Raw genomic sequence first — 288358 nt, 5'->3', positions numbered from 1 at the left:
GAACACCTGCCTCTGTGTAATCCTGAACACGATAAAGTGTGTATGGAAAATGCATTTAGTCCAATCAGGAGGCGCGTCGTGTATATTTGAAATATTTAGTCTACTGTGGCGGCAGCAAAGCATTCGTTCATCTCTTTTGTGATGCCCTGTAGGACTGTTGGCGTTTTGGATAAACTACCTTTTGTTCTTCAACTGTAATCAGCTGCTTTTCTCCTATACACCTTTGAGCGTTTTTCAGCGTCTTTCTCCAAAAATAAATAAATAAATAAATGATGTCGACGCAGGTGAAATTTGGGACGACCGAACCAAAACGCTTGTGCCAACGACATATCTGAGTCGAGAACAGACGAGGGTGAGCCATAAACCGCAGAGAAGAAACGTCCAGCTGGGCCGCGGACACGGCGTTCTCTCTGCAATCAGCCGGAAAAGGTCACGCGTGCTGTGGCGCAAGGGACGGGGAATAGCAAAGGAAGGTAGCGGCATGCCGAGGGGAGAGAAAGCTGACATTTTACTTCGAGGTATTGTTTGTAAAAAAGCCTCGAGGAATCCGCTTTTGTCGTTTCATCTGGAGCAAAAAGAAGATGAGATACAAACCGCAATACCACCTAAAGACGCATTGAAACAAAACAAAAAGAAATACAGATTAGACCAGCAAGCTGTAAACTGTACTCTTCCTTTAAATGCGCGGCAAAGAAGGGGCTTTAATTCCTGCTGCCGTAAAGATAAATGTGATTATATCTTTTTTTAAAGGTTTTGTTGGCTCTAGTGGCCTTTATTTGAAAGTAGTTTGACAGGAAACAGGGTAATCAGAGAGGGGGAAGACATGCGGCAAACGTCGCCAGGCCGGGAATCGAACCTGCGACCACCGCTACAAGGACCAAGGCCCCAACGTGGGTCATGCTTTTCTCCTGCGCCACCACAGGAACCCAAATGTGATTATATTTAATGGGATATATGGTTATCTAAGGTTATTACTGCTCTTATTTCAAAGCGAAGAATGGTTCGCGTTGTATTTTACCCGTCATTAGAAAAACAGAAATTCAGGAACCGAACATCAGTAAAACGGCGATTTTGTCCCATCAGCAGATTTTCCACGCATCACCTTCAAAACCACAGATTGAGGAGAATGTTCTCCAACTGTTTATAATTAGCTACCCGTTTCATTTCTGCTTATGCCAGGGCTTTCCAGAACCAGCGCCGGTACTGAGATGCAGACAGAACAACGCACAAAACGACAACCGGTTTATTGGATGCGAATCAACAAGCAAGAAAAGCGAACATGTTCCTGTCGGTGTTTGCATTTATTTTTATTTTTTATTTTTTCCCTTCCCTTCCCCACCTGTGCCCGGACGGAGGCTGAGAAAACGCTGACGCAGTTCGGGTACCTGAGTGAAGTTGCACTCAGGTACCCCACCACAGATCAGAGGCTGCAGGAAACGCGAGAGAAGACAAACCAAGACAATGTGAAAGCATTGCGAGAGGGAATACAACAACAAGCCGCTCAGTTTATCTCGCTAATTCACTGTAAATCCTAACATGACACAGCAAAAATCTGCTCTTCCACAAACAAGCCATCGAAAATCCAGACAGATTAAAAGACGGTAAAAAGCACACAAAGCTTCTGATTCAGAAAGTGTAGAGCACATGTCACTGTTTGAAGCTTGTAAGGAATCCACTCCCAGCTTTTGCCACCACCCTATTGGCAGCATTCCTGACTCAACCAAGCAGTAGAAGAAGAAGAAGAAGAAGAATGTGGCATTTATAAGTGCAAAACTGCTCTATATAAATGATCAAAACAAGACAAAAAGTAAATGGCAGTGTAGAGGGGTGAAAAACAAGTTGTTAATAAACAAACCCAAGAAGTAAGAAAATAGGCACCCCAACATAATTTTTCATTTTGTATCTTTAATTTCTCATCGTAATAAGTTCTGTAGTATTTCAGTTAGTCCGTGCAATTCTACACATGGCCGCTAGGGGCGCTGACGCGTTAGTGACCAAGAACAGATTGAGCACAACCAGAAGAATAAAACTTCCTGTTGAAGGTAAAAGGAGCTCAACGTTTGTGTCTCGTCTTTTCTATATAGCAGGTCAGTAAAAATGTATGTTGATGCATAAATGTGGTGTCCAAGAATTAAGAGGTTATAGCCTCGAGAGTCAACTGGTGGGTCACTTTGTACAGCTTTGGATGGACATTGTGTAGAAAACGGGACGTATTTCTGGAGGCTAACTAATGCTAATGCTAGCGAACATTGTACACGTGTTGAGCTGAGAAACAGTTGAAGGACTAGAGATTGAGTTCATTTTGAACTTATTGTATTTTTCACTTTTGAAACGGTAAAAGACATTTTTCTGGTGTCTTTTCTTTATGGGTTATTTAAAAATAACACAGAAACAATGTTGTTGTCAAACTCAATGAGTAAATGGTAGCATGAAGAGACAGTATTAAGGGAGCAGTTTGTAGTTTTTTTGTGTAAGAGATAAAATACTATAATGCTGTTAAAACAGTGGATACAGTTAAAAGCTACATTGTTTAAATATTAAAGTATATGTTATGCAGAATAAAAATTGTAAAAGCTATTAAAATAGTTAAAAGCAAATCCATATATTTTTGACAGTTAAAAATACAAAAGGTCTGAGGAAAAGGGACAAGATATTTGAGTTAAAACAAAACTAATTGGTTTGGATAATTAAAAACTATCTAAAATATTTTGTCATTCAATAAAATTCATGATGGAGCATGTTAAAATAATTCTCATTCGGTTTAAAGGGATATTGCAGTCATTTGTAATGTGCTGAATCGAAGGGTTATTTGTGTAAGTTATACAGTGGTACCTGAAGTATTTGATATGAAGTATTGCATATGTAGTGTTGCATATGGAGTACGGTCATCATAAGAAGAATAAATCTTCCTGTTGAAGGTAAAAGGAGCTCAACGTGTGTGTCTCGTCTTTTCTATATCGCAGCATCACACGTTGAGGGAAGATCATCTACTACATTACCCTCAGCCAGCCGAGGTTGCAGGGTAACAGCAGCACTTTATTTGAAGGGGTTTGCACAAGACTGACAGGACTCTGTCATAAACATGACATAACACCTGTTATGAACATGAAAGAGTCTTTATGAATCTTTATGACTGTTGTCATGAAGTGTCATTCGGTAAATCATGACACTTTTCATGTAAAGTTGCATTAAAAGTCCGTTAAAAGTGCCAACTTTACATTAAAGTGTACAAATTTACAAAATAATGCAAAGTTAGCACTTTTAATGGACTTTTAATGCAAGTTTTAAAGCAACCTTTCATTACCAGTGTCATTATTTACCGAATGACACTTTGGGGTAGCAGTCATAAACATTCATAAAGACTTCTTCGTGTTCATGATGTGGCAGAATAAACAATAGAAATAATTACACCGCCTCCCCTTTCTTGCTTTATTTAAGACATCCGTTTGACTATAGAAATTATTTTTAAGCTGCACTTTCTATTCGGACTGAAGCATTAAACTGTAGTTGCAGCAGCTCGCCACCAGTGGGCGCACTCCTGACTCAGTGAGCCAATCAGCGCTCACTGTCGGTCTTGTCTGAGTTTTCAACAATATAAGAACCTGTGAAAATCCCACTGATTAATTGTTAAGTGTGCAACAATGACAGGTATTATATCATATTTATGACAGCATCATGTCAGTCTTACAAACACCCATTCAAATAAAGTGTTGCCAATTAAATATATGGAAAGCTGGAAAGACCAGGCATATTTGGCCTTACTTGAAAACAAGCTTGATCTAAAATTTGAAAAAACTATGCGTTTTGTGGCAACCGGTTTAACAAAAACCTCAATCTAATTTGGATAACTAAAATGGAACCCTTGACTTCTTCAGTAGGATACAAATCAGGGAGAAGGGTTCCTAACGCAGAGCCCTGTGGAACCCCACACAAGACACGATCATCAAGATCTAAAGCCTTGATGGTTTACCAAAGTCTTGGCGTGCAACCAATGTTGTTTAGTTGGTTTTTAAAAAACAAAAGTATTATTATTTATCTTAGCACGTATAATTTTTAGAGCAAAAATTTTGCATAGCTTTGGTTGACAGAGCACCAAGCTTTGCAACTTGGCTTTTGGATTTTAAGAACTGGTGAAGTCTGCCTTTGGGTGTAGCAGCATCGGCGAGGCGTTGCCGCACACATTGCCGTCAACGCAGCAACTGATTCCTCGTGCTGACTTCAGCAACATTTAAGTTTCAGTTTGACTTGGTGCATCTTTGTTTATCCTGTTGTAGAAACAGAAACATGACTCTCTGTTTAATAATTTAAGAGTATTGCACAGAGCAACGTTAAGATGGGAAACCTTGGGTAACTGACATTTATGTAGACAAGATATTACAGCTCAACTCAACAGGGAAAACTACTCACTGACAGCATGAGAAGCATCATAAAGAACCTGACGGCTCTAAAATCTCCAGATCTTGGCGTGGCAGAAATGCCTTTGGACGAAACGACTTATTTAAAAGTTTCACCTCATGTCACACAAGATCTAAAATAATCTGCTTTCAGCGGACAACAAATGTCCTCAGATTCTGTTCTGATGCTCTGATGGCGCAGGAGTTTTCATGGCTGAGCTTTTTCACGTTTGAGACTGTAAGCTGAAAAGTTAGGGATGAATTCTCTTGAGATCGCAAAGACTGACCCAAATTTCTCAGCAATCCAGTCACTTTAAGCGCGTTGGATCCGGGATAGCGGCCTGCAGCGAGATGGAGACGATGGGAGATTGCCAAGACAAATGGATGAGAGCTAAGAGTTGTGTAATCTGCCGGAGAGATAAGAGGGTGTTAGGCCGAGGAAGAATAAAGTGAGAAAATAGGTGAGACTCTATATTTAGCTGAGGAGCTTCTGTTTGGAAACTTGCAGAAGGTGGAGGATCTGTTGAGACTTCCTTAAGAAAAGAAAAACCCTTTATGATACGCCACAATTAGCGCAGAACAGATCAAATTCCTACCACTTGATGCCCAGGAGAGCGTCCGCTAGCTCCGTCTCATGACTAGGACTCATTACATTAATGTGATCATTATTCAGACATTGACCTTATCAGCTGGTGATTTATTGCTGACTACCCTGCAGTATTATCATCATCCCTTCCAGCCTCGTCGAGTTGGGCCGCGGTATCTCTGTATCAAATTAGAATCACTTTGTTATTAGAGTCTCTGTTTGCAATATTGCAGGAGAAGGCGGGTCATAACACAAACATTCCCAACAGGTTCTGTTTTCTACTTTTCGGGCCTGCAAACTTCATATTCATACTTTTTTTTTTAAAGCTGCAGATTGTTGTCAAAGTTGTCCAAGTATCCAAAAATATTGGAAATCCAACCCTGAATTTAAACTCCCTAGAAGTGTGTAAAAATCTTCATACTGTCTGGTGAAAAGATGTTGTTTTGGGATGTGAAAATCTGGGGCACCATCAATTGCCAATAATGATAATAATACTGATATTACAGCCAATAACCAACATTTACCCAAATTACACATATTTTAAATATTTCCCTACATTTTAGACTGCATGGAAGCGACCTCGCATTGCATTTCTGTTTCAGTTAATCGCCACATAATCCTGCGCTGCATCTCTGTCACTGTAACATGACTGTAAAAATACCCAACACTCTCTTCTTAGAACACAAACATGGCAAAAATATGGACGCGAACAACAAAGATAGAAAAATAAACAGGTCCAGGTTTACCCATCGGCCGAGGCTGATGCTCGTGTATTTTGCATCCTGAGTGTTTTTGCTGTAAAGGTCTTGCAAAGTTAAGACTTAATTTGAATACCTAAGTCATGCAACAGATCAAAATGTTGGTGTTTAAAAGTTTAAAAAAAGAAAAATTGGGCACAATTGGTCAGAAATATGATGGTGACGATTGGTCAGAAACAATGTAACAAAAACGTTAAATTTAGAATCTGAAATGAAATGGATTGGTGGAAATTAAGACTGGAAGGGGTTTGATGCGAATTAGCAACAATAGTCTTCAGGCGTAGAAAGTCCACACTTTTTACAAAGAAAACAATAAGGGACATTGATAATGATAATCCACACCCACTAAAAAGATAAATCCTTAATTGTCAGTATTAAGTGTCTGGGAAAGTAAAGATCAAAAATCATGCAGTAGGAGGTGGAATGAAACTCTGACCGTGACAATGAAATTAATGTAACTGGATGTGATCTGGCCCTGTTTAGCTCTCAAAGTGCCGTGGGAGGACTTTCGATGAGATTCGGTGCTACATAAATTGAATCGCACTGAAGAGCCAGCCAGAATAGAAATTAAGAGATGTAAAACAACACACGTCTGAGCCTGAAGGCAGGAAATACACTGCTGGTTCTAACACTCGGGTTGTTTTTTTTCTGGTTCTCACCCCGACACTTACTGCTCGCGTTGATGATCCATCTACAAGGAGAAGAACTGTAGCCTGAGGCAAAAGTGAGCTGCACAGTATGTTGTTGCTTTCTTTTGAAACAATTATCCTAACAAATGAACTGAATGAGGCCTGTGTCTGGTCTCCTATTTATAGCATGTTTGCACATACTGCAAGCTAAATATGATAAATACTTATGTAAGTAATGTAGTTGGTTCCTTTTTTTCTCGTCTCAGACAGTTGGACACCATGTTGTTGTTGTTTTTTCCTTTAGTTTCCATAGTAATTGAGTGCCACTGATCCTGTTGTGGCATGAAGGGCAGACGGTTCACTGCTTCCTAAAGAAGATGAAAACAGACAACAGTCTCAGCTCCCTGACCCCGACATGGGGGATGCTTCAGCCAAGCGGGGCCTTAAAGGACAAAAACGTCAGAAAGCTTACACGTGATCAGTCACTGGGTTACACAAGATGTGGATCTTGAGGAATCAGAAATGATAGCAGTAGCAACTCAGAAGCAGAAATTTGTCAATTATTTGTTATATTTGTTAAGTGATATAATGGTAATGGCAAACATAAGAATGCACGTTCTAAAAGATCGGCAAACCTAAAATTCTAATGAACGTTTAACACTGGAGCTGAGAGACATTTTAAATACCCCAAATAAATAAACAAAATAAACAAAAGTCTTCAGTTTGGACAATTTTATGTACAATGACTTCAACATGCATTTTATTTATCATCCAGTTTTTGGCATAAAGAGAGAAAAAAAGAGAAGTGATAAATCATGCCAATGGAAGTTTTTTGAGGTTTTTTTTAAAGTTTGTTTTAAAGTATCATGCAAATAATTGATTTATTGATTACTGTGACAGGTTTAGTCGAGGAAAACTATTTCAGCCTTTTCCAAGGTGTGGAATGAAAACACAACAAAGATTCAAGACACCTCCTACTGTTGGGTGATTCGAGAAACGGGCTCAAACAGTACCTCATTGTCAATTAACAGGATAACGTTTGGACTGTAACAAACTGCCAAGTCTTGGGGGACCTCTGCGCACGCCGCTTTGGCATCGTCTTGAAACTGCCTTTGGAGGTCTGATTAATTCACATTCTGTCGCTAATTAATTTTCCACCCCTAATTAAGCCAGAAGGCACCTTCTTCCCACACAGCCCTCTCCGTCCCTTGGCGTTTTTTCTTTTTGCTGCTCCTCGGTCTTTCCGCTTCGGACGCTTTTTATCCAGGAGCTCCTCCAACGAGCTGTAGCGGCACACGTTCCCTGCAGCATCTTCACGGCGGCCAGCTGATACCTTGACTGTGTTTTGGTGCCCTCAGGATTATGTGCAATATCTTAACGGCTATTTATACCTTTAAATGATTCCTCCAACAGGATGTTATTAACATGATGTCAGATGTAATCACGCTCTAAATCCCAAAGCAACACTAGACAGGTAATGGTAATAAATGTCAATTATGGGAGAAAAAAAAAATTGCCTCCTTCAAGTGCATGCATGTTTTTATGCATCGGGATATGTAGGGACGGAAATTGAACAAAAACATATTCTACCTTTTTGCCGCAGATTAAACAGAAACAAAAGAAAGTGTGAAAAACACTGAAAGCCAAATGAGTCGTGTTAAAAAAAATAACAACCGTGTTTTCTGGTTACCATAGCATTGCTGGAGTCCTTGCCTGCTTGGTTCTCCTGTCATTGTAGAACAACCCACGTTTAAACTGGATCTTTGACTTTAAAATAATTTGGCACACAAATAATCCGAAGTAATAGCTTCTGTGTCTGCAAAGTAAGCCCAAATGATCATCATCCTTCCACCACTGTGCCTCGACAGCTTGTGGGACAAAACAAATCCATCAGAACCAGCACTGCGCATTGTTGTCTGTAATTTAATCTCATCTGTCCGAAGGATGTAAATGCGGAACAATTTCCTTTGAAATGTGAAACCCTTACGCCATGCTGCTGTATTTGTTGAAAAATTTTCTTCTGATAATACAAAGTAAAATCTTTTACTTGCAAAATAAATCAGCGTAGTTAGCCATGGAATGAGCTCAGAAACATAAGGAGACTTTCTTTCACTTTGTTAGCAAAAACCACAGCTTTCAGTTCACTGCCGGACCGGCTTGTGTTTACGCCACCAGGATCTCTGGTACATGAAGAATCAGACGCAGGCGGCGTGTCGTGGACTTAATTGTCACCTGTTGACATTTAATTTGCAAACAGCGGTTTGCAGAGTCGTCTTACTGTATCTCTGAGGTTGCTTTGTATAGTTATATTCAGGTGAATTTGCTGGAAATACTGAACAGTTCTAAGTGAAAACCCCGCGTTGGCATTTACTCAACCGTGTGCTCCAAATCTTTAAAAAACTGCTGAATCTTATTCTTTTAAGTACATGGTGACACTTTCTAATGACCGGTTAGCATGAAGTGCTACTTGGTCTTATTAATGTCAGGGAAACAACAAGGATTGGCCGAGATTTTTACACACACCTTTTCTATTTTGGCTACATATTTGTTTAATTTTAAAAAATGACAGAACGGAGAATACTCTCAAATACTGAACATCAACCCATATTTTTGATGTCCAACTGTAAAACAAACACATGACGTTGCTGTCACAGGGGGTTCGACGCAGCAGCCTGCAGATAGCGGGTGGCTTGTAGATTCATAGTTTAAAACGCGTCTGACTTTCATCTCCGGTCATATAAATTATAAAGTAACTCAGGATTTGCCACCAGCAGGCTGCTGGTGTTGGGGTCTGAAGACTGTTGTCAAACAGATTTTAATCCATTTAGTTGTTTAGATTATTTATTGGTGCTCTCTGAAATGCTTAGCTATCTTCAATACTCATGCAAGAAGCTGGTAAAATGATTTAATGGTAATTAAATCCAGGCCTTGTGAATCTTTGATCTAGAGTAAACACAAAATCTTGTGCTCCAGAGTTAAGTCAGTATCTTCTAACCCGAATTTACCTCCTCGTGTATTTTCCTTTGGGGTCTGTCCCCGCTTAGTGCTTTTGACGAAAAATGCACCTTAAATATCTTTAGGGTGTTCCTTACTTTTTGAGGACCGGTGATGTTACTTGTAAGGGGAGGAGGGACAGAGTGAACTTTTCAGAAAAGTGCTGGCATCATTATTGTGACTGCTTTTTTTTCCAGGCAGTAAATCATTTGGGGCAAAAAAAAAAAAAATCATCATTCAGCAGAAAATCGCTCATTCCATGTCTATCCTGAGCTGTAGGCTGTGACATTTAGACAGAAATGATCACATTAAAAAAAAAAAAAAAGAAAACCCCATTTGTGGGAGCAGATCACTTTGACATTAAATGCTGGTTGGATATTAATGTAGCTCCATATCCAGCTCCTGCTCCAGGTAATGAGATTCACCGTGTTGCTTACTTCTGCACATTACCTGACGATGCTTTTTCTGCTGGACTGAACCATAACAAGCAGACATGTTAGTACCACAGCCAGCATTTGGAACATTTTGGGGAGGGGGAAAAAATCAACCTAACACACTTGGAACATAAAAAAACAGTAATGTATTGAGTATACAATGGGAATATAACACCAAAATATCACAATGAAAAAAATAAATGCATTTTATGCCATTGAAAGTTTTAATCAGCAAGGAACCACCCACAGTGAGTTTGTTTAGTCATCATTCAGCAGACTTGTTGTAATCACTGCGATAGATTCTCATAGTAAACGAACTTCTTGAGCGTAAGAAGTGCTTTGATGTGCGTTAAACATCCATCTACTTACGTCAATAATAATTATGAAGATGAAGGTGATAATGAAGGATTGAGCTAAAGAGTCTCCTCGAGCGATAATGTGATTGGAGAAAAGACAAAGTAAAGAGTCGCACAGCACCGCTGATTGCAGCTCAGATAAATATTTATGGTGACGGTGGAACATTTAGCTATTAGCAGAGGTGTGACCAAGTCACTGTGTTGCAAGTCTCAAGTAAGTCTCAAGTCTTTGTCCTCAAGTCCGAGTCAAGTCTCAAGTAAAGACAGGCAAAAGTCGAGTCAAGTCTCAAGTCAGGAACCTTTAATTTCAAGTCATTTCGAGTCGTTTTTATTTTATTTTAATAATTTGCAATTATACATAAAATTCAAATAATAGACCATTTGTTCGTTTTAAAATATGTATTTATCTCAAATGATAGAACATGTGTAGCTGAACACAAAGTATAAAAAACATTTTTAAATTGGACCACTTTATTGCCCAGTTCTGTTAAACTTGATATTCAATAAAAAAAGACGAAAATGCTGACATTTCCACAGCACAATACAAAGAACCATAACAGCAGTTTTTTCCTCTTTTCTCTGACCTGTCAAAACAATATATTGTCAATATAATTTCCCAACGTAGATGTCTTCAAATACACCAACCATCCTTAGATGATACTAGACCCGGCTCATCATCATGATGGGACAGAGAGACTCTGTTCCCTGTGTTCAGGTCCAGAATCTGCTTTCTGTTCCGGAGCCCCGCTCACTATCCACCGGCTTCCTGAGCTAACACGGTGCACATTATTTGTGGAGGCATTTGAAGGACCGGATTTATGGTAAATAATCACCAATTTAACCCGGAGTACACATGCTAACACGAAGTTAGCTAAAGTCAGCTATCTTACAGCAAAAGAAAAGCGCCACCTACCGATCTTTGTGAAGCTTCAAATGCCGGACAAAGTTGGACGTCGTGGCATCTCCATCCGATATTCTCTTCTTGCATGTTTTACAAGTTGCAGTTCGTTTTTTAGTCGAAAGTTCATAACCTACGTAGCCAAAAGAAATTACTCGCGGAAGCATATTCGAGCGGTTATTTCGTATTTCGTTCCCTGAGCTCTGCAGCTTTGCCGCGTTTTTTTAAACGTCCAAATCCTGTTAATTTGATTGGTTGTGCTGCAGCTACGTACACATACATACATAAGGAGAGAGGAAAACCATAGTGACGGTCTGCGCATATTGATACGGAATGAGTGACATTAATTAATGACGCAACTTTATAAATAATGTGTTTTAAATTTTAAGACTTTGAGTAAAAAACATCAAGTCTTTTCAAGTAAACAGCTTCAAGTCGAGTCAAGTCCCAAGTCAATGGCATGAAAGTCAAAGTCAAGTCCGAGTCTTTGAGCATTTTTTCAAGTCAAGTCTCAAGTCGTGATTTTAACGACTCGAGTCTGACTCGAGTCCAAGTCATGTGACTCGAGTCCCCACCTCTGGCTATTAGTCATAAAGAGACAAACAAAAGATTGTGTCAAGTGCTTCCCTGATGCTGCGATTACTTCTGCATGCAAGAGCTGTTAAATATGGTGCAACTATTGGGGTGGTCTTTGCTGAGTTCATCAAATAATTGATTTATTTAACTTTGCTTTCAAGGGATTTGGAGAAAAACCTGAATCGATCAACGCAAAAGAAATGTCAACAACCTTATTTTTCTTTATTGGAATTGTAGAGAGATAAAAATAAAACTCTGAACAATTGTGAAGTGATGCATACTACAAAATAAAGAACAACAGCTTCAGAGTAAGAGTATGTTGTATCTTTAGAGGTCGCTGCAGAAGTAAATAATCTATTTACCATTATTTGAATTTAGTCTAATTTCCAGCAGCTAAAGAAACATCATGAAGGACAAGGAACAGGTCAGGAGCAAAGTTGAGGAGACGTAGGGAAGTTGAGGAGAAGGCGCTCTAGGTCAACGTGGAGTGGCAGTAAAACTGGACGCACCATCCCCGCAGTTAAACACGGTAACGCCTACGGTGCGGTATTAGGGCCAAACGTAGGGCTGCTATAACACCGATGGTGGCTAAAAAGAATATTCAAAGCTCAAGACTGCAGAAAATGTTATGTGACTGCAATGAAAGACATAATATTTTCTAGTCATAATAACCAGATGTACCTATAAACGTGGGGTATTTACATTTACAAAGAGTAAAGCTTTAATTTAGTGCAGCTAACGCTAACGTCTGTGTCTGTCTGCATGGTTTCTGCCTGCTGCGTCCAGCCTCTTTTGATCCATTCTGGATGACGTGCAGAAACAGTCAAATGCCCCCTTTTCTGTTAGATTAATGGACCCTGATATGTGTTTGTTCAAAGAGCATCTTAGTTTAGCCTCGAAGTAAAAGCCACGCAGGGCGAAACCGAAATGTCTAAGTGTGGGATTCTTGTAGTGGAAGTCAGTTTTACAGCGTAGCATTATCGTGCGATTATACAGACAGGTAATACGTCTGTATACCTGTCTGTATAATATATTTGGCAGGTATAGTGGTGTGTAATTTTAAGTCTGTTCATTGTAAAATGTATTTAATCTTAAAAATAAATCCTCATAATCACATAGACTAGACCACAATACTTCTCCAGAAATGATATTCTAATTAAAAAAAATTGTTACTCATGAACTGTAAGCCATAATAATCAAATATGTGTATAAAAATAAATGTTTGAAATATGCCACTGTGTGTAATGAAGGTTTTTGTAACACTATTTGAAATGGTGTGCATAAGACACTGGTATAAATATGACTTAACATCTGTTTTGAACAGTCTTTATGAATGTTTATGACTATTGTCATGAAGTGTCATTCGGTAAATAATGGCACTTTTAATGCAAAGTTTCTTTAAAAATTGCATTAAAAGTGCCAACTTTGCATTATTTAGTAAATAGTGTCACTTTAATTCAAAGTTGGCACTTTTAATGCAATTTTTAAAGCAACTTTGCATTCAAAGTGTCATTATTTACCTAATGACACTTCATGATAACAGTCATAAACATTCATAAAGACTCCTTTATGTTCATGGCAGGTTGTTGTGTTGTGTTTGAGTATTATGCAAAACCCCTCAAAGTGTTACCAAACTTTTTAATACACTTTTTCTTTTATTTGAATTACTAAAAAAGTTAAATTTTCATGACCAAGATGCAGCAACCTATATAATCACCATTAAGCCTTACAAAGTGGAAAAATTGATTTTCCTGGAAAAGATCACGTTCAGATTGTTGGAGACAGAAAGAAGTTTTGGTCACGACTTGTGCAAAGGGAACCATTACCTGCGGCCCAAGTTTATGCACCAAACGGGTATATTAGTGGGAACAATTGTTCTCCTCAATGCTTTTTTTTTTTCCTTTTGAGGAAACAAAGCTTAGAGAAAACTTGTCGAGAGGCTGAATTTCTCACGCTCGAACAACCGAAGCTGTCTTTTGGACAGACTCGCTACCCGTAATTGCTGGACAACAACGAGAAGAAAGACACGTCTCATCTAATAACGCCGCTCACTGACTTCAGATAAATGCAAAAATATGTAGCCCTGATCTCCTAATTACACACAAACTCAGGACTCTTTCATTGAATTATGAATATCAAAACCCTCCGAATAAACATTTGACGGAATCCATGAATTATTTTGCCTTCATTTTTGAATATTTTAGAGTTCATTAAGCATGCCTAAAAGTGAAAGGGCGCTGGTACAACTCGGGCGTCGCCAGCAGCTTCCCCGGCGTTCGCTTTGAAGACTCTGATTGCTGCGCCGCTATCTCAGCATCGCCATTAACGATTTGGACGAGGATCATTTCCCTCCAACCAGGCCGCCGTCCTGTTTGCGTCAGACATTTTACCTGCCGTGAAACATCAGATTTCCGCTGGTTTGTCGTCCTCACAAAAGATTAAAGGTGTCCCAGGGGCGTGTTGTGACGCAGGAAATTGACTGCATAGGTTAGATTTGGCTTCTCGGAGTGAGATAAGGTGATAAATATAGATTTGGATAAACAGCTTGGGGTGGATAGAGAGAGAGAGAGAGGAAACCTATCCCGATGTCATCGGCAGCCCTGGATGAGATATGAGTCATCCGCATGTTTCGGAGCCTCTGAGATAAAAACATCAGTCCTAAACTAGGCTAATCCACTAAACCCAAGTGATTCTAATTGAGCGGTGCCCACGTCGCGCGAGCTCAAGAAAGGCAGAGAGCTGCGTGCGCAGGTCGCTGAAACAGAGGAAGAGATTAATTAAAAGGGACCATACGTGCTGAAACGCATGTGAGCTGCGGCCCTGACCTTACACAGCGCGCGCGGCTTATTAAGCATGTTAAATTGAAGGCTTAACATCCGCGCGTGCGCGCGCGCGCACGTCCTGGAGCGGCAGTCGACTGGATTTCACAAATCCGCTTTGTGTCACTAAAGTTTTGCAGAGGAAAGTGAGCAAAAGAGCAACTGAGAGCAAGTTGGTGTCTGCGTCGACCGGGGTTTAATTTTTGTTTCCTCTCTCTCTCTCTCTCTCTCTCTCTCTCTCTCTCTCTCTCTCTCTTAGCTGGGGATGCCCCAGTCAACGACCCGCTGAGGCCCAGACTCCATTCAGATGTCGGACCGCAGAGTTCCTCTCAGCAGCGGTTCAACGTGCCCAGCGCCAGAAACGCCAAAGGTGGCTCATTTACAATTCATTTCTGTTTTTTTCTTTTTCAAATTTTACCTATAAATGATATGTTCTTCCTATAGTGTTGTATAAAGCGTGCAATTTAGACCCTCTGACAAAAGAGGTCTGGCCCACAGACAGATACAATCATGTAAAGAATGTCATAATTGAGTGGGTAAAAGTTTTATTCAGTTGACAAAAATGTAAGAGTCTTCCTCTGCAGCTGGATTTGTTTTTTCATTTTACAAAACTCAGTTACAATCAAAACTGATTGTCCTATTTCTACACGCACACCTTCACCCTGTGATTAAATTAAGTATGCACTTTTTTTGTGAGACTATGATTTTAAATACGTTTACATAATTAACTAGCTTATTACTTCCTTGAGTTAATTTAATTAATTAACTAGCAGTTGTCCTTGACATACTATTTGTCTTTGTAATCGAAAGAAAAGACAGATATGCAATAGTGTCAGTCGGCTAAAAGAACTTTTTGTTTGAACGTTATAAAATTGAATGACTATGGTTTCAGCTGCTTTCTGCGCTGCTCTCCCAATGGTTGCTATGAGAGATTAAATGATTTAGAAAAAATGAGTTTGATTTAGGTCAAACTCATTTTTGTTTTGGGCCAAGTCAAGATCGCAAATGCTCTTAAAGGGCCAGTTGTGCCAGAATGTATTGATAAAACTTGTTAAACTGTTAAAATATCATTGAATTCTTAAAATTATATAATAATATTGAACACCTTTTCAGTCCCTCCAGGATTTTGATTCTTTTTGCGATTTTGTGCAATAAAATTCAAAGTGTTTGTGGCACTAATGTGGAAATATTTGCACTTATTTATGACGATAAATGTGACTTTTTATTACTCGCTGAATAGATCAAAAACTATAATCTGACATCAATTAAGGCTGAGGCAGCTGTTTGGTACAAGAAAGAAAACTTTTGACAATTTTTGAGAAAAATCTGCTATAAACTCCCAAATATGTATTGGCGCAAAAAAAGTGCGGGGATTTGTTGATTTTATGTGAATTTTCACAATAATTCTCAAGAATCTTAAGGGACTGATTGATATAATTTGGCAGTAAACAGATAGAAACTGCATTAATTTGATTGAGGAAACAAGGGATTTCTTTTAATATAATGTCCTTCCTTCCATATAGCATAGCTCACCGTAAAATTTGTAATAGAGTTTTTCCAAATAAATGAGACCAGTTTCATTTAAAGCGCACAGAGTTTAAATGAAACATGCAGCAAATGTGGCATGCTCACATTTGCTGCATCATCTACTTTGGACTAACACAAAACTCAAAGACACAACAACAGGTATTAAGAGCAGAGTTTTGAATCTGGGTCGGGTGAGTAGTTTTCCTGCCTATCTTTATGTATCGCTCACTTCTGCTCACAGTCTGGGTTCTTTTTCACTGTGGTTTGGTTTGTGAGCCACAAGTGAGGGCAGATCTCATCAGTGACCCAGTGAGTCACCTCACCATGCCTGACACTCACACACACACACACACACACACACACACACACACACACACACACACACACACACACACACACACACACACACACAGTGGATAGCTGTGGAGAGAACTGACCCTGTAACACGAGGAAATAATAACGTGGACGATAGTAGAGAAGAAGAAACGTGTCCATTTATAGAAATCATATACAGATTGTCATATTGAGTGGATAACATTTTTATTTAGTTGACAAACGTATAAGATTCTTCCTCTGCAGCTGGATTTCTTCTTTTTACAAAACTCAATTTCACTCAAAACTGATTTTTATTTTTACGCACACACCTTCGTCTGTCCCTACTGTCCTCATGTAGCTACTTCCTTTTCCTGCCCGCTTGTGTTCAAGCTGAAGAAATGTATCACTGACAGCATCTACAGTATGGAAACAAAGGAGAACCACACAGCCTGGAAAATAAGCAACTCAGAGTTGGAGCGACAAGTGTGGGTGAAGTCAGACATGAAAATGCAATATGATAACAGAAATGGTTTGAGGTAGAAGTGAAGACGGAAGATGACGGCGATGACTTTTCATGGTTTTACTCCTTATTGATTTAGTTTATCGAATCTATATTCTTGTTTATGGTTTTGATTGCTTCCTTTGCTTTCGAGTATTTGTAAGATGTGCTTCTTGCTCTCTCTGGCACGCTGTTGGGTTATTGGTTCCTAAACATCACGTCTGCTCTTTGTTGTCCGTTGACTCCTACATTAGGGACAGTGAAATATTTTTTGTTTTTCTCTTCGTTGTATATGTGCTTTCTTTATTCTTGTTCTTCCGCCGCATGATTTTGGCTCGGTTCGTGCCAGATGTATTGCAACAAACACACAAACAGATGCACAGCTTTGACATATACTCTAAAAAACATTCCCAAATTAGTTAAAGGGTTCTATGTTCATGTAAATTATTTGTCACAATTAAGAATTCAACATTAATATAACAAAAAAGGAGGTAGAATCTCTTTAACATTTTTTTTATTTGAGCACAAGCATATAATAAACGAGCCCCATTTGAGTTACTTGTGTTACTTACGCTATGTGTTAAACAAATTTAATCTGATGATAATCTGTCAATTTTTATGTTGTTATACCAGTGAGGCATCATTAACTTATTTGACTAGTTTTAGGTGGCAGTTTTCTCCTGAAAGACTGGAATGTCACGAACTAATGAACACAGATTATTCAGGTACATAACTCTGTGCGCTTTATTCAACCTAAAATCTTACATAACAGCAACACAAGATTTGGCTTTATAAAAAGAGTGTTTAATACTTTATTTTCAAAAGGTGCTTCTTATTCTCACCAGAAGACATGTTATATCTGACTGAATATTGCATAGGTGCATTTGCTTTAGCTTTCTTTGGGAACAGAAATATTATCAGGCAAATTTGGCTAGTGCTACATTAGGCTAGGCTCCACACAGCCAGAGGAAACAAGTGCTTTCTCTGACTTCAAATCAGATGGACGGCACAATGGAAAAGTCTTTGCAGGTCTGAAACCTAAACTTTTTAAAACCTCGAGATATCCCGATAGCAGTACCTAGCAAATACGCTGAACAAAAATATAAACGCCCCATGTCAAACATAAGAGTTTTATGAACATTTGTGTTACCCAATTTATAGAGAAACTCAAACTATATTTACAGTAATTACTGATCTCCGTATCGACATTTAGAACATCGTGGTGTGGCCATTTGTAGCGGATTGACAGTCCTTTGAACATGATAGGGGTCAGGTTGAGGAATATGATCTTGACCAAGTTGGCTTCTCGTAGGCGTAGGTGTGGCGTGGTGCGTCTGTTGTGCAGAGCAACAGTCTCATCAGCTGTGTGTGTCGCCGGTCTTAGCTGATCCCACAGATGGACGAGCCGGATGTGGCGATCTTGTGCTGGACTGGTCACACGTGGCCGACGGGGATGAGGTCGATTTGCAGTAGTGCCAATTTGTTGGAAACAAACTCTTGAACAGCCGATGGTCCGATAACGGACATTGAGCCGCGCAGCTACGGCTCTGGTGGACGTCCCTGCATCCAACATGCCAATGACACGCTCCCGCATATTGAAACACCTGGCATTATGACAACATTTTACATTTTGGGGTGGCCTTTTATTGCTTCCCAGTCCAAGGATTGTCCAGTTGCTGCTCACTTTGTCTGATTGGCCATTGAACATGCCCCACCCATGCACTGAGTAAAAAAACTACTCACCCAGTAATGCTCACTGACAGCAAGATGGGTCAAAAATTATACAAATCAAGAGAAATATTACCTTTGTACAGTAAAATGTCAGCAAATGCACATTTACAGTTGTTAGCACCACATGGCAACAATATTTGACAAAAGGCTTTTATATTATTGTTCAGCATACATGTTTCTGACCGAAATGCTAAGGCACTTGAGGAGGGAGAATGTGTGCTATCAAATCAGTTTAGAGGAAATAGAGATTTCTATTTCCACCTGTTCTCTCCACCATCCATCGTTTCCCCGGCGTCGCCTCGTCGTTTTCTCCTCCCCCATCTTCCGTTCTGGACGACGCTCTAAACTTATACGCCCCACTTCTCGGAAACGGCAGACTTTCATTCAGAACTCGTCTGGTTTTATTTTTTTTTTATGTAAACCTTTGACCTTCGATTGATTAGGCACGATGTGCAAAGGACACTTAAAAGCAAGTCGGGAGGGAGGGTGAGGATTAGCCAATTCACGGCTCGTACATTAAGTCTGCCGCGAAGTCACGGCGGCGCGTGTTTGCGTGCCATCTTAAGAGTGCTGGTGGATGTATCCTTGACATAACTCCTGATGCGCTTTGCCAAGGATTTTAAGTAAATCAAGGCTGAGAGGTTTGGACTGAATAAAATACACCAAGGGGATATGAGCTGTGGGCTTACGGGGAAAGAAAAACAAAAATAAATAAATTTAGAAGGACTCTCTAGAGGAAGTCGAAGGAAACTGGGCAAACAAACAATGGAAACGGGAGAGATAAAAGGAATGCTTTTTGCTAAACTATGCTAAATTAAAATGGAAAAATTCCAAGGTCTTCTTGTTCTTTAAACAAGAACCTCGCACTGTAATTCTGCATATCTTCTGAAGGCTATTATCTACCGTCTGCTGCGGTTTTCTCATAATGACTCCCTTCCTGTATTCTTATGTCGCTCTCCCTTGAGATGACTTCCTCTCTACCTGTCTGAACTCTTTCCTATCCACTTCCCTTCTGCCAGCCCTCCAGCATCTCCTTTTCCCCGTAGTTATTCCCCTGCTCCTTAATCCTCCTCCCTTCCCTGCCATAATTCCTCTCCCGTTTCCCTCTTTGCTTCTTTCTGTCAAAATCTCTCTAGTTCCCTCCCTCTCTTTGGCAGACTCTGTCCTCTTCTCTCCTCCACTCCTCTCACTTCGCTCCCTACCTTCCTCTCTTCTCCTCTCTGCTTTCCCCATCGCCTCCTTTCCATCCATCCATCCATCTTTCACTCTTTTTTTTTTTTTCCCCTTCTAAATCAGTCCTAATAGCCCGCAGTGCCGCACATGCTCCAGACGTGCTTGCAGAGGTACTGGTACATTCATTACGCAGAGGCACAAACACGCATCGCACGTGGATGCAGGGGCACGCGCACACACGCACGCTAGCTCGCTCGAGCTGACCTGACGCTCAGTCAGCACCGATGTTCTTATATGTCAAACTGACAGTCGCATGCGGGAGAGATGTAAAATTAAAGGGAGAAAAGGGGAGAAAATGGAGACGCAGTGCAACAAACGGACTGCAATGTGGGATGAGCGAAAAGTAAATGGAGACGAACGAGATACTGTGAGGAAAAAAAATGGTTCATGGATTGAATCTATAATCAAACACTGAACAGCAGGGGCAGAACAGCGAGCTAACAAGATGATACGCAATGCTGAGTTTGTGTTTTTTCCCCCCCACAAAATATAAATGTTTCACACATCAGAGTTCAAAAGAATATGTAATTAATAGGGTTTTTTTTTTTTTTTCCCAAAAAATGTGTTTGTGTACTTCTAAAAATACTCAATTCTGTGTTCTCTGGAATGAAAGGAAACATTTTACTAATATTTTTTGATAAACTAAGAATCTGATGAATTTTTGCGGGTTTTTTTTTTACTATTTTTTTTAATTGTGTTTATTATTATTATTATTATTATTATTATTATTATTATTATTATTATTATTTTACCCGTTTAGTTTAGCGCTGACAGGAAGCTCCAAAGCAGATGCTAACTTCAGCGTTACTAGCGCTTCTTACCAGTTGGTGGCGGTAATGCTCACCCAACGTTTTTTTGCCAACCGTTAATAAATTTCAACAAGAAGAAGAAGAAGAAGCGTTACTAGCGGCTAGCGGCTAGCTTGTAGCATCGATCGACATACTGAGCGGCTTTTATTTCGCAGCAGCAAAACAAGGGAACTCCAGGACTTCTTCTTTTCTAAATCAAGTGTATGTATTAAATCTTTCTTGTTTTCTGATTTTCATTTTATTACTACAAGAATTGGCTCTGAAGACCAAAAACTAGTATCTTGAAGTTTTGTCCTCAAGATTCAGTGTCAATTATGGAATTTTAAGGTTAGGGCTTGACCAATAAAAAGGTTTGATTTTGAACAAGAGAGGACAAAATTTAACCAATAGGGGCAGATGATACACTCTATTGGTAGCGGCTAACCCTTAGCCTGTCAAAGTCTTCTCAAAGTGCTTACTCTTGTATCTTGTCTCGGTTCTGGGTCACCCTGTAGCTATTTCATGCCCACAGAGAGAACCTTCTTGGCTTTTCTTAGTTTCCAACATATTTAACATGTTTACTAGATTTCTGTTTCTCTTAGTTGTTCCTTTTGGTTAGACATTGAGATAAAAAAAAATCTACTAGTAAAAATGGAACAAACAAAGGTAATTTCTAAGAATATGTGTGCCCTTGTTGTCTCCAGAAACAATCAGATGGACCCAGGGCCACCGCCGTCATAGACAGAAGAGCTAGTATTTAACTTTTTGAAGATATTGTAAAGAGTCAACTAACTATGAACTGTCTGAAAATTGGGTGTGATTTGATGCGTAGCCAGTAACATTTTCTGTGGGAGACATTTTATGTTATTTTGTACTCCACAAAGTCTGACACAAACAGATCAAATCGGAAAAGTTACTTCACTGTAACTCTTTATCTACTGACAGATATAGCAGTCAGTTTGCTGCTACGTCTTTTCCCCCCCACTTGGTTTCCCCAAATGCTGCCAGATAAAACTGAAAGCGGTGGAGGCTTCGTCAATGTAGTCATTTCCTCTTCTACTTCAAACAGAATGTCAGGCTTAAACTACATGGCAACTAGATAGGGTTTCATTTTTATTTTAATTCTTCCATTTTGATGGAAAAATGTCAATATTTAAAAATTTGGAGATCTCTTTCCACCCCTAATGTAACTAAGTAGCAAAAAAAAAAAAATCTGAGAAAAGAAGGTGCCTGTGACATATAATGAGCGAGAGAGGAAGAGAGTGAAAAGGGAGAGTCAACAAGCCAAGGACGTGCCCATTTATGCACAAAAGGCACTTGCTTGAATGCGTGAATGTGTGTGAGTGCAAGAGAGAGACACCATGAGGGAGGGCAGGAGTGAGCCAGAGAGGGAGGAGAGACTCGGAAACAGGGAGGAGGGAGAGAAACGGAGCGATTGCGTGAGATACTGACAGCCAGTCCTGCCACGGAACGGCAGCAGCAGCAGCGGCAGGAGAGCGAGCATCGCCAGCGGACGGGACACACACACTCCGAGCGGACCGAGGATTTAAGGGGAAAACACGCCGACGAGGAAGCGACGACAAAAGGGAGAGGATGGAATAAAGCAAAACAAAAAACAAACAAAAAAAATTGCTTTTGTGAGCGCCTCACACTTCTGTTTGGAGCATCCCACAAGCAGAGCACCAGTGAAAACACATACATATGATATATATATAAAATTCCTATACATATATATCAAATTATGCCTGTTTTCAAAGAAGCTGCAGCCGGACAACGACTGAATTGACATCAAAAAGCTTCAAAAAAATTGGGAGATAATATGCAGCGTTTTGCTTAAAAACTGTTGCATATTAAACCTTTGTTGTTATTTTTTTTTCCTGTTTTTTTTTTTTTTCCAATAGGGGGGTGAAAATGGAGGCAAAAATAGAACAATTCTATAACTGGAAACTGAGTAGTCGATGTGAGATTGTCTCAAAAGCGCTTTTGCTGTGCCGTGTCCTGCATTTCCATTTGGGCTTCTTTTGAAAACGGGATATTATTGTTTCTTTCTCTGCCCTTGGTGCCACGCTGCCGTCGGCTGTCGCGTCTCCACTTGTCTCTGTTGTCCGCTCGGGCTGGGCTAGCTTTGTTCCAGAAAGGCTCCTGAGAGGGCTCTGCTGAAAGTGCAGAGGGCAGTCTGCGGGATCCATGACCCCACGGTGATATTTCCTCCAGCAGCGGCACAAAACAAACCAAAACAAAACAAGTCTTCCCAGGTCTTAAGAGGAAAGGGTGAGAGACGGAAAGAGGTGGAAACATCAAAGGAAGGATGTGATGGAGGGAAGATTAGGATAAGAGCATGTAATGAAAATAAAAAGTGAAAGGGGAGGGAAAACAAAACCACTGAAGAAGAAGAGGAAGCCATGATCCACCGCGAAATGGACGAATAATTTTAACCCGTTAATCTTTTCTTCCGTTCATGGAGCAGATCCAAGACGTCAAAATAATAGCTTCAGTACAAGAGCCCTTCTTACTCTCTTCCCCCTCTCTCATCACCTGTGCACTTGCAGGGCAGAGCTGAGTCGGCTGAAAGCCAAGAGTGGAGTCCTGGGTCTGTCAGAGGCCCCTGGTTCCGAGGAGAGGAGGGATTTCAGGGGAGCAGCAGCAGCTCTGCGTGCGGCCGGCGCCAAAAGCCATTGGACTCCTGTGTGTGTACCACTTAAAAAGCTCCAGACTGATACTGTCAGTGTCCTGTCATCAGGGAGTTGAGCTCTTTTTGTGGATGCGTGCGTGTGGAAGCATGGATGTGCACGAGTGAGAGATAACAAGCCTCAGGTGCACTTCTGGACGGCGATCACCACAGGAATTGAGCCTGGACTGATCCGCCAAAGATACTTCACAGCTGCTGATACCTGTTGGGCTCTGTGGCTGAAAATAGAAAAGCAGCAGATCAGTTAATAAAGACGTCAGCGGCCGAGAGAGCGGAGGGGAGGAGGGGGTGGGGGAGTAACATTTACCAAAGTGGACTACATTGGTGCCAAAAACATGGCCACCGCGAAAATAAAAAAGCTCCTTTTCAACTGTGACATTGAGAAAAGCAGGATGATGGATGCAAGTTAAGACCTGTGACGGAGATATTAACATTTTTTTTCTTCCTTTCTGGACGCCTGAACCGATTTGACTTCAGTGCTGAGGTGACATCCACTCAGGGATAGGAGTCTATGTTTGGAGTGAAAGCCCTTCCATGTGGAAACCTTCACTAGCTGCAAGTTTGAATTTGCTGTGCCCGCCAGCACTGTTAGGAACCTACAGTTCTCACGTTTCACGGATTATTCATCCACTCTGTGGGAGTTCATTGCTGAAAATGCCGGGGGAAAGTTCATTCGTATGTAATCCATCCTCCTAAATTGGATCCTCCTCCCCGAGGGTTTGGATTTGTCTACAACCACCTCTGCTGTCTGGCGGAGACTTCGATGGCTTTGTAAAAGGTAATTTCTGTGGTGTTTTTGTTTTTTATTAACTTTGGTAAATAAACATGCTGACAAGCTCAATTAAATGACCTGCATTCACTGTTGGCCAGTCAATGTAAATCAGTGTCTACGGGGGTATTGATAAGTGCCAAAACATAAATAAAACACAACTTTAAGTTCTGTGAACAAACTAAATTCAGTTCAGTTCGTCTTTATAGCTCCAATGTTTGGTGATATCAAATTCATTGAGAAATGACATAACTTCAACTTTAGTTCTTCTCAATCCGTTCCGACTAACTCAAACGCAATACACTTGATTTTAGATCTGCATCCATTTGAAATTTGTGGCTGATTTCTGATGCCGTTTCACCTGCAAACACCCATCTGATTCCGATTCTGATTTCCGAAACACCAGGAGTGATTTTGTTCAGCCTTTAGTGGACGGGCGTTAATTATTTACTTCAAGAGCAGAGGCGACGTCACACTGTGTGCAAAAGAACAAAGTCGCTATTTTAAAACACAGGATAGAGTTAATATTTTAGGCAGTTTTTTTTCACCTTACACTTGCAATTGAGGCAATTAAACACAGAAATCACAAATGGGAACAACTGTTTCTGAGTTTATTTCTAAAACTATTTTGACTCGTATTTAACTTTATAACAGCCAGATGTTCAAAAGGATGAAACGTAGCACGTTTGCTGTAATACACTTGTTCAATGTGATGAAAGTGCTGTGGAAAACAAAGAATTTTCACATCTGGAAGACATGACAACCACAATTGCAAAAGTACAAAATGGCGAAATGACCCCCCCCCCCCCCCCCCCCCCCCCAAAAAAACCCTTCCTGTTTAATAGCATAAACTGCTAACTGCTATCCTAAACATAAGTAGTCGTCATGGGTTCTTTAAAAATACAAATGGAGACAAATGTTTGTGCTGTAAAGATTACACCAAATTACATACATAGCACCTTCAATAGTTATGTAACTATAGGTAACTATGTAACTGTAGGTATTTAATGTGAAACTTTGAGCAAAGAGCCATAGTTAGGCATAACTCAGACTGCTAGCTCCTAGCAAAGTACTTCCAGTGTAATCATTGTATGCTTAGAATATGCACTAATTGGTATTAATAATAATAATATCATAATAATAATTATAATAATATCAGACCTCAATTGATTTTAAACAATTTCTCAACAACCGTTTACAAGAGGTTACATGTTATGTGGAAGGTGGTTGAATTTTCTTTCCTCAACACCGACTTCCACACCAGAGTGTTGAGCTTAGCACAACCTAGTAGGGTTTAGATTTGGCGCACTCACAGATTGGTTGGAAGAAGATCAAATGCATTGGGTTATTTTTATCCAGTCACTATCCCATCATTTGTTTTAGTTAATAAATGTCATATAAAGTGGTGTAAATAACTTTAAGATTGATTTAAATCAATGTAATCATTTTCTCGTTCATGTAAATCTCTGTTCTGATTATGTACAATGCAAATCTCATTAATTGTCAACATACTGATCTGTCTTCTGTTTAAAAAGAGATATTTAGTTGTCTTTTGTTGTTTGTTCAACTGCAGGAGCTTTTTGGTCTTCTATTATCGGTCCCTGTCCGAACTGAGACGCTGCAGGACTCTGGAGTAAGTCCATCATGACCGCTCCAATGTGTTTGCTCATGTTGAACTTTTCACTGGCCATGTTACTGGGCCTGACCACCCTGAGTGGACTGAGCTCATGCCCGTCAGGACAAGTTTCAGCGCAGGTCTCTTCCAACAACCAGAGCACAGATTCGTCTGTGTTACCAGAGGCGGCACTGGCAACACCGACGCCGGACCCGGAGCTACAGACGGATTCAACCAGTGGGAACCGCTGCTGGGGGTACTATGACGTCATGGGCCAGTGGGACCCGCCATTTAACTGCAACGCAGGCATCTACCTGTTCTGTTGCGGTTCCTGCTTCTACCGCTTCTGCTGCCAGTTCAGAGTCCACAGTCTGGACCAGACCTCCTGTTCCAACTACGACACACCCGTGTGGGCAAACACCGGGAAACCGGGGCTGCCAGTCACGGAGGTCCACCAGGAACCGGATCGAGATCGGACCCACATGATTGTTTACATTATCTGTGGGGTGGTGGCCATCATGGTGCTGGTGGGGATTTTCACAAAACTCGGACTGGAGAAGAGTCAGGGAGGTCAAACGGACATGACGAACTCAAGGTAAGACCGGAAAACGAAGGGTGGATGATTGAATTTAGGAATAATATTCGGCAGAAATATGTTCAAACAGCAAGTTATTGCTATCCTAGCCTGCAAAGGCAATTGATGAGAGTCCTCTGGTTCAGTTTCTTTAGAACATCATTGGCAAAAATACTAGGAACGTTTCTTTAGCTGATGTATTACCAGTCTCTATATTTTGTCTGTTCATTGGAGTGAATATTTGGCTAACAAAATGACTGGAATAAAAAAATGCAATGAGTCGAATAAAAATGAAAAGAAAAGTTTTTAAAACACCAGACAACCTACTGGATTTAAGTCTTGGGGTGTTTTCACACCCGAGAGTCCAGTAGACTCGGTCCGATTTGGGACCAAAATCGCAACATTTGTTACATTTTCAGCTGCTGTGGTTCGCATTCACACTGAAATGTGTCAAACGATCCAAACTAACTTAAAAACCCATTCCGCCCGTTTCAGAGTTCACTTCAGCCGGACCAAGACAGAGGTTTTTAGCCGGATAAGAGTTCGCTTTTTTAGTTCGTTTTGGAATTAAAATTTGCATTCACACTACCCAAATCAATCGGACTTTCTTGACAAACGAATTAAGAGTCTGATTAAAGCGGACTAAACAAGGCTGGTGTGAATACATTCCTAATCACATATGAATCCAAAATCCAAACATCACCAATGACAAGATTCAATTCATACCGGATGAGTGAGCTATTTCAAAGCAGTGGTGCTATTGAGGGAATAATGAGAAGTGGCTCAGAAGCCAATGTTATTTCATGCTCTGCATTTCTTTTATTAGGTGTCAAAATGCCAAAAGCATATGGGCTCTACCGAAATTAAAAATGTGACACAAGTACTGATTGTCAGAACTTTAATATGATACCATCAAACACAAAGTTTGAAGCCTGAGACTGGTAAATTTCTGCCAGACGATTGGTATACCAACCGGATACAATCCCAGAAGCACACAGAGAGACATTCAATTCAGTTCGGCAAAACGATGATTTCAGCACAGAAGTGAACTAATGGTGAGGGGAGGAGCTTCGGGAATTTGCTGCACAAGGCTTGCTGCGATACGTCTGTTCTGGTGGTGCAGTTTCACATTGACGGCTGATTGATTGCTGTGACACAACTATGACTGTGGCAACGTGTGGGCTCCAGAGAGCAATGAGCAAAGTGAGGGTAGTTTTTAGGAAGGGTGGAATATTGAGCTGATCTGACTGGAAAGCAGCCAGTGGCTAGTACAGAGAGCAGGGCAGAGCGTGTTTGTTTGTGTGAGAGTGAGACAAAAGCCCGAAAGAGGAAAACAGAAAACGGAAAAAGGAGAGTAAAAGTAAGGCACTATAGGTGTGACTGGGTGTGACCTGTGAGCTGACCAAGCCAGCTAGACGGAGATAGACGTTTTTCCGGTCAAAACTACTCTGAGTCACCATCAACATTATGAAAACTGACCTCTCTTGGCCTTATTTTAATGCCTCATTTATTTATTTATATTTTTGTGAAACTATCCCATAGGGGATGGTGAAAGAGAGTGCGAATGTGTTCCTACCCGGGACATTTTTCACATTGCAACTACAATGTGACATACTGTATAAGGTATTTGGATTTTATGTGACAGATCAACTCAAAGTTGTACATAAGTAAAATAAAGAAAAAGTATACATCCACGTGAGTTTTGCTGCAACCATGTCTGCCAATCCTTTGGGTTATGGCTGCACCAGCATTGCACATCTAGAGACTGAAACTTCAGTAAATTCTTTGAAAAATGTCTCAAGTTCATGCGGGCTGGACAGAGAGTATGTGAACATCAATCTTCAAGTCTCTCTGCTGAATAGTTGGATTTAGTTCTGAACTTTAACTGGACCTCCCTAGCAAAGGAATATGCTTCTATCTAATCCTTTTTGTTGCTGTTGTAGCTCTGGCTGTATGTTGAGTGTTGTTGTCCTGCTGGAAGATAAACCTCCAACCGACCAACTCTCATTTGCATTCTGCACATTTGCAGCTTCCAACTGGTTTTCTTCCTGCACTGTCATGCTATTAGTGCAACTCATATCCTCATCTTTGTCATTCTTGCTCTTCAGAGAGGGAGTGTCCAACAAATATTTGTTGACAGATTCTCCTACCTCTTGGCTTCTTCTTTGAATAACTTGGTTTGACTTTTGCAATGGATTTTATTTAGAGGTATTCCAGCAGAGGGACTAAAAAAAGGTACTTTATTTTGTAAAAATAAGTCCTATATCTGGATTTCACTGTGGTGTATGTCTTATAAACACAAACCAGAATTAGCATATATTTTAAACAAGAACTAAAACAAAAATATGTACACACTTTGGGTCTCTTTCTTACACACAATATGCCTTTTGGTCATTATTGTGTAAATACAGGTTTGAAGTGACATAGGCTAAACTGTAGTGAATACGCTCCTATTTTTATTTTAATATTTTTACCCTAAAATGGGACAAGGGTCGCTGAGGGAGTAATAGGCACAAAAGGGGAGAGATGAGAAAAATAAACACATTATTAGAAAGAGTAAGGCAGAGAGAACAGAGGGCTGAAAGGAAGCTCATTTTACAACCCAGTAGACAACCACAACTGTTTATTTTATATCTGCCAAAATGTGTGTTGGCGTGCGTGAGGGTGTGTGGGGGGTGTTTGCGTGCGGGGGTGTGAGACATAGAGGAGATGGAGACAATGACACGAGTGCTAACCACTTTAACGATGTGGAGGCTCTGTTGGAGCGTAAAGAAGTGACAGAAGGACAAAAGGAGAAAGTCATCCAAGATGGTTGAAGGTTTTGGTAAACATGGGCTCGGCTTGTGTCATTCAGTCAATTTTCCGCTGAGGGGAATCATGGGTGGCATTTTACTCTTTCCCTAACAAAGTCTACCTTTGCGTGCCTTGAAAATAGTGAAAATTTTGTCTTAAATTCAAGAGACTGCCTCCAAACAGGTGGTTAGTAATCCACTGGTCTTTGTAGCCCTCAGGGTGGCAATGGAACAGGTGTGCTACAAACAGGGTAATTATTATTTATTCACTTCCTGGCAATTTTTTTCTGAATGTAATTCAAGTTCAGTGAAGTGTGTCAATGTTTCCTTTCACACAGGGCAAGTTTTCCCCAGACAAAAACAGCGTGCAATTTGGCAAACGTGGCAAAACGAGCTAGCAGGACTGAGTTCCAGAGGACACAAATAAAGACATCTGGACTCTAGTGTCTTGCAGGCAGTTGCCAAATCAGACAGTTTATTGTGTAAGAATCATTAGACCAACAGACATGGATCATGCCATGTCACTTCTTTAGCGCTACCAACTCTCCATAAATGTGTCAGAGACTTATTTGTCAGCAAATAAGTGGATTATCAATACCAGATGCACGTATTTACTGATTAGGAAGTTGAACTTTGGGACAATGCTACTTGACTGTCGATTGGCTGGGATTCGCAAAGTAGCCAATCAAGGAGTGCCATTTATTTTCCTTGACCGTAGAATACCTCTAAACGTTTTGACTTCTGTCAGGATCATAATATCGGTGAGTTTAGGCTGAAATGTGTGTTCCTGTATGCACATCTAACCCCAACGCATAAAAAGGTGGTAGCACCAATGAATGTTTTGGGTGGGCAGTCACCTAAGCATGCACATTATGTACACTTAACACTAAAATGAAGCATTCATTTACTGCTTTACTTTTTTCTCTCTCTCAAGCTCTAGGCACGTGATAGAATAATAACTCTTTCAGCAACAAAAATATAATGCATCTTCTCACTGAATTATAGTTTTGCGCATATTTATTTATGTACGGGAACATTTCAGAGGCTCTAAGAGAGAAAAAAAATCTTCTGGTGACGAATAGCTTGCAAATCATCCATTTTCTAACACCCTTGTCCCTTAGAGGGGTCAGGAGGGGTGCTGGTGTCTATCTCCAGCTAACGTTCCGGGTGAGAGGCGGGGTTCACCCTGGACAGGTCGCCAGTCTGTTGCAGGGCAACACAGAGACAGACAGGACAAACAACCATGCACACATGGTTGAATTTGGAGAGACCAATTTACCTGACAGTCATGTTTCTGGACTGTGGGAGGAAGCCGGAGAACCTGGAGAGAACCCACCATGCACAGGGAGAACATGCAAACTCCGTGCAGAAAGACCCTGGGCCAGGAATCGAACCCAGGACTTTCTTGCTGCAAGGCAACAGTGCTACCAACTGCGCAACTGTGCAGCCCACAACTTGCAAATTATAATAGTCGTAATATAAAATCACAAATGGACATTTGAGGGGGGTCAGAATTTCTTTTCTGACCGAGTTAAGACCCTTTTGTGGCGCTGCACTGGGGCGACTACAACATATGGAGTGATCATGCACCACCAGGCTCACTACAGGCACACAGCTACTTCAGGGTGGAATTACAAAAAACAGATTGTGCTGTTGATAAAATTATGCCGAACAGATGTGTAGCCACTCTTTGGGAATTTTTGGCGACAGGATTGTGAAACAAGCCCTTTAACAGAATCTTGGCTTTAGGGGAAGAAACAACACAAGGCCGAGGGACGGGGCGCAGGCTGCCCGTTAGTTCATGCCACAGCCAAAACAAATAACCTTGAGCCACAAGTCAGCAGCACGACCATCAAACTCCACTGTTTCTAGGGAGAGAAAATGTTGTGGTTTATGCTGGGTTTTGATAGCTTGCACCCCTGTCAGCGTAAAACCAGCATTACGGATCTTCCTCATGTTATAAGTCAATTCCACCCTGAACACAACTAAGTCACAGTTTTTAAGCATAAAGTGTCTTAGAGACACATTTGTTCCACACATTCACATTCAAAGTCAGAATACTGATAAGAACCGGATTAGAAGTCTGATCCATTTAGCGTTTTATTTCTTCTTTTTTTAATTCATGTGTCATCACAGCTGTCCTTTTTTGCTGTGGAGAACTATAGACATTTTAATACCACCCCAGAGGGCTTCTAAATCCCTGGGTCAGGTTCCGGTCTATCAGGTCTTCAAGCCACTGCCTCTCTGACAAACTTTCTACCGAAGTCGAAGCTGACATATAATTTGAGCTCACTTTTATGCTGAAGACTTTTGGCATTGTTATCTTCTTCTTGGATGACCAATGTGTTATGCTTTAATTCTTGAGTTCTGCATCTCTGATATACTTTGGTATTGATTTGTTTCATTTTTTTCCCTTTTACTCTGGTTTTGCTCTGCAAGCCACAAAACCCCTTTAAATTTAAACTAATTGAACTTTAAATGTGTTTGCACCTACAAAGCAAACAAATGTGAATAAATTAATTTCACCAAAATGTTTAATTATCCCATAAAGGACACAAAAAGTTATTGGATGTTGTTTTTCATGTTTTTCTTTCAAGGCAACCATCTTAGGTAGAGCAAGGATCTGTTTTTTATTTTTATATTGGCAGATCAGGTAACCACTTAAGCCCTAAATGAATGTAATAAATTGAAATGTGCTCTTACACACACCTACACACACACCTTCAGACAGCATCTTCAGCAGCGCTCATTCACTTTTACAAGCCAAATACTACTTATAAATAATTTCACTAAGGAGCGATGTGTTCAAGGGCACACGCGATTAAATGTCCCACCTGGGACCTAAACAACCGTTTCCGTCAGCCGTTTTATTTCTTTAGTGCACTGTGTTTCATCAGCAGTACTTTCTACTTGCTTTATTGTTCAGATGCGGAGGTACTTTTCATCATCACCTGTGGCAGACGTTTGGAGCAGAGAGATAAACAAGCGCAGAGAGCTCAGCTTTCTCGTGATGCTCTTGGAACGGCGGCCTGGCGGAATTAGCGTTTTAGAGTGAGCTTTGTTTTATTATTACATATGTGTGGGTGGATGGAGGTTACACGTTACGCTGTGACACTTGACGATAATGTTGTCAACAACCTCACTATCACTTAGAACAGGAGTAAAAAATTAAAGATGCATTGTGATAAATAGATGTTATCTTTTTTGAAGGGTTTGAGAATTTTTACTTTAAAATTTCTAATCAATGTTGTAAAAGTCCACTTGCATTTAAAAAAGTATTTTTATGTGTTTGATTCTTTCCAACTACACAACCTTGTTACTATCATACATCCATACACTGTTGCATATCTGCCTAATGTTTCAATAGACACAAAAGATGAGTTGATTTAAGTGAATACTGCTCTAGCATTGGGTTTCTATACATAAACTTTACCACAAATAACTTAAGCTCCAGCTAAATCTGGAATTGCTCAGTTTTTTTTGTAACATGCCTAAAAATTCTTTGAAATATTTCCTGCTTCTTGTCAATGTTTAAGACTACGGACAGTCTAGGCAGCATTCTGGCATGATTCATGTTAATCTCATGCCATGCTACTCAGACACTTTGTCTACACCAGTGAAGTTGACCTTATCAGGGAAGCCAGGAAACAGGGAAATTGTTTCCCCTTTTTATGACCACTTGAGGGCGCTCAAAGACTCTATATAGACCATTAAACTTTCATCCCCAGATTTTAGACATGAAGAAAAAAAAACGTATAAAGAGACAACATAAAGGCAAAATATGTCAGTTCTGTGCCGACTCAAAATTTTAGTCCATATTCTTTAGATATGGCAAGTCTTTTTTTTTTTTACGACCACATTGTGTGCATAATATACAAAATGTGTTTTGTTAATATACCAACATGCATGAAAAACATTAGCTACCACACATAATCTGCTTTAGATAAAATATTACAATACCAGAAACTCCTTAAAAAGAGTTAGAAGTTCTTCTGAATTGGAAGACTAAGCTGAAAATGTGTTTATTTTTTATTAGCTGGATAGCAAGCATCTGAATTAACTTTTACAAAATACTTGAATTAGCATATCAATGACAAAATGATAAAGTTTGAACAACTTAAAACTGCTGCCAATGTTAAATTTCTGTGAAGAACTGGAATATTCTCATGTAGGTTTTAAACCAAGGTTCAAAATCCTATTCCAGACATTTTTATTCATATGTTGAGTTGTGATTGTAACTCCAATCCAGGGAGAATGAATAATGTTATAATTGAGTCATTCCTGTTATATTTGTCTTGTGTCAAATTATTAATGTTGCATTTGCTATCATATTCAATCATCTCGAATATTATTTAAAAGGTGATTAATTTCAGTAAATGAATGCACAAAGTTAGACACGTCACAGAGATTAACAACTACACACAGCCTGATATTTTCAAGCCTTTATTTTTGTTAATTATGATGACTTCCAGCAAACGGCTAAGGAAAACATGACATTTAAGATAATATTACATCAGACCAACAAAAGAAATAATTTCATACTGAAAAATGGTGCAAGTACATGGTGCAACTTAGTACAAGTTGAACTGGTCAAACAGGCTTTTTTTTTTTTTTTTGCCAGTATCCCAGTCAGAAGAGATGGCTTGAGCTCAGAACCTTTAAGGCATTCATTTGTAGCCAGTTATTATTCATTAGCCTAGCTTAAAGACAACATAGATTTTTGTCTTTCATCTGGGTTGGGCAGAATTGACCACTAAGAGTACTTTCTTAGAGTACATTCGTGTATCTACACACTCCCAGTGCTAATGCATTCACATACTGATCGGTAGAAAACATGGGGTGCCCAAAGCGGGCAGCTGGAGTCAAACTCTCAACCTTCTGATTGCAGGATGAATACGCCATCAAATGAGCTACGGCTGCCCCCTCTTTCCTTCTCCACATTCAGAACAACCATTTCAGATTGCCAATTATTTCGCTTTTCATTTCTTGGCAGGTCCTTTCTGTCCACTCCTAACAGTCTCATGAATTAAACATGGCAAGAATCAAGCTGAACAAATCCACAATAAACAGCCAGACTTGTGTGTGTATATATATATATATATATATATATATATATAAATGACACAACTTTTCACAGAAATGCTGGAAGTATTGAGGACATTGAAAGAGTTGAACTGTGTGGAAAAGGGCAACAGGTTTTTAAAAAAATACATTGAATAAATTCATATAGCAAGTAACACAAATAAGGAAATCTGCTTTAGGGAGATAAGAATACAATGAACATTCAGGAGAGCAATGTCAATAATTTATATTGTATGCTTTACATTATTACTTAATCTAAATTTGAAAACTTGTCCATTCCTTGCATGACAAAAATCTTTGTTGCTTATTACTCACTGTACTATTCTGTGTTATTTTATCACTGGAAGCACTGCACATATTTTCATCTTCAGGCTCTTTTAATTCAATTTACAAACCTTTCCCCCCTCACCCTTTGCTAGCTAAAAAAGCTATAAAATCATCATCATCATCAAAAAAGAAAATATTGTGTTTTCAGCCTTCTTTTTCCCATATTTAAATCTTTCTTTTAAAAAAAAGTTCAATAAAATGCTGTTTAAAACGGAACGCCTGCGTGCTGTTTTTCAACTCTATTTTCTGGAGGTGAAGGTTAAGGGGTTAAGATGTGTAAAAAAGAAACATAAGAACCCACTACACTTACTGTTATGCTCTCAGATTATTGACATCACACAGTTGAATAAATTGCTATTACTGAGTAACAGTGGGTTTAATTCTGAGCTGCTGAGAGCAAACTTGTCATTTTTGCCTTTAACATGGAGACTCCGAAGGAGTTTCCTTTCTGGGAGGGAGGCATTCTGAAACAAAGAGAATACATTCCCATTAATTATGCTCAATGTACTCTGCTAACTTGTTTTTAGAGTGCGCTCACTTTATTGACCATGCCAGTTTCAGAGCCTCTTTACGGGTTGGTATATTTGGCCGTTTACGTGAACATAAACTCCGGGAACATGCCGTCCAAAACACGGGCTCCATTTTCACTCCACTGCTCCTGCTAATGGTCTTGTCCCAGCGCAGACTGATGCTTGTTCCAAGTCTTTCTGACAGGAAATCAACTGCTTTCATAGCTGTTGGCTGGAGCGCACAATAGCAAGCATTCTGTCTGTTCTCGTTCTACGTTTTCAATGTACATCATGTTTTATTCTTGATTTATTTCATTTTTTTTGTAAATCTGCATCTGCTGCATCTCCTGTCTGAGAGAAAGCTTTGTAGTAATCACCTCCCAGCTGTTATTTCCAAACGAGAACATTTCAACTTCGGCCCAGATCATATTTGCTCTTTTCAATTGGTGCAGATGCTAATAACCACTCCCGAGCCAATGCGTTTAAGCTCTGGCGTTGTCTCCGAAGAGAGACGAGACAAAGAGGAGCCAGATGAACAGAGACGAGGGGAAACCAAGAGGAACGGGATGATGATGCAGCGGAGAGGAATTCATTTTAGTTTGGTTGTCTCTTTCATCTTCCACCCGTCGTCTTTTTCGTGTTCGGTTTGCTTTTCATATTCCCACGCCTGCGCTTGTTGCACTCCCTGTTGGCCTCCCGTTGTGTTGATCTCATTCCTTTTCCCCACCCGGATTTCTCCTTTGTTCTTCCACGCGGCCCGATTTCTGATCTCGCTGTACTTTATGAATAAAACTTTCTGAAAAACAAAACCTTAAATCAAAGGAAGTCCCGCTGACCCTATTATTTATTAGCCCAAAGCACTTAAGCACAATAAAACACTTTAATGTCGTGACAACCCACGAAGTCCGAGACCGGTATTTAAATAATTCTTTTGCCTTTATTTGGGAAGTACGGTGATTCATCTTTTTCTCCTAACAGTTCAGAGTCAGACAGAGGAGAAAACATGGTGCATTAAGGAAAAACAAGGATATTTTCTACATGTTTCCAGGAAAGCCTTATTGTCATTCTGTACTTTAAGCAAAACAGAATGTGCTTTTGCAACAAAAATAAACTTTCTCTGCAAATACGATGAGAATTAGAATGAATTAAATATTAATCTTTTTTTTCTTTTTTTTTTGCAGCAATGGGAAAAAGAGGAGTTTGCTATCGTTGAAGTGACCTGGAGTAAAAAACTAAACCTGCTGAGTGCCGCGTTAGAAACAATGGCTTGCCTCAGTCTATTTTTTTTTTATCGAATCAATTAATTGTATATTTGTATAATCAATTATATAATGCATAAGATAATTATATAATTTCTAAGGTTTTCGTATTGAAACAAGGAAGGAGCTTAATCAGAGATTGGACGAATCGTTCCACAATCGTTCAAAAAACCTTTGATCAGGAACTTGAGGTGAAAACAGGACTCAACTTTTTTCAGACGTTCCTAAAAGGCAGCTGGTTTTGCAGCAAGTAAACAATACACAAATAAGATGAGGAAATAAAACCAAGAGTGCAGTTATAGTATACAAAGCAATACAAAAAGATGATATTCAAAAGCACTTAAAATCAAACATGCAATCCAGTTACTTTAGATTTCACTGCTAAAGAGTTCAGATAATGAGCTTTGTTTACCACCTGTAACATTACTGCATGTTTTCACTATTCTAGACAGCGAGTTTTTGGCCCTAACGTTGACGTTGCCATACCGACAGATCAAAGGAACAATAAAGCAAGCCATTTTTGTGAAATACCTAATTATATTGATATTTATTGTCATTTAGTTCCAAATCATCCTTATTCTGCTTCGTCCGAGATTAGAAAGACACATTAAATTGTCATTTATTTGTTAAACCACTCAAAGGAAAATGTAATTTGACCAAATATGTTGCTGAGGTATTGGCGATGTGTAGGAACACTGACAGTGTGTTGAGATTGTTGTACCAGTTGTGTAGAGGTGTAAGAAAAACTCTTGGTACCAAATTTTAAAACCTTCTCATGTTGACGGCAGCTCAGGTTTTCAAAACATACCGGGATAAAGACATCACTTAATCGTACATCATGAGATATATCCTAAACCTAGACTTATATACTTCTAGGTTTATGGTGCTCTATGTGGACAGAGAGAGTTCGAAAAGAAAAGAACCAAAATGTAAAGCTAGACTAAACTCCCAGACCATGACAGCTTCCTCTGCATGCTGGTTACACAACGCGGCTGCGGAAAGCGCTGGGCTTACATCATCGACATCACAACTGTATCATTTTCTCATCTGCTAAACTCTGGCTGCCCAAACATCGCTTTTCGCCTCTGGCATTTCAGACTTCAAACTCCTATAAATCACAACCTGAAGCACGGATGTGCCGTACTCAACAACAACAATTGAGAACTAGATCTATGAAGCACCAAAATAAGGAAAATGAAGACTTTTTCTTCTCAGTCTTAAATTTGTGGCCAAACATATTCGCATGCGTCTCACAAACAGAGAAAGGGTGATGATCCAACGAGGGACCTGTTGTTGTTCAGCCTGGCGAATGGCATCAAGATCCGAGAAACACGCCGTTTGCGTCAGAACCAGTCAAAGCCTCCATTAGTGTGAATTTTGCTGTGGACACGCCAAAACGCACATATGCACAGTCATATTTGGCAGCTGTCACCCAATCGATATCGTTCCAATTATACTGATGCTGTATCAACATTTCAATGTCAGCGTGACGCAACACGAATGCCTGCCAAGAGGAAGCCAGCCACTGTGAGGAAGGAAAGAAAGGAAGAGAGAACGAAGGAGGGGAGGGAGGAAGGAAATAAAGGAAAGTTGATGAAGGAGTAAGCATAAGAACGATGAGAGGGGAGAAGACTTTGACGGCGTGCCCTTGAGCTGGAGTGAAAACAATATAACATTCCCCGAGGGAGGCAGTGAAGTAACACGGAGCCAATTGTAAATGACAGGAGAAGTGAGATTTCTCATTTCTACATGGCAGCCGTGATGGTCAAAATGCGATACGCCTTATCATCCAGTCCTCCCTCTCTCCTGTCATCTCATTTTTAATTCATCACCTCCATCCCTGCTTCACACTCCTTCCGTTTCCTCCTCTGCCTATCCCTCATAAACTCTTCAACATGTCTGCCACCTCTGCCGTTTGACCTAAAGTTGGTGAAATGTAACATTTCAAATCACCGGAGCGGATAATGACATCCAGTGTCTCCAAAGTTGTGGTTTTCCTAAACGCCCAGACTTGCCTCAAATGTCGACACTCCTTCCACTTGATCCCGACTTGTCCGGTTGATCAAACCGATTACCCCCGACGACGATCGGAGGCGCCACCTCTCGGCTCACAGACGCACGCTCGGCACTGCGGGCTCCAAGGCAAGCTGTGCCGAAGAGCGAAACAGACGTTTAAATGCCGTTTCCGCTATATGAACCGATAACACCCGAAAACACAGAGAACAGACGGAGGGGAGTAATTGCAGTAAAAGACAAGAGATAATTTTGTAGCGGTTATGTTAAGGCTGCGGCATGTTCAGCTTTTCAAGAGCTAGTGAGCAGAAAGGCTGTTTGCTTAACGGTGTTTGATACATTAACAATATATTACTGAAAGTAATCGTTCATCTGACGCTACACGTGTAAATAATGTTACGTTAATAATCCAGATGTTGGTTATGTGTGTTTTTCCACGCCACCCTCATTCGTCCATGTCTTTATTCACCTGCCTTTGTTTCACTGAGGCGCAGACATATTGAAACAGGAAGTGGTCATCATCTTAATTTTCCTCTTCAGAACAGATTAATGTTATTTCTAAAAAAGGGTAGTCATTGATAAATTGCTATATTTGATCACATGAATTAAATTGGCAATCTGTATCTATATATAAAATAAATGTTTTTTCAATATATTTTAAAGGTTTGAATTCATTAGGTAATTTGACTGGGAATTCTATTAGTTGAATTAAATATATTAAAACCTGAAAAATATATATATATATGTTTTTTAGTTTTTTCTTTCTGTGAGAAAATACATAATTCTATGCTGCTGCTGCCATGTCTCATTTAACACACCCTAACATCCGATTGGTTAACCTGCACTGCAACTCAGCAGAAGACCAATCACCTGTCTAATAATTTTGTTTTGTAATTGCAAAAAATTATAATAAACAAGTAAATTAAAGAAGTATTTTCTACCTTTATTTCTTCAAGATAAAGGTAGATTGATTGCATCTCCAGTTGCATAACAATTTTCACATTTGTAAATAGCAATTTAGGGCTTTGTTATGTGATCGAATTATGTCACCAATGGCTTTCCGTACAGCTGACTGGTGTGGAAGCTTTTCATATTATAGGCTATTGTTTATGTTACATGTTTAGATTTGAGCTCCAAATGTCATGAACCAAACCTTTCTTTAGTAGTTGTGATTCTACAACAGCATCTTCTTTTCGTCCACAGCGGCTCACCTCCAGTCGCAAATCCTCCGCGGGCGCCCCCTAATGGGGTCCGCGGGGTACTGCATGTAAACGACCGTTTATTTACCGTGACGTCAGCTCGAAGTGCGACACTACAGCTAGCTTACCAAAGGATTGTATTAAAAGTAATAATGGAAAACTGGCTTACAACCGGGTCACTCAAAAGAAAAACTGCAGATACTGGTGGAAAGAAAACAACTCCAGGACTACTTATAATCAGAGGAAGCTAAGTTATAGCTGCTGAGTGTAGCAGCAGCTATAACTTAGCTGCGACTGCAAGTCGCTAGTGTGTCCATCACTTGATAATGAATGATGCTCTGCTTCCAGGTTAACATCTACTGTTATTTTTATTTAATTAAAAAATATAAAACTAAATAAATACATTTGATATAAATGGGTTAATTATTTTTTATATTAAATTGTGCAGAAAAGGATTTTTTTGTTTCTGTTAAAGCAACCGAAGTCTATTTTTCTTTAATTGTGCTTCCCTAATCACAAATAGCCCTAGAACAATTTAGGCGACATCCAACAGCCTCCAAACTTTACTTATATTCAAGGTTTTATTCATGATGATGGCTGGAGGACCAAATCCTGGGACAATTGTCTAGTATCTCCCCCCTGTTGGCGGCTGTGCAAAGAGGCACATCCATGCATCCATTTTCAGTGCATTTGTAAAACTTTTCCTAGTTGTGGAAGATGTTTGATTGATCCAAAACCTTTGGATCAATATCTTGCTGAACATGAAATTGTTCATGAACAATCCAGTGAAATATGAATAGACTTTTCCTGCCATACTTTAGTACACAAATCCATCCATCTTTTACCTTCCTGCCTGTGTTTTGCCTGCTGAACTTGTCTTCAGCTCAACACTGTTTTTCTTCCATCTCTGGCAGTAGAAAACGTTTTTTTTTTTAGCAGTTCCCCCCCCTGTTGTCAGTCCTCCAAAACATCTAAGAGCTCAGTTGGAAAAAAAGGGGCTGAGCAGCCAGCAGGTTGCACCACACTTTGAACGCTGCGCCGTAACACACTGTTAAGGATCAGAATGACAGAAAAATGGGATTTTCTTCCGCACTGCAATGGTACGTTTCTGTTTGGTGGAATGTAGAGCATACCAAGTTCTATTTTCATCGTCTCGCCTTCTTTCTTCTTAAAGTTCCCCGCTCGTGTTTGTTTGTTGTTATCTGCTACTGCATCAGAAAAAAGCTTTTTACATTTCATTGCCTGTTTTGTACATTCAGGAAATGTTGGTATGTTGGTACGATCTTAATATGTTCCTCTAATAGGCTAGAAATGCTTATAAATGTATTATATTGTCAAACCCCTGCCCTTTTTTGAACCAAACTTTTACTATTGTCACTGTTGTTGACTGTTGTTAACAACTGTTGTTGTTGTCTATGGTTTTAGTGAATGTTTGCACCAAAAACAATAAGTCCTGATAATACTTGCTCTTTTGGGGTTTTTTTACATCTAAAAGATCATGTCAGGTGGTTTAGAGGTTCTGTTTTTCTGAGTTTGTTGTTCCTCTTTTAGACCTATTGTTGACTAATGGAAGTATAAATCCAAGAAATATCATAAAATCTGACAATTTGTGCATTTAATATTACATATGTGTACCGTTCACAGTGGCAGAGATGTAAATATAATGCGTCTTTTCTGCTTTTTTTTTTTTCTGTCATCCTGGCTGTGATGAGGCCCAACTCTCCCTCAGACCGACAGCAGAGACGCGATCGCAGTGCAGTGTGACATTAATCACTAAAAAAATATGTCAAATTGTTTTATGAAGCAGGGTTAGTGTGTTAATTTCTATCCAATTAGTAATCATTTTAATTGCAATGAGAACTCATTATGAGCCATGTTAACCAACCACAAGCTGAGCAGGTCAACAGAGAGAGGAATAAAGCTAACGCCAGAAAATCCCCTGTGTCTGAATGTGCTGAATCAGCTTGTCTTTCAGAAAAAAATGATAAAACTCTGCGTGTTTAAAGTTTTTGAAGCCAAAGAAGATTTCCCAGAACTCTCCAGGGGAACAAAATATCAGTTTTTGTAAAAAAAGAAAAAAAAGATATATATATATATATATATATATATATATATGGAAATAGTGGGAAATACGAAATAGTGGGTAAGAAAACAATTGGCGGTGCATAAAATGTGAATTTTAAGTTGATGTCTGAAGAGCTTTATTTTACAAAGTAGGTCTATTTCATTTTATGTTAAAAAAGACATAAGTGGTACTATTTTCAGTACCACTTATGTCTTTAACTATATAGATTTATATAGGGCGGGTGAATGATTTAGATACAAGCGGAAGTACTTACATAAACAAATAAATGCATCAATCCTTATGAGAGATTTTGTAAATATAAACTACGAAATTTTAAACTCGAAATCATGGCTTAAAATTTCCCCAGTTTTTATAAACAGGGCAGCAACCAAGATACAGTTTGATAGATTTCTAGTCCGCTTGAATCAAAAGAATAAGTCAGAATTTTTATTTTATTTTTTTCAACTGTAAGCGAAAAAAGTTTATATTTTGTGGTAATAAATTTTGATACATATTCCAATTGCGCTTGAATGCACCACAGAAGCACAGCTCTTGTCAGAGGAATTCGTCTCGAGGCATTTGGGGCTGGTTAAATTTTACAAGCAGCTGGATTTGCACTTTCGCCTATTTTTACTCCACGTTTGGCACAGCGTTGCCTCAGGTGAGTGATAAAGTTCAATAGAGTGCGTTAAGCACCTTGTTCCTGGTGAAAAAACACCCATACAGCTTCGTTTTTGGACCCTCTTTTATCGCCCCATTGTCACTGTTGCTGAATGATAACTTTTAATCTTCCTAAATGGCCAACTTTACCGATAGCTGCAAGTCATCGCTGCTGCTTCTTTTTCTTTTCTATTATGGCGGCTCGCAAGCAACTTTAAGGTGCATACCGCCACCTACTGTACACGAGTGTGTAACGTTCTCTCTGCTTTTAGTTAGTGTCGCGTTTTAAACGGGTGGAGTGGAACTCGGACACACAGAAACGTTCCACATAGTTTTAATATTGAAACAACAGTGTATTGAGAACTTTTTAAAATTAATTTGCTCTGTCAACCACACCTACTGAAGTAAACGGTGGAAGCTAATGCTGTAATATTGACAAAATGTTTGGTTTGTGGAGGTTAGCTAATCAGAATTTGGCTGATTGACACGCAATGCTAACAGCTACTTCGTGATAAACTCTAGCCCCGGAAATATGAAATACTTTAATGGGCTCTTTGCACCTCAGCTTCCGCGTTCGGGGAAAAGCGGCTCAATCGTTTCCGATCCATTGAAAAAGGCTGTTTACACTCGGTGTTTGCAGGGCTTGTCCAAGGTAACAATTAATGATGAACATCAATCTGAAGCCCCGACAATAAGCTGGAGAAAGGTTTTAAGATGTTCGCCTCATTATACACAGATACGAAGGTGAGTTTTACTTTCTTTAAACTTTGTGGCTAACATTAGCTTTAGCTTATGCTAGACATTTTTCTTGTAAAAATGTGCTATTTAAGTATTATTGAAGAAGAAGATCATTTAATGCTAGCTTTGGACAAAAAGTTTTGGCTCTTTCCTCTTTTCTCTCCCGAGTCCTTGGCGAGTGGCGGCGTCCTGCTAAAACGAAACTAACACAGCGTGTTGACGTCACAGATCACAGAGTTTAATTCATAGAAAGCGATGAACAACAAAGCTGCAGAGATACAGAGATATGCATTAACTCATAAAATAACAGACACACAAGGGATAGACAAACGAACACAGAACATATAGACAGACAACGGCGCCCAACGTGGAGAGGAAAAATGGAAAAACTCTCTCCCTGTATTAGCGTTACATTGTACTTTATACTGACTAGGCGTTTCCTCACTTTAATATATGCAAAGAAGGCGTTCCGTAATTCAACCAATCAGAGACCTGTTTCGGCCCCCAGAGAAACCTGAGAAGTCTCCCCCTTTACACCCAACTCGAACGGGCGTCTGGTCTCCGTCAAGCCAGAAGGGGAAGAACACTTAATCTCAGAGGTACTGGGTACGACTGTCCCCAGCACCGAAGTCCTGAGATAAATCTCGCAGACTCCCCTGGAGTTTTGACGTCCCACATTCCAGCTGCCGTTTCCATGGAGATGCTACTTTATGGCCCTTGTGTGCTCTTTAAGCAGACAGTGGAAGGCGTCTGCTTGTCTCCTTGGGCCATCTCAAAGGGTCACACAAAGCCTGTTTTTCCAATAAAAATGCTTAATATTCCTTTACACATGTTGTAAGTATTTTAGCACTTAACTAATCATTTTCCTTTACAGTATCTAAACATTTTTCATCCATTCTAATGGACAATGTTTTTACTTTGTTTTCAATTACCTGCATTTATTGTCGTTAGTGTCAGAGACCAAGTAACGGGGATTTTATGGTTCAGGCTTTTTGCTTCTGAAGACTGAGGAACAACAAGCCCATAGCTTAACATTAGCTCTGGTGTCAGAGTTCTAGTTCAGCTGACTGTTCAGGTTCAGAGTTGTTGCTTTTAGAAAAATATAACCGTGTTCCTTAAGGTCTCCGTGTTATTTTGCTTTATTAGTTTTGCATGCTTCTTGTGAAGCAGGACGGTGTTTACAGCAGTGTGTACAGGCGGATCAGTAGCTCGGCTGTCTGGCTCTGGTCTGCTCTCTCGTTCCCATAAACTCTTTCAGGCTGAATACAGAAGTGATTCCATGGAAATAACACAGGAGGCTCCTTTACCTTCTGCTTTAGGCTGAAGAAGTTGATCAGGAGTGAAGTAAAGGCTGTAAACTTTGCTGTGCAGCGTTAGCTTTAACTGGTAGCGACGAATATTTACAAGCCACGTCTTCTTAATTCAGGACTGCTTAGAAATCCATGAAAACTTAAAAGCCCATTATGTTAGGAAGACAGCAATGTTCATAGTATTGTTTTATTTGCGTCTGAAATACGATTTTGTCTTTTCTAGCTGTGATGGTAACTCAAAGCGGAAAAAAGAGAGCCGCACTTGCGCATGCGGTTGTGACGTCAGCGCGGCAGGTGCAAAGAGCCCATTGACCGTGAAATAATTTGATATGATATTAACATAAACCACAATTAATTACAATTTTCATCATAATTCAAATAGCTAAAAGTCTTCTTCTCGACACAGGCTGTTTTTTAGAAAAGTGGAAACAAAAAAAAAAGTTGAGCCTTCAAAATGGACTTAAAACATGATGGAATATCACAGGATGTTGTGCTCACTGTAAGTTTGACTACAGTGCCACATCACTTTAACACTTACCAACACACCGCAGTGAGAAATCAAAGAGTTACATAAAAAAAGGAAATAAAGGAGATGGTTGCAGGGACGCTACAAGTGTGCGCACGCTTGCGTGTGTGTGACTGTAAGTGAATCAGAGGGCAGTTTGTCATGTTGCTGCTCCACAGCCCTGATCCGAGCTGACAGGTGAAGCTAAACGCAGCTAAACAGCACACATAACAGAGAGGATGAGAGAGGCGGAGGCAGGCAGGAGGCTGTGGAGATAAGGGGAGTCAGAATAAGGGAGGGAAAACATAAAGGATGGGAAACAGAGAAAGGGAGATGAGAAATGAGGGATGAACAAAAAGTCAGTGTGAGAAATGGAGGGATAGGGTAATAGCTGTCAGAGTTAGAGAGCCATTAAAAAGAGAAACACGCAGAGGAGAGAGGAAAACAAGAAGGCATGATGGAAAGAGAGAGAGAAAGCATTTTAACAGTAGCAAAAAAAAAAAAAGCCTGGGAATGGCGGGAAGCTGGATTAGCTGCTGAAAGAGACACTGGTTAATTGACATTTTATCAAAAGAGAGAACTGGGCGAGTTAATTTTTTATATCATTGCGCCATTAATCTACAAACGTCTCGACTCCCATCTTTGTAAAGTCTTTTGCCCTTTCCTGACTTGTTTCCTCCGTGGGAATTTTGCTACAGATTTTTCTTTTCAGTTAAAACATCTCACTTTAGGACATTCTCAAGTCGGGAAGATGTCAGCAGAGATTTATCGGACAGGAAGAGAAAAGCAGTGCCTTTTAAAACACTCATTTTGTCATTTAACTACCGCAGACTTTACTGGGTTTTATTCAGTTTGGCAGACCAGTAAAATAGTGCATGATTGGAGGAAATATATATATATTTTAATTGACAAAAAAACAAACTACTGATGGAGAAAGGAAGAGAACTTATCCAGCATTATAAATAAAAACATGCAAAACGTCTCCCCACAAACAAACATGGTTTTGTTGTTGTTTTTTCTGGTCTATTCTTAGTAAAAAGTGCACTTTAATATCGGACGAAAGTGCTTCTGTCAAACCAAATTGTTGCCTCTCGAGTTAAAGAGAGAGAAGTAGGGGCAACAACACAGAGCGATGAGCAAAAGCAAGGCGTGGGTGCTGAAATCAAATTAATCGAAAAGGAGGTGAGATCAAATCTCTCCACAGTAAAATTTTTATAATATCCTCAGGATTGCCTGCCCCCTCAAACCCATCAAGCTGCAGTTTATATCGAGGTTTCCATTTTACGCCCTAATGGGAGCTGCTCCTCCCGCACGGTGTGGGCTGAGGATGTTGATTGCTGCACAGATTGCAAAGAAGATTGTTATGAATGTTTGATCGGAATATGAATATATGAATATGTTGTTTATCTTGACATGATATGGACATCAAGATGAACACCACACTGTTACAACGCAATGTGAAGTCATTACAGTCCATTCATTACATTTACAAAGTCTAAAATTTGAAAATCCCAATTTTAGACCTTAAAAAGTCTTAAACTTAGTGAGTTATTTGTTAGTCTTAAAGTATTTTAAATGTATCTTAAATTTATTTGCCCATTTATCACAACTACAAAAAAAACCCGGACGCAGCCAATCAGCTCTTTTGTTATTGGCAAGTCCACATTGCTTTACGGTACGAAGAAGTGACGCAACTAGCATAGGATAATAACACATTCAACAATGCTTGGGCTCAAGCAAATAGATTTTTTGCTGTCTGTTTGATAGGAAACATTGATCAAGATAATCTGATGCCTACATCACAGTGATTCTGAATCGCAACACTTAGCTTGGTTGAAACCCACTGCTGCCATAAAACTGGGAACGTTGGGCGTTGGTCAGTGGAGTTGCGTTCATAGACGTTGCTGCTGAGAATGACCTGAAACAGACGACAGCTGTCAGTCAGTTCTGCTGCTGTGATCCCGTCGGCCCCAGGTCCAGTACTCCCTCTCTGCCTCGTAGAGACAACAGCTCTGCATCTGCTGTTAGCAACCTTCAGGTCAGGGCTTACGTTACGACTGGAGGTTCTCTGGATTCTCCACATTTCTCAGAAACACCACTGCTGTGACACAAATAATGAAATTGGAGGCTTGTTCAAAACCATGTTTCAGAGCTCAGGCAGCTGAAAGTAATTTGAAGTTTGTAAAAGATCAAACTTGCGTACATGACCCGCTTTGGACTAGCAGACTTTATCAGAAGAGAACTCATTTCTGATCGATTCATCTGAATGTTTTAGACTTTGTCTGTGCTTCTGATTGGATGTTATTTCTCTGTTTAAGACATTTCTCATTGGGGCTAATTTCTCATCTCTTAAAAACAGTGCTCTCTGAAAACAGCTCCACTTTCTCTCTTATCCTGTCCTTCTCTCCCTCTACTTGACACTGCTCAAGGACCTGCTGCAGGACCCTAAAATCACTTTACTGCTATTGCAAAGCCTCATTTTAAATGCAGTCATTCACTACTGAAGCAACACTAAACTCCTAGGAAGAAACATGGCAAATGCTAAATACAAAAACAGTACACACACGTGAGAAACAACGCCATGTTCAGCATCTGCCCTGCTTAAAAAATGACTTACTTTGAACAGCAGTGTTAAAATCTGTTCATTTAAAAAAAAACAAAAAAAAACATTTAACTTAATGCGCAGAAATTGTCCAGAGTTTGACCATTTTTGGTAAAGCTTGTTAATTAGCACCTAATGAATCTTCCCCAGGAAAACAAAAGCTGGCCCTGGTTATTTAGGTCTATTTAGGTCAGTTTTCCCTGTAAAGTAAGACCATTGTCTTTTTTTTGTTTGTTTTTTTTAGCAACTTTTTAGCACACTGTTGGTATCTTATGGTTACCACGTCTCCATGACAACCATCAGATGCCAACTTGTTGCTTTTCTATCCTACATCTAAACAAGTGAATTTGCTTTTTTCGTCACAATCCGATCTGATGAATTTACATTCGGGTCGGAACATTGCCGTTCTAGTAACCCGAGAGCTTTGCCATTCAGCTCGGCTCTTTCTTCGGTATAAAGGACCGGAGGAGAAAGACTGCAGACAAAACCTCAATCCCTCGATCCATCTGCTGCTCCATCCTCTCATCGATGATGAATAATACAACAAGGAAAGTTGAACTCAACCCCGACCCAGAGAGACAGGCCCCCTTTGTACGGTTCACAGCCATGGACTCAGATTTTCAGCATAGATTCTTCATGCATATCTTCGGCCCGTCAACACAAACTGACCACTGCGGCTGTCGAAATGCTATGCGACGTAAAAGAACAAGACTTTTACAAATTAAGCAATGTACAGTGTGATATGAATATGATTACTCATCAGCAATTTATTGGCCAGTGTACTCTGATGCTGATTGTATTGACTCTTTTAACTGACTCGGTTGAAATGTGTGTGCTCAACCAGGAGTCAAGGTCACGACCCCTTTTACCTCTTTATGTTGTAAGTCAAAAGCTGCAAAGTTTGGCAGCCACAGATCTAGGTAGTAGAGTTGTAAGGTTGTTTTTTTTAAAGAAAATATTCAAGTATGACAGAAATCTCCCTAAACCTTGTGTGAGATTATTTTATGAATACTTACTTTGAAGCTACATTTACAGAAAAATGACATTGTGCATCACCAAACAAACTTTATGTCCACGAGTAATGTGGCAATGGCAGCCTTGACCTCTGAGGTTACCCGTTTTCAGGTGGAAGCTTCAGAGGTCAGCTTTGGCCATAAAACACTAATTAAGCATATTTTTTATGCGTCTTAAAATAGAACAAAAGAACGACTTTCTGAAAGGCAAAAGTTTTGGGATGACCTAGCCAGAAAATCCAACAGGAAATCTGTGGAATCACCTGAGGGCTTGAGATGAGATCCTCAGAACCTGAGAGATTACAAAGTTAAGACATGGGATAATAACAGAGTCCTATCAAAGAAGACCACATGATGAAATTAAATCAAAAGGTGCTTTATCAAAGTACTGGTTAATGTGTGTGCACACTCAGGCAATTCCTTTAAGAACCAGTTTTAACCCTTGCTTGGTGTCTTGGGTGATTGAAGTACCACAATTTAAAGGATTCACCAGAAAATTTAAGGAAACTTACTTGAGGTTCTTCTTGAGGTCATTTTAACAAAAGAAGTGATAATGGAAGACTAAAAAAAACAACTTTTCCCCTAAAACAATATGTGAAGACGACAAAAACTTGGGACACGAGCACGATGAAAGGCAGGTGAAAGTTGATCGGATTCGGGATATATTGACAACCTTGACCCATCCAGCTGCTTCTCACGCACTTCCTTTAAAAAAACGTAAAAAATAGCCAAGCCGAGATTACTTTTAATGTACTCAAATGCCTGTGCATGTGTAATTGTGTTTCTAACTTTATGACAAATGAGGAACAAGAACTGGCAGTGAGAGTTTTGTATCCATTAGCGTATTACAGCACGTTGTCAGAGTGTCCTTGCATTGACTGTACTGTGATGGTGTGTATTGGCGTGTGTGGGGGTGTGTGTGTTTGTGGGCGCCTGGCTTTGTGTGTAACTCCTGTGATAAATGACATGCCGTGAGAAGCTGTGATGTTTATGCAGACTGTAAAAGTTTGAGCTGAATGCAGAGTGAAGGAGGAATTTGTGAATGCGTGTTGAACGCAGGTTGACTGGCTGACTGCTGTCTGTACTTTGGTATTGCATCAAATTAATTAGGCTGTGTCAAATAAAGCTCTGAGTTGTTTTGTTATGGTGAGTGAGCCAAACACTTTTAATAGTTACGGTCAATTTTGTATTAAATGAAAGACGAAATGAAAAATATAAACTGACAAAGGCCAGCATGAGGTTTTCACTGTGATGAGCTTGTCTAAAAATCCCACAGCGTCAGTCCTCAGATGGAACGCTAATGCATAATGTACCGGAGGTGGGGGAAAAGTAACTTTTTCTCTACATTAAACTTATGTAAGAATTCAATCAAAAGGGAATTGAGAGGCGCAGACAGATTTTACATTTCTCAAAATAATCCAAATCAAATTCAACTTAAAATACTTTATAAACCCAAAACAAAATCAGATTGTTGTAGTAATTCAAACTATCCAAGTTTCTTCAGAGGGTTGTTGGAGATGCTGACAGCTGTGGGCAGGGTGAATCTCCTGTAGAGGTCAGTAATACTGCACTTATAAGGAGTCCTCTGGCTGAAGACATTTGTTGCATAACAGTCTTGTGAAGTTTGTAATTTTCTAAAAGGTTTTTATGAAGAATCCTTCTTTGCACAATAAGATGTTCCTCAGTAGCTTCAACCTTCTTTATGACCTCCTTCAGTCCAGGCTCTGATCTAAACAGATGGTAGCAGAAAAGATCACACTCTCAACAACCTACTTCTAGAAGATATGCTCACCTGTAGTCCAGGTGAACACCGAGGTATTTCTATCCCTCGACCACCTCCATTTCTTCTCCCTTGATGGAAACAGAACAGGGAAAAGGAAGTGTACAAAGTGAAAAGGAATGATGAGAGTACAGTGCCCTGTGGTGCTCCTGTTCTGATGACCACCTGGTTAGAGACTCAGTCCTTCAGTCTCTAAAGTTGTGGTCCATTTCTCAAACCTGTTGATCCAGGTTTAGTTAGCTATTAGGTGTGTGTGAGTTGTTGTTTGTGCTTCTATGTTTCCCCGTGATGGACTGTCGAACTGGCTGTGACCTTTCACCCAATGACAGCTTGAGATACAGATTTATCCACTATGGCCTTCGCTCCCTCTGCAAGTGATGGATGTTCCTACAGTAGCCCAGACAAACTAAATACTGAGAACAGGTTTAAAATTAGGATGTAAAAGCAAACTATCGCTACCACTGCAGCTGTAGAATCCTGGTAACATTTTATTTGAAGGGGTTAGCATGAGCCAGACATGACACTGCCATGAAGATGATGGAGTCCTCATGAATGTTTATTACTGTTGTCATGAAGTGTCATTCAGTAAATAATTTCAATGCATAATTTACACTTTTAATGGACTTTTAATGCAGGTTTTAATGCAACTTTGCATTGAAAGTGTCTTTATATACCAAGTAATGCAATTTTGACACTTTTTAATGCCCTTTTATTAACTAAAAGTGTCAAATAACTCTTCATGGTAACGGTCAAACATTTATGAAGACGCCTTAAGTCATGTTTATGACAGCGTCACGTCAATCTTACGCACACCCCTTCAAATAAAGTGTTACCAAAATCCCTTTAACAATAAACTTAGCCTCATATGATTATTGAACCATAGAAGATATGCATCCTCCGAAGCGAAACTAAGCATCTGCACACCGCGTTCAGGAGTCAAACTCGTTAATCTGCTTTCTAATGAAGCTATTTCCATGTGAACGGGTTTTTCATGTCGCCAACCGACCACCCGCATCGCCTTAAAAGGCGCGTGGCGCTTCCCATCACGAACAAATCACCGGCCACGTCCCAGCGCTCGCCCATCTAGCATCAGGAACAAGCCACGCTCAGATTCGCCTACCCATCCAAGCTGTGCTCGCCAGGCTGTGTGTCTCATCACCCTGAGCAAACTGGCATTGCCGCTGCCATGTGTCAGCGCCAGAGGTGGAGATGCAAGGTCACCAACTGCACTAAAGCATACCCCACTACACAACATCTGTTCCAGCCTGTCACTGTGCACACATTGGGGCGAGCTGCGGAGCTTCCAATTCATCAGAGCTGCCCACAGCGTGACATATTTACAGTGCTCGAGAAGTGGAGATGCCGCAGTGGTGTCAAGGGGATGCATGTACAAAAAGGCACCGCGGGGTTCTTTGTTTTATGTTGAAGTGATGAATGGTGGTGACGTGGAGCCGCCAGAGTGAAATGAAAACAGCAGTCCTGCAGAATACTGTATAAAAGTAGCACTAAAGCTGCAGTGTGTAACTTTTATAAAATACATATGTAGTTTTAACATGTTTGTTGAAACTGTCACTGTGCTGACAGTATGGTATGAGACAGATAATCTTCTCCCAGTGCTAACTAGAAACAACCAGTCAGAGTCAGGAGGCGGGTCTTAATGCTGTCAATTTGTGAATGCTAACGTTGGTTAGCATAGCCACCTATGACGGAGGATAAACGGTTTTCCTCTAACCATAAGTTGTTTCTCCACCATTAGCACATTGAGGAGTGAGTACATGAGATTGACTAACAGCACTAAGCCCCGCCTCCTGACTCTCATTGGTTGTTTTTGGTCCATAGCGGTGCATTTCTTCAGACAGCAATAGTAGCTCTAGGGAGGAGGTGGTGGAGATTGAGCTTTTCACAGATTATTTGTCTCATTATGCTGTCACATCATGTTGACAGTTTTAACAATACAAAGCATTTTTTTATACAAGTGACATACTGCAGCTTTAATCTATGTCATAACTCAAAGAGCAGTAGAGAAAATCTTCAGCCAGCTCTAAGGGTGAAGTTTTCGACACATGCAGGCCTTCTTAAATATTACAACACAAACATTATGGACCCAAACAGAAAAAAACATTAATAATCCCATAACCCCACAAATAACTGCGTTGTGTTCAGTTTGACTGGAGGCTGTATTAAATACGTGCCACAAACTCCCACGAGTGGTCCAAGTTATTTCAGCGGTATCAGAAATCTGACAGAGCCGATCCATATCGCCGCGTCTAAATCCAACGTCATGATGGATGAAAGCCGAGACCTCTGCATGCCGAGCTCCCGAAGAAGCTTTGTCAAAAACATCGCGCCACGATGACGGATGTCCCGCTGACAAGTGTGTGCGAACACACACGCCTGCGCGCGTCAGTGTATTCATGCGTGGGTTATGTGTGCGTCACGTCGGTGAATGTTTGAGAACAAATCCCTTGAGGAGTGTGAATCTGCATCTGTGTGTGTGTGAAAAAAAAAAGAAAAGAAGAAAACCCAAAAAAAGAAAAGAAAATGGAAAATATAACCCAAAATAATGAGAGCAAGCAGTGACTCAGACTGTGACATATGGTATTTTCTGTGACATCATCTTTTGCAGCACTACAGCACTGAGATCCTGCCAGCGACTGGTTCATGCAGCTTCCAGGATGAAGGCTGCAAATATCTTTTTTTTTTTAGGTCTTCTGTATTTCATCCACGCCCATGCTTTGAATATGAAACCAAATTACTCAGCACATCCGGAGTCACCCTTAAAATTTTTACTTTCAATGAAACATCTCAAAAGCCCAACTTATTTTTAAACAAAGGCAATACGTAAAGATAAAATGTGCTGTTAAAAGAAAGACGAAAATCTGAAAATGTTGGAACTATCTTGGAAATATTTATTGATCACTGATTTATGTATTTAAAGGGGAGTGTTATGTGTTTTCCAGGGACATGGTGCCATTTTATAGCATAATCAGGTAACTATGTCACCTTCAGTTATCATAAAAATGCAGAATATATAAATCAACTTAAAGGAAATTAGATTTTGCATCATATCTGGTTCTTTGATATTAAAGTAATCACATCAGAACATGATATAAAGTTAAAAAAAAAGTCAATTTTGCATTATGTCCTTTCAACGTACATTGGTGGAAAAAAAATGAGATGCCAGAGATATAAGTGATATAAAAGACAAAATGAAATAATTGTAGATATTTCTGTCCAAATAAATACAAACTCTTTAGAGGAAAAACCAAAGGGCCCGAGCAATCTGGTTGTATACCCTTTGTTGAAGCACCTTTTGATTTAGTTTCAACATTTCAGCATTCAAAAAGGCTTATATTGTAGTGAGGCTCGGATGAAAAGGATCTCTTTGTACAAAGGTATCAGTAAGGAGATGGATACACAAAAGATCTCACAGCCATATAGAGACACCATTACTTTTGGCATTACTTTTGATTTAATTTGACTGATAAAATAAAAATAATATTTAAGCACACAGCTGTTAACTTGAAGTTGTGTTTATGTGGGCCTCCAGAGTCCACATAAATAGCTTTGGCTGGTTTGAATTGGCCCGTGAGCCTTCAGTTTGACACACGTGCCCTCAGCCTTTTTGTTGTTAACCTGTACTGGTTGATAATGGACAATATTCCAGAAAGAAAGAGAGAAGTACAACCATCTATTGTCTATACCTGATTGTCATTGGGTGATTCGTGGTGCATCCTAGATAGGTCACCAGTTCATCACTTGACAACGCAAAGACATATGGGACATATAACTACAACGTTAGTGAATAGTTCCTTAATACTGATGAAAATGTACTGGTTCCATTGGCAGATCATTTTACATATAACAAGACATTTTGTCCATATTACAAGTGAAATAATCAACCAATGAAACCAGTACATTTTTCTTTAAATCAATATTAAGGGACTATATTTACTTTTTTTAAAAAAAGCTCATATATTTTACTGAAAAGTTACTTGTAAACTAGTTTTACCTTGTTTCAAGTGGAGGTAGATATTTGTACTAGAGACTATATCAAAAATACTTGGTAAGATTTTGTGTTTTTGCAGTGCATGGTTTATTCATGCTGCGTATATCTTTAGTTTAACTTACTCGATTTTTAGCAAATTATAGTTAAAAAAAAATCTCGCAACAATTACTAATAAGAAACATTTTTCGTCCATTCTCGCGATGTGCATGGAATGAGTGCAATGCGAGGTTGTACACCCCTACACACCCACACACTCGTATGAGCTGATGAGAGATTGCAACGAGCACAAACAGGACTTGGCATTGCAGGCACTCAGCGATGCCAAGGGACATTATTTGGCAGCTGTCAGCTCTAATAGGGGAATAGCAGGGTGGGAGACGGTTTCAGGCCCTCCACCAAGCCTGCATGGGTGCACTATCTGGCAGCGTTAGCGGTGTGTTGTCTGTGCGCACGCACTATCAAGACGCCAGAGACGATTGTGAGTCAGGGACTGCCTTACCAGATCACTTGTTGTATCACACCACCCGTTTAGCATTGTGTGTTTTCTCTGTCTGTGTGCAATGTGTGTGTAGTGTCAAGTAGATGTTTACTTGTACTTGTCATTTGTGTGAAGCTTGTATTAATTGTCTTGTTTTTAATTAACCATTTTTTGAGATTATTTAATTTGACAACAAAAATGTAAAAAAACAATTTTTGCACTTTAAACATTTTTAAAACATTTTTAGCAATCCTGTTTACTAACAAAAAGACACGTCAAGTGTAGACTTTAGATAAAACTCAACGACTACATGAAGCAGGGATGGAAAACGCACACACACACACACACACACACGCTGAGCAAACCCTATTTCTGCCTTCTCCGATAAGTGCCCAAGCTTTTTTTTTTTGCATTAAAGTTTGAACTGCTGCCTAAGTTGCAGCAGCTTTGAAATAACAATGAACTTTAACTTAATTTACATAACAAGCAGCTTTTGAGGACAGAAAATGCAGCTCACAGCAGCCAACATAAAAGGGGTATGGAAATCCTATAGACTGTAATCATATTTCACATAAAGCATTTAGAGAAAAAGCACGCTATGTAAAATTCAAGAGAAAGAAAAAAGTGGATATATACATGCATTCTGATCATGGTGATACTTTCTGTTTTTTGTGGTCTAATTAATATTTGATCAATAGAAACGGAGGGAAAGCTGCTGCCACATGGTGAGGAAGTTACAAGCTCTCTCTCTTCAGATTCCACTTTCCGAGCCCCGCAGGGGGTTTCATTTGTAAAACCGATGGGACCCACACACACACACCCACACACACACCTACTATGAAAATCCCACCCAAGAGAATTATCGGGTGAGTCACCCCATTGTGGCGTTGCTTATCTCCCTCCAGGCACGGCAATGGATCTGTGTGTGTGTGTGAATGCCCGTCCATATATGCCTTTAGGTTTTGTGGAGGCTGATTTGGCGAGAACAGCTATAGGTGGCAATGTAGTGTCGCGATGCAATTATCCAGCATCAGCAGCTCAGACAGCGGGGTTTCATCGCCTTGCAAGGCTTCATGGGCCCCTGGAATCGTCCGCGGGGGGCCTTGTAGTGTAAACTAACCTGCTGTGACAGTGAGGAGTGATTCAGCTACAAGCTGCTGCAAGACAGACCCGGGATCTGTTTGTGTGCATGAGTGGGTCTCTGTAGAACAATCCAGAACATCTTGTTTTTATTTTTTAGCATCAGAAGCTCTCTGACAATTGGAAGCAATGGAGCAAATTCAATTATGCAACCAAGACTAAGAATCTGCAAGTTGGACTTTGTAGCCCTGTTAGCTTCTTCACTCAGGAAGAACAACGTTTTCCCGAAGCAAGGGTTGTGTAACTTTGTCCAAAGAATTAGGGTTACTGCAAAATATCCGAGTTAATTGTACATCTACTTTCCAGGCAGATCAAGTGAGCAGAGAAATGTCTGCAACTGACATTTAAACAAAAAACAGTTTGTCACAAATTCTTTTGAAAAGAGTCATCAGACGATGTTGTCTCGTCTGATGACTTGAAATTGACCTTTGTCTCTTTAAGAACCTCCTACGTTTTCTGACACTCGCTCTTCAGCTCTTCACCATGCTTCTCCGTGTGATGGACTGAGAAGTAGTTTGTCGCACACTCACGGTTCTGCTAGGTGTTTACTAATTGCTGCTGCCGCTAGTCTACAGGGAGCTGCGTGGCGGAAGACGAGGTTCTTCATGAGCTTTGGGTGAATAGGCAGCACATTGTACTAGCAAGCGTTTAGGCAGCACCCGATCAGTTGCCGTGGGAGATTCGAGGATTGATCCCCGTCTAAAATAAGTAATCTCATCTGTCTTCACTGTTGCTATTTGTGGAAAAACCCCAGACAAAGAACCTCCAGCCAAACACCTTCACCGTCTAGCCGAACATGTTTCACCTCAGAGAAGTTTTATGCAGCGTGAATATTAATGTACTTCAGCAGCTAATCCGTCCCCCTCCTGTAAACGACTGAATGATCACTAATTGTGCTTGACTGAAAAGATTTCTTGCTGCTAAACAATTGCCTCTGTCTGAAGCAATTTCCACAGATATTAATCTGCTTCACCGCTTGTTCTCAGTCGGTGGGCTCCACAAGCCTTTTTATGTCTCTTATTAAATACACAACAACTCTCTTTATTTATTTATTTATTTATTTGCAGTTTGATTAAACATATTAGTCGGGGAAATCTCATTAACATCTGTTAGTATAACATATTTTGTTATTATGATGCAAATAGCAAATTTCACTGGGAAATTTTGTCATATGATGGTTTAATAATGTCATCTTGTCCCAGGAGAGTTTTTATTTCTTTTTCTTTTTTTTAAGGTTTTAGGTTTAATTAAAAGTTGAGAAAATCTCATATTTCTTTCTAAATACAGAAGACTGTAGTAATGTATGATTGAAAGTTACTGCATCAGGATGGATTCCTTTTTGTCAAACCACGTAGCGAAATCTGTTAAGGTACTTGGCAATTTAATCAGCAAATGAAATCAGGAATAGAGTTACGCTGAGGCTTGCAGTACAAATGTAAAACTATGAGCCTAACTTTGGACCTGAGTCCATCCATCCATCCATCCATCCATCCATCTTCTTCCGCTTATCCGAGGTCGGGTCGCGGGGGTAGCAGCTTCAGAAGGGAGGCCCAGACTTCCCTCTTTCCAGCCACTTCTTCTAGCTCCTCCGGGGGAATCCCGAGGCGTTCCCAGGCCAGCCGAGAGACATAGTCCCTCCAGCGTGTCCTGGGTCTTCCCTGGGGCCTCCTCCCGGTGGGACGTGCCCGGAACACCTCACCAGGGAGGCGTCCAGGAGGCATCCTGACCAGATGCCCAAGCCACCTCAACTGGCTCCTGTCGATGTGAAGGAGCAGCGGCTCTACTCTGAGTCCCTCCCGGATGACTGAGCTTCTCACCCTATCTCTAAGGGAGAGCCCAGCCACCCTACGGAGAAAACCCATTTCGGCCGCTTGTATCCGCGATCTCGTTCTTTCGGTCATGACCCAAAGCTCATGACCATAGATGAGGGTGGGAACGTAGATCGACCGGTAAATCGAGAGCTTCGCTTTTTGGCTCAGCTCTCTCTTCACCACGACGGACCGGTACAGCGCCCGCTTGACAGCAGACGCTGCGTCAATCCGCCTGTCGATCTCCCGCTCCCTTCTTCCCCCATTCGTGAACAAGATCCCGAGATACTTAAACTCCTCCACTTGGGGCAGGACACCCCCCCTGACCCGGAGAAGGCACTCTACCCTTTTCCGGCTCAAGACCATGGCCTCGGATTTGGAGGCACTGATCCCCATCCCGGACGCTTCACACTCGGCTGCGAACCGATCCAGCGAGAGCTGCAGATCACGATCTGATGAAGCCAAAAGGACCACATCGTCTGCGAAAAGCAGAGATGAGATCCCAAGGCCACCAAATCGGATCCCCTCAACACCTTGGCTGCGCCTAGAAATTCTGTCCATGAAAGTGATGAACAGAATCGGTGACAAAGGGCAGCCCTGGCGGAGTCCAACTCTCACCGGAAACGAGCCCGACTTACTGCCGGCAATGTGGACCAGACTCTGACACCGGTCATACAGGGACCTGACAGCCCATATCAAAGGGCCCGGTACCCCATACTCCCGGAGAACCCCCCACAGGGCTCCCCGAGGGACACGGTCGAACGCCTTCTCCAAGTCCACAAAACACATGTAGACTGGTTGGGCGAACTCCCATGCACCCTCCAGGACCCTGCTGAGGGTGTAGAGCTGGTCCAGTGTTCCACGACCAGGACGAAAACCACACTGCTCTTCCTGAATTCGAGGTTCGACTATCCGACGGACCCTCCTCTCCAGGACCCCTGAATAGACCTTTCCAGGGAGGCTTAAGAGTGTGACCCCTCTATAATTGGAGCACACCCTCCGGTCCCCCTTTTTGAACAGGGGGACCACCACCCCAGTCTGCCAATCCAGGGGAACTGCCCCCGATGTCCATGCGATATTGCAGAGTCGCGTCAACCAACACAACCCTACAACATCCAGAGCCTTAAGGAACTCCGGGCGGATCTCATCCACCCCCGGGGCCTTGCCACCGAGGAGCTTTTTAACCACCTCGGCGACCTCGCCCCCAGAGATTGGAGAGCCCAACCCAGAGTCCCCAGGCTCCGCTTCCTCAGTGGAAGGCATGTTGGTGGGATTGAGGAGGTCTTCGAAGTACTCTGCCCACCGGCCCACAACGTCCCGAGTAGAGGTCAGCAGCACACCATCCCCACTATAAACAGTGTTGGTGCTGCACCGCTTCCCCCCCCTGAGACGCCGGATGGTGGACCAGAATCGCCTCGATCCGTGCGGAAGTCTTTCTCCATGGCCTCTCCAAACTCCTCCCACGCCCGAGTTTTTGCCTCAGCAACCGCCCGAGCCGCATGCCGCTTCGCCCGCCGGTACCCATCAGCTGCTTCCGGAGTCCCACAGGCCAAAAAGGCCCGATAGGACTCCTTCTTCAGCCTGACGGCATCCCTCACCGAAGGTGTCCACCAACGGGTTCGAGGGTTGCCGCCGCGACAGGCACCGACAACCTTGCGGCCACAGCTCCGATCGGCCGCCTCGACAATGGAGGCACGGAACACGGTCCACTCAGACTCCATGTCTCCCACCTCCCCCGGGACGTGTTCGAAGCTTTGCCGGAGATGGGAGTTAAAGCTCCGTCTCACAGGGGATTCCGCCAGACGTTCCCAGCAGACCCTCACAACACGTTTGGGCCTGCCAGGTCTGACCGGCTTTCGCCCCCGCCACCGGAGCCAACTCACCACCAGGTAGTGGTCAGTGGACAGCTCCGCACCTCTCTTCACCCAAGTGTCCAAGACATACGGCCGCAGATCCGATGAAACGATGACAAAGTCGATCATCGAACTGCGGCCTAGGGTGTCCTGGTGCCAAGTGCACATATGGACACCCTTATGCTTGAACATGGTGTTCGTTATGGACAATCCATGGCGAGCACAGAAGTCCAGCAACAGAACACCGCTCGAGTTCAGGTCGGGTGGGCCGTTCCTCCCAACCACGCCTCTCCAGGTCTCACTGTCGTTGCCCACGTGAGCGTTGAAGTCCCCCAGCAGAACAAGGGAGTCCCCAGGAGGAGCACTCTCCAGTACCCCCTCTAAGGACTCCAAAAAGGGTGGGTAATCTGAACTGTCGTTCGGCCCGTAAGCACAAACAACAGTCAGAACCCGTCCCCCCACCCGTAGGCGGAGGGATGCTACCCTCTCGTTCACCGGGGTAAACCCCAATGTACAGGCGCCGAGATGGGGAGCAACAAGTATGCCCACTCCTGCCCGACGTCTCTCTCCCTGGGCAACTCCAGAGTGGAAGTATGTCCAGCCCCTCTCAAGGAGACTGGTTCCAGAACCAGAGCCATGCGTCGAGGTGAGACCGACTATTTCTAGCCGGAACCTCTCGACCTCACGCACTAGCTCCGGCTCCTTCCCCACCAGAGAGGTGACATTCCAGGTCCCAAGAGCCAGTTTCTGCAACCGAGGATCGGACCGCCAGGGTCCCCTCCCTTGGCCGCCACCCATCACACAGTGCACCCGACCCCTTTGGCCCCTCCCACGGGTGGTGGGCCCATGGGAGGGGGGGCCCATGTTTCCTCTTCGGGCTGAGCCTGGCCGGGCTCCATGGGTAAAAGCCCGGCCACCAGACGCTCGCCATCGTGCCCCCCCTCCAGGCCTGGCTCCAGAGTGGGGCCCCGGTGACCCGCGTCCGGGCGAGGGAACACCAAGTCCAAGGTTTTCCTTCATCATTGGGGTCTTCGGGCTGCACTTTGTCTGGTCCCTCACCTAGGACCTGTCTGCCTTGGGTGACCCTACCAGGGGCATGAAGCCCCAGACAGCATAGCTCCTAGGATCATTGGGGCACTCAAACCCCTCCACCACGATAAGGTGGCAGCCCATGGAGGAGCTGAGTTTAAGTTATAAATGTGTTTGCTGCATTAAATGGAAGAAGAAAGAAAGAGTAGAGAGTAGAGTCATTTGGAATCAGCGATGATCATAAGTGATAAAGTCATCGTACATCTGTCAAAAAAAGATGGAAGACATAATAAGTACGGATTATTTCCCACCCATCAAATCTACCTGCGCAAAGGTCTGAACATCAGCCACTGTCGCTTTTTGCTCTGCCTTGAGAAAGGTTGGAAAAATGTTAAGATATGAAAAATAAAAGACAAAAATAAAACATTTTTTGTTTAGTTTAGTTGTTTGAACAGCAAAGCCCTAAATGTTTTATATTTCAGAGCACTAGCTCATGTGCACACTTTTATTTGGTACTGTTTACTGTCTACCTGCATCTTTGAAAGTAGTCTAAACCACCAGGTACGTATTATACATTCTGTAATCGAGGATCACTGCTTCTAGAAAACGCACTAGAAGAGCAAAAATCTGTTGTTCATTCATGTGTTTATTTTAAACAGACTCGTCCCAAATCCGTTTTATTCACAAATGTATCTTTGTTACTAGGTGCAAAGGCTAACCAAACATTTTGTGGGGCAAAATTCAAAAGACCTAGATTCAGAAAAAGAAAAGTGTGTGAGTGTGTCTTATGGACATATTGATAGCTGTGCTGCACGTTTTTGTTATTTGAAATGCTGCATGTTAGCAATTCATAGCCAGATTCTCCTCACCACAGAGGCTGGGTAAGTTCTCTTCTTAATATCTTCTTTTGCTTTCCATCACTTTTCTACATTTCAGATATACATTAGTTCTCATACAACTCAACGCAACAATTGTGTAAAGGTATAAAAAAGTGTGATTGTCTATGGAAGCAGAAGGTAGAAACTTTTTGAAATGAAGATAAATAAATAAATTCCTGAAGAAATACCTGCAGATACGGCAGATATGATTGTACTGTCTGAACTCTTAAGGCAGGTGTATAGGGCTCTGATCTCCTCAGAATCCCCTTCATCACATTGAAGGCTGCTAATTTCTCAGGTTAGAGTCGTGTATTTCAGAGCATCCTCAATGAGGGAGAGAAAAAAGCAGAAAGATGGAGAAGAAATAGAAAGTGGGCCGAAGGACTTGCAGACCAAAAACAATGACGAGGTTCTCAGAGACGTTAATGTTTGAGAGAGAAAAAAAACCTCTGTATAGATTTAACTTAAGTTATAAAGCCTGCGCTTTCACCCAACGTAACAAGAGAAAATCAACACGAGTGTGACACAGATTTAGGAAACCAACAAAGATAAAGGCTTCGTGACGATAAAATCAAAAACGGAGGAGATAAGGAGAGCATGGCAATGAGTCAGACTTGCAAAGTTGCAGAGATTGAAACAGATAAGAAAAGCGTAGAAGATGATTTCAAGGAGATGCAAAGGATAGAGAACAACATTTGCTGAATAATACGGTACTTTTAAACATGGAGGACAAAGACTAGAAAGTTGGAGTTGAAGGCGCAAGGTGCTGTAGTTATTTAAAAACAGGACTGGTTGAAAAAAAAGGAGAAATTGGATGAAAGATAAAAGTGAAAATATCATGAGTATTTCTTGTAGCAACCAGCTTTTTCAGGCGTTGCATAGTAAAAGTTGTAGCATTTGTGTTTTGCCTGAAATTGCAGCATTCATATTTCTAAAGTTGTTGTTTTTTTTATTTATTTCTCTGTATTTTATGTAGTATTTTTATATGCGTCATGGATTTTGAAAGGGTAGTAACTTAGCCTGCTTGTTTTCCCTGATTCTCATTACCCAACAGACATTTTGCTATTAACGTACACGCTACTACTAGCTAATGGCAGCTAGCATGTTAATATTAGCATATTACTTTATGCTAATAAATGAGAAAATGGACTGGTCAAAGTCTGGAAATAGGAAATTGTTTTGCAGACATTATCTGGGTTGTGTGGATGCATTTTATGGGTATTTACAGTATGGTCAGCTAATATACAAATATTAACATATTAGCTTAAGGCAGGGGTGCCCAAAGTCGGTCCACGAGGGTCGGCATCCTGCATGTTTTAGTTCTCTCCCTGGTGGTACCAACAACCTTTTCAGCTTGTCAATGTTCTTCTTAGGCCTTCTAACGATCCATCATTTGATCCAGGTGCGTTAAACCAGGGAGAGACTAAAACATGCAGGATGTCAGCCCTCGAGGACTGACTTTGGGGACCCCTGGCTTAAGGAAATTGTTGCTCTATGTTGTCCTTAGAAGGCCGTGTTGCAGTTCCTCCATTTAGTACTTTGATTTTTTTAAATAATTGCTTTCCCCTAATGTTAGTTTTATCCAATATACATTAGCATTTAAATTGCCATTAGCTAATGAAGTCAACTTGCAAGCATTAGCAAGTAAGTTAGCATTATATCATTATATCACCACGTAATATAGAGTGGTGCGGACAGCAGAGAGGATCATCGGGCCCCCCTTCCCTCCATTCAGGACATTTCATCCCAGCGCTGCGTGTCCCGAGGCCGAAACATCGTCAGTGACCCCTCACACCCCCACCATGGACTGTTCTCCCTGCTGCCCTCTGGAAAGAGGTTCCGCAGCATCCGGTGCAGGTCCACCAGGTTCCGAAACAGCTTTTTCCCACTTGCCATCAGACTGCTGAACTCTTAACTGGACTGCACTCAAAAACTGGCCTCCACTTCATACCTTGCACATGTACATAGATAAATAACTTCTATTTTACTGTCATTCCTGCACTTTATATTTTATATTTAGATTTATATTCATATTTTATACTGTATTTTATTTTATTCTGGAGTAACCTCACAACATTGGAACCTCAAAACACTGTCCTGAGCCGTATGCAACGAAATTTCTTTCTGTATACACCCTGTGCATACAAAATGACAATAAAGTCAGTCTAAGTCTAAGTCTAAGTCTATTAACTGAGAAGGAGAACAATGTATGGGATGGTACATGTGGCATAAACTGCGGCAGTTTATATAGATATTTGAGGGGCATACTGTACGGCGCGTCAATACCCTAATTCCTCTACAATTGGACAATCCTTGTAGTAGCAATTTTCTCTTGCTGATTTCACCTGCTGCCAAAGTTACCTAATGTATCTTATATATGTATATTTTTTTCAGATCTGTTCTTGTTACTTAGCTTTGCTCGTCTTCCCCAGCGGAGCTTTGATTTCTAATAAATGTTCTCCCAAATGTTAATTCGCGCGAGAGACGTTCTGCTGAGTTCTGTGTTTTCCAGCAGTGTTCCCATTTTTATTCCCAGCGAAAAACTGAGTCCCTCCGGTGGTTGTGCACCTCGACTGGAGCAGCTGAGGGCTGCTTTAATGGCTCTTAAACTGTGAGCAGAATGCCAAGGGAGGGAAAAGAAATACCTTTTAAATTAGATTTTCCAAACCTGTTATGTTTGTTTTTCGGCTATAAAATATGGATTTGAGTCGGTGCTGGCAGTACTCTAGTGGGGACACTTTGGACAAACAGTACCACAGGGAATGTTTGCAGAGTCAAAATAGCACTTTCACAATGACTACCTGCAAAATATGTTAACTCTTGCTTGTAGTGTGGACAAAATGTATGTACCGTCACAAAACTGTAGAGGAGCCAGAGAGTAAAAATGGTTCTAGGAGGGGAACTGTTGGGCAAAATTTACAAGTTGTGTGTGTTTATGCTTCCATTTGGGGTCATCTGCTTCTAAAAACAACCAAACTACTAAACAATAAACCCAAAAACAATCCGATGGCAATAAGTCCATGTTTTTGGTGTCTGGAAAACGAGCCATTTCAAAAACCTCCCAATTGACGGGCACTGTGCCGTTACCTGGCAACCCAAGCAGAGTTGGAGCATATTTGTTCAGCTGGTTTTATCACTGTAAGTGCTGTACAATGGCTGCTGGAAAAGACTTACCATTCAGAAACCACTTGCTGCATTCTTGTCAGTTGTGCAGCAGGCTCCACTTCTGCTTTTCAAAGATGTACGGTTGCAGAAATACACTTCTGTCTGCAGTCATTTTCATGTGCGAGTGTAAACATTCAGTTAGGGGGCATGGCCAGCAGCAACTTTGCAACTTTGGATTTAAAGTGACAAGAGCTCAAAATAGGCAGAACACCAGACTAAAATGTCATTATCTGAGAATGATTTCCTGCAACAAAATCTAACTAACATGTTTTGTGTAGGCCATAGACCTATCCTAACCTGTTCAAGAAAGAATAATAGGTCACCTTTGAATCTTTTGTCTTTAAATATACATTTTACCTAATGCATATTTATAGTTACACAGTAACAAATATATCAGAGGTGCCAGAATATTTGATATTGAGCACAAAACATGAGACGTGGGAATCTTGCAGTGTTGATTTTGACTCCATCTACTTCTTTGTTTCTGTGTGGAGATTTTTCAATTTCCATATTTTTTTTTTGTGGGTTTTATTTTGTTAGTTTTTGGATAATCTTCTCTATGATCTCTAAGTTGCTGCCCCTAGCAAACAACACGTGCTTGTCTCTCCCAAACATCCAGAAAGACCAAAAGTGAAGTCGTATCCAGACCTACATCAGTTCCCAGGTTTAGTCAGGGCATTCTTTTAATCTCCTCGTGTTTCCTTGCATTACCGTAATCCGTTTCAGGAGCACGTCTATTCCAGCCTTTCTAATGCTGCACAAAAAAACCAAAAACAAAACATCACTCTGACTGACGTCGGTTTCTTTCTTCTTTTTTTGTTTTGGACTGAAAAATGCCTGCAGAGAGCCGCGAGAAAATACAGCAGCGAGAGTGAAGACAATCGACAAGAGAGGAATCTGGGAAGGAAGATGGAGGATTTTATTTAGACTTGACAGACCTCCATGAATTTATTCTTTTTGTTGGGTAGGTCTGAAACTTGTTTGACTCTTTCAAACAAGGGGAGGAATTAAAATCACAAATCTGTCAATACCACTATAAACACAAACTCTTTACCCAGTCATGCCTACTAGCATTTGAATTGCAAGTACATCACTTATAAGATGTAACAATTAGCTGGAGCATTTTTAAGATTTATGCCTTGGGTCAAACATCTTTGGTTTGCATTCAGTAGACAATAGTTTACTGAAATTTTGGTCCATTCTTCCTCACACAACAGGTTTAACTAATTCAGGTTTTTAAGCAGTCTTGCTCACACAAACTTTTTACCTCGGCCAACAAAACATTTATGGGATTCAGATCACAGCTATATAATGACCTCTACAAAATACTGACTTTGTTTTCTTTCCTTTTTTGTTTATGTCATTTTCCATTTAGAAGAACCAAAGTTGAACTCTCTGGCAGAGATGTTGAGATGTTGCTTTAATGTTTTTCAATGATCTCCTTCCATAAAACCATCTATTTTATGAAATATACCAGTCATTCCCGCGACACATCATGACACTGCCACCCTCGTACTTCACAGCTTCCTTTTTTAAGTTTGTCAGACCACAAAAACATGTTCAAAAGTTAATAATGTTGTGTTGTGGATTAACGTATTAGAACAGTGGTGTCACACTCATCTTCCTTTTGGGCCAAGTCAAGGTCATGAATGTTCTTAAAGGGCCGGTTGCGCCAGAATGTGATGATTAAATCCGTTAAACGGTTAAAATATAAATAAATTTAGAGGGCCACATGAAAAGCAATGGTGGGCTGGATTTGGCCCCCGGGCCTTGAGTTTGACACATGTGGATTAGTGGCTCAGTAAATATTTTGGTCCTTATCCTGGCATTTAGCAAAACTGAATCATTTTAACTGACCTAAACTTGGAAAACTTTAGTCTGACATGTGAAACAGAGAGAGAGAATTTTTTTCTTTTTTATGCAGTTTATGTAAATATGTAGTTTCTGCTGCAACACACGCCACACTTTCTCGTAATGCCGCTTCTTACCGTCCGCAGCGTTGGATTCCAACACAGCGCTGTGCTAATGTCTTTATCCTCACCGCTCCAATAAGCGCACACACGACTATTTCACAGCATGCTAATCAAAAGAGAATTGCTCTAATGCATGTTAGAAAGCCTGCTGACGATTTCAACTGTGAGATTAACGGCGAGGAAATATTCATGGCTCCTCTTGATGGCGGCGCTCGGGTCACAGCTGTTTTCCTGGGCATGTCACTATAATTTCCTTGTCGACAGATTGACGGCGGTTTCTTATTTTTTCTTTCGTTTTGTTTGTTTTTTAACAAAAGAACAACTGAATAAAGCTGTGTTTGTTTGTTGGTTTTTTATTTAGTCGTGGGGAAAAATTACCAATCTCTTTGCTCTGCTCCGTTGTTTGCTTTTAGTCCAAGAGATTTACACAAAAACGAGCATAGAAGTAAATATATATGATAAAAATTAAATCACTGTAAGGCAAGACAGATTATTTTCTGGTATATTCCAACATTTTTTGAGAATCCATATGCAGAAATTGTAATAAGTTCACTGGATTCTAAAGTAATATTTATTCTGCCCAGTTAGAGCGAAATCAACCCGGCGACTTCTGTCGACTTCGATTTGTTGTTCTTCTTTGCTCCCAAAGAGTTAAATCGGCAGGCCTCTTCCTGCCTGTGCTCCAGTTTTGCGATGCCATCAGAACTTGTTCAAAGGCTTCAAAAAAAAAAAAAAACCCCCGAAAAGATGATAAGAGGAGACGTTGTCCTACATATATATTTATTTTCTGTAAATGATTGGCACTCCCTGCTGGCAAGCAACCAAAGACTAGTCTTTTTCATCCTCTGTTCCGAGCAGTTTCTCTCTCTTTTATTAATGTGAATAATCCTTTTGAAACGTACCGTTTCATAATGTGTCAACATCAAAACGTTGCTGTTTTTCCCTCTTTTCCCCTATTTTTCATGAATTTGACTTAGACTTAGACTTAGACTGACTTAGACTGACTTTATTGTCATTTTGCATGCACAGGGTGTATACAGAACGAAATTTCGTTGCATACGGCTCAGGACAATGTTTTGAGCTTTCAATGTTGTGAGGTTACTCCAGAATAAAATAAAATACAATATAAAATATGAATATAAAATGTAAAATATAAAGTGCAGGAATGACAGTAAAATAGAAGTTATTTATCTATGTACATGTGCAAGGTATGAAGTGGAGACCAGATTTTAAGTGCAGTCCAGTTAAGAGTTCAGCAGTCTGATGGCAAGTGGGAAAAAGCTTTATCGGAACCTGGTGGACCTGCACCGGATGCTGCGGAACCTCTTTCCAGAGGGCAGCAGGGAGAACAGTCCATGGTGGGGGTGTGAGGGGTCACTGATGATGTTTCGGCCTCGGGACACGCAGCGCTGGGATGAAATGTCCTGGATGGAGGGAAGGGGGGCCCCGATGATCCTTTCTGCTGTCCGCACCACTCTCCTCACGTTCTTCCAGTCGGAGGCGCTGCAGCTTCCACACCACACAGAGAGGCAGCTGGTCAGAATGCTCTCTATGGTGCTTCTGTAGAATTTGCTATGTCCTATCGCAACCCGTTCTGTTGTTGAAGCAATCCTAGTTCATTTCAGCACTTACTTCCTTTGCTCTTCCTGTGGTGCTTTGTTTTTGTTTTTGTTTGTTTTGGTGTAAATTCACTCAAATGGGAAAGAATCCAAAGACGTCCCCAAGACAATTTATCTGAAGTGTTTTTCTTCCTTCTTTCAGGACTCTGACGGAGCTTCTGAAGCAGCCGGGGGAGGCAGGAGCTGTGGATGGAGCTGGAATTCATCATCCCATCGGGATGAACGGCATCACGGCCAGAACCATGCGCACCAACAATGGTAGGGTTTTTTTTTGTATTTATGGACAATAACTGAAGTGATAAAGGCAATTAAACAGCATCCATATGCATCAGTCTGAATTGGAAACTCATACCAAGAGCGCTGGTCTGTGTTAAATCTGTTTCACAAACCTTAAATTTTAAATGAATCAAAGTCCTTCTATCAGAGTCTGTCAGGCTACATACCATAAAAGAGTTGCAATGAAAATAGCTCAACCCTGTCATTAAATATAAACAGGCGCTCTAATAACACAAAAAGTCCTTTTCAGTACAACAAATACATCAACACCTCAGGAACGAAGAACTATTTTACATTTTATGCCACTCTCTGTTGTGTCATTGAGGAAATGTTTCTTCGAAATGCCTTTGCTGAGTCTCTTTATGCCATTTCAAATTGGAAACCTCCATCATGGCTACGGCCTCCCGGCAGATTAGGCACATCGATCTCGGGCTGGTTGGAGGGAGAATGAATGCAATTGCTCCGTCCATTCGTCTTTGAATTGTCAATTTTCACCGTCTACTTTTCCTTTCACAGCAAATTTTGAACGTGTCATTTAAAATACAAATTCCAATCAGGCCTCCTTTAGATGAGGAAGTAACGAATAGCAAGCGTCTCTCTAAAAAATGTGCGGCAGCGGTACTGTCCGAGTGACACTGTGACATGGTTGTCATGGAGATGAAAGCCCACACTGCTGTGGTACATCTAGTGGACTATCGGGGAATTTTTCTGCCATAATTCGAGAGCACACATTTTCAGTCTGAAAGCAGGATTATATGTCTTTTGTTCTCAAAACCCGTAATGTTTACTCAAACCTCTCTCCTCGCGCTCTTGGAGAACTCTCTGCTCGCTTACGAAATATTCTCTGCTTGCTTTTGGAACCGCCTTTTGGCGGTCGCCTGGCAACCTCTCAGCCAATAGAATGAAAGTGTTGTACTGGGTGCGTTTGTTTCTTTCTAGTGGGTGTGCCTGTGTGGTTACTATCGATTGTAGCAACCTGCGCCACCCACTGGATGTAGGGAGTTGGTTGAGTGAACAAACTCCTGCCAAAGATCAGTAGCTGTTAGCGATCAGTAGCTGTTAGCGATCAGTAGCTGTTAGCGATCAGTAGCTGTTAGCGATCAGTAGCAGACTGCTGGCGGATGGTTAGTGTAACATATGGAGCAGAAAGCTGAGGCTGTTGTTTCGTCCTATATCCAGTGGGTGGCGCAGGTTGCTACAATCGATAGTAGCCACACAGGCACACCCTCTAAAATGAAATTAATGCACCCAGTACAACACTTTCATTCTAATGGATAAGAGGTTGCCAGGCGATAGTGCAATTTTTGTTCCAGAAGCAAGCAGAAAACGTTTGGTAGGAGAGCTAAGAGTCCGAGCAGAGACTGTGTCTGAGCGCGAAGAGAAGTTTTGAGTACAATCATTACAAGTTTTGAGAAGAAAGACATGAAGTTCTGCTTTCAAAATAAAAACATAAGCAAAAGTATTAAAAGTTTTGAGACCAAAAGACTTGAAATTCTGCTCTCAGACTGAAAATGTGTGCTCTCAAAATATGGCAGAAAAATTTGGCCATAGAGAATCGCCTTGGTGTGGAATATATAGATACACAAATATGCCGCTTTTGGCAGTTGCACACAATCAAAATGGCATCATTAAATTGTTGTGAACCTTTTCACTGTAATACACATAATTATGAGTGAGGTTGCAATGATAATCAAAAGTTTAAATCCTTCTCAAAAGGAATCACAAAATCTGAAACAAAGACAACAATAATATCTTTTTGACATCTGAAGCTACAAAATTAGCTCTGCAGCTACAATATTAAGTCAGACTGTGTTTTTGTTAAGGCCTGGTTGTGCCTCTCATTTGCCCATCCATCCATCCATCCATCTTCTTCCGCTTATCCGAGGTCGGGTCGCGGGGGTAGCAGCTTCAGAAGGGAGGCCCAGACTTCCCTCTCCCCAGCCACTTCTTCCAGCTCCTCCGGGGGAATCCCGAGGCGTTCCCAGGCCAGCCGAGAGACATAGTCCCTCCAGCGTGTCCTGGGTCTTCCCCGGGGCCTCCTCCCAGTGGGACGTGCCCGGAACACCTCACCAGGGAGGCGTCCAGGAGGCATCCTGACCAGATGCCCAAGCCACCTCAACTGGCTCCTCTCGATGTGAAGGAGCAGCGGCTCTACTCTGAGTCCCTCCCGGATGACTGAGCTTCTCACCCTATCTCTAAGGGAGAGCCCAGCCACCCTACGGAGAAAACCCATTTCGGCCGCTTGTATCCGCGATCTCGTTCTTTCGGTCATGACCCAAAGCTCATGACCATAGATGAGGGTGGGAACGTAGATCGACCGGTAAATCGAGAGCTTCGCTTTTTGGCTCAGCTCTCTCTTCACCACGACGGACCGGTACAGCGCCCGCTTGACAGCAGACGCTGCGCCAATCCGCCTGTCGATCTCCCGCTCCCTTCTTCCCCCATTCGTGAACAAGATCCCGAGATACTTAAACTCCTCCACTTGGGGCAGGACACCCCCCCTGACCCGGAGAAGGCACTCTACCCTTTTCCGGCTCAAGACCATGGCCTCGGATTTGGAGGCACTGATCCCCATCCCGGCCGCTTCACACTCGGCTGCGAACCGATCCAGCGAGAGCTGCAGATCACGATCTGATGAAGCCAAAAGGACCACATCGTCTGCGAAAAGCAGAGATGAGATCCTGAGGCCACCAAATCGGATCCCCTCAACACCTTGGCTGCGCCTAGAAATTCTGTCCATGAAAGTGATGAACAGAATCGGTGACAAAGGGCAGCCCTGGCGGAGTCCAACTCTCACCGGAAACGAGCCCGACTTACTGCCGGCAATGCGGACCAGACTCTGACACCGGTCATACAGGGACCTGACAGCCCGTATCAAAGGGCCCGGTACCCCATACTCCCGGAGAACCCCCCACAGGGCTCCCCGAGGGACACGGTCGAACGCCTTCTCCAAGTCCACAAAACACATGTAGACTGGTTGGGCGAACTTCCATGCACCCTCCAGGACCCTGCTGAGGGTGTAGAGCTGGTCCAGTGTTCCACGACCAGGACGAAAACCACACTGCTCTTCCTGAATCCGAGGTTCGACTATCCGACGGACCCTCCTCTCCAGGACCCCTGAATAGACCTTGCCAGGGAGGCTTAAGAGTGTGACCCCTCTATAATTGGAGCACACCCTCCGGTCCCCCTTTTTGAACAGGGGGACCACCACCCCAGTCTGCCAATCCAGGGGAACTGCCCCCGATGTCCATGCGATATTGCAGAGTCGCGTCAACCAACACAACCCTACAACATCCAGAGCCTTAAGGAACTCCGGGCGGATCTCATCCACCCCCGGGGCCTTGCCACCGAGGAGCTTTTTAACCACCTCAGCGACCTCGCCCCCAGAGATTGTAGAGCCCAACCCAGAGTCCCCAGGCTCCGCTTCCTCAGTGGAAGGCATGTTGGTGGGATTGAGGAGGTCTTCGAAGTACTCTGCCCACCGGCCCACAACGTCCCGAGTAGAGGTCAGCAGCACACCATCCCCACTATAAACAGTGTTGGTGCTGCACCGCTTCCCCCCTCTGAGACGCCGGATGGTGGACCAGAATCGCCTCGAAGCCGTGCGGAAGTCTTTCTCCATGGCCTCTCCAAACTCCTCCCACACCCGAGTTTTTGCCTCAGCAACCGCCCGAGCCGCATGCCGCTTCGCCCGCCGGTACCCATCAGCTGCTTCCGGAGTCCCACAGGCCAAAAAGGCTCGATAGGACTCCTTCTTCAGCCTGACGGCATCCCTCACCGAAGGTGTCCACCAACGGGTTCGAGGGTTGCCGCCGCGACAGGCACCGACAACCTTGCGGCCACAGCTCCGATCGGCCGCCTCGACAATGGAGGCACGGAACACGGTCCACTCAGACTCCATGTCCCCCACCTCCCCCGGGACGTGTTCGAAGTTTTGCCGGAGATGGGAGTTAAAGCTCCGTCTCACAGGGGATTCCGCCAGACGTTCCCAGCAGACCCTCACAACACGTTTGGGCCTGCCAGGTCTGACCGGCTTTTGCCCCCGCCACCGGAGCCAACTCACCACCAGGTAGTGGTCAGTGGACAGCTCCGCACCTCTCTTCACCCGAGTGTCCAAGACATACGGCCGCAGATCCGATGAAACGATGACAAAGTCGATCATCGAACTGCGGCCTAGGGTGTCCTGGTGCCAAGTGCACATATGGACACCCTTATGCTTGAACATGGTGTTCGTTATGGACAATCCATGGCGAGCACAGAAGTCCAGCAACAGAACACCGCTCGAGTTCAGGTCGGGTGGGCCGTTCCTCCCAACCACGCCCCTCCAGGTCTCACTGTCGTTGCCCACGTGAGCGTTGAAGTCCCCCAGCAGAACAAGGGAGTCCCCAGGAGGAGCACTCTCCAGTACCCCCTCTAAGGACTCCAAAAAGGGTGGGTAATCTGAACTGTCGTTCGGCCCGTAAGCACAAACGACAGTCAGAACCCGTCCCACCACCCGTAGGCGGAGGGATCCTACCCTCTCGTTCACCGGGGTAAACCCCAACGTACAGGCGCCGAGATGGGGAGCAACAAGTATGCCCACTCCTGCCCGACGTCTCTCTCCCTGGGCAACTCCAGAGTGGAAGTATGTCCAGCCCCTCTCAAGGAGACTGGTTCCAGAACCAGAGCCATGCGTCGAGGTGAGACCGACTATTTCTAGCCGGAACCTCTCGACCTCACGCACTAGCTCCGGCTCCTTCCCCACCAGAGAGGTGACATTCCACGTCCCAAGAGCCAGTTTCTGCAACCGAGGATCGGACCGCCAGGGTCCCCTCCCTTGGCCGCCACCCATCACACAGTGCACCCGACCCCTTTGGCCCCTCCCACGGGTGGTGGGCCCATGGGAGGGGGGGCCCATGTTTTCTCTTCGGGCTGAGCCCGGCCGGGCTCCATGGGTAAAAGCCCGGCCACCAGACGCTCGCCATCATGCCCCCCCTCCAGGCCTGGCTCCAGAGTGGGGCCCCGGTGACCCGGGCGAGGGAACACCAAGTCCAAGGTTTTCCTTCATCATTGGGGTCTTCGGGCTGCACTTTGTCTGGTCCCTCACCTAGGACCTGTCTGCCTTGGGTGACCCTACCAGGGGCATGAAGCCCCAGACAGCATAGCTCCTAGGATCATTGGGGCACTCAAACCCCTCCACCACGATAAGGTGGCAGCCCATGGAGGAGCTCATTTGCCCAAATGATTTGAAAACATTTTGTCACCTTGGAACCACAAAATTTGGCGACTTTTATCAGGATTTTCAGCAACAAACTAGCACATAGCAGTGTAAATTTAGCTCAGAATTTTAGCAACATAGTTCAACTTCAGTTTCATTTGGACTTTGTCTGAGCAGCAATTAGATTCTCAAATGGGTTTTGACTGGACCTTGATAACAAATAAAGTACATTTTCACACAGCAGTTTTGTGCCAAACTACTGGCTTTTTTCAACAGTTGCATTTACTCATGTTCTCTAACAAAGAGTAAGACAAGCTGAATTGAAATTAAATTAAAACTGCATTTCATTTTCCTTCTGTGCCATAGTTTTGCACTACTTTGTGTTGGTCGGGTACCTAAGATATCAAAAACACAGAAATGCGTGGTTCCAATGTGACGTAATGGGAAAGATTTCAAGAAAAATACCTTCACGAGGTGGTTTGTGTGAGAGAGAAAGAACAATGATCTATTTTTTTCCCATCTTCACAACTCATGGCTGCGGTGTATTTCTTACAAAATGGCTTTCTGAGCTGGTAAAGGTTCATGAATCAACCTGATGGAGAACATATAGCGTAGGAACAACTTCGTGGACGGCAGAAGATCTGCAATAATTTTTAAAAAGCAACTAATCTGATAATTTGTTGGCGTCTGGTGGCGCCGCATGACACTGCATGCTCCTTAAATAATCTCAGAGTCACCACGGGGAAACTCGCTGACAGGACAGACACTTATTCCCTCTGACGCCCTTTATTTACATGATTGATCACCACGGACCCCATGAATGCACGAAAGTGTTTACAATTCTAGGAAACGCTCCCCTTGACACCGACTCGCGTTGCACTCAATCATCACTTCTTCCTGCCCCCTCGTCCACTCACACACAAACAAACAAACAAAAACACACACACACACACAGAGAGAGAGATGCGTCTTCTGCGGCTGAGGAAGAGCGGCGGACACGCAGGTCATATTTAATTAAGATGTAATTAGCGGCTCCGGCTCCAGACCCACAGAGGGATAACTGTGTGACCCATCTGTCTCCATCTTCCTGTTGATGCTTTGACCACCAGACACACACACACACACGCACTCAATATAACCCCCTGATTCTTCTGCGAATTGAGGCTTAAATTAGTGGGCTTTATTTTCCGACGGCTCATATGTAACAAACCCGATGGCGTGTTCAGAGGACAAACACCCCGCCGTCTCACAGTTGTGCACTTCATAAGTTTGGCTTGTATCAATATGTGATAGATACATAAATGCCTCCACACTTGAGAGTATTTCCATCTGAGCCAGCAGAGAAGCTGGTGGATGCTAAAAAACCTGCTGCATTTTTTATTTTCTTTTTTTTTTTTTTTTTGTCGCTTTAAGACACACACACACGGTACTGAAAGTGATGTTTTATTCGCTCTGCTCAGGTTCAGATGTAAATGATCCAAGCCTTTATTTCCCATCTTAGCAAACTCATGCATTTGCGCATACAATGTTTATCTTCGCTGAGGAGGGGAGGGAGCAAAGATAAGACCAAAAAAAAGAGGAAAGACTTCCACTTTCATCCTCCCACACATGATTAAAACAAGAATTTGGCCTCATTTTCACCTCTCTCTCTCTGCTCATTAACACCGCTCGTTCTTCTGTTGTGCCTTTTCCTTTCCTCTGTTTCTTTCTTTCTCTTGAATTCTTCTTTTTGGCTCTTCTTACCTCTCCTGTCGCACATTAAAGAACATCGGTTTTGTTCTTTTATGTTCTGCATTCTTGGAATTTAAGCACAAGTTGCCCTGAGAGCCAAACCCTCCGCAGCTCGAGATAATGCGTGCAAGCAGTCAAAACAGGACGACTGAGACACATTACCAACCGTTACAGCCTCGCTACTAAACGGAGTCGGCTGCACAAAAATATATTCAGAAATTTGCAAAACTATATTTGGGCTACAGAATCATAATATTTTCTTTTGTGCTCTGTAAGAGTTGCATGAGTGATTAAAAAAGTGATTGACTCATAAATCTAATAATAATCGGTTTAAGACGCTCTTGACTTGTTGGTCAGGAAGAATATTTGTGTCCAGGTTTGATTGAGCTTTCTCGTTTGAATCTGTCAAACTTTGTTCAAAATGCTCAATTGTTTTTCCATTTTTCCTCTGCAGAAACAAAATATAAATCAACGTCTCATAAATCCCATAGTGTGTTTTAAAGCTTCTCTTTTCTGTGCAGAGAAAAAACAGAGTACAGGTTTGCCCGGTCTAAGCGTTTTAAATTTAGAATCTTTGAAAAAGTGAAATATTTCTTTATTTCGGTGGCACAGAAGAGTCTGCAGTTCAGTTACCCAGGTCAGCACTTGCATGTTGCTGGGTGTTTGAGTTTTGCTCAACAGAGCTTGCCATACTCTGTTAATTAGTATTGCTTTAAACATCTTCCCGTACATTCCCATCCGTCTCTTTACTGATCTGCTCTTTGTGCTTTTAGATTTTATGTTGTTTCTTATGCTATTCATTGAGTCCTGGTTCAACGTCTTTGTGAAGCTGAACCAGAACATGTGGTTACAGTCTGACCCGACAGGCCGTGATGTTGCTTCGGAAAGCTGCTTTAACGCTGCTATTCATGGAAAAGCAGCGCCGACCGAGTATGTAGTGCATATTCTTTGCTGTTCATGTACATAAATTGACTTTCCGTATTGAAAAACATTTTTGTTGCTGTAATGTAATCTTCTGAAGAACTGAACGTATTATTAACTGTTAGCCATAATCAGCTAAATAAACAGAAATCCTTAAAATATATAAAATATTCTATATGAGTTTTTCACTTCAAGTTGAAATATTGCGATAAATTTACTTTTTTAATGATTTTCTAATGGATGCACTTACGTTTAATTTGGATTTTAAGCCACTTTTACGGTGCCTGAGTGTGTTTGGAGGACACCTGCAGGTCATTTGAGCATATTTTAATGAACAATAAGAATACTAAATAATGAAGAGAAGCTGTGAAATTAAGGATAAACAGGGCAGACATATGGAGGGAACTGTTTATCCACGTGTGACAACCGCTAGGATCAGATGAAGATGTCCTCATCCTGCTGTGTCAGCCGTCATATAATCACCTCTTAATTAAACACATTTAATCTGCCAGGCCACTTAGGTCACTTATTGAGAGAGAGTCGAGGAAGCTTTGGGGCGTGGGGATCCATGTTTACAAGTTGGACTTAAATTATAGTGATAAAAAAAAGAATGTTTTTGAATAAATTACACATTGTTTGATTTTAATACCACAGGTTAAGAAAGCGCAGTCAACTGCCAGAAGCAATTTAACAAAAATTGTAAAAAAGAAAAGAAATAAAGCAAAACTGAGCATTTTATGTAAGATGGATTACACATGGAAAAGATCATCAGCTGAAAATCCATTTATTAGTCCGTCCATGCTTAAGATTCTGTGTGATACCGCTAGACGGAAAAAGGGAGATATAAAAGTGTGAAGAATGTCTGAAAATTGTGCCTTACATGAGCTGAATGGCCAGAATCAAGATTTATTTTAGATGCTTCTTGTTTTACTTCTTCTTTGCTAAGAACGAGGCAAGTTCAGTCACTCGACGAGAGCAGAGCTTCCGATTCAATTCGGTTTATTTATGCGGCAGCAATTTCTGGAAAAAAAACTCTCAAGACAAACAGATCTAGTTCATATCACGATATATCTAGTCAGTTTAACAATTTCATCTGTTGGATTGGCGTTGAAACAATCGCTTATCCTCAAGATGCATGTGGCGACAGTGGAAAGGAAAACCCCGTTTTAACCGTAACGGTGGTCTTTGTAAGCTGAAACCCAACATTTCCCAACATCCTGAAAGATGCACTCATCACTGCATGACGTGTTGAGCAACACGGAGTGATGAGACTGAAGGGCCTAGACGGAGAACTCAGTCATGTACATTTTTTCTGAATACATACTTTTGAAGATTTAAAAGATGCACGCTTCTTCACATTTGGTAACCTTACAACCACAAACTTTAGCTTTTTGTTGCATTTCACTTCTCCTACTCAAAGTGGTGCCTTGATTTGGAACGGCAATCTGAGAAGTGTGGCGTGTGCTTGCTTTCAATCCCCTTTATTCTAATATCGCTGAATAAAATCTAGTGCGCTGTACGTGGTAGAAGACTTAAATCAGGGGCAGAAAAATCACCTTCCAACAGAATGGGAACGCTAAGCATACATATTCTAGATCAGGGCATGTGTCAGAATGGCTCAGTCAAAGTCCGGTTGAGCTCTTCTGTTCACAGAAGCATCTACTCCAACTGGGATTTAGCTGAATAATGGGCAAAGCAAATCAGATCGAACAAAAACCCAAATCAGAAATCTAAGTTCTAATGTATTCACAGTGTTATCCTTACAATATCAGTTTGTTTGTTTAACATCCAGGTTTGTTTTACAGTTTAATAATCAACTTTATGTTTTGTTAAAATATTGAAATTTGTGACTAACTCATTTGTCTGAATTATCCTGCTACTGGATGTAATGTGATTAGGCACTAAGTGCAAATACAGAACCTCAGATTGTTAAGTTGCACAAAATTCGAGACCAAACTTCAGCTTTAGGAGAGAACAAACACAGCTTTAATTAACATTTGCAAATGGAGAAAACATACAAAGCTCACGTCTCAGTGAGAATCGGATGAGTTCTGACTTGGGGCTGAACGTCCCCTCATTTACATAGGATACATCACACATTACTTAGTCACACCCCCTGGCTCAAGTGTCAGGTAAAAATCTATATGTTATCTGTAAGTTTCAGTTGAGCAGGGTTGCATACACATTCACAGCTCAACTCTCGGCGTTTATCCAAAAAGGCCTCTCTGCTGATGGCTAAACAGATACTAGTAACTGAACTTCTACAAACTAGGCTTATCACCTTAGCCATGTCTCACATCTCTAACTGCTGAACACCCTGTTCTTCACTTCTTTGAGGAGGGTCAGAAGAGCATATGTCCTGTTGAGCTGCAACTGAGTGCAAACCTTTAATAAAAACATCATAAAGTGTACATTCAAATTTATTTAAACATTGTTAATAAATTTTTCCTTCACAAGATGAATCATAAAATGTTGTCATTAAGAAGAGCAGTGGGAAAAAAAATCCTCAGAGCAAAGTTAGCTCTTCCTAATTGTGATTAAAACCATAAACTGTTGCCCATAGCGATTCATTTATGAATTAGAAATGCTGGACTCCCCAAAAAGGGGGGGATTGCTGCAGCCATTTAATCAGCTCATGTCTAAATCCTGAGTATATTTCATATAGGAGTTGATGTAATAAACGAACAAGTTGTTAGGTTTTTTTTTGTCTTCTTGCGTTTCCTCCCTAAAAATATTCCTCCTTATCTAGCCTACACACATTCCTCTGATGACAATAAGTTTCATTTTTAATGCAGGTGCGTTTCAATGGCGCAGAAAAGGTGGACTAAGAGACAGAAATGAGTCAGACTGGCCGGGAGGCCGAGGGGGGGTTGGCGAGGTCTGATCCGACGATTAGTTTGGTGAAATGGAAAAGTCTTTGTGTGGATCGAGGACAAAGAACCTGAGGAGAAGATTGAGGAACAGATAGAAATCACGCTCAGGAAAATCGAAGAGCGAGAACAAGTAACAAATTAGGATTTAGATTTGTCCGAATAAGCCGAGCGCTGACGCATTGGCAGTGTTTTTTTGTTGTTTTTTTGCCATGTTCTTCACAACTTGGCAGCTGTTCTCATAACTATATAGAGTTTATAAATTTTTTTTCTCTAAATTGTATACGTATTTCACTCCACGCAACAAATCCGCAATTTTAATCAGCTGGTACTCGAGACTAAGAACGATTATAGCTCTGAAACGAGCGCAATCCTTTCAAGAACTGATCGTTTTGCCGAAATGCGCATTAAAATATGTGAGCAAATGAGGTTATGCTAATATCCAGACAAGTCCAAACGTGCAAACTTCCTTTTCCTCATAACATCACCAAACCAAATCTGCATGTGTTCATAGAGACCGTATGTCCACAGATGACATGTTTTTTTTTCTTTTTTCTGCTCTTGCTGAGGTAAATTACTGTAAAATACTGTAACAACAACATATTTTTGTGTGAAACAACTCTAAAGGGTTATATTGCCGAGGTAAACGCTGCTTCAAATCACACATTTTTCTCTGATTTATCTAATTCTCTGACACTGCAATAGGAGCAGCGGGTATTTTGGGGCTCAGTTGAAGTCACTTAAAACCAAAGTGGGATGAGATTTGTTTTCCAAATCAGACCACAGATATTGCAAACTGTCTTTTTTTCTCTCTCTCGATGGAACCTATGTTTAAACGGGACCTGTATTAAGAAAAATAATCCTTATCCAACATATTCCGCTCGCTGGGATTTCTCATTAACAGATTTTAATCGAGGGTTAACAAAATCTTTGTGGTTTCTAAGCGGCTGAACAAAGATGGGAGAGGGCAGGAACTTTTAATGAACGAGCCTGAGAAAAACAGGGAGTGGTGCAGAGGTCGCTGTAGGTTTTCCTGGAGAAAGGAAAACCTACAGCGAGACCTTTGGAGGGGTTTCTTCTCTCAGAACAGATTTACGTTATTCTGTTCTCGCAGAACTTGGCCCGGCCCGAATCTGAAATCGAGCAACTTTTGTGCAATCTGGAAGAGAAAGACCTAAATCAAAATGTAAAAGAGGGAAAGATTGTGACACCTTGTGGCACAAGATGTGATATTCTAATACCACATTTCTCACCAAAAACAAGTTTGCCTGGTTGCTTATGTGACTGTGTTTGGTGATCAAATGGCCGTTTGCTCCCAACACCAACTCAGAGTGGCTCGGCTTTTGCGGTTTTTATAACCGTTTTTCACTAGTAACAGTTACGTACTGTCAGGCCCTTTTTCTAAAACCTACTTTTCTGGGGTTTCAAGTGGGTAGAGTCGGGTTGAAAATGTCATGTCAAAAGATTATTGATCCCCGATTGGCTAGGGGGATAGAGTTATTGGTTGCAAGAGGGACTCCATTAGAATAATCCAATCCGTCATTTATAAAAGCAGCACATTTGGGCTGTTTAAGGGCAGAATGTGCGTCATAGCTGCCTTTTAGATTTGACTTTCCTTAAAAATGGTTTCTGTTAGATCAAGTGATTTAGCACCAACAAATCTTCCAGGCATATTTACTATTTGATCCTGTTTTTGTCTTTGGTTGATGTGATGAAATCCAGAAAAAATACCTTAGCAACTACTTTTTAGACTCCTATTCTCCCAACCCAGAAAAGGAATTAGACCAGAGGATATTTACTTATACTTATCTACCAACCCTGAATAGGAGTATCTAGTTTATTTACTTTGGAACAACATTATTAGCTTTTTCTTCTTTTGCTCTTTCCTTTGGTTTGTTATTTTGTTTGTATTTCCTTTTAAAGCACTTTGTATTGCCTTGTTGCTGACAATGTGCTATATAAATAAAATTGCCTTTACCTTTTACATCCTATTGTTGAAATTCGTGATCATTTTTTCGTTTTAGTGCTTCTACTTTTGTATTTTTGACGTTTAATCTGGCAGCATATGTGCTAGATTGTAGGATTTTAGACTTCCAGCACCAACTCACTGACTGTCATCATGATTTTGGTAACAACTCATGATGACTAGTTAGCCTCGGGTTGGATTATTCTAAACTGATTACAGATTGTTTAAACAAAGATTGAGATTAAAGTCTTAATTGTGAATAATAATTCAAAAGAAAACTAAGACTTTTTTGTTTTCCCACAAAATATTGCTAAACTCTCATCTCATGTCTGGAAGCATCGTTACATCGCTGCAAGAGAGACAGAGGAAGACAGGACTGATCCAAAGAGAAGAGACGACATGCAGCTAGGGGACAGCTGGTCAGCTGCGTTTTCTCCACGCCTACAGTGTGGAGCGCTGCCCTGAGGACAGCTACCTTACTATACACACACACACACACACACACACACACACACACACACACTGCATTTATAGCAACATATTAAAACGCCTGGAGTTGTTGAATCCATTGTTTGAATGATACTTAAGTGAGTAGATTGCTTTCTTCCAATGACTTACTCTTATGCACATTCCTGACTATCCATGTAGGTTTCTCTTTCCACAGTAGAGGAGGTTGTTTGGAAATGAATAAAAGTTAACTGGAGAGACAACAGAAATGACCACATGTGTAAACTGTACAGGAATTTTAAAAAAACAGATGGCAGGGCGGAGAACAAGAATAAAACTGGGAATAAAGACGGAGAACAGGGAGGTCCACCAAGTTCCACTGAAAGTTGCAGAACAAGGCGTTGGTCATCTACACATCGGTAAAAGAATATTTAATTTCTCTTGAAAACTGGATCCAATAACTTTGATTTAAACCGATGCTCACCTATGCTTTTTGTTTTCGTTATTGTAACGGATACCATTGATGTGTCCCGATTTACAACGATGTCGGTGAACACTGGCTCTGTGTGACCTTGAGATTACGGGCAGCTCCATCCATCGTCTGCACCTTGCAGGGTCACGGCGGGCCTGATGCCTACCGCCAGCGGTCATTGGACAAGAGACGGGGGGACAGCCTGGACAGGCTACCAGTCCACCACAGGGCAACACAGAGACACACAGGACAGACAGTCATGCACACACACACTCACACCTAAAAAAAATTTAGAGACACCAAATAACTTCACTGAAGGCGAGAACCCACTCATGCACAGGGAGAACATGCAAACTCCATGCAGAAAGACCCCAGGCCAGGATTTGACACAAAGAACTTAGTTTGCTCCAGTAAATAAAAAAAAGAAACACACAAATGTTTAAATTGAATGAAATTTCCTTTCATTTTGTTAAATTAATCATTTCTTGTGACCTCCTATTGAGCACATTTGACCATAAGATCTGCTAATATGTGAAAAATATTTTCAGTCTGCTAAGATGCTCCATTATGATGCTTGAGGCAAAAGAGGTGAAAGTGATTATTACTCAGAATGTGTCTTTTCCATACAAAACAGTTTTAACGGTGACATGGACGTTAGATTTCATGCATCAGATTCATTATTTGCTTTAGATATGTGCGCATATTTTAATCCCCGGCTGAATATGCAAACCCCAGCATGCTAGTAAAAATGGCGAGCTAAACGGGGTGAAGCAACAAACATAAATGAATCAGTGCATTGTGTTCAGGCTATATTCTATTCATAAAACATTCTCATTACATTAATGCATCTCCAGCTCTGTAACGCGTCAGTTGTCCCAAACGGTTAACCCTCAAAGAAGCGACCGATCTGAGCGAAAAGGGAGGACGACTTTTCCACTGAGTATCTGCTTCCTCTCCTACTGGAGGTCTTCTTCTGAACAAACGGAAGGATTTGCGTTTGTGGGGCGGGGTTTTGTGCGGCTAAATCTGCGAGAAAGCATAAGTGGAAGCAAAAGGGAGCAGAGGGGAAAGGGTTAGAAATAAACGGGGGCAAAGGGAAAGGTGCAGAAAGGATGAACAGCGGCGGAATCCAAACCATAGAACGAGCGCCGTGGGCGCCTGCAGAACGAGTGTAAAGGGAAAGGACGTGCTAAAAGCTGGAAGAGGGCGTGCACGTGTGTGTGTGTGTGTGTGTACAAGTATCTGTGTCAGAGAGACCATTTGTTTACATCTCTGCATCCCTGATTTCCGTGGATTGTTATCACAGTGCCACATGGGGCCAGTGCCAATTATATCCATACTGAGCTCGTCAGAGACAGACGGAGTAGAAACAGGAAATAGATGGCTAGGGATTTATTAATGTGGGTGTCTTTATTAATATCACAATAAAAACAAAGTCGAGTCGGTGTTCGCACGAACGGATCCCTTGGCGAGCAGCTCTTCTGCCACCCCACCAACCAATTATAACACATTAAACGATGTCAGGTCTTGCCAAAAACACATAAACTAACGTACGGCAACAAGTGAGGGACGCCCGCTCAAAACTCCAGAGTGACAACGTCACTCTCACTCCACATGCATGAAAATGATTTTAAAAAAAACAAACTTCAAAACACAACCCGGCAGATAAGTTGTATTTCATATAGACTCATGACGCCCTGGGCAACTGCCCACATCCCAGGCAGGAAGAGGGGAGGGATGCGAAGAGGAATTTGGGAAATCATCTAAATACTGAGGCTGGATTAAAAACAGCTCCGACCAAAGAAAAGAATACAAAATGGTCTCCCTACACTCAGCAGCAGGCTTATACTGCTTATACATACAGTTTATATTAAAGCAATAGAAAACGTGTTCCAGAAGTTATTTTAAGTATGGGCCCATTCAAATATCACAAAAAAAAAAAGTTAGGAAACCATGTTTTGCTTTCCCTTTGCTTCAAAAATAATGCTAGAAAGAAAAAAATCACTTTGAGAGGAGGTTCAGTTTCTGTAAATTAAAAATCTACAAAGACATTTTTTTCTTCTTAAGAGCCTCAGTCAGTATTTGTTTCATTTATGTGTAATATAACGTTTCGGTGTGTTGTTTCTTTTTCTCACACTGAAGTGCACTGAGCTGTGAGACGCAGATACAGTAAGTTGGAAAACGCATCAGCAGCTCCTAAGCTTGAATTTGAGGTAAATCAAACATCTGATGCAGGTTTTTTCATATCACTGCTTAGCTTTTTAGAAGTGATATAAAAACAGCTCAGGCTATCTCTCTTTCATTACTCTAGCATTTAGTAGATAATTATTTGAAGCCTTACTGACCTGAGGCCAGCGTTGGTTATTATGGTAACACTGGCTTTTAAGCTGATAAGTCAGGACTGTGGTAGATTACAGCAACAATGGACATCTGATATAATTAAAATGAGAGCGAAGAACAAAAAAAACAGAGTTGGACAGCTAAGCTGGGATTGTTTGACTGGAAATGTTTGTTCATATCAAAATGTAAACAACACGTTGGCAGACGGATGTCATTGTTGGGATCGCCTGAGGTTTCCCTTTATACAATCTCTTTCACATCAAATGATGTCAGGAGAGATTTCCTGCTCATGTTCAACATATTTCAAATAATCAATAACTCTTTAAACTCACTAAGATGAAATCAAAATATCTGCTGACGTCTAAACACAAGAAGCAAACACAGCTTTTCTCAAATTCTTGTCCTTGCCAAAACAAAACGAAAATGGTCAAATCAGATTTAAGAAATGGTGAAAGTCTGCATATGGTTGATGTGCTGCGCACCATTCCTGTGACACACTTCCTGCTCGGTGGATCTTAGAAAGGCAGTGGCTGGGCTATTTTTAAATAAAATCTAGCATTTCTTCAGGACTCGTTTTGGATAATGGTGTGTTGAAGCTTCTTAAAGTTTTCTCCATGAAGTATCAGAAGGCCAAACAGAATTAAGAAGAGTATTGAAAGGTCTTATCCATTGGCATCCATTCTTTACCTTCTGGCTGAAGATGTTACTTTAGTGTTTCCACAAAATGCTCTTTGACTTGATTTTTTTTTTATCAGTTCCTCATTCAGCAAAACACCCTCCAGGCTTGACGCTGCCACCTCCATGTTACACAGTCGGGCTCATGTTGTCAGGGTAGCAAGTTTTCCACGTTTTTGTCGTAATTTAGATTCACTTTTATTTTAATCAGCCCACAGGACATGTGTCCAAAACTTAAGATCTTTGTTTCTAATTGGATTTCCAAACTATGCTTTGACTTCTTACGCTGTTATTGTAGAAATGACTTCTTCCTTTCTGACTGGCGTTTTAGCCCATTTCAGCACAGAACACTTTGCCTCTTTTAATGTCATATTCAGACATGCTTTAAGCCTCGAAGATTATGCTCACCTCAGTTTGATAATTAACTCTTTGGTATGATTCTGTTCCAGTTGCACAACAGGAGATGGCAAAGAAGAAATCTAAAACTGTTGAAAGTCACACTTAGCCGCCAAAGTTAGAAATGGTTGACAAACTCGAGGATGAACGTTTTGCGAACACCCTCCCCGTCATCTATACTTGTTGCCATTTTTAATGTGGCATGAAGCTCTATCATAACTGGGGGGGGGGGGGAGCAAGAGAGAAACCCATCTCCAACCAATCAGGGTGTGAATGTCGGCTCATCGGCCTTGAAATTGCACAAGTGGTGGTTTGAGAAGCTTTTCAACCATCCTGCCAGGAACTCATGCATATGAAGCACTCACATCCTGGTGGCTCTCTGGTGGCGCTACAGCAACAGAGTCAGAAGGACGGCAGCTCTGGGGCATTGTATCGCTGTCGATACAATTTTGTAGGTGCTGTGAAGTGCGCAAATCTTTGTCCTCTGCTGTGTATAAAGTGAAGCTAATTCACTCAGGGGCCCGCCAGAGGACATCTATGTAACACATGTCCAGGCACGTCCACATTTACACATGAAGAGCAAAGACACTTGTTCGCCCTGGTGAAAAAATGATAAATATATGTATTTTTTTTAAAACATAGCCTGTATTCTTCTGAAATACATTTTAAGTATGTCATCAAGTGGATATACTTGTTAAAATTATATTAATAATTTACCAAAATTATACTTTGGATAATCCTTTTAAAAAATAGACTTTGCATGTATTTGTATAAACGTGTATTTTGAATGTACATTTTAAAAATATAGTACAAATGTATACAAACAGTACTTTTCTGAAGTTGTACTTGGGTTATATTTTGAATAGGTTCTGTGTATATTTTAGTAAACCTTAATAAATCTCAACATAAATACATTTCAATAATATTTGTAAGTACTTTGTTACACAAGACATTCTAAATATATTTTAAATGTAATTTGATCACAAAAATGGTACTTAAGATATACTAATCCATATTACATGAAAAGCATTATACTTAAAGTATGCAAAGTATACATTTAGTTGTTCAAAAAAGCTAGTAGTGCAATTAGTACACTTTAAATTGTGATTTTCTACAATTACTTTTAAAATACATTAAGCACAAAATTAGTTGTGCCAAAATAGAACACTTCAAGTTAAATAATCCTGAACAAACCTGAAGTACACTGATGATTAGTCTGGCTTCAGTTATGCTCAAGTAAGATTTTATATATCTATTTTTCATAAGGGCGTGTCGGAGTGTGTGCATCGATCCGGCGCCGTACGGCAGGTTTTCTCCCAGTCATTTGAAGGACACCGGAGCCCACTTTGTGGCTTCAACAGCCAAGCAGTCGTGACTCCCCAGCTACACAAACGTGCACAAAAAGCTGCAGCAGCAGCATCATTCACGCTCTGTACTGTGAGAGCAGATGATTCATAAACTCCAGCACAATGGAGACAAATGGGAGTAAGCGTCGGTCTGCTCCTCACTGGCCAGATAACTGTTTGTTGTGCATTAAAATGTCAAGAGATGTTAAGTGGAGGCTTTTGTTATGTCTGTCACCTTCCGCCTGCAGGCATCCGGAGGGGTCAGCTGTTATAGACTGACACATTTTTACGCATTTGACTTTAAAATGTATTTCAGTGGGTGAGCTGAGGCATGAGGACTGACCGATTCTAAACGTTAATGTGCAAAATAATTTCCTTTTGCATCTGAAACATGTAAGATCAGCCTTCCTAACTGTTTCAATACGGGAACAAGTGGCACATCAGATACAGAAGGTTCTCTTTTCACAAAAAGAGAACTTATTTTATGAAAAGCTACGAGGAGTGAGCCACATCAAGGAGAAAAAGTGGATTTTATTACGTGTCAACGTGTTTGAGCCACTGCTGGAGCTCTGATAGGCGCAGCTTGTGGTTGTACATTAAATAATAACAGAGCCCGACTGCTGCAGGCCCGGTGATGGTGTTACTGTTATAGATCGACTAACAGGGAGGAATCGACTGTTTCCTGATTAATGCAATAGGTCAAAGGTAGCACTGGGGCTAAATGCCAGCATGGGAACAGTTAGACAGACAGAAAATAACTTAGTAAGACATTAAAATCTTTGAATGACTTCAACAAGTGCCCTCGTTGAGGGGTTTTTACAGACCATCTCACTGATGATGAGAATCCACAGTGATCTCTGTCTGCAAATTGTTTTAGAAAGTGTCGTGAGCATCTTAGCTTAGAAGCATCATATCTACATCGCACAAAATGCCAATGCTACGGCGTTTATGTAACTGCTATTTAAATATCAGTTACATATAATAATGCTACTTAACCTTGAGCAACTCCAAGCAGACACTCGATCTGAAGAAGATTAACTCACCACAGGATGTAAAATGCTTGAGATAGTTGGCACAGCAGGAGTGCTGGAATTGATTTCTGATAAATAAGGCTAAAAATGAACAAATTTTTAGCATTAATAAAGACTTAGCATAAAATGAAGGGAAACAAGTAAGGGTTGTGAATGGTGATGGAGGTTCATCGAAAACCTAGATTTAAATCAAGCTGTCTTTGTCTGTCAAATGAAACCCAACTGAGATGAGATTCTCACAGCCACTGTCCACAGAGAAGACTGAGCAGAAAATGTTTAGTTTGTGCAAGTAAAGCTGGAAGTACAGGACTCTGCAAAGTATTGACTCGACGGCTAAATGCAAACATGAAGTTTTCTGGTTTTTGTTTGTGAAACTATTTGAGTACTGTCACATAATTTGACTCGGTTTCATAGCTGTAGAGCCTTTCAAGGAAGGGGGAAAAAAAACAAAAACAAGGTCCGTGGAGTATTAAGATTGAGATATGTTTTAATTTGACTGATTCATGTTAGCAGGACTATGCAAATAACATGTAATAGGGGAGAATAAGCTTTGATTGAAAAAAAAACAAAGTAATGTCTCTGAAAGTTGCTCCCACAGAGAGCTTAAATTGACGCGGTTATCACTAAAGACACAGTGGCTGAGCCCGCTCTGTGTGAAGGGGTGTGTGCGTGTGTGTGTGTCCAAGCAAAGAAAAACAATGCTGTAATGCATCTGATTAAAATCCTCCTCACAACAAAAAGCCGGAGCTCTTAGAAAGCAGCAGGGGAGGTCTGGGACACACACACACACACACACCCACCCACACACACACATAGAGAAATGAGGAAGAGGAGAGAGCACGAGCACACACCTTCCAGAGAACAAAAAAAGCCTTCATCGTGCACGTAAAAATGACAACTCACTTGAATGACTCATAGCCTCTCCTTTAGGTTCAACACACACACACACACGCTCGCACGGTGCCACGGCACATCAAGTCAAAGTTAGAGAGCGTGTTTAACCTAATCACACTCAGCCATGCGTGATCCTCAGAGGGGGGGAGTCAGGTCTGTTATGACAGCCGATGCGCTGTGTGACGGCCGAGGGGGGTTCAGAGAGCACCGACCAGCAGCCTGCTTCCCGGGAGCACGCAGACACACACAACCGCATGACGGCCGAGAGACGGACATGTGGGGACTGACGGACGGCCAGGGAGAAAGCCGACCCGCAGTCAAACCCAACAAGTGACTAATTGTGCGATTCGTTTCGGTATCGCTGGTCCAGCTGGGGAGACGGGGCACAAAGGGGCAGCGGCGGTTCTGTCGGATCCGATCCGCACCATGTGAAAAGTCTCAGGGAACTGCTTTGTGACTCATTGTTTACCTGCGGGGAGGTAACAGTAGTATGATGGCTGTCTGAATGAGTCTGCATGAGGCCTTGGCTAATAATGCTACAGGACAGATTCCCACAGTAACAACAACAACAAAAAACATCTGGAATCGAACACGAACACTGACTCATTTTGATTATTCAGCCTTCCTACAAAAACAATACAGCGGGAAAACAAACCCGCAGCTGGCGGGGTGGAAACGGAGGAGCTGAACACAGGAAGGACTTCAGACTAATTCCTTTTACCCTCTTTTTTATTAATCAAAAATGACTTTTTCACAAAAATTGGACATATGAGCCATCGTATTAATGAACGAACAATGGCCAAAAGAACTGCTGTCTATCGATATCTGATACTAATGTTGCTTTTTTGGCCTATTACCAATATTTACTGATATTATGTATATTATAAATATTTCACTACCTTGAAAAAATGACCACAGTGCTAACTTCACCACCGCTTCTCTGCCTTAGCTCCCCACAACCCTGCGCTGGATCACTGTCACATGACCAGTGATGTTCAGAAGCAAACGGCAACAGGGTGGATTTAAGTATCAGTTGTTTATAATGTCCCATTTGTATTTGTCGGCCGATACGATACGTTCAAAATTTACTAATATTGGCCGATGTTATTGTGCATCCCTACTAACATCCACACTCCTTGCAATGTTTTACATTTTATTTAATTAGCTACCTCTAACTTAAGACCTAAACCTACAAAAACAAGGCTGGGCAAGAACAGCAATAGTCAGGGAAGCAACCAGGATTGCCATGGCAACTCTGAAGGATGTGCAGACGTCGACAGCACAGGTAGAAGAATCAGTTGGGATGCATGAGGAGGTGTTCCCCGTGGTGGAACAAGTTGTCGGCTGTATCGTGCCGTGGGGATGTTTTCTTCACGGCGAGCGTTTTAGCAGGACAGAACTGTACGCCGCGCCGTTCGTCTCCGTCCAGCAGGATCGACTCTCCGGGTTCGGCCGTGTCGGCCGTGCGGCGGCCGTTCCATCAGTCAGTGAAACCAGCAGAAACGGAGCTTCACAGCACACGTGTATATCTGCGCGAGCCAGACAAGGTGACACACGTGTGACAAAGTGAAGCCATGAAGCGTCGCCGGGCTGCCGTGACAGATATTTCTCATCCACCACCTGCAGGAGTGCAGATATTCCCACCCTGCTGCTTCCTGTCAGTGTCACAGACACACGTTCAGGCATTAACCACGCCGTCCGTTCAGCCAGATTAGGTAGAGCTCGGTTTTTACCTAATCTCTGTGAATTTATGAAGATTTGACATTTCAAGAAGGAGTTTGCGTCTTTTCTGGAAGGCCTTGCATCTCTAAAAACTCTCTTAAAAAGCTCAAAATCCCTCGGGTCGCATTTGGACACCTATTCAGGGACAAAGAATATGTATAATTTAACTGTCTAGTAGACCTGAAAGTGAATCACTAATCACTGTGTGTGTGGTGGGAGAAAGTCTGCAGTCGAAGCCCGGCTTGCTGTAGATGCGGGAATCAATTTTATTATTATTATGACATTATTATTATTATTCATGCTATTGTACACCTGCCAACATGAAAGGTTCTGGTTCTGGTCTGAAACCAAACATGGAGAAGCAACATTCAGCTTCTATGCATCACAAATCTGGAACAAACTTACAGAAAACTGCAAAGATGCTGAAACACAGAGTTCCTTTAAATTAAGGCTTAAAAAAACACACCACCTTTTTAGAATTATTTTTCACGGTGTAAAGCACTTTGAGCTGCCTTGCTGCTGAAATGTGCTACGCAACTAAATTTGACTCAATTTGGATAACACTGAGATCAGAAATTAAATACTAGCTTCTTATAGCAAAATCACAATTAATGCATTTCTAATCATGTGTAACGCAAGTTCCATAAATTATAGAGATTAAAAAAAAGCCACGTTAGTGCAAACAAATGAGGACGCTGTGGTGGCGCAGGGTTTAAGCACAAGCTACGTAAGAGACCTTGGTCCTTGATGCGGCGGTCACAGGTTTGATTCCTTTGGCCCGTCTCGTTACCTACTTTCCTGTCTTAGCACTTTCAAATAAAGGCCACTGGAGCCAAAAAAACCCTTCAAAAGGGGTTAAAATGTTGCTACAAGGTGTCAGAGGTCACAAAGAGAGAGAGAGAGAGAAAAAAGCACAATAATATACAGGAAGAGAATGAGCCAATCAGACGGGGGAATCGACCTGCATCCCGGCTCGTTGCGTTGAGAGATCTCCTCTGAGATCAGACTGAGCGTTGACGCAGCCGTCACAAAGCATGATGGTGGGGGATCAAACACAGGCCAGCGTTGGCCTCCGTGCATGAGCCGATGCCCGAGGGAGAAAACTGAGGAAGAGGAGGGGCAAACGCTCTCCACTTAACCAAAAATGTCCAGTCGCAGGCTGTCGTTCTCAGTCACTCGCCGACTCAAAGCGTCATCGGACAGGTGGAGGTGGAGGTGTGGTGGGGGAAACACGAGAGGAAAATTGGAGCAGGGGGGGAAGAGCCAAAATATTTCAAATGAGTGTCTGTGAGTGCACAAGGCATATGTGTGTGACAGATGGAGGCAATAGGGCGGCGATGAGGTGAGAAACAAGACGGGATTCAGAGGAGAGAAAGAGACTCTACAGAAAGAGTGAAGAGGCGAGGAGAGGGATCCAACGAGGATTTGGACGTCTGCACTTGTCCCCGCGCCCCAATAGGAAGCTCCCCGTCCTCGCCTGGTGTGTGCTGCGTTTTGTTTTGTCAGTGTGTCAAATGTCACTGGACAGCTTGCATGTGCCGGCCGGCTGCAGACTAAGAGAAATGTCAACCATGGTAAAAGCGCTGACGTACTTAACTACGCGTGTGTGCTATATTAAGCAGCTTGTGTTTGTCGGTGCAGAAGACGCACAGTGGCAGCGCTCAAGGAATGGCAACATGTATATATATTGCATGCGTGAAACTGTAGCATAATTAGAACGCCATAATACCTTTATCTGCTGAATCAGCAAACCTATGGAGAAGCAGCGTAAGGTTACTAAAAAGCAGAAGAGGTCAAAGGTCCAAATTTTGGGTTTAAACTCAGATTTAGATTGTGTTAGTAAAACGAGTCTGAAATCATCTCTACCATGAACAGGCGCCGTCGTGCCACGCTTTTAAACCCGTTAACTATCATTTTAATGAATTGTCTAAAACTCTGGCTACACGGAACATCTTGTCACGCTTCGTTGCCCCTCCCCTGCTTGTTGCTGAGCGGAGTCTGTCAGTCTAAAAGTAATCTGGGAGAAGGCTGCAAAACGTCTTTTCTTTTTTCACACTGATCAGAAGTAAAGTTGGCTGCTGGGAGATATTTCCTCTCGCAAAGCCAAACACGACGCATCAGCTTTCAGCAGGTGGCCACCGAAGCAGACAGCCTGACTAATTAACCAGTTTGTACATCTGCTAATGTGCGACTACGTAGGTCAGGTATAAAATGCTACATTTAGCAAGTGTTGCTTTGTCAGAGAGAAAATCATTTTAATAACTAGACATAATCTAGAAATGTAATCAATAGGTTTTATTGGTTTTGCTGGTAAAGCAAATGTGATTAGATGTTTGTAAACATTTTATACCGTATTAATGTGAAACTGGTGTGTAGTACTGTGAAAATCTCACATAAGCCCATATTTTCCTGCACCTATAATGAAGTGGTCTTTCAAATAATCCCACAAATGTGTGTAACAGCTGGTGTTCTCTGTCTTTGGTCCATGTGGGCAGTTTCCCAGGGTGGCAGTACAAAGGGGGACTCATGAGCATCAGACAAAAGTATAAATATATATAACTTATCTTTCAGTTGTACTTTGAAAAGGTTTTCTATGGCGTTTATGCACAGGCAGTCAATGGGGAGTTGGCATCACCTGCTTCCAGATCAGGATATGAGACTTTTTTACGCACGTCGTGTGTTTCATCCTGACCCAGAATTTCATTTTTCTCAGTTTAATTGCTCAAGGGGGCAGCTGACCACATCTTACTTTTGGGGCTCTGTTAGTTTTTGTCATGCAGAAAAACAATCAAATCCTGAAGATGGACTCAGGTACATGTGGAATATTGTAGAACGCGGTAATAATATTGTTTTATAATTTTTGCGATAGGGTTCCATATGACTGCTTATGAACCAAGTTTATGACATCTTGGTCTTTTTCTCATTTTCTACTCTCTTTTGTCTTCCTCTATTAAACTTAAACCAACTACTATGTATTCAAAGTAATACTTTAAAATCTAAAGATATTGTATATATTTAAAAATCCTAGAAATAACTCATAGAGCATTTTAACAACACTCCTCCGTCTGGAATTCAGAAAATATTTAAGTCAAGAGAGAGTAAAAGGTTTCGGAGGTTTGTGGCTTTTTTTGGCGAGCTTTGAAAGAGCTTTAAAATGTAAAATTATAAAAGTTTATACAGTTATGTAGTTTGTATGTATTTACATGCATATTTAAATATAGATGTGTGTTTGTGTAATTATGTATATAAACATAATATATTTCAGTACTGTAGGCTGCTGAGTCTATAAATAGGAATTGGCTTTGGCTTCAGCTTATTCTTTTTTGTGTGTGTAAATTATTGGTCTGTAAAGTAGCGCTTTGTTTTGTCTTTTTGTGATATTTCTAATTTACCAAAACAAAGTCAATCTGAATCTAAGCAACATGCTGGACTGCACCAGCGAATGTCCGTGACGGCTCAACAGCGTTCGGGTCGTGTGAGCTGAATAAATCATCAATTCGCAGCGTTTGCTTTGGGGATTTCTTTGTAACTGAGTTGAACGGCTGCGCGAATCGTTTCGGCATCAGAGTTCCCGTCTCGCAGCTCCAGAGCAGGTTCACCTTTCGCTGCTCATCTGTCTTGTGTGACGGCGGTGAGACGGCGTATTGGAGCCGGTCCAGCGCTCACTAACGGAGCTAAAGCGTGACGCAGCATTTACTAATAACCTAAACTAACTCTGTTGTGTTTGAGCACACACTGGTGTGTGAATTACCAAAGCTGAAACTAAGACAAACAGGAAGAAAAATCTTTTTTTTTTAATTTATTGCGCTATGTTGATCTTTAGAAACAGCTAGTGTTTGTTTAAGCCCAGCTCAGAGTGTGTGAGTGTGTTTTATAGCAGACCCTGAGGCGGTTCGCTTCACCCGCTCCATCAGCATCTGAATCACACCCTTACAATATCAAAAACATGACCTTGGTTTGTTCAGGTTTGACCCTGCTGTGTTGACACCTAGCTATTTAGGAAGCAGTGAATGATGCTCCTTTGTCTCAGCAAAAAAAGAGAAAATAAAGAAGCTTAATGGTGTTCACATAAAAGGACTAGATAGCCATTGATTTTTTTTTTTTTACACTCCAATCACTTAACCTTGCTGAGAAACTGTCTGTAACGCCGAGGAGTCATTGTACTGAGAGCAACTGAACAAAACGTATGCAGATCTTGATGGTGAAAAGCAAAGAAAGCCTTAAACAGTCTCAACGATGATTGTCGGCGGAGACCGTTCATTCGTTTGTAATTTTAACGGTTTTGCTCATTAATTAAATATTTCACCTTGGCACTGAGCTGGAGGATTGCCCAGCCTCTACCGCAGTCACAAAATGTCTTTAAGTGAATGAATGTGAGGCAGATAAACCACACATTTATATTTTATCTACAAGTTTTCTACAAGATTTAAGTCTCAGGACTTGGAGGACCTTCTTAAACTCTTGATTTGGGTCCTGAGAAGCATTTCTGTTTTGATTTAACTCTATGCTTAAACTTTAACTCTACGTCTCACCCTCAGTTTTCAGGTAGAAACTAATAAACTTTAAAAATGTTAACGTTTAAAATGCTCTATATCAAAGTGTTCATGAAGCCATGCAATAGAGCTATAAGGCCTTCTTCCTGTCTGATTGGTTGTTTCTGACCGGGAGCGGTGCATTTCTACGGATAGCAATAGCATCTCAATGAGGGAGTGTAGCATCTTGGTTTTTACACAGATTATCTATCTCATGTTGTCACAACATAGCGACAGTTTGAACAAATATGAAAAAAGAAAAAAAAAAAAAAAAGAATTTTCAGGAAAGCTACAGACTTCAGTTTTAAGGCACAGTAAATACATAAGTTTATTTTTACAGACATATAGAATAGTATTCATCCTCTTGTGTTGTTTGAAAACCCAATATGCAGTGAAATTGTTCTCTCTTGTTGCTAAGGGGAGTCAGCCTGGTCCTTGATAAAACAGCTGCTGTAAGTTGAACATGGTTAAACTGGGATTTGGGTCATTTCCAGATCCAGAGGTTCAGAGGTAAATAGAAGAGATGCAGCATGTAGCAAAGATCAATGTGTTGGAAGAAATGTTTGGTCTTTTTCTTTTGTGTTTTTTTTTTTTTTTTTGGCTTGGCATACTCCGGTCAGATTGTTTGTTTACCTTGAACCGTTTTTTTTTTTGAGCACCAAAGAGACTGAACCACATTTGTTTATTGCACCACAGTTATTGTAGAACCGTGGCTCCATTTCGTTTGGCTGTAAGTTTAAGGTTGTTCTTCAAACAGATTTTCTTCCACCAGTTTCATGTAGCTCCATCCATCTTGCTATCCGATCGGCTTACCTGAAATACAGCATGCCCGCAGCATAATACTGCCACCACCACGTTTCAAGTCCCACCATCTGACCAGAGAACCTTCTTCGTTCTCTGCGTTCCTATAGCTTGTGGAGACGCAGCAAACCAGATTACGGCTTCCTGTTAGCAATTTATTCTTTTTGCCACTTTTCAATCAAAGTTGAGATTTATTTTTGTGGGGAAAAAAACCCTTCAAAAAATTTTTTATTTTCCTTTTACTTCACATTTAAGCACAATTCTTCCAATAAAATACATTCTAATTGTAACATGACAAAATCTGAACATTTCTAGCATTATAAACACTTTGCAAGACATCAAACCCTCAATGCTATCGGTGTGCAGTGCTGCATGTTTAGGTACAGATTCAGTACCATGAAAACACACGGTCCACATCACCGATACTGATACTGATACAATACTTTTTATATAAGTTTAATATATTATCAAACTTCTGACATTTGCATGTTTTTGTTTTCTTTGAATTGTCCTGTTCAAATCTATTACAGAATTTGGACAAAGTTTATAGATGTCTGTAAAATATTTTAGTAACATATTATAATGACGTCTGTGCATTTTTCCTGAACAAAAATTTAAAAAATCATTTGAGAGCAAACCAAATTCTTTGAGGAAGAGAAACTGTAAAAGAATACAAAAATAAAAGAAAATTTCAAGAGGTAACTTGAAACTGAGGTATGAATCGCTGGCTTTGATCCGATACTGACTTGGTATCGATATCATCAGTGTTTTTGGATCAATCCGCCTACCTCTACTCAATGCACTGATGGACATATTTGCACAGCGACATCCTAAAATATGACAGCAGTCCTTTCAAACATAGAAGCACTTGGAGATTTTAATAAACGGGGAAGTCATACAAAAAAAAGGAAATGAAATAAGAGCAAACCGTGTCAGTGGTCGGTAATATGTTTAGTATGGCGCCCTACATTTCACACTACCTAAAAGATGACAGTGCATGGACGGAGGGGATGTGTAATTATTCAGAGCCAGACCTTTACGTGCTCTCATGCCCGCTCTCCTTGCCTATCTCTGTCTTCCTCCCCTCCCTCTCTAAGGGAGACAGACAGGGGATCCAGCTGCAGGAGCATGACAGATCCACAAATCACTGCCTTGGGGGAGCAAAGAAGGGGGTCGAGACAAAAATATTGCTGGAGGATGAGAAAGAGGAGGAGGAGGGAGAGGAGATGAGATGAGAAACTGATGAGCAACATGAGCAGATTAGTAAATAACAAGACAGTGTGGAGTGAAAAATAATTAGCGGCATCTCAAAAGCGTTTGGAGAGGTACGACAGAGTGTGCTGTCCAGCTTTTTGAACTGACGGGAGGAGGATTAAATGAGAATAAGAAACCACTTAAAGACATAAAAAAGAGAGAACAGATTGTTTCTCTGCAAGAGAAGACAGCAGCTGGATGCAGTGATGTCGTTTTCTGTTCCTTTGTCACGCTCGTGTCAGCCATTTTTTTCCCCCTACCAAGCCATCTGCTTCCTCCTCAGTGCAGAGCTTCTCGCCATCTCTCCATCGCACCCGACAAAGTCGCTCCGTTTCATGTGTTGTTTACTACTTTATATAATCCCCGCCCACCTCCACATCAATCTACACTTTGTTCCCCCCTCATCCTATCCTTCTGCAGAGCACCTTAGCAGCCAATTAACAGCGGGCATGCGCCGTCGTCGCCCCTCACCCACTTCCCCAGGTGGCCTTAGAAGTGCTGGCCCGTGCTAATCGGATGTTGGTCGAAACATTCAAGCACGGAGAAGGGTGGGAGGTGGTGGTGCAGGTTGGGACTATACGGGGGCATTTGTAGGTCAGCGCGCTCTCATCCACCTGGAGTCGCGGAGTTGCACACGGTCTGTTGGATGGTGTGTGTGGCGTAGCATCAATCACTGTTAGACATGGTGGGTGGGCACAGCAACAAGAGATCCATGCTTTATGAAGCACAGAGAGGAGTCAAACTAAGGAGATGAAGGAAGACAGGGTTGGGAGCAGCAGCTGCATGAATGTCAAAGGCTGTGAGAGTGAGTGTACAGGGCACAAGTATGGGTGGCCCTTCTATCGTCAAGTTGCGACTACAGACGCCAATGTTTGTTTATTAGGATACAACCTGACGGACCCAAGGGAGTGTGAGTGAAAAAAATGATGCATGGTTTTCAAGATTTACACATCTAGAAACTAGATTACCGATCATTTAAAAAGCCTAACTTACTGATTCCGATTTTGGCCGATACCATGTTTCTGTCTGAAATGTTGCTCAATATATCAAGAAAGTTGCTGAATTGGCAACAACGGGGTGCACATTTACAACTGTAAATGTGCAAACATGACCTAGTCGGCCGGTTTGTCGGTCAAATCTCTCTCACGGGAGAAAAGAAAAGCACAGTGGTTGATTTTTAGACCTTTGCTCAGGTTGATAACATAAAAATTGGTTGATCACCAATCTCCCAAAATTAACAAAATCAGCACCGATAAATCGACTGGCTGATAAATCGGTGCAGCCCTACTTGAAACTGATATTTTTTGCAAAAATAACTCAAGCTCGGTCATGCTAGCTGTTTGGACTTTAACTGGGCCATTCTAGAAGATTAATGTTCTTATCACTTCTAGCAAGTTTTCTTCCATCTCTCCATCAACTTTGCAGATTTTCTGTCCCTGTTGAAGGAAAGGTGAAACGGATTGAGGCCTCGCTTACAGTAATCTGGACTCTGCTCTGGTCTCTTGGGGTGAAGAAATAGTTGAGCTAAAAAGTCAAGTTCTCGATTTACCAGACCATTTATGTCCCGACTCTCACCTACGGTCATGAGCCAGGGATCACAACTAAATTGACACAAGTTACTGAAAGCAGCTTCCTCCAGAGAGTGTCTAGACTCTACCTTAGAGATACGGTGAGGAACTCCCTCAACCGCTGGGAGCTCAAAGCATCGAAAGGAGTCGGTTAACATGGTTCTGGCATCTGATCAGATCTCATGTGTGCCTCCATTTTGAGGTTTTTTGGGCACAACCCACTGGGCCGGACCCAGAACCCACAGACCCCCCAGAATGAGTCGGAAGATGCTGCTGGTTTCCACCTGGACTTGTTGTCCCAGCAACACAATTTTGGATAAGCCGTTGGATGAAAAGTTAACCAAAGTGCTAGGCTTATGCTAGCATGCATACTCTCTGTTTTGATAGTACTTGTCAATAATTTGGCTTGTAACATCTTTCATTGTTAATCATGCTTGTTGCGTGTGGGAAAAACTTGTAAAATAAAAAGTTTATAGTTTATATACTTTCATCAACCAGGACAGCTGACATAAACACACTGGGATCAGCATCACCAATGCAGTCTCTCTTTCACTGAATATCTTTAAGCATGAAGAACGCCTACATTGTTGAAAAACTAAAATTCTTTAGACCAGCTGGGTTTATGATTCAGCTTTGCATGTGACAAAAGGCTGTGAGTTTCACAAATTGGTCACATAAAACAAAACAAAACATAACAAGGCTCTTTTGACTCACTGACTGTCTAAAAGAGATCAAGAGTTGAGTTAATCCAAGAACTTTATTAACCATCTAAACATTTCAAACGTCGTTTTTGGTTCGACTTGCAAATCACTACAGCTGTTTTCATTTTGTACGATAGCCGCAGTAATATGAAATACTCTAGGCTTCTAATGATTCATGTTTAGCATACAGTACATGCATGATCTAAAAGCCTCATCTGTGGAAGATTTTAGATTTTTAAAAAAATAAAAATCTCTTCTTGTGATTTAGCGGTTAGAAACAAGGAACACGTCATGCCCTGTTTTTACCCCTCATGGCGCCGACATTCCCAAGAGGCTACCGCCCCCAAACCGCGCCCTCCCCTCAACCACCGCCTCACAGTTAATATTCTTGATCAGTTGCCCCTTGCCAAGTGTTGTAATGGGAGCCATTTAGTGAAGGACAATGCTGGCTGCAGAGGTTTTATGATGCTACATGAAGTCAGCAAGCTGAGTGATTCCTTTGCCGTCGCCTGGAGAATACGGATGAGGTCATTCCCACACAGGCACAGACACAAGGCCGCACTTCTGCACTAAGAAAACTTAAGCAATGGCCTTGGACGCCCTAGTATAAGCAGTGATGTATGTAAAAGAGCCCAAACACACACGCCCACACACACACACACCTAGAGACGTTAGTGCAGCAGCGTTGTATGACATGTAACCAATGAAATGAAGTGACAGCCCTGCTGCAAAAAGCACCAACACTATGTAAAGAGGAGCAGCACAAGTACTTGATGCTCATGCATTTGCTAGCAGCCCTTATATAATATTAGGTTTATGTAACTGTGTTGAATGCTAATGTTCTCCTACAGAGCAACTCCTAATGACATTGTTCCTGTAATCCTGCTCCCACCTCATCCAGTCGGCTCCTGCTGGATTTGGGACCAGCTATGAATAATCCCATCTTACGATAGTTTCACCGATTCAGTGCCTCTTTTCAGTCTCACATGTAATGCCTTAAAAACGAAGCTGGTGTAATATTTTAAGAGCACAGCTTTAATCTTGTTCTCAGTTTCGTTCGGTGTGAGTGCAACTATGCGGCTGCAGTGTCTGTTCCAGTTGCTGGATTGTGTTTAACCTGCTGTGGCCGTCCTCTTGAATGTGGATTTTTATTTGCTTAGCAAGTTGGAATTTTGAGGATCACCACGGATGAAGCGCGGGGAAATGGATCTGGACATTTTTCGTCTCTTGGTTTTGATTAGAGAAATAGCCGTGACAGAATTTCACAGACCTTCTTCCTCAGATGTGGTGTGCCTTACAAACATTAAAATTGGCTAGTTGAACTGAACTCTGGTGCAGTTTGAATGCCTATGTGAATGCAAAGTGCACCAGAGACAGCCCAAAAGGAGGAAGCCGTCTGCAATACAACCAAAACAAACACGCAAGCCTAACAAACATAAATTATACCGTAAAGTACATTTCTACGCACTGTAGAAACCATATTATCACTACCAAAGAAGCTAACATCCAAAGTCTCCCATGTCTCTACTCAGATGGGAACAGCCAATCAGCATCAAGGAAAATTAGTAGTGCTCTTGGTTTTGCTACTTTGCAAAAGTTTTGGTTTCAGCTTCCAAAACTGCTTATTCTTTAGAAAAAAAATTCAATATGCTGTACGGAAAACATCCAGTAGGCAGGTTAGAATATTCTACGCTGATTAAATTATTTAAAACACAATTCTATTTAGTTTATTTTCCCACAAAATGCTGCCTAAACCTTGTATCGTCTCAAAATTAGAACCATGTTGTTCAATGACCTGGATGTATCGTTCACACTCTTCTGTAGAGACAGGGTCCATTTAAGAGGTCGGTTGCAGTCGTTATCTGTTAGTAATGTATCATCAGGTATCACACTCTGTATATGTGTGTGTGTGTGTGTGTGTGTGTGTGTGTGTAGGGGTGTGCGTTTTTAGATATGTCTAAAACCAACAAAGAAATGTCTGGTTATTAGTTCCCGGACAGGTCGGCATGTATTTTTCTTTCCCCTCAGCGACTCATGCTCATTATAAAAGAAGCAGCCATTTGTGTGATGAGTGTATCTGTGTGCTTATGTATTTAGCAATGCTTTGTTTTTCCATTTAGAGGGAAGTATTACAAATAGATAACTCAGCTCATTGTAAACATAACCCCACACGTAGAACTACTGCTGTCGTTATCCATCGCACATCAAATTAGACCAACCAGAGGATTACGCTTGTGTAATAATGTCCTTGAGTATGTATACCACACACACACACACGCACACACGCCCACACACTAAGCAAATACTTGACTGCTTTGTATTGCTTTTATATCAAGCTTCAGACTCCAAACTTCTCTCTCCCCAAATCTTTTGCATCAGGCTTAAAACTTACTGGGTCATCACATCTCTTTCCTTCCTATTCCTCCCTTTGAGTCATCCAAGCTCTTTCTTCTCCTCCGTTTCTTCTCTTCCGCGCCCCTCGCTCCTTCTTTATTGCATTGCATCAAAGGTCTTTCCTATAATATTTCACAGAGGGGCTAATATGCGTAGCCCCTGCCCTTTCCTTTACTCTGCATGCATACATAAATAATTAAGTTAATGCATGACTCTCCTCCGTCACACAACCTGGCAAAGCACGCGTGTGTGTTTTTTCTCTGTCCTTGTCCACGCGTGTATTCCCCCTTTTAACCCGCGCCTACGAGTAATACTCAAAAGTTGATTGGCTTCGCAAACCTTTGCAGACTTCCTTTCATTATTAAAATTTTTTTAAAAAGTGCAGGTAAAAGATTCATCTCTCTAAAATGATGGATCTCTGCTCATTAAGAATTTATCATTCCTGCAAACTAATAAACTACTAATGAACCACAAATGAAGCTTCCCTCTCTTTAATCAGCCTGCAGATAATTAAATTAGCCACTTTTGTTGATCCTTCCAAGATGCTTAAATCAGTCTGAGATAGTGTTGCTGTGCTGACAGAGACTTTTTTTCCCTACTCTTTTTAATTGGAGCAACAAAACATGAAACAGGCCTGAGATCTCATTTGCAAACTTCATGCTTTGTGCTAAAAAAGAGCAACAGGACGACTGTTTTTATGGGCTGCGACCACACTGCAGGTCTTGATGCTCAATTCATTTTTTTTTTGTTGAAATTCATTTTTGTGTGTGTGCGTATGTGTGGTCGTTCATGCTGCTAAATGATGCGACTGCAGTCAGACTTTTGTGTGGACAGTTTATGACCTCAAAGTGACCCGAATGCACATCAGCGTACGGTTTACAGAAGTAATAATGGACGCCGTCATCTTTGGATCATTTTTAATGTTTATTCAGAAAATTGGGAGCTGATAGGAATGTGACAAAATCATAACAAGACAATAAAGAAAGCACAACTAATGCAGAATTATGACACGCCTCACGGCACTGGTGTAAAGGTTGGGTTGGCGACATTGTTCAGACGCTGCAGACGCTTTGGAAAACTATTGGATGCGTTTCTGATTTAGTCCCACATATGGAAGTGGCTCAAATCTGATTTTTTGGGGGGGCTGAAAAAATCAGGATTGGGCCATTTAGACTACCTTGAAATGTGTCAAATCTGGGCAAAAACAATCGGATTTGGGTCGCATTCACCTGCTGTGCATCATTTAAATATTTGGACTGTGAGTCAACACATGTAATTGCCCTGGGGGTAAATCAGTCAGCAGAAATGTTTGATCATTCTTTCTTGCTAAATTGCTCAAACTCTGTCAGACTAGATAAAGAACAAATGAAAATATCAGCCACAGATTTTCCGTTAAATTTAGATCTATGTCCACCTCAGTCCCAAGTCTTTTGCTGCCACTAACAAAGTATCTCTGATGCATGTTAGCATGTAAGTTTATACTTTTTGAAGACCCTGTGCTCATATTTAAGCCAATGTAGAAACTTTAGGTTGTCTAGAGGACTGATGCGAGATATGACTCAGGTGAAGGAGAATACTTAGAGAAATGGTGAAGAGTTTCACCTTCTCAGATTAGATACCAGATGTGATGTAACTGGTAGTGGGCTGCTCCTGTAGCGGGCGCCGAGCCGATGCTTGGAGATTAGTAAATGCAAATAGAAGAAGGCCTGGGAGCTGCTTGGCTCAGCCGCTGCGATGAAAGGGCATGTTCGGCTCTCGGATGAGTTTAGTAACTCACTGGTTCTCCAAGTTTAGAAGGAAAGAGTATACCTGTATATGTATTCACACAGACCAACACAATCACTTGGCGCCAGGCAGGTTGCTCTGAATCGTTTAAAGAAAATGAGAAGCTTGTCTGGTGGGAATTTGCTGAGATCTAAAAGGTGACAGTGAATAATAGTAACACTCCTGTAGGTGTTACACGGTTTTAATTGGGTTACCTATGCTTTCTCCATCCAGTATCTAAATATCTACAAATTATTGTAGGTCATTTAAATGGAACAGTGAGGAAGCCTTTTAAAAATATGTCAAAACTTAGCAGGCACAAAGTTATTATTTATCTCGAGTGTGACTTCATTTCTGTTTTAGAAAAACAGTACCAAGTCTAAAGATCCATTAAAATCCAGTGCAATATGGCCGTTTTTAAGCACTTTCATCGTGTCAGATTTGTTCCACAAAACCCTGATGATGAAGGCTGGTCTCCAAACAGCTCCGGATTAACAAGAGCTAAATAGAAAACGAAAAGAAAACTGCATTTATTCAATCATAATATATAAACAAACGGAAACCATGTGTAAAATTCTCACTGCTTGCCTGGTTTGTTACTCTTTATCTAATTAGTGCTGGGCACAAATGAGATCTAAAGCTGCAAACTGTTAGCTGAATGCTAACATCTGGTTCCACTGAATGTGCACTGGTAAGAGTTTTAGGACAAACGTTTGTTTTATTTTTTTTAATGCAGTGATGGTTTGAGAATGTCTTCCTTGAGAGTAAATTGTTTGCTGTGTGTGTGTGTAACATGTTAGTTTTCCAGTTTCACCACACACTCTCAGTTGGATTTAGGTCCAGACTTTGACTGGGCCATTCTAATGCTTAAATCAAGACCATTTCACCGTACCTCTGGCCTCATGTTGTCCTCGTATTGTAATGTTGCCACAGTCTCTGGTCTCTCTCATCCTCAGGGCTGCCAAACTCATCTTCTTTTTGGGCCAAATAAAGGTAATGAATGTTCTTAAAGGGCCGGTTGCCCCAGAATGTGTTGATAAAACCTGTTAAATTATAAATAAAATATGGAACACCTTTTCAGGATTTTGTGATTGTTTTTGTGATTTTTTGCAATAAAAAAATGTCTGTGGTAGTAATAATCAGCGATTTGTTGATTTTGTGTGAATTTTCTCAATAATTTACAAGAAACTGGCGGGACCAATCGATGCAATTTGGGAGTTAAACAGATAAAAACTGCTTTGAATTGATTGATGAAATAATATTTAAGCACACTGTTATCTTGACAGCTCCATTTATGTCTCCCTTTAGGGTTTAGAGGGCCACATAAATGGTGGGCTGGATTTGGCCCCCGGGCCTTGAGTTTGACACATGTGCGCTAACAGATTTTTTTCCAATATTGTCTGTATTTAGTTCTTCCTGTGAACTTTGACCTGCTTCCCTGAAACCTCTGTTACTGTAACAAAAGCCACAGAAGAGAATAAAGAGTAAACAGGTGGGATGAATTCACTGCAAGCTAAAGTGGTGGTGCAGTGGAAATGCTAACTATCATGAGACATCAGTTAGCAACATTTAGCAAGTCTAGAGGAGAAAAAAGCTCATAAAAAATTCAAATAAGAATCCTAACTTGTTATCTTTGGACTAAACTTAGTTAAAACTTCTTCATTGTAGTTAAAACTTCTAAAGATTTGCACTCTGAGAAAGGAGTAATTCACATGAAATCTAAGCTAGCTCCTGTAGCAGATAATGATCCAAACCCTGCTATCCCCTGTGGAGAATCTTGCAGTTTTTCATCTGGTCGGGTTTTCTTTACGTAACCATTACGTAAAAGAAAAAGGCAACTCTTTTTAATGCAGAGTAAACCAAATAATTACTAGGAAGTAAACGGAGTGCAGCAGCAAACTTTAAAAGTGCCAGCTGCTATTCTAATAATAAACCTAAGAGGTGTTATATCTTTCATTCTGCTAACTTTTTTTTTTTTTTTGGTATGAGCACAGGAGCTGCAAAATCTTCCCCTTTTAGTGTCGCTCTGTTTTACATCCCTCCCTTCATCTCTGTGATTCTGCTGTTTATTATACCGTTTCTCCTTCATTTGGAGCTCAGTGTGCGCTTCTCAGCTGTTTATCCAGTGGAAGAAAAAACCATTGCCCAGTTTTTACTGCTATCTGACTGAGAGCATGCGCGAGTGGGACTGCACGGCGGTTTACTGCATTGTGCGGAAATGCTGACTAGCAGGACTCTGTTTGAAATGTGTGGGATAGAGACAGAAAATAATGGCCTATTTGGGGGCTTAGCCTTCATTTACTCAGCAAATGGAGAGAGTGAGAGAGGAGGAGGAGACGAAGAATGGAGACGGTACTGAAAAAGAGATTGCGGCGTAAAACTCCACACTCTGACATGCCATTTAGCACCAGTAAGGCCGATTCATTAGAGCATGTAAATAACCGGAGCTTTGAATTATACCGGCTGACAAAAACAATTACAGACCAAGTTAAGCACCCAGAACAAATTGTCCAATTCTCGTGTAATTTGGTAAACACAGAGATAACCAATTGGCATGTAAATGCTTGAATTTGTAAGGAGAAAGTGGTCGGGAGTCGATGTTTCAAAGGAGAATTCAATAATTAGAACACAAAGGAGGCTTCATATTCTCGTCCCCGAGGGAATAAAGTTATATAAAATGTTTGTGTTATGAGTAATAACAGCTACGGTTCAATCCATAAGTTGTCAAACACCAAACAAAAAGATACACACACCTTTTTTTTTTCTCACTGTTTGAATCAGGCCAACCTTTAAGGTCAGTTGCCAAAATGATTTCTTTGGGTTTTTTAATGAAGTGTTGGAACACTGGAGCGCCAACATGTGCTTCAAAGACGTCGTAGTTTGAGAAAAATACTACACACGCCCTCACACACAATTCGCTTCACGAGTCAGCAACAGATGGCCCCTTTTTCATTCACAAAGAGAATTATAAGATGAGTTTCAGGAATAAATAGGTGAGCAGGAAAAGATAAAAAGAGACAGATCAGAGGCGATGTAGAAATCTGCTCATTCTTTGTGGGTCTGTGCTTGATTTGGAAAAGGAGGACGTTTTCTTTAGTCAAACTTCAAACTTGTAGTGCTTTGAAATATGTGTAAAGACATAAAAAAAAATGGAACAGGTCCATATGTTTCAGTCATGCCGCCCACACTGAAGAAGCTGCCTTGTGCAATAAATAATCAAAGAAAGATTTGGACAATGTTTTTGTGAACCAACGTTTCTATTTCTGGTCGTTTTGTCAACAGAAAACAACCTCAGATTAGTCAATTTATGCATTTATGAAATATTTTCTGGCAACACTCTGAAAAAGGCACATATAAAATAATTTTTTTTCTCCTTACAAACTTCATTTAATGCACATTTGAGATAAAAACCTCAACTAATAGCAAATCAACAATTACTAGGAATGAAAACCAAGATGGCTAAAACCTTTTGACCTTTAAACTTTCATTAATATCTTCAAAGTCAAAGCGGCGCAAACAAAAATGTTTGCTGCTCAAACGTAGTTGAGTTGATTGACACCAATCTTGTCTGGTTTGAAGAAGCAGGTGGGCTGCGGGGTGACCTTTCATGACCTCTAGAAACATTTCTTAATAACTTTAAATTGAACATTTTTGCTGCACAAACATTTTGTCTGATTTGAATTTGAACTTCACTCAGGTCTTCAGGTCTTATTACTTGGGATATTATAATTAAATATAAATAAATATTTTGAGTTGTAATTATTATTTCATAGAGATTTAGTTATTATTCGTTTCAGAAACTATCTGTTCAGATCCCATATTGCTTCCCATGAGAAACAGAAGACGTTTGGTTTGCTAAAGATGGAGGTTTGTCTTTCTGAGAAAGATTTTTTCTTCTTCTCTTTGCTTCCGCATTGTCGTGAATCATAACTATTACGTTTAATTTGTTCACCAAAAGTTTATCTCAACAATTGATCTGGCACCTTCTCATTCTTGGATTCGACTAAAAATACGACGTACACGGCAAACAACTTTAATTACTTTCGAGCAGAGTGCAGTTGATAAATCAAGCTGTTACATGTAAAGAGACTAAATAATCCAAGTTTGTAAAAAAGGAAACAAAAGAAAGAAAGTAAGTAGAGTTATAAAGGAACTCCATCCTTTGTTTTCAGGATTTCACAGAATACTCAATGCATTAAACAACACCGCACTATTTTTTTTTTCTTTCTCTGTGACTCCTACCTCTTTACATCTATTTTCCTTTCTTCCTCGTTTTATCAGCGTGTACTTGTGTGTGTGTGGGGGGGGGTGCGTGTGTGAGTGTGTGACTGCAGTCATGTCAGAGTAAGGCCGGCTGAAGCCCTTACAGCAGTCAGCCTCTTTGATGTTGAGCCCTGCCGAATTAGGCCATCACCCAGCGGTGCTCTGCAGACTGCCTGCACCCACACGCCGTCTCTCGCACACACACACACACGCACACACAAACAAGGTACACACATACCAACCAAAACAAATGCATCCTGGCAGGAAAGCGCGCACATGGAAAATAAAAGTTCCTGTGCCGCTATTCACACAGGAGCCGTGGACACACACACTCGGCAAAGCCTCGGATGATGCACTCAGAAATCAACGTCCACAAACATTTCATCACTCTCAACCAACGCTTCACACCCGCTTCTCCGGCACGCGCCTCTTTAATAAACATAAATGTAAATCCTTACGAGTGCCTCCCCTCTGAGGCTTCTGCACAACGGCGCGTCGAAGAAACAACGCGCACACCGCCGAACGCGCATGCAGGGGAAATATAGGACAATCAGAGAGAATTTATTCAGACTCGCAGGAATACAGGCGAGGATGTGTTCCCTTTTTGGGAATCGGTCGCCTTGGACAGCTTCCCGAACCAGCAGGTCATACTGTATGAAATGGACAAAACACAATTTTTGCTGGCTGTCGCCCTCCGTTATTTACCAGAGAGTTGGAGTAAATAGGTAAAAAGACAGCGATATGTTCTGTAAGGAGTCCCAGTCAAAGTCTCTTAGCAAAAAGCACAAAACAGAAATTAAAACCTATTTAAAGGCAAAATGAGGCAGATATTTTTTAACACATTTCACATTTATCACATGGCAGCCACACGCTTTGACTAATTTTGATGTTACATCATGCGATAGATCAGAAGTAAGAGAAAAATTACGATGGCAAAACCTGCAAAGGCGTTCACCGAAACTGACCGGCCGGGTGAGGAAGCAGCCGAGAGGCTGACGGTTACTCTGGAGGAGCTGCACCACTGAAAATACAGTTATGTAACCATGAGCCTCATGGTGTGGAGAAGCTTTTCTTCAGTAGCTAAATGGAAGTTGGTGAGAGTTGATGGGAAGAAATCCTGGGAAACAATAACCTTGAGATTGGGGCAATGGTTCACCTTCAAGCAGGACATCTGGTTAGCATTACAAAGGAGTAGATAAAAGAATTATTTGTGTTGCAATGGCCTAATTAAAGTCTAAATCCAATCATGAATCTGTGGCAATATATCCAACTTGTAGAGGCAAACTGACTGAAATAAATTATGTAAAAAGCAGGAACATTAGTAAATATCTCTGAATGATAATGGTGTCAAACTCCAGTGTTTTTAACAAGTGACTTTGAAAACACCCCTAAAACTGACTTTCTTTCTTCTTCTTTTTTTTGAGGTAGTGAGAATAAAAAATGTCAGAGTGACAAAAAGAACCAGATAGAGTCAACCTGTTTTACTTTAACACTCTGGTCACTGGGACTTTCTGCAGAAATCTCTCTAAACTGACTGTAAACCAGAGAAATGGTAGGAGGTAAAAGTTTTAGTTTTAAAATTTTACCTTTGCAATAGGTCTTTATATCTTGATGCCCGTAGCTTCCCCAAGTCTATTTTTTTAATCAGTCATTATAAAACTAGTCATCGTTCTAAATGAAAAAGAAATAAAAGATGTATCATACAAATGTCATATTCGCTGTTCTGCTAAATACTTATTTGTTTCGTATTGCCCTGCTGAATGAGAGTCTGAAAATCCCATTTAGCAGAGAAAGATAAGGCTGGTCTGCGCATTACAACATCTATGCTGTAATAAACAAACTCTCTGTCTCTGGTGGCCCGGAACAGCCCTCTGGTCAAACTGGAGACCGGCCAAGGACCTTTCCATCCATTCACTGCTGTTTTTTTTTTTCTTTCTCTCTCTCTGTCTATCTGTGCTTTTAGTTTCTCTGTTTTTCAATCCCTCTGTCTATTTCTTTCTCTGCGTCCACTTAATTGTTTCCACTATTGCCTCTCTAGTATGAAGACGTGGTGCGGGACGGCCTAAGGAGCTGAAACTACTACTTAAATGTTACGTAATTGCCACAGAATAGCATAAAACGCCACCAACACTACCTTAGCTCAGAGAAAGTTGCCCGACTTCACATTTCTGTCCGAGTAAGGAGAGCAGGTGCTTGTCACCGAAGACAAAAGCCATCTCGGACTCACGGGAACGCACGCAGCCGGGTCTCCCCTGCACGCCGCGCCACACACAGCGTGTCGCTGCTGCATACCAATTACACGGGGAAGTGAAGATCTATTTCTAATTCAATCAGTCAGCACTGGTGTCACATTCCTCGCTCTCTGGCTTTCTCCCTGCCTCTCCGTCCCATTTCCCAACTCGCCTGATTCTCCACCGATGCGTTTCGGTTTGGAGCGCTTGTTTGTGCGCCAGAGTCTGAGTCTGCAACGCCATAACCTGCTGGGAGCAGATTTATTTACGTGTAATTGTTGTGGAGATGATATGAGAGAGAAGCCTGGAGCCAATTTAAGATTAAAGTTAAAGACTTGGTTGTCTTCTTCTGATCAACATCTGCCAGCTTTTTGAATCTGTTGGCTTAAAAGAAAACTCAAACCCTTTTTTTTTTTGTTTGTTTTGGTTACTCAGTCCTCGGTTAAACATGTACCAATATGGGCTTTGGTTTACTTAACACTACTGGTTTAGGGTTTCAGTTTAATCCAATGAATTAGGATTTTAACTTGTGTTCATTAGAGAAACACTTGGTCAAAAAAGAAAAAAGTGTCACTGCGGTGGTTGGTTTTTGCAAACATTAGTAAATAGCAAATAGTAGCATGCATGTCAAAACAGTTTGTGTCCAGGATGTGTGGGGTCTGCAGAGATGTTAGTTGCTCTTTTCCTGACTGGTACAGTCCTGTACCAGTCCTGGACGGTCAGCTGTGACAATCCTCTCTGTATCCTATATATATGCTATTAAGTAGAGCTGTTGTAAAAGAATATTTTCGTACTCAATTATTTTTACGATTAATGGAGTAATCAGATCTCTGTCTCTCTCTGTCTCTCTTTGCCGTTATGCTGCTAGCGCTGAGCAACAACTCGTAGGCAGAAGTAAGAGCGCTGCCCAACACAAATGATGATCCGACTGCAACGCGGTGCGCTAAATAATAACACACAGTTTATCGAAGCTTTGATTAATTTTCCTCAAGGAATTTTAATAATCAAGGTACTCAAATCATTCGAGGAATCGTTACAGCCCTACTATTAAGGCAACCAAATATAGAATAATTCATTACCTGGATTATAAAACAAGTCATATTCAGGTTCAAATGAATTTGTTTTATTCATTTTCTATACATTCAGAATCTCGCCTGTCAAGGGGTATCTTTTCTTTTCACCAATTCTTGTTTGCAGTCTCGCTTTTTCCCTGTTTTAATCACCTTTCACATCAATTTCATCAACCTGAATTTACTTTCACTTAGTTGACAAATTGATGTAACTGAGGACAATAAAAAAAATGTTATACCTGCACTCTATGTTTTTTCTTTGCATTAAGTTTGGTGCAAACTTGATTTTTCCTTTTTTTTTTTTAAATAAAAAAATTCTCAGCGGTGCTTTGAGGTCATGATGTACCAGCTTCTTTCTTTATTTTTCCCAAAGCTCTTGCTTCCTTGTGAGAAAATGACTCACTCTATTTTCTCTCTCTCTCTCTCTCTCTCTCTGTCTGTCTCTCTTTTAGATCACAACCACTTGAACAATGCAGCTCTATCCCCGCTGGGACCGGCCATGGCCTTGTCTCACCCTCACAACAACCTGGGAATTGGCTTCAATAAGTACACCTCGCTCAAGGCCGTAGGTGAGTTGACCTCCACAGAAACACCGACAAGCATCCGCTCCGACTGCACTGAAAGCGGCAAATCTTTCCATCTGCACCATTTGGATACATTTGTGGATGCTAACGAATGCAGCTACTGATGTAAGACAGAACAAGGAATGCAGAAAAGGTGGGACGGAGTGAAAATCGGAGACAGCCTCCTTTACAGTAACGGGTGTCATCGTGGGTCATCATTCATTTCTGAATGCTCAGTCTGATGCCTGACTTTCATATTGCAAAGGATTATTGCAGTCATGATGTGAATATTGTGACTGAATTCACCTGTTAACAAGAAAAAATATTCCAACATCCTGGTTTTATTACCTGCCTGGTTTTAAATACACAATAATTCCACCTGCTGGAGTTTGCTCTAGCTCTTTGCTACAGAACAACAGTGGAGTAGTGATGTGTCGGTCGCGAACGATCTGGCTTTAAGAGCCGGCTCTATGAAGTGAACGATTGGAACCGGCTCCACAATGGGAGTCGTTTTAGGATCCTATTTGGGAGCCGGGTTTTTTTCTACAGTATATCGCTGCCTCTCCGCCTCCCTGTCGTTGTGCTTGTGCTCTGCAAGTGCCAGAGCCGATAGTTTTTCCCCACATCGTTTTTTTTGTCCTGCGGTGCCTCGCTGTCTCTCCGCCCCCTTCTCCCTCTCCTTCGCGTTTTGCTCTTCTGCCAGTGCTAGAGCGGAGAGTTTTTTTCCCTCGGTCGGTCCACTGCCCTCATGTCAAGCGTGGGCTCCACACATCTGACCAATCACACATAGTTTCAATTAATAATGTGGCGGGAAAACACTGAAAAAAAAGTTTATCTCCACTTTTTTTGTGGAAACGGCAGGCAATTGGCCAAGCTGTATAGCGTTCAGGTGTTCATGTACAGACACTCACTCAGCGGTCAAGAAGCACAGAAAGAAGGGGAGTCAGTGTGAGAACTGAATAGGTGAAAATCAATGAGTGACAGAAAACGGAGCAAGATTTGGACTCATTTTAATGCTACATCAAGCTCCAGGGCAGAGTGCAGACTGTGCAAAGTCAGCATTTCCTATCGTGCAGGCTCGACAAACAACCTGCACAGCCACATGCGGACATCACACGCATCGGTATTGCTATAGCATTATTATGCGGCATTTTTACTCATCATAAGTGCTTAACAATGTCAATAATGAAACAAAATATTATAAAATTAGGTTTAAGCTATTAATTAATTAATAATGTCAAAAATATATATGGGGAGCCGTTTGGGAGCCGAAAGAGCCGGCTCTCCACAGTAAGAAGAGCCATTAGAGCCGCATCTCGAAAAGGAGCCGAAAATCCCATCACTACAGTGGAGAGCTGTTCAATTGAATTTAAGCTTGTCCGTCGCTCCAAACACTGCCACCTGCTGGTCAACAAGTGCAAGTAACAGTCAACAATCAAGCAAAAATGTCTTCAGCAGCTCGAGGACATTTAGGATACAAACTACTGGTAAAATATATATTGGTGACATCAATCATCAAACGACTAATATCACAGTTGGCCCCGCCTGTTGGCTGTTCAGTATTCAGGGATTCACCTATTTTCAGCTTTTTCTGGTGAACGTAGCTATAAATTTGCCCATTAGCTGTTTTATTTTAGCTGGTTGAGGCTGAACTACGCAGGCGCAATGCTACTTGAGACGCTATTGGCTGACGTTTGCAAAGCAGCCAATCCGGGAGCGACATTCGTTTTCCTTGTTGCCGATTGGCTATACTCCAAAGAGCAGAGATGAGTAGACGTTAGCTTTTACTCGGGACTGTATATAACCGACGTATATTAGGTTTATTTAGTGTTTGAGGCTGTTATGCAACAACAAAGACTCTCGAGTTAGAGGCTTCAGATTCGTTGTATCCTTCGCTATCGCCGTCCACAGCGAGGTGTGCATTTTTATTGGGTGTATGTAAACTTCTGGTTTCAACTGTACATATTCTACTAAAATGTATGTGTATTTTATTTAATATTTAAGATTTAGGTTTATTTATCCCCTAGCTTGACTGACAAATCTGTTGTTGTAAAATTAAACAAAAACTAATTCTCAAAAATAGAATTTGCCTCCTAATTTGTCTACACAGAGCACAACGCTAAAATACCTGGGTTTTTTTTAAATCTGAACATTTAAAAGTAAAATCAGTTTCCAAAATTTCACGTCTTCAGCTTCACCCAGATTATGCTTTTGCAGTAAAAGTTACATTTTTTTTATGATCACCGGATCAGACCTCAACTCTGCCCAGCATCAACATAAACACCTCCGCTCACACCAACTCGATACATGAAACCTTTTTCATGCATTTCATGTGTGCAGATAGAAAAAGCACTCTTCATCTGATCACTGCAGACAGAGGAGGGCGTTGCGACAAAGATGGGGAAGGACAGCCTGACACATGTATGTGTGCTGCTCAACATGAGAGCGCCCATAAGAGCAGGAGAGAAATACATGAGCTGCAGAACCCAGCGAGTCGGGGACAACACGGCTCGGAAGGGCAAACTAATAACTCTGTTTATTAACAGAAGTAAGAATAACACAGAAGTGCAATTAAAGCAGCAAGCAGGAAGGAGGGAAGGGGAAGAAAGGCTACTGTGAGCGGCGGCTGAGGAGAAAACAGACGTTCCCATCTCATTATTCTGCTCTGAGTGAAAAACAAAGGCTGATTGCAGCTGCAGCAGAGAACCAACACATTTCACCCAAAAACACTTCAAAGTAACAAATCCCTCACACACCGAGGTGCAATATGCTCCGTTCTCGCTCTCTCAATTTCTAAGTACTGAGCTCAGTCTCGGTTTGAGGACTTGCATGCTCCTCTGTTTGCTACCTGCTCTTAGCAGAACAATGTTACAAATATAAGGACAGACAACACAGTGGGGGTTTTTTATTGTTTCATAAGCCTTATGCATTACTTTGCATATTTTTTATTTTGTTTTAATATTCATCTTATCAAGAATACAGACATATTTGAAGAATGAAACATACCCATGATGTTAAAGCTTAGCAAAATGAAAAGTCTATGCATTTTTAATTAATTTTAACACCATTCATAATTTCGTACTTCTCATTAAGCAGGAGTCTAGAGTTGGATTTAGGATAATTTTCTATCCATTACATTTTCTTGTCATGTTTTTCAGTGGAGATTATCTTGCATGTCACAGCTACAGTTCATTATACTTTGTGTACTCTATTTTTTTTAAAGCAAAAGTTCATCAGGATTTTAGTCATAGTTTTAAATATGGAACCTGTAAAATACAAACTGGATGGATGAATGCCTTTTGAATTTTGACAAAAGGTGCAAATCCATCAGGAGAAATTAGTTTAGCTAAATATTCACGTTAGTGCCAACTTGATGACTGTGGCTTCTTTTTTAATTTAATTTTTCCACAAAAACATTTCCATCACAAATAATTCAAGTGTGAAATAAATGGAATAATTTTTACCAAAGACGTTTTATGTTAAACCAGATTTTAGCTAAATGTTTAGGAAAACTATACTTTAAACTGTTTTTGTTTTAACAAATAAAGTTTTCACAAATCAAAAAGTGGGTTTTAAAACCAGTATAGATCTTTTTTTCAGTGCAAATGAGAGTTATAAAACAGTTGTCAACATTAGCATTGTTAGCAGGTGACGCTAACAATGCTAACTAGCTATGAACAGTAGCTGACAGGACTTTTGTCAACCTAACCAAAAGGAAATCTTTATTAGTCCATCTCTGTCTTAATAACAAACTCCCAAGAAGTACTTCCTTGAATACTTCAAAATAAGAGTCTCAGACATAGCTTCCTGTTGCAAAGCTTGAAACATTCACCGTTTTATCCCAGATTTAATTGTGTTCGTTCCCCAACAATCTTTTTTACATTCAGTCAAGAAGTTTGTTTCTGAAATTAGGCTGGTGGGTTTTTTTTTTTTAAGATAACTGAGTTTATTAACTTTGAAAAGAAAACATAATTTATGATTTTATACACATTTAGAAGTTGCAGGTCAACAATTTGCACCTTTCTCAATAATCAATGAAAACGGTTTTGTTGAGACTGGAAGGCCTCCTTTCATTCATCCTAATTCATATTCTTTATCAGATTCATGCGGCATGACCCCGAAACGTAAATATTACTTCTGTTAAAGAAAATTATTTTAAACCCAAATCTGCCTGAAGGACCAACCAAATATATATGCTTACTTATATTTCTTTTGGTCGATACAAATCAACTTTAAATATGCTTTTTGTAGTGTTTATTCCTAAAACAACTTCTTTTTTTTAAACAGTTTTTCAACACAATAGAAAATAAAGGAATTTGATCAATATCTTTTAAACAGCCAAACTGACCAGCATTTTCTCCGCATTTTCCGTTGCTGCAGTTTCTTTCCTCCAACAAAAAACTGTCAGCAAATTACAGCGATAAGAAGCAGCAAATTCTCCCCATTCATCTTTTCACACCTGCTTATCGGCTCCCTCGCTGGGTAATAAACAAGCCACTGGGTCCAGAGATCCTCACTGTGCACACAAAGTCATGGCTAGGGCACAAAACAGTCTGGATGGGACAGCTGACCGTTTGCCAGGTGAAACAGCAGGTCCTGTGGACTCAGCTCTTTTGAAATCTTTTTTAATATAACACGGTTGGCCGGCGGCAACGCAGATTAATCCTAATCAGAGTTGAGAGAAAGCAGGCTTCAAGATATGTCAACCCAGGTTTAATTTTAGGCAGAGCTCTGTTGACGATGATCTGGATGTAAATCAGAAGGCCTCGCAAAATCAATTTGGTGTCAGGCATTTGTGAGAATAAAAGACGTAAGGAGATTTTGGCCTGCTGTTTGGTCGCGCCTTGGCCAAATCTCACTTTAATGCTACTTCGAAAAAGTCCTTGAGAAGTTAACGCATCAGTGGCAGAGCTGCAACTCTTTCAAAGAGAAACAAAAGAAAAACTTTTCTTCCAAAAGTGGTCCATCAGCTGTTACGGTTGAATGTGGAACAGCTCACTGAACCTTTCAGCCAGAGAGAAAACTCGGCAGCAGCATAAAGCTCAGTGGACTGCCTCCCATAAGTATTCATGAGAAGCGTGATTATGCTTTTCAGGTCTTGGCGATAAAGATGTCTGTTTAAAATCGAAACTCTCTCAACTGTGACTTACCACTCAGGCGCGTTACAGTTCTTATTGATAAGTTTTGATTAACCAGATTACAATTAAATTTAGCTCTGAAGGCGCTGAGAGCTAAATTTAAAGCATATCCGCAAATAGGAGGATTAGGAATCATACCAGGAAGATATATGACAACGAAGCTTTGCCAGAAGAAAACCACGGGACCTTGGCACAAGCAAATTTAATATACCTATGTTAATTAAAGAAGTAAGACGAGAGCAGGTGTGCTGGCAGCCAGAAAATGCAGGATAACTGGTTGCAGAGCAAGTGAGAAAGTAGAATGAAGAATCCAAATACCAACGTAGAGTATAGAATCCATAGCTGTGGGATCAACATGTTTGTTTTTATTTATCAACATCATGACTTTATAGATGTGCAGAATACGCAACAATAGTTTGAGACACGCTGACGTGTGTTATTGATCAAACTTCTATAAGGAAACAAGCGATTGTTTTAGTAGTGCTGCCCTGTTTGTGGCTGACCCAAAGCACCAACAACTGAATAACAGGTTGCAGTTGAATCCTCTTGAGTTGCTGCAGGAAGTATTGTTTTTTTCTCTCTCTCTCTCTCTCTCTCTCTCTCTCTCTGCCTCGGGTTCTGAGAAACTTTGGTTTCCAAAGGAACCAGAAATCATTAAACACAGTGTTGTTGAGAATGGTGGGGGAAGTTTTCCAAAAATTTTTTTTATCTTTGATTAGTGATTTTTATTGTTTATTTTTCAACTTTCCATTTCTTCTTGACCTGTGCAGCACTTTGGTTACCTTTGTTTTTTTTTAAAACTTCTTTGTGAATGAACGAGTGAATCGACTGTAGCAAGCTTTTTTAAAACGTTTTGGAAACTTTGACAATTTACAATAGGCTTCTAAAAATATATATTAACAGGGAACGTATGCAGAACAGACATTGTAAACAAACATCTGCTGAGTAATAATCACATTCTGCATACAGAAAATGATTTGAACATAAAGTGAAGTTACTCTGCATGACGTTACCGCAATGTTATTAATTAGCATTTTACAGATGAGGCTCTCTTAGAATAGCTCCTTTAGCATAATGTACTGCATTGCAATTAGTCCAAAGCAGAGCGTGTTGTAAACCTCTGAAATTCCTTCTGCGGCTCCAGCTAATGCATGTATAATGCAGTGGCTCAGACTGAACCCTGGGGCATTGTTTTAGGCTACCAATGGAAAGAGAGCCCTAGCTGGTGCTAAAGAAGAGCAGAAAATATGTGAAACACGACGTCGAAAACAAAACAGATTCAGATTCAGGTTGACCAGATGGGAGATTCTCTGGACTGAAGAGGACGTTGAGTAATCCTGTCACAGTGAATCGTGCCGTCGGCTCTGCCCGGTGACAACATGTGTGGAAACACTTAAGTGGACAGCAACAGCAGTTGTTGTTTGAAGGGAGGGTCTGTTTAATTCATTATCCCTGTGCTGTCCCAGATTTTCTAACAGCAGCGCTCTGCCAGTTCACCTTCAGCAGGAACCACAGCAGTTCGCAGCTCTGCTCACACAGATTAAACGTGAAATCGTTCATTTTTCACCAGCTAAACACGAAGCCGTGCACCAATCTGCAGGACCGATCTCATCCAGCCTTTGGCAGCTTATTTGCAATCTGTTCAGGTTTCTTGTAGAAACTTTATTGTAACTTAGTTTTATTTTCATCAGGGCTTCCCTAGTTTACAACAATTATATATATATATTTTATATATATATGTATATCCTGCTTCAACTGCCACAAAGAAAAATGAGTCTCAAATTTTGATTGAGAATTTGCTTATTGAGATTATGTTTTTATTTGTGACTACTTTCAGTGCGACTACGAGGTTTGTGCTTGATAAAATTCTGATTCTTGACTTAATTACGACAACATCTGTGCTGTTTCAATACTTAAATCTATTATGGTCAGAAGTTACAGGAAACACTGTCACTCGTTTGTCTTTTTCAGGAAGAAAGTAGAGCGATCTGCAACAGGACATTTAATTCTACCCATACATGATCTGGTCACCACCAGGACGATGTTTTGTGCCCACATGATTTGAAGTGATCTATATTCTACTAATCTGTTCTAAGGAAATATGGTTATAAGACTCAAATAAATAATATCTCTCAGCAGGAGGTTGCTTAGAGTAGTTCTGGTTTGATCATGGCGTCATAATCTGTAATATTTCAGAAAAATTAAGTGGCCAAATTGGGGTTGAGATGAAAGGATAGAAATATGGTGTAACGTAAAGTATTAAGATGGTCATAAATCAAGCTATATCTAAGATTTGACCATTTGTCCATTGATATAATGGCAAACTGTCGAGGTTACACCTCAACTCTTTGCCAATGACCGCTGGAAATAGGCAACAGCCCCCTCTGTGACTCTGAGCAGACAAACGAATATAGACAATGGGTGGATGAATGAATTGATTGACTTGACCAATTTATCATCAAGTCATTTATCTGTTTTCTCAACTAATACACAATGGCTTAAGAACGTGGTTAATGAAGGGTTTCTTTGTGGATACAAAATGGATCACCAATTGATTAGTTGATGACCCTCTAGAGAAGGGTCTCTGTACCTTCATCCGTTTATTATTCTGCATCAGTAATCATACTAAATGTAACCAAAGTCTTTGTTTTGTTCTTTTCCCTGTTTTTCCGTCATGCAGACACAGGTATAAGAGACTACTACAAGAGCTACCCAATGGTAGATTACACCCACCGCCAATCTCCTCCAACCTTCCAGCCAATCAACTTCCACCCCAAGGACAAGCCCTTCCTGCCGCCTCCCGACGTCCACGCACCTCTTGCCATCACCATCAACGCCTCCCAGATGCCCAAGCCCAAGATCTCCAAAACCAACACGCACCCGCTCACCTCCAGCTCGGCCTTCAAAGCGTGGGACCCGAGCAAGAGCCACGTCCCGCACCCGACGGCAACCCACATGGGCATCAGCGCGCATCAGCAGCAGCACCACCCCATCCAGCAGCAGCACCACCAGACGCTGCATCAGCAGAACAGTCGGCGCCAGGCCTACTCCAACAAGAGGCAGTTCAGCATCGAGACGTTGCCCGAGCTCTTCTCGCAGCCGCTGGGCTACGGCCACTCGCCGCACATGCACCCCAAGCACAAGGGACTGGCCACCAACAGCAAGACGGAGGTGACGGTGTGAGCGAACAAAGAAACGGCGTCGAGGGGAAGCGCTCTGATATCCTTTATATCCACAGCTACCATGTTGTGTAGCAAGCAAATATCACATCTGGGATTTCTATGAACTGCATTTTCCTCAACATTTTTAACTGGAACCAAGATAACAGCGTGTGTGCGGCATTTGTATGTTTTTGAGACCACCGGATTGAAACCCCAACGGATGAGCCGTGAAGGTGACGTAGCAGCAGGTGTCAGCTGTGACCCTTTGAGCCTGGCAGCTTTTCTAAATAATTGAGTGGCCTCTTGGTGTGTTGACACACCTCTCTGTATGGTCTCCCTCTTGCAACTTTGCCACATTCTGCTCCACTCTGTAGCCCCTCTCCACCACGTCCAAGTGTTCAGATTCCACTCAGAGACTTTTCTTACCCTTAAACCCAAAGTCCAGACTCCGAGGCTATGAGAGAAGCCAGCAGGGAGATGTTTTTCTCTTTTTTTTTTCTCCTGAAAGTTTGGCTTCTCATCAGCTGAAACAATATCATTGGGTTGTCAGCTCTCATTGCCCTCCAGTGTTTTTAAGAGAGAGATATCAGCCTTGCAATTCATACCAGAGAGGAGGGCAGGGGATGGGGGGGGGGGTGGAGGAGGAGGCATTTATCTCAATCCAGAGGCAAACGCGATGAGAAGGGATCCAAACCGCGTGCAGACCCACACATGCGAAACGTGCACACACTCGTCAAATTTTACCGAGAGTTTCTGGCAATGTCAGAAAGCCTGCAGACTCCGCATCTATTCCCCTGGAGACAAAGAGAAACACAATTTTCTCTCAAAACTCTAATTCTACTAGACTTGTGAAATGAATCAGTGAGCTGTCTCATTGGAAGCTAGAGCTTGATGATGTTTATAGCTGCAAAAGAAGCGACTGATGCTTTAAAATGGGACAGAAAAGTCCAATTTGTCCAGCCAGATCATTGTGAAGAGTAGCTTCACAAACGCACCAGAGAATCCGTCAACTGCATATCTGGTGTTTCTATTTGGGTTGAGTACATTCTCTAAGATTCCCCTTGCTATTTTCAGCTCCGTACATATAAAGTGCCCTGTAAAACGTATCTGTACCCCTTACAGTCAGAAGCACAAACGTTATTGTGTCAACAATTGCTAGGGAAGAAAAGGCCTATTTAAGACCAAAGAGGACAATATCCCAAGTTTTTAGCGTAGGTGGATGCGGCTGTCGACCTAAACTAAAAGACTAAGTAGGGAGAACATTAATCGAGAGAAGTGAACAAAGAGGTCCAGGGTAATTCTGAGGGATATACAGAATTACCCAGAGAATCTGTAAACAGGAATACTAAATTCAGCCTCTATGGAGGAGTTGTAGGTAGAAAGTTATTCTTTAAAGAAAGCTTTAAATTTGAAATTTATTTAGGTGAAACAGATCGCCTAAATGTATTTAGAATCTGTTAGATGCTGCAAAAGACTGGGATTCAAAGTTTACCTTCCAGCTTTAACACTCTTAATATACAGCCAGAGACACAATGGTGATATAAACCAAGACATGGTCCAGTCAATGTAAAGATCTAAATCCAATTCAGACTTTACCACCAAACTGATTTTTAAAGTTGCTCTCTGTCCAATTTGACTCAACTTGAGCTATTTAGCAAACGAACGGTCAAACATTTCAGTCTCTAGAAATACAGAGGGGTAGAGTCACCGCTCCAGAAAGAACACATCAAGATTTCTGATTGGAGCATTACAAAATGTAAAAAAGCTCAAGCAGTGCGAGTACTTTTTGCAAGGCTCTGCATGCATACTGGCTTCCTTACTGATTCTTAACAACATGGAGTGTTTCTGGGTGTAAAGGAGAGAAAGCACTAGAGAACAAGAACACCTTCTCCTGGATGGAGCCGTTTGATGCCAGTGTTTAGTGCTGCTGCTTGCGCTGCAGTTTGCTTCACTCCCTCTTAATGAAGTGTCTCAGCACTACACGTGAGTGACTGCTAGCACTTAAACAAATCACTAATGTAATTCATGCCTCGGATGCACACAGCTTACACATCAAGAGAGCTTACTTGGTCTGAGGCTATGCTTTCATCCAAATGGAGGAAAAACAAAATGAGAACTTTTTTTCCCTCCTGTTCTAATGCCCGACCAGCAATTTAGATGTTCGGATTTGCAGTTTTCTAATGTGACCTAAAATCTTTTGGTTTCGTGTTGGTGCCCTAGTCGTCCTACTGGCAGGATTTAAGGAATGCAACGTCAAGCAAGACTTGCCTCGATGTTCTGTTGGGTTGAAATCCTTCGTAAGTCCAAAACCTTCATTTCGTTTTTGTTGAGCACGCAGCACATTCGCATTCTCAACACGTCGCATGCGGATGCTTGATCACAGGCCTACTGTGTAACATTTGATGGCCCCAGAAATCCCCTAGGGCCGCTTTTCAGTGTGCAGGGTATAGTGATTTACACCAGCAGCTCTCTGAATGAGAACAGGGGATGCTGCAGAGGCAATAGAAAGCAAAGAGACCCTTCGTTGGTTAGACGATTTGATAGTAAGACTATCTAGTACTATCAATTATTCAATCAATGCTTGTTCACCTTGTTCTCCGTTTGACTTATCAGGCATTGCAGTCGGTTGTAATGAAACCATTTTAAATACAGAGCCCCTCACATTTCTCGGCGCCTCTGGTAAAAAAAAGAAATCTTATGTTTTATTGTAGCAGCATGATTTCAGGTGGAAAAGTGTATAAAACTCTTTAATCTGGCTACATTTATTCAGCGAAGAAAAAATATGTTAAGAAGAAAATCGACAGTGCCCCTAAAAATCCCTTCAAACATGTATGTGATTAAAGCATCTCTAATGAATGCGTTACTATTTTTTAAGCTCCAAAAGGTACAAACATGCCACAAAGACAGTTTGAGAAGAAAAAAAAAGCTAAATACATATTCAGTTCATCGTTGGATGCGGCATCTACAAGCTAACTGCTCATTTTAAAGTTAGCTAAACTCTCTTGGGACTTTAACTGGTGTCGGGTGTGTTTGTCAGACAAAACTAAAGCTGGTGTCACACCGTTGTTTCCCATCTTGCCAAGTAAGCAGACTTTTGGAACATAAAGTCTTGCCATATCTTTGATGTAAGCATTCCAGATAGCGCATGTTTATTGGGATCAAGGATGCAGAATTCAGTATGTTGCCACATTCTGTTGAGAACACTGACGTCTCGTCTCATTGTATGTTTTCTTCATATTTAAAGGTCGTCTGACTGCCAGAGAATGAAATTTCAACGCTTTTGCCCATTCAAGAGCAAATGCGTTAGTACAAATGCAAACCTCAAATATTTGGCAGTCATTCTAAGTAGAGACTTTCCCAGAGCATCAGTTTAATATTAGGGAACATCTCTGGCGACATTTGGCATTATGGATACATATTAATCTAACACAATGATTATGAGATCTAAAATTTCTACAGTGTATGTTTCTGAGGGACAATATACACTGCCACCATCAGACATGCAATTAATTTCCATGAACAAACCCAAACTGGCAGAATTAGACTTGAATTCAATGCTCCAGCAAACCTCTTGTACGTTTTGGACCTCCTTAGCCTTTTATGTCCTAAATTTAAAATCTCCGCCTGGATATTTTTGCTTATTTTAATTGTACGTAGTTCTTTAAATGTCCTGTGAGTAAATATATATTTGCCCATTTATCCATAACAACTAGAACTTTCCATATCTAGCAACTTATTTTCGCAATTTACCGTCTATTAAAAGATTGCCGCCCCTCAGATTAATTTCACTTCCTGCTACGACGGGGGGTGAAATTACCGTAGTAACCCGATATCGGCTGGAAAGCGCAACGTCTCCCCGTTCAGAAACCGTTGGAATTTGTCAGATTGCACAAAGTGTGGCGGAATTACGGTACTGCAAATTTGTTTGGACTGTCGGCGCTCCGTTTAGGATTTTAGAGGATTAATTCAGGATGTCGCCTTTGATTAAAAACTATCTACAGGTGAAAACCGGACTCGTCTAATGATGTTCAAACACAGTGTTCTCGATGTTATGTGCGCCTTCCAAAAACCCTAGCTACTTAGAATTGCTTTTATTGCTCTTAGGTAGTTACTGGCTATTCACAAGTACTTTCACTCAACACTGCTTAAAAAAATATTGAAGAATGTCCTTCTGCCTGACTAACTACACAAGTACCTTTTGAATCTTTTAGAGAACTTGTCCAGCAATGACTCCTCCTCAAACCAATATTCCTAAAAAAAAAAAAAAAACGCCTTTTTTTTTAAAGCTCAAGTCCCAGTTACTGATTGAATTCACCTTCAGTTGTTATCATAAGGACAGCAGATATGCCGCAGTGGATAAGTCTGGCACATGCTTTCAGCACATCAGGCATCAAACTGCACCACTTACCATAGTCACACACTATTTAGCTCTTTTCTTTTTAATCTTTCCCTCTCTTCTCTCTTTTTGTCATTCTGTCTGCCTCTCTCTCCCACGCCATCCCCCCCCCCCCTCCCTGCAGACTTTCTTCTGCCGCCAGAACCTCCCTCTGTGCATCCATATCCATGAAAGGCTGAGCGATGGGTACCAAGAGCTTCTCTGGTGTTTGGTGCCCACCGCTTCGAGCCGCTACGAACCATGAGAATCTCCCTGGGTCCTCCTCGTGTGCGAGTGACTGTGTGTTGGGAGTCGGCCATGATAGACGACAGTGTCATGGAAAGCATAGCGGGCTCCAGATTCACTCCCCGCTGAGCAGTCAGACACAAGCACGATTAAGCTTGCACAAATGCAGACTGCAACATGAATTTGCCACGTGTTTCTCTACATCTGGACATATAGAAATTCCACTGAAAGGAAAGTGTGAGCTTTACATTTGTCTTGGGTGAAATTTCGCTCAGACAAATGAGCCGGTTTGTATTTAAAATTTAATTGAGATGCAAATGAACACGTCCAGATGAAAAAAAAGGGGGGGGCGAAGCAATGAAGTAAAACTTTTAACAAGTGAGAATTAATTAGCAATATAACGCACGCTCCGACTGCTGCAGTGACTTCTCCACTTTACCTCTCCAAGATGTGAAAAACCTGTTAGGCAAGTCGCTGGAGTGCCGCTCGGCGCCCGCTGGCACGCCTTTGTAATAAGGGATCAGCTAAGAATGGGGGGATCATGAATACAAAAGCACCAATGGGATATGCAGGGTGTGAATATGCATCAAACGCATCTGTGCTTGTGCTCGCTTTGGCTCTGCGGCGCATTTAATGTGCCGGTTCTCCTCCGTGGCATCCCTCTTTCCTTTTGACTTTTAGTCCCAGGAGGTGCAAACACTTTTAGTGGGTCACTTCATGTGAAAAAGCTTTCTGGCCTTTAAAACCCCGACCGAGCTGTCACAAATCACTGCTAATGCATTAGAGGAGTGGCTCTCAAACCTTTAATGACCAGCACCATCTCAGTATTAAGGTTCTGAAGCGTTGCCATGCTGACAGACGTCATAAAACAATAACAGAAATTTTACATTTTGAGTTTAAGAACAAGAGGAAAATATACTCATCTTATTTACTGTATGCTTGGTTGAAGGATTCAAGTCTGTGTATGAATAACAGATGAGATACGAATGATTTGTAAGCTCTGGACTGGCTGGTTAGCTACCCGTGATGCTAACATTAGCATCCTCTCTGTAGCATCACATTTGTGCTAAACTAAAGGGGGATGCTTCACCGTTTTTAAATACTCTGGACTGCATCATCGCTAGTTTAAATTCTTACCCCTAGATCAGGGGCGTCAAACTCATTTTCATTTTGGGCCATGTCAAAAATCTGAATGTTCTTAAAGGGCCGGTTGTGCTGGAATATTTTTGATAAAATCAGTAAATAGCTGTTTCCCTTAGATTTTGAGATTGTTTTAGTGTACTTTTTGCAATCAAAATTACAGATTTTGTGGCGCCAATCTAGAAATGTGTGTAAGGAATTTTTAAGATATTCGCGCTAATGTACAATGTAAAATGTAAACTTTTTATTCTATCAATTACGGACTATAAAAGCAAGTCAGGCTGAGGCAGCAGTCACTTAAACTCAATGTTTTTGACCATTTTTTAGAAAATTTGCTGTAAAATCAGAAAAAAAAATTGAGATTTTGCGTGAATTTTGCATATTTGTGAAAAACTGGAAGGGCTTATTGATGTAATTTTGAGTCCAGAGGGACACATAAAAAGCTACGGTGGGCCAGATTTGGCCCCCGGGCCTTGAGTTTGACACCTGTGCCATAGATAATATACTAGATGATTCTAAGCTGAACAAAAAAACCTTAAATTTTTTTTTCTGAAAATACAAAAAGGGACAGTTTCTCTTTTCTAATTTTTTTTTACTGGTATTCGAAACAAGTGACAGAGGTAGACCAGCCTAAAATATCACATGGACCTCTCTGACATCGACTAGAATATCCTTCATAGAGTAGGCCAAAAGTACAGCCACAGTGTTGTTTTGCTTTCTACAACCCCAACAGCATTGTGTGTCGTCACTCTGGTTGTCATGGGATTGTCAGCTAGCGGTACCTGCACCGTGCTCAAGACGCTCCAGAATTTTTTCATGTTGTTTCATGATAGTGGGCTGATCCGCGAAACGCAAGCAAAACAGCGGCGTCCCGGTTTATGTTCAAAAAACTTCTGAAGATTGGGGACTTTAGAGAGCATCTCCTGCCCTACCCTCTTTCTGCACCTCTCTGTGACAGAATTTAACAAGCGGTCTTCCTTCTTAGTAGCTTATTGGTAGCTTTGATATTAACTGGATTGCCATTGTTTGTAAGTTGCTTTGGATAAAACCGTCTGCCAAATGCATAGACATGGATTGTTGCCTTCCCTCAGAATTTGCACTGATTTTACATGTTCAGTCTTTAAAATATTCTCACTATCCTTCTCCTTGTTGTGTGTTCTGTTTAAATTAAATCATTTTAGCTGTTTATTTATTGTTTTAATCAGCATGGAAATGGTAATATCAAAATTTTCCAAAGAAAGGGTACCCAAGTATCACCCACAGCATTTGTAGCAAAGTCTGAAAACCTTGGCATTAGAAGTTGCAAAACAAAACAAAAAATGCATAAGGACAGCAAGTAAACAAGCAATACGACTCGGTAAAGCAATAACAAGCATTCACCACACTTCACCCTCTCCTCAACTTTTTGCCCATTTAGATTCCTTCTTAGAGTTTAGGGGCTTATGCCAACGAGTGTGTGGAGCTTAAACAGAGGGGAGCACTGAGCAGAAGAGGAGACTCTACAGAGGACCTGAGAGGTCAGAGACTGGAGTGAAAAAGATGATGAGGCTTGCATGGACACAGCAGATACGGCATTGGTTGTTTTTTTGATCCAGATTTGTCTGCAGAGTCCTGAAGCATTCATCCTGGGTTCTATCTCTGATGTATTCGAGCAGTCAGCTTTATAAAAAGGATTCTGCAGCTGCAAAGAATAGCGGGTATGTACTCTGATCTGCAAATGTTCACAGCGGGATCTGGACCCCCTTGTTATTCTCTTCATACTCTGACAGACCTCAAGCGCTGCAATCTTAGAACAAACAAACGGCGCTGGATGTGCGACACCGGCTCCAGGATTCGCAGTTTGAGGAGAGAAACAAGTCCTTCAGGACAAACGGAGCCTGAGGACAAGCTACCAGCAAAGTCAAAGACAACTTTTCTACATTTTTCTTGGTGCGCGTTTGTCGCACGGATTAGCCGACCGTGCGAGCGCCGGCTGACTTTAACTTCTTCCTGCACTTTGGGAAATGTTGCTTCCAAGGTGCCAGAATCCCAAGAAACAATCATTCTGAAATACTGGACAGAAACTGACACATTTTAGTGTTGATTTTCCTGTGGTTCAAAAGCTCTGGATTTGATTTGATTTTTTTATAATAATTATTTTGTGCGTGTGTGTGTGTGTGTCTTCAATTCAGGCTGGACATCTTTGACTACCTTCAGGCAAAGACTAAATTAAAAAACAGCTGGTGAAGCTAAGTTAATTGGACTGGAAAAAGCCTCTGCTGAGCCACAGTTTTGCCTCTGATGTGAACAATGTACAACATTCGCGCACAAGCACTCATGCACGTACAAAGGACTCACATCTACATACAAAGACCACAGTTTTGTGGAATGAAACAGGACCAAAAGCCTTGAATCAGGGGAAACTGAGTACACCTAACTGATGCTTTAACATCCAAAACAGTGGGAATGCTGAAGACTGTTTTGGATCGTCAGCTTAGAGTGAGTTTACTCAATCTCTCCTGATGAATGACAGACTATGGCGCCGCTCGCTCACCCGCGAGCAAACTGACTGTTGTTTCTGAACGTTCCTCTCCAAAAAATACACAATGCAAGTATCCTACCGAAGGTTATGTGAATGCAACCTGGTAGACATACTTGGGTATCCATGATCCTTAGCAATATGTAGACTATTGTGTACGGTTCAGTTGTTTCCTTGTCCTCTGTCAGTTTTCGTACGATGTTTTTTCCAGGACTGAGCTCCTGTTCGAAGCATTAACACGTTAATTTGACCTATATAGAATTGACGAAGCGCTTCCAGATTTTAGACTCATGGCTGCACACCCTTCTAGATCTAGGCACCCCACCCGTCATACGTCACACAATATAACTCCAAAGGTCACAGATGATCTTTTGAATTTCATTCTATGTCATGTATACGGTACGAAGCTCGTGATCTTTGTGAGTTACATTGTTTGGTATAAACATGCACTTGTGTATTTATTGTTAAAGATATTGCATTGTATCTAAGTGCTTTGCCAACATGTTAGCTGAAAAAAAGGGAAGACTGAATTATTTCTTGTACAGATTTTGCACCTCTGGAAAATTGAAGAAAAAAAAAAAAAGTCATGCTTTGTTTCATGATCATTTGTACTGGGCGGCAATAGGCTGCCTTGGACTGCTATGTACTACTTGTGTATATATATATGAATGCCGTACCATTTGTCTGCTGTGAAAGTTGTTGACTACTCAGCTTATATAAGGGCTTTTTATAGATTTAAAACCAGACGGGCATCACTCTCTGTAACTCAAAAATATTCTCTGGACGTTTTGTTTTTTGTTTTGGTTGTTTTTAGAAATGAAGGGATATATGAACAAAAATTTTCATGCATACAAAAATGCTGTATAAATAAAATTTTCAACTGACTTACTGAGGTGTTTGTAGGTACTCATGTTATATTTGCCCATGTGTCATGTTTGAATAAATCGTACAAGAAACACCGTATCGATCGTACTTGCGTGGAGTGCTGCGGCTGCTTATTTTGAACCATGAAACTTTTGGCTTGTGTGAAAAATAAACCAAGTAGATACTGTTTTAAAGGGGGGTCATTATGTAAAATCACACTTTTTTAAACTTTACATCATCTTACAATGTTATTACCTCATCGAAACATACCTGGAGTGTTGCTTTGATTCTTTCGTGCATGTTTGAGAAATCCTTGAGTCTCTCATGGCAACCATTCAGCGGTGCCTAAACGCTCATCAGTGGTCCTGATGTCGGCTATGTTCTGGGATTAGGTAAGAGTCTGAGGCTCTTGACTCATGTTCCTCTCTTTGACTGATTTTACTCTAAAGGTTTAGGTTTACAAGCATCAATGTGTTGTACACTTAAATAAAAAAATACTATTTAGTAATCCCATATATCCTATAGAAAACTTTTAGAAATATCAACAGATGGATATGTCGACAGTCTTCTGGCTGCAGAGTGAATGCTACTTGTTCGTACCAACTTCTTTAGTGAGAATTTTAGTATTGAAAAGGAGAAGATACAATACAACCATCTGGTATGTTTTGCACAAACCTCTAAAGTGGAAGAAGTTGTGTCTGACTGTTGCATTAATGAGTGAGGCAAGAACTCTGAGGTTTTGCAGAAGAGCAATGCAGGCGTAGGCTTTTTAAATTGCACTATCATCGCTGGAGGGGGTAGTTTTTTTTTTAGCCTATTTTATCACCATTTCACAGCCTAGTAAAGCCATAGAGTTAACAGCTGAAGCTGTGTCCCCCACCTTTTCCCTCAGCAGTCTATATTCAGATTTAGTAGCTCTAAAGCTGGCAAGGACATGAATATAGGATCATTCTGAGATCTATTAAATAACTTCTAACCTTGTTAATTCAAATACAGTGGAAGATAAAGGCACACATTTTAGCGGTATACCTGAGTGCCAACATGGTTTATGCATATTATGCAGTGTAGTGATCGAGTAGAAGCTTTAGATCTGAACCTATCGGTATCAGCAGATATGTAAATTCAGATTTAATTTATTTCATGATCAGATTGGAGCATCTCCACCAGTAAACATAAATATTCTTGACCTGTGGAAAAAGTTTTATTGCCAGTTATCAGGACTCGTCTCAGACATCAGAACTCGAACGAGTCTCTTCTTTAATTGAATGCTGAAGTCAAATAAAAATGTCTCCATTACATGGCTTAATGAAAACTAATCTCGCTGAGGACCATTTATTTTTTTTAATTATTTTTTATTTTTTAGATTAACACATTATGAGCATGAGTGACTGCCATTAATGAAAGTCATAAGGAAGATCCATCCTTTGACAAAGAGAGGTGCATTGTGGGAAGTCCTGTAATGTTTGGGTTCAGATAAGTTCAGTAATGATGTCCTCCGTCAATCATGCAGGAAAGACCTCTGGCAGGAAATTTTACGCCTTTGAGGTAGTCAAGTTTGATCATCTTCTTTTACCAGAGACCAGAGGACTGCCTGAACTATCCAACTAAGCTGCTAGAGCTTAGCTGCGTGTATATTTTCCTTCAGTGTCAAAGCAGGTGATTTTCTTTCTAAACTTTATAGTTTATCTGACTGCACTGGTTATCATGTAACAGGTCCCAGGCGTGAAACCAGTCGGGAGATTAAGGTTATGATGAAATGGACTAGTGGTGTGCTCTCTGCACAATATGGCGACATGTACGATACGTTTCACCTCATGATGTGGACACAAATCCCCTATAGACCATCTACAGCTCTCCAAAGATGAACTGTACTGTGTGTCCTGGCAGGTCTGTGGGCATCATCTCCAGCTGCCACAGATGTCACAGTTAATCTGTGTGTCTCCAGGGTTTGGACCAAATCCATCACGGAGAGCAAAAAGCCAAATGCCACAAACCATGTCCACAATAATTCTCTCTCCATCACTCCATCGCTGTTCCTCTCCAACACATCGGCCACTTAGCTTTTGTCAACAACTCGGAGGTGGAAGTCGGAGCTCTCTGCAACGCAAGTAGTGTCCCGTCTGGAACACGGTGCGCTAAATAATAAAACATAAATTAACAAAGCTTAGAGGCAGGTAAATTTTTCTCGAGGAATTTTAATAATCGAGATACTCGAATCATTCAAGGAATCGTTTCAGCCCTAAAAAGATTCAAATTTGCTATATCTTGTTTTAAAGGTTAGGGATTAATCATTCATCGCATAAGACATCTTCTGAATAATATAAACAGATTTATGATCTCCACAGTCCCCATCTCCTCTACAGAGTATTGCATTGTCTGTCAGTCTATTGTTTTGGCAAAGTGCATGATCTTATAGCTCGCATTGATGCTTTGTCCTTTCATCAGATTCATTCCCTCGCACAGCAAAGCCCACACTGCGCATCAAACACCGGAAAGAAGAAAAAAGACAAAACAGGCACGTTGGGGGATTAAACATCTGGAGAAAAAGATTTCCAGACCTCAACAGTGAACCAAAACTGACACAATCTAATATATTGTGTCAGTTTTGGTGTCAGTGTCTAATAGAACATTACATTTTTCATATATTGAAGTTATTTTTAAATGTTTAATCATTTCATTTTTCTTGGCTTGTCTGTGGCTTGTCAAACAGACTCTAGCCTCTGATTGGTTTACATCAATCAAATCAAATCAAATTTGATCTGTATAGCACATTTCAGCAGCAAGGCATTTCAAAGTGCTTTATATCATTACAAACACAGAAACACAATGCAACATAGAATCAACAATCAAAACACACCATTAAGTCAAGTTCCATCAATAAATTTGTAATTGATTACATTTCAAATACAATTCTAAACAGGTGGGTTTTTAGTCTAGATTTGAAGGAAGTCAGTGTTTCAGCTGTTTTACAGTTTTCTGGAAGTTTGTTTCGAATTTGTGGTGCATAGATGCTGAAAGCTGCTTCTCCTCGTTTGGTTCTGGTTCTGGGGATGCAGAGCAGAACCAGAACCAGAAGACCTGACAGGTCTGGAAGGTTGATACAACAACAGCAGATCTTTAATGTATTGTGGTGCTAAGCCCTCTAGTGATTTATAAACTAACAACAGTATTTTAAAGTCTATTCTTTGAGCTACAGGGAGCCAGTGTAGGGACTTTAAAACTGGTGTTATGTGCTCTATCTTCCTGGTTTTGGTGAGAACGCGAGCAGCAGCATTCTGGATCAGCTGCAGCTGTTTGATTGATTTGTTGGACAGACCTGTGAAGACGCTGTTGCAATAATCAATACGACTGAAGATGAACGAATGGATGAGTTTCTCTAGATCTGGCTGAGACATTAGTCCTTTAATCCTGGAAATGTTCTTCAAGTGATAAAGGGACGACTTTGTAACTGTGCAACTTGAATGTTTATTGTATAGCACTTTGTCACAGCTACTGTTGTTTTAAATAAAGTAGCAGTGGTAGCAGAACAGCAACTCAGCTGTTGATGAGCACTGAAAACAAATTTATGATATAAAACAAAAATAAAACAGCCACATGTCAATTTTCCTTGCATGCGTTCTTATTCACTTTTTTCATATTTTGAAAAATGATGAGTGATTTGAATTGTGGCCCCTTTGCTTCAGTGGTTTTGCTGCGTATCATAAATTTATTTATCTTATCCTTCAAGGTGAGTTCAGATGACAGATCTGCAGTTGAGTTGCTGTACAGGTTAAACAATCACATGTTGCAGTCAATGTGCCACGATTTACTTCATGTGAAACTATTGCATGGAAAACATGAAATACTTGAATAGATGGTGAATTAGATATGATTTTTAAGTGGTAATGAAATCAAACTTAACTGCCAAGTTTGTGAATTTGTTTGAGATTAGACACATTTTCAAGGGAAAAAAAAATAAATCTTTCAATGACATCTCTGGTTTTTCTCCTAGCTATGTTGCCTGATTGTAAGTATGCAGAACTTGGCAGATAGCAAATTATAAAATAGCCATTTGAAACTTCACAGCAAAATAAGTAAACAACAAAAAAAGTACATTTTGAAGTTACTTCTAGAAATTTGCGAGGTTGTCCCCCTTAAACAGCTCTCAAACTGTTCCAACCTTTAAGGTCCATTTTGTTGCTTGTCAGTTTCGATTTCCAGTTCTGACATAGCATTCCTTTAAATGCTGTGAAAATATAAACAAATTCTTTGGACATAAATCAATGTGTTAGTTTTCTATTGAAATTTAGCTCACCTATTATCCCAGTTCTGTAAACCCATCTTTTTTTGTAGTTTGGAATCCAAATACAGTCAGGAACAACACTGTGCTTCCATCTTGTTTTCTGAAAAAGCTATTAGTTAATGCAGTCACAAAGTGCCTGCTGACTAGATGGAGTAGATTACCCCTATTTATTTATTTCCCCTCTGTCGATAGGTACTTACATAGATGGCCCTATAAAGATACACTGAGCAGAAGACGGATCTGAGGCTAATTCTGTTCCAGACGGTGTGTCCGGTGAAATGTCCTCAATCCATCCATCACTCCTCCCATCACAATGTGGATGGAGCGCTTGCATTTTACCAGCCCACCTTTATGCCTCCCACCCAGAAAAGGGATTTCAACCAACACCTGACAAAGCCTGATAAGACGACAGCTGCCACTCATTGCAGAAGATAATCACAGACTGTGTGAAGCGGAAGTGAAAAAAAGCAAAAAGAAAACACCACCAAAAGGCAAAACCAGAAGCAGAGGAGGCGAGAGGAGGAGGGAAAAGGGCTGGAAACACTCCCTCTCTGAAGAAATACTGTCAAAAGAAGAATGAAGCCGTGCCAGATAATACCCAGAGAACAATGAGGGGGGGACAATAGATGTCTGACAGAAAAGGGAGATGACATTTCAAGCTGCATGAGGAAAGGGAGACCGATGCTCCGCTGCAGACCAATTAGAATACAACATTAGATGTGGGAAGAGGAAATAAGAGGATGTGTTCAAGGAAAAAACAGGGGGGTGGGAGGATGGCTGGAAGTCTGGTGCTGCAGAAGACGGCCAGGCACAAAGCGTGAACTGAGAGAGCGTGGCGGAGGTAGAGCCAGCTAATGCAGCGGTCCGCTGGGGAGCTCGCAGCAGGAAGCTGTGGAGAGCAGGGAAAGTGCTGAGTCGGATGGTTCAGCAGGCAAACGGCTCGCCGAATATGAGTGGATTCATTTCAAGACATGAGGATCTGAAACACCGTAACTTTAACCTACCTTCATGTTATCACTTTATAACATATTCACTGCGATTCTGGACGTTATTTCATAAATCGACACAAAGTAGAACATGACTCTGAAGATGAAGAAAAAAGCATTTTGGAAATAAAAATGAAAATCTAAAAAGTTTGACATGCATTTATGATCAGCATATACCGAAAAGGAGGTTTAGTCCCATTTCCAAAGAAAGGTGGTTTATCACACAAGCCTCCATAAAATACTTTGACGTTTGTGGTTGAAACAACAAACTACGTGGCCTTATGTTGGTGTCTAAGTTCAGGTTCTTCTCCAATGAGCTGAAAAATATTGAAATACTTTTTTTATTGAATGTATTTTTATAGTGAAACTACTCCCATTTATCCTGTCATGTACAATTAGACATAAACATGTGCCAAACTATCCATTCTGTCACAAAGTGACGAAGCAGTTACTTTCCTATAAGCATAAATCTTTTCTCACTCTCTATTATCAAGATATTTTTTTCTCTGAGTGGTAAAAAATTGTCTAAAATCACAGCAAAGTAGGTTTTTCTCCATTTCCTTCACCAACTATTCAGATAAAAACCCACACAGCTCTCCAATAAATTTTGTATTATCTTTATGCAGAAACTGCATAATTTCAGCTTATTTTAACTACTTTATTTGGATTTCATGGTTTTGTTTGACCAGGTGTGATTTTTCTTTCCTGAATTATCTTTCTGAGATGCCTATTATGTGAGTTATAGCAGGACCTAGCGCAGAAATAAGCAGCTCAAACGGGAACTGATAAAAGTAATTAGAATATCTTTCTTTCTCTTGCTCTGCAATCAAAACAGCTCTTTCCACATAGCCCATCCACACCTACACACACACACACACACACACACACACACACACACACAAGCGCACCCCCACACGTAGATCCATCTGCAGCTCTGCAGGCCTGGCCATCAACAGCTCCATCAATCTGGTCATGTCTGCAACCAGCTGTCAGCACGCAGTCTAGAGGGTAACAAGCTGGCAAAATAGGTTTAGGTGTGTGTGGGCAGAGGTGTGTATAACTGTAAATCTGTTGCACAATTAACATGTAGCAGCTGGCGAATCAAAAACGATAATAGATTAATGAAATGCTAGAAAACTAATCATTTCTTGCAGTGTCACAACAGCATATTTTTCTTCTCGCCGATGTGCAACTGTCAAAATACAAAAATCGAATAAAGGCGCTGCCGTCCAAATGCCAGCCAACAGCGCGTCAGGTGGCACCGCGCCCAGATATTTCAGCAAATAAACAAACAAACGGTGGTTAAATGTGGTGCACTGAGCTTGGAATCGGTTGTGGATGCACGCACACCTCCAGGTTGGACATACACAACAACCCGCGTCAAAAGAAGACCCAGGAATGTTCAGGCTGCAGTTCAAATGCAAAATTGATTAATCGTACTTTCAAATAGATGCTTTGAAAGTATCGTGTGTTTACGATAATGAGGGAGGAGAGCAAAGAGGAAGAGAAGGAAAGAGAATATAATATTAGTGTAATAATTCTTTAAAAGTCGACATAAAAAAAAGACTTCAGGTTAACAATTTTAAAGCAATTTCTGACTTCTTTAGGCCGAATCCTCCAAGAGAACTAAGGCCGAAACTGCTGCTGGAGGCGCTGAAACCTCCTGTTCAAACCTGGCCTAAATGCAGTGTGAAACGTGCCTGAACAAGTGGGATTATTTGAGAAGCTGGTGCTTCATTTTGTGTGACTATAACTTTAAAACTAGTGAGTCGGAGTTTGGATGCTGGAGTTTAAACGTCTCCCAGAAAATGCCGTCTTATCTGACTCTGCGCCATCCGACTAGAGCTGTCTTCTATCTCCACCTCTGATGTCATGTCTAACAGGAAGTTCAGCAACTTGATTTAGTCGCTCTGATCAGACTCAACTGGTGCTGCTGTCTGAACCAATATAGCACACTGACTCTCCCCCTCCAGCCAAAGTAAAGCAATCCCCAGCACTGCGTTGGACTTAGTTAGATTTTGCTAATTTTCTTTCTTTTTTTTGTATTTGGAGGGGAGGAAGTTGGAAAGAGGCAGAGGGAGATAGAGGGATCTTTAGAATGAAGAGAAATAGGCAGAACGAAGGCAAGAGTCTGGAGAAATCCGACACGGTAAGTGAGATGGATAGACGAGAAATAAAGGTAGAGGAGCCAGATCAGGTGAAAGATTGAGAAGGAGAACGAAGGCGGTGTCCCATGGAGATCACAGCACTTCGAGATGGATGTCCTCAATCAATCTGCAGCGTCCACTGCTTCATAAACTCAATTAAAGCGGAAGCCTCCCGAGGAGGAACACTCCCATGCTCCATCTATCCATCTAAATCTCATTCTCCATCGCTTCCGCTCTTATCTGGCAGGAAATCTACTGCCTGGTGCCACTAGTTTTCTGCTGGTTGCCTCTTCAGTGGGTGCACCCTGCCTCAGTAGTCTCAGGCAATACAACAAAAGGAAATTAGAAAACATCAATGCCACTCATCTATCTTTGGCCCGGCGTCCTCCGTCAACCTCGTTTATCAGAAGTTTGTGTAACTCAGCTTTCTTTGCATTTGCACCTGTACTTTATGCCATAAAAAAAAAATACAGATTTCCTTTTTTTCTTTTCAAATGTTGGCTAAGTTTCAGTACGAGCAACAAAAAAAAAATCTAAACTGATTACTACTTTATTAAATGTTGACATGAGCTAATCAGTGCATCCTCTTAAAAAGGGAATGGATAGAAGACGGGGAGGTAGATGGCCGCTGCACATAAATGCTGATAGATGGATTGTCCGGTCATCCAGCATAAAATGAATTAGACATAAGAAGAATAATGGGGATAAGGTGCATTCATAATGATTCTTGTGTGTGGAAGCAACATACTAAAATCAGCTGAGAATCAAACGTAGAGTGGATTTATGTGCTTCTGTTTTGTGCTCTTTTAAATTTACTCTTTGAACGTAACACGCTTGATTTCCAATGTCTAACTGAGGCAGTGAACCGTTCATTGTGAACCGAAGCAGGCCATTCTCTCTGTTGGCTGAAGATAAATCACAATCCTTGAGTGTCTGAAGCATTTTTTTTCTCCCTCCTCTCATACGCTACCTTTTAACTGTATTTCCTTTGAGCTTCCCTGAGTGTGTTTTCTTCACATTCAGTCTGAGGTGACCTACTGGGAGACTGCTGTTTACATGCTAGAGCTCGGTAGAGGCTCTCCACATATACGCCATTAATTATTTTTTATTTTTATGTCTTTCTATGCTATGCTTTGTTTCCCGTTGCTCCTATACAGCCAATTATTTTCCACAAATATTTCAACAAGCATCCACTGACAAAGGCCGTTATTTATTCAATGTAATGAATCATAATGGCTTGAACAAATTCAGTCAAATTAAATTTAGGTCACGATGTAATTTTTTTGTCATTGAGTGCCAGTTCTTGACTGTTGTGATGTTGTTAGACTCAAACAATGTCTTTGAAAACTATTCGCAGCACTTGATCATTTACGATTAAAAATCTACAAAGTGTGGTTTGCAGTTTTATTTTGCCCCCCGTAAGTTCATAACTTTTACTGCAATTATATCTGAAAGTCTTTTGATTTATGTTTTTACTATCTCTTTATATATCTACAACCTGCTGTGTTTAATTGTTTTTCTCTGTAAAATAGCTCCAGTTCAATAAAGTTGGATGGAGAGCATTTTTGAACATACATTTTAATGTCTTACCACATATTCAAATTGGATTAAGACAGAAAATTTTACCCTTACTCGCTCATATGGGCGGCACCGGTATCACTATAATACCGGTGAAAAAGAAAAGAAAAAAAACTTGCTTGGAGAAAATAAATGTTATCTTTATATGCTAATTTCATGGCGTAAATACGTCACCCCGCCATCACGCATGCAGCGATATTCAAGTTGTAAAAGGGGAGGAAAATATGGCTGAAATGTCATAAAAACAAAGAAGCAGTTGGTCAACTGGTTTACGGTCTGGACTGGACGGAATTTCACAGATTAGCTGCTATCTGCGACAAGGTAAAGATATACAGTAGCTTCTGTAGTGTTTTGGCTGCTGCGGCTTCCGTACCCGCCGTTACCTGGTTACACGGAGTTCAGCTCTGCGTCAGCTCGCGCCACTTTGAACACAGAAAGAACGAACCGATCAAACCCAGCGAAAACACTTTCTGAAACACCATCGTCTTCCCCCCCAAAAACTAAATAACTCGAAGCTTAATGAAAGTCCCTGAACCATCGAGCAACATGCAACAGGAGGAATATATCCTGACCGTTTTGTCAGCAACCGGTTGCCTGGAGGCGCAACGATATGAGGCTAGATTAGAACAAGCTAGCTAGCTGTAAGTAGTCACCTTCGCTAACTCGTAAACAGTTCAATACATAAGTTGAAGCTAAAATTAAAAACACTGAAAATGATCAAAGTTCCAGATCATTAGGTGTGTGCAAGCTTAATTTACTGTTTGCTGGGGTTTTTTATGTGACATATTTTGTGTTGAGCATTTTTAAAATGGGGATTTCCTTTTAAAAACATCTCTACTTTTGCAGATAATGTTTGTGTTAAAAAAAACAAAAACAAAACATGAGCGGGAAACACTTTTTAACATCTTGTAAAACTAATGTTTTGTTGAACTTTTTGTTTTGTAGTTGTCTTTACCACTTGCATTATGTGGAGGCTTTATGGACATGTGTCCCATACTTCATCTTTGGCACCAGTAAGAATATATTTTTGAGCAGTTTTCGGTCGTAGAAATGGGGATTAAGAGTAGTCCTCCTGTCAACAGATTCCACCATCTAAGCTCTGGATGCCAGCAGCTCCTCCGTATTTATTGTTGACCTTCTGGCTTCTCCTGTAACCAATACTCCGTCTGTCAGTTTTAGTAGACACCCAACACTGATAGAGTTGGGTGTCCAAATCAGTCTGTTATGGGTGTTATATAGAATATAAGCGCCCTATTTGCATTGGGGATAATAGTTTTCTGTAATCATTACTTCTACAGTATTAAATCAGGGGTGTTAGAACCAATTGACTATTTTATTTGTGTTTTATTTTTTAAAAGTTTCACTTTTCTGTGACAAAGTTAACCAGTATTATGTATTTTACGGCACAGCTCAAATCATTTTTGCGCAAACTCATATTAATCATGATTAAACTCTGCCACTCTTCATCTCTGCTTGCTCAGAGTCACTTTGAATTAATATACCCCCATTAAAATCTCTCTCCGTAGCTGGAGCAGCAATTTTTACGCTCAATTACCACCATTTATCTGACTCATCTAATGCTTTTATGTTGCTTATTCACAATAACTTACCTGCTCCCTGCAGTGATTTAATCAAACAGCTCCAACATAAAGAGCAAAGTGACTGATTGACTGTGTACTTATATGATCAAATGATCTTAGATTATTACGATCTAATAATACTTAAGGTGAAGTACAGATACTTCAGTAAAATGAAAACACACAAAGTTTTTCAAGTTTAAGCAGAGCAATACAGAAAATGCATTTGCAAAGCATAAACTTTACACTACTATTTAAGTTCTTTCCACAGATCAATTAACATATAATGATATGATGATAACCCTACACACGAGACATTCCACTCAAGAGACGCTGGAGACCAAAAATATAAATAAACAGATGTGTGTGTAAGATGGCAAGGGATGAAACTCGGCACATACTGTATGTTAACATCGCTGCAACGTATCAACACTCTTGGTATTTCAAATATTTCATTAAAGCTACCTACATAAATGAAAAAAGGTAAATGAACATTATAATATTTTAGTACACTTTATTCATTCCTCTCAATCCCCTACACAAATTGCTATGCATTCAACAATTGATCAATCAATGATTATTATTGAATGTCTCCCTCAAGAGAAATCAGAGACGTAGATCATAGAAATGAGTGCAGAGTTTCTACTTGGAAATTAAACTCGGCACCAACGCTAATGCAGCTGTAGGCACTTATTTATTAATGTTGACAGTGCAGTTTCTTTGGCGGAGGGCAATTGCGGAAATCAAACTCGTGAATCTACCATTCGCTTGTATTTTGTCATGAATTGATCAACATGATGGGGTGATCTTGATCTGAGGCAAAAAGACAATAAAGCAGGATGGCAGTATAATTATTCTTCAAATGCCCTGAAAAAATGCAAACTTTTCTTCTCTACTAGGCTCTGGTACACTAGGTGTGGATGTCACATTTCTAAGCGACAATTTTCGCACATTACACAAGTGAAAAGCATACATCCAACTACAGCAGTGACACGGTAAATAGTAAGGGAGAGTGTAGAGATCCAGAATCCAAGTGGTTTGAGGTCCAGTGTGAAAATATTACAGTCAGTGATCATTTCAGCTGCTGTTGGTCCACCTTGTTTTATCAAAGTTACCAGGAAATTGTATTACTGCCACACTGCCAAAAGTACAGATACAAATGTCTGATTTATTGACCAGGGCAACAAATCTATTAATTGGACAGCAAGTTGCACTGACCTAAACCCATAAAGAACTTTTAGAACATTGTAAAGAGGAAGATGAAAGACACCAGACCTGACAGTGCAGAGAAAGTCTGGTGGACGCTTTGTCCAGATAGTCATTACATGCTCATAAATCAGGTCTTCTGATGCATCAGTCTCATGCATGGTGGTGTAACTAACAAATGGCTTCCTATTTTGCAAGATAGCCACCTGTCTTTTTATCATCTATCTGCCTACATAAAGATTCAACCAATAGGCCAGCTACAGAGAGGGATTCCTCCCAATCATCAGTGCTACCGTACCACAAAGCCAGGCAAAGAGGGACAGATTTCTAACACTCAGAGAAATACAGTGAAATATATTTAATTGAATTCTCAGCTTGTTTTTTTACCCAGGAGTCTTGGAATCCTAAAGATGGTTCCAGACAAACATGGGGGCTTGAAATGAGCTTCAGCATTATTCTGCTGAGCAAACAACCGCTTGTAGAGACGTACGCATCGCAGGATTAGTAGTTCACTACATTCTCATCTAGGATGGAAAGGAAATGATCTAAGATGTTTATTGGTGAAAGTATTTCCCATAATGCTCATAATGAAAGAAAACTATGGAGACTGCGAGTTGAAAGAAGGTGAAGAATCACTGCTAGAAAATTTTACTTTTCCCACCTGCGAGATTTCAGAATTTCGGCACCATGGCGCAATCTATTAACCAATTCACTCAACTCTTCGGTCTGTGTATTTGTGCACCGCAAAGAGTCTCTTTCATTGCATCCCTCCCTGCAGATGTCTTTCTCCTTCTGCGCGCCAGAGTGTGCGGTCGGATAAACTGAGAGGCTGAGTGGCTGTTGTTTTTTGAGGTCGGGTTGAGAGGATCCGACTGCTGCAACGAGCCGAGTTGGGCTCCAATTAAAACAACAACACTTGACAGCTGCGGAATACAAAGTCGGAGATACTTGCAGCTCACGGTGTCGCCGAATCAGATTCTCTTTGTTTTTCTTCCCCCACACGCCCCTTGTCTCTCTGCAAGAAGAAGCGTGAAATCACGCAGGTTGTTTACGGCTCCAAAAATGGTGTGACGAATGGCAGCGGAGAATGCCGCAAAACGATGAATAAGCGTGAAAAATGTGTGGAACAATAGAAAGGGGGTCGGCGATGGGTTGAAAGCACAGTGCAAAGTTCTGGATCTCTTCTATACTTGATGTGTTTATTTATGTATGTGAGTATCCGTCCCCCTAGGTCTGTTTCCTTGTGTGTTCTGTTTGTGTCCCCGTCCTCTCGTTCTCTTGACTCATCTCTCGTTTTTTTTTTCTTTCTTCTTCTTCTGTGTGCCTCTCTGTATCTTTTGCTCAGTGTGTTGTCACCGAGTCGCTCAAGGCTTTTCAGCTCATAAGTAAAAATCAACTGCTCAGCAAAGGCTCAGCTCTTTGTAGTTCCCTGGCTCTTTGCTCACATCTGAGAAGATATGCAAACTTCTCATGCACCCATGCTGCTAAATTTATCCACTTGAAACAACTGCGCTACAATTTTGCCTGTTATTAAGCTATCAGAGCTGTTTCCAACCACACTGCAGCGAACAAGGATTGCTGGGTCGTAGATTAGTGTCGAGCACGAAAGGGGGTCTCATGTAGGTTTTTGTCAGCAGGGTCCTCAACTCGCGCCAACTTCACCAGCGATAAACTTTCTTCACACAAAGCTGTTTTTGTGAGACGTATATGATGCATGTCGAGCGAGTGTGTTTCTGATTTCATATCAACTCACACTCACTGCTTTATAGGACATGCCTCGCTTGTACTGGGTTAAACTCCTTTCTGTCTTCAGTAGGACCTTCATTTTTTGTTTAGTCGGCAAAAGTGCCATTTTAAGAACTCTGATAAATTTTTAGAGAAACAATATATTGTACATGAAATAAATTAGGTGTTATAAACTGAGACTTAAAGTAGGAGTAAATCTAACTAATATGCATTTAGGAATATAAAAAATGTTCTTTTTAAGCTTATGTTGACACTGGCAGCTCTTTTCTGCCTTTTCTATTTGTTTATGTTGGCAGACTAACACCATATATTTCATTTCCCCTTGGGCTCCATAAAGTATTTTTTGAATTTGAATATGGACTAAAACAGTTACATGTTTATGGATCACAAAAGTAGCTTTGGATCAGCATAAATGAGAAACTAATTACAGAACAAACTCCAGCTCAGCTTTGCAGTGAATCTTTCATTCCTAAGATCAGCGCCAAAATGTTTTTGACTGCTTTTGGTATTACAACCTGTCCCTGAGGCAGAACTTCTTGCCTTTTCCACGCTGGTTTCAAATGGCGTGTTGACTAACTGATATCTGCTGGGACGTTCGGGGCCTTTTCATCGTCTGGTAGGATGAGTAATCATGCCAGTGGGAGAGTTGTTTACGTGGAGTAGCAGCCAGTTGAGTTTGCCAGCCCCCGACTATTGCGCCGGAGAAAAACCCGAATCCCTAAAGGAGTTGAAGAGAAGATGTAGGGCGAGACCAAAACAGAATTTATGGATGGGAAAGTGTCAATCTGGGATCTCTTTCATTGTGTGACATAATGGGGGGTTATTCCAATACCCTTTAATCGTTTACAGCTCTCTATTGGTCACCCAGTTCATAACTGAACTGTAAAGACTTTTAATTTACTTTAGTCAACAGTGATTAATAAGTTTAGTGCCAGATAAAAAGTGCCTTATTAACTGCCTTCTACATAAAGCTTAACCAACTAATTTATAAACTGGGTATAAATCCTATATGAGTCCTGTCTTCAGGTGTTAGCAAATTGTTTAATTCTAGTTTGAAGTGGTGAACGATATAAGATTTGTTTGTTTTTCGTGTGTGTGTTCCCAGAATGAGTAAAAAAAACAGCCTAAATGGTGTAATGTGTTGTCATTTTTACCAAATGTGTCATCAACAGTAAAAGAAAGTTTTAGGAAACTGGTGTAGAGGATTAGGGCAGACTGGATTTCATCATTAAAGATCTATAGTAATTATGTAAAGTGTCAGTCAGCGCGGTTGTGTTGCTGTGAATAAATAAATAAGAGTATCTCTGTGGAATAGTCCAGGTCCAAATCTGACTGCCTGGTTTAACATCAGTAGTCAGAGCACACTCCATCTGGATTTAGTTGTTGTTTCTAAGCACGCTTTTTAAAAAAAACCTTGTCTATAATAAGAAGCTGGAGTGGAAATCCATACTTTACTTGTGCTTTAATCGTCATTTACAGGCAGCATCAGTGAAATGTCTTTAGTTTCTTTTTTAGAATACATATTTTTGTCATCAGTGGCATTGGATCAGTTTTACAACCAAGCATAGCAATGTCATTCCCATAAATACTGCTTAATAGTTTATTTTACTTTGTGATAAATGTTTTTTTGTTTATAAAATCTGGAAGTAAATAATTATAACATTAGTCATGGATTTATGGCTTGTGTTTTGACCCTAGAGTCACTCCGTATAACTTATTAAGCACATAAAACTACATTTCCTTACTACTAGGAGTAGATTGTAAGAAAATACATTTGCTTGATGAAGTATGAAACTTCCCCTGGACTGCCAGAACAAAACAGCCTTATTGGGGGCAAATGGCTCCTCTTCATAATCAAAACAAGTTGAGCATGAAGCGACAGAAACTGTCTATGTAAAAACAAAAACTGCTGTACAGAAACACGACGTATTTCTAAAACCTTTAAAGCAAAAACCACCTTGATTCCTGCAAAGGAAGGATACTGCATCTTACCTCCTAAGAGCATTTGACTTGTGACATTTTGCAGTTCTGGTGGAGAAACACGACTTTGGGTTGACATTGAAGCAGTCTCCAGTAACTAGAATATTGAAAAGGGGCACGATAACTTTTCCACTCGTTCTCTATTTCTGTGTACACTTTTACTCTAATGTTTGTAAATCTCCAAACACGTGACATTTTTAAGCATTTCATTTGAAATTATTTCCAAGTTTGTTAAATTTGTCTTTTCCCCCCTTCTCTTCTCCACCGTTCTAATGCATTACATTTTTGTTTCGTAGACTCAAATTTTAACTTTCAACTTGACAGCTAAAGTCGCTGTTGGAATCTTTTCCGAAAGGTCAAACAACGCAGCTTGCCTGAGCAGTCAGATAGCGCACTTTTAATCTGTGGGGTGTGTGGACAGCAACTGCCAAGGAGCCACCTATCAGTGTGTCACCTTGGCCTCATCTTTTTAAAACTCTGGCCATCTGGGGAAATCATGTGTGTGTGTCATCAATGGAGAGTTTGTGAAAGCGGACAAACCCCTCTGTCACATTTTGTGTGCATCAGTGTTGGTGTGGAGTCTCCGTCATTTGGGACACTGAATTAAAAAAAAAAATCTATAAGAAACACAAACAATTATTTCTTTTACTTAAAATCTCAGAATAGATTGTGTGAATCTGTCTGTGCATGTGGGAGGTGCTGCAGGAGTTATGGGTCACATTCCTACTATTTTTAATTCGCAGTAGAGGAAGTGTGACCATCTGTGTTAGTATTTTTTGACTTCTAAAATCTATGCTTTGCAGTTGAAATGGATAAGCTTCTGGTACAGATTTAAAGTAGGAAAACCATCCTGTCATTTCCAGTGTTAGCTAAAAATGCTAACCAAGACCTAAAATAATGCAAGCTAGCATTTTCCTAGATAATTGATATGTCAAACTCTCTGGTACAAAATGCAGACCTTCTGAAATTCATGTTAGTTTTGAACACAAAGTTATGATGACTCAGTTTAATATAGTACGTAGTGTATGTATGCATGTAAAATCAAAGCCATAGCATAATGCTACCATGGCTGTTCGCTTTATTGATGATTCATTCAATTATTCCGCTACTCTTAGATGTAATACTGATTTAGATTTATTTCACAGGACATTTTAACCAGAGGGCTCCACGTTGGCACAAACGGTACTACTGTTGCCTTGAATCCGGCCCGGAGTCGTTCTGCCTGGAGCGACAATCAAAAACGGCTGGGTGGATTTTAAACTGACTAGGAAGAGCTCTGTCGTAATAGCTTTTATCATTGTTCCAGAATTTTTATTTGTTTTTATTTTTGTCACTTTGGCCTCGCGTTCCCGGAAGAGCACATCATCTTTTAACGGAACGATATCTACTGTCACAGCACTTCTTCTCTTAACAAATAAAGTCTCTTCGCAGCTAACTCTCCTGTGTGTGCTCCTCGTCATGCATTCAATGCTTGGCGTGTCACACCATTTTACCAGGTCTGAAATTTGTTCTTACAGTTTTTATCCGCACAAAGAGATCTTTTCAAACCCGCTCAACAGCATCCATGTCAGACAGAGGAGAAGGTGACAGAATCTGCTACCAGAACCCTTGCTAAAGGAATATGGTAGTTTTTATGAAAGCTGTGAAGTAAAAAAGAAAGAAAGAATGAAAGACAGCTGTTGTAAATGGGATATGTTATATTTTGTTGAAGGCACATAGAAGGTAACTAGGAATAATCATAATATCCTGATTATATTGGAAAAAGAAAAGAAGTAAAATGAATAAATATGGTATCGCACTAGGGGTGGGCATTTGTTGTTTCGCATCCTATTATCAGTTATCGTGATACATTTCCTATAATATTAATTTTGATTTATTGCTGACATTGTCAATTTCAATTAACAATGTTCAAAACCCCCCAAAAGTGTTCATATTGTCAAGATTCACCCTTTTTACTATTTTCTTCACTGTTTGTTGACTGTAAGCATCAGTAAATACCAACAAATTGGAAAATGTAGTTACTGTGCACAGATTAGTGATACAAATGGGAATGTTTTTCAGGAGCAGACCTGGTGTTTGTGGGGCTGTAATTGCTGTGACACACAATCATAGCCAATACAGTTTCCTAAAAAAATGTAATAATGTATTTCCCGGACTATAGAGCGCACCTTACTACAAGCCGCATCTACAAAAAAATTTTTTTTCAAAAGTGGGAACGTGCATATAAAAGCTGCACCGGGCTGTAAGCCGCATAGTTCAAAGCGTGGTAAAAAAAAAAAAGTAGTGGCTTATAGTCCGAAAAGTACGGTAAATAGCATTGAAAGCTCAAAACACTGTCCTGAGCCGTATGCAGCGAAATTTCGTTCTGTATACACCCTGTGCATGCAAAATGACAATAAAGTCAGTCTAAGTCTTATCGTCACTTTCATTGCTATCATAATAGTACCGCCAAATATTGTGATAAAACTTTAAGTACATGTCGCCTACCTGTACAGTTGCACCTTTGAAATAAACTTTTGATTGACCAATTGAGGTCAAGCATTGCACCAGTCCAGCACACAAAGCGCTCCTCCACGCAGGCAGATTTCCAGGTACATACATGTCCTCTCCAGTGCACACACTTCATCCAGATGGCCCAAGCCAAGGTCAGGCCATGCATGTGGAAATAGTGAGTGATGTGGCAGAAGTTCCTGAAGACAGTTCACATGTCACTGTGTATTTATGCATCCGTGTATTTTATGCAAGGACGTGACACTTGTCCCGACTCAGACACGCGGTGCAGAGGTACAGCTGACCCGGACAGCTGGTGGTTTTATCCTTAGCTGGTTACCCGTGGAGGCAGATGACAAGTTGGGATGTAGAAGAAGAAGAAAAAAGACAGGAAGGCGTGCAGAGGTGTTCAATGAGAGGGCGGGGCGATCAGCATCAGAAAAGATGAAAACAGAATGAGTAATACAACCGGGGCATTTTGTTTTCCTTTCTTAAACATTGAAGCAAAATGAAAATGTGGATAAAAAATATTTTATTATAACACTCCTGCAAAACTGACACCAAGATAGAATAGAAAACCAAACACAGGTTCAGTGCTTGTTCACATACCAAGAGGAGCAAGGACGAATCACATTACGCATATCTAAAAGTTTTATGCATTTGTTCATCTGCTTCAGGTTTTTTTCAATTATCATTTTATTATTATTATGTTCACACATTTGGCTCTTTGAATATTTTATTGTGACATTCTTTTCCCAAACAGAATGAAATCTGATGACAATGCTTGGTCTGACATTTTTACATGCATACCATTTTCTTTTGCTGAGTTAAACAAAGAGGGGGAAAAATTAGGGCTGTGCGATATACAGAAAAAAATGAATCACAATTCTACTGCTGAAAACCCTAACCCATTTGTTTCTGACATATTTCTTTGACTAAATTGTAAATTGACAGAATTTTCTATTTATACTGATTAATCAAAACATTTTACACTACAGTCACAATCACTAAACATACACGAATATGTAGCTCCTCAAAGAATCAAACCCACAACCTTGCGATTGCAAAATATCTTTCCATTTTAATTTTTCACACACTAGATAATCTGACCTAATCCAAGGTCAGAAATTACCATCATGTTATACTGGGACACAAGTGGTGGGATTTGTTCTTTAAATGCTTTTTGTATTTTCGCCAGAGAAGCTCTGTGTAGTTAGTACGATATGAATACGATCAGAGGTAAAGAAGTCGGTTAAGGAGGTTTGAAAAGCAACGGAGCTTGCAGCTTATATGAAAAAAACCACGACAGGCAATCAAGAATGCCGAGAAAAAGAAGAGAATCAGTCAGAGGAAAGGAGTGGCATGATATTCAGGGGAAAAGCAGGAAAGAGATGAATGGAGGGGAAAAAATAGAAGCATGCTTGGCAAGACTGAGGCAAGAGAGGCTGAATGGCAACGGCGATTTATATAGGAAGGCAAAAGATCTAAATGGAGATGAGCTGTCGAGAGAAAAGAAGAGATAAAACGCAAAAAGCCTACTGCAACAAATTGACACTCATTCAAACTGACGCAGCAGAGATAAGTCCATGTCGGAGCAAGCATGACTGGACAAGAATAATCATCACACTTACTGATGTAGCTTCGAACATTTAGCCAGACTCCTCTGAGACCGAACCTAATTAGATGTAGAGACGAGCATTGTGACAGCACAAGAAAGAGCCTGTTACTCAGAAAGTGCGTGTGCGCGTGTTTCTGCGTAATATTTGAACAAATATGTTTCTCTCTCTCGACGATGCGTGCCCAGAAATCTCGTTTAGCTCTGGATAATTTAGTAGGGTTATGCAATTCCGAACCATTTGGACTGGTTTATTTCAGCTTGCTACGCTTCAGAGTTAGACTTCCACAGTCACCTCAAAGTGAACTTGACCCAGATCCTGCGCAAAGTTAATTATTCCTTTCTTAAAATGACGGGGCAAGCTTCAATAACGGTACATCAATCTGTTAATTACGGATTTAAATGCTAAACGACAAGGAAGCTGTTCCATGAATAAAACTTTCAGGAGATCTCACACTAAGTCCTTTCCTGGAAAGAATGTCCTTTCTTTTCTTTAAATACTAAACTAATGTTCATTAAAACATTGATAAAAATTAACATTTATCAACCAATCAAATTAGTTACATGCGATTCAGAAATAATGATATTATTAATCACACAAAGTTTGGCTGCAATAATTATTATTTCTAAGTCAAAAGACAAAAACAAACATCGTGCTAACGCCACCTCTACCTTTTCACTGGTAATGCTTAAGAAATTGAATGAAATGGGTGCAAACACCAGCAATAAAACAGTAAAGTCTTTTTACTTTACTAATGTTTTTGCTTCGTGGTTTTGCCGCCTCAGTCCCTTTCAAAGTGGAGTAACAGTCACTTTGGCTCCAACAGCGATTCTGTTTTCCCATACGTCGCTCCAAAAAAAAAGTGTTTCACTTGAAGAAAGTCCCTGAGTGATGCTGAGCATGTCAGCGGTGTGGAAGAAATACGAAAACAAAGATCTTTGCTGGAACTTTACACTGAAATACAGAATAAAATCTGTACTTCCTGAGGTCTACATTGCATTATACACATAGTTTAAACTCAGAGAGACGGGATGCAAAAAATCTATTACCGTGCAGACAAAAGTATCTCCAGGCAGCAGTACATTTTATTTGATTTAATTTCCCTTTGGGATGAATAAAGTATGTTGTGCTTTTAAGATGGGGCTCAGAGCTTACCAGTCTTGTGCTCACGGTTCCTGTTATGCAATAAGTTGAGAGTAAAGTCTTCTCGCAGTTTTTGGCATGGGCAATATGTTCTGGGTCAGACGTTTTTCAATAGAGTTGAGAGCTCTTAACTAGGCAAAACATCCATCCATCCATTTTCTAACACCCTTGTCCCTAATGGGGTTCGGAGGGGTCCTGGTAAAGTGACTTTCCGGGCGAGAGGCGGGGTTCACCCTGGACGATCGCCAGTCTGTCGCAGGGCAACACAGAGACAGACAGGACAAACAACCATTCAAACACACACCTAGAGAGAATTTAGAAAGACCAATTAACCGGACAGTTATGTTTTTTGACTCAGGGGTGGGGGGAAGCTGGAGAACCCAGAGAAAACCCACACATGCACAGGAATCAATCAAGAAAAACCCCGGGAATCGAACCCAGGACCTTCTTGCTGCAAGGCAACAGTGCTACCAACTGCGCCACTGTGCAGCCCACTATGCAAACCAGTTTATTCTAATACACTAGAAATGAACTGTACAGTTGCAAGAGGCTAAAAGAAACAAAGGAGTCACCCCTACGTGTCACTGAAGCATGTGTCTTCGCAGCAGGAGAGAAAGGTCCAATGCTAACAGCTCTGACCCGGCCTGACAGTATTCTCGAAATAGGAAAGAATGGCAACGTTTGTCAACTCCTGCAAGGACAACCATGATTTTCCAACTAGGTGAATTAAATCAACTTCGTCACGAGGAGCAAGGCCAATGTAGGCCTGTATGCATTCTTTCTTTCCTTCTTTTTGGGATGGATCAAATTGTCCATATCTGTTTTTTTTTTTTTCCATGATGGGAAGTCCACCTTTTCTAAAGTATGCTTAGTGTGAAATCTAAATACACATATTATTTATTCGTAGCAATGTAGATCTAAATCCTGTTATGTCAGAACGTATGTTTATTTCACCTTATATTGTGGGTAAAACAGCAGAGTGGTTTGAGGCAATGAAAAACCAAATCCACGCAAACAGGCAGAAGAAATAAACCATCTTTATTTCTGAAGTTTATTTACAGATATAAGTTTGGAGCAATGCTACACATTCGTTTTGTGATCTTAAATCTGAAAATTGTAAATATGTTTTATAGGTTTTCTTTTCTCGTAAATCAGAAAATCAGTTTTGGCACTTATTATTTTACTGCTCGTTTGCAGGTGGACGGTTTCTGGGGAAATTATAAAAGTGAAACTACTGCCAGGTGCAACAAAAGCTCACAGGCAAATTTTTGCCTTGTTGTCCCTGAAGAGGTTTATTGTGTCCTACTAATAATAGTGTATATAAAGGGGATTACCCCGTGTCATAATGAGAACTGTTGAAGCTCAATACCCATTTTAATAATCAGACTTTTATGACAGAAATACAAAATTACCTCAGTGGATAGAAGAAGGTAAATTAAGAGGAAAGTCAAAAAGAGAAATTGTGCTTCTCCATTTGCATCTTAATAATAAAAAAAAAATAATAAAAAAAAGATAATTAAATTTACACTTAAAATCCTGAATAATCAATAAGTCAGTTGTTCTCCACAGAGCACTTTGCTTTATGAATGCAGGTTTTCTGGTGCTCCTAAGGGCCAGATCATTTAGTTGTAAGACTCTACCTTGACCTGTGATGAAGTCTATAGCTAGTGTGGCTTTTCCTGTCTTTACTATTTTCTCCTACTACTCTCCATGTATATATTATTAGCAATTCCTGCTCAAATTAAGGGTATACTCTCTTTGTTTTGTGTTTGCAATGAAAGTAGGCTTACTGTTCATCTTTCCTGTATGAATCCATTGGCAAGGCTGTTACTGCCTTTAACTTTGTGTCCCATTGAATGTCCTCCTGTCCCAGTAGTTATGTGTTTTTCTTCTGTCTTTCCTTCCTGCCCACTCACACACTGTCGCACTCACCACTCATCCTAAACCAGGTTCTGTTCAAGAGTTCTTCCTGTTAAAAGAAAGTGGTTCCTCTCAAACAACGGCCAATGTTTGCCAATCAGAGCCAGGAGAAGTGTCTTAGCGCTGTCAAACAACCTCATGTATGCGCTGCTAAATATGCTAATGGTGGAGAAGTAACTCACCGTTACAGCATAATCGTATATCCACCGTCATCGGTGGCTATGCTAACTACCCTCAGCATAGCCACCTGCAGCAGTGAGCAAGTGGGAGGCTGTGAGCACTGCACACAAGCATGATTGACAGCAGGATTGACCCTCCTCCTGGCTCTGATTGGTTGTTTCTGACAAAATGGTGCATTTCTGCAGTTAGTGCTGAGAGCTCTGGCAGAAAAGCGCAATTTTTTCCACACATTTTCTGTCTTATACGCCACAGTGACACCTTTAACAAATAGGTAAAATACATATTTTGATCAAATATACATGCTGCAGCATTAAGTCCTAGAAGATGAAATTAATTGTGAACTAGTGCTAAATAAATGGAATAAATTGAAACAAAACCTTTGGGTTTTTTTTTTTTCTTTGAAGGAGATATAGTGGAGTGAGCTGGATTCCATCTCTATAGGAGTAACATCTGAACCAATGCAGGAAACATCCAGCTTCATTAAATCTCCCCTCAGGTCCACAAGCAGCTCCAGTCTCTGAACTACAGAAGAAACTCTCTTGTGTGCAGCTCCTGGCGTTTCAGCATTAGGCTCCACTAATGGCTACTTCCCCGCACCACAGCAGGTTCGACAGACAATAGAAAGACGAGATTACGCTTCCCCGAGTGAAATAAAGCGTTTTGTGAACGCGAGATCCATTGGTAACATATCTCTTAGGATTGTCTGTTTAACCTCTAACTGTCAGGGGGAAAAAGAGATCAAGGATGTTTTTCTGGGTTTTTTTCTGTTTGTATTTTGTGGGACACCTTGCAGCAGCTTGGAGTTATTAACTGAACAGAAGGTGAACCCTGCCACCTGGTGGACAGATAAAACATTGACAACCAACAACACAAGTGGGCTAGAAAGTCTTTCATTTTACAACACCTTATGTGAAATAATCTCAACATTTGTGTGTGTGTTTATGTACCTTCTCTATGCATGCATGACAACATGAAGTAGACTAAACAAACACAATGTTTTTGATTTGAAGACATTCAAGACATTTGACATCTACCAGGCTATAAACGTACAAAACTATTTGTAACACAAAGAAACAAACAAAACCAAGGATTTGGAGAGGCCTAGTTAAAGTTATGACTTAAATCGTATTGGTATGTTGTGCTGTAATCTACATTAAAAATCTGGCAAAGAAAAACAAGCTAAATTTTCTCCACAGTGATGTAAAATGTTTATTGGTAAACACACACACAAGAAAATATGCATCCTTTCATTTGATGGATTATCTTAATTCATCAAAGTACTTGTGAATCGGCATTTAAAACCTACTGAGAATCGCTGCATTTGACAAGAAACACCACGAAAGGAGTTTCAACGACTTTAACTCATGAATAGAGTTACAAAGAAATACCAAGGAAAACCAAAACCACATTACACAAACAATACAAAGTGCAGAAATATATAACACTGTTTTTTCTTAAATAAATTGGTAAACAATACCTATAAATATCTGGTGCAATCTGCAATTTCACAGGACGGATAGCAGCAAGCAACAACGTACACCGGCGGGATAAAGGGCGACTTGTTCAGTGATACATTTCAGCGGTCGGGTTGGTGTGTCAGTAAGCTGGAGAGAAGGTGGGGAATTCTCAAGTTCTCCTGGACCATTTGCATCTTGATGCAGGAGAGCAAGACTAGAAGGGCCGACCCCAGTGGCTGCTGGGACAGCGAGAGTGGAAGGTTTGTTTATTGCACGAGAACATGAAGCTTAATGCTGGTTTAGACCCTCTGAGATTCTTGCTTCTCGATGCTGTGCTCGTTGTTTGTGTTCATGCAGAAAAAGGTTCTGAAAAGACCCTAAAGCCTGCCTTCTAATGAGTGTGCAACGCCCCTCCCGCACTAGTTGGCACCCCTGCTAAGGATATTTAAAAAGACTAGAAACGAATTCATCTTTAATCGCAGCAGAATAATTTTACACTGGAAATGTGCCCTTTAGTTTTAGTACATTTATTCAGTGTAGAACATTTAGAAATATCCCTTAGCTATTTGTAAATCAGGAACTTTAACTACCACAACATGACTAAGGCCAAATTCTCTTCAAAATGGGAAAGGCAAAGAGAGCAGGTTTAAGAAAGGCAGATCTTGAAAAGTTTGTAAATAACAGAGTTTAGGTTTTCTCTGCTAAAGCAACAATTAAAAAGGTAAAAACAACCAGATGAAGACTTGCCATGGCTCACAGTGAGAAATATGGTAAGGGAGTTGAAAGGAGGCTGTTGCCACGTTTCCTTAGCAACCATAAGTCGTGATCTACATGCCAATCAGTCGCCTTGGAGGCATCCCAGGAAAATGGCTTCCAACCTTTACAAACGTAAAGATGTGGAGTTTGCACGACGCTGTGGCGAATTTAGTTCAGATGGGATTGTGATTAAAGATTAACTAAATGGTGAAGACAAAACCTCCTGGTGGATGAATATTTGGATAAGCACTACATGCCCACTGTGGTGCAATGGGTCGGACTATTGGACAATCTGAAATATCAGAAGATTTGAATTGAACACCTGGTGACTTTTTTGGCAGAAAACTGAAATTGAGCTAACATTGGATAGTTGTGCAGAATGATGATGAAGAGAATTTGGCCACAGAAAAGGTTGATGGGAAACAAAATCATCTTTCTTCCAAGGCCATCTCAGTCCTGAGACGTAAATCCTATAAAATACAAATAAAAAACTAAATTGTGGGGCAAAGAGGATAGGATGGAACTCTGTCCAATTACCCAAAAAGGGTTCTTCAAACATAGGGGTCAAGAGTGGCTAATGGGTTTTTGCTAAAAACTCCCAATTCCCAATCGATTTCTCAAATTCTTTTGAGTTTGGGAATATCTCTGCTTCAATAAAAGATTCATTTACTTCCTGTCATTTTACCCGGGGTGGCGATAAGTGTGTGGATGGGCACTGTGTTCATCCCGTGTGTTATCGTGTTATACAATAAGATTGTAGAGGGTGTTGCTTTGTGCACTAGATGTGTAATTCATATTATTATATCCTATTTGTTATACAAGTACTATGTCAACTTTAAACAGCCTTATGGAGTCTGAGAGTCGACTGTAGTTAGGCAGAGGGGGATGAAGGCACAGAGGTGTGCTGGAGTACAAACACACTCTGGTGACTCAAGCAGGTTATTGTTGAGAGAGCAGGATGCCATTTTAAAGAAAACTCTTATAATGTACTGAACACAAAAAAATTGAAAAATATGGAGTCATTCATATAGAGGAAAATGTTTAGGTCAGCTGTTATTATTATTCCTCAACAACCTATTGTGCGTCAACAAAATGAAAATATAAATCAAAAGAGATTACAGACATACAAAAAGAATTTTGATTGGACATAAACTAAAGGCTAACAAACACGAACAAGGTGCAAATATAGAAAGGTGACCGACTTAAAGTCATAATGACTTTACCAAATATTATAAATACATTTAAAGAATAAACTCTAGCGATGAAGAACATAGTCAAGTGTAATTTAACACTTAATTTTCAATGGAAAATTTGTTTCAGAGAAAAACCTTCAAGGATTTTGATTAATTTATCTATTACAAAGACGTGAAGACTTTATTATGTTATTCTTCATTTTTTTCTGAGAGTAAATATCAGAATCTGTTTCCTACATTAACTGATTAAATATACTGTACATTCTAATTTTTTCTCATTTTCATATCAGACAATGACAACTTAGGCGAATTTTAAAAAAATACAGTTTCCAAATGAAAATTGTATTTACTGAGGGGAAAAAAAAGGTTATCCAAACCAAGCCGGTTTTATGTGAAAATTGAATAGCATTGATTAAATGCTGTGTTTTTGTCTGTTTCAATTTCACAAATTGCACAAAGACCAAAAACAAGATGCGTTGCCTTTACTGTCAAATCACTGGTACGCTGTAAAATCTCGGATGTGAAAAATATTGCCCTCTGAAGTCGGTGGTCACTTATTATGCAGAAAGAATGAGGAACAAAGACAGGAAACAAAGAATTAAAAGAGATCAGCAACATTGAAAGAGACCTGCAGAACACCGGGCAGCTCCGTCAGGCGGTTAGATGTTTCTTCCACCGTTGATGACGTTGCCTCCGGGCGGGGCGATGTGAATGGAGTCGAGGATTGGTCGAAGGATTTGGCCGAACGGTCTGGAGATGGGACAAAAGAGAATTTATTTGAAATAATAATAATCAATGACTCCGTCACAGGAATTAAGCTTTATAATTCGTGGTTAATCATACCAGAACCCATTTAAATGTCTTGTGATTAAGTTGCAGTAAATTTTAAGAAATGTAGACTCTCTGTTTACTGATTTTAAGTGACGGAAAGTCTAGAAAGAGAGACAGACAGAGATAAATAGAAACTGTTTGGATTTCAACCCATAACTCCTATTATTTCACAACGGTCACATCCTGAGACACTTTAAATTGACTGAAATCTGAGAGATTTGTTTTACATTTACACGTTTGAAGATTTGAGGCATTTATGTGTCTCAAATGGACATTTACCACACACACACACACACACACACACATTCATTGATTCATTATCTACACTGCTTATCTCTGGAGGGTCAAAGGGTGGCCAGTCTCTATCTACAGGACCAGAAAGAACATGGACACATCATGCAAAAAGAATCTGTGCTCGGAATCGAACCAGGGATCCAACTTCCAAGTTAATTTAATTTTGGCTTTTGGAAAATGTATGCTACAACATTTACGAAAACATTACCAATGGAAATCCCTAAATATATCTTTGACATGTTTACTTTCCTCACCTTTAAAGGCGCTGAAGGTGGAATTGAGCTCCTTATTTACTTCATTTTAAAAATATTCTAACTTGGGTTAGTTGGTTTAATTAATGTTTTAGAATAGACTCTCTATACTCAGTTTATCTGAATTATATTTGTTCGCCTGGTTTGAATGCTGTCTTTTGCTAAACAAATATACCAATTGCTCCTGTTCTATAAAGTGAATTTAAGAAAAACCTAAACAGATTTAAACAAGTTGCAGACGTACTAATACTGTCTTGTAAACATTTTACGTAACTTTCCTAAAATAATGGCCCAAGTCAATTTGCCAAAAGTGATTTTGGCGACCAAAAAAAAAAAAATCACCACTTCTTTTTTTTCCAAAAGATGTCTTGGGCAAAAAGAATAAAAAATTTGGCAAACAAATTTCACAAGCTGTTATTTTAGGAAGGTGACAATATACAATATGTGTAAAATAGTGTGTTACATATAAATAGTTACATATAATTGGCTTTTTTAACCCTGTAAGAGAAGCTTCGGGTCCTGTCTGTAGCTGGAAGCAGATCACACTGAATCTGTGGTAAAACCTGCGTCTCAGCTGTGACTGGCCTTGTGACTGAACCAAAACTGTGTCACAAGTTTAGCTATTAATGACAACAAAACTCCCCTCAAACTGCCATGTCATTCCAGGAAAACAAATCAGGCCTGCTTATCATAATTCAAAACTGTTTGCTTGCTCCAGTCTTATGGAAATCGTCATCACGCCTGAGACTCGCTTCTTTGGAACCCGGTCACTCACGTGGAGAGGACCTCTGACGGCAGGTCTGTGATGTACGACGGGATGGTCCTGCCTGTCAGGAACTGGGCCACCTCGTTGGTGAACGTGTTGCAGTTGTGCTCAAACAGACGATACCTGTCGCCTCTGAACAAACAAAGAAAGAAAAGGTTTGAGATTTATCCTCTTGACGCGGTAGTCACGACTGAACCAAAAATAGCTTCACTGCAAAAGAGGACAGACGCCCCCAGGACCTGTACGTTGTTTCTCCGAGAGAGGAGAGGTAGTCCATAAAGATCTCCTCTGTCACTTCGGTCTCGCCCAGCTCCACCACCGTGTCCGGAGGCCCCAGCATCGTCCCTCCCTCACATAAACCACACAGAGAAAAGTGTTTTGAAACTGAAATACCACGGGAACAACACTCCACTCATTTATTTTTATTTTTGTTTTTTTCCCTCAGGGCAAAACTAAAAGCTACTTTGTAGGATGTGTAAACACATCAATAATTAGTACAGCGGGGAAGACGGTACTTATGACAACCATAAACAACTGTAAAGTGTTAATGTCATGTGTGAACAGAATTTTTTTCTCTTTCGTTCATTTCACTCTCGTCTTTCTTCGCTCTTTTGAATGTTGCCATTGGATTTTATGCATCTACATTTTTTTTTTATTATAACTAATGACATCATCAGCTTCAATCACGTTTTCCATGTCATATCTATGAAAGTTGGATTTTATTGGTAGCATTTAGACTCAGCATGGTAATTTAATTTTTTTTAAAAGCACAAAAAAGCATTCTGATTAATTATATTTTTTGTGCAATGTTTTTAAAAAGCTGTCAAAAAGTAACTTTTTTCCCATTAATATAAAAAGCAGAAGATTTACAGATTTACTCTAAAAAAAAAAAAAACTGAGTGAAAAAGAGTAAAACAAAAACCAAGAGAAAAAAGTTATTTAAAATTAATCTCATTGTGATGGTAAGAAAAACAAAAACAATACACAGCAAGCAAGAGGTAATGGCATTTGCTTCAAAACAGCCACATTTATGCAAAAATGACATTTAAAACTTTGATGTTCAAGTTTAAAATGTGCAATTAAACATAATTTGTTGCATCTCTAAATCTTAATTACAAAGGCTCGGCCGAAAGTAAGCCATCTTCTATCTTCCACGTGTAAACAGGGACTGATATTGTTGCTTAGCGGCATTTATTTGCTTCCTGGGTAAAAACCCTTCAAATAACTTCAGCTGCAAAAATTATTTTAAAAAAATTGAATTCGGTAGGGGGGAAAAAAATTACGTTAAAGAAATTTATATTTATTTTATAATAGTTAATAACTGAATTCTCAAGGAATTCAATTATTTCTTTACTGTATAACATTTCTCTTAGCTATTTTTTTAAAATAAGAAAGACAAGAGAAAATGCCATTTTGGTAAGGCAGATGTGTGTTGGTCTCCATTAGTCAGGAAATTAGACACCTGTTCATATCTACAGCGAGAGCAGTAAGTTGAAAGTTTACGATAAGCCAAGCTGTGAACAGAAAGGGCTCGGGTTTATCTTGCCACAGCACACAGTAAGCAGGGTGACTAAAAGGGAGGGCAAAAAGTCTCTGAAGCTCACTGTTAGAAGCTGCAAATCTATCTTACCGGTGAACAGCTGGAGATGCCCTCCCCTCCAAAGAAGAACTCATCACCATATGCCACTATAGCTGTGTGCCTGCAAGAAATACGCCAAAGTAAATCCAAGTTACAGACTGCAGAAACGTTGTAGATTTTGCAATGCCCTTTAAGTTACTGCCCTACATGTTGTAGTTAATACTTCAGAGCATACAGTATTTCAACGATTCCGGAAGTCAGACTCACCATATACCGTCCAGCTGTTTACCTGCAACAACAAGGCGATGATTAGTGACGACAGGAGACAGCAGACCCATTCTAACTGGTTCTGGAGAGCCCGTCTAAACCAATGACATCCCTGTTCCCATGATATAATATACAACTACTAACAGTCAGGATTTTAATAAGCTGGGAAAATAATACTTAGGCCTGTAAAGTAAAAAATATATTATTCACATATTCGCATATTCGGCCATTCTGCCTCCGCTATTTTTTTTTATTATAATTATTTAATAACAACTTACCCAACATGATAGGACTAAGGCTGCGAGCCATTCCTCTTGACAGGTCGTAAATATACAGTTGAACATTGTACCGAGGTATATTTTTATCCATTACTTCAACTCTAAATTATCTGGGGGGTTTTATCTCGGTTAGCTGTACTGCGGACCCTTAAACGGTACAGATGACGGGGAGGAGTTAGCAGAAGGGTGATGTCATTACGTCTGCTGACTTCCGCTTTAGCTGCTGTCAAAATAAAACTGATCGCTACAGAGAAAGAGGAGACGTTACATCGAGATTGGTTTTTAAAAGACCGTGTAGTTTTACGTTGAAGGTCAATGACACATTTTTCTGTTTTACTTTAACAGTTGTTTTTTTTTGTGACTTCACACTATTTTCAGCCTAACAGCACGACTAGGGCTCAGATTGTCATATGATTGTAAAGTTAAAAAAAAATTATAATAATAATCGATATTCTCAGCTGACAGACGGTGGCTTTTATCTAAATTATTTTAATTAAATCACTGCTTAAAAGAATAGAAAATGCAATCTCAATTTAGATAGAAAACTATTTGTGTAAAAGAAACATTCCCATTTCAAAGATTGTCCTATTTTCTAAAACAATATGCTGTTGTTGTTTCATCTTTATCATTGTTAAACTTGTCATTGGGATGTTATGTGATAGATCATCACAAAGGGTTGCATGATTTTGAAGTAGGAGAAAAAGGATAAATGGATGGTGGAAGGTGAACCCTGCTCCAGCCTTACAATCAACTCTGACCCACTTCCATGTCCCTGCTGAAGAAAAGTCAACAGCATGATGCTGCCACCACTGTGTTTTACTTGAGCTGTGAATCTCCGCAGCTCCTCTAAGGTTACTATGGGGCTACTGGTAGCTTCTTTAACTAATTCTGTACTTTCCTTGCCTGTCTATTTTAACAACTTTTGCCCCAAATCATGTACATCTTTCTTAAAAAATAAAAGTAAATATTAAAAAACAAAAAAAACGGTTGTAACAGTTATTTGAAATGCAACAGCAAATGGTGCTACTTTTTTGTTGCTTATGTTTTTATCTTGTTCATTTCATTTTCTATAAAAGTTGCTTACTCCTGGTTTAGCTACACAGTCATTTATGATAGATTAGTATTTGGGTAATACTCAACATGAAATAGATAACATAATTCATTTGTATGGCTCCACAACTTTATGCCTGACCTGTTTGCTGTGTTCCTTGGTTATTATAAAATTAATAAAGCTTCGTTCATCTGTGTTACTTATTAAGTAACACAGATATAGACCCAATTTTCTAATTGCATTATGAAGTCAACAGGCTGCTTTAATTTAGTTAATTTAATTTTAATTAAATTCAGTATTATACTAAATTGCGTTGGGAGTGGGGAGTGTCATGCTTTTCATACTTTTTTGTGAGGAGAATGCGTAATGTTCGCTGTTCACCACTGGGGGGCGCGCCCACGTCTTGGAATCCACAACATTCTGAACCAGAAGGGGGCAGTAATGTGCTCGAACGTGTGGTGTTCAGACGTTGTCAAAACCATAAAGAAGAACAGCCACAACCCTCCTTCCTTTCGGACCAAAATAGACAGTTAAGGGTGGAGGAGCTGACATCAACTAGTCAGAAATGGCTGCTACCGGAGTTCTTCCCTTCATTAGGGGGGTAGACCTCAGTGGAAACGACTTTAAAGTAAGGATGTTTGGTTGACTTTGCCTAGTTTTATACCAGTGTTTGTTTACCCCCTGCTTTAGCTGAAGCTAATTCAAGTGTTAGAATCGGCAACAAATGGCTGAAACAGAGGCGTAGCTTAACATTAGGAGCATTGGGCGTTAGCCAGTTGTCAAAATGACAAAGTAGCATTCATGTCCGCTACTATTGACCTCTTTATTTTTCCCTGCTAAATTGTACATTGAAGGAAAATTGTGACGAGCTTTCTCTCAAGTCTGTCATTTATTCAGCAATTAAGTATAGTTTGGGTCAAAGTAGCCACTTCCACCTTCACGTCACCCTGCTAATTTAGCTTTACTTTTAGCTAACTTTAGCCGTGTTGCTCCAGGGTCGCTTGTAATGAATGCGTCGATACATTTTTTTTAAATTTTTTTTTTACTGTTGTTACAATCTAGGCCAGATATGGACCGGTTCTGCAGTTTACGTTAGATAACATAGTGCAGTTTGTTGAACCCGTCAGAGCATGTTGAGAGATTGAAATCAACCAGTGTTGTCATGACTACCGTATGTCCTGACAGCCTTTGTTTGCTCAATGATTGGCCAAAATGTCATAACTTGACCTCATTCTGTGTACTAATTAATTGAGAGGGACCGTATTGATGACAACAACAATTGCAATCAGGCGGTTTTGACATCTGGTAGTGATTCTTCTTCCAGCACAGCAGAGAGATTTTGGCCCACTAATTCAGGCACATTTAAGGGCTTTTGAGCTTGAACGCTCTTGTTTCAGGTCAATCAGCAGCATCTTGTCAAGTCTGGACTTTGACTAGGTCACTCTAAGGCTCTCATTCTTTCAAGCCATTAAGAGGTGGGCTTGTAGAGAGAGGATTATAACAAGGAGAGGGAATTTATCAGCTGCACTCTGGAGTGATTTGAAGTCCGGTGGTACCACAGGGACACAACAAAAAGTTGCAGGACACAGACCCTTAAAGCAACACGGATTGAAATATTGCAGCACACACATCCAGAATCATTTGTGCATGTCTGGCATAAGTTAGACAGTAAAAAAAAGATAAAACCTTTGAAAGTACTGTGGTCAGACGAGGCCAAGTTTGAGCTCCTTGGGATCAACCTAAATTGTTTGGAAGAAGAGAAAGAACTTCATTTCCTAGAGTCAAACGAGGAAGTAGAAAGTTCATGCCCTGGGGTTCTTTTTTTTGGGAACGGGACAACTTTACCACTTTTATGTAAATAATGTCTCAGCATCCCTGAACCAGAACCTTGGAGTTGGGTCATGCAGGGGTTATGATGATGAACGAACCAGCCTCCAGAACTCAGAGCTATGGAAAATCTCAGAAGTGAGCTGAAGATATAAACTGAGAAACCTAGACTTACCTCTCGCTGCTGTACTGGCAGTTTACTTTCTGAATTTTGTTGTACCTGAAAATGTAAATCTATTAATTGTATGTAATAGGCTTTATTTCAGATTTTGACTAGTCATTAAAATAATAAAATCACTATTAAAACAAAAACACAGTTCATTTTCTTGCAAGTAAGCCAGGTTACGTCATCTGTGTTCTCTTGCTTCTCTGTAACAGACTATAAATACACTCACAGATTAACAGTGTTTATTTTTGGGTTACATACGCAGTTATTGTTTCAATGATGCACAGATTTGACCTCTGTAATATCAAGAAGTCGTCACAGATTAAGCCAGGTGTTCAACTTGCTGCTTTCATTCATTCTGTCTGATCAGGTTTGAAACGTTTCTCTGGCCTTATAGAAACTTACACTCCATATCTCCAGTTTGGTTTATTGTTTTCAAGTCAGTTCTTGTCTTAATTGCGTTTCCAGTGTTTTTTCTCCCCAACTACCCTCCCATCTCTCTCTTTGTGTCTGTCCCTGCAGGGAGGATACTTCCCTGAACACGTCAAGTGTATGAGCAGCCTGCGATGGCTGAAGCTGAACAGGACGGGACTTTGTTACCTCCCAGAGGAGCTGGCCTCTCTCCAGAAGCTGGTGAGTTATTTCAACTGATTTTGTTTAATCACCCCAAATATTTATAGCATTTTTTTTTATTTTTATGCGGTATCACCGTGTTGACGCTATGATCTCTCAGTCTTTCAGTTGATGGCAGAGTACCAGGTTGTGGAAGCAGAAAACATCCTAAACAGTCAGGACAGAAGTTGTTGGAAAATAACTAGACTAGATTATCTGCAGCCTCATCTTTGGAAAACAAAGGGCCTGTGGGTTAAGAAGTTGGTTATTTTTACTAAATAGATTGTTTTCCCAAAACAAAGAAGTGATAAATAAAAAATTATTAACCACCTTTTTAACAGAATTGCTCAAAACAGAGCAAATTATTTCAACTTGTTTTTATTTTATTGTTCAAAGCTGAGCTGAAACAATTGGGAGCTCTTTCCTCCCACTTTAAAAGCTTTTGCTCTTGTAGCTTAATGCAGTTATTTTATTCCTAATGGGCGCTGTGAGCGTTTCTGGAGGGACGCTGTATTAAACATTTAATGCCTCGTGTTTATTGAAGAGCGCTTGAGTGCTTTACCGATCCAGTTAGACGGACAGGTTCGTTTTTCTTTCTGATCAAAGTGTCGACGTCGGTTTCCATGTTGCTCGATCGAAAGTCTTTGCAGTCCTCGAAATTGATCCCGTTTTGTCTCGTCGTAACCAAAGAACACGACTCTATGCGAGGGCGAATCATTTCTCTTGAACACACAGTCTCTCCTGGAGCCTTATAGCTTCTCAAATGAAATATGTCTTTAAATGTTTGGTTCTTGACTGTTGCAATGTCCATGCTCTATCATAGTGAATCATAAGAAAGAATTAAATTTCATTTGTATGTGGCTATTTGAGACAAGTCACTGTAAACATGCCAGAGAAGTTTTATTACATACTTTCAGAAAATACTAAAAACTTTATTTCCGTTTAACAGAAACGATCCCTGGATTTCTGAGACGGTTTAGTTTTGTCACTTTGATAATTGTTTAGTTAAAATATCACTATATTTTGTGTCCTTCCCTATTTAACTGTCTCATAATTGTTTAGTTACAGCTCAGCATATCGAGGTGCAATTAATCAAATTTGTGATTATTTTGATTTTCGAAAAAGGTCAAAATTTTTATAAAATACTAAACATCACTTTCTCTGTTACTCTCAGGATATGTAAACGTAAATAGCAGAAGTCCCTGTAAAACTCTAAATATAGTGAAATTTGTAATCAGGTGATTTGGAAGGAGCCTTGTGAGAGGCCGTATTGGTCGCTGCAGCTTATGGTCGGTTGATGTAACGTGGCCCACTCTGCCTGGGGTCACACCTTAACGTGAAACACGTATGAGCTACTTTTATTCTAAAATAATAGCATATTTGTAAATGAATAATGGCAAGATTTTTAAACAGAGCATTCCACAAGAAAAAGATAAATGTTGTTTATCTTTGCGAGGTGCTAAATGCTGTGATGTTTTTTTTCCTAACTTAATGTTATATCAGCCTTATGATTAGACACTAGAAAAGTCTGTGAATAAAATGAGTTTTCATACTCAGTGAGTCGTTACAAATAATCATAATTTTGTCTTTGACCAGGATCATGTTTCTTAATTTTTCCAACCAATTGTTTATATTTTAAACTTTTTTTTTAGCTTCTAAAATTAGTAGTTTACAAAGACAGTCTGTGTTTATTCCCTAGAGAAAGTAGATCCTTACATTTACAGACTTCCTAAATGCTGAAATTCTACATGTTTGAAAACAAACGGAGGATCAAGCTTCAAAGAATAAAGCATTTAAGCTTTACGACAACATTTTGCCTCCCTGTCTCTCTCCTCCTTCAAAAGGACCTTCTTATAACCATGTTGGCCATTACTAATTTTGTAAACGACAAGCCGGTTCAGCGCACATCAGAGACACGTACAACTTCAGAGGGGAACCTGTGGGCTGAGCCAACGTTGGATAGAGAACTATTTATTAATGAGTGCAACCTTTTTATTCTCCAATCTTCAGGAACATCTTTCAGTGAGTCACAACAGCCTGACCACCTTACATGGAGAACTTTCCAGCTTACCAAACCTACGGGTAACTAACACACACACACACATTGTAGAAACTAGTCTTGTGCATTTGCCCTGTTTTCTGTTTGCTCCTGTGTGGAGTCTCACGTCTCGTCCCTGTTCAGGCCGTGGTGGCCAGAGCCAACAGCCTGAAGAACTCTGGAGTCCCAGATGACATTTTTCAGCTTGAGGACCTTTCCGTCCTGGTGCGAAACCACAACACGTTATTGGTTAGTTAACATGTACGAGTGACAATATGACTTCATTATTTATTTATTTTTTTTACAGGATCTGAGTTACAACCAGCTGACGGAGATCCCCAGGGACCTGGAGAACAGCAGGAACATGCTGGTGTTGAATCTGAGCCACAACAGCATCGACTCCATTCCCAACCAGCTGTTCATCAACCTCACGGACCTGCTGTACCTGGACCTGAGCGACAACAAGCTGGACAGCCTGCCGCCCCAGATGAGGCGCCTGGTGCACCTGCAGACGCTCACTCTGAACAACAACCCGCTCATGCACGCACAGCTGCGGTAAAACACACACACACACACCTTTAATTCTCTGGTGTTACGGATTCAGTGTGTGTGTGGAGCTTTTTAAGCTAAACTGCAAGCTGGCCTGTTGTGTGTTTCTGAGCAGTCAGCTGCCGGCCATGGTGGCGTTACAGACGCTTCACCTGAGGAACACGCAGAGAACGCAGAGCAACATGCCCACCAGTTTGGAGGGACTGACTAATTTGGCAGGTAACGAAGCTTTTCTGGAGCCAGTGTTTTACCCCGTGTTGTTTCAGCTGCAGGAACGGGGGGCAAAATCAGATTTCCAGGGTAGAATCTAGGAAACAACCTGGTAGGGAGGTCATAGTTTTGGGTGTAGCTTTGAACTATAGAGGGAGTTTTGTGGTGGAAGGATCCTAAGCATTCCCTGTTGGTTGAATATTTATTTCAGCCATCTTAGTTTAAACTCTTATCTAGTTTCTGCTAACTTTATTAGATAGAAGTAATTAGTATTTTTGATTGCAAGCACAGCTTTTCAACTAGAGGTGCAGCTTTCAGGCTGACGACTGATCTTTAGAAAACCCGACCTGTAGATTCAGATTTTGGCCAATATTAATTTTCTTTTTATATATAAAACCACCAGTTAAGCGTCCTGAGGTTTTGTTTTCCTTGTTAATGCAAAAAGAAAATGCGAAATGCAGCGCTCTAATTTACCTAATATTATATAAAAAAAATCCAAGAAAAGCAATTACTATTTATAACTGTGAGGGGAGGACAGGAAAATTGTGCCACCAGATATTTTAAAACTTAACTTTTCAGATTTAGGAGGGAGTTTACTCTTGTTTCAGAGTGTTGCCATTTCAAACTTATTTCTGGTGTTCCTGCAACTCCTGGAAAAGTCCAGGATTTGATGTCAGTTTCCCAGATCTGGATGAGTTCAGAAAAAAGAAAATGGAGAGCAAACAAATCCACGAGCTTCCGTATTTTGTTTCTTATGTTATCTAAAAGCTCCATCTTTACATCTGTCGTCACTCTTCAGATTCATTTCACATTCAAAAACACTTTATTGATCCCAAAGGGAAATCAGGCTATCCATAAAATTCAGCTTTCCCTCTTCTTCCTGCTTCCTTCCTGAAAAACAAAAAATAAAGTCAGGAAACTTCAGTCCACTCGCTTTCGACAAAAAAAAAAAAAAAAAAAAAAAGACAAAAAACACACCAAAAAAACCCCTGAAACTAGTTTTAGTTTTGTGACAGTTACCAGTTTCCTTTAGGTTTACAGAAACTTTAGCTTCATTGCTCTCTGCTGTGGAAACGCACAGAAAACACCGCAAAGATCCTGGGAGGAAAAACATTCCGGGTCGCGTTCTGGACAAGCAACTTCAGACGTCGCATTTGTACCGTTGGATAAACGTTTGCCGTTTTTCTCACCTTCGTCGAACCAGACGTGGACCTGTCCTGTAACGACCTGACCCGGGTCCCAGAGTGCCTGTATTCCCTGAGCAGCCTGAAGAGACTCAACCTGAGCAGCAACCAGATCTCTGAGCTGTCGCTGTGCATCGACCAGTGGACCCAGCTGGAGACGCTGAACCTGAGCCGAAACCAGCTCACCTCGCTGCCCGTGAGCACCGCCGCACCCGGCTCCTCGTTTTTTACACTCCAGAGCCCAAACCGAACGGTGGTGAAACGCTTGCTTTTGTGTCTCCCGTCAGTCTGCGATCTGCAAGCTGTCCAAGCTGAAGAAGCTGTATGTGAATTCGAACAAACTGGACTTCGACGGGCTTCCGCCGGGCGTGAGCAAACTCTGCAGCCTGACGGAGTTCATGGCTGCCAACAACAACCTGGAGCTCATCCCAGAGGGCCTCTGCAGGTGCGGCGTAGACGCAAACACGGTGTCGTCTCAGAAATGTTGGAACGCTCTCTGAATGTTTGGTTTTGTGTCGTTTAGGTGCGACAAACTGAAGAAGTTGGTGCTGAATAAGAACCGGCTGGTGACGCTGCCGGAAACCATCCACTTCTTAACCGAGTTGGAGGTACACTGCCGTTATAAATGACCACATTAATGGTGTTTCTATTACTGTTGACCACATTAATTTGGGTTTGATATGAAGTTAAACTGTGACACTTCATAAATGCTCTTTTATGACTGGAGAAAGCAAATACATTTGGACATTATGCTTGTAAACCAACTTCTGTCTACTAAAGCAGGAAAATGTATTGTTTAATTTTACTTTGTATATTTAGTGAAGAAATCTGTTTTTATTCAACTCACTTATGACACTTGTTTTTTTATTTTTTTTTAATGTTATTAGTGTGTAGAACCTCGTTTTGCATATTGCTTCTTAGCAATACGCGACCCTTAATAATGTCTGCCAAAAATAATATAAAACTGATAATCTTTCTTTCTTTTTAAAAATATATTTTAACTGGTTTTCTCTTTAATTTAATGCAAACGCTGCAAAAAATGTCAACATCTGAATTTTCAGAGGTTTTTCGTCTCTCACAAATGATTTATTTCTCCGTTCGAGATGCATCTATTTTAGAGCATCTTGCTCACGTTTACCACAAAACGAGACCAACTCTCAGTGCTGACAGTAAGACATTTCTCTTGCCGTAGGTCTTAGACGTGCGGGAGAACCCCAACCTGGTGATGCCCCCAAAGCCGGCGGACCGAGCAGCAGAGTGGTACAACATCGACTTCTCCCTCCAGAACCAGCTGCGTCTGGCCGGAGCTTCTCCTGCCGTTGTAGCCGCTGCAGGAGGAGGTGTGTGACTTTGTCTCCGACTCAAACTCTAACAAAGTTTGTGGTTTTGTTTTGTTGTTTTTTTTCTTTGTACATTAAGGTTGTTTATGTGTTGGAAATCTTAAATCCATATCTGTTTGAGTTCAGGCGCCAGCCCCAGAGATCACCTGGCGAGGAAGATGAGGCTGAGGAGGAAGAAAGACTCGTCGCAGGACGATCAGGCAAAGCAGGTCCTGAAAGGCATGAGCGACGTCGCTCAGGAGAAGAAGAACATGGAGGTAAGAAAAACTGTCAGACGACTGCGTCTGTGAAAAACAAAACCTTCACCTCATTCTAATATGTTTGAATAATTCTGCAAAGCTGCAAGGTAAAGTGAATCTTCATAAATTACAATATTGTTTAAAAGTTCATTTAAGTAATTCGATTTAAAAAAAAACAAAAACATGTTTGCATTCAATGCACACAGTGGCGTATTTCAAGTGTTTATTCCTGTTAATTTATGTAATAACAACCCAAAAGTTCAGTTTCTCAACATATTAAAATATATTTCACATTGATTTATTTATTTTTTTGCACAATTAAGATAAGTGACATTGTAATTTATTTATATAGTTCTGTATGTTTTTCTTAGCTCGAACCATTTTGTAGTTTACTGTCTTCAGTTTCAAGGTTTGCAAACTGAAGAATCTAAAACCATTTTTTCTGTTTATAAAAAGTTTTATTTTACCAACAGCACTGACTTTTTAATGTACATAACTTTACACAAAAAAAGGTTTGTATTATCAGTTTAACATATTATTAGTACTGCTAAGTCATTGCGTACATGTTTGACTAAAAAAAAAGATGCTTATAAAGAAATGTTTGTATTTTGTAGGAAAACGGAGACTTGAAATATGGCGACCTAAAAGTCCGCCGCTGGGACAAGAGCCTGGAGAAACCTCAGCTGGATTACTCCGAGTTCTTCATGGAAGACGTGGGGCAGGTAAGATTCTTTTTTTTTTTTAAGTTTTGTTTTTTTAGAAAATGGCCTCAAACAAAAGCTGCAGGTGAGGAAAAAAAAAAAAGAATTATTTTAGCTGCGTTTTGTGCAATAAACTTCCTTTCCTGTTTTGTCTTCCCCAGATTCCCGGAGTGTCTGTGTATCAGATCGAGAACTTCGTTCCCCTACAGGTGGACGAAGCTTTCCACGGCAAGTTCTACGAGGCGGACTGCTACATCGTCCTCAAGGTAACAGTTGGCGCCTGTTGTCCCGTTAAAAAGGAAGACGAACGGCTTGAAGGTGATTTCCGTTTGGGGTTTTCTCTCCCTGCTGACGCAGACCTTCCTGGACGACAACGGAGCGTTGAACTGGCACATCTACTACTGGATCGGTCAGGAGGCAACGCTGGACAAGAAGGCCGGCTCGGCCATCCACGCCGTCAACCTGAGGAACTTCCTGGGAGCCGAGTGCAGGACCATCCGAGAGGAGATGGGAGACGAGAGCGAGGAGTTCAGCGCTGTACGTAGAACCAGAAAGCCGACACGAGCACATTTAAGCTAAAAACTACTCCGTTAGCATAGCCGCTACATGGTGTTGAGATGATTCCTGTTGGGTGCAGGTATTTAATAATGAGATCTCCTACATCGAGGGAGGAACAGCCAGTGGGTTTTACACTGTGGAGGACACACACTACACCATCAGGTGGGTCTGAAGCTGTTTTTTAATTATTTATTTTATTCTTCCAGTTTAAAATTTTACTGGCAACTCTTTTAGAAAAAAGAAAATTCAGCAAGTTGATCAGAATGCTCTGAGTTTCTAACCAGTAGATGTGAAGTGAAGAGCTACTCAGTCTGACTTTGCCCTGATGTTTAATCTCTTGTTTTTTTGTCAGGTTGTATCGAGTTTACGGCAAAAAGAACATCAAACTGGAGTCGGTGCCGGCGAAGGGCACCTCCCTCGACCCTCGGTGAGAGACGCATCGTCGTTATTATTTCAAAACAAACGCAAACTGATGGAAGAGGGAACTTTTTAAATGGCTTTTACGTCTTCAGTTAGTGATTAGCAACAGGCGTAGGAATGGGAGGCAGTCTTGCAGTTTTCTTCCTACACTGACGGTATCCAACACCGAAGAGTGTTGCGCCTCTAACTGAAACTCTAATTTCTGTTTTTGCAGCTTTGTGTTCCTGTTGGACACGGGGCTGGAGATCTTCATCTGGAGAGGAGCCAACGCCACGCTCGGCGGCACCACGAAGGCCAGGTGAGATAACGAGTCAGAAGAAGGTAACTCACGAGGAAAAAAACAAAAAAGTAGTACTTCTGTGTACCAACACAAAGATTTGTGGTGCTGAAATCCGCCAGGCTGTTTGCTGAAAAGATCAACAAGAACGAGCGGAAAGGGAAGGCGGAGATCGTGACCCTGATGCAGAACCAGGAGCCTCCGGGGTTCTGGGAGGCGCTGGGAGGACAACCAGAGGAGATCAGGAAACACGTTCCAGACGATTTCTCCTCCATCAGACCCAAACTGTACAAAGTAACTGATTCAGTCACCTCCAAACTCAGGAAATGTTTTTTGTTTGTTTTTTTTTTAGCGTGGGTAACATAGCTTTAACAGACTCCTCTCTCCTGCAGGTCGGCCTTGGTCTCGGCTACCTGGAGCTGCCTCAGATTAACTACAAGCTGTCTGTGGAGCACAAAGATCACAAAATCAAGCTGGACACCCTGCCTGAGCTCAGACTGGTGAGTTCATCTGCTAAGTCAGCGGTGGGACAGGAGGAGAACAAACCCGGTCTGTAAATGACAAACTTTCCCCGAATCCCTCCGGCTCAGGTTCAGTCCCTGCTGGACACGAAAGGCGTTTACATCCTGGACTGCTGGTCGGACGTCTTCATCTGGATCGGCAGGAAGTCTCCGCGTCTGGTCCGGGCCGCCGCCCTGAAGCTGGGTCAGGAGGTCTGCTCCATGCTGCACAGACCCAAACACGCCTGCGTGACCCGCAACCTGGAGGGCACGGAGTGCCAGGTGAACATCTACCTGATTGTTTCTAACTATTTGATTTAGGACCGGGTGATACAGCAAAAATAAAATGTCCAATTTTTCTTTGTTTTTTATTTTTTTGTTTTATTCTTTCATTCCAGATCCCAATACCGGTTTTAATCTTAGTTGTTTTTTTTTTTTGTTTCTTTTCTTAAAAAAAGAGGAAATTGGCTTTTATTTGACTCATTCCTCCTGGGAGTTGTACCCCGGAGTATCAGGGTTACAAGAATTTTTGTTTAATTACAAGAATATTGTCATATTAGCAGGAAAAAAAGACACAAATTTACCCGAAAAAAACTTCTTAAAATTGCAAGAAAAAAGTTTTAATGAGAAAAAAAAACATTCGATTAGAGTTACCAGGATCTGCCATCAGCAGCTTAGTTCTTTCTTTTAAACAGACGGTTGTTTGCACAATTCTTTCAAAGTTCTACTAATGATAATAATTTGATTCTAAAGTATTTATATAAAGTATTTTCTGTAAAACTTCTGCCAAAGTATAATTTCACAAGATGGTTAACTTTCCCCATTTTTTATGTTGGAGTTCTCCTAAAATATCTTTAGTCTTGTATTATTTTGATTCCGTTGTACGGCTGTATTTTTATATTACTATAACTTTATTCTCTTAATAAAAACAAATAAAAATCTTAACCTGGCCCTAATACTCCATTGTGGAGTTGACATGAATTCAATGTCCAAATAAAGAGAAGCTGTAAAACAAACTTACTAAACAAGATGGCCGCCTTGGTCATGTTGAAATGACCCCGAACTATGAAAATGCATTGGTAGAAAAAAAAAAAATTAAAATCTTTCAAAAACTTTATTAATCACCCAGCCCTGAATTAATGATTAATGTGACTTTCAACCCTCTGTGTGTTTTAATTCTCCTCTTTCTCGTTTTTTTAGGTGTTTAAATCCAAGTTTAAGAACTGGGACGATGTTTTGAAGGTGGACTACACCAGAGCCGCTGAGACTGTGCAGCAAAAGGATAACCTGCAGGGCAAAGTGAGTCATCACTGTTTTTTGGGGGGTTTTTTTTAGTTTAATACAGACAAGACCCAATTTTTAACGCGTTCCGTGCGTTTCCTCTCAGGTGAAGAAGGACGCGGAGCAGAAGGACCAGATGAAGACTGACCTCACGGCGCTGTTCCTCCCCCGGCAGCCCGCCATGCCGCTCACCGAGGTAAACGCCTCGCGGTTGCCAGGCTACTGCTCTGACTACTGTGTAAAGATGACGGCTACAAGCTCCTCCCGTTTCTAGGCGGAGCAGCTGATGGAGGAGTGGAACGAGGATCTGGACGGCATGGAGGGCTTCGTCCTGGAGGGGAAGAAGTTCACCCGCCTTCCCGAGGAGGAGTTCGGTCACTTCTACACCCAGGACTGCTACGTCTTCCTGTGCAGGTACTCCACCCTTATCTGCTTTTTCATTCCCGCGTCGCTCTAATCCAAGGGTGTCAAACTCATTTTTGTTTTGGGCCAAACGAAAGTATTAAGTATTAAGAAGTAGCTGTCTTTGCAGTTTAAGTAGTTCCTAAAATTTAACATCTTTCCACATTGTTCGGTCTCTCAAGGATTTTGCAATTTTTTGGGGAGGGCAATAAAATCCCTTTGCAATATTTACGTTTATGGGTGACATTAATTGTGACTTTCTTAATCGATCACAAACTAATAACTTGACATCAAATAAGCCTGAGGCAGCTGTGTTGTAAAAGTACAAAATACTGCCACCTACAGGTGGGAGTTAGTGGTCAGTTAAACCCAATGGTTTTGACCATTTTTGTAGAAAATTTGCAGCTATGCAAAGTGAGAAATGTGGTAATTGCAGATTTTTTTTACCTGAATTTCCACAACCACAGGAAACTGGAGCACAGGTTGATATAATTTGGCACCTGCAGTCTTGAGGGCCACACAAGAAGCTATGGTGGACCAGATTTGGTTCCCCGGACATTGAGTTTGACTCTTATCTGACCGGGTCGTTTCAGATACTGGGTTCCCGTGGAGTACGAGGACGAGGACGAGAAGAAGGACGGAGAGGCTGGCAAAGGCAGAGGAGGAGGAGGCAAGGGGGATGAGGATGAGGAGGACAAACAGCCTGAGGAAGACTTCCAGTGTGTGGTGTACTTCTGGCAGGGCCGGCAGGCGTCCAACATGGGCTGGCTCACCTTCACCTTCTCCCTGCAGAAGAAGTTTGAGAGTCTGTTCCCCGGGAAACTCAAGGCAAGAAGGATTGGACGGTTCTAGTTCCGGTTCCAAACCGGGCTCTGAGCTCTCATCTTGTTCTCGCTGTTCCAGGTGGTGCGTATGACCCAGCAGCAGGAGAACCTCAAATTCCTGTCGCACTTCAAGAGGAAGTTTATCATCCACAAAGGGAAGCGGAAACAGAACACCGACTCAGTCCAGCCGTCCCTCTATCACATCCGCACCAACGGCAGCGCGCTCTGCACCAGGTGCGCTTCCATCACCTGACTTCCTGTTGGTTTTTGTCTCCCCTCCCAGTTATATGTGTTTGTTTTCCTCTCCGTCGCTCAGGACCATCCAGATCGGTACAGACTCCAGCAATCTCAACTCCGAGTTCTGCTTCATACTCAAGGTTTGCTTTGAGATTTAAAAAATAAACGTTTGATTCCAGTTGAAGTTGAAGGGAACTGAATGATGTTTTTCTTCAGGTGCCATTTGAAAGCACGGATAACCAGGGCATCGTTTACACCTGGGTGGGCCGGGCCGCCGACCCTGACGAGGCCAAGCTGGCCGAGGACATCATGAACTCCATGTTTGACGACACCTACAGCAAACAGGTTAAACAGAGGCTCCATCTCTATTACACATTGTAATTTATGTATTTAAATGCACATTTTCAGCCTACTACGTCTTTTTAGGGCTCCTGGATTCAAAGTGTTTTCAAAGTCTGGACAAGTATGGAATAAGAAAATGATTTGATTATCATTTTCCTTGGTTATGGTGTTCTAGAGTTATTGTGCTTCCTTAAATTCTTGTTAGCTGATGTGAGATGTGTGTTGTTGCACAACAGGTGGGAAGCTACGAATCATTTGCATATTCAAAAAACAAAATCACCCGTCTGTTCGTCCGTCCATTTGATTTTTCCATTCTTACAGTTTAAAGTTTAAAAAGTAAGATGTAAAAGAAAGGGAATAAATAATTTTATACTTCTTTCTAAGTCCTTTGCAAACAGATGGTTACAGAAAAAAAAAATATTATGGTATTTGAATGTGAATATGGTTGAAATAAATTAAAAAACTAAAAACACATTGAATTAACTTTACGTATCAGCTATTATAAGTTTGCATTTAATATTTAGATAAATTACTTATGTATTTTATTAAACATTTATTTATTTCATGGTACACATAATTCATCATTTAATGATGTATTTAGATAATTTTGTCGCTTTTTTCCCTCCATACTTTATAGAAAACAGAAGAAATTGGCAGAAACCTTGTCGTTACAGTCTTTTGTGTGATGGCCTGTTTTTGTATTTTAGTTGTAAAAAATTTTTTTCATTTGTCGATTTAAAAACCGTAAAATCATCTGGTAGGTTATCAACGAGGGCGAGGAGCCGGAGAACTTCTTCTGGGTCGGGATCGGATCTCAGAAAGAGTACGACGAAGACGCAGAATACATGAAATACGCACGGCTCTTCAGGTGAGAGCGCAGCAGCAGCCGCCTCACTTCCTCTACAGTCAAACAGAAACCTCTCAGTGAGCACCGACCTATTCTACGACTTTTCTCCCCCCCAGGTGCTCAAACGAGAAGGGTTATTTCTCCGTGTCGGAGAAGTGCTCCGACTTCTGCCAGGACGACCTGGCCGACGACGACATCATGCTGCTGGACAACGGCAAGGAGGTGAGCGAGCTCGGCCCACAACGCAGCGTCGTCAGATCGATTGCTTCAGACGTTTCCTTAAGCATCCTTGGGTTTTTCCATTCCTCTGCAGGTTTACATGTGGGTCGGCACTCAGACCAGCCAGGTGGAGATAAAACTGAGTCTGAAAGCCTGTCAGGTGAGCAGCAGCCTCCCGGATCCTTCCGCTTTTCCCCAAACTTTAATGTTTTCTAGTTTTAATTAGGGCTGTAGCGCTACACTAATGTCACAATACGATACTTGATATTGTGCTCATAATGCAATACATGTCACAATATTCAGCAAACGATACTATTCGATATGGTTCGATAAATGTTTATAGAGGGACAGAGTGATTTTGGTGACATTTTGTCTTGGATTAAATTAATTGAACTGATGGTGTGATAAATGGTGTTATTAATGTTGTTAATTGTGACTTTGTGTATTTGGTTGTGCAGAAAAGGAACCTTTTATTTGTCTTATTCACTTATATTAGATCATGTAATTTATCCATTTCCCTTCATTATTTAATTGGTTATTTCATTACATATAATTTTTAAAGTACATGTGCAACTGGGTAAAAAATGTCATGTGTGATAGCTGCCTGTTAATTCGTGTGGATTTGACATGAAACTCAAAGTAGGATTTAATATATCAATGCTCGTGGATGAAAAATGAATACTTTCTGAGAATTTTTTTTAAATAAATATCTTAGAATCGATCAAATTACACAGCCCTAGTTTTAATTTAAATGACCCTGGAACTCGTGTAACATCATATTTTTACCTGATTTCTAAAAGTCATGTCCACGAGTGTGTGTAAACGTTTCTCCCGCTCTCCAGGTTTACATCCAGCACATGCGCGCTAAAGACTCTGAACATCCGCGGAAGCTGCGCCTGGTGCGGAAGGGAAACGAGCCTCACTGCTTCACCCGCTGCTTCCATGCCTGGGGGCCCTTCAAAGCCCCTCCCTCATAGGCCGAACACACACATCCACCCAGCCAATCCGCTGCCACGTAGGGGTTTTGCTTAAACCAGTAATCTGAGGCTCCTGTTTTTCCCTCCATCCTGCAGCCAAAACCTACCAGGATTTTAACCCAACATCCCCAAATCTTCCAGAGGAAAACAAAAAATCCTGGATGCTTAAAGTCTGAGAATGATGGCAAAAATAATGCAATTTTTTTTCTATGAATTTTTATTTACACAAGCTTGAATATTACTGTCAAATAAGAGAATTATCTTTTAAAATGTACAGAGGGATTTATGAAATCTAAGGGAAGGTTTTTCACCTGACATATCGTCTCTTATTGTGCTGCTTTGACTGGTTTCCAGGGGACGAGGTGCCGTTCGCTCAGCTTATCCAAGCAGTTTTAAGGCACAAATGTACTTTTTTGTTGATATTTTTCAACTTTGAGGGATTAATTGAGGAATGTCAGCCTAATACTTATTACATGTTTTTACGCTTCTTCCCCCCCTTTTCATTTTAAAGCGCTCTTCTCTTTAGTTTTGTCACTTTTATCGTATTAATTTCCCACTGATTCTGAATGCAAAACAGCTCTTTGCTGTGGGTGATTTTGTTTGTTGCTGTTTAGTTGTGAAAATCTAGTTTTACATCTATTTGGCCAAAGACGTTTTCTAGAGGTCAGACTGCAAGATTACGTTTTTTTTTTTGTTTGTTTCAATGTGCAATCAGTAAAGCCTGGGATAGGCTGAAACTAAATGACCTTACTGTATTCTTCTGTTGGAGGCGTTTTACAGCAACCAGGCTCAGATCTTCAGAAGACCAGAGTGTTTTCATCATATCACGCGTGTCTCCGTGTACAGAGGGACTTCTGGCTCAGAGGAGTCGAATCAAGTTCACCAGATGACTGTAGTTTATCTTGTGATCGTGCGACCTGTGTAGAGTGCAGGTATTGGTCAGGGGAAGGGATCAGCTGACTGCAATATGTCTCATACTTCTTTATATTTTTATGAGGTGATTTATATGCCTGTTGGCGTGTGATTCCTGCACATATCCGTGTCTCTAAATGCGCGCGCACGCTCCTGATGCCACCTGCAGATGCTTTATTTATGTATTTTATATAAAATAAAAACGTCACATCAACTTTGTGTTTCTGGTCCTTTTGAAGCGTCAAGTTAGAATACAGACCAGGCTGCAATTTTCTCTCTCTGATGCATTTTAAATCTTAAAAAAATGTTTTGACACTCAGAGAATAGATGCAGCAGCGACCAATACGGTCTCAGCCATTGTTTTACATTTTTAAGGGTTGGAATAAACTTTGCTCAAGCTATCAAAAAAAATTATATTCTCAAATCTCTGAGTACATGGTAAGAGAAGAGTAAGAGCTTTAACAGAGTAGTTAACTTCTACCAAAAATGTTTTACATGTTAAAACTATCCTGACAGTATAATTTGAAACGGATTATATGGGGTGGAATCGAGCTCTGCCGTTCCTGCCTGTGGTTCTACTACCGTCTAGAAAGACAGTCAGATTGAAATCAGCCAATCAGAGCCAGGAGGCGTGTCTTACAACCGTCAATGCTTCTTCACGCGCTGTTTAATGAGCCAATGGCGGGGAAGCAACTTACCGTTACAGAAAAACTTTATCTGTCGTCATCGGTGGCTATGCTAACTAGCTTGATACAAGGATCTAATTAGAGCTTTGACACCCTCTAGTGGTTAGATACAGCCAGGTAGGCTCTATTGAGTTTATTTACTTTACATACCTGTTGCAGAAATTATATAATTTAGTTACTGCTTGACATTTTAAGTGCCGGTAAAAGTAAATTCGGACAGGAACGGTTTTAAAGAATGAACTCCATTTTGAAGTGACTCTGCTCCCTATATATATATATATATATTGTCGATTCATGGCAGGATCAGACAATCCGTTCAATGCTGAACATTTGTGTAATCAGAGCGTCTCTCAATTTTGCATTTTCGCAGTTAAATTATTACAAACAAACGGAGGGTTTCAGAGTAAACACATTTTATTAACATTCACAATTGTTCACCAACCAAAATGCTAAACAGCTTCATTAATTCCTACAAATGGAACTGAACAACTCATCTCAGTGGTGGGATTAAAATTCTAAGCTGTGCTGCATGTAGCATGAAAAGGTTAATGACATGTCCCATTCAGGACACATAAAAAAACAAAACAAAAAGGTGATTCAATGATCCTACCAGCTGAGCTACATTAGTGAAGTTGTACTCCAGGTTTTACACCTAGCTTTTGTTTGTTTTTAGGGTTCCGACCTCGTTGACCCCGCAGAGAGGTTGTAAAACATTAAAAGGGTTTAAAAACACTGCAGATGGAAGGTCACCGGCTACATGACCCACAATGCACCATTTTACACTTTACAAACTTATTGAACCACTTACATTTCCCTCACCTTTTTCCAAATTTTATTCCCATTTTCTATATGAAAAAAACATTTTATTTAAATCCTACTTTTCAACTTGAGCAGATGATAAAAAGTTTAACTTTATTTGCTACATAAACGGTAAACATCATCTTGTGTTGGTTCCCAATGATTCCTAATAGTTTCTCCAGCTGGTTCCCTTTTAAATCAGTGTGGAATATTCCTCTTTACCCCCCAAACTATTTGTTATTAAAATATCTATACTTTTCTCATATAAGCATAAAAACATTCAATAGAGCAACAATCTTCACTGTATAAAACACCTATATTGTTCCAGTACTCGTTTCTTCAATGCCAACATAAACCTACTCATATCCTAGATAGCCTCAAAAAAAAGAAAAAAGAAAAGAAATCAGCAGTTTTTGTTGGAATCCAGAGGAATGGAGATGCTACAACTTTCCCCCCCAAAAAAATACTTCATTTGCCTTTTTTGTTTTAAATTTACCACACTTAAAACCTCGAACCTTCTGTTTTACTGCGATTCCATCCCATCGAGTGGCACGTTTAGCGACAGAGCACAGCGTCCGGCTCCAACCGTGCAGAAACCTCACAAAGTCAGCCGAGTCGCATTCAGAGTGCAGAGGAGGACGTGTCCGTTCATGATGCTACCTGCGCTGGGCCTTCTGTGTCTGCATGTGTGGAGCGGGGGACTGTCGCGTTTCCAAAGTGGTTATGGGTAAACAGTTTGTTCGTCCAGCAGGAGAAATCTAGAAAACTTCCTTCCCTGCTTGTGCCAGGTCAATAAGGGATAGAGGGACAGATCCTCGGTGGCTCCATTTCAGATGTTTGTGGTCCAGCACTGAAATCCAGAGGAAACCACTCGAGTTGCTCCAGGAAGCTCTTCAACGAAACCAGAAAGAAATCATGAGTGAACATCAACGGGCTGCAGCTGAAGAAAAGACAATGAACAGATTCGTGACGCTTCAGAAGAGAGAGCAGTGTCATTATTACCATTCCTAACATTCCTATTAGACCACCTCCTTAACAACAAAATGGCTGCTCAAAACCAGCTTGTGACCAGCTTTACTCTGACACCCCTAAATAAAGTGCAACTCAGAAGACACGCAATTAGTTAACACAGTCCATCTGTTTCCTGGAGGAAAACCTGAAAGGGTCAGCAAAGACTTGAGGAAGAGCTTCAACATATACAACTGCAGTAGAATAGTTTAGATCAAATGTTTGTGTATTAGAGTGGCCTAGTCAAAGTCCAGACGTAAAAACAACTCACTAGGGATGAGTAGGGCTGAAACGATTCCTCGAATGATTTGAGTACCTTGATTATCAAAATTCCTCGAGGAAAATTTACCTGCCTCGAAGCTTCGTTAATTTATGTTTTAATATTTAATGCACTGTGTTCCGGCCAGAATATTATTTGCGTTGCGCGGAGCTCTGACTTCCGCCTCTGAGTTGTTGACGAATGCTAAGTGTTAGCGGCATAACGTCCAATTTTCAAGTTCGGCCCGTGGGGATTTTATTGATTAATGATAATGCCCGGGTTTTCATCGTTTTTGGGGGACCAATCGACATCCCTAAATGACTGGCGCGATGCCTGGAGTACGGCAGCCTTTCTCCTCCGGGAGCTGCTGGTTGACAGCGAACGGCGGGAAGAGCGCTGCGGGAGTATTTATACAGGTGAGCGGATAGACTGAACAAGGCGGGAGGCTGAGTAGTTGATGGTTACAGTGTAAGTGCAGCTTTACGGACGAACCGCACAATAAATTTCATATCATCCCAGTCTGAACTTGCTCCCCCCATTCTTACTTTCATCCCCTGGGGATGCTCAAAAATGAAAAATTGGACTGATATTGATATCTGATAGCAACACTGGTATTATGCCAGATTTACCAATATTTTATTTTATACATTTTTTTATCCGATTACTCGATTAATCGTAAGAATAATCGATAGATTACTTGATTACTAAAATATTTGTTTACAGCAGCTCTAGATGAGAGACACTTAAATCTTTTTATTTTCCATCAAATCTAACAAGGAAAAATTAGTAAAGCTAATGGATTCATGCCCAAAATGACTACAATTGCATCAGTGTTTTGTTTCAGTGAAGGATCGACTCAGGGAGTCTGATAACACATGCACACCACACATTTCAGATTTCTATTTGTTAGAGAAAAAAAAGTAAAAAATCGTTTTTGGAGGTAGACAATCTTGAAACACAAGAGGTGATAAAAATACTTTCAAAAAACATCATTCAGCTTAGAATGCCTCTGCGGTTTGTGACATTTTAGTCTGACCACCAGGAGGCAGTAGAGAACCAAAAATGTTTATTTTGTTTATGCCTGTCCTAAAACACAGTTCTGGATAGAAATATGGGAACGTGTGTGTGTGAGCCTCAGAGCGAACCTCTGACAGCGTCTGCCTGGATGGAAACGCAGCGCAGGAATGCGACGCTCAGACAGAACTGCTCTTTGAAGTTCGAACAAGCCGGACCGGCTCAATCACAAACAGGTGCGTGCGCCGCACGGAGCGCAAAGAAGACCTCCAGTCTGACGCATCCGTCAGCAAAAGCTAATCTACAGCTTCAGTTTGTGTAAGAAGCAGCTACTCTTCACCTCTTCAGTTGATGAGGATGCCAGCGGAGCGTCCCTCTTCCTCCTTCATGTTCCTCAGGTTATTCTCGGCCTCGTCCACAGTCCTGAAACACAAAGCGCTCCCGATTGGTTTGGGGCCTCCCAAAGGAACACTAGCGGAGACTTTTGGTCCGGTGCTTACGTTAGGAAGTCCCTGACGTCCTCCACGGTGATCTCCCCGGTGGTGTCCAGGGTGAGATTGGCGCAGCTGAGGGGGGAGTCCAGCGGCGTCTCCAGGATGGGAGAAGACAGGGTGCAGGGAGACTCCTCCGTTCGCCCTGAGAGGGAGGAATCCACACATCGTGGAGCAAATGATTCACTTTACATCCGGGCTGCTGATCGTGGTGTGTTGCATGTTGGGTGTAAAGGTGCGTTTCCATTACAAATGTGCGCTAAATTCTGTTGATATTCTGCTAAAGTCGGGGGAGGGGACGCAATTTCACAATTAAAATCACACGTTGAGTTTAAAAATAGTAATAAAAAAAAATCCGCGCCATCATTCTCCTACCACTTCCTGTTGTCGTCTTTATTTTTTCTGCCAGTAGTAACATCCGGTTGTTGATCACATGACTGGTGTGATGTGAAAAAAAGTTTGTACTGCAGCGCTGCGAAATGCACTTTCCATTAAGCAAATTTATTTTCGAAATATATAACTGCACAATTTTAAGATTAATGGAAATGCAGCTAAGTTGCTGAGTGATGCTAAACCAGACTAAGCTAATTTTAACTTTTCAAATTTCTAGTTGGTCTTCATTTTAAGGCAACACCTTATAGAAACACGACTAATATTTCATTTGCAAAACAAAACAAACAGGGAAAAAAAACAGTACCTCTGCTAGTCTGCTAAAAGTTTATAAACTTCTAAGTTTGAACTTTAAAAAAGTAATTCTAAAAGATCTCTTTCATTATTCTGTTCATTTAGCAAACAAGAAAATAATTTTAGTCATCATAACTGACCTAAACTGTTTTTTATACGTTTTTTGTAAAAATGTAGCCTCAGCTGTATGTTTAAAAACAGATAATAAAGTTATGTGTTGCATTTAGTTTGTTATTTTGCTGAACTTTAAAGCAGCTATGTTTTTTTTAAATATCTATATATATATATATATATATATATATAAAGCATTAATTATGATGATGAATTTTGGCTAAATGGCTAAAAACATCACTACACTCAAGCATTTAGAAAGCTAGCTCGGATAAAAATTTCAACATTAATAAACTGCTGCAAAATTGCTAAATAACGAGAAAGTGCAGGGTTAAAAACAGAAAATAAAAGAAACTGAGCCGTTTCCACAACAACCAGTGCTCCCTGCCAGAGATGGGAGAGGCAACTGGGGCATGCTCAATGGTTACCATGGAGACTGGACAGGACAAGGCCCCCCTGAGAGGCATGGTCAGGGTTTTGGTAGCTTCAGAGAGTTATTTAAAAATAAAAATGTGATAATAGATAGGAAAGAGCGAGGGGGCGGAAAGAGAACAAGAGAGGGTGCGATCAGACGTACCCTCAGCCTGACCCGTTTGGTTTCTGTGGGTCCCGTTGGCCTGCGGGTGCATTGTTGTACCATCACTGTGGACACACACACACACACACACACACACACACACACACACACACAACACTTAGTTTGGCAGCTAATACAGTAGTAAGGCTCAGTGAGTTTAGTTTTTATTTGGTTGCAAAGCATAAAGAGAACGGCACGCTTAGCAGATTTTACCGACATCAGAGGTAAGAAAACTATTAGAGATCAACAGAAGCAAAAAGACGTTTCTGAATGGAGCATGTCATTAACCTTCACAAGGTGTTTTATTAGGATAAGGACAGAGCAACCTGCCTGTTATGAAACTGGATTGAAATTTGAAAAACACAGAAAAGAAAATAAACCATTTTCAGCGTCACTTGCGCTTCTCGATCACTGAGATCGAGTCTCTACATTGCAAAATAATTTCTGTGATCAGCCTGGATGGGACCTGTCAACACTGCAGGGATGTAATTAATCCTTTAGACGAACAGAAGTAAACATTTTCAGTCCTCAGAAGAACATGGATTCGTCTAGAATCCAAAGCAAGCAACTCGGCCTCAAAGTTGGGAAAGAGGATTGGTTTCTGTTGTGTAACAGCACTCATGTTAATTACAGTTTTTATCGTTTGGGAAGTGAGCAAAGTAATTGTTTCTGTTTTGCAAGAGGAATTCGTCTTCACTGCTGCTGAATGCATGACTTCAGCAGCTCAGCAGCCTGAATATGAGAAACTATTACGGCTCAGTAACTCTCCACCACAAGGAGCATTGGCAACCATTAGTGGTTCATATCTTGGTCTTTAGATATCATTAAGAAAGACTGTTTTTTGTTTTGTTTTGTTTTTTTACTTTGTTATAGATGCTGACAGAGCAGAGAACTTAGAATATTTAGAAGAAAAAACAAAAAGCAAAAAATGTTGAACACCAAATAACCTGTTGGTGGATTCGCTGGTTTTGACTCGAGTTTCAGTTTTGAACTCTTGACTACTGATAGTGACCATCACCCTACTTGAATCTTCTGGTTATGGATAATGATTCATATTTACTCGAGCCGATTTGTTTCATCACAAAACAAATACTTCAATTTTTAACCTCTTTAGCCTCTTACACGACGCTATTGGTATAGATTAGAAGAACAGCACTGTATGTTTTTCAGAAAGCAGGTCATTACAATTACACTGCATATTTGCTATAATACTTTAAGCCTTCCTGTTATCTGCTGAAAGTCATGCGCCCTCTCTCTCTCAACTTAAATAAAAAGAACAACAGAAACGAGCTGGTAGACAAGTTTTAGATAAGTTGGCCTGTGACTGGAGTCAGTTAGGTTGATTTCCTGACAAACAGATATTGAGTTTAGTGATGGGACTGAAAATGTTTTAATTGAGTTAGTTTCAGCGTCTGTAAATAAACGCATTTGAATCAAAAACCATACATCACCAAAAACATTTTTAATTCAAAAATCCTTTTGCTGCCACAGGGTTGAATAAATAGAAATATGAAATGAACAACAAATATATTTATTGATCTTAGTCTTATTCAGATTGGTGCAAAGTGCTTCCAAGTGTTTCGGGAATCCAGGATCATTTATGGAACTTTTTTCAAGAAAAAAAAAACAGTTTAAAAATGTGAACTGAGGACCCTGTGCTGCTGCAACATGTTTAGCATTAAGTTGGTATTTCAGGCTATAATAGCTACCCTATTGGGCCAACTCCTTCTGGCACAAGAATAGCCGTTTCCAGCATCCCCTTACTTTATTTTGTTATTTCTAAACTTGATATGATCCTTCCAAATATATGAAGAATTATTCCAGTAGATGAGTAAATGTTTCTTGTATTATTGATTGATTGATTAAAAGTTTATGAGCCGGGCGTGCCGTGGTGGCGTAGCGGTTAGCGCGACCCGTATTTGGAGGCCTTGAGTCCTCGACGCGGCCGTCGCAGGTTCGACTCCCAGACCCAACGACATTTGCTGCATGTCTTCCCCCCTCTCTTTCCCCGTTTCCTGTCAGCCTACTATCATATAAGGGACACTAGAGCCCACAAAAGACCCCCTGCAGGGGTATAAAAAAAAAGTTTACGAAAAGTTTCAAAGTTGCACATTTTCAGAGTGTGTTACCTGATGGCTGTGGGCTCTAGTGGTCGGTCCAGCTGAACAGAGCAGAGCGGTTCTGTTAGCACCTTGGCAGAAAGGGAAAACCTTTCATATTCTGAAGGGGAGATCAGGTAAAACCCTGCGGAAAACAACAAAACGCACGTCAACCTTTAGGGAGGAAGGAGGATTCGGCCAGACCAACTCGCTCTCTGTGCCTCTTGGATGTAAACGTGTCTGATTGTTAACCGACGAAGGATTTTTCGAAAGCTCACCCTGCCCGCTTTTGGTGAAGACACAAGATGCAATGCCACTGATGTCCTCCTTGCGGATGCAGTCGTATCGCACCTGAACACACGCAACGCACAATTAGAAGCACATGGTGAACTATCAGTGGGTGGGACACGTCGTCCTGCTTCTACCTGAGGTCGGAGGGTGGGTATGGTAAAGAGGTGCATGTCTCCGAGGTTGGTGAGGCAGACGAGTGTGTGTTCGCTGTAGTCTTCCTGAGCAGCGGAGTTGAAAAGAACTAAGGCCACTTTCCTCACCCGGCAGCCTTCGTGTGCCGTCAACTTGAACTTGGTCTTAGCGCTCACTTTAGGGAGAGAGAACACCTGCAGGAGGAAGATGGTAAAAACTGTAACCCTGGGAGTAATAAACAAGAGCTCAACTCGTCTTCCTGGCTGTACCTTGAGCTGCTCCTCTGAGGCGATGAGGACAGAGTGAGCGTTGGTCATGTCCGGAGCGATGGCGAGGTCCTGTGAGGCTTCGTACGGATCTGGTAGTGGTTTCCCTCGCCCGTCCAGGACGCTGATGGACACCACGGGCGCTCTGTGCATCAGCTGGATCTCCTTCCCCAGCACCGCCTCCACACACGTGCCGCTCTCGCTCGCTCCTCCCCGCTCACACGCGCGGCCCGATCCCACGCCGGGGACCTCCAGAGCGTAGGCGTACACGCTGCCCGAGTTGGTGCCGGCCCAAAGCGTGGGGCCGTGGTGTGTACCTGACCCACACACACACACACAGACACACACACCGGGTTGAGAGTGATAAATATCTAAATACAGCAAAATTAAAAACCATTCCTACCCCAAAAACGTGACATGTTAACAATGATCAACAACACAAAATGTTAAATGATGCATCAAATCCCATCGACAATATGGATCAAGATTTGAAAACTTGCTGTTCACAATCACTCTTCTTCCAATCAGACTCAGCCTGAGCAATTTAGCAAGAAAAGGGGAATAAAAATTTCAGTCTCAAAGACATGCAAAACTGGTATCAACAATCCCCAAGAGACTTGTTGCTGTAAATCCAACAAAAGTTGGTTCTACTGAGTATCAGCTGAATAGAAACTTACTAGTTTTTATATTTTTAAACCATTTCGATAAAACATTGAGGTTTTGATGGGATAAAATGTGAATAGGCTCATGGGATAAGTAGTTTCCGAGATGCTCATCAACCAAATGCAGAAAAATAAACACTGAAACTATATTTTTAGAGTAAGCAAGACAAACCATCACGCAGAAATGTGTCAGCGAAGCAGAGACATCTGACCACTCCTGACAATGAGTCGTCCGCTGACCGAGGCTCGATCCGTCGCTGCACAGGAGCTACTTCCTCCTGCTCTGCCAAAGCCGCGTTGGCCTCTTGAACCTACACCAGAGACGTCGTTAGCGGTCTGCAGAGCCCGGCTCGGTCCACATGTCACAGGAGGATGTGTCTCACCTTGCTGGTAGGAGTGGTGATGGCACGTTTCTTTCCAGACACCCTGCTTTTACGGATGCGTCTGAAGCTTTGTCGAAGGGATTTCTTTAAGGACTTGACTCTGGACAGTGGACCCTCCATCGCCAGCGAGTCGTTAGGATGCAGAGTGCACCTGAGAGAAAGTGCGGAGCAGCCATTGATTAAACTATTCAATATTTACGAGTCAAACAATAACGTAGACAAGGATGATAAAAGAAGTAGAGTGAGCCGTTTATCCCAGGATTTGTGCATTTATACAATTTCAAAGTACGTTTTCCAGCTCTTCTAACAGTACACTTTGGAGATACAAACAATACACATGAAAAAAAATTCACTACTATAATATTTTTTTACTGTTCTGAATAATGCACTGCTATAGTATTCAACGTTCTACAGCAGTGACAAGGTCATCTAAAATAAAACAAAATTTAAAACATGTCTCACACACAATACACACCCGACCGGTCAGAGAACAAAACACTAATTTAACAAAAACTCTCACAACTTCGATAACCTTGCTTAACGTAAAAATATAAATAAGCCTTTCTTTCAATTACACAGATTAATTCAGGTCATTAAGCCATTAGGAATAATAAATATTTATTACATTAAAACAATCCAGACAAATCTTGTTAACGTAAATAACATTCCTGCTCAAATTAAATATACAAAGAAAGTTAGAAAACATTCTCCAAGCCTTCTGGTATTTAGTAAATAGAAATAATTTTGGTTATGATAAGTGATTAAAAAAAAGACATTTTTGGTTTGGTTTAACTTCAGATAGTGAGAAAAAAAAGTGTCTTCTGGTTTCAACGTAACGTTTTCCAAAACTGCTCAATTTGAATATCAAGCATCTTCAATGACTTTATACAGAAATTAAGCATTTTCCAAACATTGGAAATTCAAGCATTTTCAAGGACTTCAAGCACCATTATGAACCCGTTGATCCCCCAACCGTCCTCTTCCTCACCTCGCCAGCACCGTGTTTCGCTGGTGGTAGTCAAACAGGCCGAACCCGTGACTCGTCCCGAAGGCGATCAGGTTCCACTCCGTGTGCAGCGCCACCGCCGTGACCGACGCAGGCGGCAGACACTGGACCAGCACCTGCGGCTGGAAGCCCGGTGGGAAGGGCGCGGGTTTGAGACGCGCCTCCAGCCTGTCGTGGCCTTTCCAGGTGAAGCCCTCCCTGTCCTGCAGCAGGTCCACCACCGACACGTCCACCGAGTGGTCCGAAAGCTCGTCGTTAAGAGCCAGGACGATCACCTGTGGAGAGACGGCTTTATTATTCTAGGGCAAACGGTTTACTCTGCATGAAGTCAACATGTCCCGTGAGCCACACTTTCAATTAGTCTAAACTGTATTTTCAAGGTTTTCTTTTGAGGTTTGACGTTTTTACTCATTTTCTGATTGTTGTACCTTGTCGTTTTGCTCCGGAGCATAAAGGGTAAAAGCTTCGATGGTGCAATAAAAGGTAATGTGATGGCTCTACATTTATCCAGCCTCACAGAGGTCGGAGCATCACAGCAGATAAACTGTCATTTCCATCATGCTAAGGGTCTTCTGGTTAGAATCCAGCAACTCCATTAGCTGGAAACACAAGTCTACCTGTCTACATGACAAAAACTGACGGCCAGATCTCATTCCATCAGTGTTTTCCTTTGCCAACAGCTTCTACTTTAGTTCATTCCGTGAGAAGGGGAGGGTAGGAAAACATTTCCAGATGACAATGACGCAGAGGACTTCAACATTTTTTCCAACTTTGAAAATAGATGCGACAAACTTAGCAAATATGAAGCCACAGGGAATGTGTGTTGTAAACAAAGCAAACAGTGCGAGACTTTTTTTTTCCCCAAAGAGTGTCAAACTTGAAACAATAGGAGACTCTCTAAGTGAAGCTGACGTTATAGTTACACAGCATGAAGCCTTTTGACGGTGCAGTGTACTGAACATGCTCTGTTGAAAACTGCATTTACTGATTTTTGTTTTGCAGACTTACAGTGCCTTAGAAAAAGTTGGAGAAGTGAGGTGAAAAAGCGGATGCTCACCTGGCCGGCTGTTCCAGCCACCAGCAGCTTGTTGCTGTACTTGCACAGACTGATTTTCTGGATGCCGAGTCTGGGATCGTCGCTGTACGGGTCAAAGCAGCCCACCTACACAGGCAAAAATGAAAATTACTGTCATTCATTCCTGAAAAAACAAAAAAACAACAACAAATAAAACACTAAATAATTTTTAGGGCTGCAACTAACAATTATTTTATTAACTCCTCGATTATTCTGATGATTAATCTTTATTTTTTAAATGCACGTTCTACAGATTTTACATTTAAGCACTTAAGCCTTTTTATGCAGTATTTCAGGATGCAAATATACAAATAATCCAATTACCTTTAGAAAAGAAAAAACTTTTTATTGCCTAAAATGCTTTCAGTGAAGCTAAAACCACTTGAGGAGTTTTGCCTAGAACATATTTACAGTCAAATGTGTTTTTATCTTAAATGCAAAATATATATATTTTTCTACAGTCTTAGCTTAATTACTGCTCTGAATATGTTCGTTTTTTTCACCATATTGCCTTTTTAAAGTCTGTTGACTCCAGTTAACTAATAATAATTTACTAAATTAGTTGACAATTATTTCAATAACTGATTAATCACGATTAATCGTTTCAGCCCTACACAGTTTTGTCGTTTTTTTAATAGTGGTTTATTGCCATCTAACAATTTGTGATACACAATCTTCAAAGCATCCAAGAGGAGAAACTAGGACAAGTACCAAGTCGTCTCAATCCGATTTCAGCTGCAACCTGAACCTCCTTTCTTCCTTGTTTATTAGCAGTCCCTCCACCCTTACTAAACATGCAAACATGCACATTAATCTGTCGCTCTCCCACACAGAAACGGCAGGAATTCCTACAGAATCTTTGCTCACATGGAGGCAGAGTCTCTGCAAAACAAAATGCTGGAGAAGCTGATGGCAAACACACGCAGACATGCACACAAGGAGAAAGAGAAAGAAAGAGAGAGAGCCCATAGGTCTGGTTTTTATTACAGCTGAGAAAAGAGGGAAGGTCTCTTCATCCCATATGAGGGCCACATTCCTCAACATGCAGCTCTGTTACCATGAGACCCAAGAGGAGAAATGCGAGCGTAGCGAGTTGGAAAGACGAAACAATGCAAAAGGGAAAAATAAACAAAAACCCTTCTTTAAAGTGTTCAAGCCTGTATTTTCACTATCTTCTAATCTTTGTTTCACTTGAAATACCAGATGATGTGAGCTAATCCTGCTGACACACCGATACTCGCTCGCTGTCGTGTGGTGACTCATCTCCAATCTTTTACTTCCCAACTCCTGAAATTACTCACACTCCAAATATAAATCAGCTTATTAAACCACAATCAGACTTCAGCCTGTTCAAAGCCAAAGTTTTAACTACAAGAGCTGGCATCCAAACACATGAAAAGCATCCGATGGGAAAAAGAGGCCACAGATGTAGCGTTCAGGGACTGAGTTAGTTCCCACAGCTGGCAAAATTGGACCCGGCGTGTGAACCCTGAAGAGGAGACCTTGGTTGGAGTCGTTCTTTCAGTCCTTACCTTCCTGAAAGGGGGCCATTCCTCCTCCTGCTGCATGTCGGTGTCGTTGCTGGAGTCGGGCGGCTCGTCGCAATCGGTGTGGAAGACGTTGGCCGTGCCGAGCTTGTAGAGCGGCGTGAGGGCGACGCCCGACGCGTCCCAGAAGCGCACCGTCCCGTCCTCGTGCCTGGAAACGCGAGATAAATACAATCAGAGGAAATCAAACAAAGTCATGACTGATGCCGTTTACACCGATGAGTGTAGCTTAGCACATCAGAGGGGGGACTTTTCTAAAATAAGACAATTTCCAACTCTTTTACGCTGCCTTTTTAAAGACGAAAATGTTTCAAATGTTTTGTCTTTTATCATTTTGTGGTGATAGCTTTCCTAGCTGAATTCCGCATTTTATTTCTTTGTTCTTTCCAAAAAGAAATGCACATTTCCAGCATAGAGACTGAATCTTCTTTGTCCATTTGTAAAAAAAAAAAAAAAAAAAAAAGTTCCAAAATATCAGAAGACCTTACGATGTTGATAAATGTTGGGTAAATATTGCAATGATGATATCCTCTCTCTCTCCCTCTCATATGTGCTTCCAGCATTTTGTGACTTTTTGCATTGTGGACAATCTCATGTGCAGCTGAGACACCGTTTACCTGAATAAATATTACACTAGCACTAAAAACACAAGTTTATAACACTTTGAATACATCAGAAAACAACTACTGAACTCCAACAATCCTAATATTGCACACACTGATATTGCATAAACAATATATTCACAATATGCTTGGCAGCCTTAATTTGTAGCTTAACTAAAATAGTAACACTGACCAATCAGGTTTCTTTATGCACAAATAACCACAACAGCACAAAATATTTAACAAAATTTCATATTCAATCTGCTCAGTTTTTACTTTCTTAATAGTGGAATTATGAAACTAGTGCATGGAACATGTAAAAGTCAAAAATTCAGGACTTCCAGTATGCATGGGCTGGTTATCAGTCTCAATAATTGCCAAAGCTGTAAAGCTGCCATTTGAAAACAACTGAAATATCCCAACGTTCCTGTGGTTTGGTTTAAAGTCCTTCCAATGAGATGTAGTAGAAAGAACGAGCCAGAGCGGCCGGGGCTTTCCCCGACTTTTACAGGACAAAATTAACACTGCCTTTTTGCCAATTCTGCTGCTGTGCACTGCCAGACAGCTGGCTGAAACAAAGCTGTTACCAGAAAACACAAACTGCCATGGAGTGCCATGTCAATGCATCAGACTCAAAATTAAAAAATACATTTTACAGATAAAATAAAGCAGAAATCTGGACTATTTCAGCAGCAGCAGGGACTGTTTTTGTGTTGAATGGCAGCGTAAATGCTGTTTCACAGTCTGGTTTCTGATTAAATTCATCATTCCACGAAAATCTAGTACCAGACCAAGTCTAACTCCTGGCAGGAGTCGCAGGTCTAACCGTCCTGACAGTCAGATCAGCGTCGGATCCAGCTCAAGGTTCTGGCTGCTCTTGTGGTGTTCCTCCTCTTTACCATCAGAAATGGCGTGAAAAACATGCTCTTGTTATACTGCGTGTAAAACTGAGGCTTAGTAAGTGTGTTAAAGCACAAACCCGGTCAAAAGCAGCTCTTGCTGTTTGGGTGGAGGCGCCAGATTCTTTCCTCCACATATGGGCCAGCTCTGCACAAACAGGGGAGAAAAAAAAGAAAGGAAAAGGAGTTGGGGCAAATTAGGACCCTAAAAAAAGCAGCAGTAATTGTTCGCTTACTAAATTGCCCCGAACAAATAAATGCTTTTGCTTTGTTTTCCATGTCGTCGTGACGCCAGCTCGAACATTTACTGCGGTGAACATATTCTCTACTCTTCTGCTGCCTCCAGTCTCTCTGGTTTTGCCGCACGCAGACCAACAAAGAGCAGCGATTTACCAACACAGCACCGGCAGCTGTTTGTGTCCGTCTGCATGAGTCTAATCTGCCACCGATCAAACAGCTGATCCCAGCTAAAAGACTAACGGCTAACACCTGCTATTTAAGCTAGGGACTAGGCCTGTTGCAATAAGTAATAAATCACTTAATAATTTACATTTGCATGATTTGTTTTTATCTTCTCTCTCTCCTTCTACCAAAAACTGGACGACAAGTCTTCAGTCTGGTACGTTGGTCTAAGCTAGTCACTTGCTTGAAGGACAATTTTCATAATTCATTTTATTTGTAGTTTCTGTTTTGTTTATTTTGTCCCAGTGAAACATTCATTAGAATTTTATTGATGAATGAGCTCTTGCATTACTGTGCCATTGCTAATATATTACTTGAAAATGGCCTCAAAACAACATTATTGTTTATCGCAATAACTTCTGGAACAATTTGTCGTCTAGTAACATTTGTTAAATTTAACTTTTAGGGGTTTCAATGTCATCCAACACACCTGTTTCTCTTTATTCAGATTTCTTTTGAACCTTAAAATAAAGCCGAACATAGAGAGTTAACCATGCTCCATTCCAACATGTCAGGTTAAGCCGTTTACCTCGGATTCCCACAAACTGATTATCCGGATTACACATCTAACCCACTTTAAAAACTAACCCTGATGTTTACAGCGACTTGCCAACAGATAAATCTTCCTTTAAGCCTGCTGGGTTTGAAGAAAAGACCTTTTTCCTCCAGCGGCTCCTCACCATGTGTGTGTGCTGCCGGCTTCGCTGCGCCTTGCCCGCGTTGATTAACCTCTCCCAGAGTTTAGGAGGCACACTGGAGATGTGGCAGGAGCAGGTGATGGCTGATGAGTGGAGGGGCGCGAGGTAGGGTGTAGGCAGGGTGGGCCACCCCGGGGTCTGTAGATCGATCACAACCAGTTCCTCTTCCAGCAGCACCACTAAAGCCGACGGGTCATCGCACTCTGGGAGGGAGAAGAGAGGAAAAACTGATTAAAGAGGGAAGGGGAATAAAACACATCTTAATAAAATAGAAGCTTAATGAAAAGTGATGCAGTGTCTGGTTCAGGTGTGTGTGTGTGTGTGTGTGTGTGTGTGGTGGGTCATGAAGCACTAATGACAGCTGCACTTCACACCTTAATCTTCCTCCAAACTCTCTAATGGCCTTGCTTCACCAAGATACACCAATTGCTAGTACATGTTTTTTTTTTTAAACGCACGTAGATGTTTTTTTCCTTCCACTAAACTTTCCATCAATAATTGTGTTCTAGAACTTGAAACAGCTTCTATACAAATAAAATTGTTGTTGCTTAGCCAGCTTATGGAAGATGTTAACGACCGTCTGGTGATGTTTTTTGTATGGCCTCATAATATTTAAATGTTCTGAGAAAATTTACATACATTTTTAAACAAATAAAAATATCATTCTGTTTATAAATAATACTGGGTTACAAAATTTTTTTTTGGACGTCGTCTGTTTTTTTTCCACTGAATTAGGACTATTTTCATTCTGAAGATGACATTCATTTTTCTCAATCAGGTCAAGCTTTTATTCTAATTTGATTTAGAGAAATCCAATCTTCTGACTAAATTGGTTACATTTTTGTGTTGTTGTCAGTTAATTTTCGTTAATATTACTCATCCAAAAACCAGTGTAAAATGAGAGCTTCACTTTTAAAATTAGTGGATAAATTCAAGTAAATGGCATTGTAAATTCTCTAATGAGGGTCGGACCGTCACCTTTGTCCGGCTCCATGTTGTGGATGGTGAAGAAGTCGATGACCCGGGATGTGAAGTCCAGAGTGACGTGCTCTTTGTCCTGCTGGATGGTCAGACAGTGGCGGTCTCCGTAGCTGGCTCTGGGCATCCCCCCACTGTACAGCAGCACTGGAGGACTGAGACACAAAATTGCAGCGAATATTACCTGGCTGACTGTCATTTTACTACAAGTTACTCTCAGGACAGGAGAAGATAAATAGAGACAATCTGGAAAGTAGAGTTTTGATGCATTTCCATGGTCCTAAAGAGAATGGAGCAGTTTGATTGTGGATAAATTTACTTCAAAAAGATCCACGGGTTTCAACTCCCTTTTATAAACAAAAAGGGTTTCCGTAATTTAAAACGATTGTTTCAATTAGAAGCAGTTTTGTTTCAAGTACAAAAATCCCTAGCCACAAAACAGACTTTAAAATGCCAACTCTTTGTGCTCAATTACGCCAGAAATTTGAGACGGTTTCAACATCCAACAAATGAACTAAAACTAAAACACTCACCCTGTCTGTGAAGTCCTCCAGAGGATTTTGTTGATGGCTTTGCAAGGAAACGGACCTGTGAGAAAAACGCTGCAACTGTGAGAACAGGACTGGCTTAACTCAAACTAATATCCCTCGCATGTTTTAGTCCAAACAACAAAAAAAACACCATTAAGCCAAATTTAAATCTAGAACTTCCACAAAACACGACTGAACTAATAAATGACGTAGCCTTCGAGTCTGTGTAGACATTTCTCACCATATGGGATGGTGGATGATGCTGGCTGGTGAGTGCAAGCGTTGCCACTGGTAACGGGCCACACAGCGTATCCTCCATCGTTATGGGAACTGACGAACAGGCTTCCAGAGCGCTCCCACACCAGGCTCTCCAGCTGCTGCAGGAAGGTTACCACAAACACACACAACCAGCAGACATGAACACACGAGGAGGAAAAATAAAAATAATAATAATGTGACCCAGCTTTGAGTTTTAAGTACCTGCTTGCCGAGGAACAGCTGGTCAGCGTGGCGAGCGCCCAGATCCCACAGGACCACCAAGCCGCGGCTGTAGCCAATCAGAATCTTCCCTGGCTGCTGAGGATGCTCTTGGAGGGATTCAACTGGCCCCAATGACTTCCCACATCTGTACTCATCTGGCAGGCTGTGGAGGGGAAAAAAAAAAGAAAAAAGGAAAACATCTGTTAACTTTTGCCAGAAAACGGTGGGATTTGAAAGCAGCCCAGGAAATTATGAACTCTGATTACTTCAGCAACCCGTTTAATGCGGCATATTTTCCATATATTTGGTCACATTTTGCTTTAATGTTTGACCGTTTTAATTTGAAAATGCTATTTGAACCAGCAAACAGTCATCAATGAAATAAAGGGACAACCTGAAGATTTAAACAACTTCCAAGTCATCTTAGGCGTAAGCAGAATAAATTTTTAGGTTTTTCTTGATTTATTTGAGCTGTTCTCTGATGACTATACAATAGAACATGACTTTTATAAGCAGAGTTATTATACACATAGTCTCGCATATAGTTAAATTAGGATAAATGTCTCAAAGCAATGTGCAGGGAAGCTTCTTAAACATAGGCTTGATGTTTGACTTAATGTGATGCTTCATCCAATCTAAGACCAGCTTTGACGAAATAACTTATTGTGTCAGAGTTTGAACTACTTGAATAAAAACATGTAACCGTCAGATACAACCTCTCTGCGTCACCTCAAATCGACCGCTAAAAGGTTCACTTTAAATTGTTTTCTTTACAAAATTCAATATTCAATTGCTGTATTTATTTTATGTAATACAGATTTGAACTGTATTTTATGTAATACAGATTTCTCTGTGTACCGTTTCAGCCTTGTTTTATTTATCAGTTATTATCACCTAAACTTTTTAATATTTTACTCAGGATTTCAGACTCTACACCCTTTAGTACTTTTATTTTCATCTCATGTCGCTTTTACATAAATAAAACCTGTTCAACTCCTTCAAACCCAACATTTTTCTCCACCTCCTTATGTTTAGCTGCGTTTAATAAAGATTGTTTGAATAAAATTTGGGTTTTATAAAAGACATTTAGATTCTACAAAAGCCCAACTGATCCTGACAGACAAATATTCCAAATATTATCTTAAACAATTACAGAATCAATTATAATATACATTATAATATCCTGGTTTGACTAGGACAGCAAGTGTGTACATATCCACAAAAATATGAAGGAAACTATTTGTAAATTTCAGGAAAAAGTATTTATATTTATATTAGTATTTGGACAAATTGAAGCTCATATCATCCTTGAAGGCCCAATACATAATGTAAATAAATCATTAAAAAATCCAAATTACCACAACATCCATGATCAGAACAGGATGCAGCAACAAAAACTACACAGAAAGGGAAATATTATAGAGGGTATAAACTCTTAGAGGTGATAAAAACAGCAGAGCTCCTCACTTTACTCCAATTTCCAGAAAACAGTTCAAACTTGTATGAAATAATCAAAGAGCAGAAGCCATCTGTGAGAGATAAGGCTACAGCGCAGCCTGTCAACATCGAGATGAAGCAGAGTTGCAGCTTGTGGATCAGACAGACATTCTTCTGAGGCAGCGGAGGAATGTGGAACAGGACACACCCTCGAGATGTCAGAGGATTCCCTCGGCCAAGGAAAAAGATAGAAGAAGAAGGAAGGGGTAAAAAAAGCAGCAGAGAGGGAAAGAAAACCAAACCACTGAGGTTTTCTGGACTCTTCAGTATTGATGAAGCAAAGCCAGCCCATCCCCTCCTCCCCACCCGACACACAGACAAAACATCTGACTGCTGGGATGGAGCTCGCTGAGGAAGATCCTCTCCGGACGCAGAGAGGCAGAAACATTCCTAACATAACATGCCATTGTCTCTGTCTGTGTGCTCACAAGTATTTTTAGGGAATCCAGCATCCTGTTGCAGAATCCTGGTGATGCGCCATAGACCTCTGTGTATGTGTGTTTTTGGATTTGTATGCACTCGCTTCCCTCTGCATGTGCGCTTTTGGATATTCAGCTGAAACCCTTCCCCGACCGGAACACCGAGTTTTGGCAGCTGGTACAAAGCGTCACTGTCTGAAATCTCCATTCGTTTGCACCTACACACACACAAACACACCCACACACAGAGCTTACCAAGGCCTTCATTACATCTCAGTCCTGCTGGCTCCTCTCTGCCAGCCTACGTTAATGAGGGATGGCCAAGCAACAATTTTTTAAAAAGGTATTCTAAATCATTTTATGACGAGCTCAGATGAAATTACTGTCGGGCGTTATCGACAAACCAAAACCTGACTCTGACAGAGACATCATCCGCATCTCATCCACACGCTCATCTGTTAACGTATGACTACAATTTTATTTAATGTTTTTTACCTGAGTTTTACATTCTTGGTCAAATAAGGTAAAAACAAGTTTAGGAAAAAAAGGCAGAATGTCTGTCTGTGCTCCACCAAACACCATGAACCTTTTAAACCTGACCTGCCTGCTGCTGAGAGGTACAACACAAATATCTGGATCAGCAGATGTGTGTGTGTGTGTGTGTGGGGGGGGGGGTGATCTACTCAGCTGGACACGAGCAAAAGAGATTGGACTGTTTAGAGTTTAATAGAAACCATACTGTGACAGACAATAAGAGAAAACAAGGAAAGATTGGATAGGTTGTTTCAACAGCTACATATTATTTAGGTTTTCTGCAATGCCAAGAACTTAAGCATCACTTAGAGGCATGCCAAATCAAATAAGAATGTCATTGAAATAAATGAACATTTCAGTCATTTATTTCATAAAATTAAAAATTTGGCAGACTACTGGATTAAGCATATGGATAACATGTTTAGTGGGAGGAAAAGCAACAGAAACAAGTGAAGCTCAAGAGTCTAACCTTAAAGAGATATTTACATGTATTGAGGACATTGGCTACAAATGCCACATTTGTTTTATTAAACCATTCTTCAGAGATGTCAAAAGAAAAAAGGACTGGACTGTTGCTCTGTGGTTCAAGGTCCTCTTTCAGTTAAAAATTCATTTTAAATTCATGCAAAAGAAGCCCAACCAAGTATTGAGTGCATGTACTGTACAGAGCATGGACATACTTTTCAGTATGCTCATATTTCTATATTACATAAGCAGAAGTAAACACTTTCAATGTTCCACTGCGCATGTAAAATAATCTAGAAATTATGTATTTCACTATTTAAATTCACTTCTCAGTCATATACTAATGTAGAATAATGTAGCCGACACTCATGTTTTGCTTCAAACCTAAATCTGGATATGATGTTCATATGCATCTTTTTATATTGAGCTTAATTTATGTACAGAACCTGCTTTTCATTTCTGAGACTGTCTCACCTCTGCGTGACCTGGTCCTGCAGCAGCGTCTGGCTCTCCTTTAACTCAAGGCGGGGCAACTCCACAAAGTAAACGCCTCCTCCTTCTGTTCCGACGCAGAACAGGTCACATGACTTTAGCAAGAGGAGGACAGTCACATGCGTGGCGCTGACACAGAGAGCAAAAAAAATAAAAAATTAAAAAGGGTTTAAAAAAATCAGAAGCTACAGTCCTGCATGGTTTTTCTCCTCCTACCTGCAGCTCTCAATCCCAGGCCTTCCAGGCAGAGTGTAATTATCCACTTGTTTAAGACAGACTCCGCCCTCTTTCTTTGCCCCGCCCACTTCTCTGTGGGGCCCTACCACCAGTTCCCAAAGATAAATTGTGTTGTCATCCAGCAGCGACAGGAGACGACCCTAAGACACGGAAATAACTCCATGAAATTAATTTGAAAGAAGAATATTGCAAACAGAAAGCAAGATGATGTTTTTTTTTAACCCTCACCTGACCAGGTAGGAAGTGGATCTGAGTTACAGCGGTGGTGTCTTTGTGTAGCCCTGTGAACTCGACTCCAGGAGCCCCGTAGCTGAAAGGTTCTGGTCAAGGAAATCCACAACTCATGAAGCATTTCTGTGTTTATTTACTTACGATAAGGCAGAAAAATTAAACAAAAACCTGCTGGTGTCTTGAAATGACACTAGAAGCTTCATGCTTTCTAATGAGAGAGCTAATCAATCAATCAAATTTTATTTGTACAGCACATTTCAGCAGCAAGGCATTTCAAAGTGCTTTACATCATATCAAACACAGAAACACAAAGTCATCAAGTGGGGGGTTCTTGCTTTTTAATCCATAAAAGGTTTACCGGTTACAGTCCTACTGTGTTATATGGAACGAAATACCTATTGGTATTTTTATTCCCACTCACGCTCACAATCACACAGTTTAAAACGATGCAAACAGCCTTTCAACGGGCTTCTGGCATGAGGCTCCGTACACCTCTTTCAAGGAATTTCAAGCAGGGACTCTTGTCGTCCCTCACGGATTTTTGTGCAATTCTATGGTACCTGTTAGTGTCTAGAATTTACAGGGTTTCCGTTACGCACAGTGACCCTAAGATTTTCTTCTTTTAAATATGTTTCTGTATGACAAGTCATGTTCCTTAATACCCATTATAATCTAATCAAATTAGCCAAAATAGCAAGTTACCTGAAATTGGGATGGACCGTTTTAAAAGTTGCGTTCAATAGAAAACCCATAATTTTATGTGGTAGGTAGGAAGTTTCAACTGAATGCAGAAATGTATTGAAATGTGTGCAGAAACTGCAGGAATAAGTTTATAAGCATGAAGTTTTAATACAGCATAGCACCTGCATTTTTGTTCATTTCTGACCTCCAGCACATTTTCTTTTTCCTTTCAGTTATATGTTAATGCATCATAGTGCACGACACTGTCATTGATGATCAGACATTTAATACGATGGTAATTATCTGTGTTTATAACTCAAGTCATTGTGATGACATCTCTCACAAAGCTAAGCTCACAATAGTTACAAAATTACGTGAAAATTTGGATCTAAATGGATTTGACAATTAAAACCTTTGATAGAGAACATTACTAAGGTGACAATGCACAAATACAAAAACTGCACAGTATCCTACGCATTTCGTTAATATAATTATACTCTCCACATAATTTCTATGCATGGCAACGTGAAAATATCTGGAAACATTTTTAAGGCTCCTTAAAAACAAAAATAGAAACAAAATAAAACAGCCACATATTGAAGGTTATGATCCTAACCTGTAAACTTGAAGACGCAGCGTCTCAGTGCCATAACAGGGGAGAAAGTAGAGCACTATAAACAAAGATCATAGCAATTATCAGCACTAGATGACGCACATGCCTGAACCCACTCGTCTGTATGCTTGAGAGTGTGTGTAATTAACAGGGATTTTAACAGCCCTCTTTTTCTTAGCGTACCAAGTAAAGCAGAGTTGATCAACTTTGGACTACACTCAAAAACTAGAGCTACACACTTTAAGAGATGTGTGTAGCTCTAGTACTTACACACTTAAACCCAATGCTTACACAAAGCTGTGGAAATCTGAGCAAACATAAGTTACTCATTTTTGTTTTTGCACATAATCGTATTACTGTTTATAAGCCGTTCTGAATTGTTTAGAAAAAAGGCGATGTGTTAAGAGTCCTTCTTTTCTGCTCCTATTCTGTGCATTCAGATAGAAATCAACCTCCATTTTCCTCATTAGTTCCCCTTCTTCCCTCCATTTTGTGTGATACCCATAAACTAAAAGCTGTTACCACCATTCCCCAGTGTTTTAACTCTTACCTTACTGTCTTACTGCTTTCTAGTCAAAAGAAAGTGGGGGCCCACTAGGGTTTGTGGTGAGACCTTCTTTATCGGCTCCTATTCTCATTCGTAGAAACCCCATAGTTTCCACCTCATCTCCACCAGCTTGGTTTTACTTTTAAATTAAATCCCCACCTATTTCGCTACGACCCACTGCTGATCCCCTGGAGGCCAATCAGAGTGTTATACTGGCATTCCTGAGTGTTGTCACTTCCTGACTCTGTGTTTTATTCACCACAATAACACATGCCTCAAACAGCTGGAAGTCGAGGTGTCGGAGGAACGTTCGGGTCATGAACCGTAGCTCGAGACAAAAAAAGAAACACAAAAGGGTGACTGATAGAGATTAAGTAAGCCATTATTTTAATAAGTCGTTTTCTAAAAGTACTTCAATTAGTTTACACAAGACATACGATAGATTGGACCAGTCAAAGTCCAAATTCAATTAAAATCAGACTCTATAAGTCTGATTTGAATTGAATTGAAAACTAAATATTATAGGGATTCTCCATTCAAACACACCCAGCTTGAGCCAATTTGTCAGTAAAATATGCAAAGCTAATAAAAACAAACCACAAAAATAACCAGCAGCTATAATTGCAGCAAAAGACTTAGACTTACTTTATTGTCATTGCACAAAGACACGACTGTGAATTTGGCAAAGAAATGTCGTTGCTAGGCTACTGGAGTACACAGAAAAAAAATAATGAAAAACTATCAGTGTGACAATAAATTTCGACTCTGAAAACCGATGCCATAGATTTTACGTTTGTAATTGTTAAAAACAAAACAGTGTACTTTCACTTGCTCCAATACATGAAATGCATTGAAATGGTCAAAAACTTTAACGAGACACTGTATTTCCACAAATGGCAAATTCCACCGTCTGGCATTCATAACCATCTTAAAAACTGAGAGAAACTGCTGCAAAAGGTTTGTCCTGTGAAGATATGTTTTTAAAATATCCCCCCATCTATTCATTTTAGTCAAACCACTTCATATCAGCTGGAATCAATGAATAAGATTTGTATTTGTGGTATGCCAATGAGAACAAAGCAAAAACCAAGAAAGTTGAGGTTTTTTTATTTATCAGATAGCTTGACAGAAAGCAGATGGTCCTCGCTGGTTGGTTTGTACTGCAGCAAAGTTATGTTGGCCACAGCTCACTCATCACAAATCTATACGGCTCCCAGCACACATTAGACTGGAATGAAGGCAGGGGGCGGGGGAGTGAGGACCACTAATGACTATTTGGGAGTCTGTCACAGCCTTGACTTTTAGCCGCCCTGTGGCACCGCTGGCAGGACCAAAACTGCTAGGATCACCGCTTCCAATCGTCTTCATATCTCACAAAAAAAACCCCTCTGGCAGGGAGGTGGCGGTAAAGATAATGAGATATTTTTACTGCCAGTCAGAGAAACATGAAAGCTGAAGTGTGACACATGATTCACGGCTCTGGGACACACACGCGTACTTCATCGGCTTCCTGGTTGCATTGTGTCAGAGAACAGCTGGTGGAGGGATTCCAGCCATGATGTCAGCACTTCCTCACAACGATTAGTCAACAATACAGTCTCTCCCACTCAGACTCCAAACCTTATCCCCATGCAAACATGCCAATGACACAGTGTGTCCCCTAATCCGTCACCCAGACCTAGCAAGGTCTTAATCTGCACTCCTTACCCATGACTTATCCAGAAACTATTAAAACTAGGTGTTAAAAAGTAAACAGCTCACTTTGTACCATTAGGGGGCACAATTATGATCTTCTACATTATCTTAAAAACAAACAAAGACAAGTGCAGTTGGCTCAGTGATGCAGAGAGAGAACAGGGATAAAGCGATTTCACGGTCTGAATACAGACAAACAGAGGGCATTGTCCCCCTTTTGGACTCTCAGCCAACACCCTCGAACACACACAGAAATGTGGTGGAATATCGAGACGGAGAGGAAGAGAGGACAACCCCCTGCGATCTAAGAGTTAGTGTACAAGCTGACCACACACAGAAGGACAATTTAGCTTCAAGCGAGTGTGGAGAAGAGTTTCAGGGGCGTCTGGAAAGTTCAAAATGAAGCTCTGAGTTTCACTGAGCATTTCTTAGAAAACAAAAGAATCATATCTGTCACACAGGCCAAACATCTACACCCACCAACTGCAGAAACAAACCCATCTCTTCTGGAGATTTCGTTAAACACAAGCAAAACTTTTATCAGCTTTATGAAAACCACTATACTGTAGATGCATTACAAAGACATTTGTCAAGCATTTTTCCATTTTCAACCATTGAACGCACTACAAACTACAAACAGTAAATACAGATGTAGGTAAAATGTTCAAATTGTTTAAAAAAAAAAAGAAGTGGAGATGCTGCGGTGGGGCAGGGGTAAAGCACTCAGTCCTTGACGTGGCTGTCACAGGTTCGAGTCTCAGTCTGATGACGGTTGCAGCATGTCTGTCCTCTCTCTCATTACCTACTTTCCTGTGTAACCACCCTCAAATAGACCACTAGAGCCAATCAAACCTTAAAAAAAAAAAAAAGGAAGTAAAATCAGTTTCACAGTACAGTGGATCTCCACCTAGTCGCAGCTCAGTATTTGTTGAGTCATGGATTTTTCTGAGGCGCAACTCCAAATTATTCACGGAAGATCCGACTAATCATTCTTTTTTTTTTTCCATACAACCCATCTCAATTATTCAAAAGAAAAAAATATATATATATAAATAAAACATGACATGACAGAAATTTGGCGTTTTGACATTGGGTCTCTGTCTCTTTAAAAAGTTCCTACTGTTTCAAACACTCCGCCTTCGACATATCACAGCGTTCCTCCGTATGTTATGTTGTTCATGAGGGAATAACATGACATGATGTAAAGAATAAGCTTTAAAATAAACATTTATTTACTCTACTAATAATTTGATTAAAAACTGAATTTCATCAAACAGTGACACATCAAAAAAAAGCAATATCTTCAATGAAACATACAATAGCAAAACTGCTGGCAGTAATCTTCCTCAATATTAATCCAGAGAGAAAAGAAAAAGGTAGGCAGCAAGTTAGCAGCCATAAACATCCACATTTGTCCACTTCACGTTTTCTCATTTGATTGTTTTCGGACACTTTGATTTGTCAGTTCAAATAAATGTTTTCTTTTTCACGCAACAACTCACTCATTCAGCGGCAACTGGGTTCAAATCGGGGGACATCACACATCCCTTCTTCTGTAAAAGCAGGCCCCTCCAGCTTGTTGCCAAGTGTTTGTACGTGTGCGGCCATTTATTTATGAGGGCATGTGGGTTAGGAGCCCGACACAAACCAAATACACAAGAATGTGCAAAAGGTTACGACACAAAAGCTTGGGAAAGATCAGGATTTCAAGGGTCTTTGTATTATGAGGAATGTAAATTAAGAAAGGGGCCAAGTGGCAGAGAAAAAAGTGAAATATTAAGAGCTAAACTGCAACAAAAACTAACTTGAGTTTGTAGAAAGTGAGTAGACAGTAAAAATATAAAAAGAACAAGAAACAACAAAAGGGTTTAGGCTGGAACCATCAGGTCTGGTCACCACAGGACATTTTGAGATAGAATATCCGCTCATAAGTTTCTGGTCCTAATGTCCGAGTGCAGCACGCCATCATGTCTGCCGCTGAACGGATTTGGACAGTTTCTGTGAACGTCCAGATTGACATGAAGTTGCATGAAATCAAACAGGAAGTTGATGCATGAAAACTGTCCAGTGAGGCTGAATTAAAAAAAAAACAAATTACAAAGAGGAATGGACGAAAATTCCTCCAATGATAGAGAAAATGTATTGCCAGTCACTAGGCATAATGACAAATATATCTGTCAAGAGCCAGTTATGAGTACAGGAGAATATCACTTTGCACGTAGAGCCACAGAAACTTTTTCTTTAACTTTCACTTCTTCATAAAAGTCCCAATCGTCTGCCTGGTTCACCATCATTAGTGTAACAGTCAACCAACAGTCAAAGGAACTCAGTACTACACCATAAAGTTGCTATTAGTGACCAACAGCATATAGTAAAGGAAATTCATTCACCAAATATTGAACACATCAACTTAGCTCATGACATGTACCGTTTTCTTGAATTTTAACAAGTTAAAGGGGAAAAATTTCATATTTAAAACAAACAAAGAAGAAATTTACTGGAAGAATAAACTAAGTCAAACCTCATAAGGCCTAAAACTAAAACAGCTGAACTAAGAAAACGAGAAGAAGACTGTACTTTTTTCACTGAACATTAGTCGGCTGCATGACGTTGCATTAATCATAGTCTGAAAGAACTCCTTTTCTTGGAAATTTGGTATTTAAACACAAACCGTTTCAGATCAACAAACCGTGGTAACCACAGTCACAGTAAAACTGGAAACAGGACACTTTAGCAGAAGAGAAACAAAGAGTAGAAGTAGAAGAGAAAAAGTTACAAAGCTCCAATACAAATCTATTTGTATTGGAACAAATACATTTCACCAAGTTGGACAATTAAGATTCAGCACATGCAACCAAAACAGGCCGATCACAAACAGCTGTGTACGACCAACAAGATAACAGAAAGCACCACAGCAATCTTTAAACAGCATGCACCAAAGCTCTGCTGCATGGGTGTAAATATTGGCTCATGTTTAGCTGATGCTGAGGATTCACGGTCACAGTTTCAGTCTGATTCACCAAGAGCCGAACTTGTATCATGTGATCATTTTTAACCTAAAAAAAAAGAAAAAGAGCTGGTATCTGACTTGCTGAGGTGCAGACTTTTGAAATCCTCCCGGCTGCAAGCACTCCTCATCCTAGGCAACTGCCCCGGTTGTCTTGGAAACCATTTTAAATGCTCCCTTTATTAAGACTAGACTCAGCAACAAAGCTCTTACTCTCCTCATCCACACACACACACAAAGTGGGGTGCGGTGGGGGGTTAACGCAGGGCAGTGCAACATGCATTCCAGGACAGAAGACAGACTGCTTAAGATCGCCCATCCACCCCCGCACACGATCTCATTCAACACACACACTCACACACACACACACAGGGGGATGAAAGGGGTGGAATCAAAAAGAAAAACAATATGTTGTCCCTTCCCCTCAGTTGAACCCCAATCTGTGGTCAAAGCAGTACCTCTCAGGACATAAAAGCTGACAGTGAGAGGAGAAGAAAGGGAAAGAACGAAGTAGAAACTTGTGGAAGACAACGCAAGTGAACAAAATGATAAGAGCGGAAAACAACATGGATAGAGAACAGAGGTTCACACTAAACAAAGACCACAAACTCAGACATGCAGTAGAAGTATATAATATCTATAAGTCAATTAACTTTCTGGATCTGCAAAGCAGCCAGAAAGTTGCTGCTTTGCATCAGTGGCAGGCGTACCACCTTATGATTGGCACTAAATACTTAAAGGATGTTATGTGAAAAACCAACATCTGTTTTTCAGACAAGACAATGTTGACAAAGAACAAACACAAGACCTCGTGATGAAAGACCACTGATGAAACTCCTGATAACTTGGTCTGCTTTCTGAGATACTGTCAGCTAATTGACCATGAGGTCAAAATGTCAGCTGCCTGTTTTCATGTCTGAAAGAGAGACTATATTGGCTGTTGCAGTTCGTGAACTGCTTTAGATGTTGCACTAATCTGCGATTGCTCTTGCAGCTGAAACACTAATTATTACGTTGTTTAATATCCAGAGCATTAATGCAATAAGAAAAATGTTTTTCTGAAATTGTTTTGAAATACATTAAAAGGTTGATATTCCAAAAGAAGCTACGCAAAAATCAATCAAACTAAAAAGGTACTTTTACACGTTTTTAGTATAAAATAATAATTATTATACAAATAAAAGCTATTGCAATATTTTTTTTTAACAAATTCAGCAAAAAAAAAGATGCAAATGGAAGTTTTTCAGCTTAGTTTTAAGTTTTTAGACCAAGTTTAAGAGCAGCAAGCCTAGTCCAACCTAAATTTAAAGTCGGCAAAAGATCAAGCAGAAGTGAAGTGAACGAAATTATGTTTGACTGAGAAGTCAGTAAGACACATCATAATTAATGAATAAAATGTAGAAATGAAGTTGTGATGTTGCAAATTAAAGGTCAAGCATGTCAACTTACACAAAGTTTTGCGAAAACTATCCCCTTATAAGAGTTTTGTCCTTTAAAAAGAGAAAGAAACAAAGAAAATATGGAAAAATGAAAACATTTTCCACCCTGGAAAACTACATACGTTTCCAGACCTTTCAAGACTGTGTAGGAACCCCAAATCTATCTTTACCTGCACAGACTCTGAAAATTACAGCTTCCACCGCAACAGCATGCTTTGCAACCACACATCAACTTCCCAGACAATAGCTCCGTGGGGTTAATTACAGAGAGCACAATGCTCTAGTTAAAGCTTCAGTGAGCAGAGGCTTGGTAACAACTAGCTGGAACCATCTAACTTCTCATGATAACCTCCATTTGCAAGAGAGAGAAGTTGATTTATCTTTGAAAAAAAGTGAAGAAACCCAAAGTAAAGTGTGGGATTTATGTGCTTTGAATGCATCATTGGTGCCACACAAAACAAAAATAAAATACACTGTATTACACTATTAGACTGTGTTTTACATTGTATTTTTGTTTAAAAGCATTTTATAACAAGAGTATTACTGGATTAATCTTTTTTGTGCTTACACACATGTCATTTGTACAAAAGTGAATGATTCCCAAAGCTTTGGAAAACAATATATTTAAAGTCTGTGCTTTGTACAAAATTTAATTGCAGACCAATCACTCGGTCAATAGCGTGGTCACTGGTTTAGGCCCACAGGTTCAGAGTGAGAGGGACGGATGAAATAAATAGTACAGGATATGCTGCCAAAAACATTATCTAGTAAAATAATTACTCGAACTACTACATGGTTTTACATATAAAATTAATTTTTGAAATTTGTTCTATTTTGGATAATAAAACAAATTTCACAGGGTTCGTCATTTAAATGACTAATTTGTTGTTTTTTTTTACTGCATTTCCTGTTATTTAGTGTTACTACGCAAATTAATATATTAAAAGAAATTATTAGTTTTTCACCAAGAATATTTCCAAATTTTGCAGTTGATTTTTTTTTTATTATAAATCTTCAACATTACTTGTACCGCGTTATTTAAAACCTTACACAAAGTACACATACAGTATTCACATCATTATGTATTAGCTTCTTAAAACCACGTCATTAGTTATGCTACAATGCTCTATAATATCTTCCTGGGTTGTAAAAGCCCAGGTTCTGTGTGGACAACTTTCCCACAACCCCAACAGAGCTGAAACCTCATTAGAGACAGGGTGAGAAGTCAGTATTGTGTTTTATGGCTTTAATTGAACATAGGTGTAGCTTTACAGTAGAGCCATTTCTCCTCTTTCCTCCTCCCCCGTCCTTACAGCCTCTGTTTATCTCCATCCGTCTCTGGGGTGCGAGAGCCTGGTACCACCAGCCTCCCGTTCTCTCTTAAAGCTCTGCCTCAAAGAGTCGATTCTCCACTCTAATGCATCTGCAAGCGCAGGCTGCAGCCTCCTTTCACACATGGATAAATGTGGACATACCGACTATAGATCCATAACCAGCTACTATGAATGCAAATCGAAACACTTCTCCTCAACTCTGCATATCAGATGTTCACATATACAAACTACACGCTACAACTTTATATATGAACCTCAAAACATTCAAGAGTTTTATTAGGTAGGATCGTCCCGCGCTAATCAGAAACGAACCCTTCCACAAAACCACATCGGATCTCGCCCTGGAAGTATTGCTGAAGCCCTGACAGGGTTGACTGCAGCAGAGATAACAAGGAAGACAACATCACCAAGTGCACGAGTCTGTGAGCTGTTAGCATTTCTGACATAACTGAAAGCCTGGGTCAAATTATAGTTTTGGTGCAATGCATGTGACGAGCCAAACCAGAGCTTTTCTCAGTGCAGCTTCACTCAGTGCTCCTAATTATCTTGTGCTGCTCAGATGGATCAGAATCCGGTGGCGTCCTGTGGAACAGCTGCAGGTAGGATAACCCAGAAGAAAAAGGAAGTGCTTTTGTGGAGAAACAATCTCAACACTATTGCATTTCTTTACGAATTTAAGAGAGGGGATCCTTGGATTGGTTAATATGCACATCCCTGGAGAGGAGTTTCACATGTATAACCAGGAAACACGGCTAAATGCTTCGACAACTTTAGTAAACAGTGACAGATCACTCCCATTCTCCTCACTTAAGTGGTGCAGACAGTGCAACTTCCCATAGAGATCACACACACACAGCGTCTCAGCGCTCTACCAGACCAATGTTACATAAACTGCACTTCTACAATCACAACTGATCAGCATTTCCTCACAGTTTCAAAAAAAAAAAACTAAGCAGTGAAGCATCACCCACCTCAGACTGTAAGCAGCATTCCCTTCAACATAAATGGTAAATAAAGAAAACATCTTATGGCTCAATAGGTCAGCATTTGATAGCATACAGCTGAACACAGGTCTTTGGCTACTTCGCAGAGCTGATGTGGAGATAAGAGGCAGCCTGCTAAAGGGATGCAAACTGACAGCAAAAGAAGGAAATCAGCTTCCGCACTCAGTCTGGGGTTTTTGTTTATGGTCCCAAGCTTGAAATATTTAACTTTCCTGGATGGTTTGATCCTAAAATATAATTTTATATTCTCAATAACATTCCTCTCATTAACTTTGAGGATTCTAGTACTTAATAAATTGATAAATGTGCGATTGGGAGACTCTGATAGCTCAAGGATTCAAATAAAAATAACTTGCATTGCTTTACAGAAGTATTAATACCCTTTCAGTCCCACTATAACCAAAACCTTCAATGGGTTTTACGTAATAGAACACATTGCACAACTGTAGCCGTGTTTCCATCAATATTTTAATTTTGAAGTATTGCATTAAGAACAGCTGATGGGTGTCGCTGGCCACAAGAAACCCGGAGAAATATCTAAGTTCAAACCTCCAGCTTGGACACAAGAACCGTCTCCATTTTTCTGAGATGTGTGGTCCGTGCTTGTTTGAAACCTCTACATCTTCTTTATTACAGCTATGCGTAACGTCAACATCTGATGAAATTACGCCCTGGGTAGCCTGCCATGTACACTACATGGAAACACGCCTAATTCACATTTTCCTTTTTTTTCTTTTTTTTTTGTCTTTTTGACACCACAAGAGTTTGCATGATAGTTAGACAGAAACATAACTTGTGAAGAGGAAATAAAAGGATGCATTATACTTTGTTTTAGAATTGAAAATTTTGCTTTGGTGTTCAGCCCCTTTAAAGTGACATCCCAAAATAAGATCCAGTGTAAAGACGTGGCTTCAGAAATAGCAAACCGTCCAGATTGGGAATAATTTAATCTGTTTAAACACAGTTGTACTCTGAAGGCCTGAAACGGCTTGATAAATAACATTTTCAAAGAAACTTAGTCTGTAGTTGTGTAAAGCTGAAAGACACTTAGTCAATAAGTCTTGCAGACTTAATAAGATGTTGACACAGTCATTCCACGTCACAATAATACCCTACATTGTGATGGTCTACCACATTAAAATGACAAAACGTATAAAAAAGTGGCCTGAATACTTTTGCACCTTGGAAGGTTCCAGCTGAGGAGTAGCGATAATCAAAAAAGAAAAAGAAAAAAAAAGGTAAACACAGAAACAGAAGCTCACCAGCGATAAAGGATACATTTTTATGGCTCCTGACTTTGTGCCAATGGCCATCAGCTGCAGCTTGGGGTCAAAGGCCAGGGCACTGGGCTGATGGGGGAACCCATGCTCCACAGTCTGGGAGGAGGAAGACAGAGGAGAGGAAAAAAATGACAAGATGACACAGCAAAGACAAAATACACCGTATAAACCCGCCTAAAACACGTCCACCTCTTTTTCCAAGTTAGACTTTTTCATCAGCAAGGCGTCTAAAAGGGAGGACCACTTTAATAAAGTCAGAGGAAACTTTTAAAAAAGGCCACTGAATGACAGCCTTCAACACTTTATAGCCATGTTCTGCAGACCTTGTTAACTGGGATTAACATCAATTCACAGGCTTATTTTCCCCTTGTGCCCGTGGCACGGAATGGCAGACAGCTGGGAATGCACTTAGAGCTGCAGAGAAAAAGTGAGCAGATTCTGGAAAGAGTAAAAGACCTTCCCAGGTCTTCCTCTTGGAAGTGACGTGAAGTAAAAGCGTCGATGCTTTCTGCCTTTAGCCGATTGCACACAAATACAGTCACATCAAAGTACGCCTCCCGTGGACAGACCACCTCTGTGACAGTCACAGCAGCTGGTACCGAACAGTAAAACAAGCGTGCTGTTCCAACAAAACAAACAGTCCGTGGACTTTAAACACGATACACCATTCAGACGAGATGACTCTACACGGCACTGAGGTGCCTCACCACCCACACACACACAACCACTATCAAAGGCATTTACTTAGAGGGTGTCTCTGCAGACATCTTGTTTAGATGAACAGACCGGCATCCACAGATATTCAATAGAGTCCAACAAGACGAAGGAATGCAATAAAGTTTAAAAAACAACAAGAATATTCAGAAATGTGAAGAGACACTCAAGAAGAAGAGCCGTTTTAGGCTAAAATCTAAAACATCTGTTTGCCTCAATACAATAAAACATAAAAGACACTTAAGACCCCATCACTATTAGTTGGTCTTCCTTTGAAAAATTAGCAACATCAGCTTTTCTGAAGCTTAGAAAGATTATCTGGATAATGTGGGAAAAATCCTGTCTTAACTTTTCTCTTCAGCTGCTGTTCAGACATGGTTGCTAAAGCTGGATGTGCATCAAAATGTGCTTTGCTCTCATTCACCGCCTCTGTGTAGGAATGGGCACTTCTGCCACTAAACACATCCATTAGACATGCACATTAAGGGCAGTTCAAGTCCTCCCAACTAGTCAAATAATCAATATGCAAAGCAGGAATGCATGACACTCTAAATACTGTCTTCATCCAAATATTGTGTCCACGCAGTCCTTTCAGGTATTGAGTGCACCAATATTGCCATAGCAGTTCCAGTTCGATATATTGTGCAGCTCTAATGCTGAAGAGAATTTGAAGAAAAAAGGAATAGATGTGCACATAAGTTTACATAAAAACGTCACCTTTATGATGCGCATGTGAAGTGTCTTGTGAAAGTTTTCCTATACCTTTAACTTTTGTAATATTTTTGCATTACAATCACAAATTTCTAAAAAGGGAGCTAATATAAAAGAAAACAAAAGTTGGAACAAATATGATACATGGTTCTCAAAAATCATATGATTTAAAAAAAAAAAGTTTGCAGTTGTCAAAACAATCTGGGAATAGGTGAAAATATGTGAATCATTTGCAAGGAAGGCACTATGACTGTTACGATTTTTGCATGTAAAAAAACGGTTGCCAGGCGATCGTCGGTGTTGTAATGAACTAATCAAGATGTTTCACCAAACCCAGTCTTTAAAAAGGGGATTACTCCTCTCGACAGAAATACAGGATGTACAGCATTTCACTGGGTTAATCCCACATAGAGTTAAACAGGAAGGTTAAGACAACCAAAGAAACTTTGGATTAACATTCCAATGTGAATTTGATTTTACTTGCAAAGTTTGTAGTGCTCATATTTTCACATCTAAAGGACAAATTTGAAAGCAGAATAGAAACACAAAGGTAACTTCATACACTGAGGCAGGCGGCCAAAGAAGAGGAGGTCGGGGAGCGTAATGAAAAACAAATGGAGTGCATAAGAGCTTTCCCAACTGTGACTAATTGTTTTGATGCTGAAAATGAGAAAGAACGTGCCAAAATTGTATTTCCTCAAGTTTTCTTTCTGATATAAATTGCATTGAGTTTATTTTAAATGACAGTAGTGATCTACGCGTTTATCTGGCTCCATTCGGGAGAGCCGGTATTGATTAAATGAGTCTTTCAACATGAAATGTTTGGATAGGGACGCTCTCTGGAACACTTTCAGTCTCACCTAACATGAGTTCAAGGCCACAACATTGAAAGTTTGGCTCATTTCTGCACAGTACACGAGTACAGTTCAGAGATTCTGTTGGCCAAGCTGCAGAACCTCCAAAAATTTATCAATACATCATCTCCCTGAACCCAAATTAAATAAAGATCTGTTGCAAAATCCTTTTACGGACACCACAAGTTTCACAGCAGTGCTCAAGCTATTTATCATCTCATGCAAAGTTCTTTTTCAGTTTTTTTTATTCTAATAATCACTTGCCAATCTACACAATCGCATTTCAACCGTTCATTGTCCTCAATAATTTTGCCAGTTGCACCTTTTCTGTTAGCTTGTATTTTCATGCTTGCATGCGAAAACTTTACAGTATTACAGTAAAAATATATATTTTTACCGAATAAAATTAAGTAAAATGTTCCAGCAGTATATGAGAAGGGAAATTTGGCAACAGCCAATAGTCTCCGATGAAAAACTGGAATTACTCAATGTCATCGTCTAAGAAGTAATATGTAGTTTCAGGTGAATTATTTTTTTTTCCCTTTGAGTCCCGGTGTTAAAATCCCTTAAAAGTGTCGTGTGTTATCGTTTTAAACTAGGTGAAAATATTTCTTCAAGTAGCGTAGATCTGCCGTTTTCCACACACACAAAGAACATTACACAATCATTTATTTTACAGGTTATGAATTTGCACAGGAACAAATCAGCACTGGTTAAAGTTCTTGATATGATCACTATTAACACCAGTTTGCTTCAACTTCGCCATCCAAAAGAGAATCCATCATGACCGGAGGACATCTGAGTGAATCTGTCTCAAGCGCAAAAGACTTTCAACTCAAACCCTTCATGATCCATGTCAAAATCTACCAAACTCACTCATACGGTGTAATGTTAAGAGCAGCAGGTCAGCTTGGTTCTCTAATGAAGTCATCGATTCAAACACACAAAGCAGAAATTGCTTTTGTCCTCCTTCAGCTGCCTTTTTCAAACTAGAGTATTCTTTGCAATCCTGCAGTAAAATCCACACTTCATTACACAGCCGTGTTTTCATGTTGCTTTACCTCTGAGTGAAAATTATTCAAAACGAGACAGTTTAAGAAAATGAAGTTGAACTTCATATTCATAGTTTCGCCCTGAGACTGACAGAAGCATGGGGCTGTATGAGTTTAAATATCACTTGTGAGTGAGTGTGTGTGTGTGTGTGTGTGTGTGTGTGTGTGTGTGTGTGTGTGTGTGAGAAAGAGAGAGACGCTGTCCCCATCTAGATTAAATCATTAACATATGATTTCTGGATCAAACTGTTGAAACTGCTCAATCTCCTTCATCTGTAATCGCGGATAATCCCCATCAGTGATCAAAAAAGGTATGTAATTAACACCACAAGAGTTTTTTTTAAGTTCCAAACTGATTTTGCTGTAAACTTTGATAGGAGGTCACATGAAACCACCCCACAGTCGTCAACAAAGCCCGTCCGAGTCCAGTCTGCACTCAGCCCCATCAATCAGAAGCTGTAATGTCTCTCCGTGTGGGAATCACTGCATGATAACAGCAGCACAGAGACGAGCAGCTAGTTTAAATGCTGCAGCGTGATCTCCATCTAAAACGCACCCTGTTTCTAATAAAACAGACCCGTTCAGTTGCTTTTTTGGGGGGGGTGGCAGATCTGCAGAAGATGAGGAACGCCTGCCTCCCTCCCCTCCTTGTCCCGTTACTTTACCTTGTTAAAAGCGAAGAGTTCCTGTTTTATCTTTTCTCTTTGCGGGTCGGTGCCCTGCCGACGAAACCTGAACTTCATCATCTTCGAAGAGGGTAATGGGGAGCAGGCTCGACCCGGTGGGACGGAAGGGAAAACGCGTAGCAAGCGAGCCCGGAGTTATCAGCGGCGCAGCGGACTATGCTAAGCTAACTAACGGACTAGCCCATGTAGGCTTTAAACGCGGGGCTCCAGCTGTAGCTGCTGCTGCTGAGACAACTCTTCTCTACCCTCCTCTCCTCCCGGGGCTGTTTAGGTCGCTGTGGGTTTGACCACAACCCCCTCCCTATCCCGGTTCACACGAAACTCGTCATTCTTCACCAATGACGGCAAAGAAATCTGCGAGAAACCAGTCAGAAACACCCACGCGCCCGAGAAATTCGGGGAGGAGTGCTCGTTCTGTAACACGGAGTACACCGACTCAGCGGCGCCGCTACGAGCGCGTATTGGAGACAGTAAAAGGTACGTTGAAAACAACAAAACTAAGCAAACCCCGGATAAGTAGCCAATGAGAGTTTCAAATCAAAACAAAAAAAAAAACACAGTGAAATAATCCTGAGATTTACTAAAGCAGCACAAGCGGTTGTAAAATCAATTGTTAAATTAGATTTGATGCACTCAAATATTACAACTGAACTGAGACTGCTCCACCTAAAAATGTTGTATTACTGATACGAAAGTCACAAACGAACTTATCAAAAATTATATTATAGAAAAATCTTTCTCCAACTATCAGAATAATGTTCTTAAAAGTTTAGGAGATTATTCAAACGATGAAAGGTATATTTTTCCTATTTCTCGTAAGGTTAACAATTTACAGTGAACCTTATTCGGAATTCAAGGTTCTGAATGAGGTTTATTTAACTAAACCTCGTGTTTATTTAACTAAATTTCATCTTGTTCATTACTTAATGAACAAGATGAAGTTTAAAGCAGTTATCTGAGTATTTCAGGAAAACGAGACCAACGATTTGGCTCTTTTATTTAGAATAAATGAGGATTTTCAGATTATTTAGTCTTAATGGGTAGATTTTCAAATCCAGATTTATTTGACCACAAAACCAAATTTTACATGTTGAAAAGAACAAGCTAAATTTAGTTGCAAAATTTTTGAAGGTGGTGAAGATTGAGTCAGCAAGCAAATTATTTCCACTGTTTGAAAAGAACTGTCACTATTCAAAACTTTTTATTTTCCCTACCACACACAACGAATTCTTCACAATTCTGTCGGTTCAATTTGTATTGTGTTTCAATGTGCCTTTAAATGTCGAATAACAGTTGTGTTAAAAAACTCTGAAGCATTCCAGTAAATGAAGGATTTAAATCCTCTTTTTACTATAAATATAAGCCTATGTAAGCTGAATCATTGTGTGGTTGTAATTAAACATTTGTAATAATAATAATAATAATAATAAAAATAATAATAATAATAATAATGTTGCAAACAATTTTCATTTCACTTAATTTAAAAGTAATTTATGATTGCCTGCATAAAACACATTGAGGTTTAAGTTAAAGGGGCAAGGAGACTTTTTAAAGGCACCATAAAAAATATACAGTAATTCGAACACACAGAGATTATATTACAAACTTTAATGTCCAGCATTAGTCAAATACATTAATTGTAGACATTTTTATAAAATATTCATTGTACTAAAAGAAATGTATTCAGTGCATACTGTTTATTAATGTGGCTTCAAACTTTATTCACCAAAATCTGGTCCTATTTAGTGCTATCTGATTAGATATTTGCCTTTGTTTACATGGCAAAGAGGAGAAAAAGAATTGAGTTGGTTGCATTCTCCAGCTTCCATCTGCACATAAACAAGGAGAACACCTTATCTCTGATTTATGAGGATGAATTTAAATGCATATTCAAGTCTAATGAAAGACAGTGCATCATGTGAAACCATGATCATTTGCTAATGTGTTAAGCAAGGCAAGGTTAAACATGTAGGTTATTCAATTTGCATATCTGTTTTAGTAGAACGGTAAACTGCCAGGAAAACACTTTGCACACCTACAAGAGGAACTTCTTCCTTTTGCTGAGCGCAAACTCACATCTAATTTCAATAAATGCACATTTCATCTTAGCTTAAATAAAATGAGAATATAAAAATATCAAAATATTCAAACATTTTAGAGGCAGATACAGTGCCCTCATGGGGCACTAAAGAAGGATTTTCGTGTCCATCCATGGTAATTTCTGTGCTACAGCAGAGTGATTTCACTTGGTGGCAAGGTGAGTCTCTTCTCTCTGAATGACAGCATGTTCTCCATGTGCATAGCAATGACTCGGCACAGCTCCAGGCCCTGGGAAACATACAAACACAGATTGATATGGAAGTTAAGACAATCCGTTAAAGTGAAAGCAGATTTACTTGTGCATTATGCAATGTAATGTTTGCCTACTGGTCATTGCTGCATCTTTTATGAGGACAGTTACACACCTGCTCCAGCTGCAGCTGCGTGATTCGCTGGTTGAGCAAGTCTCCGATCATGATCTCCACGTACGGGTAACTGGAGCCTGAAGTTGGTCTCTGGGTGCGGGTCGACTGTACCTCCTTCAGCGGGAAACGTACCATGGCGTCCTAATCACACACATGCAAACATACTCACAAATGAGCATAACAAACAAATATAAACATTTCTCAATTGGTTTTTGTTTCTTTTTGCATGTGGTTTACTGTCTCCAGATGGCACACATAAAGCTCAGCAAGTGCCAGGAGTTGGACTTGAAAACAATTTTTAGGGAAACAGTGTTCCCTCTGTCACATTCCTTGGATGTTTTGGTTCGGTTTTTGTTTGTGTTCATTTCCTTGTGGGTTATTTATGTTTTACCAGTCTTGCCATACTCCATTCCATTCTCCATATTTATTATTGTTGTCAAGGGGTTGCCATATTAGTTTATTCCTTAATTTTTATTTCCAAAGTTTTTCTTTGTGTTCCATGTATTTTTCTTAGATTATTGTCAGGATGTTTCTCGTGTTCCTTAATTGAATCAGTTCAGCTTATTCTTTGTTGATTAGTCACGTCCCTCAGTCTGCCTGCTTTGCCTTCCCTCACAGCTGCACCCTTTTATTAATCAACCTCCTATTTCTTGTTCAGCAATCATGTTGCCTGTCAGTTTCTTCTGTTTTCATGCACCTCAGTCCATGCTCCATGTTCACTTTTGTTTATGCACAATCTGTAAAATTTTTATTTAATCATCAAACCTGTTAAAATACATAATTTGAGTACCTATCCGTGCCTCGGCTCTGCCTCAACCTGGTGCTTCTTGACAACCTTGCCATATTAAACCTTGATCACTGATTGAGGGAAAGTGGTGTGGTCTGATTAAAAATTTACATAGAATCATCATCAGCATGAATGTTATATTTATTTTGAGCTTTTAACTTTAGGATTTATTTGAACAAATTTTCTGGGTAGACTGATTGTACAATGAACAGTTTTAGTAATTACACAAATTGGGTTTTACATTTAGCAAGAAACAAAAGAGCCACATGCATTTTGTAGCTATAAAAAAGGTTCTGCTACAATTCTGGCTGACATTTTTAAATGTAAAAACTCAATAATAATAATAATAATACACAAGAACCCTTACTCTTAGTGGCAACAATTTGTCCTATTGACTTGTCAGATATTAATTAAAAAATCAGGTCATATGGTATTTTAAAACTAGAAATAGGTTTCCCTGGCCTACTTTAGTGAAACATCTGGCATCATTTGGACTCCATATAAAATAAACACAAGCAAACAAGTACACAACTTCACCAGCGGAGGAGGCTATTTGACTCGTTTTAAAGTAACTTGGTAAAAAAAAAAAAAAAAAGTATTAACTCCTTAAAAGCTCTAATAAGCAGTCATCACATTGCTACACTCACCCAATTTTGTAATGTAAAGCATGAATTTTGATTTTGTGGATGTCTGACTGACATTGTGGATGTGCTAGCCGTTTACTCACGTGGGTGTCCTTGTTAAGAAAGTGCAGTCCGTTCAGGTTCACAGCCAGGATGCAGGGCGCCTGGATAGATGAAGAGCTCAAACTCTGTATGTAGAAGAAAGAGGAGCCAAACATGGGGAAGGCACTGACCAGACCTGAAGAGAAACACACAAACAAATCTCTATACAACCAGCCACATAAAAAATAATATTAATTCATTTATTTAAAAAAATCAATCTGATGTACATTTCAACTATTGAATTAGTTTCTGATCTAAGAAGAAATAGTCAACAATATAAGAGCCTATCTACGTACCACTGTCTCTTAGGCATTCATCTTAATGTTAAAAATGTTGGACACATTAACAAAGTCTTACCGAGGAACTGTGCGCGGGCCTGGTGCGGGTTTAAAGGCTGGACGTACTGCATGTGCTGCGTTACCATGTTCAGCCATTGTTGGGAACCCTGTTTGCTGTAGAACTGTGAGGGGACGCATTCCTGCACCTCGCGGCTAGAAACATACAAAAACATTCAGTGGGTTTTATTAGGTTACATGTGCTACTGTGTCTGGATATGTGAAGACAGCGTAGGGATAACAGGATGCTGTGGGTTAGTTTGCTTATTTTTATTCTTTAGTTTATGCAGAAGAAAATGATTCATACTTGAAAACAAAATCAGGAGAATATATTTACAGCGTGGGCAGGTAGATGGCGTCCTTGGCACGATGCTGTAGGGAGCCCAGCCTGGCAATTTGTTGCATATGCTGGTCACTGGGCTTACCTTGAGGAACTACACCCAGCAAAGCCTTCAGGTAGTCTGGTAAGACCTGGAAAAATGACAGAACTGGGTGGAAGGCAGTCTCCACAAGGTACAGAAATATTATCTACTGTCAATATTGTGCTACATGAAGCATATTAATAAACTGGTGTTTGTTGTTTTTAAGGTAAGGAGCTTTATCTCCCAGGCATCAGTAACTGCTACGTACATGCACCGTTTCCAATAAAATGCAGATGCCCCTTTGTGAGCACTTGTTATATGTGCTTCCATCCTCCCTTTAAAGTGAAGAATAATAGATTCTGCTTCGTTCTGACTCCACCCTGGTTCAGTTGTTACCTTGTATGAGCCTGCAGAAGGCAGGGAGAAAGGCCAGCTCTGGTTTTATAGGTACGGCAGAGAGGAGCAAGCAAATGAAGCCATTGCTAGATAGTTTCTAACTTTTCTTTCAGTCCATCAGAAATTTATGTTTGGTGTTTCATTCATTCGTACTTGTTTAAACAGAAACCGGGCGAGACAAATAGATAGAATGGGGCCTTGTCTGCAGCAATGCTGAGCCAGAAAGCTAAGATTTACTGGTTTGTCTACATTCCTGCCCCCAACTAATGGTCATGAGACATAAATCCTGACCGAAAAAAGAGGCAGAAACCAATTTCCTCCACTGTCCTCCTAAAGGAAGACTAAGGGATTTTGGAATAGTGCTGCTGCTCCTCCAGTCATTTAAACTGGTTTGGGTATCTATGCATCCCTTCTAAAACACCTTGAGCTGGAGAGGATTACTCAGGAGAGAAAACTTCTCTGGGTAACTTGTAACTTTGTGACCAGATGGCTAGAGGGATGTTTAGCCATTGCTCAGCTTAAAAGACAGTGCTGTACCTGGTTGTAGTGCATGGTGACATAAAGCTCGTTGTCAAGTTTAAGAGCCAGACTCCATACGACCCTTCTAAACCACAGACTGTAGTTGGCATCCACTGGCTCGGCCTCTGTGGCGATGTCCAAGATGTACTCACGCTTGTTCAGGGGACGCACATTCTGACCTACACAAGAGAGCAGCACAGTTATCAGATCTTATGTAGCTACATAATGCAAAACGGGTTGAGATTTTAAAGTTGCCCTACAGCAAAACCTCCACACTTTACCTCTATGTGTTACCAGAAAGACCGCATATTCATCCAACGCCTCCAGTCTTTGTAGTCCCATTTCTGAGCAGAGCTCCTCAATCGCATCCAACGCGACCTGACATAAATAAGTTTGTTAACATCCATCCTTCCTCACAGATTTAGCACGCGTGTTGTTTTTTTCCTACTTTTACACCAGCCACAACTATTTTTCGCTTGGTCTGAGTAGACTGCATGCAGTCGTAGTGTTTAATATTTATAGTTCATTACAGCTAGTGTTACTGGTCCTCTTTGAATCTGAGTTACACTTACAGAGCATGTTTTGATTTTCAAGTGCCTTTCAATCCCACCCGGAAGCAGGAAAAGTTGTCTCTTTGAGCTGCGCCCAGCCTACACACACAGCCAAAAGAAGAAAAAAAAATCAGAGGACCCATCCATATAACCAAACAACATTACTGTCATGAGTGAGCCCTTGATAGCTCTCTGTCATGTATTTAAACAAAGCACTTAAAACTAAAATATGAACTTTTCCATTCAGGATTAGAATAAACCTGTCAAAACAAGTCTTCCCAAACAGCGTTCACTTTTTCTGATTGTGCTGTGTATTACTGCAGACAGTGTGCAAATTGTTTGACTGCGAGTTTCTGTTGCTTAACGCTCAGCAAATTCAGACAGGCCCTTCTTCAAGACGGGGTATCAGTTTCACTGATACCATTTTATTTGGAAGAGAATGAACTGTGACACATCTGCATGGCCTAAAGCAATGTTTTTGTTTCCAACAAGTTGGAAAGGTTTGAGTAGATCACCAAATCAGTCATCTTTAAATCTTTACAAACAATAAAATAATCATACATTGTTTTCAAATCAGAAAAATTGGTCTTTTTTAAATAACATCATGGAGCATGTTTGTTAATTGATCTATGACTTTGTTTCTTTGAGTGTACGTACGCTTTAAATGTCAAATAACTATCAAAATATACATTCAAGGCAAATAGAAATATCAAAACCAAAGATATCGGTATATTTTGTTGGGTTTTTATGTGCTAGACCAAGACAAAGTAGCAAATTGTGAAGAGGAATAAACTATATCTTCATAAAAACAAAAGTCTGCATTTATATTGAACATTTTTACATCAATAAAAATGAAGTGCAAACCTACTGCCTTTAGAATGAATGTAATTCGTAAATAGATTCAACTTTTCTTCAGTTTATTCTCAGTATAAATCCAGTTGCTCTGTGAAGGTCTCAGAGGTTTGTTAGAAAACACTAGTGAACGAGCAGCATCATGAAGCACAGCATACAGGCCAGTCTCAAAGCTTAAAGGAGTTATCTAAAAATCCACAGGTGTTTGTATTTTTTGGTTCTCACTTTTATTTGCATTTGGATTGCTTTTGGGTTGTTTATTATCGTGATTAAAGTCGTTCCGTTTTCCCTGATCTGTTTCTTCTTCAGCTGAGCTGCGTTCCTCTGATTAGTCACACCTGATTCCCATGCCACTCATGAACTCTCCCAGTAGTTTAAACTTTAAAGTTTCATTGTTTCCTTACCTCCCTGCCAGTTTCTTTGTTTATTGTAGTCTGTTTGCCATTGCCTTTCTCTTCAATGCTAGCTCTATTCTTGCTGGCTGCCAGCTCTGCATTTGCTTTACAGTGTTGAGTTCATTTCCTTTGTTTTCGTAAGTCATTTTATTTGTCAAATCCCACCAACTCTGTCTGCCACTGGCTTCTCTACATTTGGCTCTTAATACAACATGAAATATAACCCTCCCAAACTTTACATATCTCATGCAGCTTTATTCAATCCATCTTCTGGAAGTTGAAAGAATATAGATCAAACGTACTAAGATATATCCTTCCACCTAATCTTGTAGGCTGGGCAATGGACCACTAATCAGCAACTTTTTGACCTCAACCCACACAATGGTTGGTATGTTTGGCAAATGACACAATCTACAGATTGTCTTGAACTCCTATAGTAAAACACGGTGGTGGAAGTATGACACTATGGGGATCCTTTTTGGTCAGCAGTGGTGGGAAAGCTGGTGAACTAAGTAGGTAAAGAAGAATCACTTATTTCCACTTTACAGATATGTGCTACTTTGTGTTGGTCAATCCAAAAATAATAAGATAACTTCTGTGTCATTATAGTACAAAACTATATAGCAAAAAAGCCCATGTACTAACAACTATTGCTATTTTGTATAAAACATAACTTCAAATTTGAGTTATTTCTATTTTAATTTATGCAGCCATATTAGTACCAATGTGGCAGCTGTTTTCTTTTTATCTCAGTGCTACTTTCCTCAGTCTAACAATATTGCAATATATATAGATCCAAGGATAATTGACAAGGAAATAAAACAACTCACCAGTATTGCCTTGATCTCCATACTGTTAGGATACTGAATACGTCCTCCATATTGGAATGTCCTCTTCAGATTCTCCTGACAAGCCTTGGCGATACCTGTCAAATTAAACCAGCAGGTAGTAAACACTTTAATACAGAACTATGACGAACCTCAGTCTGTTGGCGAAGAACTGATCCCAATGACAACACTGGGAATGGTTCACAACCTATAAAGAAGAACCTAAAAAGTCCAGGTCTCCTGGACCGCTGTGATCCTTCAAAGGCTGCTGGATCTTAGCCAAGCTGGAAAACTCTGTTGCAGTGGGACGCCAGGTATGACCCTACTGAGCTCATTAAGCAAGTCAAAAAAATGTTTTTCCTCTGCTTTTCCAGGACTGTGTCCAGAATTCCTTCACCACAGGTAACGTGTTTGTATAGCATCTGCTCTGTGCAACTATCTATGTTTTTCTTTTTTAAACGGGAGGTTTCTGCAGCCCCATCGTCAGTTTCTGTCTCACTATGAAAGGACGGACACAACAAGGACTTTCTTCAGCTTATTTTTGCATCATCAGGTGACTGGTGTTTCTTTACAGAGAATGCCATTCTGTGCAATAATTTCAAAATGGTGTAGTGCTCTGTGTGCATTTTTCAGAGAATACAGTCAGAAAAAAACAGTGGCTCAACCTCCACATCCTTTAATCACCCTGGGCTGATCACATGCATCATTAGCCCTATGATCCTCTTCTTTCCTTTTCCTCATCCCTGTTCAGCCCTTAATATGATTTGTCAATGTGATAAAATCATTTCGCATTGGCTCCCCAGGTTGAAATAAAATTACTACTTTTCTTGGTCTCTCTGCAATTAAGGGTGTGTGCGTCTCCCCGGTAGAAGCCAACGCATTCCAATCTCTATGTGCAAGGCACTGTGCCTTTTTATATTGAGGTTGTGAATTCTGTGTTTTAGCTGTTTGGCTAGATCCCTTTGGCTGCACCTGGAGCGGAGGCAGAACTGGACGTGTTTTTGTCTTTGCAAAAACATTTCAATAAAGTTCTTGGAGGACTGTCAGTTGGGTCAGTGAGGTTGGCATGTAGACAAGCATTCTCCAGATGTTTGGATGGCCAACCATGGAGGTTCACCCCGAACACATGTAAAATTTACTTTTACATGTGGTCGTCTGTGGTACTGATATTCTGTCATCCATGTAATGAGCCGCCACAAGCATATTACAGCAGAGAGATGCTTTAATTGTCGAAAAAGTCTGGCAGTTTTCATGGAAATGGTGTCTACTGTATCCTTAGTTCATACCAGCTATCAAGGTTCTACGGAGATCGTCCATGTTGTGGTAAATTTTTAGCATCTTAGTGCAGCCTTTTAGTCTGATGTGATGGAACATGAATTAATCGGTTGCATACCTTGGTATGGCATCCCAGGGCTGTCGCAGGCATCCTGCAGGAACCTCAGCAGAAACGGCTTCATGACGTCGGAGCAGCGATGAAAAGCTGTTAGGATGTACAGCAGCCTCCATCCTCTCTGGCAACTATCCCTGCAGGAAACACACACATACTTATAGCTACTCAATCACCCCATCTCTGAGGGTAACCTGTGAGGACTGGAGGTCTTACTGTTTGGAACTGGTGTTGTTAGTGACCTGCTTCATCACTTGGCAGTAGGCTTCGTCCTTTGTCAGACCGTGGTCGCTACTTAACTGCAGTGACCAATGAATATATAAATGATGCTCAGAAAATGCTCCTAAATGCAGTTTATTGAGAATTTATTACAACAAAAATGATACCTTTAGAGTAGTAGCCACCAGGTCCTGCTCAGTCTGGCCTTTCATTGGAAAATCTCCCATAAACTTCATAATAGCTGGGGGGAAAAAAAATAAAACTTCATTTACAAAGCACTTGTGAGAAAAATAATAAAAATAATCTAAACTGCTTCACAAATAGTGTGGTTGCATCAGGACTGATTCAAAGCGATTCCAAGGCCCCAATCAAGCGTGATCATCCAATCACGCTTGGATGATTTTGTCAGACGCCTGGCAGCAGCGCTGTGAATCGTTTTGCTAAGACATGTAACATAATCGCAGTAACACAAACATGATGAAACAAAAACATTAACAATTATTTCAAATTCACGATGTGACAGTGAATGTAATCCTGGGAATAGTCTTGAAACTGTAAAACCACAAATGAACTAGAGACGCTAAACATGTATATCTCAACTTCAATCATAATTTAAAGTTTATGCCAAGGTTCCCAACAGATTTCCATCATTCCAGTCAGTTCTGTTCTTACCTATAGAGATATCAGCAGCCACTCTGTTCATCCCGCTGTCAGAGAAGTCAATCAGAGACTCATGGATTGGAGACTAAAAACAAAACATGGAGAAATGTGCCGATGATCAACTACTATTAGCAATACAAGCTAATAATAACCAATATATTTTTGTGTATTTTGAACCTTCAAACACTGTGGCAACATCTTCACTGGGACAACCTGTAGAGTACTGTGTTTATGACTAATTTCATGAGATACATAATGTAGGAAGTGCAAATAAACCATGTTTTGTAAAAAGGGAGGCCATGTTGAATTTTGCAATTGGGGTAGCTGGGTAAAACTCGGACTTTATTTTACCTTCTGAGTAAAAATGGAGTGCATAATCAGCCACATCCTTCAACCAGTCATGCAGGACCAATGGATGATCTTTTTCTTTCCTGATCTTTATGATATAATGCAACAAACTGCACAAGTTTAAACATAAGTGTGAGTTGAGCAGGGTCAGTAGAATCACCTTGGAGAATTTGACCATATCAGCAGGATCTCTGGCCTCCTTCCCTTTTTTGGCTTTCTGATCACTGTGACGGATAAACAGCAGAACAGTCGGCCATGTTTATTTATCAGATGTAAAATTGGGGCTTGATTCTGGCTCTATTTTGGCTGAACATGTGTTGGAGTGCATCTGCCTGACCTCCTGCTCCTCTGGGCTTCTCTGAAGTACTTCTTGGCAAACTCAGTCATTAAATACTGATTGCTGTGCAGAGGCAGATCATCCATTTCCACACTCCAGCTGTCCCCATACATCTCGTTCATGACCTGACACACACAAAAATGAATCAGAATTTTAACCCAAAAGTGTATTTGTGCAGTGCAATTTGGGAGTATAATCTGAGGACAGAATCCTAGTCTGCACCTCTGTGGAGAGCTCGAGCTCGTGGGCGGCTACAGCCGAGCCCATCGCCACAGCAACGGCAGCTGATGCGGCAACCCGTCCGTGCCTGTCGCGGGGCTCCGCACGCTCCGCTGGCAGAAACAGGAAGTCAGGAGCAGCTACAGGATGGACGTAATCGCTGGGAAACACACCCGACCTTCCAAAAACAGCCCCGAAACGCCAACCTGTTTCATTCGGAAACATGAAATATATATTTAAAGTCTCCCGAAAACAAAAAGGGTCACAACAAATGAGCAGAAGGAACAGGAATGAACTGAAAATATATTATTTTTGCTTTTTTTACTTTTAGGAAAAAATATAATAAATTTGATTTAAAAAATTTTTGAAATGGAAAACTAGAAGAGCAAAACAGGTCATATGATAGCCGAAAATATATTCACCAAACACACACAGGAAAGACAAAGTTATGCCACACCCACCAAACTCTGGTGTGTCCCTCTTCAGCTCCTCCAGAAGCATGACAGTTTTCCTCACAATGCAGCCATATTGTTTTCCTGCACACAAATCCACACACAAACAATGATGACGACATATTTTGTTGCAAACAGAATTAAATAGAAATGATATATCAGGTTAAAAAAAAGCACAAAGAACATGCAGTACAACCAGACTTTTATATATTTGTTCTTATGTCTACACCAAGTTTCTCACCAGGTTCCAGCCCATCCATGTGCTGCAGCCGGATGATGTCTCCTTTATGGAAGCTGAGGTGATTCCTGTTCTCAGTGATGTAATTCCTCACCGCCACCATGTACTCTGAGTCCTGAGAAATTGCACACGGTTAGATTTACTAATTAGGTACGTCAGAGAGGTGAGAGGTTGAGTAAGAATGTATTTGATATTTGAAAATCCTTCCGCTTTACAATTATGCATTAGCAATAAAAACATTGAACTACCATGTCAGTCCATCGGAAATAGCGCTACTAGTTCAAAGAGAGAAACAATGCAAACTCAAAAGACAGACATGCAGTGAGCGGTGAAAAATGTCTCTCTGACCTTCTTGAGCTCCGTGAGGAAGTAGTCGATCATATGTTTGACCTGCGGCCCTTTGGCGGAGAACAGAATCAGTTTCTCATTGGTCAAGTTGAACTCCAGCATGTTCTTCGACGGGATAGACACAAACAGGATGTCCGAGTAGCTGCACAGGGAGTCAAAGGTCAGGAAGTCAGGTTAACGTCAAAGCAGGTCAAGATTCTTCTTAAGTGATCTAATTTTTCTATTTCATTGCTTAGAACTGCTTCCAGCATATCTGTAGTACGCTGTAGGAAAACTCTTGATACAATAAACATGATCTAGTGAAGACCAGGTACTGAAATTATTTAAACTGTTTATTATTGAAGAAGCCAGAATGGCAAGTACACGCATTCATAGATCTTCAGTGTGGAAGTGCTGCTAATAAATGCATTGATTTATAATCAGAAGGTGACGGCATGTTTATAAAATCAGTAGTGTTGGTAGTTTCTGGGTCTAGAGCCTAAAGCCATACAATGTCAAGAGAAAAAGACAACAAAAATGACATTAAAGTACCAACCGTTGCAGGTTATTAATCTGGGAATGTTTATAAGGCTTTGTCTGAAAGGCAGCCTGTCTCAATAACATTTTTTATTTGCACTGTTTTGCCAATATTACTCTATTTTACAGATTGTGATTTACCTTGTTTTGCAGTGATAATTATATATATGATGTTTTATGGTTGTGCTTTACGTAAAGAGTTTCATCTCAATGAACTACCAGACTTCTGCAACAATGCTTTTTGGACAGGTGAGACCAAAATAGAGATATTTGACCACGTTTGGTGAAAAGCAAATACATTCATTTGGCGCAGACATGCATTAATCATCAAACAAAATGGTGGCAATGCAATGATTTTATATTTTACAGCAACAAGATTTGGGAACCGTGCAGTTATTGTGTAAAAGGTTCCAGAGTCAAACATCGGTCTGACTGCTGAAGCCTAGCTCAAACCACGCCCTGCTAATAGTGAAGTAATCTTACATTCAAAACGAACAAAGAAATGTTATGTTAAAAAAACTCCTTGACCATATGAGAAATTGATGAAGACTTACAAAAAAAACCTAAAATATTCGTGATGAAGGAGTTTTGACTAGGTGCTAAATCATAGTTTGTACATTTAGTGAGAGAATAATAATAGTTTAGAATCAGGTTTGTGTGTTTGTACACAAATCTGTGTGCATACAGCTTATTTTTGAATAGTTTTTGCACTTGGAAAAAAACAAGTAAGTTTTATTGTGCATTGATGGGAAAAATCCTAGAATTGGAAAAATGATGTGCTTTTTTTTTCACTAAATCCTGAAAACCTGCAGAAGAAGAACATTCCCTGCAATACTTTAACTTAGGAACCACCCAACTGTCCCTTAGGACAGAAGATCAGTTTGTTCTGACCCACATTATTTCCTTCCAGCTGTCCTCCGGAGTCTTAAGGACCATAGATTTTCGCAATACACTCGTAACATCTGGAATTTATAGGTAAAAACGAGGGCATGACCTGCAGTGTTAGCAGCATTGGTTGGATAATACTGTAATTTACAACTTAGGTGTGGCTGATGCTTTAATGCAACAGATGTTTCTTGCAAACCTTTGCAAATTTCAATCACTAATCCAAAATTTAACTTCACCTGTAAGGCCTCAACACCCTGAAATAGTCTGAAGCGGTCGAGCCGCTCTTCACCAGCTTCAGCAGCTTGATGCCTTTATGCGACACGGACAAGACCTGCACTCCCGTTCCCACGCTGCCCTGAAAAGCACACACACGCATTAACCGCAGCCTGAATACATGCAACTGTGGTCCGATACTCGTACGAGGCAAAAGAAGGAGGAACGCAGACTTGGGGAACTCACAGAGGCGGGGAAGAGGCGGGAGAAGTAGATCTCCCAAGAGTCTTTGGCCATGGCCACCACTTTTTTCTTCACGCTTTCGTCATGCGTTCCTGAAGCCTGATCCACTTTGTCCTCCGCTGTTAAAAGAAGATGGGCTCTTCAAAGTTTTATCCGAAGAGAAATGTTTGATATGTGTTTGAGCTTTACTTTGTTAGGTTTTTTTTACTGAAAAGGTCTTTCATCTTCTGTCTCTCTTCCTGAGTGATGCGGACACAGGCTTCGGAAAAGGTATCGTGTACGATCTGCAAAAGAGAGACAAAAACATGCATTACCTTGCAAGATGCCGCCATTAGCATGTTTCGCTGCAGAGACGGTGTTTGTTTTCTTCCACATGTAGGTCTAAAAGCTTAGTTATGATCATATCACCTTCTTTGACATGTTTGTGGTGTCCACTACAAAGGTTGTGTCAAACTGTCAAATACTCTCAGGTACTGGATTAAATAATACTCTTTTGCTATTTTAGAAGTAATCCTGCACAACTTCACCCCGATCTGAGTAATTACTTAAAAATCAACAAATCCATCATCGGCAAGAGTTTATTGTTGCAGTGCCAAGGAGGCAGATCAAAGCCTATCTCCAGCGGTCATTGGTCCAGAGAATGGAGAACTTTCTGCACGGGTCCATCACAGAGCAATGCAGAAACACGCAAAAAACAACAAACACACTAAATTATAACCAATAGCAATTTGGAGTACCCTTTTGGACTTTGGGAATAAATAAGAGTACCTGGAGAAAACTCATGCATGCACAGGGAGAGCATGCAAAGTCCAGGCAGAAAAAGACACGGCCATGGATTTGGACGCAGAACCTTCTTTCTGCAAGGGAACAGGACTAACCACTGCTCCATGTCTGGTTATTTATTATTAATAATTTGTAATTCTTCAATATCCCACATCTCATTAAAGTATCACACGAGCCTGTTTCAATTTGAAATTAAACTTAAACAATTACACAGATATATTGTGACAAAAAACTGACACACTGTCTGTTAATGTTCACAAATTCCTTTGGCCGACCTGTCTGAAAATTAGGTCCAGGATCAGAGGGTTATTCAAGTTCTCTTTGGGGTAGAAAACCTGCATCAAGACAAAAAATAATGACAGCAAGACAAGTAAATATCACAGAGACACAAAATGTGGCATTAAGTGTTCATTATTCCCATCTCTCAAAGCATTTAGTCGCAATGCAAATAAATTGAGAGGAGAAAAGATCTTGAAGCCACCTCCTTCCTCATGAAGAGTTTCCAGGGGACATTAGAGTAGGTGTAATATTCATCACTGGTTCTGCTATGGAGTTGAGTCTGAATATTCTCCTCTTCCACTGGTAAATCTCTAGAGACTGGAGAGACACATTAATGAAGTCCAACCAGATTTCCTCTTTACGTTAAACTCTGCGAGCGCAAAATGTGCAGCATATTTTTCTGTTTATTTCAATGTCTAGTTTTTGGAAAAGCTCACCTGGAGGATGGGATGGGATCATGATGGAGCTGGCTGCAGACTCTGCAGGTTGAGGCTTGGCAACCTTGACAGCTTTTACTTTTTCCTCTTCCTTAGGTTGGGAGGGCAGAGGCTTCTTTTGTGACTGAGCATCAGGAAATGACAAGTAGCAGCTAGTTGGTGTTCAAGTAGATTAGGCCCCCTTCACACCAGATTATGGTTCCCAAAACTTCTACAATCATTCCAACTTTGCTCAACCGCAGCAAAGTTGGAAAATCTCTTTCAGTGACAATCATAATACTGCCACACTCTTAGTACTTGACAATTCCAAATATTTTTTCCCGCCGTCGTTTATTCTGTATCCTACCACAGGTGGTATACAACCACAGACGCCACATCTGCATTAATGTTTCCTTACACTTCTTACAATCTATAGCTTTCTCTATGGAGGATTCTGCACATACACTATTCTCCTGACTGCCGGGGAGGAAATGCCATCATTGCTTTCATCTACCATCAGCACACAGTTGAAAGAAGATTCTATGTAGAGAAATCTGTACCACTACGCATGCGATCCTGAGCTAGCTGTAGGTACTGCTGTCAGAAAGTATCAGGTACGCAAAAGCCCGTAAATCTGTTTCTGTTTGCTGATCACTGAGACCAAAACACAGCTAGGCTTTTAAAGCTGAATTTTGTTTTTATTTTTGATCAAATATAACACTATAAACCCCATATGTTGCCAGCAGCATTTTATATGGTAAACAGGGCAATTTTTGTATTTAAACTACATCCTGAAAAACTCACAACTTTCTTTGGTACAACCAAGCCCAATGTGTAATTTGGAGGCGTGAGTGAATTTCGCCTACTGGAAGTCTAGGATGCTCCCATTTTTATGGGCAAAGGACATTTTTTTGGTTTGAAAAGCACTGATATCTGTTGTAGCTACCTGGTGAGATCGTTCATGTTGTAGTCGGACCAGATGCCCAACGCAATGCCCAGGACGTTGCAAAAAAGGAGTTAGACATCTGCCAGCATTGTAGCTAGTCCTGCAATATATTCTCTTGCGACCAAGCCAGGGAGATGCATGCTAACCCCACAGGGTAAATATGCACCACCCAGGACTCTGATGTGCCGACACCATGACGATAAAGCTGCCCTGGAACTGTCACACCCTAATATGGAACCCCAAAGATGTCATCAATAAGCTCCAGAGATTGTCCATGTTCTTGCTAACTTTTAATACCTTACTGTAGAGTTAATCTTGTACAAAATGTTCTAGGGGTTGCGATTTACCGGTTGCGGGGGATTTGCCATTTGATCTTTCAGGATCTCCATAGCTTCATCATGGGGGTCAGGTTTCTTGGCAAACTTCTTCCCGTCACTTTTTCTGCACGCACAAGAAAATAACGATGAATACATACCAGATTATCATACACCTTCTTTATATATACTAAAAAATCCCTCAACTAAACACTGTTTTTAGATCTGACAGATTCAGGTGAATGCCATCTCACTGTACAATAAAAGCTAAATCACTGGTCTGCACTAATCAGTCCAATTTCGCACAACTGCACTGTGGCACACTTGCTGTACATATATTTACATATACATTCTGTTCTGCATTTTGAATCCTTGCAAGGACTGCTCTAAGCTGCTTTTTATATTGACAGCATGTTATATTTTATTCTTATTTTATTTTGTCTACATTGCTACTCAGTGGTGGTTGTTGTGTGTCTTGTCTCTATGCTGCTGTAACTGCGAAATAATTTCCCTGCTGGGATGAATAAAGTAATTCTATTCTATTCTATTCTATTCTATAAAAAATAAGTTTAAATCTGATTGAAAGAAAATCCCAAGAAACGAAAGTATAACAATCTGTTAACCGATTCCTTCTCAGCATTCTTGAAGCATGTAAGGATGAGAAAAATTTCATTTAATAAGGATATCTGGGTTGGCATAACCCAGTGCTCTACCTTTGAGTTGGAGACCCAGCTGAGGATGTTGTGCCTGCAGGCTGGTGCTGCTTGATTATGTCTTTGATGTCGTGGCTCGGGTCGATTCGCTCCGTGTTGCTCACACTGGACCGGACGACATCCTCAGGAGGCGGCCCACGTGTCGTACCTGGAAAATACACCAACAAAATGAAAAAATACCAAAAAAGCTTACCGTCTATATTTGCAGAATATAATAACAACTAGACCTACTTGTTTTCCGCTGGACGGCAGCAGGACTGGACTTGTGCGACTCGCTGCTCTCTTTGGACTGCAGACAAACAAGAACCAAGATGATATTTGAAAGTTGATGAAATCAGCATATAATGGGATGTGTTTACTCACAGGGCTCGGTGTGTGTGAGCGCTGCGGCGGGTTTGCGTAGTGGTGCGGTGGTGGCGTCTTGGGGGCTGGAGCAACAGGAGGGAAGGACGACAACATCTGCTGCTGGATCGCCATGGCCTGCATGGTCATCTGCTGCGCCTGCACCAGATTGACATTAGGAATTACGGGTTTGCTGTTTTGTAGGAAGTGAAATGTAAAGTTCATTTTGTTTTTTCTTTTCAATTGAACCTAGATGTTAAATCAGTTTTTACTGGCCGAGGCTCAATTACTTCTTCGCCATCAATATGAAGAAATCACCTAGATAGAAACTGTCTGACAACATGAAGTAGGCTAAAATATCTCAAAAAGCAACACGTCAAGCCCGATATGCCCCATTTTAGATCGGGCATATTCAACACACCACCACGTAACACACCACACACTGCAGGACGTTGTAAGATTGTCGTAAAGGGAAAATCGGGGCAAATAAAAAAAAAAAAGGCTTCAGCAGGAACACCAACATGCATTATCTGTTGCCCCGCTCCCCGGGCCGCAGCAAAATTGCCAAGTCTTGACCAGTCCGCAGTAATTAAAAGGTTGAGGACCACTGCTTTAGATGAAGATATCTCATTCATTTTGAATAATGGTTTGGGTTTGTCAGTTTTGCAACTTGTCAAACGTTTTTATCATAACAATAATACATTTACAACAAATTGAATGTAATTCCCCAGTATTATGGCAATTGTTGGGGCTCGTCCAGGATATTAATTTACAACTGTGAGTTATAGATTGAATGGTAATTTATTTCTATAGGATGCTGTAGTAAATTTTCTGCTTTATGTTGGGTATTATGCAGATATTTCTGCTTCATTTGATCATTTTTGCTTGACATTTATCATAATTAATTTGCCTTATTTACAGTTTTCTTACCAGAAAAACACACAAAAAAACATTTCTTCTTTTCCTGTTCCATCTTCCATTGGTTCCCTGACTGAGTCTGGCCATATTTTTTGCAAAACCTTTTTTTTTTCTTAATAAAGTGTTATAATTATTCACTTTGTGTAACTGCAGTATGGGAATTAACAGCAACATTAAATGATTCCCACCAGAATGATAGCTTGCTGGTTGATGATGGCTTGTTGCTGCTGCGTCAGCACCACCTGCTCCGATCCTGAGGAAAACGAGGAAGAAATCTACGGTGAAACAACAACGATGCAATGATATCAAAGTAAAATGCAGAGCGTGCATTTATTTCACTGCAACAAAACACACTGGAAGTTTGGAACTGCTTTAGAAAGGCAGGAATTATGACTAAAGCTTTCATTCCGAGCCAGAGGTGAAGTCCACCATGCCCACTCGTTTTAGGCCACACATGCTGGAAAGCCACACGCCTCGTTCTCCTTATACCTGGCACACCTGTCATCACAGGTAAGCCTGGGACCGCTGGCACAGTCGGGAAAGCAGGCATCCCCGGCAGGCCCGGGACGCCCCCGATATAAGACGACGCATCCGTTTCCCTCGCAGCTGCTTGGGCAGCTGTGGGCACTGAAGCAGGGGCGCGAGTGGGCAAAGGAGTGGGCGCTACGCGAGTGGCAGGAGTGGGAGTGGGGGAGGCGGGTGAAGGGTAGGGCTGTTGGGGACGGTTGTATTGATGGTACTCGGGCTGCTGCGGCTCTTCCTCTTGTTGCTGGTGTCGTTCTTGGCGATGGTGGTGGGAGGGGACTGGCCTGGGGGGCATCATTCCTCCGGCCACTGGGAGCACTGGGACAGCTTCAAGAGCACCGGGTAGAGAACAAGATCAGAGTCAAGTGAATGTTTTCTACTGCAGCTTTGGAGCACTGGTGGATAGTTACAGGTATTCAGTGCCTTAATCCGCAGTAAAATAATCAATCTACATTTTAGAGACATGACAGAGATTTAAATATTCCTATAAACAAACAAAAAAAATAATTCCAACACCAACTTATAAAGGAGTGAACAACTGATGGTGCTGCTTTGGCATGTATTGGGAATAGATGCTTTACAAACTGAATTGAACTGAACTGAATTGGTGATTTAAATCCAGTTTGCCCGTCTATCCAAAGTGAATTGTTGTTTATTCTTCTTCAGAAGTCAAGCTGGTTGGATGTGAAAGTTAATTTTGCCACAAATCCTTATTTGGATGTTAGCCTAGCCTATTTTTCACCCATAAAGATTTTTCAGTCTAAACCAGCCAATTGCTGCTCTGGTTGTATGTTTAGAGCATAAAATTTCCCAACTGTGTACTACTAAATACTTTTGCAGGGCACAATTAATCCCCACACAGAGACAGCAATCACTTGTTAACCCTAGTTATACTTTAAGTTGATAATATATTCAGTTTTCTTCACTTTCTGCATCTTCTGACCACCAATTATCCAATAATTATACAAGATGACTCGTGAATGAGTTATAAGTTGCAATGACAAAGAAGTAGACACAAATGAGAAGAGTAAAGATAGTAGCCCTAATAGGAATAAAATTATTTTCTTAATAAAAATGTGGAAACTAGGAGTGAAACAATAGCCATGTCATTTAAAAACACCTGTTGTTGCAGTGGATGACTATTGATGCATTATGAATGAGGTTGGTGCTCATTGTGGCTCCTAATCGCCAGATTAGGAGTGTTGATCCGAGGACCTGAATCTTTAAACAGCCCTACAGAGTTTATCAACCTTTACAAGAAAAACAAAATCACTATAATGTATTATAAAATTTCCTTTGCATGAGACTTAAGAGAAATCAACTTAGAGAACTAGTTAGTTTGAAGCATTCATAGTTAGGAATCTTACTAAAGTCTCAAGGATTCACACCAAGATAAACACTGTCAACATAAAAGAAGAGCTATGGACAGAAATGTAAAAAAATAAAATAAAATAAATGCGGAGGAAATACAAATTAAAGAAATAGCCTGCAGTCAGAACAGAAACTACACAGAAATTAGAGGGAAGGTTCAGAGTTTCACCTCCAGGACGAATCCCCGGCGGATAAGGCCGGGTGGGAGTCGCTTGCCCCTCTCCACGGCCTTCCCCTGCGACGCCCACGCCTCCTCCTCCCTTCATTCTGGTAGACAAGGCGGCCTTTTCCATGTTCTTGCCGACAGAAAGGTCATTTGGATCGGGCAGAGCAACAACAAAAAATGTTTGCAGACGGTGAAAAACTGGAGTTTAAACGAAAGAGAGAACAGGATTAAAAGGAAAGAGACCACGAGACGTACAGTGCTGCATGATTCAGACCCTCGCTGAGAGAGCGAGTGGAGCCGCAGGAACTGAATACTCTCCAGGTACTACCACACACACTGTATGTGATGCTCAACCACACACACTGCAGGAGATGCTCAATCACACACACTGCAGGAGATGCTCAACTACACACAGGCACACACTTGTTAGGACACAAAATATACACTTCTGCAACACATCTCAAGCTTTAAGGGGTTTTTTTTAGTGCAAAAATAACTTTGGTTTGCAGATTCTCTAGTTTGGAGATTCCCCCAATCAAGATGTTCTAAGCTAGCAAGCTGCCACATATGAAAATACGTAGGAAAAATCTGCCTGGTGTCCCTTTCTTTTCTTTTTCATTACACACAATAATCTGTGGTGAGAAGAGAATCGTTCACCTGCATGTTAACGTTCTCTGCCCGCTGTTGCGATCATATACGGTAAGTCCTTCAGAAACCTAATCATCCTCATTGTCTGCCCCGTTCATACACGAACAGAGACGTTAGGTCACATGTTCCACCCGTCCATCAGCACTCGTTTCCATTCACCCTCAGGACTTTAGTTGGCTACTTGTTCAGCATGTAAGGTTAAACTGATGATGCGTTCTCATTTTGGTTTTTGAGGATCTTTTTTTTTTACTGATAAATCCGTAAATCTATTGAAAATGCAGCTGCAGCTTCTTGCCAGTGCCTTTCAAGAGTATTTACAGCCTGCAAGCTGTTCAATATTTAGCCACCACTAGCAACTTCAACCTGTTTTACTGGGATTTTGTGTGAAAGACCAACAGAATGTAGTTCATCATTGCAAAGTGGAAGGAAAATGATAAGTGTAAAAGTTATGTTGCAAAAACTTTTGAATCTGCAGGAAATGACATCAAGGCTCCAATGAAGAAAGTGAATTTATTTGTGTCTCTTGCAGGTCGTCAGTGTGAACACTCACCACGCCATCGTCTGATAGAACCGGGTCAAACAGGCTGTCCAGGTAGCGGTCCATTCCTCTCTGAGTCTGACCGTCGCTGAACGTGTCTGACTCTGCTGGATACAGAAAACCAGGCAGGATAATAAAGGGTGAAACCCCCTTTGAAAAGATTTTAATCAGCATCTCAATGAGCATGAGAACAATTTCCAAAGTTTTCACAAGGCTGAGTTTCACAGACAACCAGAACATGAAAACAAAGTAAATAATAGAACTGAGATCACAAAAGCTGCAGTTTTACTCTGATTAGCTGAGGCAAAAAAATGAATACACCTTGAAACGAAAACGCCTGGATCTAGTATTGTGTATGACCGCTGTAATTTTTAAGAAAAACATAAAGTTTTCTAGGCATGAAATCAACAAGTTGGCGATATACAGCAACATGTATCGTATTTTGTAGTGTAGAATCCCATAGGAAATATTGATTTTGAATAGAAACTAAAGATTTTTTTTTTTTGACAAATCTAGTTAGGTGTACTACTTTATGCTGAGTGACCACTGTAAATCACAGGTTAGGGTGGCAGTCTATTAGGACATTTCATCGCCACAAAGGAACCTCTATCTTGAGCTGGAAACTTGGTAACTCGCTTGTGCTCAGATTTTTATTTTTTTACATTACAGTATTTGTCAACTCTGAACATGGAAATATATGTAAGTAAAAGGGAGAAAGTGTAATCATCATCCTTATTTTTACCTAAAAACATATTTTGTACTAGTAAAAGACAAGAAGTTTCACTGTGATGATGATTCGTTTCTGCAGTTGTGTATAGAGCCTCCTGTAGGTCAAGTCTTCTCTATAAACGTCTTTTTATCCCCGTTCTGTGAACTACTCAGTGTGTGTTTGTGCACCGTGACTGTAGTAACCATCAGAGTCAGGCAGGCTGTAGGCCGGTCTGCTGCTGAGAGGAAAGGAAGATGGAAGCTCCTCGTCTGAGTCAAAGCCGCTGCCCAACAAGGTGCTGGGAAAAGAGAGGGAACAATCCACCATATGCCAGAGGTTCTCTTTACTGGATTTGATGTTACTGAGTGTATTCTGCAGACTGACAGGCTGGTATTAGCTCTGACTCTAGCTGGGTTATCAGTGCTGATGATAAAGTAACTCTTCTGCTTGGGAAAGTCCACAGGAAGCTCCAGGTCCGCTATCAGGTCCAGCACGTAGTCATGGCCGGCTAACTCCACCCACTGGCTCTGCTCCTTCATCAGAACCGAACTCCCCCTCCACCAGTCGGACACTCCTCTGCAAAACCAAAACAATGCCGGATGCCCGACTGTTATCTGCAGCATCCTCCACATTAATTAGCATCCCTGTAAAAAAAAAAAAAGAAATAAACCAACCCTTTCAGTACCTTTACTCAGAGGAGGGTAAAAAAAACACATCTTATGAAGTTATTTCAATAGATTTTTTTTATATGCAACAATATGTTTTAAAAAAGTAGTTAGATAGTCATTTCCTCCTGTGTCTGTTCAATTCAAGCAAGCATCAACATGAGGAATTAGTTACGTTGTTACCTGAGCCCAAAAGCAACAACAACAACTGGTGGAGAGGATTTCAAGGTCTGTTAAAACTGGGATATTTCACAAAATAGTGGTTTCTGGACTCTTCCTAAGTTAAAACATTAACATATGTTATAATTTGTTGTTGTTCAGGACCCTGACTTGTATGAATATACATCCTTTTTGGTATTTGAAAATGTTTAATTTTCTGTAAAATTGTGAAAATCACAAAATCTGGATTTGGAATTAGAGACAAATACACGAGTATATACTGCAATGCTAAAAAAAATATTGAATATACATTTTAACATTGTTGAAATAATTAGTATAATCAAACACAAACACTGAATAAAAGGTATTTTCAATTTCTATAAAGGCTTCACTTTGTAACATTCATGATTGTGTGTAGGAACGTCTTGTTGTAAGCATGGTGTGACATAGAAGCAAATTTATCTCACCAGTCTTCAACAAAGGTTTGAATTTTTTTTTTTTTGTCATGTTATGCTACTGCAAGTGAAGATTAATTCACATCTTTACTACAGGGGAAACCATACATTTAATAAACATGAAGCACATTGTTTTTCTGAAAGAATGCCTAAAACACAAATTAGCTAAGTCCATTAGCACCTGTGACGCAGGATATGTCCCGCTAAATCCTCCCCGCTGGTCCAAGAATGAACGGGACACAGGAAGGATCCTCCTGCAGAAGAATAGCAGTAATATAAAAAAAAAGCTGTGGCCTTATTTTATTTATTTCTCTTCTTAAAGATACTTTCAGCTCTGTAGAGACCGGATAATGCCTTCATTTAAAAGCCAGCGGAGTTCAAGCCACCTGATATGACCTGGTGATGAATAATCAATGGCGGGATAATGAGGCTGTAACTGATCTCGCTGAATAATAGTGAATAATAGTGATGCTGGTGGATATGTCTTCTTTTCTTTGAACATGGCCTTTCAATTAGTTGATAACAAGCTGCATTCAAACCAGCTGTTAAGAGTATTTGCTTTAAAAATACATTTTAAACTTTCAAAGTAGATATACGGAAGCACATTTCTAACAATGCATTTGATTTACTATTCACCTTTTAGACTTTCGCGCAGAGTTTTTGTATTTTCTTGAGAAGAAATATAAATGTTTTCTGTTTGTGTCTCACCATCAAAGCAGTACACCTGCAGCACCATGTTTGCCTTCTTCCTATTGGCTGTCCACTCCAGCAGAGACAGCGGATAGGTCCGCGCAGCTTCGGGGAAGGAGCCAAAGCTTTGCTGCATCTTCTGATTGGCTTGGATGAGTCTGTGCTGCAGTAGCGCCTGGCAACCAGCAGGGGCATGATCTGACACAAACCTGAGAAACGATTTACAAAATTAAGGTAAAAAACCTGTTACGGTGGCTTTAACTTTATATATATATATATATATATATATATATATATATATATATATATAATTTTTTTTCATTTACCTATTTTTCAATTATCCCTTTTTCAATTTTCCCTTTTCATTTTCAAAGGGGAAATAAATGAATCCGTGAATAAATAAATGAATATATATAAATGGAAATAAAAATGTAAATTACTCAATTATTTATTTATGTTACTCATTTATTTATTTATTTTCCCTATTTATTTCTTTATTTAGTTTTAGCTGAAATGGCTCTCCATACTATGATAACCTAAATAAAATTTTTTACTTTAAATGTAAAAATTTAGAATTTTTAAAAAAAAATTTTTAAATGTAATTTTACATTTTATTTCATTTTAACATTATATTTGAAAATAAAACTTTATTGGGTTTGGTTTCTCACTTCAGCAGATGTTTCTCCATCTTGGGCGAAGGGGCGAAGCTGGAAGCACACGCCAGCAGCAGCAGCCAGCCCCTCTCCGCGTTTTCGAGGTTCGTGTTTCTCCACACCTGATTGACGACCTGAGCCAGGATCTCGTCTCGTAAACCCGGAGACGTCAGCCCCCTTTGGATGACATAATTCCCAAACAGGTTTTCCTGAGCCCCGTTCAGGTGAGGGTCCCCCATAAACCGCAAAACCTGAAGAAGCCAGGACAAAGTCAAAATGATAAACAGGTGGGTTTCTGATAGTAAAGCATTTTTCTTTTTCTTTTTGGTCAGAATACCATGTTGAAAAGCTCCAGAGCCTCTCTCTTGAGGTCGTCCTCCACTTTGGTTAGAGGTAACTCCAGAGGAACCATTAGCATCCCAAATTTTGGCTCCTGCAACAACAAATTGTTAAAGTTTTATAACTCTGAACTGAAGGTGCTACTCTGACGAATCCAGAAGAGTTTTTATCCTTAAAAGGAGAGATTTTCCACCGGTATTGTCTTGATACCAGACCCAACTTTAGAAATATTCATAAAATCTCACACTTTTGCCTTTTTCTTTGTGTCTTTACAGATACAAAAATGTGCTTTATCAGCATTCTTTACAAATTAAAATTATTTTTAGCCCATTTTAATCTTATATCTCTAAATAAAAAAGTTGCCTTCCACAGTTGCAAATTCAATAAAGTCCAACTGAGTTTAATTTAATCTCATTATTTTGAAGCTGTTATGTTTCTGACTGCATACATTTGTTGAAAAACATTAGTCAACAAACCAACGAACATACTGAGGACCAAAGAACAAAGCACACAGGTCAAAGGTATGTCATCATCAAGAACTCACTTATTTGTTTCTGAATTTCTTTGGATGTTGGCATGATGAATTTTTTCTTTTGGAGGTTTGAGTAATCCTGGTAAGGCAGGGCTAGGGGGCTTTAAATAGTACATATGATTTTTAATCAGTAATATTTAATATTCATATTTAGATAGTGAATTAAATATATTTATATTTTATCATGTTCATGATTGTAAACACGCCTGAACACACAGTCAGAGCTACAGCAGAAAAGTTTAAAGGAACGCATATTCATGTGCTTTTATGGCCGAGTTATGCACTAGTCTGTGTCTGTTGATTTAAAATCTCCGTATCCCGAAATGCACTGATGTTTGTGGCTGGAGCGTGACAGACGTTGAGTAGCGCAGGACTACAGTCTGTGGTTAAAAATCCGGCTGCCATTTTGTGAGAAGGTTTATCAACATCTTACCCTGAAGTGGACCTGTACGTAGCGGTAAAAAGGATGGTTGTTGATGTCCAGAGGCAAAGTGAGCTGAGCTTCTTCCTGGATGTGAGGAGCCTGCAGCAAGGCCAAGCAGTCTGCGTGCAGCTCCCTCCTGACTGAGGTGACGCAGAGGCAGCAGAGAGCCAAAAAGATTAGTTCACACTCCGTGCACCATCAGGCTGCTGACCAGACAGGTTATTTTGAGCTTCTTCAAAGACGCCATTAAAGTCCGTATTTTTCACCTTTTTGTTTTATTTAGTAACTACTGTCGCTCCTACCCAGCTTGATCACGCACCTTTAACAAGCTGTCAGAGTCTCAGAGCATAAATTATGAGTAGGTTCATCATGTGATGAACACTTAATGTGAAAGATGAACATCTACCCACCTGCTGCGGTCTGCAGGAGAGCGCCAAGTTCTGCAGGAATCACAAGATGGGTTACATTCACCACTTCGCGCTTCGTCAGCTCCTAAAAGAGGGGTTCAGGGTTTTTTTTGTGTGTGCTAAAATTAAAGTGAACAGAACCGATTAACCCTGCACACTACAAAACATATTTGGGAAAAAACATGTTTATTAATATTTACAGTATATTATATAGATGTAATGTAAGTTCTAGGGGAGCATCCATCCTACCATCTCTCTCTTCCTCCTCTCTTCTTCAACTTTCCTCTTGGCTTCAAACTTCATCTGGAAACAGATCGCAAAAATCACACTTTTTTATTTCCATTTATGACAATCGGATGTAAAACAAACAAACAAAAAATGAAAATAAATCTTTTGCATTTGTTTTCTCAAAAAATAAAATGCTTTCTGTTTTTGCCAAACAAATAAAAAGCAAATGACACTGCATGGGAAAAGAGAGTGGATGCACCTTTATGTATTGTTTGCGGTTGACATACATTCGCACATAAGAGCGGAACCGGACCAGACTCTCCCTCATTTTCACGTAACGCTTCCTACAGGGGAAAATGACAATTTAAGTCATAGTAAAACTGATCTAATTAATAAAAAATGAACAAACCTTTCCAGTTGCCTCCTCACCTTCCTGATATATTAACACATTTTCATACAAAATTGTAAATAACCCAAAGTAAATCAAAAGTGGGTAGTACTCGTTACATTGAGTAACTTTTTTGGAAAAAAGGTACTTATATGAGTAGTTTTACTGCACTGTGCCTTTTTCTTTTACTTGAGTAATATTATTATTTCTATGTATTCATTTTGCTCTCCTGTCCCCCCCACTCACACTGTTAAACTCGTCTTTAGCTGGGGCTGCTAGCATGTTTAAGTCACATCTCACCTGAGAAGGAAGCCCCGGCTGTGCGCCTGAAACCCGATGATCTTGTTGCGAAATTCGACAAATCGCTTCCTGACGAAGAACATGCGGGCGTAGCGCTGCAGAGTGAGCGCGGTGAGCTCTCGGCATCGCTCTCGTTTGCACTCCAACAGCTGGTAGACGTCCTCTTTCAGAAACAGCTGCCATTTACACACACAAAAAAGGTCACCTTCAAATGCAATGCGTAAACTTACAAAAAAAAAGGATGGACGCAATGAAGACATTATGTGCAGTAGAAGAACATGGTTGCACCAGGTTGTTGTCTCTGTCGAGGTGACGTCTCTCACCTTCGTGACCCCAATGTGGAAGGCCCCGGGTCGGAGGGGACACAGCTTGCTCAGCATGATCACACAGTTTTCTCCGTTTGCTGGAGGCGGCTGTTTAAGTCCAACCAGAGACTTATACCTGAGAGAGAAAATTCACCAGTTTGAGAAAAAGAAAAGCTTAATTTAATGTAGAACCCCTGGTGAGGGTTTTTAATATCAACCGGTGTGATTATTGGACCTTCTCATTCATGCAAATTATACAGCTCTGGGAAAAAATGAAGAGCCCACTGCACTGAACCCCACTGAAAACCTCCTGGCTACTCCACTGAATACTGATTTCTGAACTCTTCCAGAGTTAAAACATTAGTATTGTTGTTTGAAGCAGGAGTAATTCAAACCTTTTCTACTGCACATCTTCTATGAGATGTTTCTGACATCGTAAAAGTCTAACGTCTTTGAACAAGTTGTCATTTTTGGCAGTCGGAGCTTCATGACTTTGCATCAGTTAGTTCTTACATTTACGTTTAGCAAATAATTTAGCTAAAATGTCTCCTCTGTGCTGCTGAAGGCACATCTCAGTGGTTCTTCGCATCCAGGCCTTGGTACCTGAAGAGAAAGACGTAGAATGACATTCTGACCGGGTAGCCCTCTCTGCGGATTCTGATGGTCTCCAGGACCCCGGAGTGTCGCAGCTGGCTGCTGACCAGCTCGTCCTCAAACACGGCTGGCCGCTGTTCACAGTTGGACAAATGCACTGATTCACACGTGAATCCGCCAAGAGCTCAAACGTACAGAACGGAGATGGTGTACCTTCATATTATTTGGCTTAATGCAGCGAACAAAAAAAGGGTTGCACCTGAAATGAAAGAATGAATAGATTATAAAGATATCACACACACACGCTTTCTTTTTAATCTAAAGCTAATTTGGTTAATTTGACCCTTGACATTTTCAGTAGCAGGTCCGCTTCACCTCTCCATCTTTTCCACGAGCTCCAGCAGCGATTGCTGGAACTTGCTGCTGACGGTGGGCGGCTGGTACTTCCTGGTGACTGAGCTGCTCTTCCTCATGTGGCCTCCTCCTCTCTGCTGAGCCATGGTGTCTGCGTGAGCCAAGAACAGGCTGGACACCATCTACAAACACACACACAAACGCACGGCTTTTATGCAACTTATCAGTAACTGACCTTTGAGTGTACTTTTTAATTAAACATCATTTTTGGACTTACCTTGTTTCTGCTCTGAATGAACAGGTCCAACACTTCCTGCCGAACCTGATCGTAGTTCTTATCAAGGAACTTATAAACCTGGATCAGAGACATCTGGCATTATCAAATGATAAAATATAAACAGACCCACATTTTGTGACTTGGAAAAGTATTCATGCCCCCTGCACATTTCCAGTTTTTTTCGTGCTACAACCTCAAACTTTAATGTTTTTGTAAAGGTGATAAACCAACACAAAGTAGGGCATTAATGCAGTTATTTTGTAAAGAAAAACACGATTCATGGTATTTTTACAAAATGACATGAATCTAAAAGGTAGAATTTGTATTAATATTGAGCCCTCTTTAATCAAATACTCCCAAATACAATCTAGTGCAAACAAATGTCTTAATATCTCCTCTCCCTGCTAAGTAGATCCCGGCCCGGTTCAGAGAAAATAAAGCTTTTTGGCCTTCATACAAGATTTTTAGCTGTAAATGGAATAAAAGGTACTTTTAAGGCATTGACCCTAAGATCTGAAAACAAATGCACCAAAACACTGTTCAACTTTAGGAAACAGTGAAAAAATTTTATAATAAAATTTTTATAAATGACTCATTTTGTATTATAAGAAAGTTACTGTTCAGTTGAAAGCAACAAAAATGTCTGGAGTTGACAAAAAAAAAGCTCAAGTGGTTTGACTGCTGAAGGTTTTTTGAAATACATAATTCTGATTTGAAATAGTTAGCTGGAGATGGGCACCAGCACCCCTCCTGACCCCACGAGGGACAAGGGTGTTAGAAAATGGATGGATGGATGGTTTGAAATATCTAAATGATGAGCTATGAGCAGCTGAGTACCTGGTAGGTGACCCGACCAGCAAAGTGCTTGATGGTGAACTCTGGGAGCGGCATCTTTGGCTTCACATACAGTGGATTGTGGCCATGGTGATAGTGACACTTTTGCAGGAAAGTGTGGTCTGTTGCCTGGCAACAAAGTAGCACGACTCACACTTAGATCATTTATATATTTTGTACATGTTGCACACGGTGCGACAATCCTCACCTGAGGGAAACAACTCTGGTCGTCCAGAATCCTCAGTATCCCATGAGGCTTAGCGGCGATGATGTCGATGCAGGGCTGGTTGTCGTTAAATGTGATGTCCTGCCATGGGATCTGCTCTCTGCTGTACTCCTCCTGCAGCGGGATCACATGTTTCAGACGGGATCTGTTTTACATCTCTGCACATGCAGTCGCTGCTTTCTGCAAGACCTGAGTTTCTCAGGAAGTCTGTGTGTGTGAAATCGAGCCACCCTGCAGGCGTGACGCCGACTCACCAGTTCCTCCCTGAACACGATCCTGTTGAAGAAGAATTGCAGGTATTCGTTTGCATAATTAATGCAGAGCTGCTCGAAGCTGTTGAAGGCCAGATCCTGTCGCCACAAACACACACAGCAGGTGATTCTTCACATGTGATCTTCCGATCGGATGATTATTCAGGATCTGATCTCTAAAGTTGAGCACAGGAAAGTTAGAGAGCGGTTCGTGGTTCCGCAGACCGGTGTGCTGAATGAGCTGCAGGTTTCCCAAAACTCAAATAAACCCTTAAACTGTCATATACTGTATATGTGTATATATATTTTTTACATTGAGATCACTTTAGAATAAGCAAAGTTAGTCAAGTAATATAATCTACACTGTACAACTTTTATTACAACACATGAGATTTTTACTTTAAAAAAATATCCTAATTGTTAGCAGAGCCTTGATTTCTTAACCCGTGTGGCTGTTTTTTTAATATATATCAGTGAGCTATGATGACAGAATAAATACATAAGTCAAAGATCTTTGTAGTAATTCTTTAGTTTAGTATTTTTAATGATATTGTGTCTGATGGGACAAAATATTCCCAGGTCATTTAGACCTGGGAGTTATGCACAGCCTGCCCTGAATTTATGGCTTCTGGAAACTGTCTGCCTGGTGTGATAACGGGATCCAAAACAAGCAACCTATTGTGCTAAATTCAGGCTGCTACTTCCTGTGATCAGAGTCATCACGTTGGGGGTTTTTCCCATGAAATCTGTGTAGCCGCTCTCGGCAAAGGAAAATTAGGCAAAACTTCTGACATTTTTTATTTAATTCTCCCCGACAGAATACAAAATCTGCAACACTCGCCTACCTCAAATCCATAAATGTCCAGAACAGAGATGGAGAGGCTGTGTTGGCGAGGGTACACCTGAGCGTTGATCCTCTCGGTTAACCAATGGAAGATAAGCGAGTACAGAATCTTGGCAACAGCATCTCTAAAAAGTCCAAATGAATTTCTACAATCAGGAGGGGCTTATGTGTGAACTACTAGGGTTGGGTCTTGTCACCTATTTTTCTCTCACCTGGCATCAACAGCATTTTCCACACTCAAAGGGCTGTAGATTTTGTCCCTCATTGTCTCCTGTGGGAGAAAACCGAGCAACAATACCCATTTAGGGATCGGGTTGATGCATTTCAGTTAACTTAAACATTTTGCGGACACTATTTTACTGCATTTATTCTCCCACTTTTTTTTTAGTATTCCCTCCTCCTCATCTCCATCACATGCTTTGCTTCCTGTTAGCTCTTCCGCCTCACTTCTACTCCCCACCTCATCGACTCGGCAGATAAAGAGCGCCTTGAGATTCGAGAGCTTCCTTTGCCAAAATCCACTTGACCAGCACATACAGCAGGGGTGTCAAACTCCAGTCCTCAAGGGCCGCAGTCCTGCAACTTTTAGATGTGCCTCTGCTGCACCACAGCTGAATAGAATAATTAGGTCATTAGCAAGGCTGGGAGAACTGATCTACACAAGGAGGTATTTAAGCCATTTCATTCTAGTGTTTTGTACCTGTGGCACATCTAAAAACTGCAGGACAGCGGCCCTTGAGGACTGGAGTTTGACACCTGTGACATACAGACTCTCAATGCACGCACAAATCCAACCAGAGGAAAGAGCCGGTAGCGCTGACCCCTCTCCCGTTACATGCGCACCTTTGTAATCAGAGTTTGAATAATGCAAAAGGCTCTTGTGTTGTGTATATAAGCAGGTGGCAGACATAAGATTTCTCTCTCTCGCCACCATCACTTCCTTCTTGGAGGATTACAAGTCGATCGGATTGGATAAACTAGGCTGGCTTGTGGGAAAGCCTTTATTTTTGACTAAACATTTCTATTTTTTCCACATGATTTGGCTCATCAATCCAATGTGCAAGTGAAAAACAAAGGATAAAGCATGGATTTCCCCCTGTGACGTCTGTTTTATAAGCATAAGCGGATGGGAGAGTTTGCCTCATAACTATAACTTTTGTTTGGCTCCACAGTGATGAAGATCTGAAGAAGGTGCAAGCTTCTACTTGAGGATCTACCTGGAGCAAAGAAGAAAAGTGTTTTAACTTTGACTTTACTGCAAAGGAGACAAAATCAGACTTCTTCCTATTATCTGAAACTATCTGTGGAAATTTGACATGAGTGGACTTCAAATTTCTCAGAGAAGCACTAAGAAAGACTTAAGTGAAAGACAAAATGTGACTTTTCTTCCATGTTTTGCTTGTGGTTATGGATGAGGCATAAAAAAAGTTTTGACAAAATCTCATTAGAAGGCTTAAGTGTCTATTTATAAATCTATTTATTTGCATCTTGTTGCTGTTTGTGTTTCAGGAGGCGGAGGAGGATGATTGGTATCTGTTTTGATTCAGAATGTACAGGTGATGCACATCAATGAAATGTAAAACATTTCAGCTACACTTTCAGCGGCACTGTTTAGATCAGGGGTCTCAAACTCCAGTCCTCGAGGGCCGCTGTCCTGCAGTTTTTAGATGTGCCACAGGTACAAAACGCTGGAATGAAATGGCTTAATTACCTCCTCCTTGTGTAGATCAGTTCTCCAGAGCCTTAATGACCTAATTATTCTATTCAGGTGTGGTGCAGAGGGCACATCTAAAGGTTGCAGGACAGCGGCCCTCGTGGACTGGAGTTTCAGACCCCTGGTTTAGATCAAAGTAATATGATGTGGTAAAATGGCCCAGTCAAAGTCCAGACATAATCCAGCTGTGGATCTGGAGCAAGATTTAATAGTTGACGTTCACAGGTAATCTGACTCTGCTTGAGCTACTTTGCAGAGAAGAATTGCAAAATAAAGATGTCTCTAAACCGGTCGAGACATACCAAATAAAGTCCTGTCCAGGGAATACAAAGCACAAATAAAACCCAATCTTTTCAGACATCTTTTTTTTTAAATTACAAAATAAATTTCTCTCTTCACAATTATGCACTTGTTTGTGAAAAGGAAACAAGTTAATTGTGAAATTGCTGAAAAAATAGAACAAAGAAAACCAGGCGGACAACAATGGGAGTGGATCAGTGACAGCACTTATTTTTTGTTGTCTATTTTCCGTGTGTGTGTAGGTGTGTGTGTGTTGACACACATGCATCTAATTGTGTCTATGTAAAGGACACTGGGGCCAATACAATGCTTCCATTGTCCCCACACCTGTGTAAGCAAGACAACAAGGCTGCCACATGAACCAGTCAGTCTACTTCAGAGGAGTCAAGATGTCGAACGTTAAGCAGTGATAACAAAACTATAAGGAAAGGAGGAGAACATATCATCTCTAACACATCCGGAAATAAAATATAGACTTCTTAAACAGAAAATTCAACCTGGTTTGACACTGACCGTGACTTTGTACGTAATGGCTTTCTGTAGTCCTTCTGGTGAGATCTGCAGCAGTTCTGCCACCACCCTGATCTCCTGCGCGCTCACCACTGACGCCACCTCCTGGCCATCAGCCTCCAGCGCAGCAAGGAAAAGGGAAAATGTGTTCAATCTGTTGAGAAATCGCTGCAGGGAAATCAACCTTAATGTGGTTGATCTCATCTCAGTTTAAGATGAGCTTGGAAGTGCACCTCAGTAAATAAAATTTATTTCTGCAAGTCATTCCAACGGTAAGACTGAAATAAACACCCAGTTATTGCCTGTGTTGTGTCATCTTTTAATAATCATGTTTAGCACTTACTTTCACTGATATTCCTCCATTTGTCACCACGGTTACACTTATTGTGTAGCGGGATGGTACTTTTTGTGACAAATACCAATTACTGACAGTAGTTAGCGTCACAACAGTTGGCAAATCCCTTTGGTTTTCTGCCTTTCATGTAGAAAACACTCAACTCAGGTGTGACTTCATTACCAGTTTCTACTAGAGGCAAATTGAATGCAGCATTGTCAAAGTGTTTGATAAAAAGATTCAATATCGGACTGGCAGCTCAATGTCAGCTTAACGGGTGCAACATCTTTCCAATCAATGTTCTATTGATGACAATAGCAAGAGTTAAACCCATGTATCATACACAGAAACAAAGCTGAAATACAATTATTTCTAATAGACTCATTTGGATAGTGTAATTGTTTTTAACTCAAAGTACTTTAAAAAGTAAGTAAATGCAAAATGCAGAGAGGGTGATAACTGCAAAATAGGTAATCAACCTAGAATACTACCTCATGTTTCTGAAAGTAAACATTGCCCAGGTGCAGTATGGACGCGAGGACTCTAAAGATGGCCGACTGGTCCTCGGGGGTGAAGTGAAGGATTTCCATGGCAGAGAGCAGACGTCGGAAATCGTCTGCATCGCTCTTTCCTCTTATCAAATAGTCCCCTCCCTTTATTCAGAGACAGAGTTTAAACCGAAGAGCGAGCTGAATGAAACGATCTGCGAGGAAGACACTGTGTCGCTCACTGTGTTATACCTGGTTGAGGTAATAGTAGGTTTCAGCATCTTGCAGGTAGAAAGCCTGTTTCTGCTGAGAAGGAAGACCTGCCAGCATCTCGTAGAAGATGTGATAGTTCCTCTCATCTTTGGCCTGAAGCAGACATCAACAGATCATTACACAGACCGCTAACTACATAAAAACATCATGCTGTAGCTGTATCAGAAGCTACCTGAAAGACAATGCGGGACTTTTCCAGCAGATACTGAGAGGTTATGGCACCACTGATTATACCACTAGACAAACAAATACAAGGGGGTAAAAAAGATAACACATAAGTAGGATTACAAAGGAGTTGAAGAATCTAAATTTCTCTTCCGTACTCACTCCTCCAGGTAGACCTCTATGTATTTCCCAAAGCGGCTAGAATTATTGTTTCGCACAGTTTTGGCATTTCCAAAGGATTCCAGCAGAGGCGCCGCCTCAAGGATCTACCAGGTGTTCAAACACAAAGCAAGTCACACACTTTGATCACAGGAACCACGAAGGCACACAGAAACACACACACACACGGACACTGACTCTCTGTCAGCTAACATTTTTACACATCCATTCAGAACAAGCCGTTCTAAATCAAACACGTCCGTCACTTGTTGGAGACTAAGAAGTGTTAATATTGATTGGTCAATATTAACCAATATTGATAAGCAGTTGTATAAATGCAGCAGCACTAGCACATATTATGTATATATAATAGCGGTGAGGACTGGTCTTTTCTACAACTGATTATCAAGAGAATGTGAAGAAAGAGAAGTCAAACTTTTATGAAGATCTAATAAAGATTACTCAGAGAAGTCCAGAAGTCCAGTGAGTTTGTTTACAAAAATGCAGAAACTACGAATCAATCTGAAAAACTATCCCAAAAATCTTACATTTGTAAAAATGTCCTAGAGTTTTTACATTTGAGGTTATCAAACTACCCAGAAATCAAGAAGAGGCCTTAGGGTTAAACAAAGCAAAGGGAAAGAAAAAATCTCAACAAGATGTGCATCAAGACCTTTAAGCTTCAAAGTGCATTTTGTGCAAAAAAAGAAAACTAAACACAAGCCACAGTAACAATCACTCAAAATGTTGTTAGTGTTCAAGTAGGATTACTAAAACAAGGACACTAACAACACATCACATATTTAAATGCTAATTAACAGAAGATAAGACGAGTGGTAAAAGGCGTATACACTCAGAAAGGACGACTACCTCAATCTTTCCTCATGAAAAGCAATCATAGATTAAAATAAAAGAGGAGACAAACACATGGAGAGAGGGATTACAAATTCACATAATTTGGTTTGTCAAAGTATATCAGTATCAGTTTGTACAGGTCAGGATGTGTGTTCATACCTGTTGCACAGGATTTGAATTGTGATCTATTGCAGCCAGGTAGCGAAGCACAAGTTTGGTAGCCTCTGTTTTTCCAGACCCACTCTCCCCACTAAAACACATTAAAACTCTGTTACTGACAATCCACCACCCATTAACTTTTTAAAGACTCCTTAATAGGTGTATAACATATACTTAACAGGCAAATAAAGACAAAACTTAACACTAAATATTTAGTTAGCAAGGTAACTAATTAGTGGTCATCAAACTGAGACCCCCAATAGTAATCCTGCTATCCTTGCGGTATAAAACACAAATCGCCCCAAACAAAACACAAAGAGCTTTTTCTTTACTTAAAGACCTCAGTTATTTGATTCTCATTATCACCCTGTTGGTGCTCATTAAGTGTTTGACTTAATTGACTAAGTTACATGAACACTTCACTTCAGCTCACATTAGGCAAAGACTCAATTCCACTTTTAAATTAAAGTATCCGAAACAGTCTCTCACATGCAGCTAGGCCAACACACAAATATCCAGTGCTGTGCCACTGCCAAGGGATTAGCACTAAGTACCACCATTATGCAGGCCACGCCAGCAGACGGTAGAACGGTGTGTGTTTTGTGTGTTTAAGGGACTATGGCACCTTTACAACTTTCCAGCATAAAGTTTCAGCTTGCAGCCTGCTTGGCTAAGAATCAGGCCGTTAATGGTCACTGAACACTAGACCTCAGTTAGCCCTTGACAAGCACTCGCTGACACACGCGCACACACAAACCAATGGTCCACACACAAAGATTCAGACCTCTGAAAGACAATCTGCTCCTGGCCCAGACCTAGTTGGGCTTCCCTTACAGGTGTCTCCTTCCAAATATGGCTAAAGTGTTCGAGTCGTGTGAGAGGTCTTTTTATGTCAGGTGCCAATTTCTGCTCATTTCTACACAAACACAAACCCTTATCTATCCAAGCATCCCCAACATTTCTAAATGGGATTTGCCTTGGAAAATGTTAAACCTTTTTTATATTGAGTCACATTATGAATGCATTTTATTGGGATTATTTTTTATCAACACAAATAGGTGTATAATTGTGAAGTGGGAGCAAAAGGTTCCATATTTGTTAACATTTTTTTACATAAAAAATCTGAAAAGCGCAGCCCTATCGAAAGTTTGTGTACCGAACGATTTTCAAGCTTTGCCACAGACTCTTAATTAGATTCAGGTCATTCTACTACACAAAAGACCTATACCATTAATTCATTTAAAGTGAATATCCTCATTTAAAGAGAACGTGAACACATTTCCTACCTGATTATTATGACCTGGTTTTCTTTGGCATCCATCATTTTGGAGTAAGCAGCATTTGCTATGGCAAACAAATGCCTGCGAGACAAAAGGCAGAGGTAAAAATGTCAACTAACTGAGAACATGTGAAATCATAAATAAACAAAAAGCACCAGATTATTTCTTCTTTTTTTATGTTTTCAGCCAGTAGCTTCAACTTAACTGCATTAAGGAGGAACATGGGAGATGACTTCTGTACGCACGTTTAGCTATATGCAGAGATCAGATTCCCATTATGTTCCAATATGTTTTTGTAGTACATTTTAAATAAATTGTTTGCTCTTGTTACAGTCAGAATCTGTACTGTAAGCATACTGGAAAATCCTTGCCTCTTAGTTTTGTTTTGCATGCTTTGCTATGAGCAAACTTTACTTACGGAGGGTGTTCTCCCAGAGCACGACCCTTGTACAGCAGCACAACGTCAGTTCCATAAATGTTGTACATCTTGTAGGGATTCACAGACACCAGTATGCTACCTATGTATGTCTGGATGAGATGAGTCAAGAGTGACATAAGTAATGGAAGTGAAGCAAACAAATATTTAAATAGTCCTATGAATAAAAGAATGGACATGGCCCTTTACAGATTTCTTTTTTTTTGTCTTGTCACGTCATTAATTAAATAAAATTTAAGAAAATACAAAATGTGGTTTTCAAATGATTTAAATAAGATTATTCAAACCAAACTGGGCCTATGCAGTAATAATAATTGCATAGGCTCATTACCAGCTCTTTCAAATTCTGAATGAAAGCTGTTGTCCAACCAATTATTATGTTAATTACTTTTTCCTATATAACCAGGTTTGAATGATTTTTTTTTTCCAATCAGAGTGCTTACTCTGGTTATTGATGACCTGAAAATGTAGGCCTGTCACAATAACTAATGTTTCTTGATGATTAATTGTCCCAAAAGTTATTGCGATAAACAATAATGTTATTTTGAGACAATTTGCCAGTAATATCATGGCAATAATGGCATAATAATGCAAGAACACATTCTCAAAGATCAATAAACTTTAAATTCTAATGAGCATTTAACACAGGAAATGAAGACATTTTAAATATCCAAAATAAATCAACAAAACAACAGAAACAACAAATAAAATTAATTATGAGGTTTCCAAAAAAGGTTTAGTTGAGACCAAAACTCCAGACTGAAAACTTTTATCATCCAGTTTTTGGTAGAAAGAGAAAAACAATAAATCATGAGATTGGAAATTATTGAATTTGTTTTATTTCATCATGTGATTAATTGACTTATTCATTATTGTAACAGGCCTCGAAACATGTAAAAGAAAATGCAAAACAAGCAAAAAAATGTAAATCTTTATGGAGTCAAATAATTTTTTATAGCACTTTTTAGTCAGTACTTACGTAAATAAGCTGTCTGTCAAACCTTCTCCTTAAATTCAGCAAAACAGCTCCCTCATGCATCTCACTAAAAAAAACAGAAAGCAGGTTTGTCTTTTAAGTTTCCTCAGTATTTGTTGTTTGACGCTGCTTAATATCAGTGGAAGGTTTTTACATTTTTGCCATCTGAGTGAAAACTTACTCTAACTGAGTCATGTCTTCCACACCGTCTTCCTCCCTGAAGTCCCGGTGAGTGATTGTGGGCATGCTTCTGATTGAGTACATCTATAATTCAAGTGTATACAGACATAAATCAGGACATCAAGTAAGAACACAGGCCTGCATTTGACAAACATGGACAAGTTGCTTTAGAGAAAAATTTTAATTTACTTTTTTCTTCTGACTTGTGGTTTACCACCCATCAGTAATGTTAGACTTATTTGCAACCTTGTTTGCAAATGCTTCCTTACATTTTATTGTTATCTTCAACAAACCCTTCAACCAATGCTTATCTTTCTGCTTCATTGATATCATGCAGGAAATAATTGCTGTCTAATGTAATTATAGTATGGCAGCATTTGTTATACCATTCTAGATTATTACCTTGTCATACCATTGCCCCTGAGGTTCCCCCTCTCTGTTCAGATTCCACTGCCCTGGTCCCTCCCCTTCAGGTCTTTGTCTCATTAGACTCTGGGTGTGTTCAGGAAATTCTCCATCTCCGTACATTGACCACTTGTTGAGGTTCTCCACTGTCCCATGAGGGAGAACCCTCTCTGCCCCCCAAACATCTAGATCTTCTTGCATGACGTCCGCTCCTGAACCTTGTGCCCAGTGCTGTTCGGGTCCAGCTCCTTGGACATGTGGTGATACTACAGCATATGAAGGAAGCCGAAAAGAAGCCCCCTGTAGGTGAGATTTCCGTAAAGCACCAGAAAGGTTAAGGGGTTGTGGAGCTCTGGGGGCCCCAAGCCGTGTCAGGATATTACCTTCAGGGAGACGATAATTTGCTCCACGAAGGTTTGGGTTCTTTGATAATGCCTTTGACAGGTCAAGCGATTGAGGTGAAGAAGCAGCCTGGGAGCGTGTCATGAGTGTTCCATCTGGCAAGCGGTAGGAAGAAGATCGGAGGTTCTGGTTGCGGAGAGCATTAGAGAGATCAAGTGAACGTTGCTCAGGAGTATTAGCAGTACCACGTTGCCTCAATAATGATGTGTCTGGGAGATTGTATGAAGCACCACGGATGTTGCTATTTAGCAAAGCACCAGAAAGGAGAGGGCTTGAAGGACTTTGAGGCTGATTTTTTGAAAACAGAGATGATCCTTCTGGTAGTTGAAACTTTGCTTTGCGGAGGTTTGTGTTCATCAGAGCACTGGACAGCCCAAGTGAAGAGGATGCATTCTCAGCAGTCTCCACATTCTCTCCTGGACGTGTAAGAAATGATCCATCTGGTAGTCGATAAGAGGCCTTTCGGACATTTGAATTAAGAATGGCTGAGGAGAGCATGGGGGAGGAAGACACAGGGGCTGGCTCATTTCTAGTGACCAAAGTACCATCTGGCAACCTATACGTAGCTTTACGCACATTAGAGTTTAGCAGGGCAGAGGACAACATGGAGGAAGACATGGGGGAAGGACCTGGAGCAAGTTCGACAGGTTCATTTCTGGTAACCAATGAGCCATCAGGTAGTCTGTATGTGGCTTGACGTAGATGTGGGTTCTGAAGAGCATTGGAGAGCACCAAGGAGGAAAGCCTTCCGTTACCAGCACCAACTCCAAGGTCATTTGTACTTGTAACTTCTACAGGACCCTTAGACATTGCCAAAGTACCACTTGGAAGCTTGAACATTGACCCTTGAATCTGGGAAGTTCGCAGTCCTCCAGAGAAAAGTGGGGAGCTACCTCTAACACTTCCTTGTGGAGGCGTGATGGAAGCTGGAGCTGGTGATGCTGAAGCTGGAGATAGGTGTTGCTGAAAAGGAGATGCAAAGGAAGCATTACGTAGCTGAGAGGTAAGCAAAGCGGAGGACAAGTGTGGAGAGGTAAGAGAAGAAGAGGGTAGAGGTGCTGCTGTTTGATGAGGATGTGAGGGAGGCAGAACAGTTGTATGGAGATTGGCACTGTGCTGTAGAGGGGATGAAAATGAGGCGGTGCGTAAGCGGGAATTTTGCATTAAAGCAGTGGATAAACCCTGAGGCCCAAATGGGTTTACCATCTGGGTCTCTTGTGCAATGATTGATTCATCCCCCTGCATTCCTGGTATGGGAGAAGGGACCCTTTGCAAAGGTGTTGTAAAGCTAGCATTTTGCAAATAAGGATTATGGAGTGTATGCCCCAAATTAGGGGATGGTGGTAGTTGTTGAGGGAGAACCTGAGAACCTGGTAAGGCGTTGGTAAGCATGGGAGATGGACCTGGGTCCATTAGTGTGTAGTTATGCTGAGTAATCCCCTGTGATGGTAGGTGGACACCATGAGTAAGATTAGACTGAGGTACAAGAGGTTGAAAGGAAGCTGGCCCCAGACTGTGGGGTCTCACTAATCGATGAGGTAAGGGAGAAGATGGGTGAGACATATGGTACATGGGAGAAGCAGCGCGGGAGGGCAGAGGAGATCTATGTGGCAGGGGCTGTGGAGATTGGGGTCTACTCTGGAGCCTTCGGATCGATGGCTGTGGAGAAACAGGACCACTCTGTTTTAAAGATGGCTGGGGAGATAGTGGGGGCACTGCTGGAGAAGCTCTGAATGACTGCCTTGATTGAAGAGATGGTTGGTTTCTGGGCATTCGTACTAAAGGCTGTCCACGACCTACAGGTCTGTGGAAGGCTCCTTGGACACTACCAGCTCGTTTGGTTTCCCTTAAACCTGCAGGCCGAGAGCTAGATCTAGCTAGCATGGTTGTTCCAGAACCCATTTCTCCTGAAGGAGAGGCAGGGCCTCTATGTATAGATGATCTAAAAGGGGCTACTTGCTGAGTTACAGGGGGTCCAGGTCTACTGCGTCTTTGTAAATAGGGATTAGCTGGTGAGGGTTTCACAGCTCCCATAGGGACATGGCTTCTCACTCCAGGACTTCCTCTCAGCCTGCGGGTAGAGGAGCGGGTTGGAAGGGGTCGAGCAGAGACCCGTGACGGTGAAGGGGAGGGGGCATGATGGGGAGAAGTGGGCCGGAAAGACTTTGGTGGAGAACGGGATGCTTCAGGCTGAATTGGGCTCCGCCTTTGTGGAGAAGGAAGAGGTGGAGAAGGAGAACCCCTCATCATAGATGTTTGTTTTCTTCCTTTAAACAAATGTGGTCTCACAGGGGGCAGATGAACTGCATCTGGAGGAGGTTGCTGCCTGAAAGACAATCTTGGGGAAGAAGGTGGACTTTGTCTTTTTCTTAGTGATGCTCGTGGTGAAGCCAGAGGACTAGAAAGTGGGGAATGGGGTCTGACAGTGGAGGGACCCCTGCGTAACCCAATTCCCCTTCTTCCTTGTTTCAAGGATGGTTGAGCACTTACTGACATCCCTCTCCTATAATACAGTGGAGAAGAAGGGGGGCTTGATGTTCTCTGCCATTCAACTGGGGTTGTGGGCCGTTGACTTACCATTGAGGCCCGGTGAGTGTGTCTATGTAGGCGAGGAGAAATGTAGGGGTCCGACTGAAAGCCTGTTTTGAAGTCCATTGGATGTGGTGAGAAGTGAGGTGAAGGAGGCCCTTGTACCCTTTGTGATCCCGGTCTTAACGACATCTGTGGAGAGAGAAGGGGACTCATTTTTCGGACTGGCACCGGGGAGACCATTGGTGAATGAAGTGGTGAATACACTGGTTGCTGCATTTGCAGGGCTCCTGGTGAAATTTGCCCCAACTGAAACATTTGTGAGTCCTGTGGTAGAGGTGCTTGATAAACCTGGGAAGAAAATTGAGGGGGTAAGGGAGACGGGGACACGTAGTTGGGAGGAACAGTAAAAGTGACATTAGTTAGCTGAGGAGAAGGAAGGTACTCTTGATGATTGATCACAGCTGTTGGAAAGATAGGATCTCCAAAAGGAATGGTGGGAAGTTGCTGATTGATGTCAATGGGCAAAGGAGACTGTGCAGAAAGGTATGCTGGGATGGGTTGTTCAAATTGTACATCTGACAGAATTTCCTGATTATTGAGAACCAAGGATGGATTGGTAGAAGGAAACATTTGGGGAGAGGGTTGAGTATGAAGAGAAGGTGGTGGCAAAGTTTCAACCTCTAGTCTCTCTTTTCCAAACAACATGACTTGGGGCCTAGGAACTCTGAACTGTTCAGATAGAAATGGTTCAGATACAGGGGAGAAAAATTGTTCCTGTCCAAATAGCTGTCCTGTCTCAGCCAGATTAAGTCCAGGATTCATAGTGACCTGTTGCTGATAAGGGTTGTACATTTGAGCACTTTGCGCATATGCAAGCATTGGGTCATTATATATTCCTGGGACTGTATCATAGGTGCCGCTCATTATCCCATATGAGTTTGGCATACCATAGTTAGAAGCCATGTTGTGGTCAAAGTAATCCACATATTGTTCAGGGTAAAATGAGTCATGATACCCATACATGGTATCATCATAATAATTATATGGGTCTGGCTCTACAGAGTACAGAAATCCATCTTCTCCATAGTAATACTCTTCCCCATCATGGCCATTGTAGTCTTCATATTCATCATCATAATAACCATATGGGTAACCAGAGTTATCTACATCATCATCATAGTAAAGCTCATCATCATAATAAAAGTTGCCCTCATCATCATAGTAACCATACTCGTCCTCCCACTCATCATCATCATAGTATAATTGCTCTTCATAGGGATCAGTTGGGTCATAGTTAAATGGTTGTCTTTCAAAGCTTTGTGGTCCCCACCTGTTATGGTAGTCTTCTTCATATCCATAATTATCATCATATTCGTAGGCTCCATTGTAATAATGTGTGTGTCCCCCTCTGGTATCCCTGCTAGCAAAGGATAGGTTCTTTTTTCCCCGTCGCCCTGCCCGCCCCCCATGCCGGCCATGACCCATAGAAGACAGGAACCTGCCCGTCAACCAGTTAGTTGTTGCGGCCATCCTACCAACCATCCAGCTTTTACTCTTAAATCCCTGTCCTGCTTTCTTTTTTCCAAACATTCCTTTGAACTTCCCTCCTAAACCCTTTGCCTCAGATGCCATTTTATTACCCTTATTTCCTAAGTTGGATAGATTCAGTGTTTTTTTAGATGTGGTTTCTTTAGAGGCATCGTCTTTTTTGTTAAACAAACTGAAACCAGACAGACCAGGTTTTTTGTCAGCAGACCCAGATTTCCCCCCAAAGCCAGCAAAAAGCTTGCTGTTACCAAGAAGAGGTTTACCGCCAGAAGAGGGTTTCTTTTTTTTGGAAAGTCGTAGAAAGAGGCGAGAAGTACTTTTAAGGTTTCTCTTTGGTTTTGCTTTTTCAGCTTGTTTAGAAGGCAAGCTAAAAGGAGAGGACTTTCCAGCAATACTTGATAGGGCTTTGGAGGCTCCTTTAAGGTGAGATGTTGCATCTACTTTTTTAACTAAGTTCTTCTTTTGCCCCTCTGCAGCCAAGCCAATCATGCTCTTAGAAGCTCCTTTGAGATCACTCATCTGCTTTAGATTTACTGCATCCATGCCTTTTTTCACTTGTGGTTTTCTCTTTGGATCGCCTTCATCTTCCTCATCATCAGGGGAACCGCGTTTAGGTTTCATAGCCATAGCTTTGGATGCTCCTTTTAGAGCAGCCTTGCCTTTTCCCTTATCTCCCTTGGCTGCCTTCTTGGTTACTACCTCTTCTTCACTGTCACCACTTTCCTGTTCTTCAGACATAACCTCCTCTTCTTCTTCCTCTGAACCTTCTTCTGACTCACTGACAGGTTTCTTTCCTTTTCCCTTCTTCCCTTCATCTTTCCCCTTACCCTTTGCCGGTGGCTCCTCAGCCTTTTTGCCACCTTTTTTGTCATCTTTTGTTCCCTTCTTGTCTTCTTTCCCTCCCTTCTTTGGCTCATCTGATTTGCCTTTCTTAGCAGCTGATTTTGAGTCACCTTTCTTTGGTGCCATGGTACCTTCTCAGATCCTTCCAAGTTAGATGAAGTTCCCAAAAGTACTGTAAAAGCAAGTGAGTATAAAAAAGTTAATATGTTTTAACAGAATTAACATCCTTCCATTTGCTTCTCAGTCTATCACAAGTTTGAAAACCTTTGAAATGCCCTCTCTCCCAGTTCAGTTGCTCTGTAAAGTAACCTCAGACGAACCCCAGCCACTTTATGTTAAAACACGATCTAGTAATGGAGTCGAAATCTCAGCCATCTGTGCTCACTCGTGTTACGGTTCTCCTTCAGTTGTCAAAAAAAGAGCTGTTGTATAAGTTTAACAAGGAAGAAATTTATCCAGAGGAGTCACTAGTTTAATCCATTTGTGGTTTGAAGTGCAAAGTGCATCTCTTTTTCAAAAACAAAAGTAGTATCCAATGTAAGATCCTGTTCTTTTATGTATTTGTAAGTAACCTCCCAGGGTCACACAATAAATAAATTATCCTGTCATTCCAATGACAGAGTCAGTGTAGTCCTTTGTCTAATGTTCATTGTAAATCCGGTCCGTAAGCCCGGCAGGGAATCCTCATCGTGGCGGCCGCACCAACTTTGGCAGCAAGTCCCTCTGACAAGGAGAGCAAGCGTGAGTGCAATGGTGTGAGCCTCGGTGTCCTCTTTGTTTTAGACTGAGTGTCCATGTGTGTTTTATCTGTGGCTGTATCCTCCCACATCCACGTCAGCTTGCCTTTGTGACCTCCTGCAACCCTCTGTGTCTCTCTCTGGTTACTGAAACCCTCATTCTAACGTTTCTGTCAGGTTTGACATCTTGTCATATTTTTTTTGATGCATCTACAATCAGAAACGAGCCCATGTCCTGTTTGCCTTCACCTGCATGTGCAATCTGAGTGAGCATTACCTTTTAAAGCCGCAAAGGGAACCTTAATATAGCAGGTGTACTATCTTGGTGTAACCATATCTACTGGTTCACTTGTGTATGAATAATGCACGCTGGCTGAGCTGTTGCTAAACTGTGTCTGAGCGGCAAAGGTACTCGGAGCCAAAAGATGCCCATCAGTAGCAGGACAGATCACAGCCGGGAATGATGATGTATGATACAACACTCATCCATCCAACGCTATCAGCTTACACCAATAATGCATGTAGAGGCCACACCTGTCACGCATGAAGATATAAAGGATTCATATAATAAATTGGCTATGCAAAAAAAAAAAGAAATTAGTATAGCATTGTATAAAAAATGTTCTTACTTTGAAATATAATCATATAACATGCACAACTGCAAATGTAACACCCTAGAAGCTTTAGTCAGTGGATTTCACGGACACATCATGTTGCCTGTAGTTGTTAATAGTTGCTAATCTATACCGTTTCTAGAAAGCATAAACTATAAAACAATATCAACTTTTCTAGTAGGTTATGTGCTTTAAAAACATAAATAAATGTATGCCTTTCTCTGGCTAAACTTCAGGGATTAACATGGGGTTGGGAACTGATTTTGAGTACAGCTGGGCGTTAGCGTATTGATAAGGAGGTTTAGGGCTCATTCATCGATGATGGATTGATATTCCAGGAGGTCATCTCAGTGGCAGAAATAAATGTTTAATGGGTGCCCTGTGTTCCTCCTACGCAGATAGGATGAAACATTCATCACAGGCTCCTCTAAATATATCACAACCCAGGTCAACCCAACCCTGGTCTTCTTGTGCACAAATAGGAATAAACAGAAAAGATTTAAGTCAAAGGTTGGCAGCCAGGGGCTAAAGAGCAGGTGAAAGTGACATTTTTATTTTACATCTTAATCTCACACATCATCCTTCACACAGTGCAATCCATACCAGACCTCTTAACCTTTAAATATCAGTTTATGACGACAATCCTGAATTTGTTTTATTGGGGTTTTATGTAATAGATCAACAAAAGTATGTTGGGTATTAATTATGAAGCACAAGAAAATTGAAGAGTCTGAAAGTGATTTTGTGGAATATGAAATCCTGTAATGTCTTTGAAGAATGTGTGCCATGCATGATTCATCACAGTGAACAATGGGCATAATTCACAGTGTTCCACCATCTCAGGACCAGGTACCATTCTTTTCCATGACATCACCACTTGGTTTTATTTATTTATTTTTTCCTTTAAAGGTTAAACTGACCGTCTAATTATTAAATGCTCTATGAATACCCCCCAGCAGACCCTAGGGTTCCACTATAGCTTTGAAGAAACTAGCCTTTGCCGGTATTGCCATTGAGTTGCATGCAATTTTTAACACTAAACACTTGAGTTGTAACTGGATCATGGTTGTGATGTTTAAGTCAGCGGTGCACACTGATGCCGAGTTACTCAACTCATGTCCAAAGACACTGTGGAGGGCTGGATTATGTGCTAATCACACTGTGCATTATTTTAAATGCAAAGGAAGACAATGTTGGAGAACAGTTTTCCTATGGCACCATGTATTCCACTACTGTCAAAATGAAAGCATTGTTCGCAGTAATAGTGTGACAGCAGTGAACCAAACATCTGATGCATTCAAGCACAGATGTGATTCACTGCATGGTTTTAATGAGGGCTAATTGAGCGAAGAGTGTCGAATCCAAATTCATACCACGCTTTTCCTTATCCTTCACTTTGGGTTATACATGTCATCTTTCACATAAATCCCTATAAAATACCTTTACGTCTTTGGTTGTTATATGAAAATACAAAAAGCTAGACGTGGCGAGAAACATTTTTGACCTTTAATAATTATTGAGCTGAAGTCTGCATCACATTTCCCGGGAGCAGTGACCACAACAATCCGCTACATATCCTACAGGCTTGGCATGTAAAGGTAGCAGTCATTGGTATCATTTATCTACAGACATACAGTAGATAAGGAGATATTCATGGCAAGTAGGTACAGGGAAAAGTTCAAAAGTTCCTCGGCCCACATCTGATATACTGAGTAGTGTTATTCAACAAACATGTAAAGCACCACATGTACACTATAGGGAATGTTTGATAAGCATCTTCTGGTTATGGTTGGATGAATGAGTGAACTGGTGCTGACCAGGTCAATGGCAGAGATAGGAGAAGTGGAGACAATGGCAAAAAGAAGGTACTCAGAAGAAGTGACATCAAAAAAGAGAAATAAATGAAGCATCTGCACAAAGATGATGGCCAGTAGTTGTTTCAGGTCGACTAAAACTGTGATTTTCTGTTAATATGGAGTAAAGTTAGGTAGTGAGAGTGTAGCCAAGAGATTCTGCCTCTTTATGCCAATCAATAACAAGCACACAACATGAAGATTCAGGTATGTAATGAAGACTGCCTAGGATGAAGAATGAATGATGTCAATCACCAGAGGTGACTCAACAAAATTAAAATGAACTTTTGCCCTTTGCAGTCTATCAGAGGCAAAAAATACTAAGCATGTGTGAGCATGCCCTAACCCTAACCTTAACCCCATGCATGAGCATGAGATCATATAACATAAGAATATTGATAACTGCACTTGTAAGAATGTAAGGTATTACATTTATTTATTTAGATTTTGATTTAAATTTACAGACTGAAGCACAAATACCAAATAAGAAACACGGAAAATCTGTCATTTTTAAATACTCACTGCATAGAATAGAATAGGACAGAAGAAAAAATTGCGAATATCAGTGCAAGTAATATTAATATCACAAAAGACTATCTAGAATGCTGATATATTCCAAGAATCAGTTGTTCACACTTTGCATGTCAATAAGATATTGAGCCTTTTGAATAGTTTCACTGCAATTAAGGTCCACAAAATATTTCTATAAAAACTACAGAAATCAGGCAATGTTACAGAAAAAATATTTGATATTTCGGAGCATCACTTTGATTGTGAATTGTGCAAATGTGAGGAGAAAGATGACTGACGTAGAAAAGGAGGAAGAAAGAAAGAGTGATGTGGCTGATAGAGGTCAACCTTAAGACAGAACATGAGACAGTAGGCTTCACTCAGGTTTCCTAAAAGCCTTTACGCTCCATTCAGGTCTTAACCTTCACTCTCAGATTATCCTGTGACTTGATAATGGAGACGCACCAGCTCTTACGCTGTTAATATATCAAAGAGCTGCCTTGGACTTCAAACACAGCTCTGGCTTCACATTGGTTTTAATGTCACGAAATACACAGACGTTTGGTGGAAACGATTCAGAACCTGCTTGAATATTTGAGAACTTGATTCAAAATTTGCCAATGCAAATTGACACACATCTGATCTAAAGTAAAATGGATTAAAAACATCCACTTAGGACATGATGTAATTGATGGCTGGTTGCCATGTTCGCCAAAATGCACCAATGTCGCTGATGCTAGAGTTTATGAGGGTGTTCAGATTAATAGGCAGCTAGAATAAAGAACTTTATCCCGTTAACTCAGTAATGTTCCACCGTCACTGAAAAAATACTGTAAATCACCTGGTTTCAATTACATTTTATGAACAGCCTGCCAGATTCAAACTGTTTGCCACAAAGAAACACAACTGTAGTACACATGCCCAGTGTCTATTTGCAAAATTTAAATAAGGAATGAAGATTCATCTACAACTGCTCTCTGCTTTGAAAACACCAAGCTGAGATTGCATTAAAATACATATAAATATTTACATAAAATCATATTAATGATATTAATGATAGCAAGTATATCTTCAACAGAAAACTGCTGACAAATTTACAGTTTTACTCATATCACTAACCATACTCCTTAGCATACGTAAAATGCATATTATTCTTGCTTAATATGCAAACAGACCTAAGAAAATTAAAGTTTAATGTATATATATGTATAAACATATAGCTGCTGTTTGGAAGCACTTTGGTTTTGACACTGTTTTAAGCAAGACATTGCAACAAAACAATTGTAATCACATTCAATTTTCTGTATCTCTGCACTGATCAATTATTACAAATTTTATTTCTGACAAGTTAGCTCTCATGTGAACAATGTCAACTATATGCATATGGCAGATTAAACGCTCTCAATGAGAAAATCAGCTCTTTAATTGCTTACCTTATTCTTTTATGATCAACACTTAGAGATTTATCATTCATGAAAACATGACAACCGTCTGTTTAAGGTAAAAATCAAAGCTCTCAGATCAACACGGTCTGGTGTGCAGCTCCTCTGACCTCTAGTCCTTCTCTGTACTCTGCCTCTAATGCTTCATGTGAACACCAAGCACAATTACAAGCATCTGCACACACAATGGACCCACAAATAGTACAGATACCTCCCCCCCTCACAAGGACTCAACATTTGTTTATCTATCTAAACAAATGTGCAATATTGAGCTGTTTGCAAATCAATCCGTGCATCAGTGTAGCAGAGATTGGGTTACTAAGAAAACATCTTGCACTTCTTTATATCTGTGCAGCGCTAGCAAACAATTTCACGTACCTATTGTGCATTAATGGCAGGATTTCATGTGCACAAAAACAGACGCATTGTGCTATCAACGTGGAACACTTGTCTCTGCACGTCAGAGCCCAAAAGAGGGATTTATTATAAAGGGCCTGGATTTACAATGATTGGAGAGGCATTTGTGTACCTTATCAGTGCGGCTCAAACACACACACACACAGTCGTGTTTTCATCACTTGGGGAACTTCACATTGACTTCCATTTATTTCTAAAGCCTCACCCTTACCATAATCCCAACCCTAACCCCAACCATCACATACCTAACCCTCACCTTTACATTTACCCTAAACCTAACCATCACAGACCTAACCACTGACTCAAAACAATTTTCCTCATGGGGACCAAGAAAATTTCCCCACAAGGAGCAATGGTCCCCATAACCCCACATTGTAGACAGAAATAGGTTCCCATAAGGATATGAAAACCTGGTACACACACACACACACGTACAGTTGTAGGGTGTGCTTGTGTAAAGCCTAGTAGGCAAAGGTTTTTTTTATGATGAGATAAATATTTGTGGTTAAATTTAATTATTTTATTGTTACCTGATACTTTTTTATTTATTTATTTTTAATTGGTTATTTTTTGCTTCAGTTATGCGCATATTTAGGTTAAAAGCTACAATGCGTTCAGTGTATGCCAAATCCTTGTAGTGTCCAGCTAACAGTTTTTGTCTCAACTGGGGAGTCAATTTAAGTGAAGCGCTCGTCTTGTTCTCCGATAGCATTGTGATCTTCAGCCTGTAGGGGGCTCCATCTGGAGGACTGAGATTTATTTTCACACTGTTTGCTACTCCTGGTTTGGCCTGAAAAAAAGTCTAAATGATTTCAGATTAAATGGAGATTCAGCGCACCTTGGATTAATGTTTAAACGAAAGCCTAAAAGCCACTTTTGGTTGGGTAAAGCACTAACATGTAGAACCGATATGTTACATCCTAAATAGTTGCTTTTGGAAATATAAAGTTCCATGAAAATTCTTTACTTTTTATATAGAAGAGGAATATTTTTTTCTTCTAAAAATCATCTTCTAGTTGGTTTCCTCAGCAATAACCATCTGCTCTGGAGAATTACGATATGGGTCACAGCTGTGTGTCTTTACAAGATGTTTTTTTCTGCTGCATGCTGTGCCTTTAAAGGGACAAAATATACTTTGCACAGAAATCCACAGCACCTGATGGATGTACACAATGTACAGAGCAATGTAAGCACAAAAACCTACCAGTTAAAGCTGCATTAGTATAACATAAAGGAAATTCAGTCCAGTTGTTCTCCCATCTTTACAACAAAAAGATTGCTGCTCTTGTATTGACTAATGAATCCATGCTGAGTATCTAAATACTGTTGCTCTGCATATTTTTATCTGGTTAAATCTGCCTAAGGAAAGTTTAGTGATTTTACACATTTCTGCGGAAAAACTAACCTCCAAACGTAACACATTTAGTTAAAACAAAACAAAACAAAAAAAAGCTATGAAGCAAAAAAAACAAAACTATCTTGTTGAATTAGTTATTTTGAGGAGAGAGCAAATTTACACTTTCCACAGCTGTACGCCGACTAATTTACATTATGAGTGTCACATCTTCAGTATTTGCCCAGGAAAATACATAAAGCATTTAGAAAACTGTTCACTTCCCTTTGTCTATTTTTCAGAGACTTGCTTAAAGTAAAGTATCTGACCAGAGTGCTGAATGTGGGAAACTGCAGCCCCATGTGATGATCAGAAGGAGCCACAAGGGGGCGGAAGAGACAAAAAGAGACAAACATTTTGAGGTACTGAGTTGTTGTCAGATCATTTTATTATTCTCATCCACTTTTCTAAGACATTTTGGGTAATTAGTTAAAAATAAATCTGTAATTATTATTATAATAATACTTAATAGTATGTTAAAGCATTAGATTTTCTAATAGTTTAACCAGTACAAAATGATTGCTAGATTTTTCATATTATGATCATTCTTGTGTTCATTCTCCTTGACTGACTCTTAAAACTTCCTGTTACACATTTAATTTGTAGTTATAATCTAATTTAGGACACATTAGTACAAGTTGTGAAACAAAAAAACGTCTCCAAGTCACTAAAGAACCCATTTTAGACTGGACAAGTTCAAAAGAGTTTGCAACATGGATGCCTTTCTCTTAGAAACATACAAATAGTTTTTAAGGATCTGAATCTATGTATAATTTTACTTGGTCCGCTGTCGACCACATAAAAAAAAATCATATAATGTAATTTTTTTATTTTACTTTTGGGTATTGAAAACTTTTGATGCACATGGGAGTAAAATTGAAACATCAGGCGCTCCAATGAAGCAGAAACTAAACTGTTTTGTTTACATCTGAAACACATCATGCGGCAGTAATCTGACACTGCACATGTCCCTGAACACACCATCCGCACAGTGAAACACGGTGGTGGCAGCATCGTGCAGCGGGAATGCTTTTCTTCAGCATGAACAAGAAAACTGTTCAATATTGACAGGAAAAACACTAATCATGTGTTTGAATGACCTAAAGCCCAGATTTAAATCAAACTGATAGCTAGTCTTTAGCTGAAAAATTTATTTCACAGATACTTCCCATCCAATTTGACTGAAAGTAAGCCATCTTGCAAAGAATGGGTGGGTAAAGTTCGAAGAGAAACACATCGTCTGTTGCAGCTGAAAGGTATTCCTTAAAGTTTTGATTCAGGGGGCTTAACAGAGCTACACTTTTCAGCTTTTTGTTGTAGTAAAAAGGTTTCTAAAACCGTTACGGTTTTTCTTCTAAGACATGGATGCCGAACTCATTTTCATTTTGGGGCATATCAAATCACGAATGTCCTCAAAGGGCCGATTGTGGCAGATTATATTGATAAAACTACCTATTTTTTAAGCTAACAAACATACCGTATTTTCCGGACTATAGAGCGCACCTCACTATAAGCCGCACCCACAGTTTAAAAAAAAAGAAAAAAAAGCTGGAAATGTACATATATAAGCCGTACCGGGCTGTAAGCCGTTGGCATCTCCGCCGCTCTTGGTTTTCTACAAGGACGCAGCCCTCCGTCTTCAAAGCCGAACCATGGTTTCGTTCAGGCCGAGTTTACGTGCAGTGGCTATCGATCTGTACTGCCAGATCGATATCCTTCACCTTAAAAGCTGCATCATATGAACTTCTTCGTGTGGTTTCCATGATGAGAGGGTACGAGTTTGAAAACAGTTCTCAGTCGTGCCTGCTGCTAGCATGTGCTTGTTCTAAATGAAAATTAGCTCTTTCTTCTTTGACTTCCAATGATTCACTTCCTGCTAAAGCGCCCCCTGGCGGTCGAAGAGAAATCCACAGAAAAGCCGCACCGGACTATAAGCCGCATGGTTCAAAGCGTGGGGGAAAAGTAGCGGCTTATAGTCCGGAAAATACGGTAATAAATAGCTGTCTCTAAATTCAACTAGTGCATAAATTGAATGACACTGAACATCTTTTCAAAATTATGTAATTTGGCAGTACACAAAAACTGCTTTGATTTGATTGATCAAGTAATATTTAAGCACACCAGTTATTTTGACAGTCATAGACTCTAGGGAGCCACATAAAAAGCTATGCCAGGCTGGATTTGTCCCCCGGGCCTGGAGTTTGACACACACTTAGAATATGCCAATATAACACTTTCCCAAGGCGCTAGAACTGGTTTAAGAAAAACAGATCCCACTCTGAAGCCCTACAGGAAGCAATTATTGTTCATAAAGATGAACGTTTTCCTCCTTTCTTAAACCCGACCGCACAGGCTGCTGCTTGGACACGCCATATGGAGCCAAGCAGCATCAAGTGTCATGCCTGCTCTGCACAATACACGCCCAGTTAACGCTACCTTTGCTTGCTGTCAGGCTCCAGAATATTCCATCTCTTCTTTCCGCTTCAGCTTATATCAATACACCATCTCTTCATCCATAGGACGGACAGAAGAGACATCTTCAAGACATCTTTGCGTCCGCTCGTTCCCTCTCCCGACAAAGCCTCCCACTCAGCCCCCCTCTCCTGGACCGAAGACCTGCTCGTTAATATTTAAAGGTGCCATTGTGTTTGTGTGCGCACGCGAGTCAATGGGAGCCCATATTCTTTGACAGAAAAGTGGCGAGCCTGCCGCGGAGCTCCAACAGCAGGGCGGCAGGGACGGTGGGTGTGTGGGGGGTCAAAGAGGACCGGGCATCAAGTTCTACATGATGAGCACCGAAAGGGATCTTTAACAACTTGAGCAAAAACACATCATGACCGTCCAGGTGACTCGCTTAGAGGTAGTATAAGAAATAAAGCAAACACGCCGACTTTCTAAAATGTTTTATGGACTTTATTTCCATCGATCTGTCTCCTTATCTTACATGTTGTGACCAGAATCTGCTCGACATTTCTCCCCCCCTTCTTCTTCCATTCGCTGTTAGGTTCATATATAAAATAGGAAGGCTAGCTACTCGTCTTTGCTGTATAGCTGTTACGCAGTTCGTTTTCTGTTCAGTCAGAAGCGGCTTTACTTCTTAACGATCTGGATGACGTCTTCGTGCTCCATGATGTGCGTTAGGCCCACCCTCTGAGGACTGTACTTGGTGCTGGTTCCCTGAAACGACGAGAGAAAGCGGACTCTGAGTGAAAGGTGACGGCAAGGAGAAGAAAAAAAGACTCTTATTCTCAACAGATCTGATAAAACACGGGAAGAGAGGAAGTGTGCAGGGGTGAGAGAGTATTTGCTAATTTTTCTTTGCTCCTGATCTTTTTCATCACACCTAAACATTTTAGATCCATCCATTCATTTTCTTACACCCTTGTCCCTAGCATTGTCGGGAGAGGCGCTGGTGTCTATCTCCAGCAAGACATTTTGGGCGAGAGGCGAGGTACACCCCGGACAGGTCGCCAGTTCATCACAGAACGTTTTAGATCATTGAACAAATTTATCATTTGCAACATTTAAGGGAACAACATATCCAAGGCAATGTGGCACTGCATTAATTAAGCCCCATTGGAGTGCTTGTCAGCATGAACGGCATGTTTAAGGTCATGTTACAGCACACATGTCAAACTCAAAACCCAGGGGCCAAATCTGGCCCACCATAGCTTCTAATGTGGCCCCCCAAGACTCAAGAATGACACACAAATTAAACCTTCCAAGAAAATCGTTGTGCTTAAATATTAGTTTATCAATCAAATCAAAACAAAACACTTTTTATCTGTTTACTGTCAAATTACGTCAATTGGTCCCTCCAGTTTGTTGTGGAAATACACAAACTGTATATTTGTGTATACAGTTTGTGTATACACAAACTGCATACACAAACGTGATCGATGTGGCGAGTAACAAAAAGTCACATTTACCGTCATACAGAAACGCAAATATTTCTAAGTTAGCCCCACAAAATCAATAATGTTTATTGGAAAAAAAGGAAAAAGTAAAGCAGACTTACCCACACCAAGGCATATTTGAACTGGCTGGCTAAAGTTCTGTGGATTCTGTGGCACTGCAGGTTACAAAATAAAAACACTTGAAATCGCTCTTCTCACTACTTATTATACACATGTAAATGTTCCAGCTGCCTTGAGGAAATGTATACTGACCACATGCTCTACTGAAGCTCCTCTTCTCATGATGATGGCGTCACCAAAATCGGGTCGCTCTAACACGGAGGGGAAGAATAAGGAGGTTCGTTTAGGGATCTACTGTATATCCAAAGCAAAGCAGAAACGGTCTAAATCAACCAGAATACCTCCTCTTTTCTTTGTATAAATGCAAATAAGCGCCAAGTACTCCCACAACGTCTCCAGAAGATAATCCAAATTCAGCTTCATTCCACAGCTGGGACAAAACCATGGCGACAGAGATGAGATTCACAAATATATGAACACATACGATGATGGACGAGAGGTGTCTGACCTGATGACAACACTGTGAGGTCTGCGTGCCAGGCGGTCCACCTCCTCGATGGAGATCTGATCCACCTTATTGTACACCTGACGGCACAGAAAAACATCAGGGAACTCGCGTCTCACAGTTGCGTTCTAATTTCAAGTGAAGAAGATCTGCCGTACGTAAAGGCACGGCATGTAAACTCTGTTCCCGACGATGACGTCGATGAACTCGTCTGGCGTGCAGTCCTCCCTGAAGAGCACTTCCGCGTTAAAGATTTCTGAAACGGGAAGTTAAGGACGTAAACCAGGTGAAGTGGATGAAGTGAGTTCGGAAGTTTGATACGTGTTGCACGGCTTTTGTTTTCTGCTCGTCGTCTCTCGAAGGATACTGTACTCGTGGAGAATGAGCTGGACGAGCTTCTCCGAGCACTGAGTGAGAGGAACGGTGGAGTTGTAAGAGAGGCCGCCACCTTTCTTAGGCTGCAACGAGAGAGAGGGAGAGAGAAAATAACATTTTTAATCTGGCGACACAAAACTAACACAACGAATCGCTACTACAAGTTTTCATTTTTCCCAACTTTCCAGGGTTTTTAGTCCTTTAAATCCTTGTAAAATATAGAACATACGACAGTTCATCATGAATTTATGGCTGTTGTTTCTACAGTGGGTGAGATTTTAATGTAAAATCAAAAAGCGCAAGGATGGAAGGAGAACCTCCATCCTCGGAGCATTGGAAGATGTCGATACACATTTCACATCTGTGTTTGTCATCTTTGGCCGTCCAAATTGTTAAAATGGTTTCATTAAGCTGAATGCATCAGTTAAATAAACGGACTCAACAATTTTGCTAATTAATCCTAATCAACAGATCAGCCTATTTTCATCTTAAAAGCTAAATAACTCTGTTGAGTCGATCTGAGTAAATGGAAGTGATACCTTGAAATAAATATTTGGCTTCATCCTGTTAAGTCTGATGCCCACTGACTCCAGCTCCTTTTCTAGTAGTTCTCTGCGAAACAAAAAACACAAAGTCAGTGATGACCGTCTTCCAGACATTTTTTTACACACACATGTACACAAACACACACCTCTGAACTTCTCCTTTTGTGGCGTCCAGCATCATGATGACAACGTCTGCTGTCCTAGCAACGGCGATGACTTGTCGGCCTCGACCCTTTCCTGCGACAAAGTTACCCGTCAGTACAACATCTCTGACAAAAATTAAGACCTTCTTGTGCCTAAAATCTGATAACTAATAAAAAATAATGACATCTGGTTCGGTTGAGTTTCTTAACTCAATAGTTCTTTCATATTTGAATTTTTTTCTGATTCACTGTGAAACTTATTGCACCTTGAGCGGCTCCCTCTATGATTCCTGGCAGGTCGAGCAGCTGGATGTTGGCGCCTTTGTACTGAAGAGCAACAATTAACAGCAGAAGACAAGAAAACGAAGTAACACTTTGTAACGTTGACAAATTACACCGTTTAAAAAAAGTTAAGTTTCCTGGAGGTTACCTCGATGACGCCCGGTATGCAGGTGAGGGTGGTGAACTCGTAGGACGCAGCTTCGCTCTCTGTCGACGTCATCAAGCTGAGGAAGGTGGACTGCCCAGAGAAGATCAATGTTAACATTTTAGGGATTAAAAAGAAATAATAAATCTTCAAATGTATCTCTCATTGCCCTTAACTCGCTAACTTCTGACTGATGATGATTTTGATGCTTTGATGAATGATTTTTGGAAGAGTGCTGCTGCGATAAGCATCTAAAGCAGCTCCCAAACCAGGTTACATCCACCTACCTTACCGACTGAAGGGAACCCGATGAGCGCAACACGAGCATCTCCTGATTTCATGACATCGAAGCCCTCGCCTTTGGGCCCCGCAGATTTGGAGGGCTCCAGGAGCTGAGCTCTGTATTTGGCTAGCTTGGCCTTTAGCAAACCCAGATGGTACTCTGTGGCTGCAGAGATGAAAGAAATAAAAAGCATTTAGTAAAATACAAATCGTGCTCCCACGAAGCTAATTGTTTGCTTGGTGCGACAAGATTAAAGGTTTACGCCGGATTCAGTGGAAGTGCTTTGAAATGCAACTTAAAATAATAAAAAATAATTTTGCAAATGTTTATTGTCAGAGGCTGTGTAGAGAAGCACATTAATGAAATGGCTTCTAACTATGTCTTTTAAAATAATTAATTTCAGTCCCTAAGAAAACATGAATTTTACATAAAAATAAATATTTAAATACAAATTTTATACAGAATTGTTAAACTAGGACATGATCTGGCCTTTGCTATCCTATTCTATTCTATTGAATCCTGATAATTTGAAGAAAGAACACACACACACGCACACACACACTGCAGAAGCAAAATCTTACAAAGTATTTTTGGTCTAGTTTCTAGAGCAAATATCTTAGTAAACTTGAAATGAGACAAACTCACAAGTAACTTTTTGACAAGTTATAAAGGCTTGTTTTAAGTTGATGAAAAAGTATTTGTTCAATTGGCAGATTATTTCACTTACAAGACATTTTTCCCATGTTATAAGTAAATGTATCTGCCAATGGAACTAGTACTTTTTCATCAATATTAATTATTTAATTACAACAAGCCTGTATATCTTGCTGAAGTTGCTTGTAAGTCAGTTTTGTTTTTGATATTTGTACTAGAAACTAGACCAAAACTACTTGGCAAGATTTTGTGTTTTTGCAATACATATATAAAATACACAAGTTACATCATTTGAGCTAAATCTGATAAATGGCTTACTCCCACAGTCCAAGGCAATCGCTGTTAGGTTAATTGATGTGTCTAAATTAGCCATAAGTGTGCGTGATTGTTCACATTAACAGCTGAGACATAACACTATTAATCTGTTCGTGGGCAAACCTGGCATTCCTACACTAACATTAGAATAGAATAGAATAGAATTCAACTTTATTGTCATTGCACTGTCACAAGTACAAGCAACGAGATGTAGTTTGCATCTATCCAGAAGTGCTCTACAAGATATAAATATTTATTTACAGATGTACAAGACTATGTATGTATGGACTATAAGGGGTTATAGCAAGAGATATAGATATTGTGTATAAATATAAATATGGGAGCTATATGCACAGATTATACAGATTATACTGAATATACAAGAATGTTAGGGAATGGATTATAGATAAATAATGGCAGATAAAATTTACAGGTTGTATGTGTGTGTGAAGAAAACAGTCCGTCAAATCATGATCCTAAGCACGTAAAGCGCATTTTTGCTTTCCAGAAAGCTGTCGGTCCTAATTAGCACAGTACTCTTGTAGTTCCTGGACCTCGGTATAACCTTGGACAGAAACCCACACCTGCAGCTGGCTCTAAGTACGTCTGCTGTGCGGCTAGCAGCTAGCAGCCCTGCTCCCCCCTCCACCTTCTGTTACCTTTGTTTTTCTGTGTCCGAGAAATTTCTTTCTCTATTTCTGCGATTTTCTCCAAAATACCCATTGCAGTAATCCAGGCGTTGAGCAGCCAATCTGTCGGGGAAAGGGGGGGAAAAAATCACAAGAGAAACGTGTCAACTTTGCTAGCCAGCCGGGGCTAACCACAAACTGGTAGCAGCTGAGAAACAGCATTAAAAGCACTCCTTAGACGGGTATAAACGTAAACAAACATATGACTAAAAAAACTCATATTGTCAGTGATTTACAAAGTTAAATTAAAGGAGGAATTTACTTTAACCGAGGGTGGACTCAGCAGCATACACACACACTGCTGGCCGGTGGGGCGAGGAGAAAGTTCCACCATCAAAATGTATCCCCGACCTGTCAAGTCATTGCGCTTCTACACTGAGGTTTACGGCGACGTACAAAATTCTAATAGTACGTTTAGGTACACATCGTATACTAGATCATTTTTACTAAAATAAGTAAAACTAAATTTTCCGAGAAAAACAAGTGTTATTATCAAATATAATCAATGTTGCTTTTGTTTAAGTAACTTTTTTAAAAGCTTGAGGCTATAATGTTATATAAAAAACAAAACAAATGTTTGAGATTGAGAAATATTTATTCAATTTCCTGTCTTATTATTCTTGTTCGGCTGGGACGTAGAAGGCATGTCGACACAAATAAAATTAATCAGTAATACATAAATTAAAGTAAAACATTTATATGAATAATGACAATAGTAGCTGATGTGCAAAAAAACTTTACCTAGTTAGGCATTTCATCTTCGCAGAGTTTAATTAAGAGTGCTTAGAAATGTTATAATAAATGAATGATCATTATGATGTTATGATATTATCATTCATATCATAAGACTGTTGTGAGTTCAGTAATAAACGTAACTTGATTCCTTTGAGTTACTTGAAAATATCAACTGTCGGAGGTTTGGTTTGAATGCGCCGTCAAATGAAAAAAGCGGCCGTAAAAAGTCGTGTATAAGCGCATTTGGTGGGTAAACTCATTTTGTCGGGGAACCTCCTACTCGACACAACACCAGGAAACAGTTCCGTTCCTGTAAAAAGTCCGGTAGAAACAAGGAAACTCGCGATTACAAAACCTGACCGCTTCATACATTACACGGAATTGCATTAGTCGCCGGCTTAACCGTAACGATGTACTCACCGCGCAGAGAAAACTAGCAACCAGCGATGTCTCCAGTCATAACTACCTTAGTTTTGTCCAACAGTCATTCTTGTTATTTATCGATCCAGCAGGTCTGTCAGAGGTCTTAACTAACGCAAACATGGCTGAGGAGCCAGCAAGCAATGGACCGTCATCCGCCAGTCCGCCTGGGTTTGAAGGTTTTCCCTTCCCGGTACCTCAGCAGGACAGCTCCGGGAAAGGACATGAGCAAAGCGCGGAGGCCAAAAAGAAGCCGTGTAGAGCCTGTACGGACTTTAAGTCCTGGATGAAACTGCAGAGCACAGCAGCTGCTGCACAGGTGGGTAAAAGGGTGAAGGTAGTAGGGGTTTTAGTTTTGAGTGGAGTCGTCTTGGGAGAGAAGCACCGATTACTCTTTAGTGACTGACCGGTGGATCAATATTGCAGGACTTCACTATACTTTACTTTTCCTGCTGAAGAATCGTACCCCCAGCCCATACTACCACTATCTCTTATCATGAGTTGTTGACCTTAGAGCATTGCTTCACCCACGTATAATTCCTGCTAAGTTTTGTAACTAAGTGACTTATCTGGGTTTTACTGTCTCTCTTCTTCTGCAGCAGAAGCACGGTTCAGAAACAGAGCAGCCAGATCCTCAGTGCCCACTGGACAGAGAGGAGTTGGGACGGAGCACTTGGTCGTTTCTGCACACCATGGCAGCGTACTATCCCGATCATCCGTCTTCCATCCAGCAGCAAGACATGGGGCAGTTAATCAACCTCTTCTCCAAGTTCTACCCCTGTGGAGAATGTGCAGAAGATCTCAGGAGCAGGTCAGACCACGGATCACTACCGTCAAAGGCCCAGGGGAGTTTACATACTCTCATCATGGACAAGAATATCATCTAAATCTGGTGCTATTAAAGCTTCGTTGAAGGATGTAAATAACATAAGTTGGGTACACAGTCTCGAATTTGTGTGTTTACTCTTATCCAGTCTAGATTTCACAATCAGACACGTTGCAATTTGCAGAGAAACCACAAACTTCTTGTCATCTACAAGATTATGGCAAAACTTCATCTGGATTTTTAACTTTGCTCTTGGCATAGCTGGTTCGTTTAATGGGGCAGAATTATGTAAAATAGCTTTGAGCCTCACATCACAGTATTAAGGTATTCCCTAGTCAAAAAGATAGTTAGAGAAATCTTTTCGTCTCCCGTGGCAACCATTCAGCTGTGCAAAACGAGCGGGTGGACCGAGCTCCGCCTTTGAGACGCAGCTCCTCCTCGCAGCTGCAGTTTCTAACAACTCCCACAGTCAACTCCTCTAGACTAGCCTGCAGCAATTAGCAAACACCTGGCGAAACTACGCATCTGCTGAGTGAGCTACTTCTCAGTGAAACGCTGGTTAAAAGTGTTGCTAAAGGGTTAATAGAGGAGCCATTTTGTGATGACTTCCTGAAGGTGGCGTTCCAGAAAGAGCAGGAGTTTTTAAAGAGACAGAGGCTCAATTTCAAGGCATTAAGTTACAAAGTCAAATTTCTTGTAAGTTGTGTTATACACACTTATAGTATTTTTTATAACAACTGAAGTCAACATGGTTACTTGATTGTGCTATAAAACAACACTCTGTGGCTAGAAAACACATAATGCTGCCTATTTAAATGAGTTTCCGTTGGGGTCATCCCAGAAGCTTAATGTTTACCTTCCTTATCCATTCTTAAGGTCAGTTTAGTTGTGTGGCTGGGATCATTGAATATTACATCTATCGACATACTCGGCGGTGTCATGATGTCCATCATGAGAGCATAAAGTGTAAAATCAATGACGGCTCTAATCAAACCCCATTTCCTCCCTGCAGACTGAAGACCAACCGTCCGGATACGAGCAGCCGCCACGCTCTCTCGCAGTGGCTCTGCCGCCTTCACAACCAAGTCAACGTCCGGCTGGGGAAGCCCGAGTTCGACTGCTCGCTAGTGGACGAGAGGTGGAAAGACGGCTGGAAGGACGGCTCCTGTGACTGAGCGCGTGTGTGACGACGGGGCGTCAAGCCTCAGCGGGAGACGTGCAAAGACGCTAATTTAAAAGAACAGTGAATGATCAATTCTACACCTTTGTTGTTTTATGTTTAGTTTGTGTGACAAGTGTAATTCTAAAATAAAAATAAAAAAAACGATGAAAGACGTATTTAAATTTTTTTTAAAACAAAATATACATTTGGGTTCTTTGTAACCCATTCTTCTCCTCTATGACAGTGGTGTCTGAATATTTTACTTGAAGAACACGGTTCAGATTCGTTTAGGTTGGTTACCTGGAATAAGGTATGAACAGTCAGTGTCTTACCTGCAGGTTGGTTGAACAGAAAATAGAAAGTTAATTGGACTAACTCTTTGGTATGAAAAGCCTCATAAAGCTTCCCTTGTTCCCTCACATCCCAACTTGGATAACTTTCTCCTTATCCAAGCAAAAAATGTTGGATGTGCTACTGATATTAATTAACATACTAACTGCTCAAAACCTCCCTACAGAATCATACTTTACAAAAAAGAAGTCAAACAATTTTTAAAGCTACACAAATTTAAGCACAAATTAAGACATTTACATCTGGCAGCTCTCTCTCTCTCTCTCTCTCCCTCCCTCCCTCTCTCTCTCTCTCTCTCCCTCCCTCTCACTCTCTCTCTCCTGCTCGTCCCCGCGCCACTGGGAGCGCGCAGGACCCGTCCCTTCAGCAGCGCATCCATCCATCCATCCTGCCGCGGAGCCGGGTGATCGTGGAGCCGCACCGAGCGCACACACCGAGAGAGAGGGAGAAAGAGGGAGTGAAAGAGAGCGAGAGACAGAAGATGGACGGAGTGGGATCGTTCGGAGCGGGCCGAACCGGGACCGCTGTGGACCCGATCACGTTCGCCAAGCAGCCGCAGACCATCCTGAGAGTGCTCTCCTGGGTGAGAGATGTTCCGTTTGCGTTCTGCATTTCAGCCTGCTATTAGTGTGGCTATTCGTGCGTGTGTGGGCAAAAGCTGGTCAGCGGGATGTGCGGATAGAAACGTAAAAAATGAAGGTGAATTGCTGCGTGTGCATGTATGGGTGTGTGTGTGTGTGTGTGTGTGTGTGTGTGTGCGTGTGTGTGTGTGTGTGTGTTCAAGAAATCTGGTGCAGGGTGTTACCAGGCCTGCTGTTTGGTTGACACCGTCCACAACTGCTTCCTCTACAGATGCTTTCCGGGGTACAAACTGACCTATTGTTGCCCGGTGCTGTTATTTCCAGGTTACACCTCAGCACAACACACGCACACGCACGCACACACCCACCCAGAAGATCGGATCAGAGAATCAGACATTCAGGCTAATTATCCATCAAATTAACCAACTTACTTACACACTAGATGTTATTATTTTGGATTCTCTCATAGTTAAACGCTATTTCCATTTTTTTTATTTTTTATTTGCGATGTAATTTCCAGCTGATGCTTTTACTGATTTACCCACACGGTTGTCGTTCACCATCTCACCTGTGATTGGTCCGCCAGCATCATTACGCACGCAGGACCACGGAGATGCGTCGTGGTCTGACGTTTGGGTTCCGCGAAGGAGCTCGTCTTTAGCGGCGCAGTGGTTTGTGGAACAATGAAGTGCGTGCAGTACGTTTCATTATCTTACGTCTTCTGACAACACAGTGTCGTGTTTGTGTTTTTATAGATGGACCATAACATTTTCATTTAGATCCTTGTAACACAGCAAACCTACACATATTTTCAGCAGATATACTGAAGATCAGTCCAGATGGAAATGAATCCAGAGCCTGCAAAAGGCTGACTGGAGCCCCGGGCAAAGTTTAATTTGGGGGCCCACCAAAGATTTTTGTGTTGTGTGTTTATCATAGTTGGTTTAAATGAACAAGTGCGTCAACAATATTTTTTTGTCAATTTTTTTGTGGTATTATTTTTGTTTTATTTTATTTTACAGAAGCTTTACTGCTTTTTGAGATATAGTAGCTTATTTTGTCAGACAGGTTCTGTTTAAGTATTTTTAATTTATTTTATTTGATTTGATTCTGCAGGAACGGATAAGGCTAGTAAAAAATAATTTGACAAGTTCATAATTTAGCAAGAGGATTGCATTTTCACATTGTTCCACGTCTGTTTGCATAGCTTGTTTTTTTTTTATTCCTCGATAAAAGAAATCCCCATTCAAAAATTAATTTTTTACATTACTCAGGTTATGTTTGTATAATATCAGAATTTCTTTCAAAATCTGAAGCCTTCAAGTGCGGCTTAAAAAAAAAGAGGACGCAAAAACAGAATAAATCTGTTTAATTTTTTCAGGATTTTCACTTTTGTTGCTTTTTAAAATATGTGAAAGCTTTTCTAAAAAAAAAAAGAGATAATATTTAAGTGGAAAGGACAGGAAACTTGAGAAAACTACTGTTTTGAACTTCAATGACGCATCGCGGTGACGCTAAACGCCGCTTCATCCCACTGATTCACCCAGAGCTCCTGCGCGTCTATCTGTTCAGATTACGTCCGCTCATGTGATTAGGTTAGAATGTCGGCCCGACATTATCCCATTGTGTGTCCTTTCTTCATCATATGACCCAGACCCCCTCGGTACGAGTGCATTTTTCTCTCTGTGTTGGTGTGTCACATGGCCTTATTAAACTGAAGACTGCTGGTCAGCTGATGCATGTTGGCGTTTAGGTTCTGAACTAAGAGAAGAGGCTGGATGAGGAAAAAGGTGCCTCATGGTAAAAAGCCTTAACTCAACGCTGTGAGACGAACACAACAACTTGGTGGCAGCAGCCACAGCAGCCGATGGCACACTTCTGTTTCGGTGTTTGGTATTCAGGGGAGTTTAATTCTGTAGAGGAAGTGAAGCGTCCTCATCTTCAGTCAGTCAGAGAAGAAGAAGAAGAAGAAAGAAAAAATAGCCCAAGCAGAAATTAGGCTAATGCCAAAGAGGGGCATTTAGAGCATGGTGCTTTCAATGTGCCTGAAAAAAAACAAAACGTTTTTAAGCATAACAAGAGAATTTTAATCATATAATACTGATATTTCTTATGTAATTTGCATGTTTAACTCATCCACCTCCTGTTCTTCCTGCCTACAGATATTCTCCCTGGTGGTCTTCGCCTCCATCGTGAACGAGGGTTATGTCAACCTGGGCAGTGAGCGCCTTCACTGCGTCTTCAACAGGAACAGTGACGCCTGCAACTACGGCGTGTTTGTGGGCCTGGTGGGCCTGCTGGCATGCTCCTTCTTCTTCCTTCTCGACTACAAGTTCTCCTCCATCAGCTCGGTCAAAGACAGGAAGAAGGCTGTGATGCTGGAGATTGGCTTCTCAGGTGAGAAGAAGTCAAATCAAACATTACAGTTCACCAAAAGCCATGTAGGGGACAGGACACACGTGTGGAAGAAGGATCAAAGCCATGCTGAACATTGGCAACTCTATTTCGGGTGGAAAACAAATACTGCACATTATCTTGAATTCATCGTCCTCTGCGTTGTGTTGTGGGTCACTAACCTGAGCCATAGAAGAAGAAAACCTGTTAGAGTTAGCAAAATATTTGAGACTATGGCAGCGATTCACCTTCACATTCATGTCTTTCGATGGCCCAGTCAAAGTCCAGACTGAAGTCCAATTGAGAATCTGTGGTAAGACATTAAAATTGATACTCATATAGGCTTTACACCCATTCTGAGGTTGAGTTATTTTGCAAAGAAGAATGGACAGAAAAATGCAAACCCATGTATAATTTTTCAGTTTCACAAACAAACGTTACCTCGGTTTGTTACATAAAGTCAGAAGAATAAACATTTATGTTTGCAGCTGTAGTGCAACTAAATGAAAAAGATTTCAAGAGATATTAATCCCCCCTAAGCCAGTGTAAAAGACAGTAATAGGTGTTGCTTTTCTCTGAAAACAAAGGTGAGCATTATACAAATTCAAGGAGAATTTATGAAACCTTACTAATGCTGAAACATCATGTAAAACAATACATTTGGAGAAATGAACCTGTAATCTGGTTGCATCCGTTAGAGAAATGAGAGCTTTTTTAATTCCTAAAATATTTATTCTCAATTCAAGGAAGTGGGAAATGAGAAATAATAGACCACAGGTCGCTCCTGTCAGGAGCATCAAACGAGTTTCCTTGGAAATAACATTTCTTTGTTCTGCTGGTTTCCTGTAGGTTGTTGGACCTTTCTGTACTTTGTAAGTTTCTGCTTCCTAGCCAATCAGTGGTCTCGGACCAAAATCGATGAGCTGCCTCTCAACCAGGGAGCAGATGCAGCACGGGCAGCAATCGCCTTCTCCTTCTTCTCCATAATCACATGGGTAAGGCTACGAAACCACGCACACACCAGAAGAAAATGCCAAAAAATGGTTTTGAAATTGATCAAATTGGCTCTATAAACAGGGTTTGGAGCAGTGCTGACTGTTTCCTGACCTTTATCATGTCTTCAAGTCCTTGTACAACGAAAGCAAGAGCCGTGTCCATTTGCTCAGCACAAAATCGAAAGTGTTCGCCAACAGGTGCTGCTCCTTTTCACTGATTCTATTAGTGGTATTGATTGACAAGATCTCAAGGTAAAGTCTTTGAAAGGATGATGCCTGGTTTGGCTTTTTGCAGATGATGTGGTCCTGCTGGATTTTTAAAAATCAATTGGAAAATGGTGGACTACTTCCTCCAAGTTATGGATCAGTTTCTGCCTCAGCCAACATTAAAAGCAACTCTGCTCAGTACACTTAACGTGTAACAACAGTGAAATGAGAGCAACTTTCATAGCAACTTCGACTTCCTTGAGCACCAGAAATGAATCAAAAATGTTTCTAGTGGGTTTTAATCAGTCTTGCACATCAGCTTTGGGGAATTTTAGTCATTTCCTGTTTCCAGATCAGCCTACCCTCTGGGCTGTCGGTTGGGAACGTTTGGCAGTCAGGATTTGCAAATCAGAGCAGTGCTCTTGAAATAAAGCAGGACGTCTTTTTATACCCGACGTCCCACTGTTTGAAAACAGTGATTCTGACATCAGCTGGTTTAATGCTTATGTAGCCTATTATTTAAAACAAAAACAAATATCATCAATAAGCATGCTTTTGATTTTTAAAATTTTTTTTTATAAAAAACGAAAATCTATGTTTTTGTGATCAAGGTTGATAATTTTGCTAAAACGTTCAGACATCTGGGCGTGCCGTGGTGGCGTAGGGAACAGCGCGACCCATGTTTGGAGGCCTTGAGTCCTCAACGATGTGGCCGTCGTGGGTTCAACTCCCGGCCCGGCAACATTTGCCGCATGTCTTCCCCCATCTTCTTCCCCCTTTCCTGTCAGCCTGCTTCCAAAAAATAAGGGACACTAGAGCCCACAAAACAAGACCCCCTTGTGGGGTACAAAAAAAAAGATACAAATTCAGACATCTCAATCTCTACTGCAAACAGACAGCCTTCCGGCTAGCAGCCAGGCTAAAGCTAATTGATTAGCATTGGCTGTGCTAGTAAATTAAACCAAAATGCTAAACTTTTCTTTCTTTAGTATGTGAGTGACTTTAAGTACTAGGACCATGTTTCTCTATGCTGACAGTTTTTGAGTTATTGCGCGGATTTTGGACAGAACCCAGATGAAATTAATTTAAGCAAAGCTAAATCAGCTTAGCTTAAACACTAAGCTAACTTGTTTTCTTGCCTAAGATGACTAGCTAGCTAAAGCTAAGTTGTCTTAGCTTAGCTTAAGCGCCTGTTCAAGGCCCATGCTTGGGTACGACAAGACAGTAATACTTATCATTTCTTAATAAGACATATTATTTCAAAGAAACGGCAAGGAAGACACCAGTTTGTTTATATTTCAAATTCGGCATGATCTAGCTAAGCCAGTCGTGTTTAATGGATTTTCTTATGTGGATAAAATCCTGGCTATTGATTTTGATGAGCTCACTCTGACTGTGCAGCATCTTGAATAATTTACTTTACTGTAATGTCCCTGCCCCCTCCGCTGCCCTTTGCAGGCTGGACTAACAGTGCGTGCAGTCCAGAAGTATCTTCTGGGTACAGACATGACCCTGTTCACCACTGAGCACATGGACGGCGCCGCGCCCACCCAGCCGTACCCGTCCAGTTCGCCAGGCGGCGTCCCGGCCGAGACCACAGAAGCCTACCAGAGCCCGCCCTTCACCGAGAACAACACGGCCCCCACATACCAGGTTCCCATTTACTAGGACAGACGGACGTGACGGTGGAAGAATTGCAGATCAGAGAAAATAGCTTTCTGTGATTTCTGTTTCAAGTGAAGCTGTTTATGAGTTGATCCGGGGCGCAGTTTTCAGTCGCTGTTAGAAAAAGAAAAAAGAAAAAAAGAAAATAGTCAGGCGTCTGCTTCTTTGTTTCCTCCTCTCGTTTCCTGCCCCCTCCTGAACATTCCAGCTTTATCTGCCTTTTTTCTAGACCTGCAGAAAGGACTTTCCTCCTGCATCAACGCAGATAAATCGAAATCAAAACCAGAGGAGGGAAAACAGAAGCGGGTAGCGAGTAAAGTGTTTCAAACACCATTTTGTCAAAGAAAGAGACGAAGTGCTGAACAAGTTCCACCACAACAAAGCCGTTTTAAAGGCGCTCTCTTGCAGCACCTTGATCTTGTTGCTTTCATTCGTTCAGGTGTCCCCTTTTCTTGCAAAAAAAAGGGAATGCTCTTGTTTTCTTTCTTTTTCTATCTTTTTTTAAAGCTGCACTGACAACTCCTCCTGAGCTCCCAGCTGGTGATCATCTGCACTGAATCTGTACGTTTCCAGATGTAGAGATCAACTAAGTGCCATATTGTTCGGAAAGTGACTTAATTTAGTTGGTTTTCCTCATGCTGTACACGACGGCAATGTTTTGTGACCGAGTGCAATATCTCGCATTCTTATGTACTGTAGGGTAGGCACACACTGTACTGTACTGGAGGTAGAGAGGTCATAGTCAAGGCAGGTCAACTTTAGGTTCTGCCTCAAATAACATACTTCTGAAATTCCTGTAAAATCCTTACCCTGGAAAGTTTCTAATACAAACATGCATAACAAATGAGCAGCTGTCAAAATTGAAATGATCATTCCCAGAATTAGGGTCTTTCTAGAAATCTTCAAAGATGAAAATAGCATCGCAACGGAGAATATTTCTTCTCTGCTTTATCCCCGTAGATGAATTGTGAGACTTTATTTCATTCATGTAGGCAGTTGAGTTTGATTACAATAGCTCAATTAATAAATGCAGTGTTTTACTTTTCCACAGAGCCGAGCAAAATCTGAATTAGGCCATGGTCAGAATTTTCTTTAGGGGAACCCTCAAGTTTTTTGGTTCGTTTGTTTTGCATTTTTCCATTCACCTCTTATTATACAGATAATTAATGAAGCAATTATAAATTAATTTTACTTTGTGATGTACTGTGCTTTGGATGACCACCACATGATCTACTTTGAATTATTTCTTATAGACATTTCTGGTTAAGTGCTCATTTTAATCATTTTCATCAATTTAATATTCATTGATTTTGTTCTTATTTTCACATACAGTGAAGAAACGATAAAACTATAAACATCTGACATTTCTAGTTGGTACACACAGCTGTCCAAATGCTTAATTTTTCACATTTCAAAAAAGATAATGACATAATCCTCTAAATATTCAAGTGAAAGACCTACACATATGCTATATGTTGAAGGAAAAACCAAAAGCTGCAACAACATGGATGAAAAAAAGAAGACCCAAGAAGAGACACTTTGTTGAAGCAACTTTTGTGTCAGTTTCTGCCTTCGGAGTATGTGAGCAAAAAGTCTCATAATCCATCCGCAGTGGCTGAGAATGCAAACAAGGTGTGTAATCTGAGACAGCATCCTATTGTACGAGTGTAAGACGAGGTGTGTAGGAGAAATTGGGTCCTTTTATGTTTCCATTTATTTTTTTAAAGCTGCCAAACTGTCCTGTGTTGCTATTGCTCTGTTAGTGTTCATAGCATTTTCTTTAGAATACAGGTGAGCTTTTATTAATGTCGGGTCAAGTCTCAGACAAAAGAAAGAAGAATGAATCTAAAGTTGATGTCTGATCCGTCAATCCTCCAATCCCGCGTTTAGATCTGAGTGGGTTAATTGTGACATGGATTGATGTCGGGAGGATGTGGGTCACCGTTTGCTCCGATGTATATAGTTCACCACTTCTGTGCTGTGGTTCTCACACACACACACACACACACACACACACGCACACACACACACACCCACACTTGCCATTTGTCGATCTGTCATTGTCATTGTAATCAGGGGTTCACATGAGAGCAACTGAGCGCATACACACAGAGATTAGCATGCAGGATTAGAATAACTGATGTGTTAGTTTTTGCCACATAAATCTTTTTTTTTTTCCTCCGCATGTTTTTGTGACAGTTTTTGTTTTGCTCTAACTTGGATTGTTTATAATTCATCCTAAATTGTACTGAAGTTATCCGAAGTCCAAAGCATGAAGTCGAGAGGTTTGTTTGTTTTCAATAAGCAGCACCAAATGTGAAGGCTCTTCTCAGAAGTCTCATCTAATCGGTTATTTCAACTATTTATTATTATAATTTTTTTAACAGTGGGCTTACAATACAAGATGTAACTTTACGCTCAACTATATTCTCACACTAATATTTTCTCAAAAGTCAGCTTGGCAGGTTGGACTTAATAACACTTAAACTTTTTGTATAGAGTTCGTTAAATATAGAAAATTAAGTCATTTTTAAGTTGGCTCCGAGGCATTTTGCAGCGCTTTGCCAGCAGGCAGTAGAGTTAAAAAATATGCCCCAACTCCCCAAAAAGCAAAACTCTGGCTCTTCGCTCAGTGTTTTTCCCATCACTGTGATCCTGGTGATCGCTCATGTAATTTACACAGATAGCTGAATGAGTGTTAAATTGTGCAAAACAGTTTCAGGTTGCTGATACTTCTGCATCAGGGAACATCAGCAGGTAGCTAGAAATGAAAGCCGAGTGAAAAAAACTCAAACAAATTTAAATGTCCATTTTGGATTTAAAAAAAAAAAACCCAGCTTGTTCTTCAGTTTAATATTTTATGTTTTCATAAAAGTAATAAATCACTTTTCATTTATTTTTAATTTCTAAATTCCGATGAGGAAAAACTATTTATCAAACAATGCACGGAATCAAAACAAACGTCTGATCATGTGGACAGCTCATTTATGTTGCACATCTGAACCCGACTACTCCCCCTAGTGGTTGTCTGACTTGACTCCCACCGTGTTTACAGCGACAGGCCGCCTGGTGCGTTTGGCCCAATTCAATGAATTTAAACTTTAAAAAGTGAGGTGAATGCATTTACACACATTTATCTTTCTGATCACTCCCAAGAGAAATTCACTTATTACTTGTGGTGGGAAATGATCATAATGATATTACTTAAGAGGGAGAGAAAAAAAAGCATACTTGTTTTTGCTTTAAGTCCTTTTTGGGTTAATGTAATGAATATGGGTTGCTGTCAGGTCAGGATTATTTTATTGTTCTCAGTGCTTCAGTCTCTTATTCAGTCAGTGCGGTAGATGATGATGATTATTAATAATTCTAATAATAATAATTGATACAAGCATTCTCTGTGTTTTGTGCTCTGCCCTATGTACACTATTGTGGTATTGGTTGATTGTGAAAAAAAAAAAAATCGAAATAAAGTCTAAAAAAAAAAAAAAAAACCTCAGTATGTTCATGAAGTAAATGGAACTCTTGTGTGTTGCTGTCCGGGGTCCGGTTTGTCCTGTGCTCCTGAAAATAAGAAAATATTATCAATAAGAGTTATTTATTACGTAGACTGCACTCCTTTTTGCAAATACTTTGTGGAGAACTCGTTAAACAGGGCCGACGTTGATGTTTTACGCCATCGTTCTGTTGTTTTGTGAAGCTAAAGTGATGAAAAGGTTGTTAGATGTAGTTCAGCTGGCGCCATCCGTGGTACCAGAACAATACATTGCATGGATTTTACAATACACCCGTCCCTACAGCCCCTCCCCTTTAAAATAAATCTATAAATAATACAAGGATTCTCATTGACTGACGAAGCGGTGATGGTTTTTGTAGCGGGCCAGCCCTTTAACATGTTTCTAAGTTGTTTTCTCCTGTTCTGAAGCTGTATGGTCTCTTCAGTGTAAACTCGCTGTGTACAGAGATGTGTGTCACTGTCTGTTACCTGGACTGCAGTCTGACCATCACGCCAATAAAAGACAAAAATCGCTTTTGGGCTGCCTGTTTCTGTCATTATTTCAGCGGTGGCTACACTCAGAGGATGTGGAGTTAGCAGCAGAGAAACATTTTGTCATGTTTTTATTGGATGTAATTAGGACACTTTTTTTAAAAAATTTTCTTGAGAATACAATTCTGAAAAATGTGGTGTGAGTGTCTCCACACCATGATGCTGAACACCAAGTATTGGCACAACCAATAGTTGTCCTGTCAACTGAAGCCCCTCCAGAGTTACCGTGGGTTTCTTGGCTGCTTAAGTTATCAATGCAGCAACTTCTTTGTCCCAGCTGAATAAAAAGCATCCCCACAGCATGATGCTTCCACCACCATGTCTGAGCGTTAGCATGCTGT

At 40.7% G+C, this 288358-nt stretch overlaps 8 protein-coding genes across 11 annotated transcripts; 4 read left to right on the top strand and 4 right to left on the bottom strand.

Annotated features, from left to right (window-relative positions):
- The first annotated feature begins 20485 nt into the window (after positions 1-20485).
- LOC114160375 (protein shisa-8) lies at positions 20486-124707 on the top strand. Its single transcript, XM_028042951.1, has 5 exons — positions 20486-24004; positions 25569-26205; positions 68133-68248; positions 111305-111421; positions 119234-124707. The coding sequence occupies exons 2-5, from the start codon at positions 25640-25642 to the stop codon at positions 119734-119736; spliced, it is 1302 nt and encodes a 433-aa protein (XP_027898752.1). The 5' UTR covers positions 20486-24004; positions 25569-25639; the 3' UTR covers positions 119737-124707.
- Positions 124708-152902: 28195 nt separating this feature from the next.
- Positions 152903-159570, bottom strand: desi1a (desumoylating isopeptidase 1a). 2 transcript variants are annotated; one of them, XM_028042607.1, is made up of 6 exons: positions 159381-159570; positions 159103-159124; positions 158887-158956; positions 157502-157605; positions 157266-157388; positions 152903-155864 (listed from the first exon to the last, which is right to left on the bottom strand). In XM_028042607.1, the coding sequence occupies exons 1-6, from the start codon at positions 159469-159471 to the stop codon at positions 155774-155776; spliced, it is 501 nt and encodes a 166-aa protein (XP_027898408.1). In that variant the 5' UTR covers positions 159472-159570; the 3' UTR covers positions 152903-155773. The 2 variants fall into 2 exon arrangements, with proteins under 2 accessions (XP_027898408.1, XP_027898407.1); XM_028042606.1 differs by having other exon boundaries at positions 157496-157605; positions 159381-159568.
- A 1343-nt stretch (positions 159571-160913) lies between these two features.
- Positions 160914-177307, top strand: flii (FLII actin remodeling protein). Its single transcript, XM_028042431.1, has 31 exons — positions 160914-161059; positions 162947-163057; positions 165047-165118; positions 165219-165299; positions 165382-165629; positions 165739-165842; positions 167038-167213; positions 167305-167462; positions 167541-167625; positions 168210-168357; positions 168484-168614; positions 169211-169318; positions 169459-169563; positions 169655-169834; positions 169935-170017; positions 170208-170282; positions 170490-170573; positions 170675-170846; positions 170945-171052; positions 171143-171334; positions 172253-172351; positions 172440-172529; positions 172608-172747; positions 173329-173563; positions 173639-173793; positions 173876-173936; positions 174013-174141; positions 174900-175006; positions 175102-175207; positions 175299-175364; positions 176047-177307. Exons 1-31 carry the CDS (start codon positions 160997-160999, stop codon positions 176179-176181), a joined length of 3807 nt encoding a protein of 1268 aa, XP_027898232.1. The 5' UTR covers positions 160914-160996; the 3' UTR covers positions 176182-177307.
- An 868-nt stretch (positions 177308-178175) lies between these two features.
- Positions 178176-214716, bottom strand: llgl1 (LLGL scribble cell polarity complex component 1). Of its 2 annotated transcripts, none has more exons than XM_028042293.1 (24): positions 214303-214716; positions 210305-210402; positions 198704-198785; positions 198455-198615; positions 198221-198367; positions 194832-194994; positions 194593-194728; positions 194355-194409; positions 193822-193976; positions 192826-193046; positions 191764-191831; positions 190168-190333; positions 188618-188722; positions 187543-187835; positions 186555-186705; positions 186344-186482; positions 185513-185826; positions 185246-185437; positions 185099-185171; positions 184851-184965; positions 182722-182786; positions 181359-181494; positions 181199-181281; positions 178176-179517 (listed from the first exon to the last, which is right to left on the bottom strand). In XM_028042293.1, exons 1-23 carry the CDS (start codon positions 214381-214383, stop codon positions 181203-181205), a joined length of 3195 nt encoding a protein of 1064 aa, XP_027898094.1. In that variant the 5' UTR covers positions 214384-214716; the 3' UTR covers positions 178176-179517; positions 181199-181202. The 2 variants fall into 2 exon arrangements, with proteins under 2 accessions (XP_027898094.1, XP_027898093.1); XM_028042292.1 differs by having other exon boundaries at positions 178176-179468; positions 214303-214715.
- A 1200-nt stretch (positions 214717-215916) lies between these two features.
- On the bottom strand, positions 215917-259883 carry myo15aa (myosin XVAa). Its single transcript, XM_028041503.1, has 66 exons — positions 254430-259883; positions 254029-254111; positions 253851-253914; positions 252854-252963; positions 252442-252516; positions 251156-251246; positions 251012-251017; positions 250145-250248; positions 249990-250053; positions 249797-249910; positions 249545-249709; positions 248726-248839; positions 246411-246469; positions 246200-246323; positions 245358-245453; positions 245086-245217; positions 244881-245006; positions 244044-244121; positions 243788-243948; positions 243626-243671; positions 243422-243546; positions 242837-242954; positions 242514-242689; positions 242085-242169; positions 241847-241900; positions 241601-241682; positions 241200-241330; positions 240233-240328; positions 239911-240146; positions 239261-239451; positions 238734-238806; positions 237658-237849; positions 237462-237571; positions 236577-236671; positions 235382-235508; positions 233806-234168; positions 233505-233569; positions 232420-232557; positions 232288-232345; positions 232057-232204; positions 231377-231470; positions 230105-230228; positions 229870-229985; positions 229664-229723; positions 228814-228889; positions 228609-228724; positions 228386-228504; positions 226746-226887; positions 226401-226512; positions 226169-226243; positions 225711-225913; positions 225489-225613; positions 225312-225375; positions 224816-224888; positions 224311-224384; positions 224141-224223; positions 223931-224061; positions 222541-222635; positions 220485-220562; positions 220194-220290; positions 219931-220091; positions 218973-219106; positions 218658-218791; positions 218303-218436; positions 216789-216929; positions 215917-216651 (listed from the first exon to the last, which is right to left on the bottom strand). Exons 1-66 carry the CDS (start codon positions 259881-259883, stop codon positions 216550-216552), a joined length of 12792 nt encoding a protein of 4263 aa, XP_027897304.1. The 3' UTR covers positions 215917-216549.
- Positions 259884-269614: 9731 nt separating this feature from the next.
- On the bottom strand, positions 269615-275057 carry drg2 (developmentally regulated GTP binding protein 2). The gene is made up of 14 exons (XM_028041505.1): positions 274899-275057; positions 274607-274699; positions 272983-273143; positions 272699-272788; positions 272535-272595; positions 272272-272362; positions 272120-272192; positions 271573-271663; positions 271364-271461; positions 271209-271285; positions 271042-271130; positions 270893-270951; positions 270742-270795; positions 269615-269900 (listed from the first exon to the last, which is right to left on the bottom strand). Exons 2-14 carry the CDS (start codon positions 274668-274670, stop codon positions 269814-269816), a joined length of 1095 nt encoding a protein of 364 aa, XP_027897306.1. The 5' UTR covers positions 274671-274699; positions 274899-275057; the 3' UTR covers positions 269615-269813.
- Positions 275058-275604: 547 nt separating this feature from the next.
- Positions 275605-277951, top strand: gfer (growth factor, augmenter of liver regeneration (ERV1 homolog, S. cerevisiae)). Its single transcript, XM_028041509.1, has 3 exons — positions 275605-276110; positions 276391-276602; positions 277630-277951. The coding sequence occupies exons 1-3, from the start codon at positions 275913-275915 to the stop codon at positions 277790-277792; spliced, it is 573 nt and encodes a 190-aa protein (XP_027897310.1). The 5' UTR covers positions 275605-275912; the 3' UTR covers positions 277793-277951.
- Positions 277952-278452: 501 nt separating this feature from the next.
- On the top strand, positions 278453-288000 carry syngr3a (synaptogyrin 3a). Of its 2 annotated transcripts, none has more exons than XM_028041507.1 (4): positions 278453-278713; positions 280874-281108; positions 281955-282100; positions 283766-288000. In XM_028041507.1, exons 1-4 carry the CDS (start codon positions 278612-278614, stop codon positions 283973-283975), a joined length of 693 nt encoding a protein of 230 aa, XP_027897308.1. In that variant the 5' UTR covers positions 278453-278611; the 3' UTR covers positions 283976-288000. The 2 variants fall into 2 exon arrangements, with proteins under 2 accessions (XP_027897308.1, XP_027897309.1); XM_028041508.1 differs by lacking the exon at positions 278453-278713 and adding an exon at positions 278720-278829.
- The last annotated feature ends 358 nt before the right edge of the window (positions 288001-288358 follow it).

This window comes from Xiphophorus couchianus, chromosome 16, assembly GCF_001444195.1.
Source record: "Xiphophorus couchianus chromosome 16, X_couchianus-1.0, whole genome shotgun sequence".
Taxonomy (NCBI): Eukaryota; Metazoa; Chordata; class Actinopteri; order Cyprinodontiformes; family Poeciliidae; genus Xiphophorus; species Xiphophorus couchianus.
Note: the sequence above shows the minus strand (reverse complement) of the source record. Positions and strands in the feature narration are given on the sequence as shown.

Excerpts from the sequence above, each read along its gene's own strand:
- myo15aa (XM_028041503.1), bottom strand. The coding sequence starts at position 259,883 with ATGGCACCAAAGAAAGGTGACTCAAAATCAGCTGCTAAGAAAGGCAAA. Across the intron at positions 242,170-242,513 it reads AGCCGGGGCTTCCTTCTCAG|GAAGCGTTACGTGAAAATGA; the intron begins GTGAGATGTGAC and ends TTTCCCCTGTAG. Across the intron at positions 228,725-228,813 it reads GAAGATGAAAGACCTTTTCA|CGGAGGACAAAGTGGATCAG; the intron begins GTAAAAAAAACC and ends TTCTTTTAACAG.
- gfer (XM_028041509.1), top strand. The coding sequence starts at position 275,913 with ATGGCTGAGGAGCCAGCAAGCAATGGACCGTCATCCGCCAGTCCGCCT. Across the intron at positions 276,111-276,390 it reads GCACAGCAGCTGCTGCACAG|CAGAAGCACGGTTCAGAAAC; the intron begins GTGGGTAAAAGG and ends CTTCTTCTGCAG. Across the intron at positions 276,603-277,629 it reads GCAGAAGATCTCAGGAGCAG|ACTGAAGACCAACCGTCCGG; the intron begins GTCAGACCACGG and ends TCCTCCCTGCAG.
- desi1a (XM_028042606.1), bottom strand. The coding sequence starts at position 159,471 with ATGGATAAAAATATACCTCGGTACAATGTTCAACTGTATATTTACGAC. Across the intron at positions 158,957-159,102 it reads AAACAGCTGGACGGTATATG|GCACACAGCTATAGTGGCAT; the intron begins GTGAGTCTGACT and ends TATTTCTTGCAG. Across the intron at positions 157,389-157,495 it reads CTCGGAGAAACAACGTACAG|AGGCGACAGGTATCGTCTGT; the intron begins GTCCTGGGGGCG and ends TTGTTTGTTCAG.
- llgl1 (XM_028042293.1), bottom strand. The coding sequence starts at position 214,383 with ATGATGAAGTTCAGGTTTCGTCGGCAGGGCACCGACCCGCAAAGAGAA. Across the intron at positions 210,403-214,302 it reads AACTCTTCGCTTTTAACAAG|ACTGTGGAGCATGGGTTCCC; the intron begins GTAAAGTAACGG and ends TCCTCCTCCCAG. Across the intron at positions 190,334-191,763 it reads CAAGAGCTGCTTTTGACCGG|GCACGAGGACGGGACGGTGC; the intron begins GTTTGTGCTTTA and ends TCGCGTTTCCAG.
- syngr3a (XM_028041507.1), top strand. The coding sequence starts at position 278,612 with ATGGACGGAGTGGGATCGTTCGGAGCGGGCCGAACCGGGACCGCTGTG. Across the intron at positions 278,714-280,873 it reads TCCTGAGAGTGCTCTCCTGG|ATATTCTCCCTGGTGGTCTT; the intron begins GTGAGAGATGTT and ends TCCTGCCTACAG. Across the intron at positions 282,101-283,765 it reads TCTTCTCCATAATCACATGG|GCTGGACTAACAGTGCGTGC; the intron begins GTAAGGCTACGA and ends TGCCCTTTGCAG.
- flii (XM_028042431.1), top strand. The coding sequence starts at position 160,997 with ATGGCTGCTACCGGAGTTCTTCCCTTCATTAGGGGGGTAGACCTCAGT. Across the intron at positions 167,626-168,209 it reads ACTTCTTAACCGAGTTGGAG|GTCTTAGACGTGCGGGAGAA; the intron begins GTACACTGCCGT and ends CTCTTGCCGTAG. Across the intron at positions 173,794-173,875 it reads GGCAGCGCGCTCTGCACCAG|GACCATCCAGATCGGTACAG; the intron begins GTGCGCTTCCAT and ends TCCGTCGCTCAG.
- LOC114160375 (XM_028042951.1), top strand. The coding sequence starts at position 25,640 with ATGACCGCTCCAATGTGTTTGCTCATGTTGAACTTTTCACTGGCCATG. Across the intron at positions 26,206-68,132 it reads ACGGACATGACGAACTCAAG|GACTCTGACGGAGCTTCTGA; the intron begins GTAAGACCGGAA and ends TCCTTCTTTCAG. Across the intron at positions 111,422-119,233 it reads CACCTCGCTCAAGGCCGTAG|ACACAGGTATAAGAGACTAC; the intron begins GTGAGTTGACCT and ends TCCGTCATGCAG.
- drg2 (XM_028041505.1), bottom strand. The coding sequence starts at position 274,670 with ATGGGTATTTTGGAGAAAATCGCAGAAATAGAGAAAGAAATTTCTCGG. Across the intron at positions 271,131-271,208 it reads CCTCACAGTGTTGTCATCAG|CTGTGGAATGAAGCTGAATT; the intron begins GTCAGACACCTC and ends GTTTTGTCCCAG. Across the intron at positions 270,952-271,041 it reads TTATACAAAGAAAAGAGGAG|AGCGACCCGATTTTGGTGAC; the intron begins GTATTCTGGTTG and ends CCTCCGTGTTAG.